Source organism: Cyanistes caeruleus, chromosome 8, assembly GCF_971803275.1.
Source record: "Cyanistes caeruleus chromosome 8, bCyaCae1.hap1.1, whole genome shotgun sequence".
NCBI classification, from domain to species: domain Eukaryota; kingdom Metazoa; phylum Chordata; class Aves; order Passeriformes; family Paridae; genus Cyanistes; species Cyanistes caeruleus.
Window position 1 is genome coordinate 23,515,161 of NC_141708.1, and position 288,358 is coordinate 23,803,518.

At 38.0% G+C, this 288,358-nt stretch overlaps 2 protein-coding genes and 2 long non-coding RNA genes across 10 annotated transcripts; all 4 read left to right on the forward strand.

Annotated features, from left to right (window-relative positions):
* Positions 1–12,651: 12,651 nt before the first annotated feature.
* On the forward strand, positions 12,652–150,156 carry LOC147651925 (uncharacterized). Of its 3 annotated transcripts, none has more exons than XM_086899380.1 (6): positions 95,112–95,246; positions 96,153–96,220; positions 96,427–96,603; positions 134,517–134,581; positions 146,538–146,647; positions 146,876–150,156. In XM_086899380.1, the coding sequence occupies exons 3-6, from the start codon at positions 96,597–96,599 to the stop codon at positions 147,039–147,041; spliced, it is 348 nt and encodes a 115-aa protein (XP_086755506.1). In that variant the 5' UTR covers positions 95,112–95,246; positions 96,153–96,220; positions 96,427–96,596; the 3' UTR covers positions 147,042–150,156. The 3 variants fall into 3 exon arrangements, 2 of the variants coding, with proteins under 2 accessions (XP_086755506.1, XP_086755505.1); XM_086899379.1 differs by lacking the exon at positions 95,112–95,246 and adding an exon at positions 95,815–95,852; XR_015289720.1 differs by lacking the exons at positions 95,112–95,246; positions 96,153–96,220; positions 96,427–96,603 and adding an exon at positions 12,652–13,183.
* Positions 127,656–131,940, forward strand: LOC111930979 (uncharacterized). Its single transcript, XR_002865367.2, has 3 exons — positions 127,656–127,756; positions 128,306–128,392; positions 131,477–131,940. It is a non-coding gene; the product is annotated as an uncharacterized LOC111930979 (long non-coding RNA).
* An 81,430-nt stretch (positions 150,157–231,586) lies between the features above and the next one.
* On the forward strand, positions 231,587–243,430 carry LOC111931038 (uncharacterized). 5 transcript variants are annotated; one of them, XR_015289724.1, is made up of 8 exons: positions 231,587–232,191; positions 232,379–232,612; positions 235,909–236,004; positions 237,346–237,397; positions 239,855–239,910; positions 240,566–240,633; positions 241,239–241,309; positions 241,422–242,669. It is a non-coding gene; the product is annotated as an uncharacterized LOC111931038 (long non-coding RNA). The 5 variants fall into 5 exon arrangements; XR_015289721.1 differs by having other exon boundaries at positions 232,110–232,191; positions 237,346–237,450; positions 241,223–241,309; positions 241,422–243,430; XR_015289722.1 differs by having other exon boundaries at positions 232,110–232,191; positions 237,346–237,450; positions 241,422–243,430.
* A 3,142-nt stretch (positions 243,431–246,572) lies between these two features.
* Positions 246,573–257,526, forward strand: LOC147651926 (uncharacterized). The gene is made up of 2 exons (XM_086899378.1): positions 246,573–246,733; positions 253,898–257,526. Exons 1-2 carry the CDS (start codon positions 246,674–246,676, stop codon positions 254,291–254,293), a joined length of 456 nt encoding a protein of 151 aa, XP_086755504.1. The 5' UTR covers positions 246,573–246,673; the 3' UTR covers positions 254,294–257,526.
* Positions 257,527–288,358: the final 30,832 nt, after the last annotated feature.

A 288,358-nucleotide genomic window follows, 5' to 3' on the forward strand; every position in this document is an offset into this window, starting at 1 on the left:
AAGCCCCTTTTTCTGTTTGTGCAGTTTCCAGCAGATGACAATGTCTTTCAACTTATGTATTATTCAAATTTTCTCAACCATTTTCTTTCCTTTTTTTAGCATGCTGATATAAGGTAAGGAGCTTTCCAGGTACTGAGCAGTAACAGACTCTGGATGCTGCAGCTGGTCCCCAAAACTATGTGGGGAGAGTCTGTAGCTGAGCACAACCTTTATACTGAAGAAAAGTATTCAGAAAAGAGGCAGTGCTCATGCTTTGTTTTCCAAAACAAAGAGACATCAATGTATTTGAAATTCTCTGTAACTGCTTAATCTTTTCCCTTTCTAGATCACAGAGGCATTAAGTGAGGTGTCATTCATTCAGATAAAAGGCTAATGTAAAATATATTGGCTGTAGGTAGAGTTCAGGTTTAAATTTCTCCTGTTACATTCATGCAAAGTAAGAGCTGGGTGTTTACAGATGTAGTAGGGCAGTAGTGTCTGCTGATTTTAATATCTTTAATGTTGGAACCACATTAACAGTGTAGTTCATTTTTATTTCCTTAGAATTTGTTTTGCTTTTGTGTCAAGCATTGTCATGACCTCAAATCATCATCTTTTGTGGTGCAAAGCCTGTATGTGCTTAAGAAATAGTGAGAAAGAGAAAAGTTATTAGGATTTGTAAACCCAAGTTTTTTTTTGCAGGAAGTGTGATGAGCCTGTTCTTAAGTGAATACAGACAATAAGGAGCAGATCTACACTGGCATTGACCTCAATGAAGAAAAACTGGACTTGGAAATGTAGAGTTGATAAAATCAGTTTGTAGATTGAATAAGGGAAGAATATTTGGTAATCTGTAGACCAGGCTCAGATAATACTGCAGAAACAGAGGTTAAGAATCATAGCTTTTATTCACAGTTAATTATGAGGGAGAGACTTTGCAGACATTTGAGACTTAGTATTTGGAGAGGACAAGTAAGAGTCAAGGGGTTATTAGCAAATAACATCCTTAAACATTTAGGAGAGAGATGAATTTGTAGTGGTGACCCTCAGCAATTCATTCTCTATATCTTTGTTTTCTGTTTTCCTGAGTGTTGCAGTTATTGTAGTGACTTGTCTAACTGTATATAATTATTTTTATTTATGTAAGAAAAATAAAGAAATTGCTGTATAACTGACATGATGTTTTAATTTGTCCGTTTTTTTTTCTTTGATTAGAATGGAAGGTGGAAAGTTATGCCTTGATGAGACAGATTCTTGTGTGAACAAGGCATATCTTTTAGCAAAGGTATCCTCAGAGCCCATCTTCAACTGCTTTGCATTTACTGCTGGGGTGAAGAAATTTGTGCTGCATACTCAGGATATATTACTGCAATTAATGTGGGGAAAAATTAGTATTGCTTGTTTCTATGTGAAGCATGTAGCAATAGGAAGAAACTGACAGCAATGGGACTGCAATAAGTTAAGGGTGCAGTTTAACAGGGTGTCCAACCAGTGTCACAAGAAATTATTTGAGATTTTACTTGACTTATACCTTCTGATTTTCCTTAGAAAAGGAGTTGTTTCCATAGTAACAGCCACATTACATGGTTCTATACTTATGATACCTCTGAGATAGACCAGCATCACAAAGAAATATACTTCTCAATATGTCATATAAAAATCCTGTACTTGTTAGTAAGAAAAATCTTATTTTCAGCAAAGTGAGGCACTTGTCTGAGGTTTCTAGGCTATAGTTAATTTATTTATACTATTTTTCTGTCCCTCCCTCATTTATTGTAGGTGGTGCTTATATTGCTGCCTATTAAGAGATTTGACACTTGCCATTGTAGGCTTTTGTCTTCAGCTGCTTACAGCTTTACCAAATATTAACTGTTTAGACTCATATCTTCTGTTCCAAGCCTCTGTCTTTTGCAGAGTCCTTTTGGAATATCTCCTAGCTATTTCTGAGAATTATTGTGTATGTGTGTTTTCCTTTTTTTCCAATTTTAATTGCTCACTGGTCCTTTTTTGAAGGATTCTATATTCCTTCTGGGGGAAAAAGTGTGGCAATGTGCCTTTTCCTGTGTGTCCTTTTCATAGCCCTGACCAACCCCCCCATCCTGAAAATTCACTGGCTTATGAGGGTCTGTAATCTCTCAGTATCTGAGTCAATTCCTGATTTTTGAATGCTTCTGGTAGATCTTGGTTATGTGCTGCTGAAACATACATGTATTTATTAAATGTGTGTGTACATACAGACATAATGCATGTATTTATGCAGTTAAATAGATTCCACTGCTTGTCTGGAGAATGACAGGTATAACAGTGCTAATCCATTTGTGTCAAGGAGTAACAGATCAGAAAGAGATATTAGAATAATTGGAAAATGAAGACAGGATAGATCTCCAGCTCTTAACAATTCAACCAGTCAATGAAGAATTCGAATAGGTAAGGAGCTCAGTTGTCAGAGCGTGTTAATTTGCAGCCTGTTCAGAAGCTGCCATGGAGACTGTTAATACCTCAGATGCCTCTTAATGAATTTTAAAAACAATGTGCACTTGGTTTCTGCAGGCTGAAATGCTGTATTTTGATTCATTCTTGTCATAAAACATACGGAGCCTCTATTTCTGAGTTCAGTGGTGTTCAGTGCATGCAAATTATTTTTCTGGTCCTTGGTATAACACATAAAGGTGTTTTCCTCTATCTTAGTATTTCAGTGTGATAGTTTCTTCCGTGTTTTTGTTTTGTTTGATTGTTTTTGTGTTTTTTTTTATTACAAGCTCTATGGTTATATTGCTAAGCTATGAAATAATGTGGTGTCAATATACATGAATTAGCTCTGGAGTACTAGTATGCCTTTTTTGGTGCAGTACTCCATCACTGTTAAGTGAACTTAATTTGGCTGAGCCACAGCACTGCACAACCCTGACACCTGAATGCTCTCATTTATCGGCACCTTGGAATATTACATCATATCATATAGATTTAAGTTATGCATCATTTACCAAATTCCTTCTGGTTGCACATTTATTCTGGTATCCAAAACTGGCAGAAATCTGCTGCAGAGTCCCTCTGCTGTTTCTCCTTTTTCTGTTTTCTGAAGAGAACACACATGGGGTTGTAAAGGTCGTGTTATTTAGTACAGAAGTGACAAGTGAACTGTTCCCTCCTGCAGCCTCCCCATGCTTCTTTCACAACTGCTACTTTGATTTGTCGCTGGGGTAGTCTCCTCCAGTCACCTCCTTGCATGACTACAGCTAGTGCTTTGTCACTTCACTTCCTCCTGCAGATCTAAAGGGCTTGCTTCATAACAGTGAACTGCCATTCCTAACCTGTCAGGCAGCAAACAAATCAAACTCAGTAATGCAAGCAAGATCTCAGTAATTCATGAACCTCTGAAGCCTCAAAGATAGCAAAAGACATATTTGTAGATGGGCACAGGCTGTGTTACACTATCACTGTAACACTTTATTTTGACAAGCTAGCAAATTTGTGGTTGTTTTCTTCCTCAGAATTTCGATCTCTTGGGCTGTAACTCTGGCATTATTGATTGGGTTGCAAAGGGTTGGGAGCAGCAAGTTGGATGTAGGAGGTTTTCAGAGCACAGCAGTGCAGACACAGCTGGGCCCTTAAGTGTACTCAGTCTGAGCAGGAGACACTGTTTTTCCTCAAGGAAAGGCTACTCTGGGAAATGAGCAAAAGACGGCAGCACCAGGTACAGATCTGTGTTAGGTCATTCTGTTGGCATTATTTAGGTACTTTTTCTTGCAATTCCTCTTCTAAGAGCTGGGAAGAAGTGTACTGAACATCAGCAGAAATAAAGCAGGAAAATAAATGTAGAAGTTTTGTCAGGAGGTTTGGGGACTGTGTGAAGGTAGCTGAGTGTGTAGGGTTTTTTTTAATGATGATAATTTGGAGGAAAGCCTGGAACTATGAGCTGCAAAGTGAAGTAAATAGTGTTCCCAGTTATTTTCTTTTTCCTGTCAGCTATCCTGTGGTCTATCCATGTGTTCTCCTAACTTGTTATTTAATCCAGTACAAAAAGGCTAGAAGCTGAGGCAAGATAAATAAGCTAAAGAATAGATGTGAACTTTTAAAAGCGAGAGCAATTAATCAGTAGAACAGTGTGCCTAATGCTGTAGTGGGTGTCTGCCTCTTGCAATCTTCCAGTCAACAGTGGATGTGTTTCTAGTAAACATGCTTAAGACAGAGCTTGATGCAGAGTTGACTAGAGTAAAAACTGTGGTGTGTGGGTACTGCCATCCCATAAGATGAGCTTTTTGGGAAAAGATTCCCTAACTCCTTTTTCCTGGGCTAATTGTTTCAGCTTCCCTAATTGGCTGTTATTTTAATGTTCCCTAATGTCAATACTATCAAATAAAATTTTCTGGAGGTGTGGATTGATTATTTTATCTGGTTAAAAGTAGGTAAAACTAACAAATTAACAATATCTAATATTAAATAACAGTGTTATTGAAGCAGTAGATATTAATACTAGATCCTGCAGTTAGACCTGCTTAGGCATATCTCTTTGTGCATACAGCATTCACTGCCTTTGATTCTACAGATCTGTTAGCTGGATCATTGTCTTGGTTTTCCTTCATGTTTCTGAGAGAATTATAACCTGTGTTCAAAATTATGGACTTCACCCCTCAAACAATATTTCTTATTAGGGTAAAAATGTGCATGGGGCCAGATCTGAAAGATCTTAATACTGCAACTGATTAAAAAAAATGAATGATGAAGTTAATTTTGTTGAGAGTAAATGAACATACTCAGGTAAAAGTAATGTTCTTTGTGTCTCTGTATACATGTACATAAAGTAATTCATACTGAAGCAAGTGAAGGCAGAGATTTGTTTCCATATTAATTATGGGTTAGCTCCTCATATTGTGCCAAAGGCTGTGATTCTTTAGGAGTAGAAACTGAAGGACTTACTGGAGCACTTTTTGTGCTTTACCTGCTTACATGTCTGTTTTGACAGGCAAAGGTGGGAACCTAGGTTGGTTTTGTGCATAGCTGGTGAGGACTCTAACCAACCCCTTAGAAAAACTTTCTTTTGGTCCCACAGCTCAGACAAGTCTCGTGAACAGTTCTTTGACAACATCAGCTCATTGCTCTGAAGCTATCAAAGGCCCAATAAAATGATTACAAGGTTAATTTTATTGCATTAAATTCTACAGAAAAACCCCACAGCCACATTATGTCATTAAAAGGTGCATATATTTTCTAAATTTTCTTTCAGTTTTAATTTCCCCAAGGAAGAAGGAATAAAGCATCTGAAGGAAGAGTACACTTCACAGAGAAGGGTTAAAAAGGGTGAGGTACAAAAACTGTTTTCCTGCAGGTGAGAGTAAGGCTCTTGGGCTTGAGAAGAAATGGCAGAATGGAGACTAAATGAAAGCTTAGTCCAACCCTGGGGGAGTGATTAGAGAATGATTATATGATTGAAGTGAATTGGGGTTGTTTCCCATACAGTGTGTAGGAGTTATGCTGTGTAACCCAACTTACACCATGCTGTCAATACCTAAAGAATTTTGCAGAAAGGTTCATAGTGAGATGTTAAATACAAAAATTTGGATGGTTTACCCAGACTACAAAATCCTTGAGTTTTGGTGCTTCATGAGCACTCACTGCAAACTCATGGACTTCAGGGATCTTTGGCTCACAATATGATTGGGCTTTTCCTCTTAACCTTTTACCTGCATTGCAATCAAAAAAGTTCCCCTGATTTATACCAAAAGGAGATCTATCTAACACAATATTTGAATCCTTAAGGCAAATTTTATTGTTACTCAGTAATGTAATCTTTTCCCCTTAATTATATAGTGAAGTTTATGCTTAGTATTTGTTTTTAATTACTTAGTTGAGTCTGTCTCCAAAGTAAGGTCTGTCATCTATTTCCATCTTTCAGTTTCCATATGAGCTTTTAAAAGAGTTTCAAGCAAAAGCATAAAATTACCCACACACGGTGTATTTGATTTCTTTAGACTGTTCACACATGATAATAAGGACAGCACTGCAAATGTCAAATTAAAAGATCAGTTTTATGCCTGATATAAACCAGCTATACTATGTTGCCTTCAAGTAGTATGATGCCTTTTATCAGAAAGGGAGTAATAATGAATCCCTGTGCCAATCAACCCTCCAGGCTTGAATGGAGAAAAGGAAAATAGGAGGAACAAATTTCATGGGTAAATACCTCTTTGATATTTTTTTTTTTCTATCTGTATAAGAAAGTTCTTCCATTTATTTTTAGTTTAGTTCCATTCTGGTTTAGTCTCCAATCACCTGCATTATCATGCTTACAGTCCTTTTAATGTTCAGCAGTGTTGTTGCAGTGGTAGCACATAATCATGCTTTGTCTCAAGGAAAGGCAGAAAAGGACAAAAGATAGAATAAGAAGCCAAGACAACTGCTTTGTCTGATACTTACTGTCTTGATATTATCTTGAACCTGGAAAGCTTTGGTGCATTTTGAAATGCTTACAATGATGGCTTCCTTCTTTTGTTTTGGATCCATGTAAATTCCCTACTACACATTTGTTCGTCTGTGGTGAAAAAATAGGTGCCATAATTTGTGTGATTCCAAATGTAAAACATTGAAAACTTTGCAATGCAAATATTTTGAACAAAATATAAGGCAAATACTAATGCTCATTTTCTTTACATGAAAACAATATAGTCATTTTTTTAATGAAATGGAAATAGATTTTAAGTTATATTCCAAGTGGAGAACAGCATTCCTTTAGTGATACTTTATTCTTATTTCACACATTAATTCTAACAGTTTTGTGTTTCTAAAAACTTTTGGCTTATATTTTTAAGTGTTATCGCAGTTGCATGTTAGACTCCAAGATAATTTATCATCCATTTCAAAGACAATTGAAAACATTAGGAAAAAACATTGACTTCTTGGAGTTTTGCATCAGGCCTTTAAAGATTGTTGATTCTGTGTCAGTGACACTGTCCAACCCTTACACATTTAAAATACAAAGAAACAAACTTTCAGTATCTTCCTTTGTAGGTGAGGGATGAAAGCATGGCAAGCTGGAGTAGCACACCAGCAGTCACTAGGCAATCAGTAGAAGGAAAATACCCAGCTCTGAATACTGTAAACACTAGACACTGTGCACCACAGAGATGACTCAAATGATAGAAATGATCAGTGTCTCTGCAATCTGTAGCAGCCTGCATTGTCTGCACCTGTCTTGTCAATTTTATATGTAAAAATGTAGTGCGTTAACAGAAAAACAGGTGTTACAATCCTCCAGTTCTTTTGTACCTTTAGACTTAAAAATAGAGTATGACTGAGATTTTTCTTACTCTTAAAAAACCCACTGAAATAGAAGTAACAAAATCCCCTAACAGATTGCTGTTTTAAAGAAGCCCTTGACACTGGCAGCTGTTTACCTGCTGTGTCTCTTTCACATAGTGATGAACTTTCATGTGGTCTGCAGAGCTGTTGGAATTTCTTAAGCACACAGTATTAAAAAAGAACCTGTGTGGGAAACCAGGGAAAAGCTTCAGAATTAAGAACTTCAGCCTTCCCTTCAGTGATGATTCCTGTGGTTAATTCTTGGATATCTATTTTTCAGGAGTGGAAAGTATCTGTTTCTTCAAAACCTTCATCATCACCGTGTTGGTAGAATCAACTCTAAGGATTTCAATATTGTATTAGAAGCAGAGATGTCTGCCCATTTTATAGTCAGCAGGACTTCTGAGAACTGAAATAAGGCCATCTGTGACCCCTGCTTACCAAGAGGTCTGTGATTTTCTTTACTGACATGTTCAAATCAAAGGGACTGTTGCTGATAATGTCCCAGGTAAAACACTAAACATATTAGACCTACAAAATATAATTATTTATCTCTGTATTGCACAGTCTATGTTGGGCTGATCAGTCATTGCTTGTAGGAGGCAGCTAGTGAAAGCTAATGCACAGCCATGAATGTAAATTCACACTGCTGTCAGAAAAACAAGCTGATGTCAATTGTCTCTGTGTGTTCAGGAATTTGTATACATTAGTTGTTTACTGTGGAGAAGAGTGAGACTTACTCTAAATTAATATTGTGTCCATAAAATTACTTGATCTGTGACAATCAATTTTTATTATTTCTTTTGCAGCACTGATAGCTTTGAAATTCTGTTCTGAGGTGTGTTTTTATTCTTACAAAACTTTAACATTGAAAATCAATGCAGGATTTGACCTTTGATGTGGTTATGAAGAATACAGCTCAGATAACTTAAATGAAATGTCCTCTTAGTTTGTAACTGTAGGTATGCCTAAATTGCTGTTAATGTCTCTTGTCACTTAGGATTTTCCAGCATACAGAAAAATTGAATGGTAAATGATTGAACTCCTTCAAGAGGGGATAATGGTGCAGTGTTTGTCATTTAATGTCATAATTGCTTCGGTTATACCTTAGATAATGTCTTTTAATTTACACTTGGTCACTGTCAATGCTTTTTCTCTATTGAAAGCCACTCTAAAATTAAGCATATCCATTTTTCTTTCCTTTTTAATTCCTGCATTGCAAATATTAAGGAGAATGAAATGACTTTGTTGTGGCAGAGAGAGTATTAGTGGGGAATTTGCCTACCTTCAGTAGCTTTGGTGGAAGCTTAGTGTGACCTGTCCTCACATTCTAGACTGCCACAGTGCAATATGGGATCACAGGGAAGCTGCTAGGGAGACAGCTGGGTGAACAAAAGGTCTGCTAGGAGTAGGCATTGCAGGAGAGCTCAGAAAGTTCAGAATTTATGTAAAAGCTCAAAGCCACCAGAAATGCTTTAAAATATATATATATATATACATATATATATGTGCTCTGAAGAGCACAGGCTCCAAACTGAGCCCAAGAGACAGCAGATGGCCATGAAAAGAAAACAAAGCACAACAGAAAGTATTTTCTACCCTATTTGGTGTTATCTTACCTGGTGGCTTAACTTTTTCCTTTAGGTATTGGTAAATTTTTGAATGAGTGTTTGAATGAAGTGAGTTGAAAGCTCTAAAGTGATGTCCCAGCCTAGAGTGGGAATAAATACAAAGGGGATTCTTATAAAATGTTGTGAGGAGGTACAGACTGCCATTATTTCCAGGACAGAGGTTTTGAAGTGAAATTTCCCTACTGAATGAAAAATTTTAAGTAGGGTAGAGATACATGATGTATGAGTGGTGTATGAGTCTCAAGTGAGACTTGAATTGAATGAAGAAGGAACTGATTCTTACCTCTTTGTTTGAAAACACCTTTCTGAATATAATATATAAAATATACAATATAATGCACATATTTTACTATTAAATAAACTAGATACAGATTTTGCAGTGTATCCTGGGTTTGGAGAACAAGGTATTACTTGGTCAAAAGGCATGTAAGTCTTACAGTGAAAGATGACTGAAGACTGTTGGCTTTTAAGTGTGCACAGCATTGTTCAATAGATCTGTCCTTTGGCTAGGCAGGGCTAATTAATGTTCATCTCTGAGGTTAATATGTTGCAGTTTTATCATAACTTTTATGATTATAAAGACTGAAGGAGGAAAAGGAACCCTCAAACCTTCCTGCAAGGCAGTTCAATTTGTGGTAAGCTTTTCAACCCTGCAGCCTGAAGTGGGAAAAGGTGTTCAGATGAAAGCCTGGAGTACTGATTCACCTCATTTTCCACTCTTTCCAGCACAACAAACTGATAGCCAAAGAGGTTTGTCTTTGCACTTTCTCCTTTCTGTGCAATCAGTCAGACAGGCAAGAAGGAACATATATATTTGATAACTATTACTTTTATCTCTTGTGATAATAATTAAGTTGTACCAGACCTAGGGTGGATGTATGAACAATCCCAAGTAATAAATTTTGTTATAAACTACTCTCAATTGCTGCAGAATCTGGTCAACATTGCACATGACTTTTCATAATTTTGTTTCTAGTCCTTGTTTCTCAAAATAATTTTCAAGAAACAGTATTGAAAGCATTGTAAAGATTGGATGCAGTAATTATCATATTGTTCCTGCATTTTGGGTCTCTTTCCCTATTATAAAAAGAGTTGAGATTTTTTTTCTTTTTTAAACTCTTACTAATCTTTGAGTTTAGTGTTCATATAACAATTTACAAATAATGAAGCACTATTTATTTGCACTGTTCTGAGAACAGAAGGTAAGCTGAGTAGTCTTAGCCTCACACAGCAGCTTATTGGCTCTGGTTGCTTTGGCCCATATCCAAATGCAAATCAAATTTGGACTAGATAGCCCTTTAGCTTTTACTAATATAAATAATATAACATATAACATAACAAACATAACATACATAACATAACATAACATAACATAACATAACATAACATAACATAACATAACTAGCATTCTCAATAAATTAGTATCTCTACTTTTAGCTATCTTTCAGGTTAAACTGCTTACCAAACACATTTAGCACGGTTCACTTACTGGGAGAAAAGGCAAAAACTCTTTTGGTTGTCTGGGCAGTTAGTATATCCATAAATAAGCAGGGTTCACATAATGATTAAGATATGGGATATGATATTTTTAATTAAAGGGTGGCAAATTGTCTAAACTGACAGCACTTTAAAACAGATTTGTGCTTTCCCTAAATTTAAATGATATGTTACATATTTTGAAGATGGTTTATTTTTGTACTTTAGTGAACTTAAAAATACTAGAAACAGCTATTATTTATTTTTACTTCTCATGCAGTGATAATTCTGTAGATCTTCATCTAAATCCAAAGCCATTTATTAAATTATAAAAAAAGATGTCTTTTGATATCACTAAAATCAAACCTTGCAACTTTGATTTCCCCACCTCCAAACTTTAAAGATCAATTGCTTTGTTTTAGATGCTATAATGTAGTAACATCTAATTCTAGTACCCTCTTGTCCAGTAGGCTGTGATTTACCAGTATCAGGACCACTGGTAAAGTTTTACAGTCAGAGAAATTGTGACAAAGGAGGTTACCACAGACAGCAGGGCCCTTGTTTGGGATTAGTTAGAATTTTATTTTCCTATCTCCTTGTCTATCCTTTAGTGTAAATAGCATCTTAATTCTGGCAACTAAATATTGAAAATTATCTCTTATAACTTGTCATTGGTGGCTTAAAAGCAGCCTATAAAATAACAACTGTCCTTCCACCAAACATTCCATGACAGTGAAAATGGCAGCTCTTGCAAATATAACTTCATTTGCCTGAGTATCATCTAAGTCTTCAATTTCTCCTGAGTGCTTTCAGAATACAAATCAAGGAATGCAGCTCTTGTTAATCAGCTCTAAGATTGATGCTCAAAGCAGAGAGAAGGAATCTTGTGTTTTAAATATTTTCACTTGTGTGGCATCTACATACCTGCTGTAATAAAGGGGGCCTTGCAGAGACCTGTCCCAGTTAGGAATGACCCAAAGAAAGCAAGGTGGCACAGTCCTTGACAGAAAGAAATCTCCCAGTCCTGAGAACAGAGATTGTGCTAAAGGGGAGAGACACACAGAGAGACTCTCACTATTCCCTGTTGCACTGCAGGTTGCAAACAATTTATTGGAAAAATGCTTTTTCAAAAAGATTTGTTCTCATCCACTTATACCTTCTATCTGCTCTTTCATTTAGCCTTTCACATGCTATGTTGGCTCCCTAAACACATTGCTGCTTCTTTCTCCTCTGCAGTGCTTTTGTCACTGCTATTTCCTGGTGCTATAGTTGGCAACTGACAGCTCTGCTTCTGTTAGCAGTTCTGAGACTGCTTCTCCTTATCTTCAGCTAACTATAAAATTGCCCTGGCTTTTCAATGAAGAGATTAGTTTGTTGGGATATTTCCAAAGATATCCTAAGATATCTTTTAGGTCCAGCTAAGAACAAGGTGGAATCTTTGCTGTGTGAGATGCAGCCTTTCTGCACTACAACAATTTTCCAGCCACTTGGAAAAACACTGTTTAACAGTGTTTCATATAGTAAGAGACTGAAACTATCCTATTGCTCTTTCAGGAGGTTTTCTTGCATCTCTTGTTGTAAAACTGCTTGAGCTAGAAATGGTCACAGTCTTTAAGTTCATCACACCTCTTGACTTAGTTCAAATTATTGTTAATTGCTGAGGTATTTGTTGGCTGATCTCTGGGCTGTTCACTGCTTTCAGATCTTAAAAAAAGATTAATGATCCCATCTGGAAAAAAAAATACAACCAGTCAAGATGTTTGGCTGATATTTGACAGTATGACTGGAGTCCTAAACTTCTGAAAAAGGAAATTGCTTTCTTGCCCTTGACCTTTCACATTAATGTTTATAGCTCTTGCTGCATTATTTTGACTCTTTGACAGCTTTGAATGTGTTTGCAAGGGATGTAATTCTTCCTGTGTTAATGGCTCTTGTTTGCACCTGAATGATTATGTGTAAACATACAAGGGGCAGATGGCCTGAACTTCTTCCCATAACTCAAGCCTTTTTTCATAACTTAAGTGACTTCACCAAAAAAATCTGAACTCTTACACTGCTGCTAGTGTGATTCTGAAGCATGTATCTGAGCTAGATGGTAGAACTTTCAGAAAACCATTTGTTATTGCCAAGTGTTTTCAGTTCCCTGTTGTACCATCTGCTGGAAAATAGCTTTGGCTTGCTGGCCTGGTCCTGTTCCACCCCTCCCTCCTCCTCCAGCTTTTTATTTTTTTCTTTCCAGGAAATATTTGGATAATCTGCTTAGGGAAGCATATTGAAAAGTGGAAAATATTGGACTTGTGTATAGTCAGTAGACATTATAAGCTGAGATATGGTGAGATAGAAGAAGCTGTCATATTTCCTGTAAAAAGTATGACTATCTTAGTTAAAAAGAATGTACAGTTAAACCAACAAGTGGTTTCTCTTAAACACTGCTTATGTGTATGTATCTAGACTCAAACAAATATGGCTTTGATTACTTGGTTTTATGCTGCCATTTTCTGTGGAAAGGAGGACTGTAATCTTTAAGGAAGAAATCTGGTATAGCTGAGATATATTCCAGCCTACTCTTACAGATATCAGTGAAGAAATATTGGTGGCAGATTCCTCTGCCAAGAAGCTGTTATGTTAGCAGGCTCCAACAAAGATGGAGCAGCAAATACAAGGAGATGAAAGTGATCAGGGGTATTAGTCATGCAGGCTTCTGCTTTGTCTGAGGTTCTGTAGGACTGCTGCTCAACAGAATCAGCAGAAAAAGATGACTGGCGTGGTGACTCTGGACAAGCATGGGGTTTGACTGAAAGGTAAGTGGTGATAATGTACATTTTTTTGTCATGTTCTTCATGCAGAGATTCCTTTTGTGATCTCAGAGACTGGAGAATTCACTACAACTGCAGTTAAGATGGACTACTGAAAAAGAAAATACTTAACAAGAAAAAGCACAGCGAGGAAAAGAAATATTTCTGTTAAATACAGGGGGGGAGAGGGAGTGAATATTTAATCAGAGCAATAGAAAAAGTATTCTTGTAAGTCAACTGTAAGATGACAAGTAAAGGAAGAGGAAAATGTAACAGCAACAGCGGGAAATGAAAAAATAAGACAGCAGAAATTATGATGAGGGAACACAGAATTTTTTTCTTTCCTCTGGGTTTGAGTAATTTTTTGGGGACCAATTAATATTGTACATACTGAACACAAGAAATATTATCAAGTCAGCTTAGAGATTGCATTTCATAACTAGTACTCTCCTGCCTACTTGCCTGTCACCGAGACTCCTGTTTTTTCCATTTGGGAATGAATCCTAGTGATCTTTCAGGCTTTTAGAAGTGTATGTTTTTGACAAGCTATTGACAGTTGTTTTCTATTTCTGCTGTGTTCTCCGTATATAAATGTCAAAATCAACATTGAGAAAATATGATAGCTAAATGATCACAGTTAAAAGGTTCTCACTTATGAAGAGAGCCCTAGAGAAGACAGAGAAATTCTGTTGAGCTGTGCAGGTGTATTCTGCCCTGAACAGATACTGAACTTATGGAAATGTCTTAAATGGCTAACCAGATGCTAAGAGCTCTGAAATGGGAGGAGAATCTCTAAGGTAGAAGTAAGTATTTGTGACCACTCAGAATCTCCTATTTTAATTTGCAAATGGCAGAAGTGCTACCTGCAGACAGTAACACTGAGTCCCTTATCCTTTTGGGGTTTCCCCAGCGCAGACAACACACTGGCCCCCTGAACTGTAAGAACAGGGAACAGTGATGCTGCAGGAGGGTCATGAAATCTTCTTGTATGACATGTCCTCTGTTCAGTGTCTAAAGAACAATAGCCAAATGGGCCAAGACACCATCAGAAAATAAAACTTCCTCTATTAACTCAGAAATGTTAGTAGCATGAATACCAGCATTCCTCAGGAGGCTAAACAACTGTTACAGAATTTTTAAGTCTCAAATCATCCTGTGTATTCAGGGCTCATGGAAGTGATTTCCTTGCTGTTCCCACCTTCTGCCATCCACACCCCTCCTGAGAAAGAGAAATTCTGCACATCAGCTTTAATGTGTTCTGGAGGCTCTTGGTCACTTCTGGCTTTTGTTCTTCTGATGCACTCTGTAAATAGAGGCTGGAGACATGGCTTGGGTTAAGAAGCTAAACAAGCTTGGAGGCAGATATAGCTTCTGACAAAAAACCTGCTTCTTGTCCAGATAGTTTGCATCTTCCTTCTCCATTTAATAAGCAGCAACTTTCTCTTCAATCCCCAATCCTGTTGCATGGGGCTGTCAACTGATTCACTTATTAGCACCAGAAAAAGCCCCTCATTTTCTGTGTTCCTTTCAGAGATGAAGAGAATTTGGCTTGAAGTTGGTATCTGTGCAGAGATGGAAAAATTACACCATGTTTTCTTCACTGTTGCTGTAACACCATTATTTGTGTTACATAATTATTCCTGATGCTTAGGAATTTCTGTCTTATAAATGTACTCGGAAATTTTTCCAGCATCTTTTGATGAACACTTAGCAAGAATTAACAATGTTCTGAAGCGAGGAGGTGCCAGAATTTCCGCAGCCAGCTCCCGGCACCGGGTGAAGAGTGGGATGCTCCCGGAAAGCAGGGCAGCTTAGGGCTGATGCTCTATGGCACTGGCTGTACAGTGTCGAGGGCAGGAGCAAGGACGAGGGAGAGGTCTTCCATGTGGCTTCCAAAAAGGATTCATTCTCTTGATGGTTCCAGGGAGAAAAGACAAAAGATACAGGGGTACAGAAACTCACAAGGAGCACAAGGAGGGGTTACAGAAGACACAAACCAACGGGGAACACAAGGGGAGGAGAGTGGGGCACATGGGCCAATGGAGCTTGGAGGAATAGGGGAATTCTAAATGGGACAGTCCAGGCGGGGAGTTGGCACAAGGGAGGATTGACAACTTAATGGGAGGAGGAACAGGGAACATTCAGGAACAAGGGGCAGGTATCAGGGTGGATTGGCAACCGGGGTAGGAGGGCACAACTGGGACTAAAGTATTAACAAGGGGGGGGTACAACTTAACAGTACAGAAGGTAATTGAATCAAATATAATGAAAAACAATGCACTGCAACACTGAAGTGTTTGGAAAAAGTGACTTCTACAGAGGCTTTTCTCCTTAGAGTAACTGCTTTGCAGAACTGACCCCATCTACTGTTTGTTTTCTTCTCTGGATGCTCTTTTTTATTTATATGAGTACAGATATTTCAAGTTTGAATTCACTATGAAAAAACCTCAACCTGTTCAGTTTTTGAGTTCATTAGTACTAATTAGAACTCATTGTGAATTGGTATTGCACTTTTATGTTGCCATACAAATGATTAAAATGATTAAAGCTCTACAGAATCACTCAGCTGTACCCTAATATAAACTCAGCCAAAGTGCACGTAAAGTTAATATATCATCAATCAACTGGGAATAGAACTGGAAGGTAGGGTTTGATTTTACTTGTGTACCTGTTTTCAGTCTAAAGATACTAAAACAAAACCTATGCAGAAATTAGTCAAGTATGTATAGGCTCACTCCTAAGACCTTATGCAGTTGAGAACTCACTATGTGTACAAAGTAGAGCTGCTTAAGTGCTGCTTTTGTTCGATATATTTTTGTTCTCAAATAGCCCAGCCTTTACTCTTGTGCAGCAGGGTCACATTGCTTCAAACTCTGTCCACGTAACTTGTATATGTACTGTATATTCATGAGTGATCTTGTAAAGTTTATGTCATGGAAGGAGAAACAATGTACTAGGTGTTATTTTTATGGGTGGTTCAGGTCTTGAGTATTTACTGTCCAAAATAGTCAAGTCAGTCTTAAGGTTATTTTAAAGTTAATTGCTAGAGTTAATAATCCCCCATCCATTCAGGTATTTCTACTAAATTTAGGATTGTTCTGCAGATATATATATATATATATAGATAGATAGATAGATAGATATATATATATATATATCTGTATATATCTGTATATATCTGTATATATTATATATATATATATAATATATATATCTGTATATATTTTATATATATATATATATATATATATAATCTGTTTTTTATTGATATCAATATCTATGTCTGTATCTCTATATATATTTTATTTTTTAACAAATCCTTAGTTTCCACTACAGGAAAATGATCTTATAGTTTTTCTTGTGGAGTATTAAGCAGTAATTTTTTAGAGTTACTTTGCCTAGTGATACTGTGAAGGATTTCTTGTTTTGCCTGTGAATTAGGGCAGATGAGAAACCTTGGGCTGGACAATTCACTTCTAGTCAAGAAGCATATAAAACTTGCTGCCTTCCTGCCTCCTTTAGTGGTTTTCTTTATTTTTCACATGCAACTTGGTAAGATCTGCTGTCAGTAACATATCAAGCATAGCAATGCTATGTAAGGTTTTATAAAACAGATCTTATTTTTAATCTGGGGCTTTTGTTTGGAAGGGGGAAAAATATTTATATGTCAAGGATTTCAGGACTGGTTGGCCTAAATCCTGGAAGAAGTCATAGTCTTGCAATGCTGAATTCTCTGCATTGTGCTGAAGGAGTTTGAAGTATCCTGGTTCTGCCCCACTGCTTGTGGGTCCTGCACGTGTAGGAAGTGCCTGTGCATATCTGCTCATGTGTGTGGTGTGTATTTGATGCTTCTAGTAAGGCAGACAGAAAATCTTATAGAGGGTAATTCCTCTGCAGTAAGGGAAAATTAAGATCTCATCTTATATGTGACATGGGACTATTCTGAAATCCTTGTCCAAATAGCTGATACTACTTGTTTGTACTCTGACATAAAACTTGAAGCTGGCTTGTGTTGTTCAAGCTTTTATGATATTTTGGGTACTTTTAATTTTGAAGGTGTTGACACAGGGCAAGTGAATGAGTATTTTTCTAACATTAAGAGGTTTTTTGGACCTCGAGAAATGACAACAATTGCTGGATAATAATAAAATCAACAACAAAACCAACCAATCAAACAAAACACCCAAACCAAACAAACAAAAAAAAAAACTATATAAAGGCTAGACTTGCAAAATATTGAAATGTTAGGAACTGATCCATGTCTCTTCCTGCTGTTTTAGATACTTTCTCCCCTCCTTCTTTTTAAGAAAGAGGAAGGTCTCATTCAAAGGCTGGGAACAGTAGGGTTCTTCTTGTGGGAGGGTGTATGTTTCTTTCTCCAGTTTTTGCTCTTGCTTACTAACTTAGTGAAGCTAATTAAAAGTCTTAACATAGTAGAAGGGGCACAATATGATGACTTTTTTCCACTTTTATCTCCTAACATCTCAACAAATACACTTTTTTAAAAACCTGATGCTAATGTAAATCTGAAAATTATGCTGAAGCCTTCTGAATCTTCTCAGTGTCACCACCAGTAAAGGAGCTGAGAGTATGGAAATAGGTCATTGTGATTCAGTAACATCCATGGGAAGTTCTCCATTCTGGGCTCTTGTCGCTCTATTGGGAACCGTGAGAAGAACGACCCAGACTCTCTTGTGTGTTGAACAGGAGAGCAAAGTTTATTATTCTTGATCTTCTTTTATAGACTTGTTTGAGAAAGTCCGAGAGCTAAAACTCTCATTGGCCATTAAAGCAACACATCACCATCACTGGTTAAGTGGAACATCACCCCTTGACTGTTTTCCTAAACACCACCTGCAAAGATTGTTGTCCTTTACCAAGGACTGTTTGGATTCTTTCTCATGCTTTCTAAGAAGCCTGTGACTTGGTTTCACACAGGCTCTGTTCCCTTCTTTTTGCATTTAGCGTCCACAGGCTGTGCCATTAGCAAATGGCAAACTTAAAGAACAAAGCATTTGATCAGGAAATTCAGCTCATGTTCCTGGGTAAGCTAATTTTGCAGTATGTGAGGTTGGGAAGCATGGTGGAAATCTATTGTTGTCCATTATAAATGGAGCTTTTTTTGCACATGAAGTTACACTTGAAGATGTTTTGAATAGTAAGCTGCTATTATAATATGATTTCTCCATTGAGACTTGTTCTTTAAATGGAAAAGGGAATTTTGTTCCAACATTGCTGAAGATGCAGTAAAATATGTTACAGGATTTTGTTATGCATGTGGGAAGCCAGCATAGTAAATGTAATAAATTTTCCATTTCTTAAGAGAACTTTGGAGATGGAAGTTACAGAATCCATTTTGGTGGTGAGTTGAACCTGGATGGATGTCAGGTGCCCATAAAAGCCACTGTATCACTCCCCTCCTTAGCTGGACAGGGGAGACAAAGCATAATGAAAGACTTATGGGTTGATATAAGGACAGGGAAAGATCACTCACTGATAACTGGGAAAAACAGAATTTATGTGGTGAAATTAGTTTAATTTATTGCAAATCAAATCAGAGTTCGATAATGAGAAATAAAGCCACATCTTAAAACACCTCCCTTCCCACCCTTCCCTTCTTCTCGGGCTCAGTTTTACTCCGTATTTCCTCTATGACCTCCTCTCCAGAAGTGCAGGGGGACAGGGAATGGGGGCTGCATCACAGCTTGTCAATGCTGCTCCTTCCTCCTCAAGGGAGGACTCCTCCCACTCCTCCCTTGCTCCAGCCTGGGCTCTCTCTCCGTGGATCACAGGTCCAGCCACGGTCCTGCTCCAGCCTAGGCTCTCCGTAGGGTCACAGCTTCCTTCAGACATCCAGTTGCTCCAGCAGGAGGCTCCTGTCGTTCCGATTGGGAATGGCTAGGAAGAACGACACGGGACTCTCAAGGGAGTCACAACAGGAGAATTCCCTAGTTTATTGCTTTAGCCCTGTCTTATAGACAGATACGTGGAAAGTACAGAAAGGAAACTCTTATTGGTTAACAAAGTGCTACATCACCATCATTGGTCAGGGGCACTCTGCCCCCCTGACTGTCTCCTGCAAGGAGAAACAAGAGACTGCCAAACAACACCTGCAAGGCTGTTTAGTGTCCCTGAGAATTGTTTTAATTCCTTCTCATATTTTTCCCAGGATACTTTCTCAGGCAGCCTGAGGAGCCATGCGGCCTGCAATTTGTACAGGCACTGTGGTTCAGATTTAGCATCCATAGGCTCCTCCATGACTTCAGGTGGATCTCTGTCCCTGTGGACCTCCATGGGCTGCCTCACCATGGGCTGCAGGGGAACCACCTCCTCCCCTCCTTCTCAACTGACCCCGGCGTCTCACATATTCTCTCTGCTCTCTCTGGCTGTTGTTCCAGTTACACAGTGACTTTCCTGCCTTCTTAAATATGTTGTCCCAGAGGCACTACCACCATCACTTGTGGGCTTGGCCTTGGTCAGCGGCAGCTCCATCTTGGAGCTGGCTGGCATTGGCTCCATAGGACGTGGGGGAAGCTTCTGGCAGCTTTTCACAGCAGCTGCCCCTCTAGCCACCCCAAGACCAAAGTCTTGTCGTGCAACCTTATGAAATGTTGTGACAGTGAGATATGGTGGTTGCTTTTTCTGGGACATTGGAGCTTACAGAATGACATGACTCCTGATCTGCCTTTTTTCATGATGAAAATTATTATTTTTATATCCACTGTATATTGAATGATTCCATTGAGTGATAGAAAGCTAGTAAGATGAGGGAACTAGAATCTCTGTGAGACATGTGTAGCATAGAAATTGATTGTACTGGTCAGTTCTGACCTACAGGTTCAGCTGCAGGTTTCCTGGTTAGTGCAACCTGAAGAAAGGTCATTTTCTTCACATCCAAATATCATAAAAAAAAAAAGAAAAAAGAATCAAACTGTCATTTAAGTCAAATGCTTGGCAGTCAGGAGAATGAACAACAAAATAGTAGACTTGCCAGTCAAAGTGGAATTCCCTTTGTGCCTGTTAGGGTTTTTGGTTAGTACCAAGGTAATGCTGTGTTGTTGGAAAGGGTACCTGGACATGATAGTCAGATGTGTGGCTGCCCACATCCATTTCTGTTCTCTCCCCCTCCTGTGCCTCTGACCTAGTGGAAGAGGTTCCCGTTGCACTCAGCAAGAATGTCCATTAAATGTGAAGTGAATATGTACAGAAATTCTCTCACCAAGCCATTTATTTGATTTCTTATGACACCTAAGGGCAGTTAACATTGTGACTGATTTGGGGGTGATAGGTGTGGGTCTCAAGTAATAGCAGTGAACTTCTTGAGTTATGCTTTAATAAGCATCAAATTTCAATGTATATATAATATAGTGCCTTGGAGGAGGGTTTGTTGAGTCTTCAGATGGAGCTGTAATTCCATCAATGCAGACCCAGGGAGCTGTGCTGCCTGAGTGAAGAGATTTTGTTATGTTGCTTTAGTCTTGTTGTGCCATGGTCTTGTCTCTCAGGAGATTTAGTACTTTTGTACTGCCTGTCTAATATTAATTTAAATTGCCTGTTCATAAATGAAAGGCCAAAGAGTTGATATACTTTGGATTTAGCACCTGTTTTAGTGTTACATAGTAGGCTACTGGCAGTAGCCAGTTATATCAGGGATATATTTCTGTTTGTTGATACTCTGTGGAGCAAAGAAAAGCAAGCAGGCTGCAAATCCTCACCTCTGTGAATACTCTTTTGCCTGATCCTTGTAGTGGACTCACAGTTGCACATCAAAGCCATTCATATTTCAGTGTAAGTCAAAGTGTGGTGGAACAAAGCATTTTACAGGTGATGCAATGGCATATTGTGCTGATGGTAGGCTCTAAGGGATTTCCTTTGGAATGGTTTTACTGAGGTGGGATGAGGGTCAGTGGAGGTTTAAAGCAGATCAGAGAACTCAGCAGTGAAATGGGGTCAGGAGGTACCGACCCAAAGAATTCAAGGTGAGAAGTAGTATGGAAGCCAGGGATATTTGTTTTCCCTGAATGTTGTAGGGCAGGTTCCTCGTTCCCTATTGCTGTCAGTGAAGGGCAGAGTCTGTCAAAAGAATCTGTAAACTATGCTTTGCTGTGAGCTAACACTGCTGTGCACCCTGCTTGGGCAGCAGCTTATACAGGCATTGGATGCTGTATGTGACCCCAACCTCCAGAAACTATTTGAGAGGAAAGCTGCTGCTCTTCCTGCCACTTTGAGACTGTGTGCTCAGTGAGGAGTCCTGGGATGTGAAAATGTTATTCTCTTTTACCAACAGTAAAATCATCAAAAGTCTTGGAAAATAATTTTGAAGCAATAGGTTTTAATTTTTTGAGAATTTAATTTTAAAGGCTTTTAAAAATAATCATATCATTGGCTAACATAGTGGCATTTTCTAGTGAAGTGCATCTTGGCTGTGAGGAGAGAAAAAGATGTTAATGTATTGGTGTGTGTTTGCTTAGCACTCCTCCCTTAGGCAGCATATGGATTTGTTTTTGTTTCTAACCCATGTGTTTTACTTCTGTTATCTGGGGCACACTATATGGTCTTTTGTTCTTTTTTTTTTTTTTTTTTACCCCTGCTGTAAAATAGCAAGTGGAAGTTTTTCTGTCCTCAAGCCCCTGTGCCTAGTCCCTAAGTCTGGCTTGCCAGAATCCCTATGCTTTTGGAGTCACAGCCTAATTTGAGCCAGATCAGTGAAGAGATTATTAAATAACTGAGCTCTTCCATTTGAGGAGCTTCACCTCTGAGGCACTTTTTACTTTCACCTCTGACTTTGGCAACACTAAAACAATCAATATTGAATCAAAAAATATGGGTAGTGAGAAAATATTTCTCTTCTGGGGGAATAACTGCAGAATGATCTCAGTACTGTGATGCCTTTTTAGTGAAGAGATAGAACATTCCCTGTGCAGGTGCTCTTTCAGTGAGTGAGAATGAAATCTTCAGCTCTTACCTGTCATTTCAGGCCATTTAATCTTGTTGCTCCTTTTTCTTACAGCTTTTCTTCTCCCGCTAGTAATAATCTTCCTCCAAGTATCCCACCAGTGCGCACTCCTCTTGCTGGAGGACCCAGAAAGAATTCTCTTCAAAGGATGAGAAGAAATTTCCCTCTCAACACTTTTTGTCCTTAATGTTTCCCTTCACATCATGAAGTCTGTAGCAGATTGTACATACCAGCATCACTGGTAACAATTCCTATGTCTTGCTCTGCTCCATTACACTCTAACTGCTGCTCAAAATCAGAAGTTGTCCTTCCAGCTAGGCCTTATCTCCATTAATAAGACGGAACTTACTAAGTTTAAAAAACTCACCCGGCCTTGATGACTGTAGCTACTTAATTTGCTTTGTTCCTACATTAGTAACATCTGCAAGCCATAATTTTTCTGTGTAGATAAAAAGAGTCCAGCAAAGAAGTTTTAACTGTCATTGTCATTATTTCTTAGCTGTGTTTAGAAAACAAGATGCATACCTCCCTCATGATTCTGGTTCTAGTGCTAAATACATTTTTTAGGAAATGAAGACAGCTTACTGTAGCTTAATAACATGTTTTTGTAAGCTGGGGTTTAATTCTTTGACTGAGCCTTGTTCTTTACTAGAACAACAGTGTTGGGTTGAAGCTGCTGGGAACTGGAGTTTGTCAAATCTGTTACTATTTGCAGTGGCATAAGTTCAGAGGAGCTGTGGTTGCTTGTTTTGTTATAAAACTCTTCATATCTCTTTTTCCAGCAAGGCTACTTAAAAATCTGTAGTGTGACAAAGTCTCCCTTCTCAATAACAATAAATATTCAGTAAGGAGCCACGCTTCATGTGTTCACCTTAACCATAAGTGTTCTTTGCAGCACATAGCAATAAAATGAACAGCCTGGCTTCCCACTTGCTGAGGGGCGCTGAGAGGAAAGGAAGCAAAACCACACTTCTAAATGAAAACCAGTTAGCTGTAGCAATCTTGTTGATGGGTTCACTGTTAGTCCTGATGTCAGCTGCAGAATGTGCTTTCTGCCCTGAGCCTCCTTGCAGGCCTGGGTAACCTCTAGTTGCTGTGCAGCAGACACTTCAGGAAAGTTACTAGAAAAACAGCTTGCAAAATATTTGTGATTTGGAATTTTATAGCCGTGTGTGTACAGAAATTCCATGATTCACACTGCTTGTACTATATGTGAAAATAGTATTTTAACAACAGTATTAGTTTGCAGCAGTTTCAGAATTTGGGGTGTTTTCTGTTTCCTCAGTTGTTAGCTATGAAAGAAACAGGCTGTTTTCTGCCACTCTTCAAATGTCTCTTTTAATGTTTTACATTTTGATTGACAATTTATTTTTCTTGAAGCAGGTATTAGCTCTTCCACTTGCTTGAATGTTTTCTAGGGAGTGAGAAAAGATCTGTGCTTTGATGTGTTGTGAATGGGTTGATGTGAGCTTGGGGGATTAGCGTCTGAGTTGCTGGGCTCACCATCTGGGAGAATAATTTAATTTATTTTCTTTTTTAAGAAAGGCCCACAAAAGACCTTGAGGTCAGCACAGCTTGGGAGAAGTATTCACCAGGAATCCAACTGAAAGAACTGTTGGCATTCTAGTTGTATTTACAGGCTTGTATTTAGAAAAATATGTATTATCGGAGTTCAGATTCAGATAATATATATAATATATATATCTGTTGATCAAGTGTACAGAATTCAAAATTTGTCACAGCAAACTTTGTCCCAGTGAAGTGCAAGTTCTTGCCTCTCAGAGCTCCATGTGCTGACTTGTAGACAGTAGGAGGCTCCAGAGAGAGGCCATGCTGTCTCTCTCCCTTCTTGCTTCTGAATTTGTTTAAAGTAATGAGGCCAGCTGTCCTGTCTAAACGAATCAACACCCAGGTTCAGCTCTTTTCCTTCAATTAGACCCCAGGGAGAGAAAATCTTTGGTAGTCCTCAGGAGTATCTTTCCCTGAAATTTGTGAAAATGGGCTCATATCTGGAGCTTATATCACAATTTAGGATATATTTGTACATTATACTGTGTGTTAGTACAGTTACCTGTGTAACTTGAAATGGTTTTATACAGGTAGATTGAAAGGATCTGGTTCTTGAAGCCCAATAGTGCCTCTATAAAATCTCCAAAGGGATTATATAGCTTCATATTTTATTATAAATATATGTATTGTATGAACTTTGACTCAGTAGATGTTAATACAAATAAAATACTGTTAGTTATTATTTTATAATTCCTAGAAATTATATTTGATTATATTGCTGTAGTAATTAAATTCTAAGGTACCAGACTCCGAATTCTCTACAACAAATATTCTGGTAGTGAACCCTCTATTGTATTCTCTAAAAATCTTGGCTTGAATGTTAAGGGCACTCCCTTCACTCCTAAAATGAGAACGAGAAAAATCAGATATATAAGTGTAGTGAAGCTGGTGAAAGGTTTAGAAAATGTGTTCTGTGAGCAGTAGCTGAGGGAATTGTGGTGATTAGTTTGGAAAGGATGAGGCTTAGGGGGGTAGTCCTCATTTTTCCCTAGAAATATCTGAAAGGAGGTTTCAGTCACTTGGGAGTTCATCTCTTCTACTGTGTCTGAGTTTATCAGGAAAATGCTTTTTGTCCCTTCTGGTAGTGAGCGCTATTTCATTTTTTGGCATCAACCCTCCATACTGAGAATAGATGATACAATACTTCCAGGAAAATACCACGGAACATTCTGCTTGCAGACTACTTGTTTATGTGGTAGCTAGAGAAAAAAGCAGCAAGGGACAGGTTTGTAAAGGAAAGCTGGAGCAGAAGATCAGGGGAATAGGGAGCAACAAACACAACTGCATCTGAGAGTTTAAAGGAGGGTAAAACAAGTACTAGGAGGAACTTACAGAGGTGGTGAAGCTAACTAACAGATACTGGGGAAAGAACAAACAAAAACTGACAAATTTAGCCTTCAGAAAGAGGGAAAAACCAAATTATTAACTGTGTAAGGGAAGCAGAGGGAATGATTGAAAAGGAATAACAAGAATAAAGGAAGGAGACTGGGCAAGTGGGATAAGAGGTTCTCTAGAACTGGGTAAATAAGGAAACAGCTCTGTGGGGGCTATTATTGTGTGATCTTGCTGTGTAACACTCACAACCAGGTCATAAAAAAATCAAGTTATCTCTAGTCATAACTCAACTAGCTCTTAGGTAGCAAGGTCAGATATCTCTCAGGAAATAGCTGCATCTGTACTTAGCTTGGAGATTTTGGATGATGTTGAGGTTTATGCACATCCCACAAAGTTCCAAAAATCTGAGCAAATGTATTTTGAGAGGAAAGCTTCTTAACTCCTGTCATTCCCACCCACCTCTGCGATGTCTAAACAGGCTGAGTGATCAGGCTTTGGGTGTGAGGCCATACAGCAAAGGACAGCAATACAAAAATCATCTCCACTGCTTCCCTTTCCCAAAAGCATGTGCACCTTTAGCTCCAATCCAGTTCACAGGCTGACTGCTCAAAGACCTGCAGCAATGAGTTGGTTGGAATGGATAATGAGGTGAACAGCAGCACTCTTAATAATAATGGGAGCTAGTTTATGCCAGCATAAATGCTGGCATAAAATACATACATAAAATGTACACTGATTGAGAAGGAAGGATTCTCTTGGTGGGATTTTTAGAATATTCTGGTCAGGGTTTAGGGTTGTTCTTTTTTTTTTTTTTTTCCCCTTGAGGAAATTAGGAGCTGAAGCATGGAGAAAGGCTGTGGAAACAGCCAATTTTCATTCCAAATGCCAGCATTATACCATCATAAAACTGAAAACTCTGGAAAACATTAAGAGTAGATCTCTGTCATGATTAGTTTTCTGCTCATTTCCTGATGTTTTTGTAAAAGACACTAGATTTTCCAGAGTAGCCCAGGAAAATCCAAATTTGGCCCAGAACTTTCTCAAGAGATCCATTTTTTTTTTTTTTTTTTCTGTGCTTGCGTAGGTAATGACAAGAAATCAATTTGTCTAGACTACACTTCCAATATGAAATACAGAATAAAGCACAAATCTTTAATGATTAAGAAACACTCCTTTATATGAACTTTCAGTTAGATTGGGAATTTTTCTGGGGAAGCATCCTGTGTGTGTTTTTAAACATGATCCTCACAAATACTATTCTGTAACATGCTTGTGTGGCTACATTCAAATTCTATCTCTCCTTTTCAGCCTTAAAAGTTTTCAGTGGTCATTTTTCATTGCAAATTAATTACATGTTAACTAGATGTAACTCTCAACCTAAACAGAAAGCTGCATAGAAAAAGCTGAAGGCCCTGTGCACAAGGTGTGGGATTGGTCCAGGAAAGCCCTGCATCTCAGGCACAGTCCATGCACATGTCTTGCCTAGTCCTAGGATTCTTTTAAGTTAACTTTATTGCTAAAGTGAAAATTCCAGGTTTTGTGAAACATGCGATTATGACAGCATGGGAAAAAGTCTGTATCAAAAAAAGGACATTTGTCTTGGTTTCAGAGACCCTTTACATTCAATCCCTGCTTTACCTACCATTGTCTTGTTCTGTTGCAATTTTGAAGACTGGCCTCTAAATGGCCTTTTTATGGCCTCCTTCATCACCCACTTGTTATGTTTTCTGGTTTTCTTTCAGTATCTTCTTGTTTTCTTCAAATTTTTCCTTAAGTTACCTTTATTATTTTTTCTTTTTTGTTCTGTGATGATTATGAAAATTTCACTCTGCTATGCTGGCAGTAATAATTTAATTTTTGTTCTCGTGACACAGTATGTAGCACAGTTGGGTAACCAATGTAGGTATTCCAAGAATGCAGAGTAGCAGACTTGAAATATGTAGGGTTTCTAATTTTTATTTTCATTTTGGCTTAAGCAGGATCATTTCCAGCTGTCATTTTCTGGAGAAATGTGCTGGGTCTCACCTCTGGAGTCCCATCTCAAAGGACTGAACCTGGAACTGCAATCAACTCAAGGCTTATTGCACCTAGGGTGAAAATAAATGCACATTTATGGTATGAGTGGAATGGATGGAAAGAGCAAACAATGACTGGAGTCACTGATCAGGAATGAGTCCATAGGGATTTGGGATACAGGTAAATGGTTGGAAGGCAGGGGTCTGTTACTGCAGCAGCTGAGAGAAAGGGCATTTTGGAGGAGTTGAGGTAATTTGCGTGATGCTGGTAAGGAAAGCACTGTCAGGGTTTCTCTCTATAAGACTGTGGGAAAGGTTATGGTATCTCCAACAATTTTATAATGACAAGAATAAAGAGATGATTCTGAACACTGCATATGAGACCAAGGGCTTCCTTCCTCACACCTTTCACCTGGCTGTCTTTCTTCCACTCAGCTCTTAGGGGACAGAGAAACTTTTCCAACAACTAAGAAGCCTCCATTCTTAAGCCTTTCACCCTTTTTGAAAGTGGTACACAGCAATGCTTGTGTACTGCCCTGCCAGTGGGGAAGGACAACTTGAGCTTTTTCCAGGTGGAAAGAGAAAGGATATGGTTGTGACAAGAACAGGTTAAAAACCTTGAACATTGCTGTTCCTGGAGAAGCAATTTCTACCAAATGACATCTTTTACATACCTTGAGGAACTGAAGACCTTTATGATTTTTGTAATTCCAGATCTTATGTTAAAAAGGATTTTTATTTTTCTTTTAGTCCTGTGCTCTAAGTAGAGTTCATTTTTACTTTCCCAACCTGTAATTTTACCTTTCAGACCACTGTCTCTGAAATAGGAGGCTGGTTATGGATTAGGATCACTAATGAGCAAACTTCTTGAATATGAATCTGTGGGCAAAGATCCCTTTTAGTAGTAGCAAATTTTGCTGCTGATATCTGACTTGAACTTCTGAAGCAAACTCACTTGGATGGTGGGCATGGGAAATGCTACTGCTGTGATGTTTCCTATTTACTTGCATTCTAACTAGGAATGCCTGCTGTATGTATTCTTAACATATGTTAACCTCTCTGCTGCAGTTCTTGCCAAGAAACTGTCACAAAGGTTATTTAGCAAAAGAAACTGCATAGGAAACATTCCTGTTGCACTGGCGTGCCTGCTGTAACTAATTGGGCATGTATAACAGGAGGGTGAAGATAAATAAAGCTACATATGTACAATGTTTAGGTAAAGTGTGTGATAGTTTGCATCATAATTCTAATCTTTTTAGATGTTGGTGATCTCCAGAAAGGCAAGGAAATGATGGAAATGAAGTCCAGCGTGAGCCTTCTCCGAGGCTCAGTGTTAACAATGTGGGGCCAAGTCATGTGGGGCTGTTGTTGCAACAAACCAAAGGATAATTTTTTTGTTGTTGTTTCCCAATGTGTGTGCACACACTTGTAATCTACATAGGTTTTATTTCTTTTCACCTTTTCCAGTCAAGCATCCTGATTCCCACCCTCTGACTCTAAACAGGCAGCAAGAGTTGATATATCATTGCAAAATAGGGCTGTGATTGCAGGGTTTGTCTTTTTTATGTCACTTTCTCCAAGTGAAGGAAGGGACTAGTTCCTGCTGAAAGCAGCTTGGTTCTGCCCACCCAGCTCAGTAGTAAGATGAATTTTCTGAGAGATGAATGGGTGCAGAAGGGTGGCTTTGGATGTTTTAAAGCAGAAGCAGCATTTCCAAGCAGGGCCAGGGGAAGAGGAGACCCACAGAGTGCACAACATGGCAGTGGTGGCTTTATGCAGGGAGGAGCAAGGCAGAAGGGGAAAATGGACTCATTACTAGCACATCTGGCCAAGTTTCAAATAGATTTTGGAAATACAAAGTGGATTAGAACTGAAGGTCTCATGTCTTCTACCTATTTCCCCTTCGGTAAATAAATAGGTTCTAAATTGTAAATGGTTTCCCTTTCCCTTCCTTCCCCCTGGACTATGTCTTCTCCCAGGCACGCAAGAGATTTTTGTTTTCTTTAATCTGGAAAGTCTTTCTAAGCTCAGGAATGCTACTTGGCTCAGGAAACACAGTAATAGTCTAGAGAAATTGAACTGTTATCCCTACAAAGACAACTAAAAAAAATAATGTGCACACTATTGTATTTAACATTTTGTGGTGTCTGCTTCTTGTTTAACTGAGATCACAAGTATGAATTAAGTGCCCAGTATGATAACACAAACCAGTGATTTCCCAAAAGGCAGAGGAAAGGAGTGTGTGGTCTTGTAACTTTTATTCTTAAGTTTAAATTACAAAATAGATTTACAGTAATGCCAGTTTTCATTACAGGTACTAAAATCCTTCATCATTGTAGCTTTACTATTGTAAGTGTTGGCCAATATTACACTTCTAACAAGAGAACCATAAACAAGTAGAAACAAAATAGGAATTAAATTATAGATTAAGAAAAATTGCATGCTTGTTGTGTATATGTACATATGCAGAGTCAGTTGTAGCTTGTCTACATCAGCATAGATTAACTTAAATTGGTATAACCACCTGCCTGTACTTACCATTTTAATATGTTTATAACTAACTGAGCTACTCAGAGCTGCTTGAGAGAGTAACCTGATAAAAGTATTTCCATAAGTTCTAGGCCAAAGAGAAAACCAATCTCATAAAATAAGAAAGCAAATCCAAGCCTGCATAGTAATATAGACATGATTTAATTAGTAGTATCAGTAGAATAGATTTATAATTGTCCATATGCCTTTAAAAGAAGGAGTTGGTGAAAACGATAATTTACAGTATTGTGCTTTGACAGTATATTTAGGATCATATGTAAATAAATTAGATATTTCTGAACAGTTGTGTAGTGAAGTTACAGGGAGTTAAAACACAGTTTGTGTCTTAAGCTGGTACCTTAGGCCCATATCTATCCACCCTGCACTCAGATCCACAGCCAAGGCTTGTGACAGCCAGTGCAGATCTGGATAGGTCCTTCTCAATATTGTGAGACATTTAATTTCATTGCTTTACTGGGCTCACACTTTGTACATGGGAAACTGGCTGTGGCCACTGCACAGATTGAATGAATCCCTGAAAAATTAGACCAATTCTCATGAGTTTTTAAAACTCTTAATGTGTGCTAAGACAGTACTAAAAGCAGTGTGTCCCAATGTATAGATCTATGGTTTCTTAGCATAAGTTTCTACATCAGGAATATGACCATTCAGTCAAAAACTAAAATATTTGAGGAAAGCAACTTGGGTGATACAATGTACATTTCATATATATTGCACAGTATAAAAGATTTCAAGGAAGTCTTACTGCGTGTATGTAGCAGATCAAAATAGATTTTATATTTTAACATTTGGATTCTTTTCATATATTCAAAACTGACCTTTTGGTATACAGGATCATATAATTCACCATGTGCTCTGTTTTGCCAGACTTTTGTATAGATATTTAATTTAGAATTTTCTTTGTATGCTTGAAGTTTTGCAGCATACTGGAAATTACATAGATTCTGAGAAAACCCCTCGGAATCTAGTAGGAAGCACCCCTTGACTCTGGTATGATGATCCTTTGAAGTAACAATGGCTTCTTTTCTTGTCATACATGGTTGGTTGTAGGTCCTCAAATCCTGAGTTTCCAGCTGCACGTGTGCTGGAACTCCCTGTGAAGCCAGTGGCACTCAGTGCCACTCTGCTGCAGGATGGTTGTTCAGTTTGTTATGGGAGACAGAAAATGCTGAATGATACTTGCAAAATGAATGTTAGAGGTTTCAAATTGTCTTGGCCTTCCATCTTCTGCCTTCTGGCTGTATCCAACAGTAACTCCCACTAATTCCTATCTGTGAGCTTTGGTTGGCTCTAGCTGTAACCCAAGGAGGTGCAAGACATAAGGCAGTTTGTCCAAGGTAACTTCTTTTGTGCCTTTGAGAAGTTGCTTAGTGGGCTCAGTAACAGTTGGCAATTGATATTGAATTGATTCTTGTAGATAATTGTACCCATGCTTTCTACAAGTGGGTGAAAAAATAAGTGATTGAAACAAATCACTGTTCTCCTGTAGTTCTGTCCTTTAGATTTAGAAGAACTTTTTTCTTCAGAAAAGTGGCAGTAAAGCTTTTGTAGACTGTTCTTAAGTAAGCAGAGGTAGTATCATGAAATGTGATGCTGAAGTTCTTGCTATTGCAGCTCTGCTCTGGGCTTCAGTGTTTTGTGTGAGTGTGCATGCAGTTGTCATTCCAAAGCTGCTTTTAGTTTTACAGGCACTATGAATTCTCACTGATGAGACTGAGGGCTTGGCCTGTTAGCTGACACGCCAACAGGGCTTCCATGTACCTTCTGCCCTGAGCTGTCCCTGAGGAGTGTGGAGACTTGTTCCTTGCTTTTTAGTTACCCAAGCTTCTACTGTGGCTCCTGGTGGAATAAACTAATTGAAGCAGGAGATGTTAAAAACCAGAAAATGCTAGAAATAAAAGAAAGAAGAAAAATTGCAGAAATTCGCCAGATGATTTTGTGGATTGAAACATATTTGTATTAATTTTTGGGGTTTTTCTCAGCACTTGTTCCAGCAATTCTGACTTTACTAGTGCTAATAAAAACACCTCAAGTGGGGATCAAATTTTCCCAATTTTTTTTCCATGTGTTATAAGTGGCAGGTCAAAAGTGTGTACAGTGAGAAGAAGGATGATCAGATCCCATTTGAGTTCAAAAACTACTTTGGATTGTTATAAGCTTGTCTCTACAATGAACAGAATGTTTGAAATTCTTCTTAGTGATTTTAAGATTTCCAGTTGTTGTGACACAAAAAATTCAGAACATGAGCCACGTACAATTAGAAGGGCACAAAACTTGGGATAAGAACAGCAGCAGATTCCTGCTCAGTTTTGCTGGACTTTGAGAATGAGCCAGAGACACAGTAGCATGGGATGACTTTGAAGGCTGTCATATCACACTGTTGGCAACATTTTCATTTTAAGACCTGCAAAACTAAACCTGCTCTTGCATTAACAATCCCTGGCCATGAAGCTGCTCAGAAAGCAAAAGAGACTTTGCATGTTTTTTTACTTATCTGTTGCTTGATGGGTGAATCTAAACAGCTCTGAGTTCAGTCTCTTCTGGTACTCCCACTATGTGATGCTGCATTTTTCTCTGAGTGTTTTTAATCCTGGAGATATGGAAAGATGGGGAAAGTCTTCACCAATCACTTTGAATAAATCTAAATGATGTTAGCAATGTTTTTGCAAACCCTTCTTGGGCACAGACTTCTTTTTAATCTAAGGATTTTTTTATTATTTCAGAATAGTTCTGCTAAGCTCCTCCATAGCTGTGAATTAAGAGAAATAACTCCTAATCCTGTCTTTTAATTGCTGGAATAGATGAGCACCCAGGTTTTTCTCGTTCATTTTCTGCACTTCTGAAAGGAATTGAAATGTCTTTCCTTCAATTCATTTCTGTTTGAACTCTATTCCATAAGGGCAGTGCTTATAAAAGGTGCGTATCTGCCTTTTTCATTATTGGTATAAAATGTTTGAGAAAAAATCCAATGACAACTTCAATTTTGTACATGTTTATTAAGATTAAATTAATTCTCTGCACATAGTAAATATTTTCTTGAAAAAAAAATAAGAGAAAAAAACCCCAAAAATCCAACCCAACCCTCTCTACCTTGTTTTCTTAGCTAAAATAAGATTACTGTCAATGCATTTTAATGTGCCGTTGTCTTTTGGTTACTGCTGGTTTAAAGTATTACTTTTAAGTCAAAGCCATCACAGGCCTGTGGTGTTATTTTCATGATAATCAAAGACTGTGTATTCATTCTTCCTGACTATAATCAAATCTGTCTCTTGGACTTCCTGTTTTCCTTTGGGTTTTAGCAGCAAAGAAGTTTAAAAATATCATGTTTTCATTTTGAAACATAAGTGCTTTTACATTGTTACAAAGCAACTTTCAGATCAGATATTACATTGCAGTAAATTCAGTGCAGCAGTCAGTTAGGGGCTCGGAGTATGACTGAAGTAGAAGTGCAGTGATTTGGGGGGTTTTAACCATTAATAAGCAATCCTCAGCAGCTTTTTTCTTTGCTTGCTCAAATAAACAGATGTATTTTTGTACCATGAAACAACAAAGTAATTATTAGTTAAAAAGATAGTAGGTTAAATAGTGAAGCTATTTATATTTTTCAGAATAATTTTGTCAACAGTTCTCCAATCATTTAGTACTATTAAGTGTGTGCTAAAAAACTGAGCTAAATTTTAGCTTGCTGGTTTTTACTACTGTGCTGCTTTCCATTTAATTGGTTCCACCTCACTCCAAGAAATCTGGGGAAAACTGCAGAGTAAGAGAGGTAGCATCTTTGATACTGCCTGAAGATGCTGAGTAGTGTGTCAGCTGCGCACCTGGCAGTGCATGGTTCCACTGTGGAAATTAGAAACAGCATATCCTGGAAATGCTGTGGAAACCCCAGGACTCTGAGGTAAAAAAGCATCTTGTTTCAAACCTAGGGAAACAAGATGAATTGATTCATTCTGTAACTGTACATGTTATATATATCCATTAACACCTGTCTTCTGTGTGAATCCTCCCTATGTATGAAGGCAAACATTTGCAGACATTAATTTCAAGTGTTGGACTTTATTCCAAGTTATCCATCTCTAATAGTTTTGCATGTGATTTCATATATTTAAATTACAGCCTTGAAATTCAATTACAGGCATCAATGAGTTAATTTTCAATAAAGGTGCATTCAGTGTCTTTGTAGAGCAAATCTACACTGAGTGTAGCAGATCATTTCTGAAGCAGCTACTATGTGAGCATCAGGGAGAGAAATTAGAACAAGGAATTCCAGAAGTAGATTGTTATCACTGCATGGCATTTCAGTGGACATGGTGGTGGCAGGTGGCATTTACTTTTTGGAATCTCCTGTAGCTCAGCAATTAACAATTCCTCCTCTGTGCCTCTGGAGAGGTGCCTGGCTACATCTGTGCTGTAATGGGCAGTTAACAGAATACAGAGGCAGCCTGTAGTGGGTTGTGAAATGTATTCAAGGCACCATAGAAATAATGGCTAATACAGAGAGAGGTCTGTGTTAGAGCTGGCTTGTATACATTGACTATAGAGATCCATGCTTATCTGTCACTCAGATAACGTGATTATCCCTTTGAATAGAATACCATGAGAATTGATGGCTTCTTGTATCAAAATTGGAAGATAAGCTAACAAAGCTTGAGTAGCAGGGGATGACTGGGTGAAATATAATGGCCTTTCATATAGTGGGTCAGTTCAAGACATGATACTTTCTACTGCTCTTGAAAGGCATAAATTTGTAAGGAAATATATCATTCCATTAATCTTCTTTTCTCATATTCCTCCTCCTTTTCCATCTCCTTTGTCTTCAGTGGATCCCTAAAGCCTTAGAAAAATCTGGCAATGGGAGTTCTTATCCTTTGGGAAGTGAGCTGGCTTACTCATACTGCTCCCCACAACAGCAGCTGAGAACAGTGGGAAATCAAGTGTTTGCATTTTTGTTGGCTTTGCATTAAGCAACAGGAGAATAGGTTATTTGTGATGGAATTCACTCCAGGTAGTTGACATCACTCAGCAGCAGAGCACAGCAGCAGAGCTGAAAGAACAGGGAAGCATTAAATAAGAAAGTCGGTGTGCAGTCGTGCACACTGAATGGCATCTTCATGGACCAGCAGCAGCAGTGAGCACTCTGTGTTCTCTGAGCTTTGGTGGGGTTTGTAACCTGGGCACTCCATGTTTAATGGACACAGGGGAGTGAGGACTAGCTGTGAAAAAATAAAATACTTCCTCATACTTTTACAGAGCCCCTTTGGAATAACTGCAGTCCGTTCCTATTTGTCTGTGAACACAAACTGAGATAATCTTCCTCCCTCCTTTCCATTCCCTTGGCATAATCCTTGCACTACTTTGAAGCATCTCATAATATAGAGGAATTTTATTTCTGACCCATGAGAAAGCTGAGGCTTCTGAGCTCTAAATAATCCTGGCCAGATTGAATCTCTTCACTGTCTATCAGATGTTACCACTTGTAAGACCATGAAATGCTTTCAAGTAAAATTTGTTCTCACTGCGTGACTTGATTACTTTTAAGCAATGGTGAGTTGATTCTGTGTATCATGCAAGCCACAAGTGATTTTATCAGGTCCTCTGTTCTCTTTAACTTTATTATGCGTTCCATTCTTCTTGCATAAAGGAATAGAACTGAGAGAAGGACAATTCTCTTCCCCTATCTTTGTGATAATGAGGGACAAAGTTTAAAATATGCCAGTTGGAACTTTACATTTAGTTGTATGTTTCTTGTTTTTTAGTTGACAAGGTGAAGTTTGAAGTGTTGCAAAAAGTAGAAGTGAGATGAGTCAGAATTAAACTGCAAATAGCATGTGCTTTTATTCCTAATGGTTTGGTGTAAGATGGAATACATTCACTGAGTGACCATCCAGGGACACTTAGAATGAACCAGCTAGATGTTTTCTGGAAGAAAATACACAACTTTCTCTCTAACATATCTTTTATGTGCACCCAAGTGGAATAACCCAATTCAGCAAAGTTTTGGTTAATGCCTTTTGAAAGCCAAGTTCAGATGACTTCTTGGGAAAGAGCAGTCCATGAAGGACCTATTTTTCCTATGGGAATGAGAATGTCACTGCAGATACTCTTCCATGAGGTGTATCATACTGCACTCACCCTCAGATATTCTTTGTACTGATTGCACCTGTTGCTGTTTTGTATATATTTATATACAAAATGCACCAACTATAATGCAGAATAGCAACTTCATCATGTTGTACTATGTATGTAATTAAGCAAGGTCTTATACAGGATTCACACCATGAGAAAAAAAGGCAGAAAAATGCTGTAAATTATGCAACGGTGAATGGTTAAATTCTTCCTTCTTTCATGTGTATTTTATACTGCAAGTCACAACTCCCAGGCCTAATGCATGCACTGATCATTTGTTTTGCAACCTGTCAGTCTTATTTCATCTTAGCCATCTCTAAAACAATTTAGAGTGTAATATTTGAAACAATTATAGATGATTATGGATTGTTTCACCGAAAGTTGATTTTATTTAAATCTCAGATTCTTATCCATGTTCTCCTAACATTTGTATAAACGAATGACTGGTGAATTTTAAGCATTATTAGTAAGTTTAATAGTCAAACTCTTGAAGGGATTGTAAACCTGTTACTTTTTTTGTTAATTTGCTGCCTTCCCCTTCTAAACTTGAGTAACAAATGAAGTTTAATTAACTCCTACCTTCTGGAACCTGTCCTTTCTGATTTGGGTGCTGATTCTTTGAGTTGCTAAAATATCTTGTTTATTGAAAGGTGAGAATGGAAAATACTGGAAAGAGACAATAAGTTAGGAGTGGTGGCTTTTTCTGATTTTGTTTGGTGTCATGTCTCCCTGTTTCCCCAGATTGTTTTTCCCCAGCCACCATGCTGGCTAGATTTTGGAGCTGCTTAGGAGAGGTTTTAGAGCAAAGTTTAGGCAGCAAATGATTGGAAACCATAACAGCATTCTTGGCATCTGCTTGATAATTTTATATAATCAGATGCCTCCTTTTAGTTAGTGGTTTGTTAAATCAATGGTTTATAGATTTTTAAGTGCTTCACTCTGTGTGCAGCTCTAAAGCTGTTTTAGGTTCCTGGAATTGAAGCTGCTGATCTGGAAGGCACACTTCCTCTAGCCTCCCTCCCAGTGTGTTTCAGTCTTTTGTCTTTTAACAGTTATGTTGGAAAGGGTAAATTTTAAAATGTTTTAAATGTTAACTGTAAGAATAGTGAAATGTCAAACAGTGAAGTTGTAACTTCTGAATGCAGACATTATGAAAGTGCTCAGTCCCAGCTTCTACACTTATTTTTGACACTGTATGTACCTGAGAAGAATATGTTGTCCTACTACAGAAAGTTCATTGGACAGGATATTGTCTGGGATAAAACTCTGGGATGAAAGGCAAATATCATGTAGCAATGTTCTTCAACCAGGAAAGGTATAGTGAAAAAATAAATAAGCATAATGATCAAGGACTTCATGGCAGTTAATACAGATAGCTAAATTATTTTTTGATTATTTATGTGCATAATTGGACCATTTTTTAATTCATGTTGGGCGAAATCTTATGTCTGTGAATGTGTTCACTACTGGTGTGATATTCTGTAAGTGATGCTATAGACAAATTATATTCAGCATTTTATATATATACACTTTTTTGGGGGGTACTATTTGATAAGTACATAAAAATCTTGAAAGCCATCATCAAGCAAGAGAATTGTGTTTGTGCACATAAAACAAGTAAATTGTTCCAACCTTCCTTTCTTTGTAACCTTTGTTAGAGGTATATCTTTTAGGTCAAAAAGTGATTTAATACCTGACACTAACATCTGAGTTCTCATGTTCCCTTTATGATAGAGTATCTGTTCAATTGCATGTTTTGGAAAATATGAAAATATCATTAATTTCTCTCTGTAGTGTCTCCTTTGCAAACAGTCTTCAAAACAGTCAGCTCTGAAATAGGGAAACTGCAGAATGAACATCAGTGACCACTGTAAAATTTGAGGGCACAGTTAGGCTACAGTTTATGGAGGTGTCTCATCATCTGGAAGTAAACCTTGTTCAGGGTGTGATAATTTTACATCAGCTGCTTGTTGCTAGGAGAAAATAGGTTTACTATATTTCTACAACAAATGCCACAGAAAGATTTCTCCATCTTTTAATGGCACTGATATAATCACATTTGTGGAGAAATATAACAAGTTACTAAAGAGATTGGACTCCAAAGTGTTGTGAAGTCCTTGAATTTCCACCGGTGGTTTTAGAGACTGGCAATAACCCTTGAAGGATTTAGTAGCTCGGTTATTTGTATCTTCTTTCCTGGTATCTTTGTGCTGCTTGTCACTGGGCTCTATAGGATGTTATATCCACATGTGGAGTTATCCTAGGAAAATGAAGAGTTGTGGTTTTGAATTTATTATGATTCTGTAGTGACTCTTTTTGCTGGAGTCCAGAGGAGGCTTGCTTGGTGATGCATTCCTGCTGCAGGAGGAAATGGCACTGGAAGCACCAGCTTCCTCTCAAGGCAGAGTGCAGCCTGTGCCCATGAGTGTGCTGCCTAACCATGGTGCTGTCCAGTAAGTCAGTAGTATTTGCAGCTGAGAATGTGTGTAGATATATGGAGATGTGTGTGTAGATAAATGACAGTTTTGGTCAGACTTCACTGGCACTTTTAAGACAGCAGAGTCTGTATGTGCAGCGGGTGCTCTGTCTCTTTCTTTGTCTACTAATTTACAATGCAGTGTATTCACTGCACGTGTCAAACCCTTTGTCTTCCTATTATCTATCTACACTAAAAGGATATATTCTTTAGCATTCCCTAAACCATAAAAATTATTTATTTTTCCTCTCTCTTTCCTCTTTCAAAATGTTATGCATTTAGAGAAGTGGATGTGCTGAAATCCATTCTATTGAACCATCTGTGAACAAGTACAGTATGACCCACTTCTGCTGAATATCCTCTCAGCTAATTATCTACAAAAATTTGTCTGCATAGCCTGCTGTCCAAATTGCTACCATGCACCAGAAGTAATTCACTGTGGAGAGAAGGAAATAGTTTGGTAAATGTTATTACAGAACCAGATACTTAAAAAGATCTTCAGGTACTTGATTCTTAGATGAAGCAAAGTATAATTTAAAAAAAGGAAGTGGGTGCTCATACAAGCACTGTGTGAAGAACACTAAAAAGGTGGGGAACATATTGGGCTGAAGTATCAGGAAAAACATTGGGGTTTTGTTGTTGGGTTTGTTTTTTTTTTGGTTTGGTTTGGGTTTTTTTTCAGTTAGTAGCCTAGAGGCTGCTAATAGACTGTGTGTGAGAATGGAGTGCCTATTGCTCTCAAATGATGATTAGCATCACGTAAGAGCAGATTTTCATAGGCTTGGTTCTGATACATAACATTTTAGATGCTTGGCTAAGTTTAATACAAACTTAAATGAGTTGCACTGGGCTAAAAATCATTTGGAACCTTGACTGTGATAAATTCATCACTGAATGTGTCCCAGCTCACCTTTGAATATGTTTTTCTGGTGATATTTCAGTAACTTTGCTACCGTTAGGGAGGGCCCAAGAAAAGGTAGTGCATAAATAAGTTTTCTGATTAAAAGATCAGAATTATTATGAGGAACTGTTTTTTTTTTTCCTGGAAATTGTGAATAGTCTTAACATTGGATTCAGTAGGATATATGAATTTTATTGGAATCCATTTTCTAACTTCCAGTCTGGCAGAATTTAGGCAAAAGTAAGATACGAGCAGATGAAGAAATTTCAGTGATATTTTTACATGTTTAAATGCCTGTCAGGTGTTTTCATATATCCTTGATGCTCGAGTTTCCATACCTGTCTCAACAGTCAGAATTTTGCACAGAAGTATATGCAGTGTTGAAATTTCAGTTCGTGGCCTCAAATTTGTATGCACTAGAAATTCAGACTAGAACACTATTATGCTTCTGCAGTGAATGAGCTTGAAGTGTTTTTTAAATTTGTGCAACTTCCTTTTCCACCCATTTCCTCTTGTGTGGGGGAGCACAGAAATGATGCTGTTCTTTTCGCTTTTTCAAATCAATAACATTTTAAGAGGAAACCATTACCCTTTTTTACAGGCTAACATCTTTAAATGTGTGAGGAGCAAAACTGTCCCTAATAAGTGGCCTGGTGTGCATAATTTGCTCTACCAAGGGAGTGACTTATTTTTTTCTTGTTCATCATATCTAGAAACCTATACCAAGAGAGTTCACAGTTTGTTTCCTTGCTGTGCATTTTATTTTGGAAATAATTACATTTTGTATGCAATTTTCCTTATGTAATATGTAATCCTACTTTTGTTCATGAAACCTGAGGAGTCAACCCCCGTAGCAGTAGTTGTGAAAATTCAAGAGGAATTGCTCAGGACCCCACTACAATGGTTTCAGACAGGAATGTACAATGTATTTTTAATATCTGTGTTAATACTTCTCATTTATCGCTGAGTCTAATGTGCATAGTCCAAACCAAGCTTCATACAAAGTTTCCTGGAGTTTTTCCACCGTTCCTGTCAGTAAAATAGTCCCTGTTCCAGATTCTGGGCCACACATTTATTTCTTTCTGTTACTCTTATTTTGACTTTTTGATGTCTCAGAGCATGGAAATACTATTTGATTGCAGGTAGGAGGCAAGTGAGGGGAAACCTGCTGAGGCTGGCTGGGATCTGAAGTGGTATCACCTCAGGTTGGGAGAATGGGTGACTTCCAGGTCTGCTGTGGCAGCACAAAGCTCAGCTTCAGCTGCATTCTCTGGCCTATCTGGGAAGTAGGGTGCCTTCTCAAGAGCTGCAAAATTGTATAAAATGTGATGTGATAGACTCAGCTACAATTTCTTTTAAAGTAATTGTGAGTTTCATCTCAGTCATAAATCTGATCATACTTTTAATACTGCAGTTCTAACTAAATGCAGTAACTTCTAGAGGTGCTTTAGTGGCACTCTAAAGAAACCTCTACAATTTTTGTTAATGCCCTTGCTAGTAAGAGAAGGCAGAGCAGAACAAGGAATCACAGAAATGTTTTGTGCTTTATTCTTAGTGAGATCCAGACATCCTCCAAATCACTGTGCAAACGAGTGGCCAGAACATGCCTTCAAATATTTTCTTTTTGCAGAAGTTTGACTTGATGTGTCCACAATATGTTGGTTTCAGACAGGTCTTTAGCAGAACACATGTGTTTGACTGGGCGTGCTCCATTTTGACTCAAAAGGAACTTTTTCATGTATTCCTATGAGACTCTGCACATACATCCTTTCTGCCTCTGTTTCACTGACTTCCAGGTTTTTTGGGTACTGAAAAATTGTTACATCACCTGCTAAAGAGCTTTTTAATTTGGAAATCAGAGTCTTTCTACATGCTTGGTGAATAGAGGCCAACCCTTTAGTTTCTTGTAGCTTGAGGTTAGAGAGATGTGTTTGTCCACAGTTCAAATCTCTTATGAGCAGATGGTTCTTAAGACCCTCTAATTCCTTAGATGAAAAGGTAGATTATGTCTCTTTTAATTTTACTCTTAAAAAATAATTTCCTCTCCATTGCTAATCAAATGCACACTACAGAACATTAATGAAGAAACAAAGCGTATCACCTACCTTTGTGTCCTTGTCTGTGGATGCACAGACACACACAAATGCTCTACGTTCGTTTTTGCCTAATTTAAAGCCCTAGATCTCACTTTCCTGACTAATTTGTCGTATTCTCATGTAAGGAAGTAATAAGATCAGTAGTTTGAATGAAGCAGTAGTTTAAAACAAAAAATCCAGTTGAGGAAGCATACATTGCATCAGGATGAATGCATATTGACAAAATAGCTCTTTGAGGGCTGTTGCTTAGCCGTGCCTTTGCACCCTAAATTTCGTGCCTTTCTCTTTATGCAGAAGAACAAATCTGCATAAGCTTTGCAGATCTAGGGAGATGATTCACCTACCCGTGAACCCAGGAATGCTGCAGAAAGCTTTTAGGGAAAGGTGCGGCATTATAAATATTTTAAAGCTCTCTGCGAGCAGGGAAAAGTGTGACATATGTTTTACATTTCAGTGCCTGCTACAGTACCATTATTTTAGAACCTGTCGCCTTTTGCAGGCTGTGTGCTCACAGACAAATGCCATTGCTTCAAAACCAATCGCTCTGCTGCCGCTTTTCATTCTGTTTCTTTCAGTTCCAACTGACAGTTAAAAAATGTTTGTTGTTCTCTCCCCTCCATACGCAGCCCCTGCTCGAAGTGACCTGACCTAAAAAGATTGTAGCGTACAGCAGAGCTTAAAATACAAACATTCCCTTCGAAAGTTGTAATGTTCCTGCTTGTCTGGGGCTGCTCTGAAGAAAAAAACACCAAAAAGACGAAGCTCAGTGTTTGAGTGATGCAATTCATAGATAAAACCTTTATCTAGGAAAAGGGGGAGGTGTATTTGGAGTCTGCTTGAGTGGCAGGAAGAAAAATTTCCATATTTAAGGTAAAACAGCTGCTGTTTTTTCTTTTCCTCTCTGCTTGGAAAGCTCTGCTTTATGGAGCATTGCTATTGCCAGTGGGGAAATGAGGTATGGTAATGAGGCATATTTGAGATCCTTCCATGGGCCAACAATGGCATGAGGTCTTCTGAACTCTACCTTGGCTTTCCCTCCACCAAGTGTTGCCTACTGGCTGTGATCAATGTATGTGCGAAATACTATGAAGCATATAAAAACAAATCTGAATAATTCACAATATAAGGTGACAACTTTGGTTTGGAAATAGGTTTTTATGGTAGAGTATGTTTCTAGAATCATAGAATCAGTCCATGAATTCAGTGTGGAATGATAATGTTTCAGATCCTGATGGTTTTGAACTGCCTTATGAGAAATCCAGAACTGTTTCAGACAGATTCTAATTTTTAAATGAGAATTGCTTTTAAGTTGCAACAATAAATAACTTACCAGCTGTGCAAAATGAGGGGAAAAAAATGCACCATTCTGTCCAGTCTACCTTCAGTCTTTCGTAAGAAATGTCATCAATTTAAATATTTTAAGGATGTCTGAATAATTAAAACCAAAAGACTTGGCTCTAAATCCCTTAACATTTTAAGTTGAGGACATGTTCTTTTTATATCCACACCAAAGGAATGTGTTTGATGCCACTGATATAGGTCATGTTCAGCTGTTTGTTTAGAACCCATCTATGTGTCTCCTAAACTAAGGAGTGAAGATTGTGGAACATCCCACAGAGAATTGAAGAACCAACTAGATAAGCATAAGCCCCAAGCTGCTCAGGTAAAAGTAAGTGCTGCCTTGGGGGTACTGGAATGGACTGCATGTTCTGAGGTCTGTAATAGCTCTCCTTGGATTTTGTGCCTCTGGTTGTGGTTTTGGTTTTTTCATTTATCATGTGTTACTGAATTCTTTAAAGCTTGAATGTCTTTTTGAAATAAATGCTGTTCAATTTGAAGTTTCATCTTGATATAAAAACTGCTGGTGGAGACCTGTACCTTGTGTGATGTGAGAGAGCTGAATAGCTAATCAAAACAGCTCTTTCTGGCCTCCAAAAGTAGTTTTCCACTAGCTGAAATTCATAGTGTTCTATGCATGCCTAAGCTGTTTCAAAAAAGTTAAAAAAATCTGTAAAAATAATAATGATAAAAAAATCAGATATTGTTTTCTTCATTATGAAATCATTTTATTTCCTTTAAATTTCTGCTTTTTGTATTAGTTCTCAATGAAATTGGGATGTCAAAAAGTTGTCTGCCTCTGAGTCTGAGAGCTATATCCAGATGAATGTGTACCAAATTGAGGTATACCTCTCACATTTCTATTACCATCTGTATGGCAATAAAATAGGGAAAAACACCTTTTTAAAATATGTTTTTCCAAATTAAATTTTCTGTTAATAACAGGATGCATAAAAATTGATGTAATTGTAATTAGTGGTCTATGAGGGTGTACAGACAGTTTTCCTTCTTATTCCTTGTACTCTTTGTTCTGGCATTTACCCCATGTAGACTGACACAGGTAGGAGCAGGGGCCTGACCCAAAGGCACATTGGCCAAAAGTACAAAAGATATATTTAGTCTTGCTCCAAGTATAGCAAAAGAGTAAAGAGACAGTACAACTGATCCAGTATTCACTGGAATGATGTGAGAGGGTTAATTTCTTCCATATACAATAATTTTCTTGCAATATAGTTAGGCTAATAGCTGACAATTGTGTGTTAACTGTTAATAGTAATTCATAATATAATTATGCACAGTGTGGATGGCACAGTTCCTATTTGACTGTTGCTCTTGACTTCTATAAAGCTCCTTTTTTAGAGCTCAAGTTCTGTGTGTGTTTAACAGGCTAATTTGAATCAGATAATGCAAAAATTGCCAGGAATCCGCAAGGATTTCTTGATAAAATTTTTAAAAATTCCTAAAGGTGCTGTGTTGATATATTATGCTATGCAGGTTTTTCCCTCACTGGAAGCTATAAACTTGCACATTTTAGACACTTATATATTGACAAAACAAATAAAGGTTGAAGAGGAGATGTACTCCTGGGTCTGATATAAATCTTAACAAGGCCCTTGTTCGTCTTTCTCCACCTCTACCAATTAATTAACAATGATATTTGTTGACAATTGCTTCCACTGCCTGGAGGCATTTGGTGAGGTAAAACGCTGTAATTTTAAACAGTTTTATTTTCAGAGACCACCACAGGAAGAGAAGACTATTGAAAAATTGTTGAATCTGAACAAAGAATCAGCCTGAAATCTCCAAGAGAGAGTGCACAAGGAATTGTTTGTGTTCACACTCAGAGTTTGAGGACATCCTCTGGCACCTGACAGGGAAACCAGTCCAGGCTGTTGGCATTCTCCATTCACACGTCCAAATCCAGCTTGAGGGTGCCTAAAAATTTTGCCTGAATAAAAAAATGTAAACCCATGAACTGTCACCTGATGGATTTAACAATGCTAATGCTTTGGTCAAGCAGTTTTTGTAATTTCATTTAAAATGTGATGCATTAACAGAGAGATTAAGTACATGGTTGATTATTTTTTTTGCAGAAGTTAAAGGTTGTCTGTAGTGTACACTTGTATGAGAAGAACAGGTGATATTTTTTAAAATGCCAGTCACTTAGGTGTCTTTCTCCTTTGTACTGAACTTAGAGGATTTGAATGTACTCATTTTGAAGTTCCTGTTTATAACCACTGAGCCTGCAGATGGTAGGAACTGTTTAGTGAAATTCAGCAAAACGCCTGCTCCATCCCTGTTAAAATATTTACTGTTGATTTCAGCGAAACAGACTTGTCTTCTTAAAGCAGTGGGAAACACCTGAAACGTGGACAAGATTTCTGTCTTAGTTACTTAAACACAAGAAGTTCAGAGATCCCTTCTGGAACCATGAGAGATGTTCCTGAGGTCAGAGACTGAGCTGACAATATTCCAGTGTGAAAATTTTTCCCAGAAGAGTAAACATTGAAAACATATGCTGCTATTTAAATCATCACTGAAAATCAACACACTTTTTTCTTATCCTGTTGAATAGCTTTTGCTAAAGGAACAAACCAGTGTTTTGTTTGAACACTGAGCTTGGCACATGAGTGTCATACTCTAAGCAGAGAGCAGAAGCAGGGCTGAAGCTTCCACGTGAATATACAGCTCCCTGCTGGGTGCACTGTGAGGGGAGGAGAAGGAGAGAGCTTCACCACATTCCCTGTCTGTATCTCAAAGCCATGGAAAAGGGGAAAGTTTGTTGTTTTATGATGCAACTTTTTTCCTCCCTGTAGCAGCATCCAGCAAAGTTTTCAATAACATTTTTTTAATTATCTAAAAAAACAACAGCACTTTTTCCTGATAAAAATCCCAATTTATACTGTGAAACCTTTCATTATGCAAACACACCAGTACTTCCTATTGCAACCAAACATATTCCAGAGTTTCTTTTGACTTTGATAGGTGTAAAGTAAAACTAGAGATTTGACACACAGATCAAACCCTTCAGAATCATCACACAGAAGGTGTTAAACTGCAAACTTATAAACCCTCATGAAACAATAATTGACAAAGCTTTATGATTTATATGGGTTGATCATTGTTAGTTATTATTTGTCCAACAGTGCTCATAAAAACCATCAGATTTGCTTAAATTGGAAGGACTTTGGGAATCAGTCTGCAGTTCTTTCCCTTATTACAATTTGAATTGTATTATACAATTATACAATAATATTTTTAATTTGTCTTAAGCATAGCTGTGAAATACATGACTGAGTTGGTGTTTCTTGGTATTAATCTATCAGCTTTGTCCCCTTGGAGGAAACAGTATGTTCCAAATTGTAATTGTATTATTGAGGATACATTTGTCCATAGAAAGTAGCATTGGAGAAAATTGTTGGACAGTGAATAATATAAATTTTTTTTTGTGACTAGAAACTTTGATTTCATGGAGCAAATCTACAAGAAAGGGTGCAGTTGGTGATACGTGGATATAGAATTGTATTTTGTGTTTATAAGGCCTAATTTTGTTGTCTAAGCTGCAGCTCCAGGACTTGCAGAAGTGTTTCCAGAGATGGTACAGAAGATAAAAGCTAATCCTGGTTTTTTTGTTCATATTTAATTGCCACACTTCTGCAAGGGCTGAAACTTCCCAGAAGTGGTAGAATCCCATTGTTACCTGCTGTTCCACATTTCCAGCAGTTGTCTTGGGGTGGGATGTTGGTTTTAACTTCACAGCCAATGACCTACGGGGTGCTTCAGCTGTTACCCCTCTCCTCCCAAAACTGCTCCTCTAGCTTGGCAAACCTTTTCTGGACCTTTGAGGGGAGCATGACACTGTGTTTGTGATCTCTATACCCAGGCAGCATTTTCCTGGGAGATTAGACAGGGTTGTAGAAGAGGGTTTCACAAATTTTATTCCTCCATGGGAGTGAAGGAAATTGCTTATTTTGTTGTCATGTTGAATTTACATTACAAAACTCAAAAATTAGGACCATGAAGGACTCTTAGAAAATAAAGGCAGGAAAGACTAAATAGGTAATTTTACTAATGGCGTGTGACAGTGTTTCCAAATATTAAAATTTCATTACTAATTTTTCACATAGTTAAAGCTTGCAGAATACACCTGGTTTATTTAAGTCCTGAAACTGCTGCTACCACCTTTGTAAGATGGCATTCTATAGTAGTCATTATGTAAAAATATAACACGTAAAATTAGGAATGCCCTGATGTTCAGGGTAGGAAAGATGAGATTTCAGAGATGGTGTCACATCTAGAAGAAGATGAAGTATTAGGATACTTTTATTTGAAGGAAAGACAGTTTGCAGTTCCTGTGTTCAGATTGAATCTTGTAGATCTTTGGTCTTTGGTACATGTTCCTGCAGACCTCTGCTACTCTGCTACTGCCTGTAAGGGAAATGAAGTCACTGTGGCTTAACACACTGGCTGTGATGAAGAGTGTTTAGGTGGAGCTTTGCTCAATCTGCCATAAGATTTAATGTGTTCCCAGGCAATCAAAGTAAGAATCAACTGGATGGACTACAAATAATAAAAGTTAAGTATATCATGATACAGGTCATATAAATCTCATGTGTTTATGAGCTATACTGAAAAAAAAAAAAAATCTTCACACCCTTCAAGTAAAACTCAGCTGGAAACTGTGTCATTTGGGACTTGGGGTTAATATAAACCCCAGGGTCTGGAAACTGGAAAGCAACTACACTAATGATAGAGCATTTGCTGCTTGTTCAAAGAAGAGAAAAATACCTCTTTGAGTCTTTTCTGTAGACAAAGCTTTATATAAGCAACTCCTATATCTCTACACACTAGCCATAATTATTTGCCAGTAGATGGAGTAGTTAAATCAAATGTCTATCATTTACTATTGGATCAGTTTGTGTGACAGGCTCCATAGCTTCTTGACACCATTAAACCCTTATGCTTTCTACTCTGATGATTGGGGAGTCATTTCTGTTCTTGCTGAAGGCTCTCTGCTTTTGCTATAGTGACAAATATGATTAGTTACATATCTTTCAACAAAATCTTTTGCATTTCTTTTTCCATTGGGCATCAGGCTTGCTACCAGAGATTTTAATAATATCTCCTGCATCTCTTTTTAGGACCTTTCCTTTCTGTCATAAGAAAAAGGATACTTGAAAAATGTAGAAATAGACTATTGACAATGCTATATGTAGACTGCTAATCTAGAAATCACATTTATCAAGAGAGGGCAATGTTTTGGTTTTGTGGAGATTTCTATCCTGTCATTAGGAGACATGTGATGACTCTTTGTTCTTTCATGGTATCATGTGAAATAAGGGAGTTATTTTCAAACCAGACCAAACCACAACACTTTGGTGGATATAGGCAGCAAGTTTGCATTTACCGAAGTTGAAATATCAATGTGTTTGAGACTACACAACTGTGAAATCCATTGTATTTCCTTCATCTTAGACTTCCCTGAATGTCAGCTCTGGAGCTGTAACATTTGCAGCATCCAGGTTTTCTCATTCTGCAGGTGATGATCGTGGTGCTACAGCTGTTGGTTACTATGTCCATAGTTCTCACAGGGACAGAATGCCTCGTTTTCCTCCTGGAGAAGAACAATCCGAACATCAAGTCTGTTATAAGATTGCTAAAATTGTCCAGGATTGTCATCTTACAAAGGTGGTAGCAGCAGTTTCAGGACTTAAATAAACCAGGTGTATTCTGCAAGCTTTAACTATGTGAAAAATTAGTAATGAAATTTTAATATTTGGAAACTGTGTATTACTGGTTTATAGTATTATAGCATTGTGGTATTTCTGTTGCTGATTGGGGTGAGAAAATTGCCTTCTAGAAAACAGTTAAAATATGAAACAAAATTTCCTTCTATGTGTAAAAAAACCAAAACTCGACATGATGCAATACTAGAAATATGTTAGATTTCACAACAAAGTACTCCAAATTAAATGTAAACAGGAAAAAAACTCTGCTTGTAAAAATTAACAAAGAAATCAAAATAATTATAAGTTTTCACCCCTAAAATCTGAAGCATTCTCTTGACTAATTTTACTATTGTTCTATTGAAAAAAATATATCTGTTTCATTGGCTGTAATTCAGGAAGGGGAAGAGGTGGAAAGGAAATGCCCTGAAATGAAAACTCATAAGGCAGGATTTAGTTTTGAGGCATCATTTATTGTAAATCATGGAATATCCTATTCTAGATATAACAGGAATGGTGGCAGATTTTTGTGTTTGCCTACATAACTAGCAATTCCCCAACAAGCTATAGGTATAGGGCTAGAGAATCTAATTAGACATCTAGATCATGAAATGAATAAACAATATCCCAGGTATTTAGAAACACTGGGAATTCAGGGCTAGTTACATTCCATTTCACTTATTTGTACATTGGTTTCAGTTATTTACTGGAAGTAATTTGACTTTGTGCTTTTTTTAATTATTCTGAAGCAAATTTGCTGTACCTGTGTTAATTGAACTGTGACACAATCCAAAATGGGGATAAAAGAGCAGGGTGATGGATATATGAGGCTTGGGTAGCCTGCATACCAATGAACATACACAAGAGCCACTGCTTAGTGCTAGAAAAGGACAAACTGCAAACTCTATTCAGCCAACAAGAAGAAATGGTTCAATCCAAGTGCAGGAGTCAGCTACCCAGTGAAAGAAACGAGGCAGAGAATGGTACACTAGAAAAATGAGGGCTCTTATGAACTCAGTGAAGAACAGTTAAAGATAAAAGCGCAGGATCAAAACTTCAGCGCCTTGCTGAAAACTGAAATATAAACATCAGATGTTTTCAAATGCCCTTCGAATGGATTTCAACATTAGAACCTCATGTTTATTGTATATACCCTAATGTTTTGTTTGAAGATAAACCTTTCAAGTTGAAATCTATACCTTATTCACTGCCTCAGGTAGCTTCTAAATAGTTCCTTGTTACCACCTTTATACAGTTTGTATGACCTAGCTTTTATCTCTTTGTGGTTCACCCAGTAATGTATGTTAGCTACATCCTTATTTAATTCTCCTTCCATGGCTCATGCTTCTTGCTTCGTTGCTTTGAAATATTGTAAGTATGACCCATTCTCTCCCCACTGTTCAGATATGTCCTAGGAAAATCTGTATCCACTTTCTTGCTGAGATGTCTCTAACTGAAGTACAGGAAGTGTTTTTGTATTCAAGTGCTCCTCTGCTTGTTTCCCAGAGAGAAGATATTGTGTGCTCTATTTGGATATATGAAGGCATTAAAAAGCATACTGCTTTTATAAAATACTATTGGCTTTGGTAATACCAGCAAAATTCAAGGTTGTTAAAACTCCTGTTGATTTCAGTATAAAACAGAATAAAATCCACCTTCTACTTTAGGTTATGATTTCATGTTTGGAAATGCCATTTTGTTCATAACATCCCATGCTGTTCTGGCATATTCTTTAGCATGCACAATCTGGTTTTTCTGATACATTAATAAGCACTAGCTTAAAAAAATGTAAAGTGAAAGCATTTTGTGTGGTTGAAATGCAATTAGGAGAATACAGATCTGTGAGCTGCTTTTTCCAAGTGCATTGAGCAGGTCATTGCTGAAATATCAGTCTTTCTGATCTTTTACCACAGCATCTTGGTGAAAGCTCTTAAAGAACGCTTAACAGCATTTAGTACACACTCTGTGCTGATTCAGTCCTGCAAAAGTATCAGAGGTAGAGGGAAAATGTTTTTTTGTTTCTTCAGTGTGAAACGCAGGTGATTTTTATTTCATGCCATGAGCTTATTGCTGCTGCTTTCTTTTAGATTTTATATCAAGTTGACTGCTGTCTTTCCTGGAAAAATGATGTCTTGATACAAAAAGTGCAAATCTTCAAGAAGTTTGTCAACACCAGAAGGGTTTTTTTTTTTTTTTTTTTCATTTCAAGTTAATTGTCAAGCAATGTCAGCTATTCAACATGACCATAAAAACTGACATGACTCTCTGAACAGGTTTGACCAGGACTATGCATTTTTAATGATATTATAGCTCTCTATAACAGTAGGATATAATCAGCCTTTGCAGTAGCTATTGGAAGCACTTTGGACAGTTAATGTATGATGTTTTACTATTTATTATGGTCCTCAATTTTACCTTAACACCCCATAACTTGCTTCCCTTTTGCAGTTAACAGTTGGACCTTTGTTGTCTTAAGTCACTGGACCACTTCTGCTCCAAGCCTGAGTTCTGTTGAGTGGCAACAAACTTAGAAGTAGCTTTTCTGCAATAGGCCTGCAAATTAACATCTGATGAATGGTGAAAAAAACCTCAAAACAAACCTATGCTGAACTCCAATGAGTGGTGCTCCTTACAGGAAGGTCCCATGGTAACACCTACAGATGCTGGCAGCTCAGCATGTCCTACAGCACAAACTTCTCTTTGCTGAGTGCAGGGGATTCAACTTGCTTCCACTTCCTGGATATCTGGAATTAAAATGGCCAGTTCCTGGATTTGTCCAGGTAGAGACAGGTTTTACCCCTTCATCTTTCCCAAAAGGTTTTTTTCAGGATTCTTTATTCCTATGTGGGATAGAGAAAAATCACTCACTTTGGACCATGCCCATCATTTGTTTTTGGGTCAAGTAAGAGTAAGAAATGGGCTCCTATTCTGATAACCAGAAGGCTAGAGTAGCATCATCCAGATATTCTTTCTCCAGATTTGCCTTAGGAAATGAGATAAGACAGAATTATGGACAGGTTTTTCTCCCACTTTGGCACCAGTACATTGTTAATGTGGCCCACAAAAACACATGCTTATGGTTCTCAAAAGGAATTGTAAAAACATCCTTCAGAAACAAAAGACAGGGCTGGTCCGTGTACCACATGACACTCCAGTACCCTGTATACTCTGGTTTTTTATTCTTTTGTTTTGCTTGTGCTTTTGTTCTGCTAGAAGCATTTGTTTAAATCTGTGTTAAATATTTCTCAAAAGATTCTGTTGAAGTGGATGCTGTCTTAAACAGTGTGAAATCAGAAACCTAAAGTCTGATAAGCAAGCCTGCAGAAAGATCTGGGACCTGAATTTGGGGAAGGCTTAAGCTTACAAAATGAAAACTTTAGTTTAAGAAACATTAAGGAAGAGAGAAGAATCCACAAATTAAAAAAAAAAAAAAAGAAAAAAAAAAAAAAGAGAACCTCAGCACTACTTCACTACTTTTCTTAATGTTTTTTTCTTAGAATGAAGCCCACTTCCTTCCAAGACACTGTCCATTTTCCAAATGAAATGTTGAAAAGTAAAAAAAAAAAAAAAAGAAAGAAAGAAAGATATTACTTTCATCCTTTTTTCTTCCAGCACACAGAAAATCTAGGAAGCATGTGTTTCTTGGAACTGTTCCTGCATTTTACGTCAGTGGTCAGTTGCCATAGCTCTGCCACCTGAAGGGCTGTTTGCTCAGCCAGTGTGTGGAGCACATTCTGGAGTTCTAATTCACTGGTGAGACAAAGGGTGACTGGCTACAGAATAGCCAAATCCTCCCAAGCTCTCAGGCTCATTACTATGGGAACTCTATCAAGGCTGCAAGCTAGCATGGAATATTGACAGCATGAAACGTTGATGAGCACGCCTGCATTTTGGCAAATTAGATTTACTATCCAATCCTATCTAATAGACCATTTAGAGGTCTGCCCCTGAGACACATCTCTTTAGCTGAGCATCTACCATCTTCTTGTAATGTTTTTATCTTCAGTCTGAATGGCTACAGCTTTATGAATATGCTTCTCTGTACCTTAATTTTCTTGTTGCTGGAAAAAGGCTTCTGGGTGGACATGCAGTTGCTAAGAAAAGGCAAACAAGGAGCTGCATTGAAATGTACTCTTGAACAAATCTACGAATTTATCTTTATATATACACCAACACACTTATTTTATATATGTACACACATTTATACACACACACACACACACATACATAAAAACACATTCTTCCAAATGGGTTGATGTGTACAGCATTGCAAAATAGATCTGCCATCATCCCTGACAGGCTGCTGGAAATGGAGTTGATTGAATATGACTCAGACCCTCAGTCTCATTGTCCAATTCATCAGTGAATGCACTGCAGGCTCATTGATTATATGTAAGACCAGCAGGAATGCTTGGCTTGCTTCATGGGGCTGCCTGTATTGAGCCATTATAAACACTCTCTTCTCTGCTGTGTGCATGTAAATAAGTTCAGGTCACTTAAAATTGACAACTTAGATGCAATTTTTATGAATTAAAAAAACCAAATAAATGTAGGGAGTTATTTTTGTGAAGTAGTTGTTTTTTTGAGAGAACTGAGTCCACAGACTAATCATTTAAATATTATGTTAATATTTTGAAATAAATTTCTGATTGGTAAGTGTTTCAGCAAAAGACTGTACATAGAAATGCTTTTCCATGGGTAGCATAATTGTGTACCACAAGAAAAATATCTGAAAATAATTTCCTTCTAGTAATTATGTACCTGGTTATAAGTAAACCTCAGTTTCCCCATAGTAAACTGAACTATTATGGTTCTATGCCTGTAGATGTGCCTATTCTTGGGAAAAGAAAATCAGTTTTAACTAGAAACAGTAGATGTCATTGCACCTTTCATTTCTGTGTCCTTGTGTCTCTGGAGAAGTGGAGATGATGGGTGGGATGGGCTTAGTCATGTCCCTAACTCAGGGAAGAATGACAGAAGCCCTTTTCTGGCTGCTGTTGGTCCCATGGGCTCTATTTATTACTTCATTGTGTCATATGATCCACTGGCAAAGGATACAGGAAAAAAGATTACAGGTTTACAGTGTGATCTTGCTACTTTCAGACAGGGCCCCTGGGAAGATGGCACAACTGTATAAACAACTACAGCACCCTTTGTTAAGGGTCTGGTGGGTTTTGTGGAGTTTGACTGATTCAGTTTTTTCTTTTTGTCTTTTGTCTTTTTTCTTCTTCAAGACCCTTTCTGCAGTGCTACGCTATTCCTTCTCTAGGCAGGAGTTTTCTTCAGTCCTCTGGTCTTCATAAAGTACTATGTGGAGTCCTAGTCAGTGGAAACAAGAGAGTATGTAATGAAACAGTATTAACAAACCCCCTTGTCATTGGCATCCTAGTTTTGGGAAAAGGAGATGGAATGTCAAGGAACATCTTTTTTTTTTTCACATCCACATATAAAAAATATGTCAAAATTTTTGTTTGCTAAGTACTGAAAACATTATAGGATGTGCTTGCAATTATATAGTGTGAGAGACAACTTTTATTGCTGGCTTGTTTTTAACTAATGAGATTTACTGAAGAGGGGTTTCGTAGCCAAAATATTTCATCTGCTTGTGCTGCTTAGGACCCAGGAGCCCCAGTGAAGAGGAGGAGACCAGGGATGCTATAAGGGCAGCCTGAAATTGCCAAATAGGTTACACACATCTTGAAACACAGTGTGCTATTGCTGTTTACACTAATCTCATTAGTTTGTTTACATATCCTGATTTTGCTCTTCCCCTGAACAACTCCCTGTACCTTGTGTTTCCTGAGTGTTCCTTTCAGTGCTGCTTACACAGGAAGAACAAACAGTCCAGGCAGCAGCAGAGTTTGCAGAACACCCTGTGTACTCCTCAGGCTCACACTGCCTGGAGTCAGGCTCTGAAAAAGCCAACTGCCTCTCCACTTCTGTTTGGATTTCAGTGCCAAGTCATTAGTCCTGGGATACCCAGCTTTCCATCTATCTCTGCTGCTGAAGGAGTGTTTGTTTTTTCATGGCTTTAAAAAGGAATGTTCATGCTGACTGACAGGGCTCTGTATGTTGTCTTGTTAGTTCAGTAGCTCAAATATCATATTTAGGTGCAGAATCTTTGAGTGGGTGACCCCATTAATCTAGATGAAAGTCTTTATTCTGAGTTTAATTGATCTAAACCCATAAAAGTTCTCACAAAAAACCTCTTGTCTACTCTGTGCTTTATTCTGGCAAGTGGGGGGAAAAGGGGAAGTCAAACATCTACTATCCTAAATATTCACTGGGTTAGACAAAGTCTGCTTTTACTAGAAAAAAATTGGATCTCTATTCATGATGATGTGTGTATTTTGCCATATTCTTAATTTTTTTACCCTATGTGTTACTTGGGATTTACATGTACATGATCCTTTCAGAAAGGCCGAGTGCCGTGGTGAAACCACAAGTTGTAAAATTCTGCAGGTTGAATCACATGTATATCCAAGAATTTCCTGTCATCTGTTAATATGCAGTATTCTGGGCTATTGTCATACTGCCACTGAAATTAGAACCTGAGGTGACAGGCTTCTTTGTTATGCTTTTTTCATTTTCCCTTTTTATTTTCATTATTTTTAAGCTGCTGTTTGCCTGTTTTGTTGGACTGCTTTTGTTCTGTTTAAATACTATTAAATTTCTACAATTTGAACCATTTGGAAATTGACAAAACAGAAGAATCTAAATGCTGCAAATAGACAAATCTGCACAATCTCCATTCTCCAGAATTTGCAATGTCAGAAACACCGATTTCTCTTACCTAAATTGGAAAGATGGATGGAACTTTTAGAAGCTTTGGCGAACTCCAAAGAAACTGCTGAACATCCGTGCATTTAACAGAGGTGAACCCAAATTTCAGACACTTTGAGATTCTCTTGTTGAATGAAGGGCATTAAATCCAGTGTCCCATAGAGAGGAGAAGCTGTGTTATTGAGTGCATTGAACTGTTTGGCCTGGGCAGTGGGGACGCCTCCAGAGCCACCCAGAGCAGAGACTTCAGGAAGCAAGCTGTTGTCATGGCTTCAGATTCCTCCCTAATGTTCAGTTCACAATAGCAGGAGGATTAAGCGTTTCAAGGAACGGCTTGAAACTGAGTTTGTGGTGAGACGGAGAAAGGGGGTTCAGAAAAATCTGGCTCCTTTCCAGCAGGGGATATGCATAATGGCAAATGATGTCACGTAGTGGAGAATGCAGAAAAAAATCTTTAAACAACAGAGAAACAGGGCACTTGCTGAAAACCAGGAAGAGATAGTGTGAAAATGTGTGTGTGGGTACGTGCATGCATGTTTGTAATGTGTTTCTGATTTGCCAGTTTCCAGGAAAGTAGCAAGAGACAAAAACACTTTTACGCAGTCAGTGACTGTGGCAGCAGTGTGAAGTGGGCAGAAATGGATTAATTGTGTTTAGCCTCTGCTTCCTTCAAGCTTTTCATTACTGTGTCGTAGCTTACTGCAGCAAAAATGTGGTTCAGTTAAAAAACTGACATTAAACAAAGCCAGATGTACTTAAGTAGCAAAATATCCAGAAGAAATGACTTAACTTACAAACTATGTGTGGATTAATGTAACTCCCTGATCCTCCCCCTACCCAATATCTCCATCCTCAAAGAAAGTCAAAACCAAAACAAAGCAGAGGAGGAAAAGAAAATCTCAAACCCGTAAAACCTAAGACTTGCAGCCAAGCCAATCACCGTAAGGCAATTTGCTAATGGTTTTGGCAGAAATGATCCTGTTCAGCTTGTCTTACTGCCATGCTAGAAAGCTAGCATTTATCCATATGTGAAATGCTTTACTTAATCTAACAATATTTGAATATGTTTTGATCTTTTCTCTGAAATATGGGAGGGTGATCTTAATTTCACTGTTACAGCAGAGAAAAAAAATAGTTACTTGAAAAGCAACATGCTGTTTATAGCTTAGAGAAACCTATTGTTATCTCAAGACTTAAGAGTACTACTTAGAAGCAGCTTGTTTCTAGGCTCTCAAAATACATTTCACATTTAAGATCTTATGTCTTTACTACGAAAAGGTATGAAACATTCTCAGAAAAATTTACTCGAAGCAGTGAATGTGAAAAAGTCACAGATACTAGCAGTGATAAGAGAAACTACATTGCCATTCTGGATATTGTTGCTGCAGAAAAGAAGAGAAATAGCAAAATTTACTGTAATTTTTACTGTCAGAAGTACACAGGTGTGTCACAATTCTTGTTGTTCAAATTACATTTGGGCAGTGGAGAATGTGACCTCTGTTGTAACTCATTAGGCCTGCAGAGAACTACATGTACATTTAATATCCGGAGCTTGACATGATGGCTCCCAGATGCTCAGAGGAGAAAACCCCTCAGATGATGATACAAAGAAAGAATGGAACCCTAAAAAGTGGTTTTAGTTCAGAATTTATTTTATTTTATTAAGAGTTTAAAACTGTAATTTATTTCAGTTAATTTAATTATACATCAGGAAAGTTTGCTCTGTGTACCTATGTGTCTCAAGAGGCTTCAACAAGTATACTGCACTTATTCAAGGGGAAAAGGGCTGGAATTCAAAGCTATTTTTGCAGATCTAATTGGTTGTAGTCTTCTGCTGACAGAAGTAAATGTTTCTTTAGTACATAGGTATTCCAGTAAGTTCAATTATTATTCTCACTTCTGATGCTTAATTGGCTCTCCTTAGGTTAATCAGAAGGAGAAAAAATTGCTAATTGGATTCTTCTGGGAATGTTTTTCTGTAGATTTTTTTTGCACTCCTGTTCTATCAGACTCTACTGCTTGCTTTCATATTTGTGTACTCCTTGGTGGGAATACATGTACCACTGGAAGATGATACCTCTCTAATAGAAATAAAATTGGTACAGTAACTCAGAGATCTTATTTTATAAAACTTGTAACAGGAAGTATCAGCTATGTGCAAAGGAGAAAGTAATATGGGGAAACTGTTTTAATGCTGCATCAGAGGGGAGGAGAGGACTACAATGATGCAGAAAAATCACTGAAATAGGTACAGCTGTACCATTTGATTAGTCTCTAGTCACTTCTTGTATGTCCTCCACTCAGACTGCATTTCTTCCCAGTCTCCTTGTTTTTCATGTACTTGTTCACTTGAGAAAAGGAAAACTTGATTAGAGAGAACTGCTGGTGCTAGACTTCTTTTGGCAAAAATAAATAAATTAGCAAGTCCAAACTGGTCCTTCTAAATGTTTTTGAGGAGTCTGGTGTTAGCAGCTGGGTTGTTGCTGGTATAATGTCCCTCTGTAAATTCATTTAAAGGCGCTAATTAAGATGATGAAATTGTGATTTGTCTGTGTGTGCACCAAGGCAAAGGGAGGGAGATTGCAAATAGCAGAATGTATTATTTAAATGAAAAAAAAAAAGACCAGAAAAGAAGTAGTGACCGATTAAAATATCTTGATCCCTGCTGTGTCTCATTTCCTAAACCCAGGATATTTTGTCTGCTTTAACATCTGTTTTTATTATTTCTTTTTGCTCACTACAGAGATCCTGTAGCTGCTTTTGATTTCTGGCAAGTACTGCCAGGTATTTTTTAAATTTTCACTTTAGTTATTGTTTAGAATCAGCAATGTTGTTTCTTGGTATCCATTTGAATGAGGAAATACAAACCTCTGAGTTTTTTTTTATAATGTCTCCATAGCATTTGACTTTCAAGTTTAATGTGATGAAGGAGGTCAGCTTCAAAGGATTTCATGGATTTTATGACTTTCTAGTTAGCATGAGAAAAGAAAAGGTGGTCAGAACCTGGAGTTTAGGTATTTATTTTTACTCTGTGACAAAGAGGAGACAAAAGCTTCTGTTCATTTTTTAAATTAAGGACTGAAATGTGGTGTACTTTCATTCCTACAACTTCTGGTTTTTATATTATGTTGTTACACAGCTGAAGTGCAAGTAAGAGGTTTGTGTAAATTGTGTAAGTTAGGAGTTTATCTTGTACTGCAAGACCCATAAACATCTCAGTAAGAAAAGGGAATTTTGAAACAACAAATTCTCTGCATCTCTCCTTTTCTTCTGTTTTGCCATCTGCAAATTTCTGTTTACTGGTCTTGTCCCTGTTTTGCAGCAGAATCCCTCCTTCTTCAGGTTATGTCCAGTTTTTGAGGCATAGTTTAAAAGACAAGTGTGAAAAATGGTAGCAGTAGTGGAAAGGGGCAAGGAAGGTGCTATCAGGCCATTATCTTGCATGTCAACCTGCCTCTTGTCTTAGTGTTTTAGTCCCCCACTAATTTCTGAACATGGGTTGTCTAAGCAGTTGTTTGATTGAACAGAAGCACTGAGCTATTGGAGGTGTGAGTCTTATCACTGAAAAGAGTGAACCTGCAATAAATTTTAAGACAGATGGGGAAATGATAGAAATGAACTATAATTTTTGTTTGCTCTTCACAGTGAGGTTTTACCACTTGCTGAAATATTTTCTGTTTCAAGGGTGCAATAACAATGTCACTATGGCTTTTGCAAAAGTAATATTTGATGGATTTGGTGGAACAGAGAAAGTGGTTCTAAATAACAATGAACACAACAAACCATTAATGTTTTCCTACTCACTTTAAGAAAATACTCTGTGTCCTTTTTTTTTTTTTTCTTTTCTTGTGGTCTGTGAAGAACTGTGGTACAAACTCAAGCTTTCCAGATTTCCATTTGTACTCAATGATCCTTGTGTGGGTCCCTTCCAACCTGAAGTATTCTATGATTCTATAATGGCAATGCAAAGCTTAGTTCATGTTGAAGTGTCTGGGAACTCAGCAATGATTTATGATTATGAATTTCTATCCTATTTAATCTAAAATTATATTTGCTAAAGGGACTTGAAAAACTGCCTATCCCAAATGGAACAGAAGAGATGGCTGCCTTTTTTTCTTTTGTTCTATAGCTTTTCTGTGTCTTCTGTATTAGTATTATTAGCAGTTAACTTCTGTTTAGCCAGGGAGCTGTTTAAAAAATCTGCACAAATAAAAGCCCTGGTATTATGGTTTTGGGTAGATGGGATGAGATAAGGAATAGCATAAAAATAAATTAAGCACTGTCAGTGACACTGCTTGCCTCGAGTGCTACAGTATGCAGGACATGTGACAGGATTTGCAAAATAAAAAAAAATCTCCTTAGAGGTGTATAATTTACTTCTCTGTGCATGTGTGTGCTGTGAATGATACAAAAGACTGGCTGAGCAAAAACTATTTCTTTGATGTTACACAAATGTTTCTTATCAGGAGGGGTCTAAAAGACTTAAATTTCCTCGAGCTGTGGTTTATTTGTGCTTCTATTTGTTCTTCAGTATGTGTGAAGAGGTGTTTTTATTGTGACTGTCATCTGTAAGAGGTGGATTTTGCACTGAGTGACATCTGTAACTTGATCTAGCTATCTGGCATTTTAAAGCATGAAAATACAACACAGTTTAAAACAAGCAAAAAATATCCTAATGATCTGGGCCACTAGAAAATTATATGAATGGACAGCATGAACTGACACTAGAAACTTGTTAGAGGTCAGACTTCAAAGACAATATGTTAAAATTCTGAGCATCAAACCAAATTATCTGGTTTGGGTTAGATCAAGTTCATTAGTAGGAAGAAAAGTTAATTGGCTTTTCAAACTGGAATTTCCTTCTTCCATATAAGTTTTGGATGTGTGTGTGCTAAGTAAAACATTTTGTAGAGATGCTCTCTTTACAGACTGAAAGGGCCTCTTTCTTTTCTGCTCTGTTAAGGCAGAATAATGGTCTGTGTTGCTATGCTCTCCTCATTGTATTTTCTAACCTGCATGATTTTAGTGTTTTTAAAGCACTGAAATCCACACCAAAGACCTGTTGCTGTCTTTTCTTTGTGGCAGACATAACAGGTAACATGCCTTTCTTTTCCATCCTCAGTCATTCTGGACTTTGGTGCTTATGTACTCTTGTAAAGGGATCTATATGACTAGTAGATGAGTGGTTTGAGAGGTTTCTTAACAAGTTTTGCAACTTTTGTCTTACCCCCCCTTTTCTCTGGGGCAGAGAAAGGAAGCACTTGGTTCTGGCTTTGAAGCTGTGCTGTCCCAGAGGCTGTACCAGTGCACAGCACTCTCTCACCCCTGCATGGTAATTTAGACCACATTGCAGGTAAGAAAGCCTACTTTAGAAACAATGGCAAGGTCAGCTCGGTGCTCTTCAACAGAAGAATCAAAAATTAATACAGAATATAAGAAGCTTGAACATCAATTAGTAAAAAGATGGAAAAGTTTTCCTGAAATGTAATGGAAAGTGATGCTGCAGTGTTGTAGCAGCATGTGTTCCTTCAGAAAAGTAATTGTGCAGCCTACAAATAATTACCTCAGCATAGAGCAGTGATGTGCAGTACTGGATTCTGGACATGCTGTATGAAAGATCTCCTCCCTTAAGTCGCAGAAGGCTCTGTGAGGAGAGCCTGGCCCTGCTGGCTGTAGCATTACCTGTGGGTGTCATGGCCTGGCCATGGGCTGTGAGGGTGCAGGGGCACCTCCCCAAGATTTTCACAAAATAGCTGTGGTCTAAGCTTGCTCCCAAATCCTGAGCCACACTGACACCTGCCATCATGTTGGCTTTTGCCACATGGCAATAACAAACAAGGTATCCTTCTGAAAGTCACTCTGAGGGGAGGCATGGTAGCAATGCTTGGTGGGAATTGTTCTGGTGTGTGCTGGTGGAATTGCACATCTTACGCCCCTGACACCTTTACAAACTTACATGCAGGCTTACAAGAGGGCTTTCTTTTTTTCCTGCTTTGCAGTAGCTTTACAGGGTGACAGCAAAGCCACTAGTATTTAGATTAGATATGTTGAGAGATGTAGATGGACCTGGGGAGCCCCAAATGAGTGCAATCAAATGTATTTTGTGATAGAAGGAAAAGTGTAATTTTATTTGTGACACAGATTACTCTATTCAGAAGCTCGGTTTAAAAATATCATTTGTGTTATTATGTAGTGGCAGGTTAGGTCAGAGGACCCTGAAGGAACATAAATACAGAGTTTTATGTGAAGCAAAGTTTAGGGATGGAAGAATTGTTTTTTTAAATGGTTCTTTATTTTTGGGTTTTTCATTTGTACAGCAGCAAGCAACACTGTTTGTTTCAGATTACAGATGAAGTAAATAAAGATAAAAGACTTATTTTAAAATGGTTATAGAGGAGTAGTATATTCAGTACTAAAGTACAAACACTGTGCACTTCAGACATTTAGAATTGCTGATATTTTGCAGTTGATAGCAGCAGAACAACCAGGCCCACAGGCTTTCTCTCTGCCTTGTCACTGACAACTGTGATAAGATACCCTCAGGTTTGCTTCCTGAGATTTAATTCAGAGGATGGGAGTCCTGTTTACATCTTTAGATATCACATTTTCTTGCTTTATAACAGCAAAAAGAATTAAATGAATTAGATCTTTCTCCTCTTTCAGGCTGGATTTGAGTTCTCAGAAGGTACTAATATCCCTTCAGTGTAATAGACTTTAGTATCTCTTAACTGTCTACACTATGTGACTGATAAAGAATTCTGGAATTAAATCTTACCTGGTGTGGGAATGCAAACATATTCTTGCAATGACATTCAGATATGTTGAGATATATGTTCAATATTTCTCATTTTTGTGCTCCTTATTGTACTGTTGCCTTATTGCTGTATTGGAAATCAACTAATCCTGGGTCAAAGTATAATAAAAATATTTATCACATGTTGTCTGTTTTAGTGAAAATAATAAACATAAACTATTTTGCATTTGCAAAATCTTTCTTGCAAAAGAGATGCTGAATTTAAGCTTTGAGTGGATTGGCAAGGCCAGCACTCCAAGCTCTGTACAGCTCCCCAAGGCAGGAGCAGAGGATGAGTAGCCAAGTAGGAAGGAATTAGCATGGGAAATACCCACCTCTAACTTCTATTCCTGCTTGCTTCATTAAGATCTGGAAGTCTGAGTATAATTTTGTTTTGTTTTCCACAGATATCAATACTTAGTTCAGTGAAAATAAATGATTACCTTTATGTTTTCTCTATCTGAAATGGAAAAAATGTGTTATGAAAAATAAGGAGGAGCACAAGGATGTAGCACAAGGAAGTCTGAGCATAGCACTGGACAGCTTTCCTTTATCCCAGCAGCTGGACCTGAGTGCACTGACAGATAATGTATTCTTGAGGAATCAGGCTCCCTAAAAGCAGGTTGAGATCTTATACTTTTCTTAAGGAGAAAAAGCCTTCTTGTCTTGAGATGTATCTCAGTAATTTTATGTAGCATCTGCACCATGTTTTGTGTTATAATCCTTTCACCTTAAATGAGACTGTAATTTAGCATGAAAATACTCTCATATGCTTAAAAAGAATTCTGTGAGACTTCCAGTGATGTTAAGTATATGTAATCTAGTAAGAAAATCTGATCATGTTTTGGCAAGGGCTGTGGGGGTACTGTTCACTGAGTTACATGTAACATTTCATACAAAGTTAAATGCATCTCTGTGAAATAATGGAGAGAATATTCATTTACCTGTAGAATTCCTTTTGCAGTTTTGCATCTTGTACACAGGAAGCAGGTAGTTTGCTCGGTTCCAAGTTTGATTTGACTTTTTATTTCCAGTAAATAAGAATTTGTCAAAACTTGGAACGTAGGGGTTTTTGAAGGTTGTGATTGGGGGGAAGGCACAGAATGTTGATTTTATAGGCATATAGCCTGTGAAAATTTCAGCTTTCAAGTAAATATTCCTACCTTTATAAAGCTAACTGCGGGGAGGTAGCTATAAATTCTATAGATTTTTTTTCCCCCTTAACCCTGAATGACCTGGGGCTGTAATGAATCAGTTGGAAGGATCAAAACATGCCAATTTTACAGAAATATCCAGTGTTTACAAGTGAATGAACACTGAGAAACACCTATCTGCGGTGCCCAGCATATAATCTCTTTTGCACTTTGGAACTCAGAAGATGAGCACTGCTGGTGCTGATTATTTCTAAAGCACTAAGCAAGCTTAATTATTTGCATAAATTCAAATCTAATTATTCTTCTAATCTAGGGATTCCAAAGATATTTGTGTTTTTTTGCATTAGTAGCATTTAAACTGAGTGTGGCTATACTCTAAAATCCTTTATATCTCTATGGCAATTCAAAATCTTTATTGTACCAGGATCAAAACTCAAGACCTGTCTGAGTTTCCAGTATATTTGTAAGTTTTTTATGTTTCAGTTGAGTTTGGGATTCACAACCATAACCTTGACTTGCTGACAAATGCAATGAGTAATACCAGGATTTTATAATCTTTATATAATTTAATATGATTAAAATCTTTATATGATTGTCTGTAGTTTTTGCTTTACATTTCTTCCCTCAGCCTCCTGTAACAGAATGATTTCTGTTTAATGTGCGTGTGCAGCACAGTTATTTCTGTCTGGTATGAAAAGTGTGATAAGAAAGATGATATTATTTGCTATTAATTTCATATTAAGTATATGGGTCTTTTAGAACACCAACTTGAACCAAACAGCACAGAAATGAGGTGGATAAAGTCAGCTGGGGTCATGTTTGATCTGCATGTGAACCCCGGCACTGATTTCCTGCACTCTCAGTACAGCTCAGGTACCATGAAGCTTGGTTAAACAAACAAGTGAGGTACCTGACAAGCAAGTTTTGAACAGAACAGGCTAATTCATGTGCATGCTGAGGATTCTGAATCTCTCCTGACCTTATAGTGTCCTAAAATGTCTTTACCCTGATGTTGAAAACTTTGCCATGGTTCTACTTAACATTGTCTAGTATGTGTGTATGTGTATATATGATAGTCTCCTGATTCTTTGGGTTTGTCTGGTTTTCTTAAGCCCTTTTTCCAAAGTTTAAGGAGTGTAAACTCTGACATCCAAGCCTGGAAAACGAAAAACCAAAAATCCCCAAGCGTATGTGCGCAGTTTCTTGAAAGATGTGTGTTTACCCTGCAGTTACCAGGTAACTGTATCAGAGCAGCACTGAGATGGAGCTAACACTCTTTGCCTCCTGACACTTGTGCTGTTTCCAGATCCACGTTGTTTTATGGCCAGTTATCTTATTGTGGAAACTGAAAGTGTGATTATATTTGCTTGACCAGAGTCATCCCTTAGCTTGAGGACTGTGTGACGCTGTCCTGTATATGAAAGTGTGCCATAAAGCACATAAAAAGGTAGTGCTTCAAGCAGTTCCCTTCCTCTCTGCCAAAACAGGTAAATACAGGACATCTGGATTAGTCAGGGGAAAGCAGTAAAGTATTGCAATAAAGTAATAGCAAAGTGGTGTTTAGTTTGTAGTTAGGTCTATGTGCATAAAGCCAGTTAGCAAAATGGCTTCAGTTCAAAAGCCTGGCAGGAATTTAGTCCTGGTTTATGTGATTGGTCCTCTCTAATATCTTTCAGATAAGGTTGCTGATAAGGATGACTCTTTTAATTGCTCATTCTCTGACATCAATATAAAAATCTGCCATTCAGCTAAGCTAAGGACACAAACATTGTATGCTTGTCTACAGAAAGACAAAAGTGTGTGGTAGGTCTGTGTGTATGTATATATATATATATATATATACACACCTTTTTTTCAACCACCTGGAACATATATTAAACATGAATTACCTAGAAAAGAAAAGGTATAAAAAACATAAAAAATTTAAAAGCATAAAATTTTGATCACATCTTTTAGGAACAGAGTATATCTGCAAGGTGTTAGGAAGCTTAAGATGTGAAACTCTAAAACAGTTGGCACATTTTTTTCTGAGGACAATAACAAAAGAAAAGCACACTCCTCCCCCATTCAAACATAGAAAACCCCAAAAATAAGCTAAATTAACGACTGGGAACTTGCCCATGACCTCTTGACTTTCTGAGTAAAATTAATACTTTTAGAAACTAATACCAATGAAGATTACTTCAAGACTTCAAGATTTAAAATGCTAGGGTTTTTTAAAATTTCTATTTATCAATATAGTCATAGAAACCTGATTATATATAAAACTTTATCCTTTTAACTGATTTAAAATAATCGATCTGTTTTTCTTTGAGAGTATTAGTTTACCTTCTAAGATCTATACAATAAATAGTGAAAAAATGCTGTTAATTAGACCTAGGCTGGTATTGTGACTGTGGAAAAGGGTACTTTGGACAAGAAAAATAATTCATTTAAATGTCACAGGAAATGTTTATTTCTAGCCAGGTTTCTGGCAGCACATGTTTTTTGGTATTCTAGTTAAAAGAAGCCCTCTTGAACTGCTCAGTCAGACATCACTTGAGCCTTATGTTTGATGAAAATCCAAGCTTTCTCCAGACATTAAAATTCTGAGTATTTAGAGTGTAATTGATGCTGAAGTTTTTCAAGCTGGGCTTATACTACAGAGCTGAGGTATTTTGATGAAAGTTCCTGCACTTGTCATACTTATGCTGAATTTGTTGAAATGATTTTGTGCAGAAAGTTCATGGAAGAGCTTTGCAGAAATGTAGAGTATGATTTTTGAATGTGACAGTCACAATCATTATAGCTGTTTTTAAATCTACAAGGGTAATAGTAAAGAGGAATGGAGCTATGGAAATGGCACCATGGCATTGAGCTGAGGCCCTCTGAATCCTTTGGTTAACTTGGGTCGCTTTGGTTAGCAAGGCAGAAGTTCTACAGCAACCTTTCTTACAATAAAATGCTCCAGGAGATGGAATGCTGAATTGTGAAAACCAGAAAATATGAAAACCATTTGTGAAAGAACTCTGCAGAAGGTATGATTTTTCTCTTCTATGGTTGGTTTTACTTTCCTGAACACAGTATGATACACTGTTAGTGCTCTTGCTAATTGCCAGTTGAGCAGGAACTTTTGTTAGAAAATGGGAGGAAAGGGAAAAAAGAAAAGACAAAGTATGTTTTCTTTACAAATCATGTAATCTGTTGTGGGACAGGAGCTCATCTGAGTCCCTTAGAAGGCTAACTTAAAGTGGCAGCATTTCTGGAAATGCTAGAGTTCTTTATATATTTATTTTCCTTTTTTTTTTTTTTCTTTTTAACCACAATTCTTTCAAATACATTTTCTGTTATGAGTTGACATTTCTCCTCTGCATGATTTCAGTTCCTGGTAGTTTACCGTGTGATCTCATAGCTGCAGCTGAATAAGCTTTAAAAATGTTACTTTGCCTTTAACTTAGGATTCTATCTTTCAAAAGTTCCATTAAGTTCTAATTTAGAAGAAGAAAAACATATGGGGGAGGAAGACCAAGCAAAAGTCTATATAAAAACACAGTTGGAAGTTCCAGAAGGCAGCTGAGCAAGCTCCTAGTTTTTATTGCTAGTACATAGCACACATTTTTGAAGAAAACAAATAATCAGCTATTGTGCATGTGACTCTGTGAGCTGTACAAATGATGGCTTTCTACCATGCATTGCAGGTTGTGAAACACCCAAGAGCTCTCCAAGGCTGGGTGGGAGATCAGGCAAATGGGGCTTAAATAACTTAAAGGTCAGGAGGCATTTATTATGCCAATAATGCTTCTTTTTCTCCCAAAACCATTGACAAATGTCAATCCTTTGTAACATTGTGATGAAGCATTTTCTTGTCATTGTTTGCATTGCTAGTAGATATTAAGCAGAACATTGATGACTGAATTCAAGCAGACTGAATCAAAACCAACAGTGTTTTGGAGAGTTATTTTTAGTCTGTATAATTGCATTAATTGAATTTGCCACATGGCTCTAGAGCATTTTTACACATAGGAATGGATGTCAGTGGCCAGAGTAACTTGGAAGCAAGAGATCTTAAACTAGATAAATATACTGTGAAACTTCACAGCTTCATTGCTCATAATAGTCCCTGTTCATCTGCTTGGACATACTGATGGTAGTGAAATGTTTCCAGGATTGGACCTTCAGCTGACTAATCTTGTGTTTTCTAATGTCAAGTGTTACTATTTTAATAGACCATCATCAAGAAAAGTTTTGCCAGTCTGTTCTAATATAACATTTTTGGTTTGACTTTATACTTGTGATGCCAGGAAATTTAGGCAAGACATCTCTTCCCAGTGAAGAGAGATTTTCCTGCTTCCCACCAATCCTTCCCTCTGAAGCATTGTGGGAGGCTACCTCTTTTCATTCACATCTCTTGATCCCAGAGGCAAGCACCAGCTGCAGACACAGCTCACAGACTTAGAAAACATGAATGATATCCAGCTAAGACAAGAATTTATAACTTTTTTCTTGCTGTCAATATTATTGTGTGCTTCAAACATAGCAACTTATGGTACTCTTAAAGTTCAGTGCCTCACAGAAGGCTTTGTCTTCCATCTTCACAGGTTTTTACAGTTCAGCAAAGCATACCAAAGGCTTGGTTGCAGTTCTTGTCAAAACAACTCTGTATCTCTGCTTTCAGTATATTTTAAAGTTATGTAACATAAAAAAACAGTAGAGAAGACAAAGGCATGAATCTGCATTGTATTGCATAAGATATGGAAGTGAGAGCTAGAGATGGAAATTTTTCCTGACTGCACCATGGCTCTTGTGTAATCCTGGGCAAATCACCTGGCTTTTAAATAGAATAGAGGCTTAAATTTATAGGTAAATAGTTTTCTAAGCCTCGTAAACAATCCCATTATTCTTCTGTTTGCCTTTATGTGAAATGGAAAGAAGAGTATTCCTTTTGCTCATCAGATGGTTGGAATACTCTTGTGATAGGCTGTATGGAAACGTCTATGTGCAGTCCTTAAAATGAAAAGTACTCCTTTTGGAAATAAAGAATTGCAAAATCAGTGTCTCTATCTACCTTAAGCTTTATGCCCGCTTCTTTATTTTATTTTTCTTTCTTTCTCTTTTTCTTTTTTTTTTTTTTTCCTCCTGACTGGTTTCAGGGGCTCAGTGCTGCAATGAATGGAGCTTTCTAGGGAATGCAGCTGTTCAGTCCTAGAATTAATATGCAAATGCTCTTCTCTTACTGAGGCAGGGGAGGAAGATGGAACATAGCTGTATTTTCTCTAATCAACATACTCCCTTTTTCATTTGGAACTACAACAAAGCTGACTGTCAGCCACACAAATAATGGAATATTTCTTTTTGCAGAAATAAACATTTACATAAGCATACATTTCTTGAAAGCTTTTACTGACCAACCCAAACAATATTTTAGTTCAATGAAAATATATATATTTAGAACTATTCACACACAAATCTCTCATGCTTTTTCAGTAAAATAAATAGAACAAACTAAATGCACTGAGAGAATGCTAATTTCAGCTGCAGAAGTGTAATACAGAACTGAAAAGTAACTACCACTGGATTTTTTTGCAATATGCAAATTCATATATTGGAACCATCCATGTTGTAAAGGTCCCATTCTGCCCTCAGATTCACAGGTAGGGGTCTCAAAGAAACACCTCAAGACAATCAAGTCTGATTTGTATGCCTGATTCCCCACAGAACAAAGTGAGTAGAAGTTCTATCCAAGAGGAATAATGAGATTTTACCATTTTCTCAGCAGAGATGTAATTCAACAAAATGTGAGACGGTAAAATATTGGACTGCTGTGTTTAATTAATCCACATAAATAGAAAACATTTCAAGAATTCAGATATCAAAGGTCACCAAGTGAGCTATGCAAAGGGGATCAGTGATTCCCTAAAGTTTTAGTAGAGCAGAAGAAATGGTACAATGGTTGTTATGAAGATTGCTTTTATTTTGCATAATATGCACTTAGATTGAAAAATATGTATTCTGAAGCTAGTGTGTGACAGGCCCTGTGTGCCACTTTACTGCTGCCTAATTTAGTTTCTTCCCTTTTAGCCCAGCAGACACATCTTTACATTTGACTGCAATTTCTTTGGACAGTTTGAGGAACAGTAAAATAAAACTTGAGCAAAGAACACAGGACTGCGTTAAAGCTAAAAGCAAGATGCTAAAGTCAAAAGCAAGAACATGAAATCAATAAAGCAAGCTATTGGAAAACAAGGCAAGGATTGAGGCTGGAATTGCAGGGTGGCCTGACCTAAGCCAACTTAATCAATAGCTGAGTTTGGAATAAACAGAACTACTTGTAGGTGAAAAGAAAAATGTGACAGTGGAACCTTGACTTCTAGGATATATCTAAGGCAAATAACTTCTGCACTGAGGCAGTGCAATTTGGCAAAGTCCTAAATAGCTGAGTGCCTTAGCAAATGTGATCTATAAGATGTGTCTGGAACTTGTAAAATTGAAGGACAAAAGCAGTCCTATAACAGAAAAGACACCACTCAGCTGAGGGGATGAATCCACCTGATATTTCAATCAAGCATGAATCAAATTGTATTAAATGTAACAGAAAAGTTTTATTAGACTTAAAATTCCTGTCTTCAATCACATCCTTTCAGAAACCTTTTGCAAAAAATACTTCAGATAGTGGTAACACATTAGGTGATTTATTGTTTCTCCTTGTAGAAGTGCTGTATAAAGAAATAGGTGAGATATACCAAAGGAAGATAAACAAAATAAATGAAATTGAAGATGCCTGAAAATAATAGGACAGTAATATAAAATTTGAAGTAATTCTTCAAACTGCCTTCCCAGTGTCATCAAGATCATAATTTTCCCACTTTATTTTCCCCCCCTAATTCTAATAAAGTCAATTTTTTATTCACTTTTGTGATCTGTAAGCCACTCTTACAAATGTGGCACTTGTGACTATTGCTGTCAGGTTTATGGGATATCTGGTTACCTCTAGATCCTTGTTAAGTATGTGCTGGGCAGTTAACTTCAGCTTTGTTGGCAGATTCATTGCACTCATTTGTAAATCCATGGGACTGTGGCCTATTTACCCTCCTTGCAAAGTTCTGTCTGCATTTTGATACTCTGGATCACTGAAATAGAGTAAACACACAAAAAATTGATGGTCTTATTATCTCTCATAGAGTAGAGAGCTCTTAAAAAATAAATAAAAAAAACCCAACACACCAGCTCTTAAATTTGTGATTCACTATGAGTAACATTTTCTTGAGAAGCAGGTCCAACTGTGAGTAGGAAATCTGTCCACACGTGGTAGTTAGAGTTAATTTTCCTTTTTTAGGCACTAAATCAAGCCACTTCACAAAACCTCAGCTATCTGCAAAAACTTTAGCCAATCAAGTCCTTTCCCCAAACAGCTCCCACCAGGTAGTCTCAGATGCAATCTCTAATTTGTCTTCTGAAATTATAAAGCTGCTCCTTTTTAAATTGGATAGCTTTTATATATTTCATCAGACTGGATACCTAATTTAAATGAAAATTTGTGATAGTGAGTGTGATGATAAAGCTTTGCCAGCTAAATCTTTCATGATACAGACATGCCACTTGAAATACCATTTAATGTTTTAGATGAAGGTCAGCAAAGTCCTTCGAAGAAATCTTTCTCAGGGTCTTCTCTCAGTGCCTTACCTGTTCCCAGACAACCAGTTCAGTGCACTCTGAGCAGCAGTTGGCACCCAAATTAGCTGTCACCTCAAGGGGAGTGGGACACCCAGTCCAAAAAAAAGTTATGGGGATAGGGGGCATTTTTGTTGGTTTGTTTTGTTTTGGTTTGGTTTGGTTTGTTTTGGTTTGGTTTGGTTTGGTTTGGTGTGGTTTGGTTTGGTTTGGTTTGGTTTGGTTTGGTGTGGTTTGGTTTGGTTTGGTTTGGTGTGGTTTGGTTTGGTTTGGTTTGGTTTGGTTTGGTTTGGTTTGGTGTGGTTTGGTTTGGTTTGGTTTGGTGTGGTTTGGTTTGGTTTGGTTTGGTTTGGTTTGGTTTGGTTTGGTGTGGTTTGGTTTGGTTTGGTGTGGTTTGGTTTGGTTTGGTTTGGTTTGGTTTGGGTTGGTTTGGTTTGGGTTGGTTTGGTTTGGGTTGGTTTGGTTTGGGTTGGTTTGGTGTGGTTTGGTTTGTTTTGTTTTGTTTTGGTTTGGTTTGGTTTGGTTTGGTTTGGTGTGGTTTGGTTTGGTTTGGTGTGGTTTGGTTTGGTTTGGTTTGGTTTGGTTTGGTTTGGTTTGGTTTGGTTGGGGTTGGTTTGGGTTGGTTTGGTTGGTTTGGGTTGGTTTGGTTTGGTTTGGGTTGGTTTGGTTTGGTTTGGTTTGGTTTGGTTTGGTTTGCTTTGCTTTGCTTTGCTTTGCTTTGCTTTGCTTTGCTTTGCTTTGCTTTGCTTTGCTTTGCTTTGCTTTGCTTTGCTTTGCTTTGCTTTGCTTTGGTGTGGTTTGGTTTTTTTTGAGGGAAGGAAGGGGATGTGTGTGAAGTACTGGGGGAGAAAGAGGAGCACCAGCACTCAGGAGGACAAGAATGTGTCCAGCCCTTTCCCCTTCTTTACCCTTGTGGGAGTGAAGCTCTTGTGCCTGCTATGTAGCACAGGGCTGGGACTGATCATTTGATTCCAATCATTTGATCCAATCATTTGATTCCAAGCCAGACTAGTGTGGAGAATGTTGCACTGCTCTCTAATCTTTTGAAGAAGTTGTCACTGCGATAAATTCTGCATTTTCTCAATTTCTGTGAACCTTAATGAAAAGAACAATTTTGAACATGTTCAGAATGTGAATTTTTTTTCCTATGGCATGCTAAACATGCTTCCTCTGTAGCTGTTTCCCCTTCCTCTGTTTATTTTCAAATATTTACTACTATAATGTCAAATGCAATCAAATAGTATTAGAATTGTAGTTGAACTTTGAAATGATACAGTTTTAGCTGATAGGATTTTTAACCAATTTATCCTAGATTTAATTCATGGTCAAGGCATAGAATGTGATATGTTTGAGAGGGATTGTCTTTCCTGAAGGCAGTACTCATCTTCCATACTGTTTGCTTCTACAGCTTCAAATCTTTCACATGTCAGCGATAGGTTGTTACTTTACACTTGGAATATCTGAAACAGATGGTAGGAAATAAGTGCCAAATTAATTTTTCCACCAAAACCTTGTATTCAATTTAGAATCTTCATCAATCTCAACAGGGAATGCAATTTGCCTTTGTGAAGTTCTGCTTCCTTAACAAGCTGTCAGCCTTTGTTTCCTGGGTTTTCTGTAAATAAATAGCAGCATATCAAAATACCTTCAGAGTCTCATCTTCACCACAGTTCTCTTACCTCCAGCCTTTTGTTATCTTTCATGTGACGATGGAAATCCTGTATTTATTCACAAGTGAGGAGGTCCAGACATGCATCCAAACTTATGGATACCTGAACCTCTAAATAAATCTTCATCAGTGAAAAGAACTGTCAGAATCTTCTCATCAGGAAGCTGCAGTTCCTGCCACTATGGGTTGTTTTTTTTATATCTTTCATTGTAATACCTCGCTGCTTCATACTTTGAAGTGAATTGGTCCTGTCAATGCCGGTGTCTTAAGGTGAGGGTTTCTCATCTGTGCTTGTCAGATATAAACCAGAGGGACAGTTTGTCTTGATGTTTTGCAGTCCAAAGTTTTCAAGAGAGAACCTCATGAACTTCTAACTCCAAGCCAACCTTTCATTGCACAGAACATCATTTCCTAAGACTTGTTTGTAAATTCAGGATGGCTTCTGTTATTTGTCCTGCCTGCTACTTACAGTGGTTTGTATGAGTTTACACCAAAATGTTCTGGGACAGCTTTTCACATGTGAGCATATATGTGTGTGTGTACATAAATATCTATAAAAATACACATGTATGTGTTTGTATACATTTATTGATAGTGGCTGAATTTTATGTTGATTGGGGTTTGTTCCTCTACTCTTTATATTAGTGAAGTGGGATCCTTGTGGAAAGAGTTTGTCCTGAGAAACTCCTCTAAGCAAGAAAGTCAAAGCCATTCTCAGGATATACATCCAGAAATACAAAAGGCAATACCTAATTGCTGGAATATTAATATATCCTGAACACCAAAAAACCATCTTTCAGTTCTGTGTGAAACTTATATCTGAAAGGAAAATATGCAGTCCTTCTGTCTGTGGTACACTGACTTTTTAGACAAAAATATTTAGCCTGCCAGTAAACTATTCTGGCTCACTTACACTTGCTGTGACAGTGAGTTGCACGTTGAGTTGGTGAATTGCAGCACAAACAATTACACCTGTGCAGAAAGAGTTAATGTGGATGATAAACACGGTCCAAATAAAGAATGTGCAAACCTGTCTTCAAGAACCATTTGAGCTCTGATCCTCGGGGAAATGAAATAATCTTTCATGGCAGAAACTGAGGCATAGCAGCCCTGTGATTGTCAGCAGAAAGCAATGGAAATTGTAGTGATGAGGTGCTGGCACTCCCCTGCATTAGACACACAGAGACTCTGTGAAGAAAAGTAAGGATGGAGCTCCTGAGGCAGCCTCACTGCAAGCTCAATCTGCTCTATTCTTACCCTCTCTGGAGTTCCCATCCATGAAAAACTAGGTGGGATGCCTTTCAGCTCTGTAAGCACAGCCAACCAAGTCAGCTTGTGCTTAAATTATTTATGCCAACAGCTGAATGTGGGGTTGCATAAGGAATGTGCTCTCCTTAATAAAACTTGGATTTGGGGTTGGGAAAGAACCCTGGCTAGACAAGTAGGATTTCTTTGGGTGTGGGCTCTTATAAATTGAGTCTGTGGCGGCAAAAGGGCTTGGGAAGTGTAAAATAAAGCAGGTTTAAAAGGACATCAAAAAGCCTGTTTTACATGTTGTTTGACAAGCCCAGGGCTGCTGGGAACTGACTGATATAATTGCATAATCCACATAGGAGAAATTCAAAGGAGTTCTTAGGGATATTTGTATTTATAAATAAAATTATTATTATTATTATTATTATTATTATTATTATTATTATTATTATTATTATTTTCAAGATACTTTTAAAAACCGCAACACATATTGGAGGCTGGTTTTATTTTTTGCTGAATGATATGTGTATTTATTATGTCATCCCCTTCCTTAATGCAATGTTAAGATATTTAGAGAACTGTGTTTGAACAAAATTTAATAAAAGATTGATCTAAGCCCCAAATCAAATGTTTTGTTAATTGAGAGCTAAGGTTGTTTAATGCGTTTCCTGTCAAAGTAGTCAATAATGAGATAAAGTTCATGAGATAGCAACTCCAGTTGGTTTTGTTTGAAATATTTAGCAGTGCTGGGTAAGGCTTGATGCTGCACCTGCACAGAAAAAGATTGCTTTTTATTCTCCATTATGCAGGTGATCAGAGTTTACAAGGAAAAAGAGAGGAAGAGAGCAGCTTTATAAATCATATAGAACCTTCTCTTCAACCCAAATACTTTGGCTGAAGCAAATTAAACTCTTTCAGGGGAAACCTAGAAGATGTAATTTTTCAGACAGCTTTTCTCATCCCTGTCAAAGACATGACTCAATTAAAGATGGAGCTTGATACCCCACTATACAGCTGTGGGCAAATGGAATTAGAGGCTTTTGAGCAGAGTGAAATAAGTTATTTTACTATATATTTGTTTTGGACAACATTGCCTGCCCTTTGCTTCTCTAGCCATGCAAATCACAGCATGAGAAATAGCTTCTAAGCTTTTTTTATAACGTGACTTTGTTGCACCTGAAATTGCATTGCAGAAATTCTATTCTAAGCTCTGCTTTCCCAATGGAAAGCTTAGGTCAGGCTAAGTAGCCTGGAGGGATGCATTTGCCTGATTAATTTTGATGTATTCTATGTATCTTTCCTTGCTTCTTCCCCTCTCCTAGTACATCCATTCTACAAGCTTTAAGTCAGTAATCAGCTTCAGCACCCACACATTAGAGTGATTATTATTTTATGATATATAACGTCTTACATTTGGACCTCACTGTTCCTTTTATGTAAACATAAGGATGGGAAATGATTAAATTTGTACCTTGAGTTAAACTGCACCATATATATTTGTAGAAAGATGGCTTTAGACATGTGTTCCTTTGATAAATTAATGCCTGTTGAAAAAGAAAAAAAATCCTGTCATTGAAGTCACAAAATGTACAATTATGAATCATCAGAGGCAGACAATTCTTTCATTTTCTTTTCTCTAATGAAAAGAACTGTATACTGGAAAAAAATCCTCTTGTAAAAGAGACAAAATAACAATTTGGAAAAAAAAAATCCTAGATATTCTTTAGGGTATTTTATAAAAGCTTGAGGGTTTTTTGATTGAAAATGAAAATTTAAAAAGTCAAAATTGTCACACACTAAAAATGTGCATCTGAAACCGCAAATAGTCTCTCAGGAAAATCAGATGAAAATTTTCATGGCAGTTATAAGAACTTCTCTTCGAGATCTCATCTGCTTTAAATCAGATATTGTAGAAATTTGGTAGTGTATTCAAAAGCTGTTAATCTGGTGTAAAGGACCCATTGTAGTGTGGCATACTCTGATTAATCCCTTTTCCAAAGAACATCATCTTAAAACTAAACAAGACAAAATATTTTCTTATCCTGTAGCGAGGAATGTGAATAATTCAATGGTTAAGTCATATACATCTCAATCTTGCAAAATTTCAGTGGTGAAATATTTCTTAACCTAAAGTTCCTCATTATAATGAAAAACTATAAACCAAAGATATGGAAAGACAAATATTTTTACAATAAAATGAGGTCTTTGTTGTGTACTTTTCAAATGTAACTACAATTTGACTTAAATTTGACTATTTCTCCAGTTAGCTGTGGAGAAATCATTTTGGGGTTGATTTTCTTTTTGTTTTAAGATAAGCAAAATAATCTGATCAAGTTATACACTGAGTGCTTTGTATTTTGCCAGCTTTTAAACTCTATTTTGTGTTAAAATAATAAAATGTTATTAAAAAGCTCATTGAGTCATTGAATAGATTTTAGAATAAAACAGTCCTTTTACATTATCCACTATTTCACAATGTCTCCTTCCTTATTTAAAGAAAAAAAAAAATCAAATTATAGGAAAAAAACTTGTCATCTCTTTCACTTGTTTGTCATCTTAACAGGGTCTGCAAGAAAAACCTGCAACTTGCTTAATGAGGTATGCTCTTTCAGTCAGGTGAGAGAAAGTAATGTACAGGGAACCAGCCTAAATAAATCAAAACTTATCACACAGATGTTCAAAAATGATTAGAAGCCTGAAAATGCAAATTAGCATTGGCTAAATTTTTCTAAGTGCCTAAGTCAGAGTGCCTAACTCTCTCTAATTTCAGAGGGATTTAGCTGTCTAACCTGCCTAAGTGATTTTGAAAAATAACACAAGCTGTCTATTTGCATCACTAGGTACCTAAACACTTTTGGAAAATTTGTCCCTGAATGTTCATAATAAAGAAAAATGACAGATCAAAATGTGGAAGTTTAGTTTCAAAGCAGGATGAGAACAGTGCTTCAGAGAAGTTCAAGACAGTCTTACAAAAGCTTATGGGTGATGACCAGGGACTCCTAAATTTTGTAAGCTACAGTACTCAGAATAACTCTGCTATCTAGATGCTCCAAATGAATTTTGTATTTGTCTGACTATGCTTAACAGGCCAGGCTAGATAAAGATAGCAACCAGCCAGAACAGTCTGAGTGCAATCCCAGGTATTCAACCATTACATGGGATATTTCCTTTGCTATAAATTGCAGCCAGTACTGATGATGAAGCCCTTCACCAGTCCTGGCAATATACTTTAGTGAAGTGCCTTATTTAAGAAAGTGTGTTGCATGTGAACTAGCCATGTATTGCAAAATAGTGCCTATTGAAGTTTAATTAGTGTAAGTGGCATATCCAGTGGTTCATGTAATTAATTGCAGATTACACATTAAAATATCGATGTTTTCGATACTGGTATACACAAACCTGCAGTGAATAGTTAAGCATTCAGTCATCAGCTGGTTAGATACTGGAGAATTACCAAAGCTGAGTGTCAGTCAATATGACAAGCATCCATTCTTTTTCTAAGTTCTGTTCAGGAAACTATATATATATATATCTAAATATGTGCAGGTCGAGTGGGAATATAAGTGAAATAAAATCCAGTTATTGAAGGAAATATATTTTGGGGGAAAATCATATCTATGCCATATTTCTGTCATACCCTGGTCTCCAAAATTCATGTCCATCATAAATAAGAGATAAGATAGATTAGAAAATATAAAAATTGTTTCTTTGGAGATTGTCTTTTCCTTCACTGTAGCCCTCAGATTCCTTTTTATTTTGCATGCTTTTGAATTGCATGCAATTGAATCCACATCAGAAAATGTGGAAAAGAAGGTAGTCTAGAATTTGGTTTGTTAAATTTGTGCTTTGTCTCAGAACTGCTGTTGTACAGGTTTGGGCAAGTCATTCTGTCTTGCACTTCAATTTTCATCTGTGATATGGGGATAAGCCTGCTTTTTCTCACAGGAATATAGTTGTGAATAAACACATTAAGGTTTATGTTGTGGTTAAATTCTTCACTTTGGAGATATTGTTAAGATAAGCTTGTTACACGGATTTAGGTGAAAAACACACTTTGCTTATAATTGCATGTAGGTGTTTTATATATCCATATGTCTAGGGAAACTGGTACCGTGAAAAGTAGGAGAAGCTAAAAAGTAACATGCATTTGGGTGTACAGCAGAGTTTCTGGACATTTCTTGCTATTGAATTGGCATAATGCAATCATGAACTTCAGTGAGACATTTATAATGCAGATGGTGCTGCTGTGTTCTGTGCAGATGGCACTGATTTACTGCTATGTTCAACAAAGTACAGGAAGTCTTTCATTGTTAGTGTGGATGGACAGCTCTGGGCAGGAGCAACAAGATTCCAGACTGTCTTTCCTTCTAGCTGACTGAGGATCTTCACAGGTGGAAGCCAGGGAGAGCCTGAGGTAAATAGTCCAAGACCATGTTTCTGTTGCACAGTTCCTGAGAGGTGGCGATTCTTTGTCAGGTAGTTCTGACTGTCCAGGGTGCAGTATATATAGGTCTGGAAAACTGTGGTTCTTTAATCGTGGTCAGAAGGATATTTTAAATATGATTTTACCCATTCACCTTGTTGTGTGAGTGGGCAGTGAGAAACTGCAGATGTTATGTATGTTCTGGAGCTAACCAAGGCACATAAGAAGGCCCTTCACTGTCAGGAGTCAGAAATGCAGCTCTGCCTCGATGTGCTTGTTTCTCTTTTAACCTTTTATATTGCCAAAACCGGTGAGAACTCTGAGTTCTTCCCTCTTTTTCTCCTCCCCTTTCAGGTTCCCTTTTTTCCTCCATGTTAATACACATTACAGACAGCATCCCTTTCCTCTGTAGCCATGAGCAGCCTGCCTTGGAGCCAGGACTGCCAGTCACACCTGATGGGGCCCGAATGAGTGGCAGTTGTGTCAGGAGCACAAAGGTGAGGAAGGACAAGAGCACCAAACTAATTTTAACTTGTGACCTAAACAAGGGTTTGAACCCAAGTCTCCTGAGATAAAAGGCTGTTGCCCTTATTTTTCATCTGAAAAGCCATTTGGAGTGCATATAGACAGTTCCCCTTGAGAGATGGTGTTAGATTGATGTAGTGCAGCGTGAAATGGGAGTGTAAATGTATGTGATGTTCATGGGCTAGTGAATAGAGCTAGTTTACTATGGAATGAATTGCCAGCAAAATAAACAGGCTACCTCTAACCCCATCTACTCCTTTTCTTAGTGGAGGATGATAGCTCAGCTCCAAATGCACGTGGATTCTGACACATTCTTTGTGACACCGACATATCTGGAAAAGTTTAAATGCAAAAAACTTGTTCTCATTTCTCTTACAGATACATAGGAAGAAAGAAAGTAGCTTTGAGGAATGAAAATAATAGAAAGTATTTATTGCTTCATTGTCATAGTGCTAAGAACTCAGTTAAAATTCAGGAGCCCTTTGTTTAATATGGTTATGTTTGAAATTATCCAGCCTTTGTATTTAATAGCCAGGGAGACTTAATGACCGCTCTAGCCTTGAGTGAGAATGCAGACAAACAGCCTTTTACATTGCACTATATATTTGTAAGGAAAAAAGGCATTTTTTTACTTCCTGTTACTTGAAAAATGTAAGAGACTTTCAAAGGCAGCTGCAATGTTGGGTACCTACTATTTTCCAATATCTAGGCCACTCAGGAGAGCACTTTTCTCTACAAAGACTACATTTGATGCTTTATAGTGAAAGACTTGGCAATGTAGTTAAAAGCGATCTTGTTTTTCACCTGGCTTATGGTCTGAAATGAGTGTACTACAGGCAATTTGGAGGTTAGTGGGGGACTAAAATATTTAATAATTCTTAGAATCTCCCTAGATATAAGAAACAGCAAGAAATAAGAAGATCCTGCAGATTCTTTTAAGTTCTTCTCATTATCTAAGAGCTAATAGTCATTTTACAGGGGGAAAAAAAAGGTGCCTTATCAATTCAGTGTTTCAAAACCTCTTACTGTTATGGAGTTATGGTAGTTCTTACTCTACCCAATTTATAATGATATTGCCTAAGAATGAAGTTGGTTAAGCATGAAAAATTCAAAAGCAATGGCTTTAAAATTAAACTGCTGAGGTCAAGCCTGCAGTATGTCTACAACTACAGCTTTTTCAATACTTTATATGTTCTTCAACTGTTACAAGACACAATGGGAAACATATTCAGAAACTAGGTAGCAGTTAGGTTGTGGTAGTAAATTTGGGATTATTATGGCTCCTTTATTGAAATTTAGATTGGTTTGCCCACTATAAATCTCAAATAAACAGATAATTGTCAGAGGTGAAAGAGAAAGAAAAGAATAGGTTAAGTTGTTCAAACCAAATATTATGCCAATAAAGGTTAGTGGCTTATAAATATATATATTTCACATGGAAAACTAAACAAAATAATGTCCCTTGCCTGAGGTAGTAAGAAAGGGAGAAAAGTCCAGAAAGGATGAGGAATTGGTTTCTTGGCAGGTTGAGTTAATAAATAATATTGAAAAGGTGTGACCGAAGAAGTGGCTTACAATAATTTTCCTGTTCTAAGTAAAAGTAGATTGAGGTATGGAAAGGAGACATTCCTTACTCATAAGTTCTCTACAGAGCTCTTTCAGAGTCAAAAATAGGAATTGGTTTTCATGAAAAATGTCTTGCCTACAGTGATAATATATGATTATATTTTCAAGAGGAAAAATTTTATAGAGATCTCAAAAGAACTTTGATGTGAAAACTTGGCATTCAAATATTCAAATTTTTGTTGATTTCTTAATAGTAAATGTTCATTTTTCTTTTCTTTTTATTTTTTTTTGTCTGTGTGTATGTGTGATTATTTGAAAGAGCTTCTGTATTTCACAGAACACCACGTGAACCAGGAAAGTTCTGTGTTGAACAGTCATCATGTCTGGTAGGATTGGGAAGTGGAAATATCTGGAATTGTCCCATTCTGGCTTTCTAATCAGAAGCTATGCTAGAGCAAGGTATTTGACAGAGATGGAAACAATGAAAATGTCAGTGTTCTGGAAGTCTTATAAATTCTAAAATGCTCCCAGACAATTTTCATTCTTGTTTCACATATTTTTGTTTACTTAAGCTTTCCTTAAAATTACTTCAGTTCTATTTCTTCATCCAGAACTCTGATTTATACCAATAGCTGCTGAATAGTAATGATTATTTTCCATTATATTCATTCCTTTCAATACTTGTAGCAGCATTGCTCAGGTACAACCTATGGAAGAAAAGAGTTTGTGTTGTGACTTGTTTATGTTGCCTTCTGTTGCAGTGAATATAACCCAGCAATGCAACCTAAACCCACGTGTCTTGAAATTAATTTTTAATTCTTATGATGTGGAGGTCAGTTTTCTCCCATATGTTTTTCTTATTTAATGTACTAGGAGAAAAGGCATTTTATTTCAGGAGACATGAGATGGTAGCTTTGGAGGGCTGAGGAGTAGCTGGACCAATACTTTGTGGTCAAAATGATTGATGCTAACTTTGATTTTTTTGATGTGAATGAAGCACATTCTCTTGGCATGTATTCCTTGTTGACCCAATTTGGAGGGGAGGGAAGAGAGGGAGACTGGAAAACCTGATCTATTATTTTTCATCCTATCTATTGATTATTTTTCATCCTATCTATTGATGTTGCTTCTTAATTTGTTTTGTTATTTTGTTGTTTTTAATTTTGATAATTCAGCAATCACTTTTTATGGGCTAAATTCAACTGTGCAGCTGAATATAACATTTAGAGCTGAGTTGAGATTACTGCTTTATTGAGAGAGAATGAGCATGATTTTGGGAACACTACTTAAGTAGTCTTGCTCCTATATTTATTAAGAGCACTTTCAGAAATTAAAACGGAACTAATGGAGATATTTTATCTTTGTCTTGAATATTTTTTCATGCACTTTTTTGTTTGATCAGCATTTAATTTTGTGTGAGATTTGACCTAACAATGATTCTGTGAGAAATGATAGAAAATTCCATATTCAATAGCTGCTTCTTCAAGTCAGAACACCTTGTACAGGTCTGGTTTGGGAGAAGAAGCCAACCAGCAAGGTCAGTGAAAACATAAGTAGTTTCTCTTCTGCCAGATACAGCAGTCAGATCAATTTGAAAAAAAAAAAAAAAAAGACAACTGGGCCAGGTGCAAACTTATTGATGTAATAGATGAGATGAAACCTTTTTCTCATGTGGTGATATGTGCATTCCTGTTTGGCATGATTTCTGATAGAAAGCTGCCCGTGGCTCTGAAGACTGTGACCTAAAGCAACAAGCAGATTTTGCTATCTATCCTACTTTATCTGTCCATCAGCAGGGTTTTGTAGCACAGCTATTGTGTGCCAGACCAAGTGTTGCTTGGGTTCTGCAGTGACTCACAGAGAGGACTAATCTGTGACCACCAACTTCCTTTCAGTTAATAAATTAAAATCAAACGGACTTTTTATTGTTTTAGTGGTCAAAAGAATAAGTGGTTACCACTGTTAGTAACTCAGCTCTGCAATTTTATGAGGTGTGTGAATGAATGTGAATTACAGCCGTGGCCTTTCACAGAACAAGCCCCAGAGCAACCTTGACCAGTGTGGTGCAGACATCACATTACACATGACCAGGGGACTGCTGGGGATTTCTTCTTGCTCTGCTCTGTTATTTTCCACAGTGCAACATGTGTGAGAAGCCTTGACTTAACCTGGAGCTGATTTTCTTTCTGAGGGCTCAGCGATCTAGGAAAATTGTGGCTAGCATTTCTTTAAATCAGAAAAGTTTTTTTTCTGATATACTTAGTTTATTTAATGTTGATGTCACAGTACAGATTTTCTTTTTTTCTTTTTTTTTTAATCAGTCTGTTGATTCAGCAGGAGCCAGGTTAGGGGATACATAGACTAAGCTGTCCTGGAGTGTTGTTTTTTGGGCAGCCCCCTTGCCAGTGAGCTGCCTGCCAGCTGCCAGGTGAGCTGCCAGGCGCCCTGGCTTTCCAGAGACCTGTCCTGCAGACTGCTGGCCAGAGAGGCTCCCCAGCTGCCCACTTGAGTGCTTGCCAGGCTTCCTAAGCCGAGTCTCTGCAGGTGCAAATCCTGCTGTTCCATCGAGAAAATAATTTGTTTCTATAAGCAAAGCACTGTAGCCCCAGGCAATTAGTGAGGCACGAAGTTTGGCAACAGGGAGTGAAAATCTGACAATACTTGGAGATTCCTAGGGGCTTGTGGTCTTAGTTCCTAATAGAAAACCAATTTGGGTGACTTGAAACTTGTGTACTGAAGAAGAAAGGAAAAGTCTTAGAAATAGAAAAGGCTTTCCATTTGATGAAATGGTTATATGGAAAAATTCCACTTCAGCTTTGCTTTGAGGAAGAAAAGTTCAGTTTTCAAGTTTGCTTCAATGATTTTTAAAGATATTTTAAGAAGATTCTGACATTTTTATATTTGTATTTTAGGGAGTTCTCGGCTGTGCAGATGTGAGTTTGCACTGGAGGTTGGTTCCAAGCTCAGTCATATTTCATGGAATTTGCAGGCATTTCTGTACTGGAAAGTAGAAACTACATGGTGCAAAGGAACCATTAGAAACAAATGTTATATGTTTTCATTCTTTCCCACCTGCCAGGATGTTTCCTTGATGGCTGCAGCCAAGAAAACCATTACAGATGAAGATTAGATTAAAATAAATTGATTTAGAGTCTACAGGATGCTGCCTTTGGGGAGATTTTTCTCTATAAAAAAGATTTATGCGTGTTCTTATGTATCAGTGTGTTTTATACATTCACATGACATAGAGTGCAGCAGGATGCAGAAAGAGATAAATCAGATAGGTCTGAAACTGTGGAGGGAGGTCTGGATTTAGAAGAGGGGCTCTAAGAAGGCCTGCAGACCTGTAGTGTATGTAGTTATTTTATTGATAGGTCTATTATTTTTGTATTTAGAATGCTCCAGTCTTATCTTCTTTATGCATTAGTAATTTGGAAAATGCAGGGCCCTGAGCTGTTGTGTTATGGAAGTTAGAATCTGAGCACAAGTGTGCCAGAGTGAAGGACATTCTGCACCTCTGCCAGCCCAGCCTATGAAATGAAATTTCTGCACTGTCAGGATGATCACATCTGTGGATGTACACATGAAAGGCAATTCTGGTAAAGTCTTTTTCATATAATTACTATTTTCAAAACAATATGCAAATTGTCTCATACAAGACCCTGTTTGATAGTGACATGCATTTTACTCAGTGGATTTCCTTGAAATTCTGGCTTTCCTTCATGGATCTCTAATACAGAGAGGCAACCCAGGGTTTTAAGGCTGTCTCCAGCACCTTACCTTTTCATTTGGAACTTGATACTCTAGTTCCATGTTCTTTGATGCTAGACCTACAATCTGTTTAATTTGTCACAGAAACTTGAGTTCAGCTTGGCAAGTCAGAAGGATTGAATTTCTTTTGAATTAGCCAAAATGCTGGCTAGATGCTGTCTAGCTTGAGGGATGAGCTGACAATACAAAGCTTCAAAACCTTGAAAACATGTTAAACCAGCAGAACAAGTTTGTATAAGTGATTAATTCATGTGTTGGATCAACACTTAAGTCTACTTTACAGAATTGGCTTTAATTAGTAATCCTTTATGGAGTTTTCTACTGAAGCTACAATATAGAGCCAATCATACTGATGGGCTGCTGAAGTAAGACCTTTCCATGCAGAAGGGTTATATACTACAGATAATAGATAATTAGCTCTATTCATTTTGTGCCATGAGCCTCTTTGAATTTTGCCAGACCATTAAAACAGACAAAACCACATCCACTGCAATAAAAATATCATCTACAAACACATATTGACAAATGGAGAAATAATATCTGAAAAAAGGAATGGGAAAGAAAGGTGATAAATACAAAGGCAAGTAAATCTCTTGGTACCAATAAAAGGTAAAAATCATTGTGAAGCTATGAACTGTTAAAATCTTTAACAGAGGCTCTTGCCCCTGCTGTCATTTCCAGAATTACAGCTTCTGCTCTAATTTCTTTGGTGTCTGTCTTTTAAAAATGTGGTAGCAGAGGAGGAGAAAAGAGAAATTCCTAATTTTCTCTGCCTCTGATTTTTTTGCCATGTAGTACATGTAGTATCCATCTTTGTATGGCCATCTTGTTGAACTGTTTGCTCCAGTTCAGTCTGTATTTTCATCCAGTAGTTGGATTTTTGACATTGTAGTGACAGGGGCAACAATCTCATGTCTGAGACTATGAACTCCCTTCCTTTGGGCCACCAAAGAGAAAACAGCACCAGTCTTTGCACAGCTCAAAAGAAAGATCTGGTGACTTTAGGATGAAAGGGTTTATGACTTCATATCCATGTCTGGATCATGCATCTCTTTGCTAATGTAATTTTTGATTTATTGATCCAGAAAGAAATGAGCAATGAGAAAATTTGGTTGAGAAAATGCCCTACAGTAGTGGCCTCTTTCTTGACTTCCCAACTTTTTTGCCTAAACAATGTAGTGGTACCACAGCATTCACTCTGCACAGCTGGGTAGGGCTGGGTAAAATATATAAATTGTGTGCATCTTTGTATAGTTTAGACTACTGCTGGTCTAAGAGTTCTTCCTACACAAAGCAGGTTAAATAAAGCAGGGAGACACCAGTAACTAACTGACCTCTAATTATCCTATACATAAAAACACATTTAGAGGCTTGAACTGCTTCTAATAAAAGTTGTTTTCAGCCTTTCACTGTAGGGTTTGTATAGGAAAGCTATTTCCATGATTTCAGTGCCAAGAAACAGCTTGTAGCAGACAGCCAGACATCATTCATATTCTGTGGACCTTTAAATGCTATCATTTAGGAAAAAAATAAAGACTTTTTTGTCTTTTTAGACACAGCTTTGAGCCTTCCTGCTTAAATATTTCCAATACTTCTTTTTTTTTTTTTTTTGCTATTCAGGTACATATTGTTGAAATAGCATGGCATAAACAACCAGATGAAAACAATCTAATGATTCTTATGTAGAATCAGTCAGGTTTAGCATAAAAAACCCCAAGATTTTTCTTTTGCCTCCTTTTAATCTGCATAATGGTGCTGCTTTTCTCTCTGCCTTTTTTATTAATATGAGAATCACAGAATGGGTCAGATTGGAAGGGACCACAGTGGGTCTCATGGTCAACATCCCTGTTTAAGCAGAGTCATCTCAGAGCATCTTCTATAGATTTACATTGTTCCACATATTGAATGTCTTCGATTCTACTGTGCTAAGTAACAAAACTATGGTTTTAAGACACATGTATTTAGACTAGTACAGTCTATGTACTACTGTTATATAAAAAAAAAACTTGATATCTAACTAAATTCCAATGAATAACTTCTAGGTATGATCGATCTTTGAAAAAAAAGGGCATTATACATATGACAGCATTATTTAAAGATGTTGCTCAGGATTGCTTCACTGGCTCTACAATAAGACAAAAATTTCCTGACATTCTCATTAGCCAACAACCAACAGGGTGGTAATAAAGAACAGCTGCTGAAATGACTGTGTTTTGAGGCCCTGATTTGATACTGCAAAACCTTTTATTGCCAGCAGTGATGTGAGCAGCACATATATGAAATTAAGTACCTGCTTAACTTGCAGATTTCTGCTCATGTTGATGGCAGTTACTGGGTGATAGAAGAGGTTGTACACTGGGCATGTTGGGCTAGAGTAGACCAAGTGAGTCTTACAAAGCCATTTTCAAAGAAGCAGAATTGGGCTGTGAAGACAATTAAAATAAGGTGTCACAGAGCAAACCTCATCCTTTATAGATCTGACATTATTTTACCATGAGATGCCAAATACTGATGCCAGTTTTTATGCCAGTACTGCTGGCCATCCTGTAGGTTTGGATTGCTGTAAGTCAAGGTGGCACTTGGCCTGTAGGCTGCCTGGAGAAAGGACACAGTTCTGTGTCCATCCTTAACACAGAAATGAAAATTACTTTGATCTACTTTACAAAAGTACACAGAAGTCAGATATGTTCACTACCAGGAGGATTGTCCTGCAGACTTTGTGTAGTGTTATATGCTCCTGTGCCCATTTATCCATTTTGGAGTCATTTCCACTGTAGTGATATCTTTCCTGGCTTGCTAGACCTGACCATAAGGATTTACTTCAATTTTGGCTGAAGTATGTCAACATCTGTTCCTTTTATTTCAATGTATTAAGAAAAGATAAATAGAAGAAGCATTTGAAAAAGAAAAAACAACCTAACAACTGTTGAGAGATCTGCTTCTGAGAACAATTTCAGTTTGTCCAAAAGTTGTATTTATGAGTTAGGAATACTTTCCTGGTATATTAGTTTTTTGTTGTGTTTCTGTACAAAATAACAAACTAAAAAGGCTTATTCTAGAGGAGGATTCAAGAAGAGAGCAAGTGAATTTCTTGTGATTTTTACTGTGATTCAGTCAAAAAGGTTAAGTTTTACTTGCATAGTTTTGATGAGAATATAGGATCTGCAGCGAGGATATTTCTTCTTTACACGTTTGCTAACACCAATAATGAGCAAATCCCAGGTGAAAATAAAAAAGAAATTGCGTTGGACTCCTTTCTTTTACTATAAAATATTTTTTAAATAATGAGAAAGTATTGTCATGCACTAAAACTTTGAAAGCTTGGAATCAAACACCTGACAAGTTAATTTTTTCTTTTAGACTCTTGAGTTTAAAGAGCTCACTTGAAGAATTTGCTGATGTTACTTTAGAACATAGTTATTCCATCTTCACTGGGCTGCAGACTGCCTCCAGAGCTCAGGAACAAGTCAGAAATACTGCTGTGCAGTTTTAAGGTCTTTAGGAAAAGAGGTATTTCTATTTCTTCCAAGACCACATGGAAGAAATAGGAAGACCACTGCTTTTCACATATCAGATGCCATATGCAAATTTAATACTTCTTTTCTTATTTGCAGCATTAGCAGCAGAAAAGTGAATACTCTTTAATAAACCACGTTGGTCTATAATTCCCAGAATTTCTGTCAGCTGATTCCCTTTAAATCATTCTTCTTTGCAGATAGGTGTGAATGGTTGCTTTTGCTGAGAGGTAGGTAGGCAGTACCACACAGGGAAGAAAATGCTCTGAGAAGCAGCAGAGAAGTGTCAGCCTGCCCATTTCTCTTTCTCCTGAAGAGCTTGGGGCAATAGCTCTGCATTCCAGGCAACATAACTAAACCAAACTTGCAGCTGCATTTTGTTTTCATTGGCTGATAGAGGCCCCCTCTGGGGGTCCTGATCTCAGTTCTAAAGGATTGTTTTGCTTTGGAGGCCAGGTAGGCCTCCAGGAATTGCAGATTACTTCAAAAGGTGGACAAAAATTGACCAGAGAGTATTTGTTACTGCAAAGCCTATTACAGTTTGTGTGTGCCCAAACCTTTGGAGGTCTGGAGACCCTACAGTGTTCCAATACTCCCAAGATACAGTTGGGATGCCCCACATTTGGGTTTTTTCATGCTATTCCTAGGGTTGTCTTGAACTGAACTTCATGTTAGTGGGTCATCTTAGGGCTTTGGGGTAATTTGGAAGTCACGTTTCTGCAATTCAATGTTGTTGTCTTTGAAAGAATAGTGTTGCATCTCTAAAGTGAGTTCTAGAACATATTAAAATGTGCTCTATGAGTATCTCTTCTTGTCTGTCCACAAAAGGAGTATCCTTGATGCTAGTATGGAGTCCTTTAAAAATGCATGCATGTAAATTATACACTCGTGTGTTTATTAATGTGACTGATAATGATGGGCAGTAGCATGTATACACAAATAAAATAACATAAAAGAGCAAACCCAGAATTGGCTTCAGAAGCTTTGACAGACAATTTTTATTACCAGAAAGACAACGGGAATTTTGTCAACTTGCAAAAAAAAAATTAGCTTTATTCCTGCTACATAGAATATGCTTACACCCTGAGAAAGCAAAGTACTTAATGTATTTAAGAAAAAAACCAAACCAACAACTCAATGATTCAATTAAAGCAGTAAGAAGCCTGAGTTTGCAGCAAAGCATAGAGACTGATGATATGTCTGAAATACCTGCTTGCAGAGTCTCCTGCAAGTCATCAGTAAGGTTTATTAAGGACATTAGAGATCTCATTTGACTTATTCTTGAATATATATAAATGTGCTTTCATTATCAAAACTATAGCACCATAGGTTACACATTCCTAGCTGAAAATCAGTGACATTTTTATATCTTGTACTGCTTGTGCTGGATTGCTAAAGCATGAGCTTCCAAAGCAACTTCAATATTTTGGACAAAACCCGTGACATGTCTTTGTTTCCTTTCATTATTCCACTAACTAGAGAAGTGGCCCAGATCAGAATTTAGGCCCTACACACGACTCAGATACAAGGATGGTCCTAGGCAAGTGCTGCCCAAAACCCAAGTACAGCCAAACAAAAGGATAGGGATTTTCCTCCTAGTCAAAAGACACCTGGGGCTCACGCTGAGGCTGCAACACGTTCCATATCCTGCAGGCTCTCCATGTGGCTGTGCATGAAGCAGTTCTGGACTCATTAATGATGGTATTTCCCTTGTGTTGTATCCTTTCATTCTAAAGCCTTCAGTAATTCAAATATTGTAGGTTTAGGGTGGTAGCATTTCCCCTTCTCAGTCTCCAGAAACACTTCACTCCTTGGTGTCCTTGGAGGCTTGGAGAAATAAAAGTATGCTTTTGGCATGAAGGACTTGAAGTATCCCTCAAGCAGCCAGAACAGAAGACTCAGCAAGTTTGGTGTTTTGTTTTGATAGTTATATGCATTTTTTAGGTTATAAGCTTATCTGTGGTGATAGTGCTTTAAAATAGGGTTGCAAAGACACATGTTACTTAATGATATGACCAATTTAACACTACCTAGTGGTACAAAATGTGTTTCCCGAGGTTGTGCAAGGAGAAAAACCACAAACAGTTGTGCATAACTTCATTTTCCAGTGGAAGTTCAGGTTGTGCCTCTTACATAAGGAGCATTGATTTTCAAATGGGATGGCTAAAGATACTAAAAAAGCCTGACTAAATATACTAAATTTATTTAATTACTGATACTAAAAAATACCTGCTCAAGATACTAAAAAAGCCTGACTAGGAATAACTATGGAAACACAATGTCTCCAACCAGATGTTGCTAGTATTCAATTCACATTGCTGTCTGTACTAGATGTTTTAAATGACTGTGGTTTGCTTATGGTAAAGTACTACAGCTGTGATGTTTGCTTAAAAAAATAGTTTGGTTCCAGAATAATCCATCTGCAACTATCTCCAGCAAAATTTTTATTTAACCAAATGTTTCTACTTCCTACTGTAAATATCATTGCAAATATTTTTCTCGGCTTCGGAATTTTTTCAGGTGTCAAGTATGTGTTCTGGTTATTGTGACTTATGCCTTGAATTAAAATTAGTGTCATATTTCATTACCTGGAAGCATTGTCATGGAGAAAGCTTGCACTGGTTTGCTATCTTCCCTACATGTTCCTCACTTCTCTTCAAGAAATACATTTTTATTGGTGATGATGGAGAAAAGAAAGTGAAATAAACAACTATCTTTAGGGGCTAAAAGTGCCTCTACTCTCATCTCTCTTCACCTGTTATACATAATAGTTCTTATTTTCCCCATTTTCCACTCCCTGTGTTCACTTTGTCTACAAATCTGAAGTTAGAGGAATAAACACCATGTAGAGAAATATGTTACACAGAGTGATTTCCCTGCAATAATCAGATGTGCTGGTGGGAACTAGCAGAGAGTTGATCCTGATAGCACTCTGTCATCCATCACATCCTTGATCAGGTTGTTAGGCTTCTCTGAGCACATAAGGCCTGGCTAACAATGCCACAGGACTTGATGCTTTCAGTGTCTAAGTTCAGAATTCATTGCTCCTTGTTGTTCCTAATGAATTGTTGCTGATTTGACAGAACTCAGTGGTATTTATTCAGTTGCATGTACATTGTGCACAGTTGCACAGATGTCATTCACTAGAACAGTGCATTCTTAGGGCACAGTCCAAGGGCTAAATCAATGTGTGAGATTGAAATACACCCTTTCTGCTCATAATTGTTACTCCAAGCCAACATTAGACCTACAGACGAGACACAAAAGACAGATCTCTGATATTAATGCATTGAGAAGATGTCTTATTATAGACCTGTTGATGCAGATCATATTTTCTTTAAAAGAATTCAAATCAACTCTACTTTTTTGAGGCCAATAATTACCTGAAATTTATTCTGCAGTTCATAACTTATTTGGTAAGCCATAGAAAAAAGCTGGCAGGCAAGATTCAGTGGAAATCCTCAGAGTCTGCCAAAATATGGGTTTGGTGATATTAATATGTAGAATTTTCTAGCATGAAAAATGAAGTGAAGAATGATTGTGGTGAGCAGTGATCTCCTCATTACCTCACAAATATCTATTTGTCATCACAGTAGGTTGGGAGTGAATCTTACAAATCTCTGTTCTCTGACCGGAGAACCTGTGAGTGTTGATTGAACCTCAGAAGGTGGATCTGCCAAAACCTCAGCTGGTAAACATTGATCCTGCTCCCTCTGGGCCAATGAAGTTGCATTTATTTACACCAGTCAACCATCTGGGATTGTATTTTAGGAACTGCATTTGATTTTCAAGGATCTGGAATTCACTCAGTCTCTGTATTACTTTTAACTTTGTACTGAAGGAATTGAAGTAATCCTTTGTTCTCCATTCAAGCTCCCCTCTCAGATTTCTCGTTCCTGCCTTTCTTTTTCATTCCCACAGCTATATTTTTTGTATGCAAGTTTGGTTTCTCCTCCCTCTAGTTCTCATAGAACTTTCACTTACTTTTCACAGCCCAGTGATCTCAGATACATTCTGTTGTTATTTGGAGGTGCAAGAGTTAGTCACTTGCTGCCTCTTTCATTTTAAATCCAAATTCTGACTGTTAATGATTTTATTTATAATCAGCAGTGGGGACACCTGCTTCTGACATGTGAGAACATTCTGGTGACATAACCAGCTACCAATAATAGAAACAGCACTTTGGGCCTTCATTATAAGCAGTGTGATGCTTCCACTGCATTGCCAAATCAAACATCACAATTCCACCCACTGAGAAATCATTATTCCCCATAGCAAGCAAATAAGTGAGAGAGGGAGAAAGATTTCTGTTGGTTTTGGGAACTGCATGACTTCTGAATATCCCTAAGTAGTACGCTTGGCTTTGGTGTCAGATGTTTCTTCTGTATTGATGTTCAGATCCAAGACTAATAAGAAGAAATTTTTTTGTGATCTTCCTTGGTTAAAACAGAGTATTTTATATCCTGAAAGTGTTAGAGTTGTAAAAATAATGGGAATGACAACAGAACAGGTTCCAGTCTGTTAGTTATTGGAATACTTTGGGCATTACCTTATTTTTATTCAGTGACAGCAATGAGATTGTTGACTTACATAGAAACCACCACTGCAATTAATATTCCTACAAAGGCCTCTGTGCCAAATTGACCCTTGCAGGCCCCACAGTCATTCAGCAATCTGTGCTGAGAGATATCAGGTGTGCAGGGTATTACATTCCTAACACAAACAGCGCTTTGCTGTCCTGAAATCCCTACCGAGACATCCGAATGTACTGGTTTGTTATCTTGTGCTACCCTGATGCTTCCAGTGTCTGTGTCACCTCTGGACATCTACACCCTGGCTGGAGATAGTTCCTGATAAAGCTCTGTAGCAATCTTTGAATTTTTTCCTCCCTTTTTTTTTGCTCTTCTGCTATTTTTATACCATTAAGACCTGTCTGATTTCAGAAGATCTTCATTAAGATCAAACATCTGGTTTTCTTTCAGTGAATAGCAACAGTGAAAGCAATCTTCCAAGCTGCCATCATGGCTTTTCAGAAATTGGTTGTCTGTGTTACATTTGGGTTATAAAACGGATAAATCTCACTAGAATTTGCCCTGCCCTCTAGCATATCAGCTCTGGGCAGATCTGTTTTCTACATAAAAATATCAGTTACTATGTTGCTTTCTGCAGGCATGATTTTCTCACCTAGATGTTACAGTTTCACAACTAAATGCATTTCCAGTTTTTTGGAAAGTATACAACATCCTGAACACTCTTGATTTACATACCAGGTGGCAGATACAGAAAGTTTCTGCATTCCACAGTAGGGGAGACTGAGAGAAATGGGGTTAGAAGTGCATAAAGATGGAAAGAGTCTGAGAAGAGTGTTCTTTGAAAAGATCCCCGAGTTATTTTTCTCTCTTCTGCTATTTCAAATTTGCTAATTTTAATTTGTTATTCACAACCTCTCTGCAATGTTTCAAGTAAGTAAAAGCCTCTGGACTGTACATAAATGATGTTCTCTCCATGTCTTTGCTATTTGTTGTTGCTATCACTGTGTGTTGCCATGGCAATATTTTTGTGCTATGACTGGTTAAGTGTGGCTAACAAAGAGGGGGGAGAATAAGATTGATTTATTATGCTTTTGACACAGTGTGGTGAACTTATGAATATGTTGGGTGTTTTTTTTCCCCTTTGAAAAGAAGAAATATGACAGGATTACGTAAGTCTTAAGAGTTTCTTGAAGTAGGCAGCTGCTGGCACCAAAACCAAGTTTAGTTCCTTATGGAATGAATACTGGTGTGAGCCTCAAATGCATGTCCTTTTTCATCATTGAAATCAGATATTGTTCATACAGAGATAAATATATGCAGGGCAAGTAAAGAGTGAATAATTTTCTGACCCACATGGTTGTGCTTCTGTGGTCCTGTCACCTTTTGTCTGGCTATAAACACTGTCACTCGCTAAAGCAGGCCCTCATTGAGATGAACCATGTAACTCTGAGAAACATTGGAAACCAATAAAAAAATTTTAGGAGGTTCTCACACTTTTTTTTTTTTTTTTTTTTCCCCAGCAAAAAAACCTGCTGATCAAAAGGTTTAGTCCTTCTATTTTATATCTGTCACTGGATTTCAGCTGGTGCCTATTCTATTTTTCTCTCCCTCATCTGCTGAATGTGGAGGTTTATTTCACAATTCAATCTGGTATCTTTCTAAACCCGGTATCAGTAGGAAATGAAACTAACATTTTCTCAAAAGATACAGTTCAAACTGCACACACCATATCTGAATTTGATCAAAAAACATTAAAGGACGGATGGTAAATTTGCCTTTTTTAATCTTAGAAAAATTTAAAAAAAGGTAGCATGCAATAGTCTGCATTGTAGCCTATTCACACCAGGCTCTTAAGTGTCTTCATAGTAATGGTGTAGCTACAACAGCAAGAAAAATGTTTAGAGAAAATCTTGAACTGTTATAATGAAATTGCCATAGCATATTTCTGTTAGAAACCATTTAACTACTGAAGCACAGAATTCTTTTTGTACCCTAATCCAGAAATCTTTCTCATTCCTTTATGACAGATTATTTTCCCTGGGTATTCCCTATGAATGGGACTAGAATATTTCTGGTTTTCAGGCTGGATCTCAATGTCATTTGCACATAGTTAAATCAGAACTACTAATTACTACTACTAAATCAGTATACTAACTGCAAAGGGGATCTTAAATATCAGAGCTAACACGTGCACTGGTGTTGAGAAAAATGGAATCTGTGTTTTGGTTAGAGATCCTGCCTACCTATCCGTGTTTTTAATTCTGTATCATTTGTGTAAAAAATACCAGGTGTCTTAAAGTTGTATGCATAAAGTTGTCTGTATAAAGTTGTATGAAATTTACTTGGCTGAAATCAGGAGGTCTAAATAGGACCTATATTAAATACAGCCAATACAAATACAGCCTCACATGGAGAACTCTCTGATTTCTCTTAATGGACAGGAAAAATCTTCTCATCCAAAGCCAACTATTGCAGTATTTTCTAGAAAGATCCAACACAAGATATTTTGGGATGTCTTTGTTACATGTGAATGGAATGCTGGGGATGGCAGCACTACTGGGAAAATATTCAAGAATTAGGCAAAAACATGCTGTGGTCAGAACAGAAGTCATTAGAAAGCAGCAGCCTAGCAAGGGGAGAAAGAGACATTGTTGAGAGACAGATCAAACTACTTTGAGGAAAAATAATCTTTGCAAATGAAAAGTTTGGCATGATACAGGAGCCTGCTCTTAAATGGTTGCTTAATACCTCAACATTACATTCCTTCTCCATTGTGTCATTAGTTCATTGTTAGCTTTTTGTAAATAGCTTGGTGTTTATATTAAAATATTCCATGGCACAGAACTGTCATGATTTTGCCAGTAGTTTCATTTGACTGGTAACTACTCTTTTGTTCCATTATTATCATTTGACAAAAAGTTCCTTGGCAGTACAACTTCTACCCTGGTATTAAATAGAATGTCAGCAACTGGGTAGGTCAAGGTGGGAAACAAAGTCTGGAGTTCCTTTGAGAGTCTTTTGGTGATACCAGCTTACCCTGAGAAGTGAATACATAGCACCCTGCAATGATGCCTTTGTATTTGCTAGTTATGCTCAAAAGTGGAATTGTAGTAGTTCTGTGGAGTCATTCAATTTATAATAAATAAGTTCAGCTCCCAATTACCCAGAAAACTGTTTGTTTTTATTTAACTACATCATTTTCATTGTGCTGCAGGGTATATTTTGAAAATTATGTCACTTCCAGTTACTCTCTTGAGTCTGACTGATGTTAGAGCACTGACCTGAGATGGAAAGTCAAATACTAAAAAGCAAGATAACATTTGGTTCATCACTGCAAGACTCAAAAAAGGTATTTGTAACTGTTCCATTAGTCCTGAGCCCACAGGGTTTTGGGGAAATGTGGGATCATGCCAAATGTTAGGCAGAAATACAGAAAGCCTAACGATTGGTGGTTGTGTTTGGTCAGTTTTGTCACAGCTCTGCTAAAATTCCTTCAAAAACTTGAATCTTTACTTTGTAAGGGCCTAATGTTATTAAGTACCTCAGTGGAATTTTAAAAATAAATAAAAGAAATCTTAAGTTATTTTGGTTTTGCTTTTTTTTAATCCCAAAGGCATATTTTTTTGCAGACTGTAGGGAAGAAGAAGTACCTATCTGGAGCAATCACATGCACTAAGTGCACGAGAACTGCAAATGTGCTTGTTGCTTAGCAGGTGATACCAGGAGAGTGTCTTGCTTCTCTTCCCCTTCTTCTTTCTAAAGGAATAGCAAGGCACTGTGGAGCCTTGTGCTGGTTTGGGCTGGGGTAGAGTTAATTTACTTCACAGTGGCTGGTATGGGGCTGTGTTTTGGATTTGTGCTGAACACAGAGCTGATAACAGAGAGATGTTTTTGTTGTTGCTGAGCAGGGCTTGCACAGAGCCAAGGCCTTTCTGCTTTTTGCACTGACACACTGGTGAGGAGTCTGGGGGTGCATGGAAGGGAGGGAGGAGACAGCCAGGACAGGTGATCCAAAGTGACCCAAGGGATATTCCAGACCATGGGACATCATGCTCTGTAGATAAAGTGGATTAAGGAAGGAGGGAACATTTGGAGTTGCAGTGTTTGTGCTACCAAGTCACCATTACATGTGATGGGGCCCTACCCTCCTGGACATGGCTGAACACTTACCTGCAGAATTAATTCGTTGTTGTGCTTTGCTTGTGTGTGCAGCTTTTGCTTTCCCCATTAAGCTGTCTTTATCTCTTTACCACAGGCTTTTACCCTTTGTGTTCTCTCCCCAGTCCTGCTGGAGAGGAGTGAGTGGGTGGTGTGTGGCTGCAGGTGAGTGTGAAGCCATGACCATCCTAAACTTTATATTCAGACAGTAATAAGTTGAAAACCATCCTGACTAAAGTCTACAGTGCCATTAGAATTAGTGAGACAACTGTAAGCAGATTTCAGCTGCTGCAGGGGTCTGAAAGAGAATTTTGTTTACTGTGTAATTATCTGAGGTGTTTGATGTATGATGAGGTGTTTGTCCACTGCAGGAGATGAGCTGCTAGACCTGATGGACAGAGCAAAGGACAGTGACAACTGCTCTGTGTGTACAGCCTAATAGAGTCCTGTGCAAGAACAATATGTATTAGAACCCATCTGTTCACTGATAGATTATAAAATCCATGAATCTCTGACTCACTTTACTTTGTAAAAGAAGCAGATGCAAGGTAAGCAGATGAATGGTAAGGATCCCCACCAATCAGTCAGAACTTTTCAATCTACAGGTTCAGTGGAGTCATCACACACAAATAGAGAAATATCTTTCCACTGAACCTTTTGTTAGTCATTGTGTAATAGGATCAATATAAAGCTGACAATGCCATAAGGCAGAGAATCAATGCATCAGCCACCATTGCAGAGACAGGAGATGGAAAAGCTGTATGTCTATAATTTGAGGACTAAGGGCTACGTGGTTTACAAGGGGAAGGGGAGATCAAAGAAGGGTATGTCAGGTGGCCCCAGAGAGACTTTTAAATTATAGCAGGGACTGGAGTAATTTGTGAGATGCTTTTAATTTCCTGTGCTACTAGTGGAAGAGAGCTTTTGAATTTGCTTTTCAGAATTGTTGAACAAGTAGCTGATCATTTTGTGGTGAAAAAGAGATGCTGGATAAGTGGCTATTTTTTACAGGATTTCTTTAAGCTCTTGCATGAATCTCAAGGTTTGTGAAGATATATTTCAGATTTATCTTCAAAGTGCTTCAGGATTCTTTGATATGAAAGACTACCTATGTAAATACAAGACATTAATTATTGCACTTCATGGATTTAATTTTTGACCAATGGGTTTGTCACAGTTCATAATGTAACTGCTTTTGGATTTCCCTCCAAGATTTAAGGGTACAACAGTCAGATGTTGTACTTCTCATTCGAGGGTAGATAAAAAAAGACATCTGTTTTCATCTTAATTGACTTTCTAAACATGTATTTAGTAGTTAAAAAAAAAAAAGTGTTATATACACATCAAATTGAAAGCAATCTATATAATGACTGTATTTGCTGCAAACAATTAAAACAATTTTACTTTGAAAATAGTAAGAACAGCCTAGATATTCTGCCAAAGTTATTTTCTGGAATTAGTTTGTTGAAATATTAAGCCAGCTGTTGATACAGACACTGCCTTCCCCATGCATGTGAATATTTTAGTGTTCTGGGTTTTTTTCAGGTAGTTTATAATTAATTCATCGCGAAATTAAAATCCAGTTGGGAGAATAGAAAAAAGCAACAACTATTCCCCTGCATCTTCCAATCTGTGTCCTAAAGTCCTGGAAGAATGAAGTAATGTATTTAAATCACTAAATACAGAAAAATACTCATGTTACTTAAATTACATTTGTACTGAAAATTAGTTTATTAATGCTTAAAGTTTCTAAGGAACCAGATATATCTAAAACAAATTTATTTAACAAATAAAACTTCAGATTGCTGATTTTATCTTAAGCAGATTCCATTTTCTATCCAAATATTATTGATACATATAAACTTAAGAAACCCCATCCTTAAATGAATTTGAAGATATTTTCCTATTTATTTTTTAAGATAATATTGTTACACATTAGAAATAAACATTAAGTTATTATACAAAACCACTGAGTTAAATTCATATGTATGCATTCTATGCAGCAGAGGAAAATATCAAATTATACCCAAAAAGAGTCAACTTTTCTTTTGGAAAGGTTATTAAAATGTATAAATCAAAATCAAATTTAAATTATTTATATAGATTGAATGTTTTGGTATTAATATAATTTCAGTTAAAACCAATGATTTTCATTGCTTCAATTTCAGTCATTGCTGTAGATGTTATTCAGGAGCCGGTTTGGTTTCACATAAGAAAATTGTCAGCATTTTGTGTCTGATCTTAGAGGGGAAATGACTTCAACTTGTCATATTTAAATATAAAATATTCTGATAAACAGCTGACATGGAATTATTGGAACCATTGCTACCTGTAAAAGCTGTGTTTTGAAGGTGAGTTCATTAAGAAATCATCAGTGGTCTTGGAAATTTGCAGCTCATTCTGTTTATGTAAACACCGTGTAGGAAAATGTTATCTCTCTAGGCCTACCAAGAATGCACAACCCACTGCTCTGAAGAGAATAGCTGCTAGGAGAATCGATGCAAATGGAGTTTCTTTTCTCAGTAGAAAACTCCTGAACAGAGTTCAGCCTAAGTTCAAAGATTTTTGTTGTGTGGAAATACAATATGGTTACACTGTGCTACACTTCGAGGTTATAGATTCATCACCTGAGGTGGAAAATGCATAAATACTTGGCTGTCAGGCAAAAAAAAATCTTGGCTTGACTCCCTTTATATGGTTTCAGGATTTCTGTATTTCCTCACTCAGGGCTGAGCCCAAGCATTCCTGGTTTTGGCATCCCCACCTTTTTATTTCTCTTTTATGATTTTGCCAGAAATAGATAATGAATGAAATCCGTTTAAAGAGAATTGGTTGTTTAGCTATATATTAAAATAATTAAATATAAAATATAAATTAAAATAATCCTAGGTTAGAATAGAAGACTTTTATTTCTTCTGATCCATACAAATTCTCTTTGATACAGGAAGACCTCCTTTTTTCCTCAGCATAGTCCACAGCTATTTCCAGTGAAGGTAATGGAGCTAGACCAGCATGACAAAGATGCCAAATTTTCATGAGCAATATCAGCTGCTCAGATAGATGTGTAATAAGAGATCCTAACTGAAACTATCAATAAGCCCACATTATATAGATTTTAATTCTGTTTTCTATGGGAATGTTTATGTATGTATGTAGAATGTTTATGTGTGGCTGTTAATGATCCACTGCTAATTTTTAACCCCCTTGCCTGCTTTCATATTTAATCTGAAAGATGAATTAAAATCCCTAAGATAAATAATTTGCTAGAAGGTCTGAAATTTGGGGGCCAGAGAAGGCAGAGACTCTTAAAGTGCTCCAGATAAAGTAAAGGCTTCCAGTGGGCTCAGGAAACCTAGAGAGGCAGGTGATCCCAAAAAATGCCCCAGGAATAGGTGGGACAGCTGAAGTTCATACCCCTGCAAGCGTGCACATCCACCAGCACATGGCTGTCCACACTGCAGCATTTCCTGAGCTTAAATGCTCAGCCAGCCATTCCTCTGGCAATTAAAATAAATTTTCAGAAAAGCTGGACTTGATGATCTTGGAAGTCTTTTATAATAAGTCTATGATTTATGTGGTTCCCTGAGCAGCGTTTGGGAATTCCTGTTCAGAGGGGATCTTTTTATCCACTTTCTAAGAAACCACTTTTCTGTATGCATCTGCCATTGAAGGAATCAAAAAATTGGTTTGAAAATGTGAGCAGGAGAGTTCAATCACTCTGGGGAAATGTTGTAAATTTCTGGAATTTAAACTATAATTTTAATGTTTGATATGATGTTGGATGGAAGGACATATTTCTGGATAATATATAATATATTTGTATAATTACTGATGATCTGATTCCCATTACAACCAAGAAATGTAGAGCAAACATGATGCTGTTGGGTTCCAAGAGAAGAAATTTCCAACCTAGTGTTGGACATGTTACCAGCCAGATAATGAAAAATAAATCATCCCTAGAGGTAAAAATATAATAAATCAGGTCTTTGAAAATAATTAAATTGAAAATAGTTCATTTTATGTGTCAAATCTAAATACTCGGGCACAGAAGCAAGTGGACTGAACTAAAAATGAGATAGATTGTGTGGAAAATGGAAATCAGAGTTAAATGGTGCCCTGTTTATCATTTGTTTCAATTGAGCTGGGTTTCATATGAACTTCAGGAGGAGTTTTTTGACAAAAACAATTGATGTTTAAACATTCCAATAGTTTAGGTATGAGAGGTACAAAAGTATCATTAAAGGAAGTTACAATTATTCTTTTATTTCATAACTTTTCATTAAAGTGTTAATTTTGTTAGAAATTGATAGCAGACACAAGTGCAGGAGAAGCAGGCCTGTTAAAAAACAAAGTCTGTTTTCAATTCTGTGCATCCTGACAGATTCAAGTAAGTGAAATAAGAGAAATAGAAATGGAAGTGGCATGATGCATTGTCATTACACACAAGCCAAATGAAAGGAATTTTTTATACAACAAAAACAACAACAATTATTAATAATTGCCTTGCATTTTAGACCAAGCTTAATGGATTGGAGCACTTTAGCTTCAGTGAGTTGAATGTGTCATCAGATTGAGGCTTCATTCAAATCAAGTGATAACAAGATACCTGTAGATTGTATAGAGAAGACAGGGGAACCCCTGGGTTTATGTATTTTGACAATATTGCACTTTGGGTAGTTGTGTCAACATGTTACATAACCATTAAAGACTCCACTTGTAGCCTTTGTGGTATTTGATGTTTTGTTCCACACAGAATTAGTTAGTGGGAAAATGTAATTTTGTGTATCTTTACAAAACCAAAATTACAAATCATTATTAAGTATTTGATTATCTGATCAAAATGATGGCATTGTTATTCAGATTTTTATGATTTGTGCACTGTTTTGATTAGTTTGAGGAGAAATGCTAAATGCATTTTTGAGCGTTTGTTTGCCTCATTATTGTTTCCAGGTTTTTAAGAAGGGAGAATAAGTTGTAACTTCTCTCAATAAGATTATCCAAACCTGGATACATATCAGGAGGCTATACTGTGTATACTTTTTAATATAAATATAAATATAAATATAAATATAAATATAAATATAAATATAAATATAAATATAAATATAAATATAAATATAAATATAAATATAAATATAAATAATAATATAATTCTTACTGTTCATCTGTGGCTGTATTTTGAATTACGTAGATCATGCATGATAGCTGAAAAAAAATCTCAAAAAAAAATCTCAAAAAAAATTTATTTCAAAACAACTTTTAAACCTATGGTTTTTAGCTGTCAAAATGTTAAAAAATTCAGTCTTAAATATTTTTCTGAAAATTAAAGCTATTATAGCTCGATATTTCTGAAAAATGCTGCAGTTTTCTACATCCCATGAAGAACTGGGATTTGTGGCCTCTGATAAACTTGAGTTATTATTGCTGAGATCCCTGAAGTTTGTTTCAAGTCAAGCTGATGACTGGTAAGAGCAGTGTTTTATGGGAAAAAAAGTTTAACTTTTCTATCTTTTTAAGCCTTCTTTTAATTATTACACACTTCAGTAGACACTTAGCCTGACTAGAAATTACCCTTTTACCCAAAATAAATACGAATATTTACCTAGAGGCTCAGCATTTGCTTCACTGAAAACAACATATTTGTGTCATGTCAGTTCTGGGAAGGAAGCCAGATTAGACATTCCCACCTCTCTCTGCCCCCAGACATTCATTTCAGTGCAGGAGTTCATTGCCTTTTCAATTGCACTGCTACAACAGCTTCTGAGATTAAACTGCAAACCAGTCAACTAAAAGGTTTCTGGTTTTAGAAAAACAACTAAGCAAAAACCTCAACCCTCTATAAAAATATAGTGTCTCTGACCTTAAATAAATAAATCATTTCTACTTTGCAATGTAACTGTACAAACAGCAGTATGTGCAGAACAGAGCAGCAGTGATCAGCAGTGGAGGAAGGCTTCATTAGTTGTAGCTGGTAAGACCACAGGGGGCATTTTTCTGAACTTTGGGGGTTTCTCCTCCAAGTTTATTGCATTATCAAAATCTGAGACCTTCCATGTTGATGAAGAAGAGAATTTAAATTTCATGGCAAAATAATTAGGAATTTTATGTAAACACAAAGAAAAGCTAAATGGACATAAATGTTGCAGTAGGGAGAGTGGAAGCAGCTGAAAGCAGATTCTGGTAGACAAATGAAGGAAATGGGTGGAATTTACTCCCAGATTAGGTGAAACTTTTTGAAAAGGCTACTTATGTAACTCTCAGACATTAAAAGACATTTTCCTAAATTTTATTTCCAAACTTGGATTGACTTATATTCACCTGAAAATTTAAAGCTTCAAAACTGTCATCTTTGTTAGGGAAAATCCAAGAAGTTTAAAATGGCTGAGTTGTTACAACAAAACTAATTTTTTAAATCTGAAAAATGAGTGTTAAGGAAAAATAAAGGCATTCTAAAATAGTTACATCACAAATCTCTTATAATAATTTAGTAGTGTGATTTGTTGTTGCTGACCATACTGTAATTAATTGCTAAAATGCTGTATTTCATTTTCATTTATTTATGGGAGGCCAAGATGTGTGGTAGCAGCTGTTGCTGGGCCTGGCAGCATCCCTGTGCCCTCACTTGTGTCTCCCTTGTCCCTTACACCTTCAGGTTTGTCGTGCCCACTCCTCCATCTCACTTCTCCTCTGCTTGAGAGCAGCTCTGCTCTAGCTGCTCCTCTCCCTGCTCGCCCAGCAGCCCAGAGTACACGGAGAGAAAAGGGTGCTGAGGTGGGGAAGGTAGGGAAGGGAATTCTTGAACAGTAGTAGGAGTCATCATTCAAAGAGGAAGACCTGAGGACTGGCTCCTGGAGGTTGTAGGGACTATTCTGGAAACCCAGGTTTTGTCCAAAATTCACTGTACATTATTTGTAGAACCCAAAGATTCCATTGACTATGAGAAATATTAGATAACCAGAGCTGTTTTTCCTGAACATAGATTACAACCTCATCAGCACAGAGTTTCTCTGTCCAGCTTGTGATTTGATGCTTCCTTTAAAATTCAGTCCAAACTATTTCTTTAGCAGCATCTACATAAAAGAAAAATAGTGTACAATTCGTTCTTTTGAAGAAAAAGTTAATTGTTGTGACTTCTTAAGTTCTGGTCACAGATTTCTACTTAGAATAGAACTCTTTGACGGTGTTTATTGCTGCTGTTTTATTAATCTTTATCTTGTCTAAAAGGGCATTTTAAAAGCATCCTAACTGTTGTAGTTCACATCCAAAGCTGTTATCATTTCACAGCTGCTTTTGTTGTTTTTATAGCCATATGCCACTTGAAGCTTACTTGATCTCCTTAAATGACCTCACTGTAACTCTTATGCAGTCCTGTTTTAAAGAGATTTAGGTGCATACAGTTGGAAACAGGCTTGAACTGGGATTTTCAGAACCATCCAGTAGTCTGACCTGCACCAAAATCACTGATTGTCAGGCTGCTGGTAAATCCCTCTAGATCCCTGACTATCCTTTTAGAAACCCCAGTGACCTTGAGGACAACCCAAGCCCTCATGTTATCCCAGTGAAAGTGAGAACTCCCATGGGGTAAAAGGAGAACTCCCTGCCTGTGGTAGGATACTGGAGAATGGCCTCAAAGCTGGACTTCATAGATGGATTGAAAGATCAGGTGGAATGGAAGTCTTCAAATAGCAAGTGTTTGTACATGCCAACTTGCTTTGACTTGAGTACAGTGGCAATTAAGGAGTTAAACAAGGAGGCAAGGATGAGAGCTGAGACAGTAGCTCATGGCTAAAAGGCTGATCACAAGTTAAACTAGCAAGCTCTGTAAAAGTACTTCTCTGGTAGTTAAAAGTGAGACTCTGTGCAACAGAGTGAAACACCTTGTAACTGAAAAGCAAGCCTGTTATGTAGCTCAAGTTAAAAACGTCTCTGTTTGTGGTGTAAGGACTTGTGCTCCTTTTTGTGACAGCCCTAGAGCTTTAAACTTGATGATCAGAGTTGTAGGGAAATGCTCTCTCACTGACAGACTTTTACTTCTTTAAGGAGGCTTTAAGCTACTTTGGCAAACTGCAATTCACTCATGTTGTTTTGCTTTGCAAAAGCTTCCTTCAGAAAGTTATTCCTTTCCCAGACTTACTCTTCTCACTTGTTTTGGGCTTTTTGGGTTTTTTTTTTAATTCACTTTCAGGCTCACTGCAGTATTTCTCTACTGTAAAATAGTTTTCTCATGCTTTTTATGGCACTAAGTTGTCACTTTGCTGTGCACTGCAGGTAGATTTGGAAAATGTAAGACATGGAGATCTGGATTCAAAAAAGGGATTCACATTCTTCAGTTTCACCTGAGCTGCAGTTTAAGAGTCTCAGATCCACAAAAAATCGCATATAAATTGTTCCTCATTTCTTAAGTGCCTGTTAATCCATAGGTACCTGGTTGTCTTGCCTGTATAATCACTTTAGTGTATGTTCACTGAGCAGTGCAGAGCCCCAGGTCTGTATGGCATCACAGCACAAACCTTGCAGAAACACGGGTATGAACCCAGAAACAATCTGCCTGCATTAGCATTGCCCTGAAACAGAGTGTAAGGTTTCATCAGGGTAAAATATCTGGAATTTTGGGTGCTACTCAGCCTGCAGAGAATTTTGCACATGTATTTTATTATAGCTGATATTAATTTTCAGAATGAAAATTTCCGAATTTTGCATGAGATTCTTGTAAATCTGTAACACATCTGAGGTGTGGCCACTATATCTATTAGCTCAATTCTCTTTTCAAGTTAATCTTGTCTTGCAAGTAATGTGTTTTTTTATACTGTAAGGATTCCCATTTCCTATTTCACAAGCTCTGATTCCTCTGCAAGCAAAATAGATGAACAGCTATAAACATCAGTTCATTGAAAAACTTAAGAATTAATTTTAAACATTTTGAAATAGATTCTTTAAAATATCTGCATTTGTATTCTAGCTGCATCCAATGCCATGAATTATAAATACTCTAAAACTAAGTCATTTACAAACTGTAATTGTTACATCAGAGGCTGAACTAAAATTTTTGTGTTTATATCAAACTCTAAAATACAACAATGTAAGGAAGTTGGCAAAATCAAATGCACACCTGCATTTTTAGATCAGATCTTTATTTGGTAGAAAATTTGCTGTCAGTAGAGCTCCACTGACTTTATTCTGAAGTTCTGTTTCCTTTCTGTTTGTATGTTTAGCTCCTGGTTACTGGCAGTGTCTATTTTTTTGTAGCTCTCAGCTCATAAAAAGAAAATAAAAAGAAAATATTCAGCTTCTAGCAGTCCTACAGAGAACTTTGTTTAATTCCAAAGTAGAAGTTATAAGTATACAGACTTGAAAAGTTCTTGTCCTGTGTTCTTATCTGCCATTTTGAGCAGGGAATTAATACAACACATTTCAAAAATTGTTTCTAGTTCATGTCACAAATGTTTTTTTATCAGATCTGAATACAACCAAGAAATACATTCCACAGAATCCTACATATCTTTGAATATTTATAGACCTTTGAACTTTACACCAAATAGGATATGGTCATAAAAAATTCATAGCATAATTTTCACTCCTACATTTTGCAGCTGAGACTTTCAAAGATGATGGCACTTTGTTCTGGAAGAGGAAAGCTAATACATGTCTAAAAGGCTATGAGATCATGCATGGAGGCAGTAATATATATATGTATTTACATGGGAAAGCTAGTAATATATAAATATTCCTGTTGAGAACTATTCTGAATATGAGAAGTTTTCATGAATTCCTTTAGGGTTGGTCAACATCGTCAGTTTATTTGTAGCCAAACACTGGAATAGATCATGCTACCCGGACATCTGCTGAATAAACTGAGCCATCTGCTTCAAATCTGATGGCACAATGTAGAGCACAATGTTTATAATCTCTACAATTTCAGCACAACTAGTTTCTCATTTCTATAAAAATGGAATTAGAGCAAGTGTGTTTTCATTGCAAGCCTACTTTCCACCCTTCAGCAAGCTTAGCACTCCTGATGGAGAAGAAAACAAAATAGACTTGCCCCTACCAATTGGGCCTGCACGTCCAGGATCTAAGCAGGTTGATGGAGAGGAAACAGGGCTGGGGAGAATGGTCTTTCTCCCTCTCTGGCACAGTTCTCTAACTAGCTCAAGGTGTAATTTTGAAGGGAAAAAATAATTAAAGCGTATATGCAATATTACACTTGACTAGGTATTAGTTTTCCTCCTTCTTCAGCAAATAGTCATGAGGGAGGAATAAATAATCACTCAGCTACTAAGTCCATTATCAGGAAATCAGTCTGCTAAACTGACTTTATTCTGATTAAAGTAATTTCACAGTCAAAGGGAATTTAAATGATATTAGGCAAAAATGCATTTCAAGTTTCTGATAATAACCATTGTGGTCTGGACCAGATCATATTCGTCAGTAAGGTGAAGGATGGCTTGTTAATATATTTCACCTTTTTATTCCTTTTTATTTTCCTCTTTGAACCTGCAATCTACCCATAATGTTAAGGGAAGAATGTGTTTATATCTCAAACTGGTTTAGTAAATTTTAATGTGACGCTGAATCTGTTTCACTTGGAAAGTAAATCCACTTTTATTTTATGCTTACAATAATGGGGTAAGGTTGGGGAGCTCAAGGGATGTTCACTGAGAATGATTTATCCAAATATTGTTGTTATTGAGATAATACATTTTGGGCATTGTGGATAGATTGTTAAGTACACTTGCACTTACTGCCTTAGACAGGCACCATCCTTGCTCACCTCTAGCATAAAAAGCCATTTTCCTCTTCAACCTGTTACCACAGTACCTTTGTGAAAATACCAAGGGGCTTGTATTCTTTTCTGTTTCTCAAGTGTTTTTCCAGGGTGGATTGTGGATCTGCATGGGTGGTGCGCCATAAATTTTGGTCCCTTCTCTGTTTTTCACAGTGTATGATAGATGGATTCCAGGCCTGTTCTGTAGTAAAATATATCAATGGTTCCCTTGAGAATGATATTTAGGATAAGTGTTGCCAAAGTGTAGATTACTGTTCCAGAGCCTTTCCAGCATGGGAAGCCTTTCCTTACCTTCAGGGAGAGCTCTCCTGGAAATGGAATGTCTCTAGGCAGCTGGGGGATGATTCCTCCTGGGTATGGAAGCCCTCTCTGCAACTGTGAGGCAAATGACCCAACAGGTTCTTGATATTTTCACATCTTTGATCATTGGTCTCAATTAATTCAGTGGGCAAAATTACCTAAGCAGAGAGAGACCTGGCTGTCAGCCTTTGTCCATGACTTCCTGTTAGGGCAGTGTGGACCACAGGGAAACTTCAGCCCATCAGTGTGTTAACACTTTTTAAACACATGGAATGTTATTTCAAAACTCTCCTTATTAAAGTTTCACTCCTATCTAGTATATCTAATTAATTTTGATCAGTAAGCTCAATGAGAAGTAATTCCAAATAATCTAGGGTGACTTAGGCCCAAAATTTAGACTGTGTGATAAGATCATGCACTCTTCTGCTATCAGTGTAGCTGTTCCTATGAACAGGGGTTTTTTGTTAATTAAAATTTCTTTCCCTCAAAACAAATTGTGTAATATCCTACCTGATTCCTGGCACAATTATGAAGAATGAAGAATTATGAAGAATTATGAAGAATGAAGCTTTGCATCATCTCTAAGCTATAATCAAGTACCTGAGGACCAAGCTGCTCAGAATTAGGCATCTTTGCTGCAGTACAGTTCTTTGCCTTCTAACCATTGCCTGACTTCAACAGCAGAGACTCTGCATAAGTTTTCTAGGAGAATTATTGGCAGAGAGGGAATAAAACAGTAATGTTGAGTTATAATTAACTGTCATTGAAAACAGCAGATGAAAACCTGGTTTTTGTGATCTTAAATTATTTTTTAACAATAAGCAAGAAACAATGCAGAAAAGCTCTTGAGGAAAGATTCTTGATAGGAAAAAAACTTAAGTTTCACAGTATGAATTTCCCCAAAGTGTATTCTAATAGTCACTGAAACCATTGATGGCTATCAATGATGTATGAGTGTTCTGAAAGACAAAAATTACATCCAACAACAATTAATCCATAGAGTTGTGTGCTGTATTTAGCAATTTATAGGGATTTTTCAGCCTGAAACCTTTTTAAACCTTCTTAAGATATGAGGAATCTGTGATCCATAAAAAGGAAGAACTGAGAAAAACAAGACTGTAGCAATAGGCTTGTATTTTGTATGGAGCATCCAAAATAATCTCAACAGTTCCTGGCATTGATGGCTGAACAAGCAAAAGAGCAATTGGAACGATTTGGTTGATTCATTTTAAATGCTGTCCTAAAGTATGCAACTGTTGTTTCCACAGAAAGAGCAGCGAGTTAGGGAGGAAGATGAAAAAAACTGTAGAAACAGAAAATATTTACAACTTGGATAAAATCAAAATAATGAAGTTGTGTTTAAAAATTACTCTTCCAGAGGGATGCAGAAGAAGATTGGACAGTATCCTTTGAACAGGTGTAGCTTTGCTTATAATCAATTTAGTAAAGAAATTAGCTTGACACATTGAAAGATGTCTGTCAGTCTTCATAGTGAAGCAAGAATAAGCATGAGTGAGAGTGTAAGGTGTTAATGAAGGTGGTTTTATTGTTTGTCAGAGAAATCTCTACATGCCAAATGTGTGCACATTTTTTGTGGCCATTTATAATTCAATAGAAATGATGTTTCAAAATTAGGGTGCAATAGTTTAAAACTGTGGTTGTGAACCTCACATTTTCCTCACTTTAATATACCAGTGTCATCTCAAATTCTTTTGCTGTTTATATTTTTCACATTATTGTTTTGCATTCAGTGATCATTGTCTCTCTTAGATACTGAGTGAACATATCTTTCTGGAGAGTTTTATTTTCTTTCTCTCCACTTGCAAATTATTCTGCATGCCTAGGACAATCTTTTTTAACATTCCACAGTCCAGATGTCACAGATTTCACAATTCCAAAATTCCATGAGGGATCCCTGGTTTTTAAATAAGTGGCAGTGTGGGTGAGGTCAAAGCATGTCAAATGTGGAGCTCAGTCCTCAAGTGCTAGCCAACCAGCTGGCATTTAGGCTGACATTGATCAAAAGACATTACTCCTGATTCTTGAAGTCTGCCAAGATGAAAATATTTCTTTTAATCTGGCTCTGACATGAAGGCGGTTCTCCACATTATTTAGTGCTAGGGTTAAGCCAGATCTCTTTCATGTTACATCCAAGCCAGAGAAAACAGGCTCGCTAAAGCCATCAGAATAATGGGGAGATTTCAAAATTTCCCCTGGGTTTAATAAAATGTGGTAGTTTGGGTGAAATTTTCCTGATAGGCCTTTCTGTTAATGCTTATCTAGATAATGCATCTTCCAAATGTTCTGACCAGAGTGTTTCTGATATTAAGAAGACTTTGTCCTGCAGCTCAACAGATGTTTTTTTTCTGCACCTTTTTTATTATGAGTAGGGTTTAGAATTTCACAGTTACATTGGAGGGTATTTTGTATACTGTATGCACCTAGCTGTGGTTATGTTGAATTCCCCAGGGGAATGGGAGGAGAATAGATTTTTAAAAGACAAGCTTGTTGGAATGAATACAGTTGTTGCTGCTGAATGCCAGCTGAGTTCTAATGGCACAACTGCTTCTTATTCTTCTTATTCTGCCTCATGAACAACATGGGTGTTGAATGCCTGATGGTTGATGCAGCATAGAACAAGTTACTGTCAAAGGAAGGGGTGTATCAAAGTGCTACAGATGTAGATGAAAGGTGTATTTTCAATAGATTCTATGTCTTTAGGAAGCAGAGAGAAAAAGAAAATCTGGAGGATTAGCTAAGCATAATTTCATAGATTTTTAGGTGGCAGTTTAAAGATCACAAACATCTTAGGGCCTGGCCCTCTAGTTAAAGGCTAACTATTAAAGCAGACTTACTTTAGATTCTCTCCAAACTGGAATTTGGCTTGTTTTTTCCAATTTCTACTTCATCTGGGAACAGACAAGAACAACTTTTTTTCAAAACTGTTGCCTATTATTTAAGCTCCAGAACGAAATGTTGCTTGGCAGAATTAAAAGAGAGAAAAAATAAGGTAAATGTTCTGATAATCATCTATGTTGTTCTAGTGAAAGATTTAGGCCAGTACCTCAGTGGAATATTCTACAGGCTCTTTGATATTAATATTAACTTACTTATTTAAACTGCAGTGAAACATATAAATGTGTCCATTCTTTAAGAAAAAGGAAAACAAAAACAAAGTAAAACTACAAATAAAATTGTGGTTTTTCCTTCCAAGACCTTCTGGCAAAAAGTGTATGACCCTTAATGGAGACACCTGACTTAATGATTGCACTTCAGTGAAAAGTATGTCAAACAGACCTACCTTCTCTTTTATTTGCAGGTGCATGAGCTATTACTCTTCCTATTTCCTAGGCATAAAATGAGCTTAACTATTTCAGGAGAATGGGAAGATGTTAGAGGAGCATTGGAATATTAATGTGTATGGATATACATATATGTGTATATACATTTATGTGTATGTACATAAACTCCTTGTCAACAGAACTTAAATTAGAGGTTCCAACAAGTAATAAAAAGTTTCATTCAATATTATTTTTTTTCAAGATACACCCAGGTACAGCTGAATTAAAGTCAAACAAATTGAAAAGCTCTCCAATTTCCATCTATTTTTACTTAGGAGATCCAAAGTTCACTTTCAAGCTTCCTGCTCTCTTGGCATCCATAGAGGACATTGCAGCCATCAGACATCCCTGTAATTCTCTTCAGTATTCCTCTGATTCCTTCCTCACACTGGTTGCTGACATTGATGGAGGGATGTAGTTAGAGGCTGTGGAACAACCACTGTCTTCACTTTAGGCTACCTGTGGATGGAGACTGACAAAGTATATCAGAACTATCCCATCTCAGGGGAGCTTCTGTGACTTTATGGACAAAGTCAGAATTATTTGTGGGTGTACACAGAGAAAATCTTGCATGTCCCCTGTGGTTTATAACTAAGCAAAGGAAATTCTCTAACCATAGGGATATATATATATATATATATATATATATATATATATATATATATATATATATTTTTTTTTTTTTTAAGTGTATAGATAGTGAACAAATTTCCATTTCAAGCTTTGACATCTTACCACAAGTTAAATTCTCTAAAGAAATATGTGACTGTTTAATTTGTGATTTTTCAATTTGTTCTTGCAAACATCCACTGCAATAAAATGTCCTCCATAGTGAATATTTTAATAGTAGTGCATTGCCTCCAGAAAAACAAACAAAAAACCCCAAACAAAAGCAACAAGATATAGGCTCATCCATCTGAAATTGCTTTTTAAGTTTTGCTTTCCCCATAAATAGAGTTTTGAAAAAGGAGATACTAGCACCCATGATAAGTGGCCCATGTATTAAATATGAACTTTGGTTTTACGGTAGAAGTGTTGCCATTTCCCTGTAAGTGGTTCTCCCAAAGAGCTGCCTTACAACTGCGTCTGTTCCCCCATCCCCTGTTGTCAAAATGATAACAAGAAATGCAGCTGAATGACCTGATTTCTTAGGACAAGCTGACCTGTTTCATTGTTCAGTCTTTAGCCATAAGCTTCAAGTGCCAGACCTCTGGGGATCTTTTTGGAAATATGTAGAAACCGCATTCCATAGATGCAGTCAATGTAAGGAGAAGAAATATCACTGAATTGCAGTGTTGTTAATTTAATCCTAAAGAATAAAGGGGTTCTGCTCCCTGCAGTGTTCTGTTTGGCATGGGAGATTTCTGCAGTTATGAAAAAAATTAAACTGGGACAGATCTGCTGATAGATATTGCCTACTTATCTTTTTGGCATTGTCATAACTAAAAAAATAACAGGAAAACCAAAAAAACCACTTTAATATGGAATGATCTGCAACCTCAAAGTAAAGAAAATTCCATTTAAAAAAAGTCAGTAAATTGGGTAAATATCATTGACTTCATGAGAACTCAGCAATGGACTTCCAAAAGATTAATTTTATACTGGGAAATTTTTGATGTCCTTTATTCTAGGAAATTGAAAAGATACCAGAGGAATCAGTGGGAAAATTTGAATGTGTTCCTTTATTAAATATCCTAATTTTTTAATTGCTCTTTCAATCCTTGAATAATCTAGGTTCTGCTGTAAAAGTACTCCTTATCCTGTCATCTTTGGTATGCTAATGTTGTCTGAAGCTGTTAGAGATGAACATGTATGAAAATATTTCCATTATGTCATGAAACATCTTTCTAGTCAGTGTGAACCCTGTTTGCCATAACAGGAAATACTATATTGCTGTTAGCTGCTCAGGAGAATGGCACAGAAATACAACAGCAACAAAATTCCCTTAAAAATATGTAAGAAAATATAAAATTTTTCAAAATCTTGGCCAATATTGAAAAATCATAACACTGCTAATGTGGCTCCTGGTTTTCATGCATATATAGGAAGCATTCAGGAGCTGCTTAAAAAAAAATAAAATTAATGTGAGTAGGTAAAAATACTTTTCTAAAGTTGGCTTTGAACTGAGATGTTACCTTCTACAAACAAATGCCCTTTAAGAGCCAAATATTGCTATAAAATCTTGATCCATGATTATGAATGGTTTTCTAAGATTTTCTACAGAGAATACATTGATTATTATGTTCAGTAAGGACTTTGTGTGGCAGGGCTACAGGAAGGATAATTAACATTTAAACCCAACAAATGATATTTTGGTTTTGTGTGCTTTCTCTTTTCAGATTCTTGTTAGATCTGTTGCCCCACAGAGAATTCTACCCACTCCCTCTAAGAGAGATCTCTGGTTTTACAATTTCAGATTACTGTGGAAATTAATTTAGGTGATCCCGTTAGAGATGAGAACAATGACAATATTGGACTGTATAATCAAATTAAATTATTGCTATTACTAATAAACACACATTCAAGTATTTTGTTTCACAATGGATTCACAATAAGCTACGAAGTTAAACATCAAGCAAATCTCTTTGAGCCAATTTCCTTTATTAATGTTTGCTTCTATGCTGATAGAGGTATTCTGTCTATTTTATGTACTTGGATTCATGGGCTGCAAAACCTCACATGTACAGCCAGGTTAACTCAATTGGCAGACAAAAAGTCCTTTGATTTTTGGTCCTGAAAAATGTTATCAACTCACATTTAAAGTGTTGAAATACAAAATGTCAGAAGCATATTGTTTAAATTTCTTTGATGGCATAATCATACAATTTCTGGAGTCTCTTTGTTTCAGTCTGTATCTTGGATCTGGGTCCAGGTGCTAACTTGTGCCTTTTGGACACTGTTAGCAGACACTACACTGACAGTTAACAATTCCTCCTTATTCAATGATACAACAAAACTGTGTTTGTATGGATCCAAACATAGTTTGTTAAAGTTAAAAAAAAAAAAAGTTAACAAATAGTTAAAAAATATATTTTGTTAAAGTTAAAGCAGAGTGACTGCTTTAACTTGTAGAAGAGCAAAAGCTGAAAACAACATGGGACTGATTTTCAGCATCACCAAAGAGAAATTTTAAAAAATAATGTAATTTTATTCCACAGAAATCAGTGGCAACACTAGCAGGATGGTGTTTGTGGAGATCTCCTGCCAAAAGTTAATGTACTGAGGTGTCCTGCAGTTGCACTGACTACCTGCTGGCAGTGCAAAAATTGTAGTGTAAAATGTCACAAAATCAGAACTCTGCAGGTTGTGTTCTCCCATGTCCAGAGAATGATCAAGTATCACCTGCCATGTAAGAGGGGAATTAATCTTTTAAAGGTGCCAGTGCAGTCATTGCCTCTTTTAAAAGACTAATTCCCCTCTTATGTGCATGTTTTACACATGCAATTGGCTGAACAATGCAAAAGCCTGCACTGGATATAAATTCATAACTTGGAGAGCTGAATTCAGTCAATTAGTATGTGCCTTGCTAACTTTTTTTTATTATTATTTTTTTTATTTTTTTATTTGTGAAAATTTGAGAATGTGTGGGAAATGTGGGGGAACAGACAAGTTATTATCTGGTCAGCAGACCCTAGGTCATTCCTGGCCTGGGTGAAAACAAAAAGTAGCTGATAGCCACCCACTTAGCAGCTTCCAGCATCACACCTACCTGCAAGTAGCACTACTTCCATTGCTCTAAGGCAATTTAAATATTTATATGATAATGATTTCTGTCCTCCATCAAAAGCCAAGAAATGAGCTCAGGGTGAGTTGCCAGTCTGGGAATGGAGAGGAGTGCAGAACATGAGGCAGAAGGAGAGGAAAGGGAGCAGAAGCATGAAAGATTTTGGTGCAGCTCCTGAGCAACCCTCAAACTCAGCCAGAACAAAACCCCACGTTTCTGTCTTGACAGTCTGCCTTGTTAGAAATAGCTGAAAGTGTGTGGTAGATGTGTATGAAAAACACAAATAATTTTTGCAATAGAGCAGATGGCTAATGCCTCAGTCAGTTCTCAATTTGTTGTGCAGCATTTTAGTATTAATAAGTATTTTGGAGAAGAGGTGAAGTACAGATCCTGACACCATAAGTTTCCACAGTGGGTTTTGCAAAATTAAGAGTGTTAGCCCAAGTGGAAAAGCTTTACTAAATATGAATGAAACAAAAATAATGTATTATCAGACAAGCAGCTGTGCTACTTTCAGCATGAGTGTTTCATAGTCTGTGTATAAATATCAAATTTTACTGTCTCTCAGAATTAAAATGATATAATTCACAGCATCTAGAGGCCTTTTTTTCCCAGAGAAGACACTCAAAATCTGAAAGTCTTTAATCTTCTATACAGCTAAATCCCTAGATTTTTATTTTTATATTTGTTTTTTTTCTTGATGTTTCTGTTAATTTTAAGGGAATTCTGGATTCACCTCTACATTCCCAGGGTGTTAACACAGGGTTTTTTTAAATACTATCCTACTACTACATTGAGCAAGTGACCGAGTTTCCTGACTAGGAGTTATGTCAATCAACTTGAAATGTGCATTACAAATTAGTAAATGAATGCAAATTCATTCAGTGTTGGATGATGTTTCTTGTCAGATTAACTTGTGCACCTCCCCAGTTGCAGTGGTTCATGAGAGTTGCACCTCTTATGCTTTATTCCTTGGGTTTGTTATTAGTGCTTCTTATGGCTCTGTAACGTGTAAGATATCAGTCCCTCGATACCCAAGTCCTGTTCCTTGGTAAGTAATGAAAGAAATTTTTAATTCAGTGCATTTTCAAGAAAATAACTGTTTAAGCACTACAGTGACTTCTACCTGTTTAAGTACATTGCTTTGACCACAGAAAGATCATTCCAATCCCACTGGACATGTAAGTCTACACTCAGATTTACACTCCCAGGGTGAGTCCTTCATCCATTTAGGCTCCTGCAGGAAACTATCAGCACACATCGAATTTTGATAAAGTTTTATGAAATTCTTAATGATACCACAATCACAAAAATAATATTGACTGTATAATACTATTTTCCAAATAAATTTGGTATATATTATTTTGTATCTTCCTATATACTTCCTTAATTTGCTTTCGAGCAACATGTTTTATCTTTCCCTTTATCGTTTACCTAGACAAATATTTCACATAAGCAGTAAATTTGTTATCTATTTTATTATGTTTCTAATATATACAGATAATATAATAGATCTTCTCTGAATTACCTTCTATCCAATGAACCAATTAGATATTGCAGCCTTTAGACATATATGAATCCACAGGTCATTCAGTATTAATCATCTGCATGTTTAGAGGCAACTTGTAACATTTTAAAGCAGCCCACTGCTTTAAGGTATAAAATTATTCTTTCCTATATACCTGCCTGACCTCAGTATATCATGTGATTTCATTTTTTTCTTATGTATGTCTTATGACATTTCTCTTATGTCTATGAACTTAGTAATTACTGTGTTGCTGTATAAGACTTTGTAGTGTTTGAATTTTCCAGTCCCTGTCCCTTTTGTATGCTGAGATGGGAGTGACAGCAAAGGTCTGGGGGTGATGATGAAACAGAATTAGCCAGGATGGCATTGGATCTTGTGGGGATCATCACAAATACACCCACTCTGTTTCTACCTGAATTTCAACATTTCTGTTTTACCTGACATTTCTGCCTGGGTTTTACTGAGCCTGGGTTTTTTTGAGAACATTTTTGGAATCCATGACCTCAGATTTTAATTTCATCTTTCCCCAAAATTTAAGCCTGACATCTTGGTTCCAGCCTGTTGCTCTTGGAAAGTTCAATCCTGCTTTGGGCTTAAAGGCTGATTCTTATATTTGGAAATACAGAGTCAGTAATAACTTGATAGAGTAGGAAATAGTCTTATTAGCAGTGTCTTGTTCTAGCAAACCACACTCCAGTGATCTAACGTTAGGCCAGCTGTTAATAATTTTACAAGCAGAGCGTGAAATAGTAGTTTGATACCTGGCTAAGGGGGAGCTACAGCACCACACATGAACATTTAAATGTAGTACCCACAGTGAGCAGATATTAATGCTATTTCAAGGAGTGTCAGTGAAGAGTCTTTGATATTGTGATCGGGATACTTTCTATTACATCCATAGTGACAGCTCCAATTGACAGGATTAAAAAGGCAAAATTAAAAAAGGAATTATTTCATGCCCTCAAGTACAGATAAGAATGGTTACATCTCTGCTACGTGTCTTGGCTTGACAGTGGATTTTTTTCTTCTGGCTTTTCATACCCTGCGCAATTCTTAAATTCTCTGTGTCATTTCACTTAGTCTCCTCTCTTATATTCTCTCCCTTTCTGCCACATCTTTTTATTCTCCTTACCCTACCTCTCAAAACCTCCATTGTTTCTAAATGTCTCCTTTGTAACTTTTATGTATTTTATAGTTCAGAATTATTTTTTGTCCTCATGAATTCTTTTCTAATTCCTGTCCCATACTTCAAGGCATTCATCTATCAGATTACAGTGAGAGATGGCGATAGCTTTTGGCCTTGTCACCACCGTGGTTCCTGCCACTCACCTCCAGATTTTGTGGTGCTTCTTTTGGCCAGAAAGTAGCTCCAGCAAAAGACATTAGATCATGTTGACCTTTCTGATCTTGGATCAGCTTCAGCAGATACTAGTAGGTATCAAGACACCAACAAAGGCAATTTTTAAACTGATGATTGTAGAACATGTGATTGAAGATTTGGTTATGATACTAAGAGCCCTAAGACACTAAAACTCCTGTTACAAAAGGAATTTTTGTCCTTCCAGTGCCTTGAAGTCACAACCTCAGTCCCCACAGATGTTCAGTTTGGATCATCTTTGTCATGAAGAAGTGCTGGAGGGAGTTGTAAGGATTTTTTTTGTGAAGAAATCTGACTCATTGGTACCAAATGGCCTGAATTTTTTCTATCTGGTCATGCATCTGTCTGTAGAAAAAGCTTGCAGGATGCATCTTAAGGGATGGACCTTACAGGTAGCTGGCTGTTTGAGTTATTTTCTGTAAGCTGATTAGTTTTATGATACTGGTATTTGATTTACTTTAATTGCAGTTATTGGGTAAATTAATTTTGCTAGAGGGATTAGTGGATCCCTTCAGAGACATTTATTATTTTATATCACAATAGACTATTTTACATTTATTTTCATTTCTATTTGTAAGGAAATCAGTAAACTGATTTTATTATAAATAGAAGCAAATAACTGATTATTAGATAGTAATCAATTATTAAAAAATAAAGGTAGCTAATAATTTTTACATTCCTGTCAATGTATAGTGTAAATATTAAGAATAACCTTGAAAAATATCTACATGATTTCACACCTTTGTGGCTCAGTTCTTGGCATAATTTTTGTAAAACTTGCAGATTGAAATTGGTGTTGTCAGAGAGCATCAATGATATTTTTCAGATTAGCCAAAACTTTAACAGTGTTTATATCATTAAATAAGAAGTATGGTACACATTTTAAAATAATAATCTGTCCTGTATTTTTGGTATGCAAGCATCAGGTTAAAAATGAGTCACATGACAACAACTATGGGATGTAAATGCACCTAGGAAACATAACATGTTTTTTTGAATATTCATCAAACAGTGAAAATCTAGTGTAGAGAGAATTCCATTTTTTTTCTTTTTTTTTTCTTGATTGAGGTGGGAATTCTTTCAGACTACATTATAAAACAAAGATGGTTTCTGCTCAATCTGTAGTTGGAGTAACAAGGAGGGGGTTCAGTGCACAGTGACATTTCACCTTGCCATAATTGCTTGCAATTGCTATTGGAAGTTTGACCAACAGGTCAGGTCCTATAATATCCTACTTCCTTATTCATGAATAAAGCAAAAGGTAAAATATGTAAAACGAGGACAGCTTTTGCATGTGTGACCTAAAGTGAGATATTAAACTAGTCACAAAATAATTACCCCTTGATGTAATAGAATATATAATGTTCTGCTTAGAGCTTGGCTCAATTTCTGACCAAATATGGTTTCATGTGGAAAAAATGAGAAAATATGGGTCAAGTTCAAATTTTCATTCTGAAAAGTTGGGGAAATTTTGTAAAGTGTTTCAAAAGTCTGGAATACTTGAAACCATGGTTAAATATCTGGAAATTAACAATATACTCATTTCAACAAATCCAAGGTTATTTTTTATCAAACACAATGTATTATGTGGGGAAAAAAAGTCAAAGTATTTGAATGGGATTTTGGGTTTAATGGAAATAAATTTTATGCCCCAACATATTAGCTAGTATTTTAAAAACACTCTTTTATGGTATGTATTATAAATATAAATTTATTTTTAAAGCATATAGTGAGCCAAGAAATTCTATGTAAAAAATTTTAAATATAGCCAACAAGTTCAGCCATTTGCTTATGGAAGATGGTCACAGAATTGTCACCATACAAAGGGTATCAATTTTGTTTCTCATCTTTCTTCCAGTGTTCATATCACTGTAAAAGCTAAGCAATATGAGACAAGAGGAAATTATTTACTGACTCTCCAGAAACTGTGATATAATTCAGTTCCTGTATAGGGTTCTGTAAGCCACAGTTCTCAGCAAGCCTGAGACACCTTGGTGAGTTTAGGAGGGTATCAGCGTGTGAGGAGGTCTCCTCACACTGTGCTGCACCAAGCAGCTCCCAAGGACTGGTGCTGTGTCCTTGCAGCATCTCCGTGCCTGTCCACATGCAATCCACTGGGAATCTCTGTACCCCTCTGTAGCCTTGGGGGAAGCACTGGGGTGGAACTGAGGGAGTTCCAGCTGCCCTTTGCCATCTAATTGCACTCCCCTGCTCAAATACATTTCTCTATTAGTGTGGAGGAATTTACACCATTTCAGCTTTCCTGCAATTGTAGAGGGATTTTTAGTGCTCAGGGCTTTTGTTCCAACATCTTATGGCAATTCAGATTTAGGAGGAAGTGTGGAACAGTAGAGCTGTCCCCAGGAACCCCTGTGAGCTGAACTGACCACCTGCATACCTAGTGACTGAATGAAATTAGCTGGATTACAATAGAGAGAATGGGCTGCAAAGATCTTAAGTTGACAAAGGGGTCTGCGAGGAAACATGATAATTTATTTACAGAAGGTTTATTATGATATATTGGTCTCCACTAGGCTTCAACTTGTTTTCAGTTGAAATTTTTCTAAATGCAATTTAAGTAGATTTTCTTCTTTATATATTTTTATTATTTTTTTTTTTTTTTTAAGTTTATGATTTGGTTTGGGGTGGGTTTTGGAGAGATCTTTTTAGATACTGTATTCTTTGTTAGCCTCGCTTTGGGAAAATGTTTCCGCATGGCAGACCTGCTCATTTGCAAGCATTAGCTCTGCTGCATGTCTGTGTTTTACTTTATGCATTATTAAAGATTTCAGTTCAAGAGCCTATGTAATTGGCTTATTTATGCCAAGTCTTCTCTGATTTCTTTGGTTTTATTTATACTCGTTTCTTGTTCCCAAGCATACCTATTCTCTTCTACATAAATATTCTCTATTTTGGAAGGAAAAAAAAAAAAAATACCACTTCTGGGTACAGCAATGAATTAAGTCAATGGGAATTTAGTTTATATATTAATATGTAAGGAAGATTTTAATCCCCTTTTATTATTTCCCTATGGCATGCAGCTTACTCTGCATGGCTTAAATGCTGGGAATACCTTGGAAATGATGGACCAAATGAGCCTGTTTGTCACCTGCTGGTGTATGCATATCACCAAGAATTCATCTGCAAATAAGTAGGTGCAAGGACAAAAACCATCCTTGGCATGACAAAAGAGCACAGATATTGCTCCAACAGCAACTATCATGGAATGGTTTGGGTCACAAGTGACTTTCACAGTCATCTATTCCCAAATCTCCTGCTATGGGCAGGGTCATCTTCAACCTGCCCTTGAACGCTTCCAAGGGTGGGGCATCTGCAGTATCTCTGGACAATCTGTTCCAATGCCTCACCACCCTCATGATGAAGGTTTTCTTCCCAGTATCCAAACTAAACTTGTCCTCTGCCAGTTTAAAGGCATTTCCCCTTGTCCTGTCACTCCATGGCCTTGTCAAAAGTTCCTTTTCAGCCTTCCTGTAGGCAGCCTTTAGTACCTTAGAAAGCTGCCATAAGATCTTCCTGGACCCTTCTCTTTCCAGATCTCAGTAGCCTAAACTCTCAGTCTGTTCTCATAGGAGAGATGCTGCAACCCTGTGATCACCTTTGTGACCTCCTCTGGACTCATTCCAACAGCTCCGTGTGCTTCGTGTGTTGGGAGCCCCAGAGCTGGTGCTGTGCTCCAGGCAGGATCTCATGAGGGTGGAGTAGAGGAGGGGAATCCCCTCCCTCGCCCTGCTGGCCACATGGCTTTTGATGCAGCCCAGGTTGTCTCCAGCCTCTCTCATCCACCAGGACTCCAAGTCCTCCTCCACAGGGCTTCTCCCCCTGCCCAGCCTGGATTGCTCCAACCTGGATACAGGACCTTGCACTTGGGCTCATTGAACTTCATGAGGTTTCCATGAGTCCATTTCTTCAGCCAGGTCCCTCTGGAAGGTGTTGCATGTGTTGCATCCCTCAGGTGTGCCAGCTGAACCACTCAGCTTGATGTACTCAAGCTTCCTTGCTCTGGGTGTAACCATCTAGCCAATTCCTTATCTCTTGAGTAGTCCAGCCAAAAAATCCATGTCTCTCCAATGTGGAGACAAGGATGTCATGTAGTGTGCTGTCAAATACCTTGCACAAGTCTAGGTACATATCAGTCTATCTCTTCTTTCATCCTCCACAATTGTAACCCATAAAAGGCCAAAAAATTTGTCAGGCACTGTTTGCTTGTAGTGAAGCCATGCTGACTTTCATCAATGACCTCCTCCTTAGAACATCTTTCCAGGTGGAAAGTACAGCATGCACCATGGTTTTTCCAGGCACTGAGGTGAGACTGATTAGCCTGTAGTTCCCTGGGTCTTGCTTATTTGGCTTTTTACATATGGGGAGTTATATTTCTCCGTTTGCAGTCAATAGGAAATATTAACATTATTGTTACAAATGTTTGTGTGGGACATTATTTCCAGTCACAATTGCTTTCCAAATTGCAAGTGCATTCAAAGAATGACATTCAGAGGACCAAAGGGTGGTCAAGTAAGCCCTAAAATCTGCCTATACGTTTTTTGTTTTGTCAGAACACGAAATAGATCAAAAGGCTTGTAAATACAAAAAGCCCAGATTATCCTATGCTTTAAGAGGGGATACTTAGCACCAAGAAAATCTTGAAATGGGTATGTGAGGCAGAATGCAGGGTTTATAAACTAATCTCATCAAGACTGTGTATATGTGTCTTTACTTCCTGGCTTGGTTTCCATCACCTCAAGCTACACCCATGTTACCAGGTACTGTAATAGGAGTGGTTTTGTAGAGTGAAATACTTGATGGTGAAACAGTGACATCCACCCACAATATCATTCAAGAGCGAATGCCCATTAGATTAAATGTGTCCAGAGCACACAAGGTTTGCTCCGGTAAAACTGTTTTCAGTTTTATTTCACCTAAAAGGAGTCAAAATTTCTTGTTTCAGAAGAGTTTCTTGATGTGAAGCGAGGCATATTATAGAATAGTGAAAAATTTGCTAATTTGCTTTTAAAAAGTGCACTTTTGAGCTATTAAAATGCTTCTGTAGATACACCATGATGACTTTCTGAAAGGCAACACACATTCGAATTTCCCCTGGAGTCTGTTGCCCTCTGATGCATCACTATCTGCTCCTTGGGACTTCCAGCAAACTCTGCTTCTGCATGTGAGCATCAGGATCCTGTGCTTTGCAATGATCCTGTTCTTTTTTCTGTGCCACCTCTCATAGGCTGTTTTGGCTTTCCAAGTTTGAGCACACTGTTCTTTCCCAGGAAAAGAGCAGTCTTCCTCTCCATTGTTTCACCTGACCCAAATATTCTTTTTAAAGTACATACACAGATTGAGAATAAGCAAATAAAGCAAGTGTTGTCTGTGATAATCTACAGTACAAAGTCTTATCTGAAGACTCAGGTGATTTACCTGTATTGGAACTATGTTATAAATAGCATTAGAAGTAGCATTATCACAGCAGAGGCAGGAGGGCCAGTGGTAATTTTCTGAATTCCAACTCTGTGATGTTGGACCACAAATCCGAATGAAAGAACTACAAAGATTTTCCACATGTTTATCTTTTCCTTTTGAAAAATTGTCAGTTAACTGGATGTGTTTCAACAAATTTGTTGATTGCAATTACTCAGCAAATGTTTGTTGTTAAGATATTTCAGGCAGTGAACTGCTGACAACGTGTTTTCTGTCAGTGGTCCTTTGAGTGCTTGCTATTCATTGTTTATATTTGCAATTTGAATTGTATTGACTGCACACACAATCCCCTGATTGAATATAGTTGTTCATAAGAGCAGGTTTCCACGTCGGCTCTTTCAAATTCCATCTTTTGTGAAAATATTGTTAACTTCATTCACAGCCTTCATTCTCTTTAAACTGAAGCAACTTGGCTGAAGTTCGCACAGAAGTGAATTCTAAACCAAACATATTTAACTACAGCTTAGTCCCTACAGGCAAAGGTTTTGTTTGCTCAGCTCTTCTTTTCAGTGATGTGAACAAGCAGCTCCTATGAAATCTGTGTTGTGTCTTTCTTTGAAGAGGTTAATATGTCATATCACATTTTTCTTAACCAAAGGGTGTTTATATTAATTTTGAAGAAATGTAGAGTTTGATAACAGCCTGTTCTGATTTGGAGGTTCTATTTTTGTTCAGATTAAGACTTTCTACTTGTCTAAAGTGGAAATATGGAAATCATGCACTAAGCACTACAGTCAGAATGGGCAGAATGCACATGCTAAATGACTATTTAAATACTGTATGAATGTGCATATTTTCTACCAAATGTATAGGGGCTTTTTTTTACCAGTCGAGTTCTCAATGACTTGTGGGTAATGAGTTCACAAACAGTTTAAATTCATTGAACTAAGCTACTTTTTGGAAAATAATAATTTTATTTTAAAGCAAGAAGCACTGATTACTCTTACAGTATAAGGAAGAATTATTCTTCTAGAATTTACTTAAGACAGTCCAATTTTGAGAAAACCAGGCATTCCCATATGAAGAATTTTGTGTACCAAAATTTGTGCAAATTTTTTGGAATATCTTTATCAGATTGTTACCATTAAGTGTGGTTTTCTTTAAAATTTGATTTTGCTATTTGAGCTCTCAAGTTTGAAGTTGAGCCACATTCTTGATGTCCCTCCTTGAAAAGAGAGATAGAAATGTGCTCAGATTTCAGAGTAAAAAGAAGTTCCCATGTTACTGCTTAATATCAGATGTTGGGAATTGATGGAGCCTTAAAACCACTTGTGAGGTCCACTTCAAACATACCTTGGGAAGGTAGACTCAGAACTTTCTATAGAAAATGTTTCACAGCAACCTCTTTTCATTCTTTTATCAGGGTTTCAACTGATAAATATCTAAAAGCATTCTGTGTTCTTTCCGGTTTCTTCTTTCCTCACTGGAGAAATCCATAATTCTTTCTGTCCCATAACTGATAATTAAGTGGAAATATAATATTTCCCACTTCCTCCATTTACGAGATGTATCTTCCTTTATTTTGTTCTCAAGTCATCAAGAATTAACATTTTTTGCACAAAACAATGAGCCCTAAAAAGCATCTGATCCAAATAGAAATAGGAGGAATTGCAACACAGAGTCAGGGTCTGCCTTAAAGAAAAAGATGGTAGTTGGTTTTGGCTTTTTCTTTTTTTAAACCAAAGTTAATTTTTCTAGTACCTCGTGTTAATTTTTATTTCAGATACTTTTAGAAAAATATTGCATATATAATTCTGCATATTTTCAGTAAATAGCCTTATCAACTAATTTATAAGGGAGCTGTAATCTTAAATTTACAAACATATTTGCTAAATTTCTCAGCTTTTTAGCTGTATTAGCTAAAGAAAATGCTGTATTGAGCGATGTCCTATAACTGTAGAGAGGACATTAGAAATCAATAGCAAAACAGACTACAAATTAAGTAATGTGGTTAAGCACAGCTGAATGATGCCATTTTAGAAGCTGATTAGAAACAAATATTCCAATTGCTCTGGATCCTGTGTCTGTTATAAAGGATGCTCAGTTTGTTTGTGAGGCAGGCCTGGCTCCTGGGCTGCAGAGTGTGCTGTGTCCCAAGAGGGACAAAAGAGAGGACCACTGGTGACACACAAGCTGGAGTAAGGAGCTGCAATAAGATACTGCATGCAAACAACATTAAAAGTGGTTAAGAGAATCAAGTTCCCCGCTATTCAGATCAACTGGGCTAAAGATGCATAAGGAAACACTACTAAGATGTAAAGGGGATGATCAAATAGGATTACTCGATTCTGCTGTGAGTAAATTACTTAAACTACTAACCCTAGATGATCAGGCAACAAAGAAATGAGGTGACCATTGTAGACTATCCAAAACAGTTTTGTTTGAAGTACATAATTATCATAAACTCTCAGCAATATTTGCAATATAGGAGCAACCTCTATTTGACACAGAAAACACTTTCTAATTAGCAAGAATTTGGCATGCAAGTAACAGGTCATGATGAAGGTTGGGTTGGGTTGGGTTGTGGGGTGTTTGACTTGTTTGCTTAGGTTATTTTTTTTAAAGGCTCTATTGTCTAAAATTTATAACCACAACAATCTTGCTGATGCTAGGAATCCTTCTGCAGTCAGTAGAATTACTTAGGATTAAATATATATATATATATATTCTAAGTAGGAGGAAGGATTAATCAGATCCACCAGGTACACATAATAGTTAAAATAAACACTTCCTCTGACAGTGGTTTCAGATAACCAGATGTTTATTTTTATTAGGATCACCATCTTCTTTAAAGAATTGAATGCTTCTTTTTCTTTGGCCTCACTGCCAGGAGTTAACTTTCAGGGAGTGCATACCCTCCCTCATTCTTTCCTGCTGGAAGAACAGGAGTATCAGATTAAACCCTACTTTGATTTACAAACGTGAAATAGGCAAGAGAAGAGATTCTCACTCTTTTGCAGCTCCTGTTTACATCTGTGTCAATGAACAAGAGAGATAAAATGTCAATATGCCCTTAAGGATTTTTTTCCTGATTTCCATTGCATAATGATTAATTTAGCTCTCTGCATGAGTCTAAATACACTGGAGTTAAATTAAAAGACCAATCCTGGAAATGTGGTGAGGCACCAATATTATCATGGTAATACTAATTTTGCCCTCCTCTTTTTCTAGTTTGTGTAGAAGTTTTCCAGGACTTTGAAACACAGAAGGACCTTGACTCTGCCTTTTAAGAAAAGTGTCCTAACTACATTGAACTTCATTATTTTTTTAAGGTTCTGAAGTGAGCAATCCTTTACCTGTACCTTGCTTACCCAGATTAAGGTCTTGATGAGAATCAGTATCGTAGACATAGAGGGTTTATCTCACAGTCTTACATTTCAGACATAATCCAGTATTAATATGAATATCTCTATCTCTGAATTTCCACTGAGTCATGCATTAATTTTTCTAGCTGTTTTCTGTCCATGTCATACCACTGGGATAATAAAATACCTATTTTGAGTCAGTCCCTTAAACTGAAATAAACTGGTGTACTCTGCTGCAATAGGACAGTTTCCCACTTGCGTTTTGACTACATATTTCTCATGAGTAACAGCAAAAAAGCAAAAGGAAAGAATGCTATTTTTGCTTTATAAAGCATCTCGAATTTTTAAATTTTTATTTAGTTCTTCTACTTCACTATATTTCCTATACTTAAAAAACCTGAACCTTTACAATCTATGAGTAGCAATAAAACCTTTGAGAAATGTTTCTAATAAAAGAACAGTAGCCTGTGAAATGTGCTGCTGTGGTGTGCAGTAAGTATAGTGGTTCACCTTGAACACTTCTTTTATTGAATACTTTGGGGCAAGGATGTCTGATTGTGTGTAAAAGCTTCTCATGTGTGGTATGGAGACCTTGTGTGCTCTTTCCTTCCTGCCCTTTTCCTCCTCCTCTTTTTATTCAAGGATGCAGCTGCCAGACACAGAGCCGTGCTCCGGTACAGCCTTCCCAGGAGGCCTTGTGAAATCAACTTGCTCACTGAGTGCCAGCATGCCTTTTGTTCCTTCGAAGGCAGAGCTAGGAGCCTGCTTCCTCTGCCAAGAATGCAGGCAGGCTACATTGAAAAAAAAAAAATAAAAAAATCCCTCAATTTTATTCACTGCACTGTTTCATCTTTTTAAGTAGCTGGCATCTGCAGCTGGTTGTGGCAGGGAAAACCTACAAACATCGCACTTGATGTTAATAAATGTGTTTGCCATTAAGTGGCTGTTGTAATGCTTTGCTTGTTTGCCTTTCTGTGTGCACTTTCATCCTTCACTGTAACACTGCTGCTGCCTTGTAATTTGTCTCAGACATTTACATTGCTGGTTGCAGGTATACAAACCTCTTAGATCAAGTAACTGCTCAGACACTTGATAAAAGGATCCGTTTAGCGTCTTTCCTATTCTGTCTGCCAAATCCAAGCATAGCCTTGATGCATGGAATACAAACTGCCTCATAGTCACAGACCACATTTCACTTCTCCTTGACTCCTGACTGAATGGTACAAACCCTTAAGGAGTTTATGTGAGATCTTTAGTGCAGCCGCTGATTTTAGCAGAGTCTAACAAAGTCTCCTGTGACAGCTTTCTATCTCTCCAGAACAGCTGGAGCAGCTATTCCTAGAATCCTCTGAGTGAAGTCCATATTTCAAATAACTGAAAGAGGATCATATAACAGCACTCTCGGTGGGATGGCAGCCATTATCTCCTCTGGAGCATGCCTGCTGTAGAGAGAGCAGGCATCTCAAAACAACACATCTGCAGCTCTGTCAGCTGTTGGGGAGATGTTTGCATGCACAGGGAAGGAACAGCTCTCCTTCCCTCTCAAAACTTTCTCCTCTCTTTTTTCTCCTCTGTGCAAAAGTCTGACAGCTTGATAAAAGCAGGCTTGTCTCAGAGACCGACTAATGAAAGTGCTTGCAACAATTTGGAGCCAATCTGTCGATGAAGAGCACACAGGTGGGTCTCTGACAGTCTGCTTTGCAGCAAAGTATATAAACCTATGCTTAACTCTCAGGGCCTTTAGTGGGACTTAAGGATATATTTGATAATATTAAGTGCTGCACTGATCTGGGATGACTTGAATACAATGATAGGAACAAGACAAGGGGAGAGGAAATGAGGGGTGAGTCTTGCTGTCCTCCCATTACATCTGGGCACAGGTTGTTTGCTATGAACTGATAAAAGGAGAGGTGGGAAGCTGTGGGTTCTGTAAAGCAAATCTTTCACCCTGCATGTAGATAGAAGGTACCATAGCAAGCAGGCAAAATTGGAAGCTAATGTTTTTTCTCTTAAAAATGTCCTGCTTTTAGTTAACAAAACAAAAGACAGCAAGTTACAGCAGTTCCTTTGGCTGCAATCAGTAATGGTAAGCTCAGTGTTTTTGAACTGTCCTACAGTACTACACAGCAGCAAAGTTATAAGAAAAAAAGAGCAGCTTGATGACTGCAAAGCAACACAACCAGGGTAACTGAAATTAAATTCCCTGCACTGAACAGTTTCTTTCATTCCAGCCTGTGAACTGTCTTAACTTCCAGTGTTATGATAACCTCACTAACACGTGCAACTTTGGGCTGAAAGATGTGCTGCTTGCAAAAGAATAAGCAGATTTGCATTGCCCCCGTGTGCATTCTACTATGGCAGTCTTTTTTCAGCTGAAGTCTTTTTTTGTCAGGCTGGCCTCTAAGACAGGGAACAGAGAGAGACTTTCTGTGCCCTTCAATTCTGCAATGGCAAAGAAGATTTTCATAGTGGAGCACATGTAAGTTATATGCTAAAGAATGAATGAGTAGCTAAAATATTTTGTCAAGAATTCATAAAATTAACATAATGGCTTATGGATTTAAAATTTAGCATTGTAGACATATAACAGTCAGGTAATTAAATTTCTCAGATCCATTTAAAACAGAAGTTTAAAAGGAAAAAAAATAAAGCAGAGGTCACATTGTATTGTTAAAGTCTGGGGACAGATCTACAGCCCAAGGGGAAATCAGGAGGCAAGGTAAGAAAATCCACAGCAAAACTTTGTGGCTCCAGGCTTGCCTTATATCTAGTTTCTAAGAAAGCATCTGAAGACTGATTCCTCAAAACTGCTTTTCTCCCAGGCACCAGAGAACAAACCAACAGTGAGGACCCTCTCTAACACCTGCAGGAATGGCTCAGAGAGACCTGTTTGCCTCTCCCCACCTTTAGGACTCCTTATCAAGAGATCCCATGCTGTCTGAGACAGCACAGAGGGCAGAGCTATCTCTAAGCTGTGACAGTGTGGAAGGGTCAAGTGGAGCTGACATTTTGCAAAATGTCTGCAAAAGACCAGCATCCCTAGGAGAAAGGGATTTTTACTTTCTCTAGCTCTGACTTCTCATCCAGGCAAGCTGAAGCTGAGCTCTGGTTTGCTTTTCTTTTCATTTGCCCTGATGTGTTCTTCCAGATGTTACAGGCAGTTCAGCTTTACTGTCTGTCACCTCTTGTGTCTTGATGGCACGGCAAGAAGATTTGCTCTTCTTTGGGCTTATCTGAAGATCTGTAGATTGCAGCTAAGCAACTACAACTGTTCTTGCATATTCTGAGAGAAGGAAAAGAAGAATTTTGGGCAGTGTTCTCAGGTCTTCTCTGAACTTTGCCATTGGAGATTTCCTGACTGAGAATTTCGCTGTTCTAATTCAGCATTTCAAGATGTGAGTGGTAGGAAGGATATGTTTTGTAAGGTGTAATTATCTCTTTTTAGCAGCGAGCTCCTCAATGCTGCTTTGATTGTGATACCTTCACATCGCCTGATTAAATCAAAGCCAGGTTAGAGCATTAGAATTAAGGACGTAAATTAATTGTAATTACATCAGAGCCAGCCAAATTAGCGAGTCATCAGTAATATAAGCAATGCTAAATGGCATCTAATTCTGTATAATAATTAATTGGGTTCTTCCACTAAATAAGGCCCGACACATTGGTCCTTTATCAATCCACTAAAGGCTGGTTAGCCTTGGGCACTTTTGACATGAAACAATTACAAAGGTTCTAAGAAACCAACATGTTTGTCCCCATTTTCATTTTAAGCTCTGACACTCTGCATTTACATGCTTCTATTAGTTTATTAATTAGGTCCTTATACTCTTGGATTGCTCTTATTTGTTGTGCCTGTCATCCTGGACAGCTCATTGCTAAAATTATGCTGCCCACAGAGCTTGGAAAGAAAGAATTTAATAAGCTGCAAAGGGCAACCAGAAAATGTCCAGTGGTGGTCATTTGACCAGAATGAACATTCAGAGGACTGCTGGTTTCTGATGTAATATCAAAGCTGGGTAAGGCAAGATGAAAAGGAAACTTTTTCTATGTAGGTAAGCCACAAAAAAATAATTTAGAGGGACATTCAGATACAATCTAAGGAATTAAAAACTAGTCTGGAAAACAAACAATCTCACCCTCTTCTTCTCCTCTTGACAGGGAATTATGTGAAAATTGGAATAAAACCTAACAGGAAAGTGGTGGGATCACCAATATGTAGTCTTCTGAAACCAGTCTAGAAAATAAATAGCAGACATCCTGTAGAGTACAGTCTTAAATTTGCAGGTAGCTGGACTAGCAGATCAATAGGTCTTTTTCATTTCTAACAGCAGCAGCTCTGTTCCACATGTATTCTAGAGATGCTGCTGTTGGCTTCTTACTACTGAAAGTGATTTGTTTCTTGTTTGTGACAGAGGAAATGCACTACTTTTCTCTCAGAACTGCATGGTTGCCCTCCTGCTGCTCAAAATGCTTTCCAATTACAGACCCTGCTCAAAGAAAAACATATTAGCTGTTCTGAGACCGTCAGTGTAGTCTGACTAACCTTTGTGCAGGGCAGGACTTCAAAGGAAGCAAAGCAAACTCCAGACCACCTTTGTATTCTTTGGGTCTGTTGGCTTGCCAGGATGCAGCTTGGCATTGCTCCCAAAAGTCACAGAGTACCTGAGCAGGGTTTAATTCTGGGTGCTATTCTAATGTAGCTATAGCATACCACATGTATTTCTAATTATTTTCTAATTATATCACAGAGAAGTTCAATTCATGTGTTGCATTTTGAATTGCAACTTTTGCTATCAGTAGCACATTTAGTATCGGTGTTTCAGAAAACAGTTTTGAATCTTAGAGACAGAACTTTATCCTTCTTGGGTGGTTTTGCTCAGGAGTTTAAAGGAACAATCAAAACTGAGTCACAGAATTGTTACCTGTTCAGTTTTTCACTCTCTCCATTTACAAACCATTTACAAATACAGAAAGAACTGTACAAGTCCAGGTTTGCATACTGTTTACTTACTCTGAACAATGCAGCATGTTTTATTATGACTGTATCTGGGTTTGGAGCCAGCCAGTGCCACGGTGTCCCACGGTGAGCTCAGAACTCTGGAATGAGCTGCCTGTCCCACTGCTGTCATGTGCATGTGGTGATGTTCACAGCTCCCTACACTTGCTCACAGAATTGTTTATCTCTGCCAGAGGTGATGCTTGAAAGGAAACTACGCCAATAATGCAGAGATTTGAGTAAATTAGAAGGAGGAGGACCTATAACCACCTAGCATGTGGGAAAAAGTGTCTGTAAACCACATTTAGAGTGCATGTGTTGGTACTTCTGAGAGCAACACACTGAGCAGATTTGTGACAAATGCTGTGGATCAGCACATTCCTCATCAGCTCTGCAAAGGCATAGCTTTTAGACAGATAGTCATTTTACAAAAAGGGGAATGGTTAAAATCATTGTCTCTAACCTACGGCTTGCTTTTGTCTATCAGCCACTTGAGGAGACTTTATCCTTTGTGTCTAATGCAGTGAATCAGATTAGGGTGCACTCATACGTTTTTTTTTCTTCCAGTTAAGCAGCAAAAGAAAGAGAAAAAAATATTGAAGCTGAGAAGAAACCAGGACAGCAAATTCAGCTCCAGAGAAGCACACTTGAATATGCCCTTATGTGCATTTTTGAACGAGATGCTCTGTAAAGAGGCTTAACACAGTGTGCAAAGTTAACTGTCCATATCATTTTATGGGTCGGAGACTTTGTGTTTTGCAGATGTTAAAACTAAAGGCCAATATGCTTCTGCATGGTTCCTTATTATCATATGTGTGTCTAAGAGTGCCACCTCTAAAGATAAAAATGATGCTCTGACTTCTGATTTTGTACAGCTGACTATCACTATATCTCCTTCTGACTTTCCACAGAATTTTTCCTTACCTTTCAAATTAATTAATTAAGATTTTATGGGAAAAACAATTAAAATGGAAAAAATATTTCCTGTAATAACTTGTCTCTATGACAAATAAAAAAATTGAAATTTTCTATTTAATGTCTGTATTAAAGCTAAAATTCAACCAATTTTATTTTAAAATATTTCTGATTCTGATTTTATTATTTTGTCTTTTGGGTTGGTTGTTGTTTTTTTTAACATAGGTCAGTGTTCTTGTTTTTATATAGTGTTCCCTATAGGAAAGACTGCCTCATGTTCACTTATGTTATGGCAAAGCAGGGAACCTTCATAATGCATTTGCCTAATTGTCAGATATTCTGAATTCCGAAGAAATGGTAGCCAGGGTGAGACCTGCTCCTGTTTGCTCTCCACGATTTTCTGCAAGGACTGCTTGCTTCTGAATTCACCTGAAAGTATCCTACATTTAAAAACTGCCAGTACTAGTTCTGCACAAATTCATGCCATGGGATTTTCATAAATAAAATCCAGTGACATTCATAGCCCTGTAATCAATTACTTGGCCACTTGGCCAAAGATCTGTTGTAGTGTAAATGTTTATACACCCAGAGTGCCTCAAGGCCTGCATAATCATTTGGCATACACCATTTGGTCCACAAGTGTAGCGTGGCCTCGCTTACAAAACACGCTCAGGATGGCAATTGGTAGCAGGACACTGCAGTGGTCATGGGCTAATGGAAACAGTGAATTTAGTCCTGCTATGGCAGAATAGGTGACTAATCTGAGACTCTTTTAACCAAAATGTTTTTACTGAAATTAATGTTCCTGTGGGAGCATATGGATGAATGGATACAGAAATAAATACAGGCACAAACTCTTCTGCACTAGAAGGTATGTTTTTATGCATTTTATTAAAAAATCTAAAAAGTTTGATCATATTAGCTGAAATCCTGAATGCCCTGTTTTAAAAGATGAGACATTTTAGCATACTTGTTTAGGAAACACAATAAGAGACAAAAAGGTTCAGCTGTGCTGTAGAGCATCAGAGTGAGAAGAAAGTAAAAAAACCAAAAAATCAATAGAGAAGACTCTGCATCTAAGTCAGATTTGTTAGTGCTCCTCCAGCTTGCTATCTGCCTCTTAATTTCCAGTGTTATGCTGCCATGGGTGCTGTCTTACAACTACTTGCATGAAGAAAAATGAAGAAAAGGTTTACCGTATTCAAACTAATTTTGTGTGGCAAGTTCTCAAAATTTTCATAAAGCTCAAAAATTGAAAGCCATACTTTTTAAAACTCTTGCTTTTTAGAACTCTTGGCATTTTGTTACTTAACTAATATTTATTGACATGTATGGCTAGCATTTTTGCTCTCAAAAGAAGCAGCCCAAACAAGGTATCAGCTAGAAAATGGAAAGAAAATAAATGCATAAAATATACAGTTTTCCTTGCCTAATATAGATGTGGAAAGATGAAAATCTAAATGGCATTTCTGGGAATGAATCAGTAAGGTAGCCACAGATATCTTGATCAGAAAAGCTTACAAATGTTCACATAGTGAGAAACTTGCTGAAACCAATTTTAAAATCCTTATCAGTGTTTCTGGCTCTGGTTTGACAAAGCAAAAGCAGAGCTGGGTCCCAGTGTTCTGGTTAGTCAGTGGGTGTCAGTGCAGCTGTGTCTGTAACTTGGTATTCCTTGTGGCTGGTGCAGTGCACACTCAAGCCTGGTGATGCTTAGGAAGGGTTGTTTAGGGTGAGATGTCTGCACCAAGCATGATCCCTTACATCTGAGAAACTTCCATGCTTTTTATGTAATGCTTTCCATAAATTGGTTGGAGAGAGCAGGTCAACGTCTCATTGTGTCAGACTCAGAAGAAAGTAAAGGTCTCAAAACAATTTGTTTTATACAGATTAAAATTGGAAATTCTAATACATTATTGACTTGTCTGTGTCACCTTGGGAATCCTTTGCCTTCAGCTGGGGTTTTTATGCAATTCAGCCATTGATCTTTGTAGAAAGCAGGTATGAATATGCTTACATCTTTTGAAAGCAGCACCTAGAACCTCTATAAACCTGTCCTCCAGAATGCCAAGCTGTCATTGGTAAAGCAGATTCCTGGAATTTGCAGCACATAACACCTTCTGCTTTACCTTTACTGAACACATTATTCCTCCATTGGTACTTCCTTTTTGTTCTGTGCACAAGCACTAGGATTTGATCGTGAGTAATTTTATTTATGGGGAAAAGAACACTTGCTTGTCATCAGTTGCAGACCCTGAAGAAATCATCTATAACTTAACAGTGATTCTACAAATAATGTAAAGCAACTTTATCTGGTAAAAAAAGTATGATATATGTTCAAGTTTCATGATAATTCCAATATAAGGAAGTAGAGCATCAAGGCTTGAGGTTACTGTGGTTCAGTGTATTTTATTCCAGCATTAAATACCTGTCCTCTTGGCAGTAGAAATCTGTTTTTTGACATCAAACTGTGCCCAGACTAGCACAAACAAGAAGTACTGGGAGGAATAACAGTAGTATCTTCTGATTCAGCCTTAGGAGGCCTGGGCAAATTGCCACAGATTACATTTTAGCAATGCAGGTGATAAAAATAATGTTTTTTCAGGTCTGCTGTTTCTGAACTTTAGCAGTTATTGTCCTGCTCCTAGCAGTGAAATGGAAAAAGCTTGTTATTCTAACACTTTCGTTTCAGATGCCTTTCTTTTCATTGCCATGGAAATTATAACTATGAGCAGTACCATTGGCGGAAAAAAAAAGGTAATGCATATTTCTGAGTTTCAAATGGCTCTTAAATTATACTAATTCAAGAAATTTCTCTTTCTTGTTCAATACATTTATTTTATATATGCAAAGAGAGATACTACATTAAAGTAAATAATTACCTATGCTTAGTTAACACTCCCTTACACTTATCCTTATGTTGAGTCATTGTCCATATAGCTGCCTTAAAATGTTTTGTAATCCTAAATACATTTCATATCACCTCAGACATTTAGGACACACTTTATAAAAGCTCACTTGAAGCAACTTGTTCTAGTCATTAAAATCTTTACTTCATTGCAATTTTTTTTCACAAGTCAATATATATGCGAAAACTTGAAATTCTAAATTTTCCAAGTAAATTAACAAAATTGTATTTAACAGCTGTGGTGTTGGAAAGGATGAATCATGGTGTGCAGACACTGAATTGCTGAAGTTTTCCCCCTCATTACTAATGTTCTCATGGGAAAGGCTCGCCTCATGAATATTCAGATGTGCCTCAGAGAATCATAGAATCATTAGACCTGACCCTTCTAAGTCCACCACTAAACCATGTCTCTAAGTGCTACATCCACACATCTTTTAAATACCTCTGGTACCTCTGGGGAGGGTGACTCCACCATTTCCTTGGGCAGCCTGTTCCAATTCTTGACAACCCTTTCAGAATATCCAGTCTAGCCCTCCCCTGCACAGTGTGAGGCTGGTTTCTCTTTTTCTATCACTGTTACATGGAAGAAGAGACCAACACCCACCTCGGTACAACCTCCTTTCAGATAATTGTGGAGACAACTCACTGTTGTCGGCAAACTCAGTTCCCTCATCCAGAACATAGGTGTAAACAGGCCTGGCACTGAGCCCTGGGGAGCAGGAGCAGTGATCAGCCATGAGCTGGGTGTGACTCCATCCCCCCCAGTGTCTGGGTGCAGCCACACAGGCATTGTTTTATCCAGAGAATGGAGCATGTGTCCAAGCCATGAGTAAACAGCCAGTTTCTCTAGGAGAAAGCTGTGGGGGAAGATATCAAAAGCCTTATGTTCTGGTAGACAACATCCACAGCTTTTCCCTCTTCCAGAAAGTGAGTTATTTTGTCACAAAAGTTTGCTCAAGAGGGACCTGTCTTTCATGAACTCATGCTGATCCCCTGGTTGCTGTGGTCGTGCCATGTGATGGGAATCAGGATGATCAGCTCCCAGATCCCGTGTGTTCCCTCAATTTAAACTACTTTTTCTTCTCTTCTTTCTGCACCATGCTAGTTTTGTACATAACTGTGTAAAATATCTACCCTTAAAATTTTCCCTGGCAGATTGGGGTTATATACAGAAGTAAATCTGGGGGGACATCCTATGTATTGGGTCAATCTTTCACTTTCTAGGTGGAGCATCTCTCCTAAAGGTAGTAGAACCTGGTCCCATGAGAGTCTTTTGTTCCCTGCTGGAAAAGGAATTTGAAGTGCTGTTTTTTGCTATGTGCTACATGCCTTTAACAGGATGAAATGTAAGAAAGAGGGAATCCCACAAAAAATCCTGTTGGATGCATTTTGTTTCATGAACTGTTGAAGTGAATGAGATGGGAGATGAAGCTTTCAGATTTGGATAAAGACGTTGATGAAAGAGTAAAAGAGTTGGGATGGATTTAAGGAAATTTGCTATCGGTTTCTGCTTTCTGTTGCTGTAAACTTGGGAAAGTAACTTCATCTTTATGCCTCTTCTGCTAGTGTGTGAAATGGAGATAACCACTTCTTTGTCTGTCTTGCCTGTTTCATGTCTAAACTTGCTAGGGAAGAGACACGTATTACACATTTTCTGATGAGAGACTTCAGTAGGCTCCTAATCCCATTCAGGCTCTCTGAGTGTCTCTGGTTGTGGCAAAGATAATAAAAGGTCTCGAAATTTCGACAGGACTACACACTGTGTTTCATAGCTGACTGTGCTATACTGTTGGCAGGGCATAAACAGAGTGTGGCTACTTTTGGAGGCTGTGTAAGAATCCTGACACATTAGGTGCTTAATTTCTTTGCCTTGTGGGACTGGAGACTTTCCACTCCTTCTGAAAACTAGATTGAAATGGAGAAATACATCCTATGTGCATGCACATAAGATCATTTTGCTTCCCAGCCAGATTTTCCCCAGGTTAGGTACTTTTACAGATCTCTCTGCTTCTCCTTTGTGATAAGGTGCATAGCCAACATTAACATTAATGAGAGCTGTATGTGCACTCGAAGAGAGAATCCAGGCCTCTGGGCATATTTAATTGCTATCAGACCAAGACTACCTCTGCATAACATGGGGTATGCATAGAACATGGTAATGAAACTGAGAGCGAAAGGCTTGCTTAGGAAGGCGTGTGTAGTGCTCTGTGGGGAAGCTCTGCAGAACTTGGGAAATTCTGCCAATGTGGAGAGAGACATGGATGGCATACAGGAGGAAATGTCATGTTTGGGGAGCACATAGGCTGTAGTGTGGCTGTAACTGATAGTTTGGATTACCTTTGTAGTGTACAATCAAGACATGCTGCTGGTAATGATTAACTGTAGAAGCAAGATGCTAAATTTTTTCTTTAAATCTCTCTTCTTTCCTGCATGAGACTGTGTTGTCTCTGACTTTCCAGTGACCTTGCTTTAGGTTGCAGTGAAGAGGAATAAACCGAGTGTAGGCAAGATTAAAAGGCGTATCATTATATTTGAGGGAGTGGAAATTGAGTGCTAGGAAAGAGCAGAAGGGTCTAGCGCCTGTGCTCCGGTCCTATCTCTGACTTCCTCTGTAAGTAGCTTGATTCATATTAGATTCTACTATTCAGAATAAAGAAAAAAATTATATTTTATTATACCAGAAAATACTGAGTAACTTTCCCCAAATAATGACTGAAGATAACACACAAATACACAAATAGCAGCAAAAATTCAAGCCGCTCATTGAGTTCAAATACTGAGGGAGATGGTTTCTCTATATTTGTCTAAATTTTTTTTTTTTGGGTAAATGCCAGGATGTTGAGCCAAAGAGTTAGGGACAGTTCTTCTGGATGGCTGCATGATGGGGCCTGTGTTCTAAGGATGTGTGTGCCCTGAGGGGATTGTGCCATAGCACGTTCTCCTAAAGCCATCTGAAGTTAAGCACTTCTCTAGATCAAAGGACTGAATGCTATGCAGTGAAGTTGAATACAGCAAATTGTTATAATTTGATCTAAGCACATTAAAGAATTCTCACTCCCTTGAAAAGGCTGGGCCACCTCTTATGTTACAGGTACAAAGCCACCCTAACAGTAGCATATCTACCTGTAAATTCAGGGACCTTTCAGCTGTACTGAGTGTTTTAGCCCTAGGATACTGCCTCAAAGTCTCTCCATAAGTAGGAAGAGGAAGACACAACTGTGGTCTCCCCACACAGTCACGACTTGCATCGACTCTGAAAGCTGTAAGGCCAATGGCCATTGATACTACTTAAAGAAGCCTTTTGGAAGCCGTAATTTATACCATTTATGTTCAATGCACAGTTAATCTATGAAGTGAAGGAAAACGAAGGCAATTTAGATTCATCCATCCATAAAATAGGTCACCAAAGAGCTGGTTTAATATGGCACTAGTAAGACCATAGTCATGACGAGGTAATGCTGGACTGGGATCAAATGAATGGATATAGTTTCGTGTAAACAATGGAAGCGGCTTTTAGTGGAATTTCATAAAGAAAGACATTGGATCAACGAGCCAGTTTCTATAGCATTTAATGAAGACTCTATTTAATATTGGGAATGGAAGTCTGCATAAGGCTGTAGCTGATTTCTAATTAAAGAATAGAAGTTTCAGCTGAAGAGCAGTACTAAGAAACGTACATTTAAAGAATTAGGAGTAGCCTAGCCATTTAGTGATGCATTATTACACTTCTTTCTCTTGGATATCTCTTTAGTTCTCTGAAGTTAAATATGATACATATGGGAAATAGATTGAAGTACATTAATTGCCTTATTCATCATGTCATTAAAATTATAGGTCTTGCTGCAGAGTAGCTGCAACGTCTTATTGTGTTTCTGGTACACATCATTAATAGAAGCACTCCTGCTAGTGGTATGCAAAATGTACTTTCTAAATAACTGTACAGTGATTTGGGGCTCACTTATGCAACATATTGCTACAAACTATTGTAATACCCCTGGCACTTGCTTAAACTCATTGGGCTAGTGATGGAATTAATGAGGCTGCTGCTGCTGCAGTATGCTGAGCACGCTCAGCTCCTTCGATGCTCTTTGTCTGCAGCGAGGCTCTTGTCTTTCAGAGCTGGCTGCCGCTCTGTCTCCAGGGCTGAGCCTGGGATCAGATAATGAACAGCATATCAGTGCAGTGGAGGGGGTAGGGGGTGATGGGAGAAGACTTATTATTCCTTCACTCTCAAACAAAACAAAATCATTGAACTGTCAGGGTCATTAAGGACCCTGGGGTTGTCATGGAAACGACCTTTGGGGGTTTATGGCTGTTAATGCATGAGTGACTGTCTGTATTATATGTGTGTGGAAGGGGTCACCATTTTCTTGGTGGCTTCTAAAAAAAGCTGGATTGGATGGCTAATGTTCAGAAAGGAATCTCTGTGCTCTGTGGTGTGACTAACTATTTTGAATGTAGCAGACTTTGAAGGGGAGGCGGAATAAAAAGCTTTACTGACAAATATTTAGACAGAAACATAATTACTCTTGAATTTTGTTTCAGAAGCAATGCAACTTTATTTCCAAATGTCAGAAAATAAAGTCAGACTCCCTAATCTTTTTAGGATACTTAAAAAACTCTGAAAGCAAATAATTTTGCTTGAGATGATTTCAGGCTAGCAATACAGGGCACTACCTAGGAAAATGACAATAAATTTTAGAGCTGTCATAGCCAGAGAGAAAAAATGTTAATGTACGCAGCTAATAAAATTTTCCTCATTCTCATACAGACTTTCTATATGACCTTGGGTATATCATTTAACTGTTGTCCTGCTCAAGTCAATGCAAACCATTAATTGACTTCAAATTTGTAATAATGCTTGTTGAAAAGGAAAGACATTTGATTTTAAGAATGTGGGTTTAGGACCCAGTATCCAGAAAGAAAAGTTATGGTAAGAGTACACCAAAGATCAATTTCACCTAATTTTTTACACTCTCAAGCGGAAGTCATCATGGCATTTTGCTTTATCAGCCACTCTCTCCTGGCTGATTAACAATTAGATGGTTATACTTCAGTTTTCAGTAGAGACTACGGTGCTTGTCTCCATATAAAGAGAGAAAAGGAGGGGGAGGGGGAGACAAAGAGGCAGCAAAGCAGGGATAATATTAATGATTCCCTTTATAGACAGTCAGGAAATACCACCAGAAGCCAGCAATACTAAATCTGAGGAACAGTGGTAGCAATTATTTTAATATTGTATGGAACTTAGTATCTATTCAGTTTGATTCTTCAGCTCTTCATTTCGGCAAAAAGTTCTGTGTTTATATTATACTGAGAAAGGAGCTGGATTCTTCCCCCCTACACACACTAAGATAAATGAATGTGATTTCCAGGTTAAAACTGGAGGCAGAATTTTAGTTATCTCCTGTTGTAGAAGAGGAAGCCTAAGTTTGGCCATGCTGAATTTAGTATTCATTCAAACATACTTCTTTTTTTTTTTTCTTTTCTTTTTTTTTTCTTTTTTTTTTTTTTAAGTCTTTTAAGGAAAATCACATAATATTTCTTGACTCTCACCTTCCTTCTGCAAAGGAGGAATAGTCACACTTTTGTATTTCATACATTCCTTGTAGTAAAGATCATAATATACTCAGGTAATCCATCAGAAGGGCTGCATAAACATCCCTGACAGCAGGGTCAATAGCAGGATGTTAAACACAGGCACTTCATGGCTTACAGCCCATCTTCACTCCTACTTGTGCAGCTTCAGAAGTTTCTTAGAGTGATCGGGGGCAGCAAACACAATAGCAAAATTACTGAGAATCACAGTCGTAGCAGCTGTATTGATGTGATGATGTATTTCAAGACTTCTTTCTTGTAATTGTACTGGTTACAGCACATCTTTGTTAAATAGATTAAGAAGATAAAAATGTCATTGTATTACTGGATCTGAGCTATGATCAGGTTGGAGTAATTAAAAAAAAGGGATTGTATTTACATACATTGATGGTAGTGTTATTTAATTACTCTAAGAGAAAAACATGTTTGGTGAGATTTTTAATAGACTTTCATTCACCTGTCTCTTTAGGCATCTCTGTGTTTGAGGCTTTCTAGCCAAAACTCTTTTCAGTGTTGTCTTTCAATTTTATGTCTTCTGGTATTGAAGAAAAATAAATCATGAAAGCTCCAGGTTGAGCATGAGCATGATTTACCAGGTTAATACAAGGTTTAGTCAACCTTGTATTAGATCAACTCAGCATCAGATTTGTTTTAATGCAGAGCTTTGCATTAGCACAAATTCCCTTGAACCAGAGAAAATTCACACTGGAAATCTGTAGGCTTTAAGAACTGTTGATTTGGAGTGCAATCCTCCTGTGCTACTGGTCATAGTATCTTCTTGATATCTTGTCTCCAGTCCTTGCTTTCTTGTTTTCACTCTATATTCCTACTTTTTCAGCTCCTCCAAGCATTTCTTGTCGCTGCTTCACCAGGATCTCCTCAACCCTTCCAACACACCCTACCCCTCTCTGCAGATAGAGATAGAGAGGCACATTTGCATCTCTCTAAATTGAAAATAGCACATTAGCTAAGAAATGTATATGGAAGTCAACCTTGAGCACCTTATCTTAGTTTGCTTTGCATTTAGTGAAAATTCTCACCAATCGCCTTAATATTGAGGTGTAGCAGTTCAGATTTGCCAATTTGTGTTCCCAGTCAATGCACCAAGTGCACTATCAACATGCTGAGTTTTTCTATGTCCTGCCAATATAGTAAACATCTGGATTTTTTGCTGATCAGATATATTCCCAGCCTAAGAACAGTTTCAGAAATATTTTTTTCTGTGGCAGGTACACTGAAAAATTTTGATGCACATAAATCTTAGTGTATCTTTTATATTTGTTGAGTCTGTTAGTTTCGAAGATTGTTAGAAATCACTTAGAATCTAGACTCCCTCCTAGCATATTTTATAATCTCTTATAAACCTGGTTCCAGAGACAAATATAATAAGTTATAGAGAAATATTCATAGAATTACAGAGATTGAAGGAGAATGTCAGGAGTACCATTTGGCCCAACCTCCAGCAGGGTCTTCCTAGAACACACAGCACAGGATTTCATCCAGACAGTTTGACTTCACACCCTCTCTAAACAATCAGTTCCAGTGCACACTCACACAGTGAAGTTCCTTCTCATACTCTGGTGGAACTTCCTATGCATCAGTTTCTCCCATTGCCTCTTGTCTTACTCCTTTGTCCACAAGCTGCCATATATTTAAACACACCAATTTACTGCTCTCATTCCTCTTATTTTGGATAAATGTTGAATTTTTCAACAGTTAAATAATTCAGAGCATAGTACATTGCAAGACTTGTTTTGCTTTATTTTTGTTTTGTTTTCCAGTGATATTTTCCACTCAGACTGTAGTTCAGTTAGTTACAGTGAAGAACTCACCAAGGATGAAATTTGAGGAGAAAATGGAGTCACAGGTATCACTGGTGTAAACTGGGCTTGATCCTTCAGTTTCTCCTCAACTGTGCTTATTTACCTTAGTTTAGGGTCTTCCTTGCTATTGCACTGTGGTGGGCTGACCTTGGCTGGATGCCAGGCGTACACCAAGCCTCTCTATCACTCCCCTCCTCAGCAGAAGCAAGGAAAAACAAAAGATTTATTCCCTACTTCCCATCAGCAGACAATGTACAACCCCTTTCCAGGAAGCAGAGTTTTAGTGTGCATCGTGGTTGTTCTGCAAGACAAATGTTGTAAAAACAAACGCCCCTCACCTCCCTCTTTCTCTTAGCTTTTATTGCATTTTGTCATTGTGGGTCAGCTCTCCTGGCTTTGTCTCCTCCCCAGATCCTGCCCACCCCCAGCCTGTTGGTAAGGGGTAACTCCTGGAGAAACAGCCCTGCTCAGCAGGGCCCAAAACACTGGGAGCTAGAAACACCTTGCTAGGCAGCAGTGGAGCACAGCTCTGCGAGGGCTGTAGCAGGGAAAATGAATTCCATCTCAGCCAGACCCAAACCACACATTTTCATGGCAGCCCAAGGGGAACTGAGCACAGGAGTACCATACAAACCAACCAGGATGAAAAAAGATGATATTCATTTTCTTTCTCGGTCTAAAGGGATTACTTTTGTAATTACACCAAGTTCTGAAATGCCCTTAGATTTGTTCAGTGCCAGGGAATCTGAATTTACATCAAATGCTGCATAATTCATACGGCACGGACAGCAATTATGAGTTAATTGAGGGGGAAATGTTTAAAAAAAGGCACATTATGAAGAACATCAGGAATGTCGGAATGAAAAAAGGCTCTTTGGCCCATTGAGGCTCATTTTTTTTTAATGTTATTTTATTTTAAATGACAGTGGTTGTCTTTTGAAGGATGCACGAGAACCTCATGTTCACTGTCTTCGCACCATTTTTTGTTTAGGCAGCATCTGATACATTTTTTTTTCTGGAATAAGTAATTCCAACATCAGGTATGAAATTATTCCTTTCCATTTTACACACCATTCTAAAATGTGTGCATGATTATCTCTCAGTAGCAACCATAACCTTAAAATCAGATATACTTCAGTTAATACAGTCCTCTTGATCCTTTCTCACCTTTCAGATTATAGGGATTAAGTACTATAAACTATCTATACTGTTGCTGCTTTTGTTCCTACAGTCAACAGAGTCATCACTTTTCTCTGTACCTTCTCACATGTTATAATACCTACTTTTGTACAGCTAGTTTGAATGGTTCACTGGTAATCTGAACAGTTTCTGGCCTGTTTCCATGCCTTTGAATAATGAGGACATTTAACACTGTTAAGAAAATGTTTGTGTTTTGCATTTCAAGTGCTACTGTGCCAACACGAACTATAGAGGAAATTCACCTCACCTACACAAAGCCAATGTCACCAGGCTTTCAAAGAAACTCTTAGTGGAGGCAGGGAAATGAAATTCAAATATCCCAATCTATAGGCAGGCCACAACAGGACTACAACAAAGGATCTTGACATCTGTTATTTCATTCTTGAGGCCAGAAAAAAAGGTTGGGGCCACTCTGTGTTACTGGGCTGGTCCTTAGGATTCCTTGCTAGAGTTGCCTTCCTGCTGCCCCTGCCATGCCAATTTACTCAGGTCTTAAATGAAGTTCCCACTTGTAACATGCAGGATACATGAATTCACATCATTTGCAGATCATAATATCCTGTGCTGCTCTATTGTCTGCAAAAGCCTTTTTCATAAGCAAAGGCTTTATTTTCATATTAATCCTCTGAACCTGCTATTTGAAAAGAAAAAAACACTCTTACCAGCTGAAAACAAGCACACATTACTTTTTAAACGAGAGTATGTGGCCGACTCAGCTTTTGTGTGGATTTGAAGTGGACCGAGTCCAATTTAAAAATTACCTGCTACTTTTCAAAGATAATTTAGATTTTAAATTTAAATTTTATTTTGCATTTAAAATGTTGAGTGAAATATACAGCAATAAAAGTGTCAATTCAAATATTTTTTGGTTGGTTTTGGTTTTTGTCTCTATTTCAAATGTCCATTGTAAAGCCTGCAATGTACTAATTGATGTCGAAGAGCTTGTCCATTCAGCAATGTCATATGCAAGTGTAAGAATTTTCTTTGATCATTTAAATTTTAATCTAAAACATATGAGATCAAGAAGTTCACACTGAAAACCAAGGGTAATTTCTCCAATACTTGTGTGAATAAACCAGTGGCAGGGAAAAGAATGTGGCTGAGTTTCATGCATGAGTTATCTGGGATGCAAACCCTGCCTGCCCTCCACTGTAGCTGACACTCCATGTGTGTGTGTCACAGTCTGTGAGTCTGTGCTTCTATCAGATTTGTTGGATACACTTGGAAGACTCAGGAGCTGAGGAGCAAAGGAGAAAAGAGGCACCTCAATTAGCTTAATTTTGTAGTATAACCATGTCACACACATGGATAATTACTTCATCACTATTAGTGATCCATACATCAAAAAAGGCCAGTGCTGCTGCCTGAAACACAAATGACTCAACTCTCACTTGTCATCAGACTCTGCAGCACAATTACTCAGCACTGTTCATGGGCAGTTTCTCTCTCAGTTTATTTCTCTACACCTCAAAATCCTCTTCACTTATCCTGAAAAAAAAAAAATGTTTAGAAGCCAACATTCTTACTGTACTCCTTCTTTTCAAAGTCATTCCAAGAAATTCTAAATGACACCTATTTTGTTCAAAGGCCAAAGGCATCCTGATGTCTACATTTTTTCTCCCTGACATTAATGTTTCCCTTCCTGATATTCCCTTTGGTGCAGGGCCTATTTCTTACTGGGATTTTGATCTAAATTCAACCCTTGTTTCCCAGATTTGTCTAATAGGTTATTTGAAGACAAGGGAAACGTGGTAGTTCTAATCCTTCTGGCCTTCAGTACAATGTTTAGTGCCACCTGGGAAATTATTGGTGCAGGCGGGTGAGATGAGGATTAGAGCAAGGACTGTGAAGTGGATAAGGCACTGCCTGGAAAGAAGAGACAGTGTTATGCTGAAAGGGGAAGGAGGGCTACAGTGAGTTGAGTCCTCAAGGATCACTCTTAGGACTACTGTTAATATTTTTTTTAACGACCCAGACACAGAAAATAGACACAAGTTAACGACACTTGATGAGAAGTGGATAATAAATTCCTAGAAGCAGGAGGTTAAGAATGTCACAAGAGAACTGGATTATGGTCTGCAGAGGTGGGCTTAATTTTTCAAATTTTGAAGCAGCGGTTCATATTATAATCTAGAAGCAATACAAATGGAAACAATAGGGGAGGAAAAATTCTGGGCCTTTTAGTTGATCACAGTAGAGTTACAAATCACCAGTGAACAAAGCTGTGGAGAAGGTTTGGTCTGAGGATGTGTCCAGAAAAATAATTCATATAGGCAACACTGATAGTGTGGAAGATTTCTTTTGGAATGATGAGCACATTGGTCTCTTAGGAAAGTAAGACGATCCCAAGATGTAACAGAAATAGTTTACTGGAATGAACAGGGACATTTATATACTGTTCCACAAGAGAAGGAAAAAACACCTTAATTTATTCAGCCTAGTATAATGTTCTTTCTGCTAGAAGGACAGACTGGAAAAGAAAAAGGACTATTTGCTTTAGAGAGAATACTGATACAAATAGAACTGAACATCATATATTTTAGAAATTAAAAGGACTCTTCTGAAGCAGTTGTCCCAGCATTGTAAAGGAGCTGGGAATCTTTGGTGGCTTTTAATTGAGACTGGATGCCTTGATTGCTTTATGGTGGGTTACCTCTGAAAAAAGTTCCTTCCTGCTTAAGATTAGTAACATAAGATCATGCTACTAGCATGGGGACTAACTGATGAAGTTATCAGGGGCATTAGCAAACTAAAACTTTGAGTTTCTGTGTATCCTTTACTAGATAAGATATGAGTTCGAAAGGAGTAAGAAACATAATTTACCTCTATAGTAAAGGCATGGCTCACATTGATATTCTGACCTAACTACTGTGTTGTCCTGATTAAAAAGCAAAGGGGAATGAGAGAAAGAAGGAAGATTAGACTTTGAAATAATAATTTAGAACAAATATTTTAATTAGGGTGATGAATATTTGTTGTTTATTGGCACATTTTTTTTATTGTTGTTCTTATTGTGTGACACAACATCAGTCATGCATCATGCATGTGTATGGGACAAAAAAATAAAAACTTGGGAAAATATTCAGTAAATATGAGAATGTGTAAATTGTTTTCTTGTAATAAATATAATAAGAGAAGAAGTAATAAAGATTTTAAAATTATATCTATTTTTTTTCCTAAACAGGGGTTTATTTCTCAAACTTCAGCTTCCAGCCCTTGTCAGATCCTCTCTGGGCCCGTGTTCCCTGGAGCTGACATGTTGATGCTTTCAGTTGTATCTGGTACTGGAGGCTGGTAAGCCTGAATGGCCTGACTTCTTTCATAACCAAATTTATACAGCACCAGTTCATAGCTCTTGCATTGAAGATATTTTCATTTTTCAGTTAATTGCAGTGAGGCTACTTCAACATTTCTCAATAATTTTCCATTTATAGACTGTAATAAAGACTAGAAATGGCGTTGAGTTGTTAAGGCAAACATAGGTCAGTGACAATAAGTTGCTAATCATCTCTCCTTATTTAGGTACTACAACAATGATTTGGGAGATCTTGAGGAGTGGCAAGAATGGGCAAGTGCCTTGAAAGTCTTCAGCAAGGAAGGACTGATGCAGGAAGCAATAATTTCAATGGACACTGATTTGGAGCAGCAGTTTTTAAGGAGTTGTGTATGTTGTTTCCACTTATGCTAAGCCAGTTTATATTTTGTCCTGACTCTTTTGCTTTCCTTCTAAAATTGTACCATCTTTCAACTTTGGCCTCACAAAGCTGTCGACTAAACATGTGGGGGAATTCTAATAAAATATATTTGGATTAGTATCATTATCTAGAAATCTGCTTGCACTGAGTACCTCTCTGTATTCTGCTGTGAAGGACACAAAAGGGATTGTCCATGAGAATAGGGAGTAAAGGCTGATTTCCTAACCCTAACCCGAACCCCTCCATAAATGTGGAATCTCATCAGCATTCCTGAGCTTGTTGCTCTCCCTCAGGCCTATGAGAGGCTGCTCATGAGAGGAAGCAGATCAACTAACCTATTTAATCCCTTCTGGGTAGTTCAGAGAAAGCTGCCTAGCTTGGGTGAGAAATAACAGAATTTTAGAAGGTTGTCTCTAGTCTTGGTGCATGATCAGACCAATCACTGAATGCTAAGTGCAACTGAGCAAATAAAAACGGTAGTAATTTGATTAGAGAAAGTTTCCATTAAAATATTTTTAGCTGGTATATTAGCTTAGAGAAAGGTAGATCAGGGTATTATATATTACTGGGCCAGTATGCTAATATGGTCATATTCTTTCTGGTACCCAGGCTAATTCACAGCCAGCTCAGTTTATTTGGCAGAACACTGCAACACAATATACTGTAGTGTCTTAAGGATCAGACCAGCCTTGGACTATATAAACGGTGACTTTATTGTTCATAAAATTCAGTAATAAATTCCTATTCATATAACTTTATTAGTTGAATCATGTGAAAGACATGCCTTTGAGCCAGGGCAGGTGTCTGTTTTAGTTCTGCAGCGCCATGCCATCGATATAAAACACAGCATAGTAAATTCAAAACTTCCCTGAGGATCATATCCAGCACCAGTGATTCATTAACTCAGGCCTCATACTGGATGGGAACAGATTAATACAGTAAGAACAAAGGTACCAGATGTGTAGTTTCTTGGCTATGTTTTAAAGTCTATGTGTGAAAGACCAGAATTAAAGGAAATGTTTGACCTTTATTCCTTAAGTTCCAGAAAAAAAGACTTCTGGCTAGTTTCCTTTATGTATGGTAATGTCAAAAAAAAAGGCTTATGCCATTAAAAGCATTTTACATTAAAAAAATACAATTATTTTATAAGGACTTAATGTTGCTCTCTTGTGGCAGATAAAATAGATTTCAGGGCTTCCAGAGACTATAGGCACATGCTTACCTTTACATATGTGAGCTGGTACCCAGAACAAACAGAAACAGCAAATTTCTCTGGTGAATTACACGTCTTCAGGACAGAAGCCAAGACCTGGCCATCCTCAATGAAAGAATAAAGTTTCTCTACTGGGATCAAAGGCCAAACTTTCAATTAGGTGTTGAGCTATGGCTTGTGGCCTTGCCTTATTAATGGAGCTTCTGAAGATTACTGGGAGTCAGTGGCAAGTTTGTATGCAGAGCAGGTTATCATGCTCTCTCTGCCTAGCTACAGAGTTCAACTCTTATTGAGACTCTTCATTAAGACCAGTATTTCCTATTTTCAGTATAGTTCAAAATAATGAGAGATTCAAATAACTAGGAAATATAGATTATAAGTAGGAATGAAGCAAATGGCTTGATACAAGTTGATACATTCCTTTAATTCAAAATACAGTAAATAAGTAACAAAACTACGGTGTTGATTTTTTTCTGTTTAGAGATGTATTTTAAAAGATACTGGCTTCTCTGTGCCTGCACAGGCTGGTTGTGTAAAATCTGGTGCTTTCCTATATGGTCACTGTTAGTAGAGCTATAACAAATGTGCAGTTCTGTTTATGCAAGACAACTACAGGCTGGAAAGTTTGTGGTACATGGATGCTCAAAGGTACATTCCTTCATGCTTCTGCAGTGTTCCTGAGCTCAGGTGTGGTTTGAAATGGAGCAACACTGCAGTGACATGATGGGGTCACAAGACTCACAAGAATGTTAAAATAATCCAGTAGCAGACAGACTGCTAAAGACCACAGTGCCAGCAAACAGGCGACAGGTTCATCTGTGATTTACATAAAGTATAAATTGATTAACCCTGAGAGCCCTGTGGGGGATTACTCTGCAGATGAATAATTTCTCATGCTGAAAAGTACGCTCTTCCTTTCCTCTGGGTCACTCCCAAGTGCCTTGAGCATTATTCCTTTGATATTCTTCCTACAGCCTAAGACATCTCAGTCCACTCTTGATGTTGCACTGCTGGTGACCACCACAGCCTAGGCTGAGTGTGGGCTTGCTCCTTGAGAGGGCAGCTGGGGATGGAAGCTGGTGCTGCTGTGCCAAGGGCCAAAGCAGTCCCCTGGCCACAGATCCTCTCACCAGGGGCTCTCCTGCCTCTGTGAGCAAGGATTTGAGGGAGAGATGGGAAGTATGGTTTGGTTCTCACAACAAGTAGTAGACAGCTCTGAAGATAGCATGAAAACACAGCAGCCTGTTCACATGAGCAGTCTGAAGACTTCTATGAATTGATGCTATTTCATTGCACCAATTGCTTTCAGGCTTGTTCTGATATCTCTTTTTTCTCTTTCAAAACACAAGTTGAAATTTAGGTCTTGCCCACAAAATTAAAACAGAGAAACATGCTAAGTGGATTGTTTTTTGAGTTCCTCAGAATAAAGTTTATTGAAAGGTTTGCTACTTAGTATTTCTCATTTCACAGCTTGATTTAAAATGTCTTATATAACAAAATGAGAAAACATTTGAAAAAATGAAGGTATTATATTAGAAATAAAGAGTGATTATTTTTCTTTGGCTAATATTTCCTTTAATTTCCTAGGGTATGCTGGATTGTGTGTTTATGTAACCAGACATTCAATATATTCCAGACCTCGTTATTATAACTCTAATGACTTGTCCTGACAATTTGCTGCCAGTTTGTAATGGTGCTTATATATAGGGGTGGGTTAGAGCTAATTGCCACACAGTTCTTTTTATTAGAGCTACACAGATTAGTAGCCCACCCAAGTTTATGAAAAATATACACATTTACAAGCATGTTGATCTGATTAAGGCTGAGAACAAGTCCTTCTGAACATAAATACATGTAAATCTGCAAATAAATAAATGTTTTTTAAAAAGTGACTTTTTAAGGAATGTCTTTCTTTGGTTTTTTGTGTGAAAAGGCAGATGTTTTTCAGCTGATGGTTTTACAGAGTTGTTTGCATTTTAATTTTCTTATTTAGATTTTAAGTTCCTGAGGAAAAAGCTTTACTGCCCTTATAACATTGCACAGCCTATCTTCGGTTTTGGTTCTTAAAGTATTATAATTTTCTGAACCTCAATTTACTTTTTGAAACATGGTTTGGGTACTTGGATACAGAGTAAAAACTACTCCTTGGCCAAAAAATTGTATATCAGTGGCCAAATACATATATTTGTTAATTTTCAACCATTTGGAGCCTTCATTGATTGCTGTGGGTGCTGATCTGGGTTAAGTATATCTTCCAGAGAGGCTGCAAGCTACTGACAAGATACTAAAGTCTGTTTTGTCAAAAAGCTTTACCTGCCACAACACGTGCAAAGTTTGGCTGGACATTAAGCGGTAGTAACTTCCAGAAGGTCTCCTGTGTCACCTGTGGGAAGGAGTGTCTCCTAAATCTGCCTCAGGAGTGCTCAGTGCAATTTCTTCTTAAGGATTTCGTCAGGCTTGGAGCCTGAAATTTTCTTTTCTAGCTTCAGAAGCTACAGTGATTGCCTCTCCTGAGACTGTCTGAAAATTCAAATACTGCCCCATGATGATCTCACATTGTCAGGCTGTTTTTCTCACCAAGCCCCAGAGTGACAGGAGCCTGAGAAAGTAGCTGAGATTCCCATATCCTCAAGTGGACCAGAGAACTGACTGTCCAGCACTTAGTTGTTGATTTATACAAGATTATGACTGTGAGAATATATCTAAGGCAAGAAGAGGCCAAAAGATCTTGCTGAGACTCAGTGCAGCAGGAGGTGTAATAAGCCAGGAGAGAAAAGATGGCTTTAGCAAAAGGGCCAATTGTGTTTCTTGCATTGCAGCACATAACTGTCCCTGCAGGCAGGAGAAACTCAGTGTATGTACCTGAAGCACTGCATTCATACGACTAGTTTCAGGTATTTAAAATATCTAGATTCTGTTGTATAATTATTTCATTTATCTGCACATGTTCTCACCAGAGAAAGTGCCTAGAAAATTGTTTTTATTAGTAATATTAATCTTACTTGGATAAATCCTCAGGAAACCTGAACAACTGCATCTTTCTTGTGGAAACACCTGAGTCTGCAGGTGTTCAGCATAAAAGGCTTCTGGATAACTTAGATTACGTCCTAGACTTCATGCTTTTGTATTGTCAGGATTTGAAGACACAGTTCTCCCCCACAGCCCATCTTGCATTTGGAGAGAAAATGGCACACACTGGCACTTCAGTTCTCAGGAAAACCTGCTGCATACAGTAAAACCACTTGCTGGTTACAGAATCACCAGGTATCTTTCATCTCTCTCATCTCTCTATGTCACCAGGTAAGGACTGGATCCCGACACTTCACATCCAGGAGTGGATTATTTTTTTCCTCAGGAGGACATTTAAGGTGGTCAGGAGAGCTTTATCTGAGGAGGAAGCAAAATGGCATAGAACAGAATTTCTTGATTACTCATATTAGGCATTTAAATAGTGGCAGCCTGTGTTTTTCATTACTGTTTTGAAAAACTGTCCTGTGAGGTAGAAGCCAGTAATTGGGCATATGTGCAAACAAAACATATATACAACCTGACTTGTTTGTATGGCAGCAGTAGAAAGATTATTATCATAACATCCTTCACAGAATATTTCCTATCGGGCAGCCTTCCACAGCTGTAGTTCTCAATCTTTATTAGATCTATTATGCAAACACAGAAGGCTTCTCGAGTCAGCAAAACCTCAGCAAGCTGATATGTGTTGTTCATGCTGCCTTGCAAATCACTTGCCCTAATCACCTAAGAGTTGATTAAAGTGGAGGTTGATTGGTTAATTTGCTCTCAACCTTGGAGAACCCATGAAATTGATTATTACGGTAGTTATTTAAAATATGTGGTGTGTCATTCTTTCTTGGGGTTTAGCTGCATTCTAAAGGCAAACATGAATTTATGTATCATTATTAAAAAAATAAAATAAATAAATAAAAAGAGAACAAGAACTTCCCTGCTAGGCATTTGTCTATGTTTCTTTAAAGTCAAATACATTTTCATTAATATCCTTGCTTGTACACACCATGACAGGTTCCTTTGACTGATACATGTACATCATGGAAAATGTGAGCATGAGGAGACTAAAGAACAAAATAAACTATTCTCTCTCTCTCATGTACCTCAGTTTACCTTTCTAACATTTTCCCCCTGTAAAGGGTTAAAAACAACAGACTATTGGGAAAATCTCCCTCACGGTAATAGCAAGAATAATTTAGAAAATACCTGATGTTTCAAGGGAAATTATGGGAAAGCTATTATTTGGGTGGAGTACTGCTAGCCTGGTTCCAGCGTTCTAGAAAAATTTTACAGTTCCCAGCCCTGCCCTGGAGATGAAAAGGGAGAAAGGGGGCTGAATATTTTCCCAGCACTGCACTGGAAATATCTGTGAATGCTAACAGGGCTTTGTGGTCTCTCACAATATCCAGATGTTTCTCCTAGCCAAAGGTGGGAGTAGATGTAATGAAAAGAGGTTAATAATGCTTGAAAGATCAAGCATTTGGTAAAGGAAAAATATTTATAATCCTGCATGTTGTTTCATTATTTTGCTGTACATACTTTGAATATATCAATAAATAATGCTTTAGAAGGCAGCTTAAAAAAAAATACTGATGTATTGAAAGTTTCCCAAGGAAAAAATCTTTACAGTTAGGAACACAGATGAGCTTATGAGCCAGAGATGTAGCACAAAGATCTGTTCTGAGAGATTCTGGAGCACCATTCAGGAAATGGGTCTAGGTAGAGCTGACATGGATAAGAAAGGTGGTGAAAGCACAGATTGCCCTGTCACATCTCTTTCTTTTTCTTCTTCTTTTTTGCAGTAAAGGAAACATTTTGTATAGATACTCGCTCGCCACATGGAAAATTACTCTGGTTTATTCTTGGCCAAGATGTTTTAGTAGAACTTAGCAGAATTTGCACTCTTTTTTCACAGGCAGATTTCAGTATTTATATGGAGTAGGGCTAGAACTGGTATGGATGGCTGATCCTTTGTGTTCCATCTCTTCCTCACCAGCCTCTACACGACCAGGGCCAGAAGGTTGTGGCTGCCCCTGGTTCCCCACAGCACTACCTCAAGTCTGAGTGAAAGTTATCTACTGGATCTTTGCTCTTCCTTCCTTGCTTCTTCACCTGCATGGTTGTGGTCTAATCACAGCTGGTGGGTTTGGGACTGTTCTATATTTTAGTCTTTTTTTCACTTTATCAGCTATATAATCACAAATCCTCCTTTCTGACCACTGTTCTCTGCTGGCTGCTGCAGCGTCCCCTGCACAGCTTCTCTTACCTTCTCTGGTTTCCTGGGTGTTTTTATTGAGGAAACTTTTGTTATCTGGCTGCATTCATCGGAGTTGCTAAAAGCCACAAAATGTAAGAATTGCATGTGTGTGCCTTCTTATTAGAGTTGCTGTCTGTATCTTTCTTTCTGCATACAGTTGATTAATTCTTCTGTACAATGCCTTGAGGAATTACTGTGTCAAGTATCACATCTGATAGATCTACTAAATGCATTTATGAAGACATCTTCAGGCAACAGCATTGTCATACACTACATTTATATAGGGTATGTCTTGGGTCCTGTCCTTACTGGTGAGCAATCATGTCTGTATTTCCTGGTGACTAATTTCTGCCTGGGAAGAAGGGTTTGTGGGAGACTGCCAACAACTGTTGTGCTAAAATTATACACAAAAAAATATCTGCATGCTTTACATCTTCTGCTCTTTTCTTTGTCAAACAAACAGGGTGTTATACAGAGGTGGTTATTTTTTATTTTCATGAATTATTCAAAAGAATAATATGGGGGTGGGGAGACAGGATGGTTGCATGCAAATCTTCGGTCATTTTAATCATCTTCTTGTAAACACTGCCACCTTCCAAGAGCTGCAGGTTCTCAGAACCCTGGTTTTCCAAAGATCAAATCCAAACTGACTAACACACGAGGAGTGGTGCTTTGCTGCCTATAGCTTTAAGCAAATAGAGCAGTACATTTTCATTCTGAACAGGTACCATGTTCACCACTGTATACAGCATTCTCCAGCTGGGGTCCACACTACCAGCTGATTAGAGGCTTTTCATGCTGCTGAAGGACAGTGAATTGCTGTAGATCAAATGCTACCAATAAAGGTGGACGACCTCCTCTACTTAGTGGGAGGAATCTGGAAGAGGAAAATCATATATATTCCATAAACTGCCACATTCAACTGTCAGTGAAAACATACAAATGTGTAATCACGTTTCAAACTGATATTTCTAAGCAGATATTTTTAATCACTTGTTTTTGCAGATGGCTTTTTTTTATTCACTAGAACATGCTAGCACAATCCAGATTTTTTATTTATTCCCTGTTACCTGAATCTCAATTAATACAGCTAAGAGAGTGGGGGGAGAATAGACAGGATTTTAAAACACCTGTATCTTGGCATAGATGGGGTCTTGTGATTTCTGTATGTGAATTTATTTTCTGTTATCCCTTACCATACATGGAAACAAGCACCAATATTTCAAAGTTCTCTGCTAACTTCCAATTTGTAGGAATTTCCCAATGGAGGGATGACCTTTGTGCTGGTGATTGAAGCTTGATGAAATGCATATATATTCTTTGCAATCTTCATCAGATTCTCTGAAATAATGTAGAGTCCACAGGTTGAAACTGCTTGAGCCCCCAGTTCTGCCCATACCTGGGCTCTGAAAGCAGGGCTTCTGTAAAACCCCTCAGCCTTTTTGATGCTATACAGAGGCTGCAGGGGAAGGACTCCCTGTAAAAGGTGGATTTTGAGAGAATTTTCTACATCTACTTTTAGATCCTTCATTCTGTCAAAGCAATATGATCATAACTGAGAAGCAGACCCAGAGAGCCTGCAAAGTAAGGTCACTAAAGAGCAGAAAAAAGCTAATACCAAAGGGGTAGCACTGTGCTGTGTTTCATCACTTAACACACAGCAGTAGCTTTGCCTACCAAATTTTACTGGAGCTACAGCTTGATTAGAAGGTTTTCACAATTGCTGAGAGAGAGTGGGACCTGGTGGTGCTAGACACTGCATTGAGAGAAGCAGAGAGACACAGCTCTCACTTGTGAAATAAGTTGATAACAATATACAGAAGATACATAGCCACCAAGCAGTGCACAGGTTAGAGCAGGGAAATCTCAGGTGAAATCGTGATCTAGGACTCAATTTGGTGTTTGAGAAAGAGTAAGACAAGTGGAAAGGAGAGTGGATAGAGAGTTTAAAAGGAGAGAAGGTGATTCCAGGTTTTCAGTCACTGAGAGTGGAAAGAGAATTACATGGGAAGTAATTTAGCTATGTTTCATTCTATGCTGTGTTCTGGGTTACTGCTTCAGCTACAGAGCATGTGCACAATTACCATCTGCTCAAGTGCAGTGCCCAGCAACTATGGATGATGCTAACAAAATCTCTGCCAATTGTATATACACATTAATTAACACATACCATTCTAATCATTATTTTCAAAAGGAGTAGGTTAAATTATCAGAGTAGTTGTCAAAAAAAAAAAAAAATCATCCTGTTTTATTTTAATTCATGTATGAAACAGAAGGTTGCTTATGTAGTTGTTGAAAGTTTTTAAACCAGTGCTGTTTGTGTCATGGTTTGAGGACAAGATGAATGAATTCTGCTTTTTTTTTTATTCTCTATTGCCACACAGAACCCTAAAGAGTTATTGGCAGAGATTCAGCTTAAAACACCAAATCAGATTTACCTGAACACAAAGACAGAAATTCTTACCTTGGAACTCACTGCTGCTGGAGTGGAATATCATCCAGAGATCAATTAGTTACTAAAGGCTTTCTGCTTCATATGGAGAGCACTTGCAGGTCTTGGAGTAACATCCAGGCCCTGTTACAGCATTTCTTGAGATTTTTAAACTATAAGTAATCAGAATGAAATTATCTATCTTCAACATGTTTTAAGAAAATTAAATGCAGAGCAAGGGCTTTAGAGGAAAAAAAGGAGTTCAATTATTCATCAATCCCATGCATTTTTATTATCATTTTACTCACATTATTTAATAACACATTGAGATATTTGTGTGTTCTGAGATTTTTAACTTTGTCCAAAATAAAGTTTATTCAACACAATCTGCAGTGAAGAACTGTTTCAGTGACCTTTTTCCATTTTTCAAACACTGATAATTTGTAGCCTATTATCACATTATTTAACTGGACAGATTGTACTGTCTCTAAACTCTGTAATCTGTTTATGTGAAATGCAGACTTGTATCAGCTGGAAATACTGTTCTCCACATTCTACAGAGCCTGCCCCTCTTGGTTACCGACCTTTGAGGTTTTTCTTAATGCATAATATTTTCTCAAATCAATATCCAAAACGAAATTATCCATGATATCACACAGAGATGGTCAAAAATTTTCTGATATACTACATTTTTCGAAATGAAAATGTCAACTCATTTAAACATTTTGCTGAAGCACATCAATTTTGATACTATTTTTTTAAAAGCTGGTGAACATACTACTAAGAGTATTTGATTAAGGCTCTTTAAAAAGCAAATTTCATTTCAAAATGAGTGTTTCAATCATTTATGTTTAGACTAAGACATAATTTTATCAAGTAAAAACAAGAATGAAATGTATTGAGTTTTTCAACACAAGTACTTGTCTGCTATTTCTAAAGTCTATATATGACATTTCCTGTGAAGTGAAGTACTAATAAATGATTGTAGGAACTCTAAGCAAAATTTCTTATGAAATAGAAAATGCAGATTTCACAGAGTTCTGCTGGCAAATTATGTTGGCCATGCTGTGTGAGGCTGTGTGCTTAGACAGCAATAATCTCTTCACAGACATGCACCAGAGAACAGCTTCTTGTGGGGCAATTTTGTACAAAAGGATGCCTTCTAACAGAGCTTAAGTGAGTAAGAATCAGCATTGTCCATTTCCTTCACTGCAAAAATGCAGATCTTCTATTGGAAAATATAAAAGAAGCATCTTCAGTAAAACACATGAAATGAGCCTTGCCTTTCACACTGTGCCAATAAAGGCTGGCACCAGACCTCTGGGAATGGGTGGAGTACCTAGAGCAGCTCCAGAAAAAAAAACAGGAGAAAAGTCTTGAAAGAGTGAAGGATTAGGCTGTGGTGTCTGTAGAAGGCAGAAGAGTGAGTGAAGACAGTGTTCTGGTATGTAAATGTTATTTTAAAAGAGAAAGGGAATTTGTTACTCAGAGAGTAATTTGTTTTACTATCTAGAATGAGAAGTAATAGCCCTAAATTAAAGCAACAGAGTTTTAGGCTGTAACTATGTTAGCAGGTAATTAGGCACAATAGGAGTTTGGCAGTAGATCTAAACAGTTGGTACTAAAGCCTTTATGTCTGCCCTAACTCTCTGTGGTGTTTTCCTCTAGACTAAACCCAGCCTGGTCCCCTGGAGTGAACACCCCAGCTATCCATGAAGTCTAAAACTGTAGAAAGCATGAAATGGTTCAAACCCATATATTCCTAAAGGTGTTGGTGCACATTTGATGTGCACTGGTGACAGATCTTTCAGAATAGCTTTCTCTAACTGGATTCTAATTTATGAACACCAAAATACTCTGCAAACAGGAATAACACAATATTAACTTGAAAACTGTACTGCTGCTCTGGACCAAACCACTGATGTAAGCAGCTCACACTGTGCTGCACACACAACACAAACTTCCTGCTCATGCTAAAGGCTTTGAATCAGTGAAGGACAGTGATGCCTTTTAATTTATATATAATTCTCAGGTATTGAATAAGTATAGCTCTTTATCCACTCCTGTTTTCTGTAAACAGGATTTCTACCCAAAAGGGGGAAACTGGGGTAGATAAATACTATAATTGAAACATGGAAAAGGGTCATTGGACTAGTGAATAATGAGATATATCTCTTGGAGATATGAATAAATTAAACCTTCTGTGGATTTTACAGAACTGGTGTGCTGTTAATATTTCTAAGTCAGTTTCCTGACTTTCTCTTTTCAGAAGCTGTCATTTTAAGTCTGGGATTTCTTTTACTTTTTAATTCATAACACCAAAATGAATTTCTTAAATAAATAAATAAAAAACCACAAAAAAACAACAACAAAAAATAAACTAACCCAAAAAATTGCAACATTTCAGCCTACAGCAGAATTTCTGATAGCTTTGTAAAACTATAAAAATGGTCTGCTGGTTTCTAAACCCATAGTTTAATTGAGTGACATGAACTTTAATTAATTAAATGGTTGCTTCTATTTTCGGCTGCATTAGGTTACTAAATCTGTGTTTCCTTTTTCAAGAAAATGAAACCAATTGGGGCACTATAAAATGCTAAAATCAATATATTATTATACTCACATTGCTTTTGAATTTTGGAAAGTTTCCAGTCATTAATTGTCAAGAAGTAGCTACATTCAGCCTGATAGCAGGTGCACTGCAGTATGTGAGACATAGCTTGAGGAATATCCTGTGTTTACACTTGCTTGTCCCAAAATTATATCATTCTCACCTTTAGGCTGGGAACATCCTCTTGGATGATCCACATGGTACTTTGTTTTTGAAACATTAAATCCCACATATTTTAGTAGCATTTACTTTTCAGGGTTTACCATCTTCCTCCAATACATTTCTCTATTCTAATTTCCCCACTCCTAAATACCTAGGACAAGTTGCTTTTCAAATGAAGGTGCCATGCTGCAAAAAATTGTGCACATACTATAATCAATTAACTATGATTAGCTTAACTCTATTTACCATTACTTAATCTCTTTTAATGATATTATGACTATATAATCATTTTGTATGAAAATTTTCTCAGCTGAGTATATTTGCACTCAAATTAGTTGAAGCCTTCCCAGTGGTGGCTGGACACATTCTGAAAGTGGGGAAATTACTGAGAAAGACTGTGAGATGTGCAATCATAGAAGGAAAATGTCATTAAGTTTAGTGGGTTGTTTTACTTGTCTTCCCAATACCTTTCCAGAAGCAGGATGGTAGAATTTTTGTGTCTCCAGGTTGGTGTTGCTTTTATTATTTTTTTTTTGTTTCCTGACTTCTGCTATCAGTACTTGTTGGATGGGAGCTGCAGCTCTGTGTACCAGTTCCCTGCATTCTCCTTTCCAGCTGTACAAAGCACAGACTCATTTTTAATCTCCACTGGGTTATAGCCACCTGATTTCAAGTTAATGTCTACTTACAATACAAATGTCAGTAATATATGCATCTATGCTGACCTAACATGACCTCACTGCAGTCAGAACAGTTTTTAATAGCCAATGGGACCTTCCAGGTTATGTTTCTGGCTGCACTGGTATGTAAAAGAAAGTCCTATCATGATTTTTCATTGCTATGCAGCTGGTTACATTTTTCTGCAGTAAGTGCCATTTGGGGTAAGTATTATCAATTATATGCCCTAAGGCATATGAAAAAGACTTATTTCTCAGTTAGCTGTGGATATTTTATTTTTTTTAAAATTGATTCTTGTAGAGGTCTCTGGAAGTATGAAAGAAGTATTACTGACCACATTTCTAGACACTGGAATAATGATCAAATGTGCTCTAGTTAGCGTTACAAGACATCAGCAGTGGAAATGTCAGTTTGTGTTAAATACTGGGTTCTCATTTTCCTACTGTGGCAATGAAACTGAACCAAGGTAGCTTTGTTTCTCAACACAACTCTCAGTTGGGAGAACTATGTGTCAAATATAGTACAAATTAGTACAAAGCTGTATCCCCTCTTACACACTCATTTTCCATAATTTCCCCCAAAATCCTCAAAAATCGCCATAAACCTGATGTCACCACAGCTTTTGAGTAATGTCTGGATTTATTGATGCAGCTTTTAAAATTTATTTATTACTTAGAGTTTATTCCTAAGGTAAAGAAAAACAAACTTTGTTTATTACAAGGTGTTAAAACTTTTTCTCTGAATAAAGTAGTTATATGCAAGCTTGGATATGAAGAGAAAATTTCACTTTTTAAATTATCTAAGTATGACTCTAAAGTTGAGCTAATTCTATAAATACCGATGCAGAATTGGAAAAGCTGCATAAGACTCAAGTAACAAAGACCACAGGAAAAACAATACATATGAAAAGACCTTTATAAAAAATTTCTCATAAATTTGTAGGTGGCTTATTTCAACCAGAGCATGATTTCCTCTGGTTACTTTCAACCTGTATCCCAAATGACTGACAAGCAGCTGCTACAGAACGAGCATAAAGAACAGCTAAGTTAGATATTTTTATAGTACTACCATCGAACTACACTGTCAATACAACTGATGATCTGGAGCCAGAGAAAAAAATAAGTTTGGATTTAATTTTGTCACAGTGGAAAAGCTGTATGGCCTCTATTCAAAAAAATTTGGAAAAAAATTTAGCTATTCCTTTGATCCACCACTTAAGGTTTACAGTGTTTTTAATCATCTATTTCCAGCCTATGTACACCTGGTTAGCAACCAGCTCCCCATCATGTTCTGTCATATCCAATAACACTCATCTCTTTTCAGCTGCCACAGGCAACTTTTGAGGCTCTTTTTGTTGCTGCTTCTTGTCAGAAGTGTAATGGTTTATGCCCAGAGACTGCTTTTCTCCCAGGACATAATGCCTGAAAGTATTAGCACCCAAAATAGTCCTTGAAGGTTCTGAGGAGACATATTTGTGTTCCTGGGAGTCCTGAGATTATTTTTGGATTGCTGGTTCAGGTGAAGAGTTGCTTGCATATACTGCTCAGTAGAGATTCACCACTTTCAGGGAAACAGCAATAACTCAAAGGTATTTGCTCCATGCATCCACACTTTTCATAACTGATAAACTTAAAGAGGAAAAAAATATTCTGGCAAGGTATTATTTTGTCTATTATATTAGAAAAAAAATCTACAGGAAAAAAAAAAAAAAGGCAAAATCAGTTTAGGTGCAGATCTGACCCTGAATTCCAGCTGTCAGTAAAGATCTCTGACACATATCACAACAATCCAGGCTGACAGAAGGACTGAGGTGCTCTTCATTTCCAGGATGTTGCCTTTCACAGTACACCTTGGTCTTGCCTCTCCATTTACATGCAGAGAGCTTTTACCAGCAGATAGTGATGTGATTTTAAAAGCATATCATGAAAACCCTCCACCCTCCATTTCCTTCCTAATTTGTAGGGTCCTATCATACAGTAAATTTAATTACCTCTTTGAGACCATGCAAAATAAATGGAATTACTGTTAAGCTTGTATAAGAAGAAAATATTACTTTTGAAATATATAACTCAATTTTTTTTGTTACTCCTGTTTACTTTTTGATGGGGAAATCAGAGCAGAGTATCTGTACTCTTCCATTAAAACACTCCTGGGACTCAGGTTTTGCAAATGACATAACAAAATTGTTTTTGTAAAGAGCCCATATTCCCCATTAATAAAGCAGATGTTGGGACTGAGGCACAGGTGCAGCTCTCCTCCTACACATGAACACACAGACACACACCCTTAGTGCATGCTGTCAGTGCTACCATGTCACTGCACATCACCCCTGACTTTGGTTATCCAGTCTGTTGCATTCATTTGTGCTTCAGCTGCTTCACGGGAATGCACCAGTGTCATTTATTCTCCCATCAAAACTGCATGGAATCCCTTTCAATGTTCCCCAAATATTGGATTAATGGTGAGGATCAGCAGCAGTAAGAAGACTCAGCAAGAGACTCTTCCACCTTGGGTCAGAAATGTATGTATTGATACCTCTTTGGGACTTACACCTGTACCTTTGCTTTCCACTGAGTGGATTGAAGTCCTTTAGAGACATCAGGAAGATTCTCAGCACTTGTCTGGGGGTATAACTCATAACATCTTTACCATTCTCTCAGTTTGGAAAGGGATTCAGCTGCCACCCATGAAAGCTTTGGATTTGGAAGGATTTGGCATTGGGCAAAGGCCAATGCATAAAACAGTGTTTCATGTCACATCTTCCACATCCTGAGCTGCAAACTGCCCCTTTCAGCAATGCAGTTAAACACGTGCTTATATCCTATCGACTTTCTAGCACTTAAACTTAACAGCTTGGCTGAATCGGGGTAGACTTAAGCAAATGATTAAGTGCTTTTCTGTATCAGGTGTCAATGGAAGGGGAAATATTTATCCTCTGTGCTTTTAATCTTCAGTCTTACTGTTGAGGAGTTCACATAGCCAGTTCTGGGCTGGGCAACGCCTCTGTGAAATACTGGATCCTCTTACAGGCGTGTGCATGTTTTTGTCTGGTTAACCAGCGTGGGGTATAGTGTGCAAGGTGGACTGCTTCTTGTTTTCTTCCTTCTAGCACATTTCTCAGGTCACTTCCATTGAGTTACTTTTTTATGTATTGATTCTGGGGAAAAAAGTATTGACTGCTTGTTTCAATACTGCCCAGCATAGCTAGATGTAGCAATTTAGCTCTCTTAAGGCAGAAATGAGCAAACTCCCACTGAGACAGCCATCCATTGATTAACATCAAATACTCACAGCCTTTAATGTCATTCTGTACCTCGACTCCTATATTATTAGGCAGTGTCTGGTTCAGAAAACACAGGGATATAAATCCAATTCCATTTTTACCCCCTCCCAAGAGAAGGAGATTCAGAGGTAAAACACAATCCACCTGAAGAATAAACCTGCAACTTAAGGTTAGATGTACAACATCAGGCAACAATTTCCCAGTGTAAGCTGTTGGATTGCTTTCCACAGATCTCTCATTTCTCCATCATCATGCAAATGGATGACTATTGGGTAACATACATCTGAATAAAAGCTTCACACTCTCTGCTTTGTCCCATGGTGAGTACTGCAATCACATGAGCATCACTTTTCATGAGCCTACCCCCAGCCTAACTGGAGGGCCTTTAGGAATGGGCCTTAAAAACATAGGGAAAAAGACCTTGATTACAATACACCATGACACAGAGACCATAAGGAGAGTCTTTAGAAAGATGAAGGAGGACACATCTCACCACTGGTGGGATGTACTTTTTGCATGGTCTCCTACTGCAACCTGGTTTTCAAACCAATAATGAAATCCCATAGTAGTTTGTTAATCTTAGTTAGCTTAAGCTTGCTTTGTCCCTGGTTGTGATTTTTTTGAATTTAAAACTATCAAGAAGAATTGCCACAATGTCTGCTGTATTATCTAATCAACTAGTTAAAGATAGTCATAAAGAATATAAGTATCTATCCTATAGGATAGGTACCTTAGAAAGCAAAAGAATTTGCATTACTTAGAAGAAAAGGGGGGAATTGATGTGGGAAACATGTATACTTATGAAAATTCAGAATTTTAGAAGAATATAATATGCTTAAACAGGTAAAAGGGAAACATATATATATATATATATATATATATATATATATATATATATATAACACATAAGAATGTAACTTGTTAGAGAGAAACAACTTGTAACACATAGCAGTTTGGTTGCTAGGTAAAGGCCATAAAGATAAGGTGTATACTGTGGAAAGTCAGTAAAGGAGGACTGAGGTGCTGTGAAAACCTGACAAAGCAGAACCTGTGGCTTGAGAAGCCAGCAGGAGCCATGTTCCAGGTTTTGGCCAGGACAAACTGACCTGGGAGCTAGCCAAACCTCCACTGCACCTGCCCAAAGATAGGAGTCAAACAGCAAACACCTGAGGAAGACTCTCACTTCATCAAGAAGACCCCTGCCCGTGACCACCAGGAGGTGTGGCACCACAGAAAACTCATTATAATATGAAGCATAAGAAGTCAGAGAATGGGCAGGGAAGTGTGGGCTTGTGGGATCAATGTGTATTTAAACCTGAAACCTGCCTCAAGCAGGTCCTCATGTAGGGTGGAGAATCCCCCATGTGTCCCTGCTGCTGTCAGCTGCTGGCACTAAAGCATATATTTGCCATTTTAATTTTAATAATCCTTATTTCAAAACACAGTCTTGGTATTTTATAGTTGATTTTATATTTTTTAGAACAGTAAAAGATAGTTTGGCTATTCTGATTTTCTCTGAACTAATTTACCAGCATTAATCAACAGAAAAAGCCACTAATGAGCTAGTGGCAGATTGCCTAACTCTAAAGCAGGTATTGCACAGCAGGGTTTCTGCTGTCTGTTAGTGAAATACTCCTGCATGTTTCTAAATAATACAGATTTTCATAGTGGCTGAGAGTTGATCTACTTTTTTTCTTTCTCTAATATTTGATTAATTGGCCATTTCCTGAACAGTGTCTCACTGTTGCCTTTACTGGTGAAAGATGAGGTTTTCCAGAAAAGGTGGATACACGTGTGATTATTTTTTGCAATAATGCCTTGGTAACTTCAAATTTCACATGGCTTTGACACAGACAAGTAGCTACAGTTGGCAGCCCACAAGACTGGGGTGTGTTAACCTTAAAAACTGTGGGAACTCTTCTCATGTGTGTATTTTATTCAAAACCAAGGGTCAACACAATGAAAAAAATACAGATTTGAATGCTTTTTTAGAAAGGCTTTGGTTTAGTCCGTTCTTTCCCATTGGGGGGTAATACAAGATTGTAATATATAATTACTCCATAGGAATACACTTCATGGAGAAAAAGGAGCTAAGTTAAGCTTGCTGTGAATTAAAATAAGTTGGAAAATTCCTGAGCCTTTTGCTACCTAAGGGAGAGATCTTGGAATAGCCTTGTAGATAGAACAAGACAGATTAGATGTCTAATAAACCTTGTCAGAAGTTGATACCTTTATGAAAAGGGCCATATAAATGGGTGTTAGTATTCCAAAGAAACAAGATTTGATGGCCTGTTAAGCCTTTTCCATGAACATCATGCAAGCACACATGGTACTGAAGTGACACTCAAGCAGAGCAGCTTGCAGTCCTTGTTGGCTATAGAGACAGTTAAAATAGCAATAATTTGATTAATAGGTGCAGAGTTGACATACACTGTATTTTAATTGTATATGAAATAAGTATATCTACAAAATACCCATTGCACACCTATGCATTCATCTACCAGTCTCATACATCACTGCATACAGGCACAGGAGGATGCAGTAAGTGGCAATATCTCGATCTACAGCTTCTTGCTGATAACTGAGAGCAGGTTCTGTAAGGGTGCCAGTGGGAGGAGTGGGCCCAATGGCCTGGTATGATTCCTGCAGCATGGCTAATGAACATAGTGGGTTGTGGCCACCATATCTGTGTGCCCTGGCTTGTTTTCCAGCCTCCTCATGGCCTGGAGAGCCAAGGGAATGAACACAGATTCCCCATGACCAGCACTGTGGGAAGCATACACAGCATGCCGTGCATGGGGACAAAAATGCTCTTGGGGTGTTTGCAGCCAGCCTAGGCACACAGGAAGATATGAGGAGGGAGAGGAATTCCTCCTGCTGCCCTTGTGCCATGACCAAGTGAGTAAATGAGACAACTCTCCTTCAAACACCTCAGCTCAGCTGCCGGCTTCGCAATCTGATTTTGTTTTTCATAACATTAAATAGGCTAGACTGCTTAATTGACATGTAACCCCACACAGTTAGAAAGTTTAATGGAGCAATGGATCTAGGCAAATTTAGCCCCTAGGTTGCTAATTTGATTCAATATCACTTTTTCATTAACTCCTCTGAGTTTTATGGATTTAAATATTTTCTTCTCTAAATGGGAGTAGTACAGAGAGTTTAGTATTACATATTGGACTAATTTATTAATCAGAATGGCTGGATTTCAGCTAAATATCATCTAAGTGCAAAATAGTATAAATCAATCAGAAAATGTTAATTTTGGAGGACAAAAAATGGGAGACACTTTCTTTGAGGAAGATTTCCAGACACAGATTAAAGAAATACTTCCCTAACAGGGTATTTACAGCAAACTCCAGCATTTCATCACATGCACAGCTTGTGATGTTGCTTTACAAGCAGATACTGTACATGGATTTAGCTGGAGCAGGTCCTGGAAAGAGTTAACACTCCCCCTGACTGGGGAGAAGTCCACAGCTGTATTCCCTAAGCACAGGGATTTCCAGTCTCTGGGCTGAGCCAGCTGTCAAAAATGAAGTAGTTCCTCAGCACTCTGTAAAAAGGAGGTGTTCAGAGGACTCAATTTGGCTCCTATTAGGGGTTAGATGTTTTGTGAGGGACAGCAGGGGAAAACAAGAGTTAAAAAGAAAAATACATTCCTTTTCTTGCTTTTTCTTCCCTTTATTAACTTCAAACTTTGCAGGAAGTGCTTTCATATTTTGTTTTTGAGCTGCTATACATGGGCAGATAGGATGCATGTTTGAGTTAGCCTGTTAACGCTCTATTGAGCAAAGAACCTCCTTCTCAAGTGTTGCTTCTATTAGGGAGTAAAGGCTTCCCAGGCAATTGTCCTCTCAAAAGCTGGGGAAGCTAGTCAGAAGGTTCCTTTTGGTGACCATGATTTGTCATGAATCATTGAGCTAGGTTGTTATAAAATTGAGTGCTCCTTCCATCAATTAAGGTTGTTGTTGTTCTTCTTTAGGTCTAAAAGGTGTCTGGTGTAATTTTCAAAAACCTGATTAGGGAGAAACTGCTCTGTATGCAATGCTCCATTAGAGACTGTAAGTTATCTAAGAAAGTACAAGAAAGGCTGAGGAGGGGGAAAACTTGGTATTCATTTGAAAGATTAAATCTGATGAATTAGAAGCAGCTCTCAGACTACAAAGAGAGGTTGTATAGTCTGTAATGAACTGTAGTAGCAAAGAAGCTTTATCATGATTTGATGAAGGGTATTTTGAAGAACAGAATTAGAAAGTAGTCCTGTTAGCTCCTGTTGTGCTCTGGCATTGTTTGACTGTGATGTTTGTACATGTCACCTGAAAAAATAGCTTCAGCTAACTGAGTCTGTATCTTCCCAAATGGCCAACAACTCAGTCTTACAAAAGTAAGAATTTATTGAAGGCAGCAGATTTGTATCAACTCTGTGAGCTTAATTATTTTATATGAAATAGGGGCCCACCATATGCTGGCAATAGTAAGGACACCCTCAAGCAACTTTTTTTACACAACTCTTGTTATGTCAGGTCCTTTTTCAGCACAGTAAGAATTCCATCTCAAATGCTTATTTTGAGACAAGGCTTCTACTTTGTGGCAAAAAAGAACATCTCTCCTGCTCCCCTTCTCACTGCTTGATGTATATATTCACATTGCTATTATGTGTTTCTAGATGATTATGGAAAGTTGTTCTTGGATTCAGTCTGTTTTCTGCTTTATCCTGTGAAGCACAGACACTGTAATTCCAGAGTTATAACTTCACTTCCTTTTACTGAGTAAATGCTTGACACCAGAAGCCCACTTTGACAGGCTCAGGAAGAAAACAGCATCTAACAGAATACTTTTTACAAACAAATTGAATAAGCAGACAAAAGGGTCAAGGGGAGCCATGCAAACAGCTGATGTACAGGAAGTGGCTCCTCCCTGCACAGCCCAGGTGCAAGCTATTGATTAGCTAAGAAAGCTTTCAGTACCCTTCCACTTGCTAGCTGGTCCTTGCTCATATCACCAGCACCTTACTGAACTTTGTAAAACAGTAAGGGAATGATAATGTTTCCAGAGGACAGAATCTACTTCTGGAAGCCAGGAAGCACTTGAGAGCGTTTTGTCTCTCTTGCTTATGATGATTTTATTTTTTATTCTTGCACTATAGAGATTTATCCTTCCATGCTTTAAGGATATGATAAAACAAGTCTTTGATTTTTCTTTTAAATTTCTTTCTGAGATGTGAAGGGACCTTTTATTGAAAAGAGCCATAGAGCACCCTAGTAAGCCACAGGGCCTAGCTTTAGAAGGCCAGACTAAGATTAATATCACGTGTTACTAGGACAGAACAGACACTGATGTCTCAGAAACATGAGGTAGAAGGACCAGTAGACTTTACTGGACTAGTCTTTTTAAATTTTAGGTTTACTAGAGCTGTTGATTACCAGCTTAACTGTCACCTTTTGTGTTTTTAATTAGTAAAGAATGACAATTTCTTTCTTTACCACAGGACAATGAAATACATTTCATAAGGCAAACAGCAGCTGCAGGGTGTGGGCATGGCTATTACACAATAATTGTGCCCACAGGGGTCAGGGAGGCATTTGGTTCTGCCTCGTGCCTCTTAAGAACCCTAGGGTACAATTGCTGTGTGATGGTAGCCTCCCTGTCATTTTATATTATTTTACAAATTCCACTACATTGTCTTCAAGCTCTGCCTTGAGGTTATTGTGAAGAAACTAAAATATCTGCCATGCTGACTGCATCAGCAGTTCACCTCCTATTTGAGTTTACTGCAGCTGTCAAACAGGCAAGGGTCTGCTTGTGATGTGGGGTGGGGGAGAAAAATTACAGTTATGCAACTTAATGGCCAGATCCTGTTAGAAGGGCAGTCCTACATTTCAAGAGGCACACAAATTGGGCAGGTCACAGACTAATTTATTAGCACCTTAATCTGCCAGTTATATGATTGCCACAGTACCACCTGATTGCAGTGCTCCCTTCTTGTATCACTTCAGAATCTCACCTTTGTATTTCACAGACCATTGTGCTTTACATGTTTCAGTGTAGTCAGTTAAGTAATTTGTTTATTTTGACTTGTGCTTGTTCAAGAAAGACTTCCTGTCTTCATTTAAACCTATCAGGTTGGCTATAATTGCTTGTTCCAGAGGTAAATCTTCCCCTGTGGTCAGGTTTTCTGACATTTAGCCGAGTAAATATTTGAACCTCCATGTTCCACCTCACTCTGTAATGCCTCTGCTTTGCTTTTAGAAAACCTTTGCAATGAGTCCACTCTTCAGTCATCTTTTGAAAACCCTAATTAGATGGAGCCCAGTGCTTTCCCTGCACCCCCCCACCTTGAATCACTTTGTTGTTCTTTTCATGTCTTTGTCCATAGACCTATTATTCTCATTACAAGTTAATTATTTCATTTTGATTTTATAGCATCTATCCAACACTCTAGGCATTTTCCATAAATTAAATCTGCAAGCTTCAACTGAAAGCTTAACATAAACAATGTTGAACAATTGCATCAAATAATGATCACTCTCAAAACTGCCTATCACTGTTTGTTGCCTTAGTATATCAGCTAGTGTAATGGAACTTTCATTAACAGCTCTCTACTTGTGGTAAAAAAAAAGCAAAAAATGGAAAATTGTATTATTCTGAATATTATGGAGTTTTGGAGTCTTCCTATTGGCTTCAACCATTTTTATATTAGACAAAATCCTTACAAATCAATTTGAGAGTAAAATTTCAACTATTAGTAGTGACTTTGAGGGTTTTGTGGAATAATGAGTATTCTAGATGTTCTATCTCATGCTTATTTGCCCAAGGTGATGAAGTACTGACAAAGCAAACTCCATATTACATTACAAATTTTCCTTAACCCTATTAAAAAGTGATTTAAGAAAATACTTTTAATGCCATAATGAGTTTAGTGAATATCTGTGTATTGGTAGATCACTGAGAATTAGAAAATCTCTCTGAATTAAATAAAGTGCCTAATAAATAGTGTAACCAGCTTTCTGTGTTGCTGAGTTATTGCAAACATGTTTTTTATTTCATGAGGTAGGATATGATTATAGTAGTCAGCACTGAAGGATCTGAACACTTCTCAAATGCTGGTGACTGTTTTACTCAGAGAAAACAGCAGAACATTAGCCTGATTTCAGGACTTGAGGTGATTTTACAGAGAAATCAGAGCATTGGCAGGAAAAGAACTTCTGGATCATCAAACCCACTCTGTCACTAAAACAGCAGCAGCAGCAGTAGCATAAACCCCCATCAAACTCCATCTTTAAACCAGATTTTTTGTTGCATTAGAAACCTTCATTTCTCAATGTCTGAAACATCTTTCTGTCCAAATTTTTCTGTCTAGTTTGCAGCTGTTTGTTCTCATACCAGCTGTGAAGCAGAGCATTGAAATCTCAGCTCTTGATCAAGTTCATGTCTTTGATGGATGGTAATCATAAGGGTGTTAATTTTCAAATAAATAAACCATTTATTTATATTTTTATTGTTTATTATTAAACAATCTCTTCAACTTCCTGGGAAGACTATTTTCCTGTCACTTCCTAGTCATGCTAAAGCCTTTCTGCATACTTTTTGCATGTGGATTAATCTTTCTTGAACATGGATGATGCAGCAAAGCAGAGAAATTTCTGCCTATGCTTCATACTTTGTACAATGCAATTTATACTTTCCCAGTTCTTTTGGAAAGACTAAAAGGAACATATCCCAAACATAATCACCTTTTTTCATAAAAATGTAGCACCAAGTAATCCCCAGGTACTGTGGGACCTATTGAAAATATGCAATATTTACTTTTCATGTTCTGGTCCAGAAAATTCCAGCTTATAACGGTAATTAACACTAATCCTTAAATATGTGACCTTGTGACTTGTTTATTTTCACCTGTGAATGTTATGACACAGGTTGGAATATGACCTTGAACTCTATAACTTTCATCATGTCCTATGACCACAGGACTCATCCTGTGCTTACTGCAATCTATAAATGAGATATTTTGCCTGTGGTCAAGAAAATATTACATCTGAAATGATAGCCAGCTAGAAGTACTCCATTTCTTAAATCATAAAAGTCATTCTGTATTATCATTTTCTGATTGCAAGTATACATTATGTAAACTTATTAGGAAACAGATTTTGCCCCAAAATAAATGTTCACTGCACAGAAATTACAATGAGCTATAATAAACCCGAAAGCTAAGTAAGAAAGTCAGTTTTGATTTTCAAAGGATTTATTTTTATGCCATTTACACTAACATTTAGTCCAGTTTGACTTGATTTGTTACTATGTAGTTGCTTTCTGTCACATTTTAATCCATGTTTTACACATTAAAGTAATGAAGTTTCAGTGGAACAGAATAATAGATCATAGCTATGATCAGAGACTCATTTGTGGTACAGAGACTGCCATTAAAATGCAGGTTTAAGGGTAGAGCTTTTATTTACTTCCTCCAAGCTAAAGTAGTCCTCTAAGAAAGAAAAAAAATTACAATGAAGTAGATATTCTTTAGAAAAAGTGCATTGCTATTATGCGTCCTCTTTCAAAAAAAGATTTAAAAAGACAGAAAAAAAGAGAATATGAGGAGAAGACTGCATTCCAGACTTGATCTCAGGTCTACAATGCAGATCTACTGACTACCTGCTTCTAACATCTGTATTTGTAACTCCTTGTTGAATGGAGATATTTCAAGCTCTGCCTCTTTCACTGCTGATTTCCACTGGTTGTTTGCCTTGAACAGTCTTTAACTCTCAAGATCTGTTTGATTGTCTTTATAGGAGAGTCTGTGCAGAGATCATCGTAAGAGCGAGTTGATCTGTCCTGATAGTCCAGCATCCAACAACAAAAAATGTTGTAAGAAAGGAAAGGAAACTTTGCCTTCTGAAGAAAAGTAAAACTAAAGAAATATTAGGTGAGAAGAGACTTGAGAATAAAACTGATGCAAAAGGGCCTACAGAAAGCATGCACTGGTTTTCTTTTAAAGACAACAAGAGATTTAAATAATTGTTTCCATCTCCAAGGATTGTGTGTTACTGCTGACCTTTCCAGGGAAGTCACCTGTCTCTGAAGTGCTGCCATCTGTTTAAGATTGTGATGTAGCATTAAATGATCAAGTAGGAAAGGAAACCAAGTAAAACAACAACTGCATCTGGAACAGGGAGAAAAATATGAATTTGCAGAATTAACTAAGGATTGAGAATTCATGTCTGTTTACCATGGTATAAAGTTTAACTTTTTAAAAATAGAGATGTTAATCTGAAGAAAGATCTCAGCTCTCATGCTACTTCAGAGTCATATGGTCCAACTACTGCCCTGTTGTGAATATTCTCTAGAGATTCCCATAGTTCTACTTAATTTTACTTCCTTAAGTACCTTAGTAATTCTTCTTAGCACAGCACCCTGAGTCATGAAGGAGCTGAGTACAAACCCCCTTCTCCTCTCCTTTCTCCCTGCCACATTTTCAGCCTACATTGTAAGAAACCCTGTGGGGCTTCTTACCTCAAGCACAACAGCACACCAGGTAAATCTATTTCATTACAAAGGGAAACAGAGATCTTGTAATTAGGGCATTGAATGAGACTTGGGAGACTGGGCTCAATTGGTGCATGGCCTTGGCAAGTCCTTTAGTCTCTCTGTGCCTTGGTTTCTAAACTGTAGGATCTAGTATTACTGATCCACTCACTGAGGAACTTGGAGCACAGTGGCACGACATGGCTATCACTGAAGAGTAAAATACCATGGTCCAAAGCATTTGACTGATAGTTTAACATGTAGCACTGCACCCTGAGCACTGAAGATGATAAAAATGAAAACTTTAACTCTGAAAATTTTGCTCTCATGTTAGGAAAGTAATTTTTTTTGCTTGTGGTAAGGCAAATCTTTCTCCCCTCAGTATTTTCCAAGGCAGAACTTCTGTTTCCTTGGGCTGGTCTGTAGTAAAGAGAATTACTATTAGTCTGACAGCTTGTTTCCAACTGCTGCAAGCATGTCATTAAAAGCATCTTTGTAAACCACACATCAGGTTTCTTGACATCTGTCATACAGCTTAGATCATCATTCTTCTGCCTTATAGATTCATACCATAAACATTCTTACATTACATTCAGTTTCATGTCAAAATGAATCATACAGTTATTTTCAGCATGTCCAGGTTTTCCTACTACTGGTAACCACAGATCTACACACACCCTGATAATCCTTGCTTTGCATCCCTTTTCTGGTTACTGACAAGCTTCAGAAAGGCAGATGTAGGCTTTGCATGAAATCAGTTGTACATATTGCTAACAGATTGCTGGACAATCCAATAATGAAGCCAGTTAGGTCTTACCACTCTATTTCTGTTCTTTGTTCCCACTGATAGATGGGACTGTCTTAAAATGCTCGTAGCTAGGCTTTTCAAACTGCTATTTATTTATTTAGCTGTTTATTTATTTAAAACTATTTATTCTTTATCCTTTTTCTCTTCTGGTCTTTTTCTTGCAAACTCTCCAGTTAAGTAATTAATTGCACTATTCTCTTTTGGTTGTCCTCACCTCTGAGGCTGTTTCTATATTGTAAATAGCTGTCTTCCATTTTTACATGTGCACTTCCATGTTATCAAGTAAAATCTGGCATCACGCTTGACTGTAATTCAGATGTCAGTTTGGATTGAAGCCATACCTGGGAGGATGTGCATTTGAAGTGGCAGGGAGTAAGTGACTGATAATGAAAATAAGCATTTATTTTGTCAGAACCTCACCAGATCATTTATTGGAGAGCATATTCTAATGAGTGCCACCCACACCAGATGTGTCATTGGGGATTAGATCAGATCCCTAATAAGTGTGTTGGTTGATATCCAAAGAAACTTGAGGGGAGGAAAGGAGATTGAGCAATTTTCATCTAGAAGATAGTGGGTCAGGGATTGATAGTATCCATATTAAAACTTTCTGACTGTGTGTTTATATACAGAATGTAATTGTTAGAATGTCATGATCTGATTAAGAGATATGGGTTATATCTTTTAAAAACCTTGGCTCCAGGATTCCCCCTGACCTTTCATTTCCATATTCCTCAGTAGTATAAACATGTATTTTCCTACAGCTCCAAATGCAGAGCCAAGCCTTGTCTTCAGTCTGCAGCTGTGTCTGGGATTTTCACAGGTTTTCAGTCAAAATTTTGTTAATACACATAGGCTGACACTATAAACTAAAGTGGTGTTATAATTTTTCTTGCATCAATTTACTCATTGGCTGTTATTATTATTACTACTACTACTGCTGCTACTAGAAATGTTAGATAATTTGGGGGAATTCAAGACTTCCTCCTCTCTTCTTTCTCACTTCCAGAACACAGAATTTCTTCCTGCTGCCATTTTTCGTGTTCTCCTTACTGTAAAATGACAACATCTTTCATAAGTGTGAATATTCCCTATCCAAAGACCAGCTGAACACCATTTTCTTCCTAGTGCTTTACAGCTGTGGAAAGGACTTGATCTTAGATGAATGGGATTTTTTCTGTCATATATAGTATTATTATAAATATCTACTCTTAGCCTTCTCTTTCTAACTTTCAGAAACAAAGCCTGACTTGGAAGTAAAATACCAAGAAAAATATATTCTGAATGAATTCAGGATTCAAAAATAAACAGTGTGAATGCATTATTGCCAAGTGGAATCCAGAATCATTGCATAAAATATTTCTTGTTAAACATGAATCAGAAATAGCAAGAGAGCTTCTCTTAGACTATAATAAAAATGTAGAAATGACAGTTCTTTATGGCTTAATAAAAGTTTATTTGTTTTAATATTCTGTCTTTTATTGTGAATTGTGAATTTCAGGAAACTAATGATAAGAAGCTCAGAATTTTCATTATGAATAATACAAAAACTTGACTCTACATGATTTTGAATCAATAGGCAGTCTTGCAGCTGGTTGTCCAAAAGCTCAGTTGGGCTTTTAAACTTCCATGTATTTCACAAAATGCAGTAAATTTCCCAGTGAAATCAGAGAGAAATTCAAGCCAGGACTGGAACTTTGGACGTCTGTTGCAGTTTTTCGTATTTTGTACGTCCATAAGAGAAAGGCATAAGATGCAAATTAGATTAGATGTTCACATGGTTCTGTGTGGGGCACTGGGACAGTCAGACATCCTCTGGAATCTGGGCAGAATTCCTAGCTGTGGGATTCTTCAGTTTGCCGTCATTGCATCAGAAAATCCCATTCCCTGGTTTTACTCAAGTGTGCAGCAAGCAGGTGTGTGATGACTCTTCCAGTAATGAGAAAACAAGAGCTAAAACTGAGCAAAACGGTTTTGTAATCAAATTGAACCTTGATTGTGAGGGGTTAAGGTCTTTAGGAACCAAACATGTGGGAATGTCTAGAGGAACTGAATTTTAGAAATCACAGTATTGACAAATATCCCCTACCGAAAAATGTCAGCCACACCAGACTGATCATCTTGTTTTTACATTGGGTCCACCCTCCAAACTCTTAATCAAATTTGTGTGTTTAGGTTGGAAACATTTTGAGACTGACTCTAGTCTCTTTCCTAGCCTGTGAGGCACCTAATGCACTGCAGTCTCCCAGAAAAAACAATAAAAATGAGATTCAATAATATTTTCTTTATATTTCCAGAAACAGTTGAGCCAGAATTAGAAATCTGAGCCTATCAAAATTTATAGGCCAGCTTTTGGATAAGGATTTTTGAACACTTTACAAATAATTCCATTAAAAAACACATTATTCTGATGAAATTTCATTCAGTTAATATTGTCATTATTAACACCTGGTAAAAAAATAGTAAGATCTGTCCCTTAGTTGTGTCTGGGTTTGCATATTTTCATGAAGAGTATTCAGAAGTTTTAATTTATGCATTTATTTTAATTATTTCCAGGTATTAGAGCTACTGACACTTTTGCCTCTATCCTTTGCAAAATGCTGTGCATCCATAATATGTTCCACGTTTTACTTAAAAAAGAGAAACAGAGGAAGAAAACCAGAAATATTCTTTTGCTGAGGGTAAAAATGTGTGAACAGAATACTGTCTTCATTTACAGTTTCTCTGTTTTTGAAAAGGTTTTAGGAGATTTAGAGAGGTGGAGGTGTGTGAAAGGACACATCAAAGGTTTGGAAGAACCTTTGAAAAAAAAGGATTAAATAGACTAGGGTTCTTCAGTTTGGAAAATAAACCAGCGAGGGGGAATATGACAGAGGTCTATTAAATCCCAACCAGCAAGCAGAAGTGATTGGAAAATTATCCTTTATTGTACCTTCTAAGAGAAGAGCTAATTGGCCTCGAGAAAAGGCAGGGTCAAAACAGCAGAAGGCGGTGCATGGCAGAGAGGCCTCACCATAGGATACTTTGGACATGAAAAGTTTACACCATTTAAAAAAGTCCTGTGTGGATACTACTGGAAGGAAACTCTCTTTTGTGTTATTCAAGCACAGAAATATTTCCTCTAGCTGGGAAAATCTCTAAACTGCAAAAATTGCTGAGTGCCAGAAGATTGTATCGCGGAGAGATAGGCCGCGTGTTTACCCCGCAAAGGCACCTTTGGCATTTGGGTGTTGTGGCAAGCAGGACAGTGGGCTCACAGCACGGCAGGGCACATCTCAGACTTGATGGAGTGACAGACAGGGCTGGAATCCTTCCCCTCTCACTTGAACTGCTGCAATGGAACAGGGTCAGTGAAGCCATGAAGAGGCAAAGTCTGTGTGAGAGGAAGCACGAGGCCCACAACAGACTGACTCTGAAAACCAGCACTGAAGTCAATGATCATCGATACAGGCAGCACAAAAAGGATAGTAGGGAAGGGCTCTGTTTATGGCTGGTATTGGGTTTTTTATATAAGACAAATGTATATGTCAGTTTATTCTGTCTAAATATCTTTTTTCTGTCTAAATCTAAGTGAAAGTCCTCATTGACCAATAGTTTTATTTTCTGCAGTGATCCTCTTCAGCGGTGCCTCCTTAAAACCATTGGATTAGATGATCCTTGCTTCACATTTATCTTTCTGTGCATTTTATGGTTGTAACAGTCAAGGGGAACAGCACCAGGGACTGTGTAGTATTTTGAAGAAGTGGAGAGAAAAGAAGAAAATATATTAGGGTTTGTACTGGAGCTCCTGCAGAGAGCAATGACTAAGATCCCATAAATATTTCCTGTTGGTCCAGCAGCTGCAGAAATTAGTAAGGTTTTCCCCACCCATTTATTTTAAGCCTTCACAGTGCCATCCCTTCTCCATGAACTGTATTTAAAATGTAAATAAAAAGAAGGCTTTTAGGAGATTTAACTATTTCCCTTGGTATTTAAATTATTCAATTATAACTAAAGCTATTAAAATACAGTTAATTAAAATGGTTAGATTGTTTTTCTTTGCACTGATCACAGCATTGCCCTACTTCTCCCTCTAGCTGTTTAATTCCTATTAAAAATGATAATGCTTTGCTTTATTCATTAATGCAGTAACCTTACGTACATTCTTCAAGTGATCTCTTTGGTACAAACTGTGCTGGATTTCTGCTTTCCTAGCAGTGAAGCAGAAATTTTCCTGTAGTCTTTGGAGGTTTAATCAGCGTAAGAGGACTTAGAATTTAAACATTAGCACTACCGAGTCATGAGAAATAGCACAGCTCCCAGTAAAAAGCTTTGGCTTAATTTTGATGCAGTATAATGTCATTAGGGACAATAGGAGAACCCTGGAGGTTAATAAAAGGTAGAACCTAAATAAAGGTTTCATAACCGACAATGTAAAATTGCCAATTCTACACTTTTAAGTATTTTATCTGAATAGTTTCACAACACTCTGTTGGGAATAGTAATCCAGATGAAGGCTGAGGGGTAAGTGCCTTTAAAATATATAAGAGATTCAAAGGCAAGTTCATCTCATCTAATCTTTATCTTCACAGACAAGAAAGAAAACATACCCCTCTGGTTTTGGCATTCAGATTAGTACATTAAAATCTTCCTTTCTCCTTCGAGATCACAGACACATTCCTTATGAGGCCCTTGTCTCTTTAGGGAGGCAATAGTTATGGTGAAATGAGAAGATCTTGGTAGCCTCACATTCTCGCTGAGTAATGGGGTTTTCTAAGGGAAAGCCCAAAAGAAGCTTCTTTCAACTGTTTGTGTGGCCTTGTGTGGTTCTGTGCAGTACAGGACAGATGTTTGTGAGGGCACAAAGGATGTCATGCAGCTCCTGTAACAGTAATGACATCAAGTCATTAAGGGGACTGCGACAGTCCGGGAGGATCAGAGCTTGATGTATCTTTGATGACCAAAACATTGAGGAATTATGTGTAAAGCCACATCCACAACAGCGATTTCCTCCCTCCCTTGTTGGGGAAGGCTCACAGAGAGGGATGTGAATATGTTTAGTAAAGAGGGAAGAGCCCTGAGTGATTCAGTGTTGTTTTGCCTCCACCATGAGTGTCTGCACAGAGGGAGACCATACAGCCTGGGAATATTAGTTTATGAGATTTACATTCATAGGCTCTTGTTGAAATCCAGCTCCACTGAAGCAGATAGCAGAACTCCTTTGGATTTTAAATCACCCACTCATGCTTATTTCCATGTAATATCAGTTTCACAAGAAGACAGTCTCTCTTCCATGTTTCTCAAGGGCATTTAAGGCTTTAGATAGTGTTACAGCCCACAAGCCTAAAAAACATCATTTGCCAAGCACAGGACTGCCCAAAATAAGGCTGCTGTTGGAGACCTATGCAACAACTCAGTCTGCCTCCTGCTGTGTGCCAGAGAACATGTAAGCATGGGCTTGTGGTAATGAGAGAGCTACAGGCTGCTCAGCATCTGTAGGAATGGGGTGGGAGGGCAAAAAGTCTCGTTTGAAGATTCCTGATGTAGCACATGGGGATGGAAAAGGTGCAAGTAAGTTTAGTTTCAGCTCTGAACAAACTTAGGACCAGCTCTGTTTATAGTTATAGTTGTTAGAAGAGTGATGACAATTTAGGTGTTCTTGCTGAGTATTTTAGACCTGCTATCTGCAGTAGGTATTGCTGGTTATGATCCACTTGTGTATATGATTATATAACCACTGACTTTTACAGGAGTGTAAGTGGAGAAACACATTCTGCCTGCTGTAACCCAGAGAACTGCAAGCACAAGGCCTGGCCTTGTGAGAAACCTCTGGTATTTCAGTCCGTGTCAAACATGCAAACTATAGCCTAAGAAAGACATGTTTGTTTCCTATAGTCCTACCTGTCTGTGTGTTGTATGGCTTTCATTGTAACCACTGAGATCTCAGTGCAATATAGCATTAATGGGAGCATTTACTTAGCCTAACTCTGTATCTCTTTTTCCATAAACTTCAGATTTTCACACAGTGAAATTCATATGCCCCCTGCATGAAGGTTTCAGAAATTTTACTTACTGTTTTCTAAGTGTTTGCATGAGTCTGAATCTTTGGGAGTCTTAAAAACCAACTATCAGTGGAACAACTTCCAGGATTTACTCCAAGTTTCTAAGACTTGGAAATTGGGGGTTTCTATGATCTCAAATAAAAGACATAATTGACAGCTTTGAAGTAATTTCTTTTCTTAGTTGAAAATTGATTTGTCAGTGCAAGATAGTTGATGCTTCTATGCTCTGTAATGTGACATTATACTTAAATAGTTTAATAGGTATCTAATGTTCTGCTTTGTTCTCCTTTGTAATTAAAGTTCTCATCCAAGGGCTTTAAATTAGTCTAGGGGATCAGTCAGTAGTATCAAACAAACCAGTGATTTAGAAATATAAAACAGACTATGGATGTTTGCTTTTTCATTCAGTAGAGACCCCTGCAGAGATATCTGCTTCCTAGCTTGTGATGAGGTGGTGTGGATGGAAAGGTAGATGCTGCTTCTAAAGTGCTTTCTTTTCATTCACACAAACCTTTCCTGAGAGACTTCATAAGGGGTTCCCTCTCCTTCTTTCCTAGGCCATCAAAGCTGCAGTTGTTATCAGCACTCCAAATTTTCTGTTCCCTGATTCGGTCAGCAGGGCTGATTCAGCTGGGACTGGGCTGGTGGAAGCTTAGCTCTTTCTTGTATTACATATTACATGCCACATCTCCTTTACCAAAAGGAATAGCAGAAGCAATTTAAAGATTTTGTTTCCAGGGAAGAAATTATAATTGTTATACTGAGGCTGTATCACAAAACTTTGTTTTTGGTCTTAGTATATAATTACAATTTCATTTGCCAAGTACGTGGTTGAGTTGATGCAGTCGTTGAGAAATCAGTTTTGCACTGGCATAAATCCATGTATTTAAAATAGCAAATTCCTGTTTTGTACAAGGATTGGGCTCCTTACAGTTTTCTATTTGTTCTTACTATTATGTATCTATTACTGGATGTGGGAAAGAGTCTACATGGAATAAAAATATGGAAATTTTAGTTAACGCTTTATGCTGTGAGCTGTTAGAATGACATAAGTAAATCAAGTCTCACTTTTCTTGCAAAGTTAAAAAGTCCACAATTCACTTCTGAAGCACAACATTAAATTTAAAAACTCTGACTGATACGACATGAAATAGTAGAAGTACTAGACTAAGACAAGCCTTGAATTTCATATGCACATCTTCTGTGTGTTTTTAAGCACTGCTTCTACAAGCTGCCAGTTCTCTGCTGCCATATTTTCGCTGTCTGTTCTTATTTGTTCCTGCTGTGAATGACAAAAATTTTCTCCAAAAGAAATCTGAGTGGTAATGTATCTTAAATCACTGGCCAATCAAAAGACAGGCCATTTAATTTTGAAGTTCTTTATCAGTTTGATATTTACAGGAGGTAGAAACAAGAGAGAGCTTCACATTCTACCTTGAAATTGAGTCTACGTTAATCCTAATCTAATCCACAGATTTTGTATTTGGAGTGCATTTAGAAAATACTGTAATTTTGCATAAATTTTGAAACAATCCTAATTTTTAGAAGATTTTCAAGCATTTCTCATTATATAGTACATAATTCTGGGATCTTATCTACATAATTACGTTTTTATGGTGCCAAATTTATCAGGGTTTTTTTGGGTGTTTTTTAGAATGCAAGGTGGGAAGCCTTGCAGGTGCAGAATAACTCCTTCCTGGAGATGGCAATATTTTATAGCAGGTGACTGATTCCCTGATACATTAGTGTTCTGTGGCAAAAAATATCAAAGTAAGTCAGTTTTAAAAAAAAATTTCTTAAAATCTGGAAAACCTTTCAGCTGGTTTTCCCCCAGTTGAAAGTACATAAAGTAAGAGCACGGGTGCTAAATTGCTTGAAAGGAGAAGATCAGAGGATCTGTTCAAATGTGTGCTGCAATGGCTGAGCACACCCTGCAACTCATCTCATTTAATCCCAGGAAGCATAAGGACTGCACATCAGTTTTAAGTGCAGCTTATCCTGACTCTGAGGATGCATTCATCCCGTGTATGCTCTGTGACATCTGTCATATGGTTATGTAAAAGTTTCCAGTGACACGCCTGACTGCTAATCTTGGATCAGGGTCAATTCCAGTCAGCGTTCCATGCAGCGAGGGCAGGGTTGCTGTTACCTTTGTGCCTCACAAGCCCAGAACCACTCATGTACCCAGCACCATCGTTCTCTTCTTGAGTACTGCTCTGTAATAGCGCTCTTTTTTTGTCTTGTGTGACATACGTATTCATTCTTTTAGCATGGAGCTCTTTGACCTTATTATTTGTAGTAAAAATCAAATAAAGGCTGTGATAAGATATCCAAAGGGAGTGAGCCATTAGAAACTCTTTACAAGTTAAAAAAAAAAAACAAAAAAAAAGCCAGCTTACAGTAATTATCTCAAATTTTTTGAAATTCAGTATGTCATATAGAAAATTTGTGACACACTATATGGTGTTTTCCATATGTCAGATATTTTCATTAGTCCAACATTTTGTTTCTAAATCTTGTTTTGTATAGGAAAACCCACTAAGAATATGACATTATTTGTATGCAACAAAAGTTAGAATTCTGAATTCTAGACAAATGCTTATAAGCACAGAAGTGGTATGAATACAGTGTGGTAGGAATATTTCATTGTTTTTCTTGGCTGATTGTTTGTTTCACTATTACAAACCTCAACTTTCAAAGATTTCCCAGTATTCACTTTCTGATACAAATGCCTTTATGGCTCCTACAGTTTTGGAAGGAGTATCACAGAAGATGGAGAGTGAATTCCTAATTCAGAATCATATTTATTCTGAGTAACTGATTCTTACTGACATGGTCACTTAGTCAAGGAAGCTTGTGACCCATATGTCAAGTCAAAATGAACAGTGACTGAGCTACCAGGAATTGTTCACAGAAACTATGTAATGCATAGTTAACACAGTCTAGCATAGGGAAATCTGTACAAAAGCAATTTAGTGATAGAAACAGAGAAGCAAAAAGCCTGACCCACACATCATACCACATTTTTAGAAAGCCTTGATGGTGCCATATTAAGAAAAGCCAGTAGGTTTACCAGCTGTTCACTCTCATTCCAAAATCCAAGCTGAAGGCATGAACCAGGTCCCACTTTCCTCCTTCCTTGCTAGAAGTGCAGATCTAACCCCTGGCATTTGACATGAATTTAAACCAGGGACCTGCAAAGTTAAAATTATGGGCATGTGCATGAGCTGAGCTGGAACAGCCAACACACTTTGCAGGGAGTGGCACCAAACTCACATTTGTGTGGATGTTGCTCCTCTATGTCAGTGTCTACCATTCAGTGACATTCTTCAATGCATGGAAGTTTAAAGACAACCAAAATATCAGCATTTAATTCTACAAGAAATAGCACCATTTTAAAGTGTCAATTTGGATAAAGAAACACAAATTTCCAGGAAAATATAGATTTTCTGAAAAGTACAACTTGACATTAAATATTTAAATGTTAATTTTTACTTTATAATACAAGTTAAACTGATTATTAAGGAAATGCTGAAATAATTAGAGAAAACAGACCAACAAACCCCTTGAGTCTGGAAGAAGTATTACTGTTTCAGTATGAAATACCAGCTTTCCAAATCTTCCTTCATTATAGCAGCAGTAATAAAGCATTTTGTGACATTACATTGTGGAATGGCATTAAAAGAGTTACAAAATATACAGAAATAAAAAATGTGTGACCCATTTGCTTTGTAAAAAGGAACATCAACTCATATTTTTATAAAAGTAGGGTTAAAAAAATTCTTAGTGTTGAAGTACAGAGCAGATGAAATGGTTAATGGCAGGTATTTGGCTACAGTGCCCATGCCACTGAATACTTTGGTGTCTTCCCAGTGTCTCTTTGGTGTTGGTGCATCTTGTGATAGGGCAGGCGGCATTTCAATGCAAAATGAAACAAATGTGTGAGAAAGTATTTATTTCATCCACTTGAGCCTGACATCTGCACAGCTGTAGCTCTTCTACACAGGTATGTCCAAAGAGCCCAGTGAGGCACAGGGCTGAGCCCCCTTGTCATGTCAGAGTTAATATCCCAATGAGCTGATCCAGGCTGGAGAGAACAGCCATGTTAGAGTCCCAGAAAAGCCTGGAGAGAGAGGGAGGCACACATGTCCTTGTGTCTGACAGGCTGCAGTGTCAGGCAGTGACACATTACAAGCCTATCCCCCAGGGCTGCAGCAAGCTGCTGCTAAACAGCCTGTTCCAGCAGTCCAGAAGTGTTTTCCTGGAGTGCCCCACTGCACTGTCACCCCCTCCTTTTCCCCTTCAGTGTTATTAAATCTCCATGAAGTTGTTGTCCCCATGCAAAATTGAGATTTTGCATTATCTTTCCACTCCAACACTGTGCAGTAAAAGCTTTCTTTTAGCTCCTGGCTACACTGAGTTTCCTTCTGTGTGGGAGCTATTTTCCAGTCTCTCAATTCCTTTGGGGCCAGGTTGTGTAACTTCTCCCTCGCTCATTCTTCCACTTGTAAAATCTCCCTTTGTGTGGTCTCTGCTGGCTCTCAGTTTTCTGTCTCTGCTGCTCTGCCACCTTCCTATGGCTCTCTCTGGGCAGCCCTTGTGTTGGCAGGCACGATTTTCCTCAGTGAACAGTGACACATTTAATCAGAACAGCCATTGCCATTCCCAAGGACTGGAGGGCAGACATGCAAGGTAGTGTCTGTGATTGCATCCTGGTTTAGTCAATCTTACTTTCCAGCCTCGATAGCTAAACCAGACCTCTTAATATTTACATTTCTTTCCTTAAACAATGTGTACTTGTCACAACTATAAAATGACAGACACAAAGGAAAAAAAGACTTGTTGATTTCACTGTGGAATGCATCGGTCAAGTGTGAGGCTGAGAGAATATGCTCTCTTTATACCAGCATTTTTTTTTCTGTTTATTGAAATATTTTTTTATTTCAGTAGAGTAAATCTGAAATCTGTTTATTCGAAACTTTTTCTAACATAATATCTATAATCTAATATAATGTGTTTATTATATACAAACACAGTAATCATATCAATTGATAGGTTAGTGCTTGCCCTTTGCCTCTTGATTATCATTACAAATGAAATGAAAACACAAGAAGCCTTGTTTATTTGCCATGCAGGCAGTGAGTCCTTGAGGCAAGCTGTAGAAATCTAGTGGACATTACAGCCACGGTGTGTTTGAGTGCTGCTGCCTGCAACTGCTTTGGGTATGCAGCAACTACTCATTTGGGAAAATACTTCTTGTCACAGATTTTCTTCTAAACAAAAGTGTTGAAAAAGAAACCCTAGGATAGCAGGCATTAGTGTGAGGTAGTTAGAGGGAAAAAGGTGTTATTTATTAACTTCTCCTTGTGATTATTCAGGAAGAGGGCTTATTAGCAAGTCATAGAGAAACAGAAAAGGAAAAGATTTGTATACTCGCCTTCATGAATTCAGCTCTGGAATCCTTTGAGGGCTGTGTTCTCCATGGACATTCTGGAAGATAGGTTTCATAAAGAGCTATATCAGGCCAGCATCCAAAATCACCTTTAATAAAACAATACATTTTATTTGTGACAAATTAGAACAAGTTCTGAGAGAAAGCAGACTGGGGGGGCCTTTCAATTAAGAAACAGAGAGTATGTCCCAGTTGTGAATCTCATACAGAATCTGTGAAGATTTTGAAAACAATATTTAAATTAAATATTCACTGAATGATCTTAAATAATAATACCTGAAAATTATGCTTCACCCAGAGACAATAGATAGAAACAGAGACATCATCTTCAATTTAGAGAAATCTGTTCTTCACATTCCTTGGAAAAGAGCATCAGCTGCACTTGGCACAGCTGGGGGGAATGGTGGAAAATGTACCTGTCAATCATTCATGTAATTTCTGATATCCAAGCTGTTCCAGGGCCACTTGGCACCCCAAAGTACTTTAAATGAGCATCAGAACTGCTCTGGCTCATGTCTTGCATTAGACTTCATTCCATCCCCCAGGGGTCTTTCTAACTTTTCTGACACACTACTTTTTCCAAGCCATCCACGCAAACCACAGGCTTCCCACAGCCTGGAAGACTGTCCCAGAGACCAAATCCACCCATCAACAAAACGCTGAGCAACTCGAAAATGATCAAGGAATTTGCATTCCAAAGGAAAAAAAAAAATTAAAAAAAATAGCTAAAGCTTTTTGGAATAACAAGGCCATCAGTTCCAGGAAAGACCTTTTGTAAAACACTCAAATCCTTGAACCAAGGCAGAAAACCAGTGAAGAACAGAGGTTTGAGATCAATATATAGAAGGTAGCTTTCATGATAAGACATGAAAATCAATTATAAACAATTAAAATATGCTAAAAGCTATGAATCAAGTGAATCAGGGCTAAGCAATGTGGTTACTGGGGACAAATGATGGAAAATGAGACAGTACAAATTGACTGAAAAAAACATTAGTCTTCAAAAATTAATTTGTAAAAAAAAAAAATATAAGAACAATAATGTTATTTCAAAAAAATATGAGCATTCATTATTTATTATGTTATTTGAAGTAATTCAGGAAGTAATAAAATATATTCTTGACAGCTGACAAAGGAAACAAAGTTTTTAGAGTAGGAGAGATTTTGGGCATGATGGATTTTTCAGCAATGAGAGGGAGAGGTTTGGTCTGAGGAAGTAAAATTAAGATAAAGAACTAAGAAGATGAGTATTTTAAAGGTGTATGAGAACTTTAATCAAATAATTTAGTCTGTGGGAAATATTAGAGAATATGCAATATGGGACTTCAGCAATAATGAGGGCAAATAATGTTTTAGCAGACCTATTTAATCTATTTTCCAGGCACCTGTGTCTAGGCAAAGAGAATTAATAGTGAAGTGTTCCTCCTGCATTGGGCTGAACTCAGCTGACTGTGATTAAAGTTTCACTCTTTCTGTTAGGCTGAAAACTGTCTCTGGAACCTAATGATGTAGAGTAATATGTTCATACTAGTTACTAATGATGCTTTTATGTTAATTGAATATGTAAATAAGTATTACTGTTAGCAAAAGGTCAGTTTAAATCATTAATATGTGTTTTTTCTGCTACAACAGTACACTATTTTAAATTCTTTGCCTCTCAATGAATTCTGACTTTACTAGGGGATTACATTGAAGAAGTTTCAGTTTCTTTATTCTTCTGAGTTTAATGAAAACCCAAAGCACTAATGCCACTGCGCTTCCCTCTGATGTTATTCTGGCACGTTGCATTTTATTCATATTTTTTCTTCAGAATTAATGAAAACATTTGATTTGGTCAGTGAAAGTTATAACAGATAGGTTGGTTCTTATCCCTGTTTGCTTTTAACCTTTCAGATCCTAAAGATTAGCTGTAGGAATATACATTGTTAGCGCTTACATGGTGAGAAGTACTGACTTTTAAAAGTAATAGCCATTAATGCCATGTGAAGATCTTCTCTAAAGTTGGATTTTGCCATTGTTTTCACTACCAATTTAGCAGCAAGGTAAAAATCACTGACAGCAGTGAGACCCAAATTAACAGCAGGGAAGCCTGAAAAACATTTGCAAGAGGGTAGAGGGGAATAACATTGAAAAACCAAAGTGAATTGGCAACCACCATCTCAGCAGGATTGTTTCTCCCATGTCTTTAGAATGTGGAAGAATATTACAAATTCTTTGTTTTCCTTTCTTTGTATTATGTAGTTAAAAGCTTTACTTGCTCCTCGGAGGGATTAAAGAGTCATCAAAGAGTGTGGTGGGTTTTGTAAATGATGGATAAGATTTCTAGAAATAGCTACTTAAATTTATACACATATGGGTGAAAATGAAATAATTTCAAAATGTAAATACCTAGCTCTTATCACCCACTAAAAATCAGTTCACATATCTTTTATGATAATCTTGTGTTCATAGATATAACATGAATTTTAACTATATTAATACGACTGACTATAAATGGGTTATAATTATCCATCTACATTCAAAAAACTTATTAGTGGTTTTGAGAAACATCCTTTTTGTGAATACTGAGGCACTCAATCCCATTTGACACCTCTTAAAATACAAGCTGCTCCTAATGGCTGACTATGCAGTTGTAGTAATTAATATGTCCATGGCTTGCACAGTTACAGCCACTGTAGCAGGAACCTCTCCAGATGAGCAGACTGTTCACACAACACCAAAAGAAATGGATATAAGGTTTTGAATCTGTTTCAAATTTGTCATTTGAATAACTTATGATTAAGGTGTTTTACTTCCATTTTTTTTTCCTCCCTACTGAGACCCTAGAATGAATAATTATAAGAGTCTATGAGATTTTGGTTATTAAGATGCTTGAAATCAGAATTATTACTACCATCCTTTATGTGATCAGATGGAGTTATGAAAACTCCAGCACCAGCACTGATAATTTTCTTACCACAGGCATATGTTCTAACAAGAACTAGGGTATCATATCATATTCTGAGACTGAAGTTCAGCAAGAAATAGAAATTAATTTCATCAGCAATTCTCTGGTTTTGCCTGTTATAATTGCCTTATTTTGACACAACGCCCCAAAGGCTAAACTGTCGCTGAACTTTTGAGTTAGATCTGTTGTCTATTTATAATATGAATGTTCTCTCTCAAATTTACTACAAATTAGCCTTCAGGGAGCTCTAGCAGTTTACATTTGAGTCTATCAAAACTTGAATAATTGTCTAGGCTTGTGCTGAAGTTTGTCCATCTTTGTCAAAGTGCTTCAGCACATGCTTTGGGCTCACTGCTGACAGTGAGATGTTTGCTGTGGGCTATCAACTCCATTGGAAAGTGATGTTTCTGCTGGAGTACCTTGCCAGAAGAGATATGAAGTGAATGAGTAGAATGAAATGCTTCTGTCACTCTCTTGGGTTGAAAATTCCCTAAGTTTTGCATAAAGGAAAAGGGAGCCACAGAAGAGAAATCTTTTCTCTGTAAGCCATTTCATGCTGGACTACACTACAATGTTAAATTGCATTTCTCTTCAGCTCAATTTTCTTGCTAATTTCTAGGAACAGTTTATGTTCAGTAAGTGAAAGCACAAGACCCACTTTATATTTAATACTCTTTGAAACAATAGCAACAAGAATACTTGGGACAACATAATCTGGTTTTAAATTTAAGAAAATAACTTCCAGAAGGACAAATTTTTACTTGAGTGGGGAGTTTTTCTGAATGGTTTAATCTTTCCAGATACTTTGTTTATTTTTATTGTTTAAGACAATGTCCTTTTCTTTTCCCCTACTGGGTAAGCTCCTCTTGTGGAGGAATGTTTTATCTCTATTACAATAGATTAGCACAAGAATAAGTTTGCATTAAAAATACAACTTTTGCTGACAAGTTTTTTTATCTGAAAAGAAGAAAGCACAAATTATTGTATATGCCCTTTTAAATAGGTTAATTGTAATGAGTGACCTGCTGAAATCTTCACAGAGCAGAATATAATTTTGTTAAACTGGGAATGAAAAAAAAATGCAAACCTCAAACTTGGTCACAGATGGAGACAGAAAAATTCTCTCTTCTCTAGTCTGTGACTGAGTGTTACCACATAACAATAGCTTTCATGGATATTTTTACTAATTCGGGACAAGGAAAATGGATTTTTCAAAATGCTTCTTCCATCAACATGCTTTATTTTGGGCAGAGGAAAACATTTCAGTAGTTCAAGTTCTGTCCCTGACTCTTCTTAAGGACCTGGTACCCATGTTATTCTGTCTCATTGTGTTGGTGTACTTCTTTTTCATTAACTTGGTTTAAAAGAAATCTGCCTATTCCAGAAAGACACTTCAAGAAGTGTAATATAATGACAGTCTATCTTAGTAATACAATTCTAAAAGTGTATTACACAGTGTAAAATTACTGCACTGGCAGTAAATTATCTGCCCAGCCCAGCCCAGTATAGCTCACCAAAAACTTCAGGAGTGGGAGCCCAAAAGAACTGCAAACTACCATTATTATACTCTGAGAATGAGATATATTAATGTTATGTTCATTTCTTTGCTCTGAGGTAGGGTCAAGGCTTAAAGCCCTTATGAAACTAATGTCAGTAATTTATGTTAATGATGTTTTAAAGCCAAACTTATTACTAGTAAAATGTTATGCAGCTCCTTTTCCTTTGGTGTTTTTTTATACATAGGAACAGATATTATGGCCCATGATGTTCTTGAAGCATCCTATATTGACTGTTCATGAATAACTCAAAACCAGTTATGGATCAAAAAGTCTAGGGTTACTTTTCTTGCCCTGGAGACTGACAACTCATTATTGTCCTAATCAGAGCATGTGTAACTCCAAAGTTGACTTAGATTCAGAGATAGCCTTTGTACAGAACCTCCCACACCTCTGACATCTGTTCTGATTTTCCATTTGGATTCTGAGCAGCTCAGCCATCCGCTGTCTCTGGAGCTTCTCCAGAGGAAAGCTGCCAGCAGCAGTGCCCACCTCTCTGCACCTGTCCCCTGCTGCAGCCCACAGTGGGCAGAGGCCAAGGTGGTGCCTGCTGCAGCAGAGCAGGGCATGGGCCCCAGCCCAGGCTGAGGTTTGCAGCACCCTGCACTGGCAGGAATTTGCCGGGAGGGAAATGGATCCCTGAAGGCATCATTGCTAACAGACCCAGCTGGTGATAAATCCCTGCACAAGCTGTGGTCCAGCTTCTCTTTTGATCCATATTATGATGTTGATAACCCCTACACGTTAAAGTACGCTATCATGATTATTTTGGCAGTGCTATCTACACAGCCTATTTGGAAAGCAGGGGTTAAAACAAGATAAGATAAAACCATCTTGGAGGGAAAATACACTTGCTTCAGAGAGTGTAATCAGAAACCTCTGAAACAGCAGCTAACTTAGAGCAGTTTTTAAAAATGCTGAAAATAAAATCTGGGTACTGCTGTCAGTTGGACCAGTGACCTAAGAGTTTGCAAAATATTTTCAGTTTTCCCTGTACTATGTACAATTTTCCTTTCACTATGATCTTTCCTGAAATGTTCACTTGCATGATGCTAGTGTTCAATAGCCCAGCCCATGAGCATATCTCTGTACTGCTGGCTACTGTACAAACACAATGTAGGGAGAAAACAGGGGCTTGGAGAGACCACTAACATCAGCATTTAAAATATATAGAATATGGTTAATGTTCTAGAACTGTTTCAGTAAGGGAATCTGTGCAAATTCTTTAAGAACTGAGTAATAGGTAAATTTGCAACAACAATTTGATGTTAATTCTTTAGCTTTAGAGCTCCTAATCCCTTTTTTTGCCTTGTGCCCTTTAAATTCCCTTTGCAGCAGCTCATCTCTCATTTTAAAATTCTCCCTTAGGAGCTAATGTTAAATATGTTCATAAAAGGTTCTACATAATGCCGTTAATGATTACTTTTATATCATGCTTTTTATTCACTTGTCAAATGCCTGAAATCTTAGCCTGGATAAGAATGTAAACCATGCAAAGTGTTGGATGTGTTTTCTCACTTCTTTTTTGCTATAAAAAACTGTTGAGCTCTCAGAAATGAGTGCTGGTGCCATTGTGTATTCAAAATGCACATAACTTCTCTAGGTCCTAAGTTTTCTTCATGTAGATGTACTTTTTCTTTGTAACTAGAAAGGTTTGCTATTGCAGCTGAAGGAAAACAGAGCAAAAAAATATGAAGCAACTAGAGGACATATAGGCCTGAGTCTCTATGATCTTTATGAAAATGAGAGAGAATATAAAGTAGATATGAGGGGCTCTAATCCGAATCTAATATCATTTACCTTGCTTTAAAGAATTCATCAAAGCCTACAGCAACAGTGGGCTGTTTCCACTGTGTTTGTTTAGAAACTTGTTAGAGAGCAAAACAGGAAGATTTGTGAGGTTTTGAGGGTTAGGAAAGAGAAATTCTAAATTTTGCTCTAAGACCTTGAGTGTAAGGTAATTCAAATTAATTTATGTAGTAAAAAACAATTTCTGGTTTTAATTAATGCCACTGTTCAGACTCTTGTCAGAAATCTTTTGGAGCTGGCAAAAGCATTCTTTATAGATGTACTCAATATTCTTTTTTTTCAAGTTACTTCCTTATATCAAGTGTGTTAATCTCTTTTTCCATATCTTCTCTTTTTGAACAATATATGGCAGAATAGTCTAGAAAATGAGTATTACTACTAGCCTACAGTAGCCTCTAGTGGCCTGAGGCAACTGGTTATATGCAAAATACAAATGCTGCTGGCACCCATGGCTTTCCTTTTTTATCTGCACATGGGTTAAATGTATATCTCAGGTTTTTGTGATAGTGCTTGGTGTGGAGCCAGAGTAATGCAAGAGAAAAGAAAGCTTCAGTGCATCTTCTGCAGAGCAGAAAAACAGGTTTGAATTTGAGTTCCTGTTGATCATGCTGTATCAGCTACAAGGCCAGCTGTGAAGATGCAGACAGCACATGGGAATGGATGTGAATTCTGTGTGAGTCCTTGCTTGCTCAGGGCTTTCAGGTCAACCTGCTTAAGAGGAGATGGAGGCTGAAAGAGCCCTGAAACATGTTGCTGATGGAAAGAAACACAGACTCCCTTTTATTCCTTATCCTAAAAGTATTTTTAAAATGAACACTTAAAAAGTGCTGTCACATGTGCTAGACGACTGTTCATAACAGCAAAATTAACATTTTCTAAAATAATGAAAATCAGACTGTGAAGAAATCAATGAGCTGGTCTTAGTACCAGTTTAGAACTCAGTATTGGAGTATATTTATGAGATTATTTCAAGAATACTTAAACCATTGTCTGACATCTTTCTTGTGTAAATGTTACAGGATCATAGAGATTCATGTATATACAATACACTGTCACTCCATAATCAAAGGATAAAAGCCTTTTTCCCTCTCTCAGCTAATAAAAGACACAAGACAAAAAAAAAAAAAGAGAAAGTAAAAGGAACTTTCATGATTGTAACCTCAAGATTCCTGATGATCTAGAACAATTCCAAGAAGTCAGAAAATGCTGGTACAGTGTTCTTGGTGACCTTCTTTTGATAGAGAGACATGGATTGAAGACCAGGGAAGAATCCTCCTTGATAAAATGATTACTTTGTTCAAAGGTGATTTGGTCTTGGATTTCTGGAAATTCCATTTTCCTTTATAGAGCTTGTGGAATTGAAAAGAAAAGCTTCTCCTCCTTATCCTTAATTCCTATGATTTACGAGTTTCACTCTCTCTGTCTTATTGCATTTCCACCTAGTCTCTTCAAACAAATCAAGTGTGAAACCTGGGACTACATAACTCACTCCAATAAGGTCTAAGATACATCATTTATTCTTTTTATTAACATGATAAAGTCAAACTTTATTTTTTTTTTCTTTTAAGTCAAGTCTTCCTCTGTAGTCACAAGTAAAAAAGAAAATTTCTCTAGTCCTTTGCAGTACCCTCTGAACTCCAGAGAAGCTACTCTCCCTCTAGTGTGTGTGCAGGATACAGAGAGTAATTTCTTACTTCCTCACCTGAGTCAAGTGCTGTGAATGTTCTCTGTATGACACAATTTTACAGGCACAGCACCTCAAGTTCCTGTATTTAGCTGACAGACTCTGAAGCCCTGACAGCAGCCAGTCACTCAGTAAGTGTCCCCAGCTAAATGAAACTATTGGCATTATTTAACCCAGCTGTCATCATTCATCTTGCCAACAACATTAAATGACCTATATTTTGGACCTAATGTATAAATCAAACTTTGCATTTTATAAAAATTCATCTTCATAGCAAAAAGTTGTTACCCATGGGGGAAAGAAAAAAGAGTCACCTGAATACTATGTCCCTACATAAATTTCATAATTTCTATGTTTCATAATTTTTATAATGTTTTATGTTAAAATTTTAAAAGAAAGACATATCTTAAGGAAAGGAGAAAAGAGAAATTATGCAAGGGTACACTTTCATTATTGTTTTCAACTGATACAAATTCACAGAGATACCAAGTGGGATATCCCCACTTTCATTGCACTTGCAATATCTTTTATTCTGCCAGCATGCATCTTAGAGAGCTTTGTGCACAGGAAGATCAGGTATTGATCCTGGTGGAAATTATCCCTTTTCAATCTTGGATTAACTTTCTTCTTTCCTTTGGATCCCTGGGCAATCATAAAAACACAAATGTTTGCAAGAGAAAAATAGGAGGTATATGCAACTGAAGGCGAGAAAGAACCATCGTCCCTTTTGACAGGAGCACGGACTCAGCTCAGTTTTAGCTGAGAATGAAACTGTTCCCTTGGATAAAAGAAGCATAAATAGGATTAATCATCTGAAGAGAATCCATTAGTGTCCATGTTTACACGAGGAAACACACCAGTTTAGCTACTAGATAATAACTGTTCTGGAAGAGTTAACTGTGCAGCCTTCCTATTCCAAAGTTAAAATCACTGTCATCTTTGAAGAGTTATTCCAGAATATTATAAATTTTTAATATAGGATCTCCATGGAAAATTATTCCAAACAATTTTGTTTACTACTTTCCTCCAAAGACAAGAAATAAAAATATTGTTTGGCTAAAAGGGTATCAAAAGCGTACTCAGCACTGATTTCCTTCTTGGATGGCTTGCAAAAATCAGGCTTTACATGGTGTAGGCAGAGTATACAGGCATTTTCTTGCTTAACACCTGATGACTCTCCTTTGCTCTTTTCTGTTCTGCTGCACTGTAGATGCTTGGTTTAATTGTTTGAGAAGGGAATCAAGTGCAGTCTGATACTCAAGAATGGCAGGAACGGGTTTAGTGATTTAGTATTACATATAAAACCATTAATGCAGCTCCACACCTCAGCAGAGCTGCAGTTCCCAATCTGTAATCCTTCTTAAAACTGGAATAGACTAACCCAAACAATAGCACACCTCACTGCTCAGATTTTCAAGTTACTCTGTTACTCGTTAGCATTGTGTGAAGGAAAGGGCAGAGCAATCTGGATTGTATAAAACACACACTTCACCACTGGAGCTTTGCCCAGTCTTTCAATCAAAATCAGTTAATTTGAGTTAAAAATGGTTCAGCTTATTTTCCATTTTTGTATTCTTCTTGGACCTTCTTAGAACCAAAAATAAAACTGATGAAAATGCTAGGATGGATCTTGATGGCATACAGAAATCTGTAGAAACTACATTAACTTTCTTTGACTTGAGAAAATCTTGAATGTGTGGTCCCTGGATTTCCTTGGAATTGGGAATAATTCAAATTTACCTGCTAGACAGAATATCTGGTTTAATTGGGAGGGAAATTGTACGTTCAGAAATGTTAGACAAATACCATTTTAATACATAATAAATAATAATAATAATAAATAAATAAAATAAATAATAAATAATAAAATAGCATTTCCATGTCCTTTGGCTTTCTAGTTGTTTTGTTGTTGCTGTTGTTTTTCTTTTCAGGCTGCTGTTTTTAAAGAAGTAATTTAGCTTTCATTTAAAAACTTGCAAAACAAGATTCTAACTCCTATACTTGGAAGGCATGATTGGAAAGCTTGGAAAATTAGATTATTCACTGATAAAAACTAATAGGTTTTTAAGGTAGTTCAAAAAGAAAAACTGAAGTAAAAAATAATAATTTTGAGGACTGGCTCACATTTTTATTATTTTGAGTCGGGATTGGCAGACCTACAAAGATCCCACACAAAGAGGATGGGATTATATATATCCCAGGTGTCCTCAGCCCTGAATGTTTGATGACTTTATCTACATATATGTCTGATATTCACAAGTAGTGACAGGATGATCCTGTTGTAAAAGCACAACTATATCCCACAGCGCTGGGAAACTGGAGCACTGGATTTTACTCTGCATTCCTTTAGTTAAAAACGAACCCAGGCATTTCCTCAGTGTATAGAAAATATGGTCTGCAGGTGAAGGCAAATATCCCCCAGGAAAATGTGGTCCTTTATCTTTGCACATCTCAGTTCCATGTATATAAAAGAGATACAATTTTTCTTAGTTCTGGATTGGTACTGACTGCTGTGTGGATATTTTATACCAAATATGACAGTGAGCCTTTAACCAGGACTGTGAATTTATCTCACAAAAACTAAGTATCATGGAAATCTTCTGTGACTAATTAATGTGTAGAATTGTTGTAAGAAGGGGTCATGATAGTGACCAAATTGTGTAGCTCAAGTTGACTTGTGTAACTCATGCCACAGAACCTTAACTTTAGTTACTGTTTTTATAAGGCACATAACTTCAGATTTTGTCATCTTTGTTTTGTAATTGCGGAAGTTGAGTGTTCTGAGAGATGACAGCTAGTCAGCACTGGAACCAAGAAATCCATGTATAGTGTGTGAAAAGTTCATAAAAGATTAGTAGGTGTTTTAATAAATAATTATTTGTTGTTTATAGGAGGGTCAAATGTGACTCATAACCATCTTCATCACTTTCTAGTGATGTACATGCAACATCTGCAACCATGTATAACCACCACAAAAGCTACAAGAGCTTACAATATGTGTTAAAGGATCTGTTAACCACATATTAACCCTCTATAAATGATTTCAAATGGATTTTTAACATGAAGTTAAAAATTGAAATGAAATGAAATTGTCCTTCAAGTTCTGATTTTAAGCTCTGGCCTGTGGCCTGTCTTCTGTTGATGGTGCATATTTAAGACCAATGTCACCCTAGATACTGAGCTGTGACTCCTTGTGATGTTGTGTCTTAATGTCATTATTTATGTACTTTCTGTCTTCCCCACTTCCAGCTGTATGGGGAATAATGCTTCAACAAATAATGGACAACATTCACAGGAGTAGATTTTGTGGTTTTGTTACAGGCCCTTGGTTATATCTGTAAAATATCAAAACAGTAGTTTACTGGCAGTTCCTTCTAAACAACAGAAACACACTAAAATGAACAGTTCAACATCATATTGCCACTTTTACTTTTGCTGCTGACAACTCAGTGTATATAAATACATGCTGGTCAGATACTTTGTGCTAAATGCCTGCTAGCTCTTCATTTCTGCATTTAGGATTTCTGCCTCCCTCATTGGCATGTTTGCTGCCAGTAAGTGCATGGCACTCGTGGCAGTCCAGAGCTCAACACCAGCCAAGTGCTTCAGTGTGAAAAGTCTGTATATGAACAGTGGGAGCAGAGAGAAACCCCTGGACCAGCACATTTTGTGCCAAATTCACCCTGGGAGGAGAAGCTTGTGAATGAATGATGAGCTCAAATACAGGGTTAAGCAACTGTGCTGCAACTCCTTAAAAGACTTTTGAATCTCAAGAAGTTTGTCTCAGATTGAAATGAAGACGCAGGAATATTCCAGCTCTAAGGAATGCAGAGTTGGCTCAGGACTCTGCACTGGTGCTGTTGGTGTTTGACTGGTGGTCAGCTGTAATTCAGGATAAGTTATGGGTTGTTGGACCACTCAGTGATTAATCTCAGGCAGAGCAGTTTCAAACCAACTGATCCTGCAAGCAGGGCTTTGTGGGACCAGTGCTGTAATTAACAAAAACCTCTGTTATCATAGGGAGGGCTGTGTGTTAGGAGTACAACTTCAGGGTTATCTGAGGGAGGCATTCTTTGAGGGACCTGCATTTCCTCAGGGCTCTTGGTCTGCACTGACTTTGCTGAGCTGCAATGGTTTAGGTGTCAGCCCTGGACTCTCTGGTCTCCTTTGTCCCTGGGACCAGCACTGAAAATCAGATATTAGTGGTTTTCTCAGTGTGACACTTCTTTTATCCCACTGCTTGTGCTTTTCCTGCACTATCTGAGGATAGACTGAGGATGCTATTTCAATTATTTTTAATTCTCTCAATCATAATATATTTCAGTGGAAGCTGGAGCACTAAAAATTCAGTTATTTGAAAATCTCTAGTTTAGTAAGGCTTATCATGACTGAATCAACTTCTGTATGTTTACATATGTGAAATGAGTTGATATGTTGATAAAATGATTGCTATACAGATATCAACATCATAAAATTGTGATGATGACTGACAGCAGGTAATGTGTTTTTGATTGTCAGCTGTTAAAATAAAGTGGTTGAGTGGAAAAATTTTTATACCTTGTATTTTCTTTTTAGTTCAGATTTGCAGTATGCAAGAGTAGAGAAGATTACAAGAGTATTTGTTCTATACACAGGAGTTTTTCACCAAAACATTCAGGTGTAGATAGATAGGTGATGTTAGACAGACTGTTTGACCCTAAATTTCTTTTACCAGCAGGAAAAGGAGGTCAATGTATTAAGGTCTGTTTTTCCCCCTGTTGCCTTTAGTAACACTGTGATGAAACCTACCAGATGTGTTATCATTGATATTTTTATTATACTACTGTCATGAGTTATTTCTATATTCTGCTTCTACTATACAAATGTCAAAGTCAGTTTTGACTGACTTGTGCATCAATACTGTTACAGCTTACAGTTTCACTCTTGTTGTTATATTACTAATATACCCTCATGCCACTTAAGCTTAAAATTATTAATGGTACTGGTACAGTTTATTTCCCCTGATTCTTACATCTGGTGCAAATTTGAAAAGATCATGTGAATTTTAGAACATTATGTCAATTTAGAGCTAAAATTGTTTCCATGTAGGATTATGACTAACTAGACGTGGTTGTAAACCAGAGAATTATTTCATTTCTGTGCACAACAGCTAACTCAGCCACTTGAAAAGAGTGAATGCCCACTATTACAAAAAATGTGCCTGCTTTTCTGACATGCTGAGCACCTTCCCCTTCCATCATCTTTTAGAAAATGAGCAGAGGCAAGATTCACTGAACACAAGTGGGACTTGAATGACAAGATGGTCTGTGCAGTCTCTCTGCACAGGTGTGAGTTTTGACCAAAGTGCTGAGAATTTCCTCAAATTGCTTTGCAGTTAGGACAGACGGCTGTTTGGAATCTGCTCAAGGAGAATGAAAATTGTATGCACAGGTATCAAAGTGAGATAATTTTACTTCTAAAATGATAGTCACAGCTTACATATTTGAGGTAACAGATGTAGTTCTGCCCTGCAGCAAAGCCTTATTCTGTGTATCACATGATTTTTATATTAAGAATATGTCCTGTTTAAAATTAGAAATGCTTTCTGCAAGAATTTTAGTGGTGAAGAATAAATGTCATTATTAATAGGAATGTTTATCATACAATTTTAGGTCGATTAAGTTTCACTAATCAAATCCACATGACTTGAACCTGCATACCACACCCCTATAAGCAGAGAGTATTAGCATATTTGAAGAACCAAAAATCATGCTGTGTGTTTGCATTGTGTTTGCTCAGGAATGTAATGGAAACTAGGTGAAAGAGCAAAGAAAGAGACTGTTTCAAAGGATGCTGGCTTTAAAATTCAAATGGAACCGCTGAGAAAGGAAAGGTGCTGTTCTGAATATCATGGCAAAACCACATTTGGATGAATTGTGTTCTACTTGTTTAAATTTCTTTTGAAATGGATCTCAGGAGGGAATGTATGCTTGGTGATACCACTTTCATAAAAACACAACAAATGCTAGGAAATGTCCAAAATTTTCTGAAAATAAGTAACTTTCAGTCTGAATAATCTTTGCTGAGATATGAGTGGTGTCTCTCAGGGTTCTATATTAGGTCCAGTGTTATTTAATACCTTCATTAATGGCACAGAGGCATCAAGTGCACCCTCAGCAAATTTTCAGATGACACCAAGCTGAGTGGTGCTTTGGCCACACCTGAAAGACAGAATATCATCCACAGGGACCTGGACAGGCTCAAGAATTGGGCCTTGGGAAACACATGTGGTTTAACAAGACCAAGTGCAGGGTCAGGGCAACTCCCAGTATCAATCCAGGGGATGAACAGATCCAGAGCAGCCCTGCTGAGGAGGATTTGGGGGTGCTGGTGGAAGAGAGGCTGGACACGAGCCAGCAATGTGCACTCACAGCCCAGAGAGCCAAATGTGTCCTGGGCTGCATCCAAAGCCCCGTGGGCAGCAGGACAAGGGAGGGAACTCTGCCCCTCTGCTCCACTCTGGTGGGACACACCTGGAGCACTGCATCCAGCTCTGGGGTCCCAGCACAGGAAGGACATGGACCTGGTGCAGTGAGTCCAGAGGAGGCCCCCAAGATGATTTGAAGGATGGAGCATCTCTACTATAATAAAAAAGTGAGAGAATTTGGATTGTTCAGTCTGGAGAAGAGAAGGCTTCAGGATGACCTAACTGTGGCCTTCCAGTACCCAAAGGGAGCCTACAAGAAACATTGAGAGAGACTATTTACCACAGCATGTAGTGACAAGACAAGGGGGCATGGTTTTAAACTGACAGTAGTTCTAGATTAGATTAGATTAGATTAGATTAGATTAGATTAGATTAGATAAAATAAAATAATAAGAAGAAACTCTTCCTTGTGAGGGTGGTGAGGCACTGGAATAGATTGTCCAGAGAAAGCTGTAGCTGCCTTATTACTGGGAATGTCCAAGGCCAGGTTGGATGGGGCTCTGAGCAACCTCATCTAATAGAAAGTTCTGTGCTCAGGGCAGGGACATTGGAACTGCATGATCTTTAAGGTCCCTTCAATCCAAGCCATTTTATGACTTCATGACTGATTCTGTGACATCTGTTCATTTCAAAGGCAAACCCAGCACAGGATGAATTGGCATTGAAACAAAAATTATTGTGATCTGAGACACACAAGGCAGTGTGCTGTTTTCATAAAGCCAGTGGTTGCACTACTGATTTCACTACCAGTTGTAGGATTTCAGCACAGTGCCTGCCCTGGTAGTATGGACATGATTTTACATCTCTGAAGCAACATGAACAGGTGCTATTTTCCTTCACTACTCCTTCTTGACTCAAAATCAAATGAAATCTCCTGTCTCACCCAGAGAATTTCATTCTCTCACCCCATTTTATTTCATGACTAGAGCTTGAAAGTCAGTAGAAAGACCTTAAGCAGACTACAGACAGATCCAAGTTTTCTGAATACAGAATTATTTCCAAACTGAAAAGAAAACCCAAACAACAAAATATGCTTCTTAAAGGGAGGAAACAAAATAGGAAAATGTATTAATTTCCATTAAGTTTTAGACCACTAACTCTTCTATAAAACACTTTGTGACTTTATGACAGATGTTTTTTGGACTCAGATAGACATATTGGTTGCTGCTGCTACTGCTAGAGAAAATTTTAAATACTGGGAATTGATTTTAAATCTAAGAACAGAAAAAAGTCCACATATCACCTCTATTGCATTTTTTTTAAAACTTAGCTTGTTGTTCTGCAAATATTTTAGTGCTATAATTGAGTAGACCACAAAAGATTTTGGATGAGGCAAACTAAAGCTAAGCAGCAGGCCACAGAAAGCATTTGTAGCAGATGGGATTGCAGTCCATGTGCAATCTGAACAGCTTTGGTTCTCTGATAGCAACGCAGGGTGACAGAAGCCAACAGGGAACATGTCCTTTCTAACATTTCCACCTGCTAAACAGGTCACTACAGACTAATCAAAACCAGGGTAATTAGACAATACTACTGGACAATACTTGCTCTCCTTTCTATGTCCTTTGTTAACATAAATTCAGTTTATTTTGTCAACTGATACCGTAACATGCTATCAAAATCTACGCTTATCTGCAATTTTCCAATAAAATTATTTAAAAACCTAGGGATTGCTATCACCAGGAGAGCCTTGCTTCCTTGCTTTTGCATTCCTCCTTTTTACCCTGTTACATCCCACCTCATAGCAAAGGTCTGACTGAACACAGTAACTGAAAAGATGAATGCTGTGGGATTTATTCTCCAGCTTGTGGCCCTTCATTCTGCCTGAAAGAGGCAGGTTTTGGCCAGGAGCATTGCTGATTGCCAGGCCATTGCAGGTGGACAGCAGGCAGTGAAAATGACCAGCATTAGGATGTAGGAGCAGGAGAAAGACCGAACCAATCTAAGCTTGTTAACCTGAAGGCCTATTCAGTTTAGCATCTGATCCAAAACCTGCCTGCATCACAGAACTCTCACTGTGGGATTTGAGACAGGTTCAGGACAATAAGTACAACTGAGGCCCAGCAGTTATTGGAAGAGGATTATTTCAGGATCTAATTTAATTTCTCAGCTCTTTTCTGTTAAGTAGCTAAAAATGGAAGTTGCTCAACTGAACTGAATTTGCCCATTGAAAATTCCCTGCTTGGCTTTTCAATGGCAAGCAGAAATTTTCTGTAGGTGGCAGGAAAGCAAATAGATTTATTTGTTTACGATCTTCACTTCTCTTGCAAACAGTAGCTACAACAAATTTGTCAATCCAGGATATAATAAAACCTGGTAATTTTTTAAGCAAAAGCCTGTTCTTTTTTTTTCCCTGCAGTTAAAGTCTGGCATGCAGTGCTCATTGCTTAACAAAGGAAAATATCCAGCTCCTCTTTTTGCTTTTGTGTGGTCTGTCACATCCTTATACGAAGAAAAGTGAATTGCAACTTGCTGCTCAGCCACAACATGGCCATAATGCACCCCTTGGGAGGAATTATATATATTCAAACCAGAGAGAGTCTCCTGCATTGCTTTCTCCCCTCCCATGTGACAACTCTACTTTCTAAATACGAGACACTGTTCGAAGCAGGCTGGCTGTGGAGGCTGCTTTGATGTCCTGCCATCACACTGAGCTGTGGAAAGCCTTCTTGTTGTCTTATGTAGGGAGCAGTTGAGGATATCAAAGGGAAGATGGGATGTTAAATTTTTATTGATGAATGTTTAATAGTCTGGGTTGTAAGCTGTCATGAGTAATGCAGTAAAAGGATTCATTCTGAATCTTGCTGTTTGCCATACAGTGCCTGAAAGTGATTAGTCTTTAAAGAGTACAAATCTTTATTTTTTTTTTCTCCAGCAATTTATTTTCTGCAGCAGATTAAAAGAAATCTATCATGATACTTAGGAGAGAGTCAAGTGGGCACATTAGGTTAATTCACCAGCCTCTCAGCTTGAGACCTGAGTTTGAATCAGGTTTACAGGAAAAAAAAGCAATGAATTTAGCACTGTTTTCTGAAAGCCCACTAATGTGACAAGTCTGGCCACATCTCACTGGGCTTATTAGGGCCATGCATCTCATGAGGTGCAACTTTATGCCTCCTAAAACATGAAATATGTTAATTGAGCATTGTGCAGATATATTAGGCACAGGCTCCAAGGATACAGCAGAAGAAAACTGAGTGATCTGTTCCCTTTAACATTCCTCCCACAAAAAAACCCAAACCAACAAATGATGCTGTTTTCCTACCTCCTGGAACACCACAGTTTTAAGATAAATATAAAGGAAAATATTTTAAGACCTGTCTTGTTCTGCACTTCCCATTGAAAAAAAAATGTGCAAAATATAACAATTTAAACATGTGGTTTAAAAATAAATTAATTTTGCAGAATTCTGTGGGACAGGGTGAGATTCATATTGTTAAAGGTTAGTACAGTAACTCAATGATTCTGGAGACACAGAGCAAGCCAGGCATGTTCCTGAAGGAGCAGGGAGGTCTGAGGGAAAGGGGGAAGGAGAGGGGAGATGACTGCAGGAGGTTTCATGGCTGAAATGGGCGTCATTACCCCACCAGGCAATGGTGAACACAGAGCGTGGGCCTGGCGACTCTGAGTATGACACAACTTCAGGAAACAAAAGGTTTCCTTCTCTTACACTAAATCTGTTGCAGGAACAAGGTTTGGTTAAACATGAGCTCCAACCTGATGCGGTTTAAGACACAATAATTTACAAAGTTTTACTGAAGTACAAAAGCAGCTGGGAGAAAGATGCCAGATACAACTGCCTTAGGTGCAAGCCCAGGTTTTGTTGAACTCTATGAACATATGGAAAAGCCAACATCATCCCTTAAGTCCTGCCTTATTCTTTAGAGAGTGGTATTTTAGATGAGCAAAAAAGATGAATATCCTTTATTATTCCTAATCAGCTCTTGATCACAGCTAATTTAGTGACTTTTGACAGCATGAGAAGCATTTGCATACTATGAATCCATACTTATCCACTAAGAAATGGATCAAGGTACTCCATTCATGTCCTCTTAGATTTCTGAGCAACTACCTGATATATAATGATTTTTGTTTTCTACTATCTAAGCTGGTGATGAAAAGGTTCTTCAGATTGAGGTCATATTAATAGAGGTTAACCTCATAACTATTGTCACTGTCAATGGCTTTTTAAAAGATCCTTTTTTTCCCTCAGTCATCCTAAAAAAGAACATGAAAAAAATTTCTAAAATATTTTTGTTTTAAGAGATGCCCCTGAATAGCTCTGACTTAAACAAAAAAATTCTAATGGCTATGCAAACCTGTGGACAGGAGCTGGTGAGGAAGGACAATTCTGTCATTTATGAGGGGTATGGGGGTAAACTTAGCACAGGGTTATGTGTTTGCCTGTGTCTTACACACCCACAATCTCTGGCTCACACATCTGTGCAAAAGCATATGTCTGAAAATCTGCACTGTCTATTTGCTGTCCATGTACTGATTAAAGGCAGATGGAGTTTCCCTCGCTTGGAATAAATAGTTCTGGTTTCTGCTTTTTTTTTTTTCAATTTTTAAGACAGATTTTGTTTGCATAAAGAAATCTTCAGCACAGCATGATTTAGCAGTCTACTTTTCAAAAAAACAGTGAGCTTTACATAGGCACCTTGAAAGGCAGACTTGAAGGGTGATAAATACTTAGGTGGACCCAAAGATTAACTGAATCCTGTTCTCAGACTCAATTACAGAAGGCTGTAGTGGGAAGAGATGACAGGATTTTCCAAAAATATTGTTTGGGATTAGAAGACCCTTGGGGATTTTCCCTTGGATGACAGGCTGTTAAAGACTACTTAGAAAGTGTAAAATTTTCATTACTTTCTGAAATACATGCTTCACTACATTTCTGAATTTTTTTCATTCTCTGCAGATTCGTGACAGTGTCTCACAGTTCAGTGGTGAATCAAGGGGAAACAAAGAGCTAATTAAATTATCATGAATAATTGTCTGTAAATTATATATGTTGTTTCAGTTCTTTGGTGTAGGCATACAGTCTTATCTCAATATGTTTATCTAAAGTCAATCAACTTGAACAATGGGAATATTTATTCCTAATTTTTAAAAATAATGTTTTCATGACAATGCTTTTCAACTCCCTTTCTCAATAATGAGGGCAAGCACTGCCAAGTGGCTCTCTGATTTTTGGGAAGACAACTGGAAATTGGAAAAAGGCCTGCAGAACATTATCTCATTGGGATCTTTCTCAGGCAGTGCAAGCTTCAAACAGAATACTTCTTGATGGAATAATCAAGATTTTTCCAATGCATATCAGATAAAAATGCTAAAAATTTTTGTTTCAAAAAATATTTCAATAAATGCTCCAGAAAAAAAAAAAAAAAAAAAAAAAAGTCTTATTTCACACAAAAATGTATCAATTCTTCCAAAAAGAATTGATTTTTTTCTAGCTTGGTTACCTTATTTTGCTATTCTCATCTCTGGGTTGGATTCTCTGGCTGAAATGTATCAGCTGTGAATGCTCAAGTCTGCCTGAGACTGACAATGGTGCTGCAGGCCAGGGGCTGAGCCAGAGTGGAACCTGTCAGTGTTGTGACTGCTGCTGGCACAGAGGCAAGACTTTTCTTCCACAATGCCTCCTTTCTGTGATTCTTGTATTTGCTTTGATTTAGTGCTTGTCTTTTAATTTTCTGGTGTACAGGACTTTAAAAAATGCTCAAAACTTTTTGCTGCATTCCACATTATTGGGAAATAATATTTTATTTATGCATTTTCTGAAAAAGAACTAGGCTGCTGGGTTATCATTGCCATGCAGGCTTTGTCTAAAACAATGCTGATGTGATATGTTAATCAGTGTATTCCAGTATATTCACACCACCTAATGTGGAGCAGTCAGTGAATATTTTCTTATATATTCAGTTGCCTTAGGCCTTTCAAACATTTTTAGAACATATTTGCTAATTCATGTCAATCCCGTTCCTTTTCTTAGTCTTTAAGTAATGCTATTCATGGTCATGAAATGAAAGTGAGTAGGTACTGAAGTCATCTCAGAGTCTGGTCCCAGATGTTTTTATATGCTGCAGATTGGCTACAACTGTCTTCACAGTTTATATTGAATTTATTACACTTCACAAAATCCATTTTAAAAATACAAACATACCTTATTTCTCAAGAACTTTTCAGCAACACATTAGAAAGTAAATGGTTGCATCTAGGTCTCTTAGCTACTATTTGCTGCTTAGTCTTTTTCTTTGTGATAACTATATATTAAACATTATTCAAGATCATACAAAGTGAGCCTTAGTTAATCCTGATAGACAAAAAGGGTGCCCTTGCAAGCACATCACAGAATGATCAGTTGCCTCTGTCACTCCTCTTGTTTTAATGATGGTGTTTTTCTCACTCGTGAGAACTCTGTGTGTTGATGGTGTCAACAATAAAGTGTTCATAAAAGAATTGCTGAGGCTTCAAAGTGCAACTCCTTGGCCCCTGTCTTGCAGGAAAATTGTTCTCTTCCTTTCTTCATTTTAACTCTGACCTTGAGTTTAAATTTTGGTTACAAGAGTCCACAGAAAAGCATTGCCCCTTAATGCCTGATTGGCAGTGCCTTATTAGTGAGAGAGTGTTCTCGATGCCTGCAGCTCTCCATGGGAGTTACTGAAAATACTCAGCCACTTAGGAACTAAACAGGCAGAAGTCAGGCCCCAGATCTCCTTCCAGCTCTGTCATGAGATAACATTTCTCTCATTCCAGAGAGATCCCTTCCCATTTCACAGAGCTAGAGTTATGGCACAACAGCAGAGAAGTGTTTTTCTGGGCACGAGTGGAAGAGAGTGTAATTTTGCTGTTCCCTGATTTTTGTATATTCATTTGCAGACACCAAGGCTCCTCTTCAGGGTGGTCATTTAAATCTCTGCTCATCCTTAAGGAGATATGTAAACTTAGTGAGCAAAACTCAAAGATTTCTGCTGAACTGGACTGAGTGGTTTATATCACAGCCCTTGTTGTCCAAACTAACTCTCACACCTAGGGGCACAATTCCTGTACAGAAATTAGTCACAAAAGTAAATATTTTTTAGGATTAGCAGCTACATAAATAGTCCTCTCAATGGGGTGGTTCACCCACTGGAAAAAAACAAAAAGTAGAAAAAACATGTCCCAGAAGATAATAATTAGAGGGAAAAGAGTATTTTTCTATTCATTTTCTGGCTTGCTAATGAAAGGCTAAAGACACCAGTAAGCCATGAGCATCACTGAGAACTTTTTTTTCCTATGTGTGTTGCACACATCAACAGGACAGCTTAGATATAATAGACATAATAGGTGACAGTGTGATCTGGACCTCCTATCTACCCACAATCATTTAATGCATATATAAAAGTAAAAGTTAAGGAAGAGAAATGCCTGTGTTTTGAAGTTAAGGAATTCTGCTGACACTACAGATTTTGAAAGCACAATGTGCTCAATGAAAGTACTTGAACCTTGAAATAGAAATACAGACCTCTTAATTAATCTCTCTGTTATTCTATAAAGTGCAAAGAAAACTAATACAGAGAATTTTCCTGTTAATTACAAATGGAATTTGTGTGTGAGTGTGTGACGGGGAGGAGACTGTTGGACCAGGGCAACACAGTATTACACTTCCTACATAATTATGTAGGAGGGGTAGGTTTATTAGGCTGCAGTAAGCCATTATTTATGCAGATGGAATCTTTATTAGCAAACTACCTTTTAACATTGCTCTTGTTCAAGTTGCAGCTCAATATTTCATCTAAATCTGCTCTTTCATGAATGTATACACAGGCTTGAGTTATCTTCCTTAAGGAGAAATTGACCATACAAAAAAGTGGTGTGCACTTTCTTTAATCTTTGCTGTTATGGATTTAGTTGTTCTGGGTCATTTTTCTTCTCCAAACATTAAAATTGCTTCCTTTTAAGGTGCTACTGTTAAGGCTGGGAAACACATTTAAGAGCATCTCCTTTGTTTTGTTGGTCAACCTATGAAGGCGTTGTGCGCTTTCTCTATTTTCATGTTGCCTACTCAACCTTGAAGCATAAAATAGGATTTTCTTACTGGCCTCAAACAACCTCTCATCTGCAAGGTAAAAATGAAGGTCAGTGAAAGAGGTCTGCTGGCTATCTCGAGTTTCTGGCTCATCATTTAATGCTAGTGGTCGGGGTTCTCCACCTGTGGTATGAACCACTGAGAGGCACATTGCAAATTCACACTTCAAACTATTAGGACAACTACTGACTATTAGGGTGACTAAAATGAATCACATGGTTGGACAACCTTTAAACTGTTCAGAGGCTCTTCTTTAAGCTCCCTGAGCAAGGCCCTTCTGGTATTTGCCTTACCTCACTGATCTGCCCAATACATGCTCTGTGCCATCTAAAAGACCCTGCCCACTTCTAGCCTTCACTTTCTGCACTGTTTTAGCCTCCTGAAAAGGGCACTCAAGCAGATGTTTTTCAGGAACATATGGGTGCCCTGTGCTACTGTCACAATCTATTCTCTCCCTGAATGATAACTTCCATGACCCTGCTGCAGTCAACCCAGACCTTGGCAGTGTCTGAAAAGATGTGATTAACTGAAAGGATGTGACAATATAGTAATCAATTACCATGACAAAGGCTTCATCAAGTGAAAATATTTTGCCCTGTGCCAAGAGTCTGGATAATGGATGATCCTGCAGTTTGGACCCAAATACAGAGGTCTCTTACCCTACCCACATTCCTGTAACAAAGATTTGGTTCAATGCATAATCCCACTTTTAAGCTTTCTCTTTTTGTGAAAAGAATAACACAGAAAATTCGCTGACATCCTGCATTACTCCTTATTTGTCACTAAGGTTTATCCAAGAAGATGGAGGGAACTTTCCACTAGGGAAATATCACTCAGAGAAGGTACACCGAAAGAGTATCAAGACTTCCAGCTTAGAGCAGCCAGCTGTCACTCAGGCTCAAGAAAGGCTGGCATTTTCTGAGATGACCTATTTCCACCACTGGAGTCATGGTCATTAAGTGGAGCAGAGAGTCACTGAAGAAGGGGCCCATTGGCCAAGGACATAGCACTAAACAGCAACTCTTACTGGAGTGAGCTTTGTGATCAGCCTCAGCATGACAGATGTACAACAGAGACTGCCAAAAACCATGCATGGGCCAGGCCATCAAAAACTTGCTTTGGGCTGGTGGCCATTCTTTGGCTGGAGCAGGCCCACAGCCACAACTGTAAGCCAGATTTTTCTTCCCTGCAAGTATTAGGAGGAAAATACAGGATCCCTTCCTTCTTGTTTTGGGATCATGTATAAACTCCATAGCAACTTCCCTGACAAGTATCTGCAGGGGTTGCACATTCCTGAGGCAGGAATGTGTCCAAATCTAAGTAGGAGTGACTGGTCACAGCCTTATTTTCAATTTTACTCTGTTTATAACACTGATACAAAGCTTCTTTTCATCTAAGACTCTAAACCAAGTTAACCTGTGAATGAAAGTGCTGCTTGAGAAAAGCCTTTCAAAATATCTTAGGAGTAATGCACAATTACTGTGTTTACATGATGTTGAAGAGAAGTACCTGCACCACCTCCCACCTCCAAACTATCTCCTATCCCTTGGACAAGGAGTTGACAGAGAATCTAGGTGCTGCTGTGAGGATCAGGTGTGTGGAAAGGATACATGCTCTGCCTGTGCCATAGAGCCATTGAGAAGACACAATGTGCTTTGGAGAGCCAGGACTTGTTGTGAGGCCAGCTGTGAGGGTTATGCACAATGCCCTGTGGGACACAAACTGGTAGATTCAGGCAGCCTTCAGCAGGGACACCTTGGGATAATGGTTCATCCAAGCCCTGGAGTATTGTTCAAAAGCCCTGGGTTACACTTCCTGAATTTCCATTCAGGAGACACACAGGAACCCTGAAGAGCAGTGCACAGACCAGGTGTGGTTAGGGCATTTGTCTTTGAGGATACCCTCACGAGCACTCTAAGGGGGTGGCAGGGGCACAGCCAGAGCCTGGGCTCCCAGCTCACTGAAAGGGCAGTGTCAGAACTCCCAAGTGACCAGCTAAAGGTCACAGAGCTGTAAGGGCTGTGTAATTGTTCCAAGAGTACACATCCTGGGCAAGCCAGACCCTTTTTACCATCCAGAAATTTGTGCCTGTCCCTCTTCCCCATCCTCACAGCAGTGCTTCATTCCAAATGACATTGCACAGTTTTGCATTGCATCAGATTTCTTGTCTTATCAGAATGTCTCGCAGTCACAAATTCTATGATCTGTGTCTGTTCCTCAGGATAACAATATAAAACAATCAAGGAGGGAAAAGATGGGTAAATGTAATGTGCCTTGTGAATGAAGTATAGGCAGAATGGGATGTGTGAATATTGCTTTTCTTCTGCCCCACAGGGGAGAAACTGGATTAATTCATCATTTTGGTTAAGCAGAGGAAGAGGGCACCATTAAATAAAGCTTAGAGGAAAGAGAATTAAAATGATAGGACACAATCATTTTAATCACTTGGTCTCAGCTTCATAAAAAGAGGTGAAATTTCTTTTCATTGGTCTTCAGAGTGCCTGGATTTCATGCATGATTCTTCAACTTGTCTGTTGTACATAATTAAAAAATGTGATTTTTTTAATATGCCCTATATAACCCAGTGAATGCTGTATTAAGAAAGATTTGCAGCGTTTGAGTATTTTTCTTCTATGCTTTTTTTCACTGTTATCCTTGAAGAAAGTAACAATTATTGAAATAAGCCAGAGTAAGACAACCTCCTGTGCAAAAATACTGGTGGTTCCTGACCTGACAAACAGATCTGCTAGAATCAAGAAACACATTATTAAATAGAAGGGAAAACAAAAAAAAGGTGGGTTGTCTGTAACAAATGAACAGTAATGGAAGGAGCAGAGGCAGATTTCTTTAAGCAGGCAGTCCCTGTGCCCTGTCAGAAGAGGTGCAGTAGAACTCAGCCATTTCTAGTCCTCTGCCCTTCTCTTGAAACAAAGTGACAGCTATTGCTTTGTGACATTGCTTTACCAGGCACTAAAGTGGGACATGGAAATAAAAGGATTAGTTATGCAGATGACATAGTTCCACAGAAGCTGGCACAGCGGATGCTCCTTATGTGGGATATAATGTCAGAATGAATATGTGAGCATCAGACTCTGAGTCTGGGTTTCTGCTGGCCTTTGTCTTTTGTTATTTGCCATCGTGAATCTTCCTTTGGCTCTGCACTGTCCTAAGGAAGTGTCTGAAAAGGAATTCTCAGTAAGAGGGCTGGACTGTACACAGAAATCACAAGTGAAAAGAGACAGACTGTCTTGGTGTCCCTCCAGAAGAGGGGTGGGGAGCAGCAGGCTCTCCAAATCCTTATCAGCCTCGCTTGCCTTCGTACTGAAAGTGAAAAATGAGCCACTAGCTGGTGGTATGTACATAAAGCATACCTGTATGAAGGCATTAAGTGTTACTAGCAAGTAGATAAGTTTATGTGAAATCTAGGCATTATTATGTTGTAAACAAAACAAATGAGCAAACAAACAAAAAACCAAAAAAAACCAAAAAGCCCCTCTGGGACTTGAAAGCACACTGAGAAGAGGGCCTGGTTAATCATGAGAGACCAAAAAATCTGTTTAGGGCTTAGTGAAGTACCCAGCAATCATTAGGTGACTCCTTTTGCTACCTTGGCAAGAGTTAACATCTAAGTGCATAGCCAGAGACAAACTAAGCAGGGACAACCGCTAGCAGGAGGGTTGAGATTCCTTCCCTCTGAGTTAAGGTGGGTCAGTGAGGTAAAGGAAGCCTCAGGTCTGGGTGAGCCCCCAACTTTGATCAAGCCCTGCAAAGTTACTCAAGGTCTTTCTCATCCTTTCACCTCAAAGTACAGAGAGCCAATATTGAAAATTTGGGTGAGAAGGTCAGTCAAGGTCGCCAGGATTTCATCTCAAGGTAGGGGGATTCACTGTGGGTTTTTCTCTTTCCTGTAATATGTGTCAAATAAGTAAATGTTTCAATTATTTTAAGGTAAATAAAGACTTACCTTTCCTTTAACCTTAATCTGATTCATATCACTGCAAACTCAGAGAAACCAAAGCACTGAGGTCTTGATCCCAAAATCCGTCATTGTCAATAGGAGTCTTCTCATTCATGTAGAATGATTTGTAATCAGGCCCTAAGCTGTTGTGTCTCTGTATATAAACACATTTCTGTATCTGTGTGAGTATGTGCTAATGTGTGGATGTGTATAATGCTTTGTGTATGTGTGCATATATGTGTGTATTTACATACACATTCTCACTAACACAAATATATATTTAAGATTTACAGTTCTGGAAAACCTAGTGAATAATGTAAATGATTAAAGCAGATGCCTCGCAGAAAATATTGTTCAGACCCCCTCATTTAAATTCAGCCTCTTATTCACACTTGGTAATACATTCTGCCATATGAATTATGGATTCCTGTTTTTATCTCTCACACTACACATGAATGTTTGATAAAGATTGTTTCCAATATTATATTTTATCAAAATGCTCATCTAAAATTCAGTCAGAAATTCTTTCCAGTAATTATGCATTGACTTAGCACTATGAAAATAAAAAGAAGCTGGGGGGGGGTTGAAAAAAAAGGCAAGCCAAATTATATTATCATTGTTTTTCCTGAATATTTGTCCTAAATAAGACTAAGAGACTGACAGGATTTGCAGCCAAAATTCCTTGTTTATACTCCATCCAAATGGAGCCAAGGCAGCTACAGTATGTTTTTCACACTGCTCTACAAATGCTTCAGTCTTCCTGCTTTGTCTTGTGAGGAAAAAGGCTGCTTTTATGCTAAATTATTCGTAATGACTTTGTGAAGTGGATTAATATCCAGAAGGGGTCTGGATTCTCACTGGAGAAATATCAAATTTACCTCCTTGGGGAATCAGGATAGTCTTATTATAAGGTTCCTAGGAAAGCACAAAAAAAAAGTGTTACTGTCCACAGTAATTCCGTAATTTTTGCATTTATTTTCTTTAGTGTGTGTAAAATTTCAGCTCCTGAAGAAAGTCCAAATTACATAAAAGCAAAACATACTTTTCCATTTTGTCTGGTAATCTGTTTCATGACTTAAAGTGCTGCCCAATCTTCCCCTTTGGTTGTGCAGGGTTCTTTTCAGTTTTATTGGGCTATGTGTGGGTCAGTTGTCCAGAAGGACAACTAACTAATTTCTTTAGCTATATCTTTATTCCAAGGAGGGCAGCACAACAGAGATGTGTCTGAAGCTTGAAAGAGCGGCTGCCAAGGACCTGGCACCTACAGGGTGTGTGTTTGGGAATGGAAGGTTACTTGAGTTCCAGTCTAGTTTCATGCACTGACCTCCTACCATGAGCTGGAATGCACAGGGATGCTCCTGGAGTGCATATCCTATTTAATTTCATTTAAATGGAATCCAGTGCTCTCCAAGAGCAAACAAAAGCCCAGTAAATGGGAAAAAGCGTGGAGGATTTTTTCTAGAAGGATAAGTCTTGTCTCATCCAAAATACTAACAGGAATACAGACATTGAATTCAGTGGGTTTTGGATCAGTTCTCAGATAAGGCTATCAGGTTTCCTTTTCTTTTTGAGAGAATTGAGTTAGGAGAGACTGAGGTACTCATCGGGTAGAGTTACTAGTGTAATAACAGTATATAATAATCAAGTATACAGTGACTGGTGTTGATTGGGAGAAAAGTTCTGGAAAATTGTCTATACTGGCAGCACAGTCATTTTGATTCTCTCTCTCTGTGTGCACTGCAACAAGCCAAAAAACACTCTGTATTTTCTGAAGACCTAGAGGAACCTGTTGGGTTAAGGTAGGCTGTCTTTCCTCTCTAACAAATTACCAGTAATAATGGATTCATTTTTGCCCTTCTATCTGCTTTTCCTTCCTGCACATTTATCTGGGGAATAGCTTGCCCTCCTCAGCATATGGCCTTTATGAGGAGATAAAAGACAGTCTTCTTTACAGAAAGACCCACTTCCTTTTCCAAGTGCAATTCCCATTCCTTCATATCTGTTGGCATGTGTATTCTCTAAGTGTTACTTCTTTCATGATTGTGCTGAAAGCCCAAAATGCAATGATAAGGAAAAGATTGATCCTTAATGGACCAGTGCAATGTTGATAAATTTCAAACACATTTTATATATCACATAAAGCATGCTAATATTAATCTGTCTTGGATACATATGTTCTCCATATTACCAAAGACTTTGCCATCTCACAATCTCTCCTCACAATCAGTTCTCACATCATGCTACTGCTGTAAGTGCTTTTGCCCTACACAGTTGGTGGGAAAAAGCCACACAAGGACTAGCTTGCCCAAAATCCCATATGTAGACCACCCTCAAAACCATGCTTTATATGGTGGAATGAAGAAATTAGAAGAAGAAACTGAAAATGTTTACAGCCTAACATTACACATGACATTTTCTGAAGACAAAGTAAGAGAAGTGCACAAGTGTTCTATCTCTTGACCAGTACTTTGCAGCACGGTATATGTGTACCTGTCAAAAAAACCAGATAAATATTTGTATCAAGTCAATGGGGATTTTTGCTTCTGTTTCTTGTTTTTCTTTTGAATTACTCTGCAGAGTCAGTAAAGCCATACACATTTGCTACAGTTTTACACTGTGATGAAGTATGAATCATTCTAAATGAAACAGGAATATGTTTTGTGCCTGATAAGGACTGCTTCCTTAAGAAGAGGGACAATTTCTAGCTGTATATTTCTCAACTTGGGTATCTCTATCCTATTCACCAATACTTCCACCACTTCTTCCCAAGGCACAAATCTCAGTGGAATCCAGCTGCTTAGTCAGACTTTCCTCTTGTTTCCCTTGACTTTACACCTGAGAAACTCCCTGCTGCAAGGCTCCTTTGGGATAATCAAGGTTGCAAAGATAGTCCAATCGCTCTTCCATCAGCAGCTGCTGCTTTGGGAAGTTTCTGAATGTTTAAGGCAGAAACACGTGGCTAAGTGGTGCAAGAGCCCTCCTGGCTCTCTGGATGCCACTGCTCTGTGCTGAGCTCTTTTCCTGTATCATTTCATTCAAAGCCCTGTTATGGAAGCCATTAGCACCTTTCTGTGTAACAATATGATGACAGGATTTCTGCCTGTGGTTTCCAGAGGCACGTCCTTCAGGGAGTGCCACAACTGTCATAATGTTAGCAGATCTGTGTGAGAGTGTACACGTGTCTATCTGTCTATTTAATAAATGCTACATATCAGTTACTCCAGCTAGGGGAATTATTCTGCCCCACGTGGACGTCACTAGGACATATTTCAAGGCAAAATACTGCATTTTTGAGGTGTCTAGTCCTTTGAAATAGACACTCTTTGTACTAGTTTTGTATATCCATAGGTGCAAGCCCAGATGCCCTCAGCATCTCTTAGGAAATAATTGAAGTATGAAAATACTTACAGAAGCTGGTATTTTCACCTTGCAACCAGGAGAAATCATCACCTCTGCTTCTTCTAGGGCCAGACCTGCCCTAGAGTTTTTATGGAAAAGCTTCACATTAAATAACTCTTACATTTGCTGAAGGCATTTTTGGCATTAATCACATACATGCCAACAAATGCACATCATTCCTGGGATGACAACATCTTAAGGCTGATAAATACTTCAGTGACAACATCCTGTATGTGGGTTTATGTATGAGTGGGTGATTTTAATGTACTAGGAAGCAGAGTTCACCAACAGGATAAAAAGGCCAGAACATTCTGTCTCTTGCACCTACTCTTTGTTGCATCACTGTGTGTTTTCCTCTTTTATTTTGGAAATGAGTAAAATGAGTTTGGTTTCAGGCCAGATCCACAGTGGAACTCTTCCACACCATTCCAAATAGCAGTAAAATAGAATTATGGAATATTACACCGAAAAGAATCTTGCCATACCCATCAGTAATTTATCTGCTATATTTTTTGCATCAGTAACCATAAGAAATCGTTACTGGTTCCTCCTCTACTGCATATTTGTTCTGTGGTTAAAGATGAGTTACTGCACAGTTTGGGTTAATGGAGGCATTCTCCCCTGAGACAGAAGTACACACTGGCTTTAAGATGAGGATGGGTACTTTATTATGGTCTATGACTGATTTCAATGCTGCTTTATCATCTGCCAGCATGCACACACAAACTAATAAGCTATTCACTGCTTTTTGCCCCTGAGGGCACCTTTCAATAAGGCAAGTCATTGATTTTTACCATCAGACACACAGGCCATAAGCCATTCCCTGTATCATTCTCTCCCCAGTGGTGCATTCTGCAGGGGAAACTGGTCGTTTTAGTCACACACATTCACACATGCACAGACAGTAGCCAGCCATAATCTAGCTCAGATGCCCAGATACTCACCTTGCCTCCATTAGAAGAGCTATTTATATTAACCTCTTGTGCAATTCTGTCAGCATAATTTGTTTTAAAAATACTTCTATGTAATGCTGAGGCCTCATACAATAGGCAGAATATACCTTTTTTTAATCCTTGGCAGCATGTTTCTGGTATATAAATCAGTAACTGATCATCATTGCCACTCTTTTAAGCCCAAAGATTCAATTGCAGTAATAGATATAATCATGACCAGTGCTTTTTGGGCTACTTATGGCCATTTCTCTCAAGTCTGAGAGGGTCTCTCCTGTAGAGCTGCCTTAAAACTTTTCTGTTTTATAGACTGAAGGTTCTTAAACTTTATGATTTTGCTCACCCTGTCTAAAATATGAGGTACAGTGTGGATCATTTTGGTTTTAATCACTGCCACTGTCTTCCACTCTTGCTCTGATCATGCCTTTTACATCCATCAATTGAGCTTCCTACAGCTGCCCAGACCAAAGGAACATGGGTGCTCAGCTGGTCTCCTCAGAGAAATTTAGATTTCAGTAGGAGCATTCTGATGTCCTGAAGCTGTCTGGCCATCTCATAGGTATGGAAATACCTATTCATTTACCCCTGCTCTTTAGCAAGCTGTCCTTAGGGAAATACCTGACCCTCCAGCCAGTGTCTCCTCCCCAGATGGAAAGATGTGAGGAAAGGCCAGTGCAGCACCTTGTTTCCATATCTCACAGCAAGAAATAAGTAATTTTTTTTAGTTACTGGTTTAAAACCATTACACCCTCTCATCCCTACTCCAGCCAGAGCAGCCAAGGCAAGGAAGAGCTGGTTCAGTTCCTGGTACCACATGGATGCTCTGAAAGCATCCTGGCCTAGCGAGGAATGTGACCTGTAATGGCCTTAAGCTATCTTAACTCCATCTGAAATCCTAGTGACCATTCCCTCTTAGGCACAGAACACTGAGCTATCCCAGAGGCTCCACTCCCAGTGAAGTAAAGCAGTTTTTAACAGCTTTAGTAGTACATGGAAAAAAGGCCTTAAAGCTATGTCATTTGGATTATACATTTTTATCTTCTCTATATATTATATTTTACAGAATCTGTAGCACATGAAAACTTTAAATAATCAGAAATATCACAGTTTAAAATATTTTAAGCAGTTTTCACAGCAACAAATAAGAAAAGAAAAAAAAAATTCTATGAGAAAAGTTCTGTTATATTTCTGATGAAAACATAGAAACTAAATGTTGCAATGAGGTAATTTGAAACATCTCATTAAGATCTTTCTGGAATTGTCTTAAAATATTTCTTAACACCATTTCATATTATACCTTTGTGCTGAAAAGCCCACTACAGAAAATAATTCTGAATGTCAAAATTACTGTAGGAAATAAGCTAGCACTTATTTTTCAGCTATCTCTAAGCATTAATTAAGTAGCTTGATGAGTTACAATTTCATAGTATGCACAGTCTTGTTTAAAATTCAAAATGTAACCTGTATTAAAATCTACAGTATTCAACTGAGATCTATACTGCCAGCTCTCCCTCGATAACACCAAATGCATTAAAACAAAGCAACTACATCCAGTCTTTGGATATACTGTGAACTCTCATGCCTATTCTTCCACAGGGGGAGGGATTTATGTGTTAAAATAAAGGATTCAAAATGGAAAGATCATTACATAATGAAAATTGTTTTTTTTTTTCCCAACCAAGGGAAAGGGACTTTAAAATGTATCAGGCTCATAATCTATTTGGAAATCTAGGCAGAAAATGCCTGTGCAGTTAATTGGCACATGTAGTTGACCTCAAGCATCTAAGCTGCGTGTCCTGATGCAGTGAGGCTATAAAAAGTACCTCTGCTCACTCTGCCCAAGTAAGTTTGCAACATATTTTTCATACAGACCTGGCTGTGAATGCCTCTTATAGCATTGTATTATCAGACCAAATGGTCATCCTTGGCCTCAAGAATTTAATAAGTTTACTGTTTAAGTAATGAAAAATTCAAGTTCTGCTTATCCAAGGTTAGAGAAGGAATACCTGTCTGGATGACAACTAGAAAATGGACATATTTATGATAGTGGTGTTGAGACTAGAGAAAGGAAAAATAAGCAGAAATATCCCAGTTCATCAAACATCAGCAGAAATCTGCTTCTCCAAATTTAATATCAAAGGATCACTATTTCTTCTGACAGTGTCTCTGAGCAAAGCAGATAAGCCTCTGATTGCTAATTAAACCATTGCAAAAAGCCCTTAAATGAAGCACCCCCATGCCTGACTAACAACTCAAATCTCAAAGGCTTTCATAATTGAAAGTGGAAGAGATTAAATTAAGAAAATATTAGAGAGTTAATGAATGACAAAAAATGTTATTTGTTCTGTTTACAACGAAACAAAAATGAAGGGGTTGTCTCCCCTAGCTGTGGGAGGGCATACATTTAAATACCTGTCAGAATATACATTGGAAAGGAACAACTGCACAACACCCATTGTCCAGCCAAACAAGTGTCCTGGATCCTGAGAGGACCAACCTTGCCTTATTTTCTTCTTATTTTGTCTGAATTTAGAGATGTTTAAATCTCTACCAAGCTGTCCTTGAAGATCTGCCTGCAGGGATCTAGGAAAGGAAGAATTTGAAATTCACACATTTGGTCCTTCAGTTAGGACATGTGCTCCAGCTCTCCATCCTGCCTCTCCCATGTGTGAAAATTCCTCCTGTGGCTCTGACTGAGGTGTTCCATCCTTCCATGCAGGTGTGCCACTTGCAGCTCCTGACTGAGAGCTGCTCCAGAGAGCTCAGTGATGGAAAGAAGTCCAGATTCACATACCTCTTCTGAGAAAAATCTTTATTTAATATGCTGCTGCAATATGAGTGCTGCTCATTTGTAATATTTCTAGCTGAGGTGATAAATGAATGGCCAATAAAACAGATTTTATTCCACAAGTCCTGCTGCTAGAAAAGTACAGTGCAAAGACTGGCAGATGTCAGTCTCCTTTCTTCAACAGTCAAGAGGAAACATAGTGATGCAAATACAATTCACCCAAATACATAACAGTCTAACCATGATCTAATTTTTATCTTTGTCTTTCTTAAGTGGCAATTTTGCCTCCTATAAGTAAGCATCATCAGTTGAATCTTGCTAATGGAAACCATTTGTGTGGATTTAGGAAGGCCTTTGCTGCTATGACAGCACGCTTCACAATGAACATTTGTCAGCACACTGCTGTTATTTCCTAAATATTTCCATCCCTCTGGGTGGATGTGTGTGTTTTTGGAGTTTTGGGGAATGTGGGAGCTTTGATGAGATGCCATGGGTGAAAGATTTGACTGAGCTGTCAAGTATGTGTCTAAGCAGAGAATTGGTGAGTGTTCCAGTATTGTTTCTCACTTCTCATAGTCCAGATGAAGAAAAAGTTTAAGATCAGGGATCCCGCCCCTGCTGATAACATACTACTCCCTCCCATGCTGGAGCAAACCAAGTAACAGAGAGAAATGAGCCTCCCACTCAGATCTAATCCTCTTGGGGTGCATTTTGCATACAATTCCTTGCCCAGGGTGCTTTTTGAGAAAATGGTAGCCCCCACTAGATAAGCTTCTTTGACTGCAATTGCAATCAGTTTCCAAGATCTACAGAAAATGCATTTAGATTGAGCTGGAGAAAGATTGGGTTTTATTCCTTTTCTTTCTTCCTTTCCCCATCAAACAGCAACTGAGTACTCAGTGCAGTGGGTTTAACTTCAGTGAGGATAAAACTGCTGGAGAAAATGGTCTCACCTGAACCGTTTACCATCAGTGAGCTTTCGGATCTCAGAGAAAACCTTTCCCTGCAGGTTGCAAAAGATGAAGGCAAACTCTTTAAGGATTGCTCGCTTATGAGGCTTCTGATGTCTGAGCCTGGAAAATGTGATCTATGACCAGTAGAAAAGGGGCAGAAGATTTTTATGGAAGTTCCAGAACTGCCTTTGCCATAGACTATAATTGCCCTGTAATGAGTATCCTAATAACAACTCCTTTTGCCAAGCTGTCTATTCTCTTAAAGGGAAAAAAAATGCAGCTCACAGATAAAATACTTTGAAATGGGAAGCAGTACTTTTTTTTCCTGAAACCTGCTTTGCATTTGAAACAAGGGATGTTTCAACATTTTTTTAAACGTGCCTCCTCGTCCATAAAATAACAGATAGTGTTCTGCCTTCCACTACTGACATGGAATTGTCATAGGCATCAGGTCTCTTGCACTGTCATAGAGATATTTTAGCTAGAAATAATCACTTATTCCTATGATGTATTTGAGTTTTCTATTACCAGTTTGGAAATTTTCATGTCACATTATTGCAGAGTCAAAATCCCTATGAGACTTCAGTGGAAGTGTTTTGTAGGTAGACATTAAGCCTCACAGAAATTCAATGTCAAGTTGTCAGATGTAAGGTAGGATTGCTCTCCTAATTTCAGAGCAGAGATGCTGATAAGAAGTTGGCCCCAGACCTAGTAAAGAGCTGGTTTGTCCTATCTACCTGCTGGTACAAAACTCTTTCAGAAAGTATACATCTGAATGATATGTCAAATTATTCTTCCATTTTTCTTGTGACAAAACTTCATCTATTTTCCTGGATGATTATTACACAGTTGAACAAGTCTCACTAGTCCTGGTGACACTGATGAGAGCGTCAAAATATTACACTGAAATTTCCCCTTTATCAATTCCATCAAATTATTTCTAGTGATATCTCTCTCAGCTGCTTGAAGAATTCTGCACGTTTTGCTGAAGCTCACCCTCCAAACCCCACAGCCTTTCCCTGGCAGTTTGTCTCAGTTTTCAGGCTTGGCTGGTTCAGAGGAGCCCCGGCCTTGGCCTGTGTGCGGGAGGAGCCAGGACAGGCCTTGTCCCTGTGCCCTGCCATGGCACAGTTATGCTGCTGCGTTGGGCTGGGAAATTCTCCTCCTAGGAACTGGAATGGGCTTTTGGGTGTGTGCTTGAAGCAGTGTTGATCACTCAGGGGTTTTCCTCACTGCTGAGGAGCATTAAACAGAGCCAAGGCCTTTTCTGCTCCTCACCCGCCGGGGAAGAGGCTGGGAGTGCAGGAGGAGTTGGGAGGGGACAAGGTCAGGACAGCTGACCACAGCTGACCCAAGGGACAGTCCAGACCTTATGACTGACATTGGGCTCAACATCCAGAGCTGTGGGAATGAGGAGGAAGGGGGAAGGCTCAGAGTGCTTGGGTTTGTCTTGCCAAGTCACAGTTATGGGTGATGGAGCCCTGCTCTCCTGGGCATGGCTGAACACCTGCCTGCCCATGGGAAATGGAGAATAAACTCCTTGCTCTGCTTTCCCTATTAAATTGTCTTTATTTCAACACACAAATTTTCTCACTTTTGCCCTTCTGATTCCCTCCCTCTCAGCAGCAGGGAGTGAGTGAACAGCTGCCTGGAGCTGACTTGCTGGCTGGGGTTAAACCACATTGTGTTTGTTGCATTTTCTCTCTATATAATAATGTTTGCTGTGTGGAAAATGTACCTGCAGGTAATCTCTGGAAGTAGCCCCATGTAATTAAACAATAGAAAATTATAAAGAGAAATCAATTTCAAGGCACTTCTAGCCTTTGCTTAAAACATATGACTTCACCTAAATACTCTGAGATTTCTGCTTAGAGAAATGGAGTTAAAAGAGATCAAAAATGCTTGAAAATTAAATTAATCCAGGCTTTTCTGGGCAGGTGATAGAAGTGTGTGTTCCTGGCTGAAAACTGAAACATCTGCTTTGAGCAAACCAACTTTTGTGTTTCAGATTGAACAATAACGTAAAAAACATTTCAGCCTGTGAAATGGTGTATTTGGAGAAGGCTGCATGTCACATCCAAGCTGTGTTTTTTAAAACAGTGGTATACATTTTTGCTAGAAATTTCATGTCAGTGCAGTAGTATAGCTCAGAAGAGTTTGGGTACCTGTGGCACAGAGTGCAGGACTACTCTTACTAATGGATCCCAAATCCAATATATAAGACAGAGATCCATGCATCAGCAGCAGGACTTGGTGATGTATGCATGCTGAGGTAGGCACTATGCTCAATTTATATATAGTTTTGTATAATTGTACTACCCCTCCCCTATAGTCCATGAGGAAAAGCTTTTTATCTCTGGACAATAATTTCCTGCTAGTTTTCGAGTGTAACATCAAGCAGACACCTAGGGGCAAGAGCAGATCCCAAATCCTTCCCTTAACTGGAGCACTGGAAAGGAACTTGAAGCATTTTCAAGAAAAGGAAAAAGTGCATTTCCTAACATTGCATTTCCTAACATTTAATTGTTCTGATTTTTATTTTTTTTCTTGGCTTTTAATGTCTCCAGTGACTTTGATTTTTTGACTTGGTCCATTCACTGGACTCTACTTTTCTTTTTAAAAATGGGACTGTTCACGAGACAGATTTTCCCAAAAACTTGCATCTCTGCTTAGTAATCAGTCACCCTCAAATTAAAAATATTTGAGCATCTGGCTAAATCACAGGCCTATGTAAAAGGCATATTAGGTCATCTTAGGATTCAATGGTAAATGCTATATTGTTCACTATAGGATATCTTCTAGAATTTTGTCCTATCCTTGCTAAATTAGGAAATCATAGTGGATTCCTTTACTTCTCTTAAGGAATTGTCTTATAGGCTAGGAAATCTTGCTGTTAGGATTTTTTTCCCCTAATATTCATGAGCCCAAACAATACCTTAAGTAATTTGAAAACACTGAAAATTGTTTTCCTATTACAATTCTGTGATGCTGTAAAGATGAAGTGCTTCTTTTTAGGATCTTTATTGCAATATCACAATATTAAGGTACTACTTCTAACTCACCTTTACAAACTTTTGCCACTTTTCATATTGTTTGATCAAATTAATGGAGATTTTGAAATTTAATTAATTAATTCTAGAGCCCTCTATACTGTGATTGTCCAAAAGCCCTCCCTAAAGTATTGATTTTTTTTTTTTTTCCTCCCACAGATTTCATGAAATATTCTAAGTATTACATTTTCCATTTTAGAAGGCTCAAAAACTTCATCCTGCTGAAAGTCTTGATTGATATGAGTGAGAAAGGACTTAATGCACATAGTGGGGACCTTTGGAAATAGTCCCTGTCCCTTTCCTGATTGTGGAAGAGGAGTGCTTTTTTCCCCTGATGCGTGGCACCACTGTTCTCAGCAGAATAATCCCTCTGGGCAGGGAACTCCTTGTCATTTAGTTCAAGAGATTCTCTGACTGGTAACAAGAGCACTGTACTGGACTACTTTTTATCTTTGCCTCTGAGTGATTTAATTTTTTTTTTAACTCTCACAAAGGAAAAGCCTTTTGCTTTTTCCTCATTTGCTTGTGATTTCATATTTCTTTTGTTTGTCAACAGAAAGAAGGAGAGTTCAAAATACTTTACTGGCTTGATAGAAATGCTGATAGTTTTGATCAAAACCAAAAGATCAAGCTTTTTGTGAAAGATGCATTTCAGAGCAGCTTTTTAAGTTAGTGACTCTGGCTGCCATTAATTCCATCTGTTTATGTCATGGACATTATATTTTCAGTGTAACTGTACCAAAGAAAGAAAAGAAAAAAGGAAGTATGCACTTACAAGGGACTCTGGCTCCTGAGAAGGTGGTGAAGCCTGGCCCAAAAGGAAGGTATGCTCCCTCTCCTATCCTAATGCCTCAGCTGATTTTTTACATAATTACTGGGTTGGTTTTACTTTCCCTGATGCTTTCTCTCTGTTTTTAGAGTACTACTTTTTTTATTTTTTTCATCTTTGCGTAAAAATCAGTGCACACATTTTAGCTGATCTCCTGAACTGCAAAACCCAAATGAGTTTGGAATGACAAAAAAAAAAAAGATAGTTTCTAATCAAGAGAAGGGAATAAATGATAGGTGTATGTAAGTCTGTATAGCTTCATGAAAGGAAATGAGGCTGTTGTGCATTTTTAAAAATCTTTATTTTAATTTGAGGCTAGGAGCAATGTTCACCCTGAATTCATCCTTGAATTAAATCCTCTGGATTTAAACAGAGAGCAGATTTTAGTCTTTCTGATTTTAGAGTGTATTGGTTTATCACTTCAGTCATGAGGAATGTTACTTCCTTTTCCCCTTTACTTTCCCTGCTCTAAATTCTAGGGGAATTCACTTGCCATCACAAGGAGTGGTTGACAGAACAAGATATGGCTGTGCCAAATTGTTGATGGATATAGCACAGATCATCCAATGTTTCTACCTGTGGCCACATCTGGTACTTTCTCATCCTGGTTCTGTCTGGAGACTTGTCAGCTCTGGCTCATCTCCTGTGACTGTCTTTAGGGCAGGATACAACCTTTCCTTCTCCCTCTTGAAAGCTTCATGCCCAGAATAGTTGCAAAAGTTTTAAATTAGAGGTTGCTAAAAAGGAGTTAATTTTCTAAAAGTTTGAGATATGATGGATTCTAGTTTTGAGCTTATCAGAAAACCAGATCAACATTTTTTCAGTCCTCATGTTTTAATTAATAGCTATACCACAGTTTGAATCAGATCTAGCTGGAAAAAATCTGACTTACACCACTGAGCAATGTACCGAAGCCTGCTGGTTTCCCACACTAAACCTATGTGTATAAATTTCAGCCTTTCAAACAAGTGCTCATGCTCCTTCTTCTGAAACACAGTAACTTCTGCAGATCTCACTGGTGAGAGCACAGAAAAGATATTGAATGCATTCATGAACTATAGGCCTTTTTTGGTTTTGTTTTTTTAAATTTATTTTAATTGGAGGAATTGAACTTTTAAAATGTAGTAAGAACTGGTAGGCTGACAAGCATTTGATTTTATCTTCAAATTTATTCTCTTTTTTTTTGTTTCTTTCTTTCTTTTTGGAGCTGAATTATTGCTTCTGCATTTTGGCTTACAGAACATCTATGGCTTGTTAACCTGCCTCTTTCCTGAAAAGATTTATGCATTTGTTTCATACTGAATTCAGCCCTGAAATTAAAGAGTCAATGAATCTCCACAAAATTAAGAAAGTCATTGCACAGAAAGACCAAATAGAATTTTTTAAACTCAAAAATTTTTTTCTGTATTAATGTGGGTAAGAGGCACCATTATTAAAAAGGAGTAGCTTTCACATAATTTAAAAGAATATGAATATTGTGTAGATCAAAACCATAAATTAGTCTTTCATAGATGAATAACAGGGTATAAATTGCAGTCCATTTCTTTGTGCAGTATCTGTAAAAATGGGGTCTGGTATCTTAGGTTTCCTGGGAATATAATCATGTATGTGTGTGCATTTACAGCTGTTGGTATAAATGTATTGATATAAATGACTATAAAAGGTGCAAGACAATGGGGAATGACATGTTACATGTCACAATCTTCTTGTGCTATTTAAGTAATTTTAGTCTGGTTGTGTCCCTTGTGACATGGGGCCACTTCTTCCTCGTGGATTAACTCTGCAGGGACAGAAACTGAATGCAGAATTTGATGTGTGGTGTTTGAAGTGCTTCAATAAAATTTAAAATATTAATAGGTTAATATTTTGCATTGATTTATAGTCTGATTACATGGAAGGATTTCCGAATTATGTCAGTCCTGGAATAATTAAAATAGTACACATAGGGTGAATACAGTAAGTGCCAATAAAATTAAGTAACCACCTTGCTGCTCCTCTCAAAAGGAAGAAATATGAAAACAATCTTAATTGGATAACTGCTTGATAAATTTCTTACAGTATTTGGACCATTCAAGACTAACCCTGAATACTGAAAAAGCTCCTTTACAGTCTGTGACAGCACTGGACAGTCTCATTCTAGAAATCATGAGAAAGTGTTAATTTAACATAAATCTAAGCTTTCAAAATAATTTAAGTGTAATCAGGAGTCCATAATGTAGAAATCATTGAGGATCATTTGTCATTATGTTAAAAGGAGACTAGGCAGAGATCAGAAGCACTGGTTGTCCCAGTGCCCTCCCTTTCACCCCAGCATCAAGCTCTTTTGCACATTAAGCTTCTTACAAGTCTTCTGATTTTTCAGCTGTTGGCCCTGTTATAAATATATCTCTCCTTTGTAATGTCACAGTGTTTGCTCTGAGCCTACAGACTCGGGAAAGAGCAAGGAAAAGCTCCAGATAGTGGCTGTGGGTGAAATATTGACTGAAAGTACATTAGCTGTAATTATTAGTCCTCTCATTATTTTTATATATAGATATTGTTTATATGTTTTTATATAGATTTAGGTAATCTCCTCTAAATTGAGTATCTCAGACACTTTCCTTACCAGCTAAAATATATATATATTCTGTATTGTTACTGTATGAAATAGGTAATAGAATTAAAATTTTGAAAATAGTTAGAGATGAAATAGGCCCTTTAAATAGCTCAATCATTCCTGCCACTCTAAAAATCCATGACATATCCTTATAGATTATGAGGTAACAGGGAGAAGTGGAGCAATAGTCAGGAGCAGTACGGATTCATGTTTTTCTTTAGCCAGGCATTGAAATATAAACAATATGAAACTTCAGACTCCTGTTTTTATAAGCATGCTAAATGTAGATATTTTTGAAAATATCACTATTAAATATAGTGCCAGCAGATGGCATTGAAGAATATATGTCATCATTCCAGTTTCTTGTAGAAGTAATAAGGCTTCCTGTACCACAGATTTCTTCCTCCATGTGTCTCCTAAACACAGTATGGAATTCACTAAAGCACCCGTTTTACAGGAGCTGGAGACCTGGTCTCAGGTGTATGAAAACTTAAAAGGCTCTAAGCTCTCAGCTCTTTGTATGCTAAAGCCTTCATTTATCCTCTCCCATGGAGACAGGAGAGAGAGCTGGGGATGTTCAAGCTGGAGGACAGAAGGCTCCAGCAGACCTTCTAACATTTTCCAGTACCTAAAGGGATCCTGCAGGGAACATGGCAGGTACTTTTGGCAGTGTGACAGGACAAAGGGTTATGGCTCCAAACTGAAAGAGTGTAGATTTAGACTATGTATTAGGAAGAAAATCTTTCCTGTGAGGGTGTTGGGGCACTGGAACAGGTTGCCCAGAGAAGTTTTGGTTGCCTTATGCCTGTCAGTGTTCGTGACAAAGCTGGGTGTGGCCCTGAGTTGCCTGGTCTAGTGGAAGGTGTCCCTGCCCACGGTGGGGGTTTTCAGTTAGATGATCTCTAAAGCCATCTAACCATCCTCTGATTCCAACTCAAACCATTTTGCTGATTCTATGATCCTCTGGACTCAGCCATCAGATGGAAAAATCCTGGCTGGATTGCCATCAGCAATTGAGAACCACCACAGTGGCACAGGTCTTGTGTAGTTTGTGTCTGCCATGGTTGTGTGCTGTAGGTGCCAATCCCAGTGAATTCATTAATAGCTTTAATGTCCCTTTAATGGTGACTGCCCCAGATTATCCTTTGGCCATTTCTACTTTACGTTTTCAGGGTGAAGAAAGAAAAGGAAGAGAAAATAAGAATGTATAAGAAAAATAGAAGTTAGTGAGAAAAAAGAAATGCGGAAATAAGAGATTAAAAGATAAATGATACTGAGATCAAGAGGATTTAGTCAGAGATCTCACTTTGGTAATAAAAAGTGGCTGAGTTTTCCCTTGGATCGGTCTTGGTAAGACTTAACAAAACCAGACCTTTTTTGCTTGCCTTTTGCAGTCACTTGTGATCCAGAGATGATGGGTAGAAGAGACACAAGAAAACAGAAAATACAAAAAATAATTATATGCTTCAAGAAAATAACATTGAAGGTATTTCCTTTTCATTTGCTTTTTCAGATTTTTGTCTTTCCCATCCCCTAAATATGCATTTTTCTGTCTTGATTCTCTGTTTCCATTTTCTACCTTTTCTGTTTTTCATGTTTTTCATATCTCTCCATTTCATTTTGAATGTAAATAGGTAGGATCAATATTTACACTTAGGTGTGTTTCTCCAGGTGAAAAGGTTTGTACATCTAGACTTTGAAAACAACAGTAAGAACTTCAAATATTCATCTCTCAGTAGGTGGTGAAGGTCTTAACAAACACTGCAGATGAATCAAAGGCTATTTGGTTATGTTTATTTCTGTAATAAAATGAAAATACCTGCTGGATATTCATATGGTTTAATACTGTTGGGTGATTTCTTCCTCCTTGTCTGGAATCTGGCTGGTTTTGAAATGCCAAATCAAACGCCCGTCCAGCGAATACACAAAGATGTGTCTGTCGCAGAAGCAGCTGCTTGCAGATTGCTTTACTTCAAATGCTTTGAGAGGCGTGGTTGCCCAATGGGGAAAAAGGCTACAGACTAATTAAGAAATGTCATGTTTCTTCTTCCTTGCCTTAAAATTCTCCATAGAATTTATTCATTATTAAGCACTTCATAAGATCCCAAGCCTGCTGAACTTTGAAAACGTGCAAAAAGCTTTCTAGTGCAAGTATTAATTAGAATATTTCCCATTCCAGCTCATGACAAAACAAATATGTGACCCCTGATTGGTCTTCATAATCATCTATCTATTTCAAATTAAAATTGTGGGGTTTATTTTAAATTGGTACAAAGAAGCTCAGATCTCCATTTTTATTTTTTTTCTAGTTTCCTTATGGTATTTTGTATTAAAGTGATGGAAATCCATGTAGTTATACAGAATTCATCAAGCAAAGGTGCAAAGTGTTGGATTTATTGTGGCTTTTCATATTCACGGAAAACCGAGCTGGCACCTTGAATGCATTCACAGATGTCAGACATCTTGTGAAGGGAACCAACATACTGTAGTAGGATTTAGTTGGCAACAGAGCACAGCAAAAAAGGGAAAATTGTTTGGCTGTAGGATAGACAGTGGCTGTGGATGTACCTCCTAGCCAAACACTCACACTGAGCTGATTGTGTTTTCACAAATTCATCCTTCTCCCATTTGTCCCCCATTCCATCTCACACTGACTCCTCGTTTTCAGCATGCTCACCCAGTGACATTTCTGTCCAATCTTGTACTGCTAGTAGGGGTGAAATATTATGTTTTCACTGATTAAGGCAAAGGTTAATTAGAACACCCTTTTTTTTTTTTTTTTTTTTTTTTTTTTACCTCATGTTGGGGGGGGGTGGGAAGAATTAAAGAAAAAACCCATGAAAGGTTGAATAATATTAGCTACATTTCTACCTATGGAAATATTAAGAAATAGTAGAGTTTGCTCACTTTGAAGTCCCTCAGCAAGAAGAGGAACAGAGCATAATCATCATTACATTCACCTTCTTTTATTCATATTAAAAATTGTTTTCTATACAGGGAGTTGATTCTGCAGCTAAATTGCTCATGCTTCTAGCTCAAAGCACACTTCTGCACATGGACAGCATTTCTGTCAAACCTCAGAGGCTCTGTTTGTGTTTCATGTGTGACTGGAGCAGCTCAGCAGCCTGGCTGCAGAGCAGTGGGACCGAGAGCATGGGAAGGACAGGCTGTGCTGAGAACCAATATCAGCCAGGAATAAATGGGGTTTACAGGTGTCTCCCATGACACCATTAGCACCCACAAAAGTTCATAAGGATAGAACAGGCAAATATTGTCCACACACTCTCATGGCCTTCAGCAATTTGCACTTCAGTCTTTCTGTATTACTTTCCCATTCAACAGCCCTTTGTGTATTTTTCTTCTGAGTTTATCAGCTGTTGAACAAATGTAAATTTTCGCTCCTCTCATGCCCTGTTATGACTTCCACAACTATGCTGCACAGCACAGTAGTATCTTTTCTTCTAAAATTTCTACCTGCTAGTTTCATTTGATGCACTGTAGCCCTTGTTTTGGAAAAAACAATGAATACTGATTCTGTATTTACTGTCTTCATTCCACTCATGCTCTAAACATCTCTATCATACACCCACTCAGCTGTCTTTCTTCCAGGTTGAGGAGCTGTAGTCATTACATATAGGAAAACCATTCCACCCCTTAAATGATATTTCTCTCTTCTTCATTTCTACTCTGTGTCTGGTTTTGAGATGAGGAACTGAGAATTTGAAAGGTTAGAAGGAGTGACTTGGTGACTTATTTTACATGCATGGTCATACATTACATACAAACCATATCAATTATAATAAAAAATCAGGCATGAAGGTTGCAATAGGCATGAGTAAACTGGTGTTATGACTTGTGGAATAAACCCACAGAGTGTTACACCTTGGACTTGTTAATTTGTTTTTTCATGCTGTGCTATTTATGTAATTTTATGCTGTTTAAACTAAGCCTTTTCTACCCTCTAATATCTCATATCTTATTTTAATTACTTTAGTGCTTTTTTTTTATTATTTCCGTGTATATTTTCCACTCATTTTGCCCTACAGGCAGAGCTTCAGAGTGCCTCTAGCACTGAGAGCTTTGTCTCTTTTTTTTTTCCTCTCAAAAGTAGTAAATATCTCATCAGTCCAAAAAGGCTCCCCCCACCCCAGAGCATCTCTCTGTTCCCCCCTATTCTTGCCACCTTCTCTATAAAGAAACCTGTACCATTCAATTGGCTGGAATAAGGCAGCTACCACTGACAGAATTTCCTTTAGGAAATCCTGTGAGATGATTCTGATCTCACAAAAATGTACTAGAAGCAACCTTTCTTCCACATATTCTAAAAGGAATCAAAAATATAAAGCAAAGGGGTTTTTCACAGTGTCTAGGGAATTTAGGAGCAGAAATCCCACTAAGACATCAAAGAGGTTTGTCCTTAACTCCCTTGGATGCTTCTGAAACTCCCATCCTCAAAGCTTGTCCTAGAAGGATTATAAGCACACCCCAGCAGTAGGAATGTGTTGTTCTGCTTAGCAATTGTGCAGGAGAGGGCTGCATTTGAACTGCTTGTGAACAATCTCCCTTAAATCACTGCCTGCATCAAACAACTGGCTCAAGACTCTTCTTCCTCCTCCCTGCTCCTTCCCAAACTGGTGACATCACAAGGGAGTATTTCTGAATACTTTGAAGAAGGACAGACCTAAAGAAGGCTTTCACCAGCTGCTTTACATGCATAAATTCAAATGGAATTACTTTACATTAGGTAACTAAGTGTTGTGGCTGTACCTTCTCCACAAAAGGAGCAAACCTAGCAACACATAGTCTACAGTCTAAGAGGGCTTTTTGGAGATGGGAAATTCAGACACAGTGTGATTTAAGTGGTTCTCCTAAGGACAGACAGAAAGAACAATGGCTAGGGCATTAGCCTGAGCCATTCCAATTTAGTTCCAAGCCTTGTCAGATGTTTCTGAAAGCCCCCATGTGCCTTAAATAGATAATTATATTTTTTCACAGTAGTCTGAGGTAACTGCATAGAAAAGTTTAGGAGCACTCTAAACTGTTGTTTTGGCACACAGCTAAGAGGAGAACAAGAGAAGTCAGAAGTTCCTGACTTGTGGTTGATTACCATAACAACTTAGTTAGCCCTCTTCCCTTCTCTCGCTGTAAATACTGGTTGTGACCTATCACATATGATGTAATTACTGTGTTACTGACATAGACCTTAAGCTCAGGCACTTTCTTGGGGTGAACTTGATGTTTGAAAAGGTTTTCCTCCATCTCCCCCTTCTTGATAAGAAAATGAGGGTGTAGGGAATGGAAATGCTGAGCTCTCATGCAGTGGGACTTATGTTGTCTCAAAAATGCTGTCTTTTATGAGCTGATAAAAAGACTTCAATAAAGAACACCTTACAAAGAATCTAATAGTTCTTGGCTATTTGGAGGAAAGGCAAGCAGGGGAATGTGAAGGAAAAATGATAATAATGCAATCTTCCATTTTCTAACATGGACAGTTGGCAATACTGTGCTTTTCCAATTAAGATGATAGCATCTGGACTACTGTAATCCTTAAGGTTGTAAACTGTGTCATGTTGCCCAGAGTGGATTCATCAGTCAGCTGGCAATAATTTATATGATTAAAAAGAAAGGCATAATTTCACTCTATGGCTGCTATGCTGTCTTTTGGGTTTTTTGCTTTTTTTCTTTGTGGAAAATAATTTGTCTACCACATTGCACTGGAAGGAAAAAACCTGCAACAAAATTAACAAAGCATCTTCCTTTGTCTTCTCTTCCCTGTTCAAAAATACCTACTGTAAATAACTAAACTGAGGGTCTGATGATTATGGGATTAATTTTTTTACCCAGTAGGTTAGATTATTTATTATGTGCTGCAGAGTGGGGAGAGCAGCATGCAGCTTTAGAAGGGAAGGGCAGTGTGGCAGGTGGGGCTGTGTGACAGCTGCCACCAGGACAGGTAGGGCAGGCCATAGCAAAGGGTAAAAACAATCAGCAGACCAAGGGGCTGGGAAATCCTCAGCAGTGAGAAGGAGTTAGGAAGATGCAGCCTAACAAAGAAAAACTGAGATTTTCACTGAATCATTTTCCTTAGCCCTTTCTCTGGCGTCCAGCTCAATGTTCGGATTAGTAATGCTGTTATCCTGCAAATGCATAATAGTGGCTGCAAAGAAATAACTTTTAGGAGGAAATAGTTTGGTGTTTCTTGTTTGAAAAATTAGAACAAATCTGCCAGTAATTTCAGCACTTCTGTGAGATCATGAAGTTTCTTTTCATTTCCTCCACGTTGTTTGTATCACGAGCTCAGAACTAGGATTCTAGCCTGAACAACTTGCCTGCTGAGTCAGGTTTTCTGGGGTGTATTGGGACTGCTTAAATGCAAAGAAAGACTAGAAAATGCAAAGAAATGCTAGAAAGAAATTGAGGGCTCTCCTGGAGCTAACAAAGCTTCCCTCACACAAGTTCCTTGTTTAAGCCTTGTGTCAGGATTCACACCTGTGCTGAAATGGGAATACTGAACACCTGTGCTGAACGGGTAGAAGATGTTACAAATGCAGGGAAAAGGGTAAAAAAAAACCCAAAAACAACTACCTGTTCATAATTTCAGAATTTAGGTAAGCAGAGGCCTCCAAAAAGTTCTTTCTAAAGCTTTAGTTATTTTCTTTTTGTTCTGGGGTTTTTTGATGGTTTATTTGTAACATGTAAATTCTAGACATTTTTCATTATTTTCCCAAGCTGTTGGATTGTGCTGATTCCAGATTGATCCTTGCTTTCCCTAGTAAGCCTTGGTACTTTTTCTAGGTTTGTGTAGCTCCCCCACTTCATGACTGGATACAGGAATAATCCCAAAAGAGGAAAAATGGTGATGTTCACGATATGCTGTGTCAGCTGGTGTATTGGCTAGAGCTGCTCTGACAATTTCTGTCTGACCCATTCCTACATGTCCAAGAGAGGCCAGCTTGCACCCAGCATTTTTTCTTTAATACATTCAGTACCGATGGCAAGCTGATTGCATGTTGTCCTTAACAGATTTCTGTAAGTATGGCTTTATATATTTCTAAAGAAAAAGTGATTTGAGTGCACAAGATAAGTTACCATCACAACCACTGTTCAAATGCCCTTTTAAGTGAGTAGCTTCTCTATAATAGTAGCAAAAAAGGGAGATGGAATTTGCCAGGAAGGTGGTTAAGGGTGTGGGAAGTGAGGGTTTTTTCTTTAATTGTGAAAAACACAGTTGCATCTGAACTTTGGCTTAGTTTGCAGAGGTGTATTGAGATCCTGTGACCTTATATGAACCCAAAACAACAAATAAAACGTCTTCCTATCAAGACAATTTCCTTGAAGCTACTCATGCTTGCAATATTCACTTGAACAAATGATTTTGAAAAATGAAGTAAACTCTTAGCTTCATCCTCTGAAGCAGTCTAAAAAAGTTAGATAAAATCATGATTTAATATCCTTTGATGTAACAGACATATTTAATGGGAGTGCATAGCTGTCCTTCTCTCCAGAAAGGCAATACCAGATTCCATGAATCAACCCCAGCCTTCAGGAGAGGTTTTTCTGATGGAAGAGGTTGATAATCTCTTGACTGTGTCACAGAGGAACAGTAAACTTGCCATGAACTTTGTAGATGTGGGTGATGCTTCACTAGAACAGAGGTGAAGCTTCTCTTTCAGTTTGACTCCCACCTCTGGGAGCCACCACGAGGGGACCTGTGCAGCATCCACAAGGCTTTGTGTTGGTTTTGGATGAGTGAACTGAAAGTGGCTCTATGCCCGTGGTTTAATCTCAGTTCTTTTTTAAAGATGTGAATTGACAGCATCAAAGTGACTTGCATTGATCTTTGTTGTTCACTGGCTACTCCAGCTTCATTACTAATCTCAGTATATTCACTATTTGAATTAGTTTTTTATCAGAATATGAACCAAGACCATTACCAAATCCCTACTAATCTCTCCCCTCCATCTCCCTGCCATTGAAAGCAATCCATTTACCTTTTTTACGTGACTTTTAGCTAACAACCTGCAAAGTTTCCTTTCAGTGTAGCTGGGAACATATAAATAGATAGGGATTACCAGAAAATGCTGCTAATGAATTAGTATATGTAGTGCTTAAAGAAGTTTGGGCACACAATGAAACAGGTCTGTAAAGAAAATAAAAAAATGCCTAGGTTGTTTAAGAGCAAGGAACAATCTGTGCTTGCAAAGCCGTGCCATGCAGACTTACTGACAGGATACATGCCAGTGGTAAGTGCAAATTCCCAGTTGAGCTTCTCTGGCAGGGCAGGTGTGGGGCACAGCCTGTGCTGGGAAGCATCTCCTGGGCACCAACAGCATTGGGTCAGTTTGCTGAGGGGCTGCATTGCTCTGGAGAGACAAGCCAGTCTCACACAGGTGCACAGCCTTGAGAGTGCCCCTTTGACCTAGGAGAAGAGGAACTGGTACTCAAGTAGAGAAAAATCACAGAATCACAGCAAGTATTCTGGATTGGAAGGGACCCACGAGGATCAGTGACTCCAACTCTTAAGAGAATGGGCTGCACATGGGTCAGTCTCTCAACCCTGGTGCTGTTAGCACCAGGCTCTGACCACTGGGGTAGTGCAGAGCTTAGCTGTCCCTCTGCTGTGGGATGGGGAAAAGGAGGAAAGGAGCTCCTTGTAATATTTCATTGGTGGGTTTAAGAACCTTTTCTTTCCAGTGAAATAAATGGCTCCAGCTACAATACGTTGTGTTGGGTGGAGAATCTGCTGCTTCTGAGCATGGAAGAGAGGTGGAAGCTCTAGGAAATGGCTGGGTAACCTCTGATTCTGAAGGCAGAGCTAAAACCTGCAGGGGCATATTAGACAGGAGTATAAAGTCTTACACTGAGACATTATTCTGGTTATTAATCAGTGATTAAATAACAGTTTATCCATATAAATTCCTCCCACTTTCAAAGCACAAAAGAGCTGTGCTCATTTACTTCAGCCAAGAATTTGATATAATAATTTTGGGAAGCTTTCTGTTTCTTTCATGTTCACAAGAGTTCTGTGTTATGTAAAGAGACTGTGGCACAAATGTTACCTGGCCCAGTTTCTGTGTGTAATTAATTGACTTAGCTTTTTTCTCTGCATGCAATTCCACACACAAAAGGATGTTTTAAATCACAGTCAATTTCTGAGAACACTTTAAAGGACTCTTTTTATTAAAAAAACCAAAAAGGTCCTAAATACTCTGTTTACTTTTATTCCAACATTATACAATTGTGAAGATTTTAAGCAAGCAATATGGCATTTTTCTACTAAGCCTTCTAGTCCTAAGCTTTCTGTTTATTTCAGAAATATCAGAAATTCTACACCATTTGTTCTACAAGACTTTAACCCTGTAACTTTACTAAACCCCTGACTTGACTAAAACTTCTTGGGATACTTTTGTCCAACAAATGCAGCCCAAAGGCTGCACAAAAAAAAAAGAAATAAAGAACACTTAGGAATGAAAGAGTGCATAAATATTGTGTGTAGGTCTCTGAATGGTGCTTGGCTTGGCCTTTGATAGAATACCTAGGATACTTCTCCTGGAATGACAGTGTCATGAAGTCATTTGAGTAGTAATTTGTTTGGAGCAATACCTGTGACTTCTGACATGTGCTGGAAATTTTAATTCAGGCTCACATATGTTGAGAATAAACACTTGAAATCACTAGGCTGGTAAAATACATAAGCTACATTTTATGACCTTGAGTTAAGTTAAAGTATCAGCAGAAGAATATCCTGAGGTATGATAAAAATGGTCTCTTTAGAGAAAGTCTCAGTTTGTACAGAGGAAAATTTTCTGGGGTTTCTTTTCAAAATACTGACTGGAAGACAAGAGGGGTCTTCATCAATGGGGAAAACTTGAAGAAAAAAGAGAAATAAAAAGGGCAGTGGTTTGAGTTTTGGAGGCTAGATACTGGATTGAAGAAAGAGAAGTATAGAGGAAGAATATAGAAAAGAAAAGTAAGTTGGGAAAAGGAAAATGATACAGAAAACAGCATACCAAAAAATGGAGAGTAAGATTAAGAAAAAGAGCAGAGTTAGCAGGAGAACAAGCATTAAAGCAGTGCTGGAATTAGGCCAGTGCTGGACTGTGGCAGTTCACAAAAGAATGCTGACAGCTCTTAAAATGAGGGTCGGCTAATTGAAATTTGTCTCTCTCCAATTCTGATGGTTAAATTCCAGTACTGATGAGGGAAACACACAGTAAAATGCAGAATGAGGAAAGCTCTCCATCATGACTAGAAACTCACTTGTAATACCAAATATAAAAGGAAAATAATATCATTTTTCTAAACTATTGTGTCTTTCTTTGCAGTTCATAGTGAGTTATCACTGACATGGAATGAATTCCATAAATGGAATTCAGTCAAGTTCCATCTCTAAACTCCAGGTCTGAGGAGACTTCTTAAATGTAAGTCATTTGGGTATTATTAATATATGCATTAGTAAAGATTTTTCTGCATTCAAACAATAAGTGTTATGATTTGGGGGCCAATAAACTGAATTCTTTGTGTGTTACTAAACAGCTGAATGTACATTTTGAATAGGAAGCTTGGTCCAGGCTGTACCACAGGATCATGGCTGTTTCTTCTTTGCAGGGTCTCCTGTAATTAAGATTGTCAATAATATAAAGGAGGAAGGTATTTATTATGCAAGGTCTTCAGCTAACTATCTATACTAGGAGATCTGATTCTTCTGTTCTATTTAGCCCATCATTAAATCACAGAAGGAAATATGTGAGGCAAAGGATTCTTGACTTTTTCCAAAGCAGTCTTCTTTTATGTAAATTAGCTTAATACTTTAAGAGTAAAGTAGAGTTTTAAATATAAGGCTAGGAAAAAATTGTTTAAATAACCATTTTTTACATAAACATTGGGGAAGTGATCATATAATCAGAATAATTTTACAGAGTAAAATATATGCTGAATGTTTTTCATATAAGGTGGGAAACACCTTTCAACACACAAATTTGTGACATACTTCCTGTGTTTTACTTGTACCAATTTAAGGGAGAGGCAGCTCTGCTGAGGCAATGCTGATGCAAAATCCACTGAAGATCTGCCCCAGTGCTGAGGGGTGTGAATCAGCCAAGTGTGCAAACACATGCTGAAATTCATTCCCACTCACAGCATCTGCTTACATGTGCTATTGCTTCACTCTCACACACAGTTTATGTCAGCTACAGCATAGTCCAAAAACTGTAATATCCGTCATTTGAGAAGGAATCCAGAGCTGTAGCTGTGGGAGTAAATGTGTTCTCATCATTTCCTGGGCCCTGCACATGGGGTGAAGAGCTGCTTGTGTCCACACTCAGCCAAAGGCACATCTTCAGAGCTGTTGTCAGAAGATTTTCCCAGCACCAAGAAGGGCTTTCTGTAGCTGGATAAGGTGTTTTCATCTTGAATTCTTTTGGAATCTTTTTGCATTTAGTAAAATCCAGCTATTCTGCTAATGTGTTTAGATAATATAGTGATTGGCACCTTAGAAATACTTTAGACAGACAGATAAAAGGATTCCAAATGCATCCTTTGTGAATTTTTAATAAAAGATTTTGCACTGTCCAGTGATGAAAACAAATCATCTGTGGAAAGACAAAACTGTTTTTCATTAGTATCATTCACTGAGGGTGTTTGTATATGTTTGGTGTCTGATAGCATCTTAAGCTTAATAATTTTACCATTTCTAGCGACAAGATATGTCACTTGACAAGCACTTGTGCTTTGTATCTGCCTCTTCTTTCTTTTTCTTGCAGAGCTTCAAGGTCTGTGCTGTATTTTTCACACAATGGTGCAATTGATGAGAAGGTGAAGTTTTCTGACAGTAAATTGCTTCTTTACAAACAATACACAAGTTCCAGGTTTGTTTCAAATTCAAGAGAAACCAAAAATACTGGTAAAAATTTATTTCCTTCTGGTTTTGTCAGCAAGGGTTAAACCAAAGGAACCTCTGTGTCGCAGACCTTTTGGGGATCCAATACCAACTGGACTTGACCTTGCTTTGATTTTCTTTTTGCTGCACTGACATGCCTCCTCTTCCCAAAATTACAAATTACTGAAGTATTCACAGAATCATATCACAGAATAGTTTAGGTTGGATGGGACTTTCAATATCATCTTGTTATCCTAATACTATGGTGAGGAGGAACTTTATAAGTGTTCAGTGTATGGTGACAAATGGTATATTTTAAAAATTAATTTCACGTTAATGCTAAATTATGGAATTATGTACTACATACACTTTATTACTAAAAGAGTTCCTCATGTTTAATGTTATTACAGTGAACACCAAAGGAATTAATAATGATTTGCACTTCTTATAGAGTGGTACCAATGTAGTGAAAAAAAGGTTAGCCTAATTAAATTCCACAAACCACTTTAGGGCTCTGCTGTATTGTGGAAGCTGTTTTTTATGTAATTAATTCTGAATGAAAGGTTTTTGAAGTGTTTTAATATTGTTCAAAGAGGCACCTGGAAGTATTTCAGTTTTTTTTTCTCCAGGATACTTTGACCAAGCAAACATCATCCTTTCCATGATGAGCTCCTTCCTGCATGCTGTACAAATTATAGTAAATAATAATCAGCTGACTACTCCAGTATTTTATTGAGAGATAGAGCTGAGGTTGGGTGAGGATATTGCTGTGCTCTGACAAGAGACAACTTGGGGAGCAAACCTCAGACCTAGAAATCCAGTTCACTTCCTTGCAGTGCACAGAGCTGCTGGACAATGCATTATGGACTTAACTCCCCTTTGGAATTGCTTACAGTCCTTACCCCTTGTATTCCACAGAAGCAAATGCTACACCACATTTGGCTTAGATTCTAGTTTCCACACATCTGACTCTGTGATGATCCAGTGCTGTAGTTCAAGGGGTGAAAGGGTATTTTTGCATTTTATTTGTTTTCTGGCTAATTTTAATTGTCATGAGGAGAGGTAGAAGGCACCTATTGGTAGCATTTTGGTGACCTCCCTGGCTCCTTCTCAGCTACCCTTAACTGTTGTTGAGTAATACGAATATTTCAGACTGGGATTTCCACCAAAAAAAATAGCCATGAAAAAACAAATGTGAACATTTTCTCTGCCTCTCCTTCTACTGAAATTCTTGGAAATGTTTTTACTTTTCGCCTTTTAATAGACCTGTTTGGAAATCCTATTCAAGCTGGATTTTTTAAACCCCAATTCCCTTAAGCACATGCTTCATGTGTTAGGCATGTGTTTAAATTCTCTTGATTTAGTGTCATATACTTAAGGGCATTGCTGAATAAAGAAGGGCATGAGCATGTACTTAAATGCTTTGCTGATCAAAGGAACAAACCTTTTGATTTGATCTACATTTAATGCAAGTTACATCACCTATCCAGTAGTAAAGAATTTACTAAACGTCTCTACTAAAGACAGTTCTTGATTAAGCTGTGTTCTTCTGGCTATGGAAATAGGAAGGGCTGCATAATAAAGCACATTTCTTAATGTTTTTTTATTGCATTGGTTGTAAATTACATTTTCAAGTGCTATATTCTCACTGAGAATAAAAGAATGGATCAAGGCAGTAAAAATGAAAAGAGAAAAGAGGGGTTTGGTAGTTCAAGACATATATTCAGCCAAAAAAAAAGAATTATTCAATATGTTTTATGTTCTTAATATTATTTCTTTCTATATACAGTACAGTATGTAACACATCTCTTCCTCCTTACACTAAAAATTTATATTCAGGATACTCTAATGAAGTACATCTTGAGTCTCCTTTTCATGGCTAATGAGGAGACAACAAGAATTTGACTAATACTAGTACAATTACTGGAGCAGTGAAGCGTGCATCTCTGATTAGATGTGATAATTTGCAAGGCTGGGCTCTTCACATTAAGTTTGCAAACAGTTTAAAAATCACTTCCTCTATTTATCCAGCTAATCTCTGTTTAATGACTCCAGACCTGACAAAAGAAAGAGAAAATGTCTCTTAAAACCCTATACTTCATTTCTGAAGCTTGTATGTAGAAGAGAGGTGTAATTGATAGCAAATTTTTTTCCAGAACACTTTCAGATGAAGCCATGCAGCTGACTTTTTACTATGCAGTGTTTCTTTTTATTATTTCTGTAATACTCAGTCTCCTTTACATAGAGCTTAGTTGTTTTTGTCCAGGTTTAGACATATATTTATACTGATTTTTTTTACTCTTGGTTTTTCTAATTTTCCATTTGAATTAAATACTTGATGATCCTAAAAGTATGAATATTTCTATTGGATTTTTTTTTTTTTTTTCATAAAGGGTAGAGTGGCTGGTGAAGGTTGTGTTAGAAAATTCTTCATCAGCATCTTGGGCAGGTGGGTTTTAAAAGAAATCAGGTATGTACCATTACAGATTTTTTAAATATTCCTTCATCTTTGAGGCCTTTCTTCACCACTTGGTCTTGAAGCAAATCTGGCTGAAACAACAGGAACTATGGTTAGAATTCTTGATGAATTTAGTTAGCAAGCAGAAGCAGCTCTTGCTGTCAGTAGGTGGCACTTGTCCTGAGGCAGGAATGAGATATTTTAAAAGGACAGCCAGCAGTTTCAGTCAGGCCTAAAAATGGATGCCTTCATGCAAAACTCTGTCCCAGAACACATCACTTATAGAAATAACATATTCTGGTGTGACTGCTGAGAAAGAACTGCCATTAGAGGATTTAAATGAGTTTGCCAAGTCACTTGATACACTCATACCTGGACCAAATGCCACTGTATTGTTTCCACCTTGCACAGTGGCATCATACAATTGCGATTTCTTTTAAGATCCTCTAAAACTGAGTAAAAATCTAATTTCAAACCAGATGCAAAACCAATATACTGTCATAGGAAGGTAGAAAGGATTCAAGACTGTGACTCCCAGGGATATTTTCTGGAGTTTTGTCTAACTTGTGTAAAAGAAGTACGGAAAAAGGATCAAATGCTCAGCCTGTTATTTCTGTACATATTTATTTGCTTATATATCTTCCAGAGGGCATGATCATCTTCGTGTAAAGTATCTTGTTGAAGATGGGCTCTGGGATTTCCCTGTCTTTTTTAGTAAGTGATACCACTACCCTTTTGTTTCCACTGAAAAGCAGCAGTTGTTGCAAGGATTGTGTAGAACAGACAGAAAATGTGCATCAACTTCCTTCTGGACCTATGGAAGTTATTTGTGTCAGAGAGGAGGGAATCCATAGAGAAGTTTTGACAGACTGCATGGAAAGGTGTCTTTAAATACAGAAGGCATCTGAATCTTTCTCTGCTTCCAGACACAAAAGAGATATTAAAACCAGAAAGTTGTGGGGTTCAGTTCTTGGGGATGGCGGTTTCTAAAACTGATCTGAATACCCAGAGGCAGAGCATCCTCCCTGAAGACTAGGATAGAAGGGTGGAGGCAGTGCAAAATGACATCAGCTCTTGCTGTTACTAATGTGATGGAAAATGGCCAGTGTAGCTTCAGAAATGGGAAAAGCAGATAAAGGATTTCATCGTTTTTGCTCTGCAGTCTCCACTGGTGGTCTTTACAGGGCCAACTCTCCGATTTCACTCTTCCCCATTAAAAAATAATGCATTTAAGGACCAGGTGGTAGTATTTGAATGTGCTATCTCTTCATAAAAATCAATTTTTTTTTTTTTTAAAAAAAAGTATTAATTCTGCCTAGAACTGGAACTAAGGAAGCAGTTTTTTAGTGAGGAAAAATTGAACAGAAATTACACTACGATCAGAGCTGCAGTAAGTGTTCCTTGTTCCCTACGCTATTCAGAGCTGCTGCTCTTGAATCTGTGCAAGTGATCCATATAATTGATATTTGTAATAATAAATTCCTTGCTTTTAATCACAACAGCAGCACTGGGAAACAAAGGACTGCTTTTGCTCAGTGCCCTGGAAAACAGCTTACCTCCCATGAGTGAAGGTGAGGGACTGCAGTGTTCCTGTGCAGCTGGATTGTACTTGTGATACGCGAAAAGTTTCCTCACCATCAGCCAGTGAGTGGCCCCAAGCAGACAACCAGTACTGTCTCCAATCTCCAGAGCTGCCTATTAAGCATTGAGGAGAAAAGTCACTTTTACTTCCTCCCTGTGCCTTCAGGCAGGATGCACTGCACTGGAAGGGTGAAGCTACTCAATCTCCAGCTCCCTGGTGTTCTGTGCTGGGATAGAGAATTTAGGAGCCTTTGAGGCCACAACAGATTTTTAGGACATGTTTGCTTACAGACAGATAAATGTTAATGCAATTAAGTGATACCAAGAGAGAAGCAACAAAATCATTCATTAACTTTAAATTTAGGAGTTGTTGGTTCCAGCTTATTGTTGATTCCAGCTTTTGGGACTGGCTAATGATCTACTGCTTTTTCTAGAGCTCATACCTTGGAAAGTTCCTAGGGCTACATAATTCCCACTCCTTTTGAAGCAGATAATTAGTGGAGACACCCTGAGTTAATTCTGCCTTTTTTCCATTCTGAATGAGGTAACACCTTCCTTTTTCTTTTCTATTTACACATTCTCTGACTGTATTAAAGGCAGGACAGGAAATTTTCTTTTTTTTTCTAGGGGTTAGATCTTTTTAATTGTTTCTCTAGTGTAAATAGTAAAGTGCATTTTGCCTCGTAGCCAAGTAGGGTCTAATTTTTTTCCGTGTTAAATAAACGCAGGCCTTTCAGTAGGCTTTGTAGCTTCATAGTAGATTCATCACTTGTACTCATTTTAAAAGAAACAAAATCACTTTTAAGGTGGACAAAAACACAAAGTCAAGTATAATGGAAATGCTATGTGTCCAGGAATCAGTGCTAAGAAGGGTTTTTACTTGAAGAGAGTGGCAGCAGTTACAAGTATGCTCTCAGTTTATCTCAAAGCCAAGTCATTCTCTGAGATAGATCCCAGGAGTTGCCACATATTTAAAAAAAAACCCAACACATTACTACTCTTCTGAATATCCCCATAGTAAATTTGTTCTGTAAATTAAATTGTGAATATAGCAAATTTTTTTTTTCCAATAATTTTTAATTGTCATTTTCAGTGTATTGGAGCATTGTTTCAAGCATGCAACGAGTTTCTGTGCCTTTATCTGTCACCCAATATTCAATTTCTCTGTAGCAATGTCTGTGCTTAGTCTCTCGATCTTGTTGCGCTCCACAATGAGAAAAATCTGGAACCTAATGAGACAGCCTAAATTCCCTTTTATAAATTACATCCAGAATCACCAGTGCTGGGTTTGCTGGCAGCCTGCCAGATACCACGTTCCACTGCATAGACCTCTCTCCTTTCCCTCTGAGATTCCTCTGGTGGAATAGTTCATGCAGCCCTGAGCACGTCCTTGCTGCTCAAGGCCTTAGCAAGGCAGTGGTGGAATCCAGACTCTGAGATTCAGCCGTGTGTCCCTGAACATGCAGAGAAATCAATATCAGAAATTGCAACAGCATAAGTTTGCCTGTTTGCAAAATAGCAATAATATTCCCTCCATTATTTGCATGGATCACAGGCTCCTGCAGGAGTAGTTGGAGTCTGGTAATCACAGAAGTACTTGGGGTTTACCCAGAATATGTGTTCTTCCACCGTGAGGAATGTTGAAGATTCACCAATCCATAGGGAAACCACTATGAATTCCAAGTTTACCCAGTCCCCCAGGTTGTTTCCACCTCTCAGCAGGAAATAAGATTTATGAAAATGTCTTTACCTATCTTCTATTTTGAATCAGACATATTCGTGAATGAAGTTCTTGATCACATTAAATTCCTAAAAAGTAATAAAATACTTCTCCTGGAAAGAAAATATCTTTTTAATATGTACACTGGAGAGGGTGAAAAATAAGAATCACTGAAATTCTTAATTAAGCAAATAAAAGACACATGATAGTACATCATGGATGTTTAGCTGCTTGGGAAAAAAAAGCAGCTTTTGGAGTGTTTTTTGCTGTTTCAGACATTAGAGAATCCCCTCCCCAACTAAAGCTTCTTTCCTGTGTGAATTATCATTTTTCAAACATGGAGCAAGAGAAAAAAGGATTTATTTTTTCCATCTGATACCTACTGGATATTTAGTTAGGGTGACCTCACACATTCAGCTAAAAGTTACTCAGCTAGAAGACACTAGTGCAGTGGAAACCAGCTGTAGTCAGCTCCACTGCTCATGGAACAATTTCTCTGCAGATCCTTCTAATTTCTTCTCCAGATGTGATCTGTCCCCTCTAATCATTGTGCTATTTCAAACAACTTATTCACACACTTCTCAGACTTCAAACCTTGCTCTTGTGCAAGGCAAATCATCCTCAAGTTTGGAATAAATAGGGATTGAGCTATTTCTTAAATTACTACTTGGAAAAGGATTTTAAATTGTAGCATCCCTTTCCATTTAGTTGTTGCTAGTCTGAGGCTGGTGAGGTGCTGTTTGTCAGAGGATTCTCGTGTCACAGACAGAAACTGATGCACAGGAAGTTCCCTCTAAAGGTGAGGAAGAAATTATTTACTGTGTGGGTGACCAAGCACTGGAATAGATTGCCCAGAGGGATTGTGGAGTCTCCCTCACTGGAGATATAGCAGAATTGTCTGGACACAATCCTGTGCCATGACTGAGGATGGGCCTGCTTGAGGAGGGAGGTTGGTCTCACACAACCTTATCCATTCTGGGGCCTTTCAGCACCCTTTGGTTTTGGTACCTGTATGGGAAACGTGTGCTACTTCACCACAAATGGGACTCTGCCTCCAGGATGTTTTGCAGTGGATTTTATTGTGCTTTTGTTTGTTGCCACAGAGACTTTTATCTGTGTAGGTACTTATCTCAATATTAGTCATCTTTTCAAGTCTTTTAAGTCTGGAATTCCAAGAGCTGTGGAAATTCCATTCCACCTTGAAATTCCTTGCGAGCTGAAACTTCAGTTCATTTTCAGAGTTTTCTGGTACAGTCTGTAAAATGGACAATACAATTGCAAGACCATAATGCTTCTACTAATTAATTAATTATCAGGCTTTTTCCTCTTCACAAGCTCTTTACACGTGGAGGTATCCTAGGCAAACAGAATGTGAATTCCACTGCACTATCAGCAAGCTTTTAGCCAAGTTGGTCCACTATCCCAAATTTTTTGTGCTTAAGGGTTGCTTTGGAGCTGCAAAGTTCCAGGACACAGCTGTTAGCATTTGGATGTGCATCTCTGTTGAAAATGTGCAAAATGTTTGACATTGTCAGAACAGGAAGGCCAGCTACAACATAAGCACTGGTTTTATGTGGGAGCACCTATGTGCAACAGCACACCAAGGATTCCTGGAAGGAATCTGCTGCCCTCCTGATGTGTGAGGGTACTTATTTTTTTGTGTATTTTCCATTAACCCTGAAATAAGAGTTCCTTGCCTTAGAAACCTTAAGGTAGAGGTTTGGGGTTTTCTGGTCATGAAAGTTAAAACAATTAACTCATTCATAAGGCAGGAATTTTAATTGAGATCACCAAGGTTGAAAAACAAGTGACTTATTCACAAGTAGAATTATATGTTTTTCCCAGCCTTTTCCTCTAAATATTGATCATAGAAGGCCTTGTTTTAGACCAACTGCAGCAGAAGAAAACATTACTCTCAGATTTTATATTCTGTGAGTCACTGGAAGTTGGTAACACACAGCTATATTTATCTTGTCCTGTCATTTTAGATGTACCTTACTGCGCTCCGTAGAATCATTTCTTATAGAAGCTGGCAGCAGTCCTTGCCATCTCATACCTGATTTTTTTTTTTTAAGCTAGACTTGTTTATTTTAGACAGGTTGCTTCATACCCTGTTCAGAAATGAAATGTTTTCTCTGTGTATGGAATTTGACAGAAATGAAGAAAAATCTCATCCATTTTCCTCAGTTGTCCTTACCTCATATGAAGGAAAACATTCACAGCTGTCTCTAGTGTCCTGCAATGCAATAATTTTTCTCAGAGGTAGACTAATACCTGAAAACCTGCTGACAAGGCCACTTGCCTCCTGCACTTGGTACTGTAATGTCTGGACACTGGGAGTACAAGTATGATCTCTTTACGTTTCTATTAAGCCCATTACCCCTTTAAACAAAGTTTGCTATTTAGTCTAACAGAAAAGGTACAAGGGTGTTTACTGACACTGAAATGAATAATGTCCAAAATGCCCTAGGGAGCCCTGCCCAAAGATCTTACTGAAAACCAACAACATTTGTACTCAGTAGAAAATTTTATCCTTGGAAAATTACTGCAGACACATATTAGGAATTACACTCAAAGATATAAATCCTCAACATCAGATGAGTTGATTTCTTTCTTCTTTGTTACTGGGCTCATCTTTCTTTCATATGAGTGCAGTGGACAGTGCTGTGCTCTTGAGGCATGTGTCCAATGTAAAGTTGCCTTGAGCTGCTTTGAATGCCAATTGCTGCTCTAATAACCATTTTTAAGAAGGCAGCATGAAATTAATATGCTACAGTCTGCACAAAAGGAAGATAAAGCAAATGTAAACTTAGATCAGATAATTAACACGCCTTTGTGCATAGTGCTTGTAACAAATCCCAAGAAACTATAACATAACATGGGTTATTTTAAAGCAAGGAGGTTTAACTTTGTAAATGTGATGAGGTTCCTCTTTCACTCTTTGAAGTGACCTAGATGAAAAGGGGATTTTTTCGGTTAAGGTCAAGAAATTTTAAGTGATAGAGGATATAAAACATTTCAACTTGAAACCAATCATTTTAACTTTACAAAGCAAAAAAAAAAAAGAAATAAAAATTGATCTTTCCTGTGATTATCTAAACAGAAAGGTTTAGACACCTGTTTTGGAGATGGTAAACAGTACAATGAATTGTAATAGTACTGGAGCAGAGTAAGACCTTCATAAACAGAAAAGAGCATAATGTATTTTCTGGAGGATATCCAGGGATGTGGGGTTTTGTTTTGTTTTCCTGTTTTGTTTTGTGTTTTTTGATTCTTTCTTGTTTTTTATTTTGGAAAACAACTAACTACAGTTTACAACTGAGTCAGGTAATTGAACTGAATATCAACCACTGCATGAATAGCAGCAAATACCTGGCAGATGTATGAGAAAAAGTTATTTCCTGAGCAACCTGCAACAGAGAAAACAGTGATCCCAGGACAGTTCCACAATCCATGGCTAATGCTGTAGTAGCATCTGCAGTATGTCACTGCAATCACACACAGCAAAGCCAGGTGTGTATTAAGGAAGAAAGCCTTTACAAGCCAAATTGTGTGGGATGGAATCAGTAGTGCCTACACCTTAAGAAGGCTGGAATTAGACTTTAAGTGTTCATTCAGTTTTGCTAAATTGTAGTACGTAATTGTTACCCTGATGGTAAAAAATTATTCTTTCCTGTCTATCTAGGGTTTTATCCCATTACATGCTGACCTTGCTTATATAATTGAAAAAAGGGTATTCCATTAAAAGTAAAAGCTTTTTTATTTCATTTTGTCCATACGGTTCAGTTTTTAATGTCCTTCCTCTCAGTGACCAAATATTTTCCAGGTTCACTAACTTTCTGTAGATGACTGTATATTACAGCTCAGTTGCTCTGAGGTCAAGCCATTTTTTTACTATTTATTTACTGAAAGAAATGAAAACAGACTTTCTTGTCCAGACTGACCATTTTCTAAGATAGTACACAGAATAAACCACAACTTTCAGGCACCAGGACTAATGGTGCATATTGGATATAGGTGTGCATTTTGGATATAGGCATACATTCTCAAACCAAACCACATCAGGCTTTTCTCTAACCTTTTTTTTCTTACTTAGATCAAAATCAATGAGCACATGATAGCCTGTATTACAAAGCTGATTTTGAATCTACTTTTGTGTGTAACTACTCTGTAGCTGGAAATCTGTCAAACTACTAAGTTGCTCCACTAGCTGGTGTTTAGGAAGTTTGATAGTTAAAGAAAGGCTGGAACTACTGTATCTGTCCTAGAGGTTTCAAGCCAGTTATAACAAGGGAAAACTAAAATATCTAGCCAAAATTATAAGTTAAAGTATAAAACTGTGAGGGTTTGTGTATGGCAGAAGAGCAACCAATTAAGTTTATTTTTGCAGTGGAAAGTTAATGAACCAATTGACTTTGAGAACCTAGAGAACCTAGATTCTCTAGGTGCTTTACACACACAAAAAGAAGGATAGGTTGAATCTTTTGACATATTCAATGCTGTAAATTACTTCTCAGCTGTATGCTGTTAGGAGGCAGGCAAATCCTTCCATCAGTGCTGTTAAAGCAGTTTTTAAACTACTTGTAGGTGGGGTGTGCTGTCAGTCTCAGCACTGGGGTGTTTCATGTTTCCACTCTGTGCTCTGCACCCTGTTGCAGAGATTGAAAAGTAGCTGTGGCTGTATTATGGGTTCTGGCTTATGCTGTTCTGAAAAAAGAACATTAATGAACAAAAATTAATTTAAAATAAATTGAGAAGAAATTTTTATTTTTTTTTTTTTTACTTTTACTATTTTCATGTGTTTTACTTTTGTGGTATTTTAACTTTTAAAAGAGCTAAACCAATTTCTCTTAAAAATAAACTAAGAATCTTGAGACAAACACGGGCTTTTTTTGTGACAAGGGGGATTTTCTAGCCATACAGTATCTATCAGGATCATTGCAAGTTGTTTGCAGTATTCTATGGAAAATAGTTGTGGAATGGTTGGGTGTCCTTGTCACTTCAGTTAAACCAGTGATGTTTTGAAGGCTTCAAGCATTTTTCATCCATGTTTTCATCTTTGTTTAGTTAGAGAATATCTCTGTGTTGCCTGTGAAAAAAGCATGATGATGCTATAAAAGGCTATAGGAGTTTTGGGCTTGGATTTATTTGAGGAACGGAATAGCACAGTGAGACAGAAATTAAGGTTTCAGCCTTTGGAAAATTCATGTTTTTTGGTGTCAACTGAAAATAAGGAAAAAACATCACAGATGAAACTTTGAGAAACAACAGATTTCTGCACATTGAAATTATTAGTTACAATATGTACCACATTTTGCACAGAACCAAATATTTTTTTGGAAAAAAAAATTAAACATTTCACATGAATTTTTTTCCTTTAGGTATTTTCTTATTACTGAAAATTTTCCTTCTGACTCCATTTTCCTGTCTGTTCCTGGCAAAGCATTTCATATATGTATAAACTTTCCGATGCTTTGCTTTTATGGCTTTGCTACTAACACACAAGAGTACTGTCACAAACTTGTATGGTAAAGTGGAGATAGGATCTATTGGCATATTTATTAACTGGCTTTCAGAGACCTGTTAGATAGGACATATTTTGGTAGAAAGAGGCATTTATATTCATAAATTAGGTTGCTGGTCTGTAGTTAAATTTGTGTGGAAGGTACGACCTGCTTATCTGATCAGGTCTTAATTAAATCTTGGGAGCACTAGATGTCTCATGAATTCATTTCATGAAATGAAAGAAATTTAATATAAATGCAGTACAATACGTAAGTAAAAGACTAAACAATTGTACTAAAACTGATGGAATAGATCTTAAATTAGTTGCATGTCATTTTTGTTTGTGATCCATCAGCTGACAAGGACTATAGGTAAAGCTTTAGCTTGTTACTACCTGACCTATGAGGGAAGGCAAGACAAAACATAAAGCTAAAGGTCTGTCAGGCAAAGGAATTTTCTTATATGTAAAAATGTCAAAAGACAGTTCATAAGGTACATAAGGACAGTACTCCTCATGTTCATAAAGGCTGCCCAGTTGTTTCTGTGTCTAACAAAACCTTTCCAAAGTGAGGACCACAAAAGCTGAGGCATCCTATCTGGATTATCCAGGACCAGCAACCTCGAAAGGACTTGATACTTGGGAAAACTGACTGTCCTGAGATTTGCCCCAAAAGTGGAGTCTGTGGAGCCTAAGCAAGTCACCCCAAAGCTGGGCATTTGTCTCTGAGGTCGGGGCAGAAGCTGCAAGCTGTGTCCTGAGGAGGAGGCACCCAGAGCAGCCCCAGCAGGGTGGCCCTGCAGCAGCATCTGGGGGCACACCCAGCTGGAGCCCTGGCTCTGCCCCTCTGCCGCTTCCTGCTGTAAAGCATGCCTGAAGAATTGGCTGAAAACATGGGAAGAGCTGTCCTGTGCCTGTGACTTAAGGGCTGGGCTCCCAGCAGGTCTGTCCAGAATCCATCAGTTTTGAGAATGGTAAGGCTTACACAAAATGAGTCAGTGCAGATGCAGGGTCCTGAGAACTCATTTTCTATGGAAAAAAATGTGGGTTTGACAATGTCTTGCTGTCAACTCAAATTTGTCCAAATCTGAACTCTGGAGCAGACATAATTCCCGGGAATTATAAAGTACTTTTTGAATAGTTTTCCTTATACATATAACCATGATTTTTTTTTTTAATATATATATATATTTCTTTTCTGCATAGTTTTTGCTGTCCTCCTTCACTTTTCCAGCTCAGTATGCTATTTTTATTTCCCCAGAACTGAAGTCTTTTTAGAACAGAGTCCCTTTTAACCAAGTATAGAGAGGAATATTTACAGGAGACAAAAAAAACAGTACAAGAGGAAAATACACTTAAGAGCTTCTTAACACACAGAGAATAAAACCCACATTTCTTTATGAGGACTTTTTTTTTTTTTTCCTGAAGTAGAGGGTGAAAAGATGGGGAAAGCCATTCATCTACGCTGTTATAGACTTGCATTCCACATGGGACCTCTCTGTTTTAGCCAGCTGAAGGTTTTGCACACATTCCTCTAACATACACAGCTGGGGTGTATCTAAATCCTGGGCTGCACAGAAATCACCTCTTGAGCAGGAGGGGTTTAGTCCATGTCAGTTGATGGAATCCTTGACACTGATGTCCAAAATAATTTAGATCAGTCCTTAGGTAAGCACAAATACCAGCTTTAATATTTTGAAGAGTGCCTCAGGTTGATTACAGAGAAAAAGAGTAGGAACCAAGACTTGATGCTTAGAATGCTTTCCAATTTGCTGAGTTACTGGCCAGCTTCTGAAATTTCTCACGCTTAATCTAACAGGGAGTGTGCCTGAGCAAAGGAGGCTGTAAGCACCAAGAAAGGAGTGAAGGCATGGTTTAAACACAGACATACTACTTTTCAGTTACTAATGTGTTTTCCCTATGAGAATGATGTAGCAGCATTTCATATTTTTCTCACACAAGCACTACCCAGATGGGGAAATGCAGAGATACCCCATGTCCCTTCAGATAAACCATGCACATTTGGTAGCAATTGAACTGGAGCGAAGGAGGGGTTTCTATTGGCTTTTGCTGATATTGTCTGGTTTATATTAGGTTGGAATTTCTGAGACTGGGAATGTATTACTGTAGCAAACAGTGGTTGCTATAGAAAATGTAGGATCATCTGAGTTATCCTACATATACAAAATAGGCCTGAACACTGACAGCTTCCTGGGATTGGAGTGTTGGGGGAAGAGTGTTGGGACGCTCATATTGTTATACTTGTGAGTTCATGTCTTGCATTTGTCGCTTTTACTCTTGCCGTTGTAATAATTATGTGTAGTCTTCAGGAATCTGTGTGGGCTGTCACCAGTATTCCATCCTGTATTTTCCATCTTCAGTTCCATCTAGGACAAGATGATGCTTAGGAGCAGCCAGAATAGATTGACAAGAGCAAGCTGCCTAAACAATCTTCAGGCTTGCTTAGGATGAAATAAGTGGTTCTGTGGACTAGTAGAGAAGTGGATATCTCTTGACTTTAATAAGGATAGAAGGGGGAAAAAATCTGAAAAGATGTTAAATTAACATTACTGGATATTTTAAATCTATTTTTTTTCAGAAAATAATACAGAGAATTTCTGTAGTGTTAATCTGTGGTCTCTGTTATTGTCTGCAGTATCAATAGCCCAGTTTTTCCAACCTTTACTTGGATGTCAGGTGACAGAAGAGGCTTGCTGGGGGAAGGCAATGCCACACTGCTTCCAGTTCTTCCTGTCCCATGGAAATCACCCATAACTGTGTGGTAGTTGCAGCTTCCCAATATATCAGGCAACAATTTCCATCCTGTTCCCCAAAGACCAGCTGATTTGAGGGGTTTGGCTTCAGCATCTTTCAAGTTCCATATCTCAACAGCTTGTGCTGCTTGCCAAGTGCATTCACAAAGTGCTGTAATAAATTTGATAGTATTGTCTTTTGAAGGAATCTGTGTCACTGAGCCAGCACATACTGACTGCACACACAGCAATGCTCTGTATTTTCCTAGCTCTGTGATATAATGACAGAAGGGGGGGGAAAAAAAAAGCCAGACATAGAAGTCTAAAGAAACGAGACTAGACTCAGGGGCACTTGCTAATGATACTGTACAAAAAACCTGAAAATATGTTAGTACAGATAGAGCCTGGGAGTATACAGCATTTGAATTTTGATCAGCTTTTCATACATGCAGCTCTCAAAGTGGCAAGCATATTTATGAGGTTCAGACTAGATTTACTGTCACGGACATTGTTTCATGGTGGTGTGCTTTAACCCCAGCTGGCAACAAAGGACCATGCAGCCACTTGCTCATGTGCCAGGGGGATGGGGAAGACAATAAGAAAAAAAGGTGAAACCTGTGGGTTGAGATAGAAACTATTTAATAATTGAAATAAAATAATCATAGTGGAAATGGAGGGAACAAAAAGAGAAATAAATAAAACCCAAGAAAGACAGGCAATGCACAATCAAATGGCTCTTGACCCACCGAGCAGTGCTCAGCCCATCCCTGAGCAAGGACTGGCATCTCTCAAACAACTGCCCCAGTTTATATACTGGCCACGATGCTCTGGAATACAGAATATCCCTTTGCCCAGTTCAGCTCAGCTGTCCTGGATCTGCTCCCTCCCAGTTTCTTGAGTACCTCTTCATTGGCAAAGCTGTGGGAAAGTCTTTGACTGGGGCTCAGCACCAAGTAGTGCCAACTAAAAAAAAAAAAGGTATATTATCAACATTCTCCTGCTGAATCCAAAACACAGCACTACCAGCCACTAGGAAGAAATTTAACTCTATCACTGCCAAGGAAAGCCATTGGGACACTCCAAACCTTCCCTACTACCATGCAAAATCAGCTTACTCTAAGCCTCCGAGCAGGGCTCAGAGAATCTAAGGCCAGTTTTTCCATGCTCTGCACCCAAAGGCAACTGAAACTGGGATTGAAAGGAGGAGGATGTTTGAAGTGGAGGTGCTGATGCTGAGCTTCCGCTAACATCTGGTCATTAATTTCAGCTTTGGGGACTTCCAAAATGTTGGCAAACACAGCTCCAGCTGGCCTGGGGCCTGTGGCTTCTCCATCAGCAGGTAAATAGGCCAGATGGTCTCTAATTTTACTACTGTTTCTGGTATGGATGATGAGCCTTGGTCCCTACAGAGCAATGCGCCATCTAAGCGCTGAATGTTTTTATCCACCTTTTGACCACATAGAAACAATGTAATTATTAGAAGAGTAGTGAAATTATTAGAGCAGTGGCTACAAAGAATGTGAGAGGCTAAGAAAAAGCAGAAATGATCACCTAGTTTTCCTCTTTCCATTTCAGAACGGCGAAGTCTAGAAATCCTTTTTGAACAGCTGCGCTTCCATTTGTGTTTGCTATAAAACAAAACTGTTTCACTTGTAGGAAGAAACTGGGGAAAACTGTTTTGTCTTTGCCATTTCTGTTCCTTTCAGCAAACAACAACAATGGACAAAAAAAAATCAGACACAGAATCAAATTAAAAACTCCTACAAATCTAATCAGGCCTTCTCTAGAGCTGTAGAGCTAACTTGTGCATTAGAAAGCTGAAAGAATCTCAATTTAAGTGCTTTATCTTCAGTACTTCTTGGAGGGAGTTTTTTTTCATAGCTGTATGCAGTATAAAAACTTGTAAAAGGGTGGGAGGATGAGATTTTGGAGAATCTGGAGCTGGAACCTAAGGCAATATTCAGGCAGTGATTATGCAATTGTTGCGTAATACGGAGAGTTCTTGCATGAATAATCCTGTTGACATCAGAGTTTCACAATCAAGTAATTGAACACTGCACTGTTTAAAATCATCTGCATTTATGATGGAAAAGTTAGCAAAATCGCCATTATAAGAATAGTGGTCTCATAAATACAGACTTTCTCAGTTGGGGTGAAGAGTGTAACAATGTCAGATGAAAGAATAGAAGAAAATATTTTCTCAGCTTACATATAGCAGGAAGGATTGGGTTCAATGGTTCCCCTTGAGAAACGGAAAAGGCATAGACAATTATTATGGGTTGTCATTAATTCGTTATGCCTGAGAAGCACTTTGAACAGTAGTATCGACAAAATTGAAAGGAAAGGGGGAAAATGCACTAGTCACCTGAACAATGAGCAATCTTTTATTTTATATTTATTTTTTTTTTCATTTGTATCTAGCAAGTGCCAGAGCCAGCAGCGGCAGAAGGCTCCATTCCCGAGCACCGGCGGCTTCTCGGCGCTAATGAGGCGGCGGCTGCTGCAGCAGGTGCCGCTCCTCTCCTCACGGCCACGGCTCCCGCTGAGGGGCTCGGGGGGCTCGGGGGACGCGGGGCTGCTGCAGGAGCAGCGAGCGTACCGCCAGCTGCACGGCTGGAAAAGCCGCAGCACCCCTGCGAGCTGCTCCTGCTCTCCCGGGGGGGAACACACACGCTGAGGGGCTCAGGCCGAGGGCGGGCCCGGCTGGGCCCCGAGCGCCGCCTCCTGCGGCCCTGCCAGCCAGCGAGCGGCCTGCGCAAACACCGGCGGCGGCGCAGCTGCTGCCGCCAGCGCCGGGGAAAACAAGCCATTAAATAGCTGATCTATCAAGTTTAAGCTAGATGCCAAAGCAGAAATAAACGTCTGTTAGACTGCCTATTTTGTTTGGTTGTTTTGGGGGTTGTTGTTTGGGGTTTTTTTCCCCAGAAGGTTTAAGGCTGTGGAAAATGGGTGGGCCTATCAAGATGTATCTCTAGGTATAGGGGACGAGGCGGGATGACAACTGAAATTTAACCGGAGTTCATGTTGCCAGGAAGAATTTGAATGTTTAGGTGCTGATGGCTGAAGAATGTGTACAGTCATCTGTGCAAAAAGGCTGAGAAAATCTGTAGCTGATGGAGGAAAGTCATCTGCTTTTATCTCATGCCACACCATTTGAAAAAGCAAATCCAGTGCCCTAAATGCCAATAGCTGCAGAACACTGGAGCCTTTCAAAGCTAGTGTGCTTCTAGGTGGATTTATTCATTAGCTTTGTAAAGCTTTTGACATGCCAGAAAGTGCAACCATTTTCAGACCAAATAGAACTGGTGTAAGATAAATAATATTTTTTATGGTTGTTCCTATCTGCCAATCCATGTCAGGAGGAAAACTGTGAGGCAATCTTCCCTATTCTGGTTTCTCCTATACTCTGTTTAAAAATAGTCATCTAGTAGACTTACATACTTGTTGATTTCTTGGATAGATGTAATACATTTGGACGTTGTAATAATCTTAAAGTTTTATTTCTATGGGAAATTACATCTGGAGAATGTACCGAAGACATATTAATTTCTCTTTGTTAGCCAGCATGCTATTTTGGTGCTTTCTAGAGTGCAAATAAAGTTCCCAAAGTGTTCTAGGAAATAAATTGGAAAGAGCTACTAAAGGTATATCCCTTTTCTTTAAAAACTGTATTTTAGAGTATGGCAGTTTACATTTTCAGGGAGATAATGAATAATTGGTATGAACAGGAAAATCTCCACTAACATCAGTGCAGCTGCATTCATTTAGATCAGTTGAGGATCTGAGGATCTGATTCACTGTATGACAAAATGTCTCAACTAACATAATTAGCTAAAGCTGCAATCAAAGCCCAGCAGGGATGTGGGTTGTTGCAGCAATGTGAAATGGAAAAAAAGAAGCAAAGCTGAAAGTTTCCACTATACCAATATATATGAATATGTTCAGCTACAACTACTGTTCCATTTTTTTGTATTTATGGGCGTGATAAGTTGGGGTACCACGCCAGGATGAGAGGAGGCAGCTAGCTGAGTTGGGAGAGCTTGCCTCATGATTATGAAAACTACCTTTTTGCTTGCCTTCATTCAAGTATTGAACATGTCAATGGAGGTCTATGGCTGAGCAGCAGAGAGAGCTGCTACCAGGGCTTACATTGTCCATTTTCTTATTTACTCTTTGCATGGCTCTGTGTTTGTCTCACTGTAGGCACATAGCTGTCTTCCTCTGGGCTTCAGTGTTCTCATTCCCACCCTGCCTGCCCAGATCTCTGAGGCAGAGCTTACCCTGCGCCTCCTGCAAGGAATTCGTGCTCAAGTAGCTGATGGTTTCTGTCCCTCTCCTGCAGTACCAAGTAGAGTCACTGCAGTAATCACCAGAAATAAACACTGGACTAACACAAGTGTACAAACTATTAAGAAGTGCAAGCTTGACATGTACTAAAGTGTCCAGCATAGCCTTTGACTCAATAAAGTGGACCTGTGCCTCCCATGGTCATTTTTTTCCAGACTACTGGAATATCCAGGAGCCTCAGCCTTTTTTTGGCTTCTGGTCTAAGCAGGAAGACAGGAGAGAAGCATGAAATGCTTTATCACTGCCATTGTAAACAGTTTGTGTACTTGCTGTGGAAATGTGTTTCTATGAGGGGTCACACTGTAATACCTTGTACCTTGTCAACAGAAACACTTCAGTGCAACCTGCTCCCACTAACAGGTTCTTTTTATACACCCAGTCCTTAAGAGAGAGTACAGTCCCTTTTGTTTTCAGTGGTGTGGTGGGCACAAAGAGGAAGCTGCTTTTGGTAATAAGTGTACATAAATTACAAACCACCTTTTGGAACAATGTGTTTTTGCACAACCTTTGTGTCAGTGGGCCCTCACCAGAACCTCATCATATCATATCAATGACAAAAGGTGAAGCATATCAATGACGGGTGAAGAGATAAATAATGAATGACTGTTTCTCTTTGGTGTTGTTCATTCCTGCTCTAGCAGGAGCTGTGCAGTAAGAGACACTTCAGAACAGAGGAATGAAAAAACAGATCCCATGGTGCCATGAGGCAGGAGGCAAATTCTACTGCCAGAGTGCAGGTCCTCCTCCTGTCTTCCAGGGTTCAGATTTCCTGGTAATGGATAGAAATCCCCACAGCTAATGGCAATAATGGTGTATAGGAAAAACTGTAAGTTGAACTTTAGTTTCTAGGAGACTGAAAATAAAAATATCAGACCTAGGAATTTCAAGAAAGATTATGCTGTGAAATACTGTCATAAAAATTCCTGCTTGCAGTAAATTTCTCTCCAAAGAATTCTGGTTGTGAGAAGTGTCTTAATTTCTCTGTAAATCTGTAAGACCACTACAATATTAGTGTCAAATTTTCTATTTCTAACATTTTTTCTTTTCTTACTCTCATGTTCTCTTTGTTCAAAATGCCTTAATTTTTTAATTCCAAGGTTTCATATGAAGTAATGAAAACCTTCTCGGTTTTGCATTTATAATTATTTTTGAGGATGGTTATTGATTTTTCAGATATCACAGAATTAAGGTAAGAAAATATTAATGGCTAATAGATCTACATAGAGAAAAAGGCAGTACAAAGGTAGCAAATGGTGCTGTGCATTGCTCAGAACTAGCTCTAATATGTTCACTGGGCTGTTAAGGAAGAGAATCTGACACATGGTCTGGGAGTTACAGGGTTACTGTAAGTACTGTTTCACACTGCAGTGCTTTAGAACCGTTTGGCTGTTTTCTATTCATCACTTACTTGCAGCCTGGGTGGAACTGGAGCTTCCGCTACTTACTTGCTCAAAAGAATGTGAATTTGGTCAGGTTTTTGTAAAATTAAGCAGTAGCTGTTGCAATTAGTGCTGGCTGCTAACATCAGTTGACAGGAAGCTTTTCACATTAGGTTTTTAGGTTCATAATTTTAGTAGCAACTTAATGACAGTAAAATCATCATAATAAATTGCACTGAATTGCAGTTTAGAATTTAATAAAAATTAATTCCTTATGGCTAAGTTTTGTAAAATATAGATTGTTTATAATAGAAAAAAAATAAATCCTTTTAGTTCTTTAGTGTCCCACTCCATAAAAGACATTTTTCTTTTCTTCAAACTGCAGATAGTGACACTTAAAGACCTTTGTAACAATAGTTTTATTTTTTAGGAGCCTGAACAATATGTTTGGAGAGCAAACTTCTGCACATGTGTGTCAGATTTTCTGGTTTGTTTTAAAGCATTTTGGTAAGCAAATATCTCACTTCCTGTCTGCAAGCTTGTCAGAGCACACTCTTATGCATGTACAGTCCAGAATCCAGAAAAACAGGACTGCTTGTATTAGAGACAAATCAAACATACACATTTTTCCACCAAATATCTGGAGACATTAGCTAGGCCACTTAAAATATTTATTTTTAATTTCCAAATTAAAGGGGAAAAATGATTGCAAATTATTAAAATACCTTGTATGGATTGTTCATCCTTTCTGTTGGTCTGCCTAGGATTTTATCTTTGCACCTATTAACTTGGATTTGAGAAAAGGCTAAATTTTATGATTGGATGTTGAAACTTTCTTGAGGTGTTAGCTGACAAAGAGCAGCAAAGATAAATGGTAATAAAAACAAAAGCTGGCAAACTAAGGGAAAGTTTCCCAGTCTAAGATGTATTGTTGAACCGAGCTTCCTGCTTCAAAGAAAAGCAAATAGAGTCTCCAGTTGTATCCCTCTGAGATGCAATCCACTATTGAGAAATCTTTGCATTCCAGACATACTTCTGTGTCTAAGTCTAAAAACATCTGCAAAGAACAGATGTCTTTAGGTGACTATACCTGTATCATAGGTATGGGAATTTAGGAACTTTTTGAAAGAAAATAGTTGTCTTGAATCACTAATATGTTCTTTGGTGCAAGCATTTGTCTTGGAAGTCCCAGTGGATTTTGAGTTCTCTCTCTATCTATTTTGAGTATCTCTATCTATTAAGAATAGGATTGAGAAGTGCCATAGTGTGATTCATATCACTTTTGACTATGGAAAAAAGCCTCACTGAGGTTTGATGACACCTTTCCTGGCTTAGATTTGCACAGTATTTGGCCCAAAAACCAAGATCACAGAATGTTTGAGGTTGGTAGGGACCTTCTGAGACCCTGTTTTTGATCTAGCCCCTCACTTCAAGCAGGGTCACCTAATTACAGCAGGTTGCCACAGAAGGGACTGTAACCAGTCAGGTTTTGAGCATCTGCAGGGATGAAACTGCACCCTCCCTAGACAACCTTTTCTATACACAAGTTGTGATTTGGGTTTTTTTATTGATATGGAAATCCATGTTTCAAGTTTTGCCCATTGCTTCTTTTTGTGTCTGTGAGCACCACTGACAATTGACTATCAGTCACTGACTATCAGCTCACATTATGCAAAAATAACAGTTTGCCTCACTGGAACTATATTTTCCATTGCAACTCCAATAGCTATGAACTGGCTCAAGAAAGACAGGCAACAAGATCAGTTTTCCTGGTGATCAGTTTTCCCTGCTGACATTTGGTGAACCAGACGTTGCAGAAAAATATATAAATCTAAAGCAGGAAATCTGTCATTTTAAGACTAACAGTATTTGTGTAGAACTCAAAGTGTTTTCCAGATAAAATGAGGTAATGCAAAACTGTGGTCATGCCCAAAGCCAAGGAGCAGCTGACTAGAGCTGAGAACAGATTTTGCATTAGACCTCCAACCCAAACAAGCCCAGGATCAAGGGCTGGTGTGTTTTGCGTAGTTTCAGCAACCCTAGTGGAAACATTGCAGATGTGAGCCTGTACTTAGGTACTTGAGTTAGTGTTTTCTGTCCTTTCCCTTTGGCCACGTTAGGAACTATTTACTTCAAGCAACATGAATCTGTCTGAGCCTATAAGGTATCTGAATGTTTTAAATAAATTCCACACTCCACTATGAATATTGAGCTCCTCATACTCTGGTTGGAATTCTGTGATGGAATATTGAAAACTCATAGTGTTGAATTGATGACTACCACTGAAATCAAATCAAGTACAAGCTCCAGCCTTGAAAATAAATTTTTTAGGAAGATGTTGCTTCTCAACAAGTTTGAGCATTAAGGTCTTGTGGTGCTGAGCAGGTCCATGTGATGGCAGACTGGAATATGACAAAAGGGCAAGAACCTCCCAGCTCTGGAAACCACTTTTGCTATTGCATGATGGAGATATTCCCCCATAAAAGAGGGTGGATCTGTGTCTTCTTGAGCACAGTCAAACTTTCTGGATCTCTGAGGGAAAGATAAGTGAGAGAGCTATTGCATTTCAACTGCTTTTCTAGTGAGCCACTATTTTGGGCTGTCTTCCTCTCTTCTTAAATCCCAAGCTGCCAGATCAGAATCCTGTGCAAAACTGGCGTGTCAGATGAGCTGTGTGTGGTGTGCTGCCAGCTGTGTGAAGTCGGCTGTGCTGAGCCAGGGCTGTGGAGAGGGGCAGTGCAGCACAGCCAGGTGAGGCACTGCCTGGAGCCAGCTCACCTGCAAGGAGCAGCCCGGGGCTGGGTCACAGCAGGGTGGGCAGAACTCGGCTGCTCCCTCCAGGGCACAGGCAGGGCTTCCACAGGCAGCTGCTTGCAAAGTCTCCAGGATGTGGATACTGGAAAGCTCCCTCGGCAGAGAGCAGCAGGGTATATTTGTATTAGAAAGATTAGATTTGATGTGATCAAGCTAGCAAACAAAAATTGAATTGTGGGTAAATAGGAATGTATATACCATTGAGAAACACATCAAGAAGAAAAGAGCCAAGTGCCTACATGAACTCCAAGATGAATTTCCACAAACATAATAATTTTTAAAGGCATCTATTCTCCTTAAAATCATAAGTTAATTGCATAATATATTTATGACAGGTATTACAAAGATGGAAAATAGCTTTAGTTTTCCAGACTGTCATACTGATAAGCCATACCAATAGGTTCATGAAGCCTGTCATACTTAAAATGCTGTTTCATTGACATATGGCTACTTACTGTTACCTGCACCTATATTGCTAAATAAAACAGTTCTGGATGTATAATCACCTATTATTTATTAAGCACTGCAACTGCTTGCAGATTCTGGTAGGCACAGTGAGAGTCTATTTACTGTAGTATGTCTTTGGGAACAATAGTTGAGGAACTGCCAGTGCAGCTATTTATCAAACAGCATTCAATGTAAAAATTTTGAGACCAGAGGAAAGATAATATTTATGTTTCTTTAAGTTTGTTACCATAGTACTTAGATTAGTTACCATGGGAATGGAAACAGATTGGTAAATTATCATTACCCACTAGTATCAGTACTATAGGGGTTTTGTTTTTAAAAGCCACTAGCCTCAGCTTCATTGATTTGCTCAGAACCTTTTTTCCTTGTTTAACTTCTTTCTCGATGTTGAAAAGGAGAAAGGAAAAAAATCCCTGGTGGAATCCATTATTTGAAGTTATATCTGGATGAAAAGACAGAAGGTGACTATAAGATAAAAAGGAAAAGGGCTCACAGTGATTGATCCAGGCAAAAGAAAATAGAAATTTAGAGCAAATAACATTCAGCATGTGGGTTGTTCAGGGTGAGGGGTGTGACTGACATATTCCTTAAGGACAAGGCCTTCCTGCTCTTTTGTTGTCTCCCACATGCCCACAGACATGTTCAATAGGGTAGGTTCCGTTCTAAACCAGTGTTCCATGTGAAGACTGCCTATCTTAGTGCAGAATTGCAGTGGGATTATGACAATTCAAGTTTCAGAGAGGGATGACTAGAAATGCTGCAGATGCACTATAACATGTAAGCATGTCAAGCACGATGAAACATTATGATGTACGTTACCAAAATTAAAAATATAAGGCCGGATAAATGTGCATTATACTGTCTTGGTGTTTCTTCACTGTTAGAAGGTATGAAAGAAAATATTATTTACCTTTATTTTGCTTTCCAGTGGTTCCCAATAAACCTGTTACTTAATTATTTTCAGACCTACTTAGTGGTGACTAGGGTGAGGAATGTTCTTCTAAACTTGTAGCTTTTGAAAACCTGTGGCTATCTGAAAATCTCAACAGTTTTTCTTCAACAGCACACACCCAACCCACCCAAGTAATTCTGGGGGGGAATGTCTTCTAACAGGCTCAAAGGAGGGAAAAAAGAGAGGATTTCATATTTACATTATTTGTATTTATGTTATTACTCATGAAGGTATAGGATATTTCTGTTACGAGTTTTACTGCAGTCCTGAGCGATGAATGTCCAGCTGGGAACAGTCACAACCAGATTAAATTGTTTTTCAACAAGTTTGGTAATTGGTTGTGAGATTTTTGGTTTGTTTTTTTTTTCTGGATGTTTTGTAGCTCTTTGGTATAAACTTCAAACCTTTTTGTTAGTGCTCCACATAGGTTTGCAGTACTGCCAGCTTTGGAGATATCTATCAACAGCCAGCGGTACTTAGATTAAAACAGTGCCCTCCAGAAAGGCTCCAGCAGCACTGCCAGCACCCCCAGGCCTTGCTTTACAGTGGGACCTCACTTCTCATGCAGGGCTGGCTGCTAATTACACACAATCTGTGCCTGGTCCTGGGGACAGGAGACAAATTTAGTGCTGAGAATCAGGCCCATGTTCTTTACTGCCTCAACCAGAGAGACAAAAACTCAAAAACATGTTGTAATTTAAGCCTAAATTCTCTAATATCACATAAAAGTAAAGTTTTAAATTCATTATTTGAGAATGAATGTAATTATTTTAATTTTTCTTTTTTAAGCATCTTGGTCTAATTTGGGATTTTTGACTGCGTCGGTTTAACCATGTATTGAAATTTTATTAATAAACCATCATGGTTTTCCCCAGTCACACTCAGCAATAAAACTGTTAATTTTCTTCTGCTTAAAATGTGCTTATTGAAGAAAGTTAATTGCTGCTTCACAGTCTTTATCTTTTCAAAGTAGAATTATGGGTCTGCATGATATCAAACAAAACTGAGCAAACATCAGAGCTTGTGCTGCAATGAAAACAGTCCTGGGGAGAGCACCATTCCAGTCCTTGTGCTTGATTCCAGTGGTCTCCAGCAGTGTTTGGGAGGGTTACCTGGTGACCAGCTGCACAAACACTGTACCTGGCCCTTCCCAGCAAAACTCGGCCTTTGCAAAGCCTTCTGTGTAAATAAACATCACAAATAAATACCAGAGCAGGGACTATCCCAATTAAACAGCTGTAAAAATAAAAAATAAAAATTAAAATGGTTTGCCTTATGACCAAGCTGTGAAACCACAAAGAAAGCATCTGCAAGCAGCAGTTAGAACAAATAATACTTTCCATTTAGCTGTACAGGCAAAGTCACCTGCAGGCCAGTCTCTAGGATGCTGGTTTATACATTTAATAGCTACTGGCTATTAAAAAAAGTAAAGTCAAGCTGTCTTTTGGGATCACTTATAAACAGACCATCTAAAACATCACTGAAAATATTTATCTTTGCGGTAAGAAACCTAATTAATTAGTTTAGAACCATAACAGATTGCAAGGTGAAACACCATGATATATATTCCTGTTTAAATTTCAAGCATTACATCCTGCTAGAGGCAGGGTTGTCTTTTTAATTAATGCAGTGAGTGTACAAATAACATGCTAGAGGTGAGTTTTATGTAGCTCCATGACTTTTGTTGTCTGACTAGCCTTAGCTCTGGCAGTACACTTTCACAGATCTCACCAATGAACTTTAAGGTCTATTGACCTCAGTTTTATAGTCTGCCTCTCTACCCAGTGCTTCCCTTTCCTTTCAGCTGAAGGAATTTAGTGTTTGTACTTTAACTCTTTAATAGGAAGTCCAGGGCCTTAGCTGAAAATGCTGGCTTGAGGCAGGCTAGCGCTGAGGAGCTGCTGAGCTTTGTGGTGGCACGTGTGCAGGCACATGTTCTGCTTCCTTCCCCCCTGCTGCAGCCCTGCCTGGGAAACATCATGAAAATGCACCGAGCATTTTCAACAATTCCAAACAACTGGAGCCAGGGGCAAAGTTCCTCTGCCCATCTCTCTGCCAGCACCCAGAGCCAGCCCAGCTGATCGGAATTTCTGAAGAAACTCCTGTGCAGCGTGAAGAATTAATTAAAATGTCGTCCACTCAACTCTTGTTCTTCAGTTTTTTTCAACAGTGTAAAGCGGCAAAAAGCATCCCTCCTTCAGTTAGCCACTCTGCTGGAAGTGGGTGTAGACAGTGGGAGGCAGAACCCAAAGGCCAGCACCAAAACTGCCCCATGTGAGGCCATTCACTGGGGTTATGTTCCTCTCTGACCTGTCAGCCCTTGACTTTTCCTTTCTGTCACAGCAGAGCACTTGGTGGTGTAAAAGCAAAAGCAAGCTGTTGCCTGCAGTTTTAAGTGATCTTACCCCAGTGGTTCCTTGTCAAGCACATGGCATAGTTCACAGTCATATTATTATTATTCATATTATTTCTCATTAGTTTTATATGCTACTGCCTTTTTTCCAGTGAATGACACATTTCTTAATTCTTCAGGCTGGACAGTGTCATCCACCTAAAACAGAGTGGATGATTTCTTGAAATCTAAACTTGAAAATCATTCTCCCTGGCACCTAGTGCCCCGAGGCCTTTCCTTGCTGCTTCCATGCAATTGCAGCATTTGTCTGCCCCAGGCTTTGCATGAGCTCTGTTGCCCATGTAGGTGGTGATCTGAGGATGGCTTTTTTCCACTTGCACTGCAGAAGTACAAATTGATTTCAGCCCGGTGAATGTTTTGGCATACCATGTATTTTCTCATTTAGAAACCAATAAGTGACTGTAAGTTTCCTTTGCTAACTGCTGATGCATACTTTAGAAGAGGCTGTGAGCTAATTTTTAATTGCCATCATGTTCAATGTTATTTGGGCTTTCTTGCAGTAAAATGACTGTGAGTTGTAGGATTTTGGAGGGGTCAGCCACAGACTCTGCAGAGCTCTCTCCGAGGGCAGTGTCCCTCCCAGAGCAGAGTGGGGTCAGTGCATGGAAGGAGATGCACCTCTCCCTCCATGTACTGCATCTGGGAGGGATTTGGCTGCCCAGGCCAACCTTCCACTCAGAGATGCATCTGAGGAACAGCCCAGGTCTCCAGAGCAACAGCAAATGGAACACCAGCTTCTGGGCTGCTGCTGTCTTGTTGTCTCTAGTGTGTCCCACGTGTGTATTACACACACACACATATGTATCTCTGGCATCTAAAATATTTGAAAAAATGTGCCACACCTACCACTGAACTTTGGTGGTCCTTTTCATCACTTTTGGCCAGCTGGCCCACTCACTGCCTGAGCCAGCTCCCACCGTCCAGAGCAATGACAGGGCTCTGTGGTTCAGATCCCCCCTTGCTTGTTTGCTTATAGACTAGAAGACTGTGAGAGATAAACACAGAGGTGTGTCCTGTGCAGGAACAATAACAAATAAAGGTCACACAAAGCTATCTCAACCTCACAACTGTTGCACTGTATTAGGAGTGACAAGGTGACAACACAGACTCTCTTAGCTTTAGTTGCAGAAGTTTTTTTTCTTATTCTATTTATTCTTCCAGATCTTCTATAGACAGTTCCAAGAAGGTCTGAAAAGGTAAAATTTTCATTGGTCATCAAACCAACACATCACCATCATTGCACAGTTAGGAACTACATCCCTCGACCCAAGTAAACAACAAGGTGCAAACTACACCTGCAAAGGTTATTTTCCTTCTCTAAGGACTGTTTTGACTCCTCCTTATGATTTCCCAGGCCAGACTTTCTCGGGCCAGTGTGAGAAAGTTATGTGACTTAGTTTCACACAGACGCTGTGCTACCTGCCTGATTTCTCACATTCAGCATCCATATATAACAACTTTTTTTTAAGAGGTCAGAATACAAATACAAGTATCTTAAAAAAAAATAAAAGCTTTGCTGTAACTGAATTGCAAAAATACTAGAAGAAGGAAACTTGAAAATGCATTCTTTTTGAACCTTCATTTTAAATTCTCTATAGTTTGAGCTGTTATTTTCTCTGATCCTTTTGACACATTATTGCATCATTTTTATGCTTTTAAAGTCTTGTAGAAATATGAGGACAGGCTACAAGGTTATCCCATGAAAACTGGGGATTTACTTATTCCAGCCTTGCTCGCTTACAGGAACAGGTCTCAAAGTCTTGGAATATATTTGATAAATCTTTCTGAAGAAATTCCTCTAGGAGACACCTGGAAATCATGTTGGTGAACAATTCAATAGCAGCTGGTTCTATCTGGTAACAACACCCTAAAAATATGGAGATCTTCCTATTATTGGCATAAGCATCCTAAAAATGCAGAGGTCATCCAGTTAATTCCATAAATGACAACTATTCAGAAGTTTGGAAAAATTTTTCCTTAAGAAAAAAGTTTCTTAAAAAGTATTTCAACAAACCATTACAAAAGTTTTTTTCTTTTGAGACTATCAAATGAATGATTATGATTTGTCCAGAAAAAGGCAAATCTGCATGTTTCTGAAGGTTCACTTTTCTGAAGAACACTGGGTATTTTCCCTGGCCAGATCTGGAGCTAATGTAGAGGATAAGGCATTAAGAAAGGGCTCGATACTCTTTTTAATGCAGGAAAGAAAAATCAGATTAAGAACTATAACACATATTTGTGCAACCACTTATTTGGGGCAGCATCACGATCACATCAGCCAAGTGCTATTAGGAATTTTGCATAACAATATAGACTGAGGCTGACATGGCCACATACTTGAATGGAGTAGCTTAAAAAGTGCTTTTCTAAAGGCTGGCAACAGAAAATTGAAGATCACAGTGCTTGATTTAGCTTTTCTTTGTGACAGTTAGTAGCTTTTTAACAGATTTTAAAATAAACTACATTCCATCATTTTGCTATATACATTTTATAACTATTCTAGCTCCTGAAGATAACATAAAACGTCTTCTTTAAAGAGCAACTGGGTCTATGAAAAGTCCTGTGAAAAGATAGCATTTTTCACAGAAATTGCCTCATGCTATTCACAATGTCTTAAACATGTAAAGTATAAAGAACCATAAAAACAGACTGAAGAGGAAAGCCACATTGCTCCTGATTTAGGCTAGGATTATATATGAAATTCTTGGACTTCTTAGGAATATTCTGAGACAAAGCTTGGTTAATCTGGTGTGAAAGTCAGAGAAGTGTAAGACTATCTTAATGCAGGTAATAGTATTCCAAGATAGATGGCACTTTATATGTGAGAATGTGCTACACAGGCTTTTGGATTCCCTCAAGATCTCTTTATTAGCAGGTATGGTAAAATTGCATATGTAGTGGTGTCATAAATATTGTGTACAGCCTTGCTTAACAAAAATAAATTGTCTTATTTGCTAGTGAAATTTGATGTGCTATCTAATAAATAAACTGTTGGGAATAACTTGCTGGGGTTTTTTTTCCCTCATATAATTATATCTAATTCCTGGTAGTGCAGTGACACATCTCAAGAAAATCAGGTTACGTTGATAGAGTAATAAAATAATAACACTAAAAAATTATGGTTACACTTGAAGTTTTACTTGTGATAATAGGCAATTGTACAAGAATAAACATTCCAGGTTCTGTTTAATAATTAACTTTGAAAAGCAACAAATGTATTTTTCCCTACTACTAAACCTGGATTGCTTAAGAATTTACATTAACAACTAATTGCACGGACCAGGCTCTGTAGCTTAAACATATAAATCGGTCATGAAAACTTGTTAGTACTTGGAAACTTTTGTTTCAATCTATTACAAAACCGTATCTGCTACTAATCAGAAGCAGGAAGGTTTTTCTGTGTGTCCTGAGTGTTGGCTGGGAGAGTACATAATTGGCTTTTGCACTCTGAGCTGAAAGATAATGTGTTAGAATTTCAGCCTTCAGGAAAAAGTTATTAGATATTGGTCTGACATTAGCACCATGGGAATGTCTGGAAAACAATTTTAAGGAATCTGGGAAGTCAGTATAAACCAAGACTAACTCTAATCCAAGAAAAAAAAGTAATGGAAATCTGTCCCTTTTTTTCTTGAGGATTCCAGTCAGTCAGCTATTTCCTAAAGAAATATTTCTTTACACAGAACTTGCTCTTAGACACCATTAGAAGAGCAGGGGGAAATCTCTCATTTCCTGTGCTCAGGCCTATTAATACACATGGTCCTCATTAAGCACTATCAGTTGTTGCTGAGCACGTGTGCCTCTGTCCCACCAGCTATTGTACGTGGGAATCCTGCATGGGTCTGACACTGCTGTGGCTGCCTCACTCCTCTGAGCAGGTCCATTGCATTCACTGGGATTGCCCTCATGAGGAAACTTCCCAATGAGTTCATCCTGACACGACTGAGTGCTTTATTCACACTAGCTAGTAGACCTTAAATCTCTATGTCTCTGTTTCACAGCATCAGGAAATGCCCAGACAACAGACCAGTGTCAAGCTCTCTTAATACCTCTATGTGGAGTGGGGGTTTTCCCTCTTCCCTCCTGCTCAAACTGAGCACAATGTCCCTGCTCACTCCCCAAAAGTCCATAAATATAGTATGAAATAAAGATCTTTTCAGAGTTGGAAGTAATTTTAATCTACAAATCAATCCAAAACCTATGTTTTTGTTACATTCTTCATATGCTCATTAAGAGACTCTGATTTGGAGGAGATGCAGAGTGAAATAAAGAACAATTTTGGCTCAAGCTTCAGGCAGGGAAACTATTACTGATCCCTATGGATATGGACTACTTGCAACTATGAACGATTTCCCAACTCTTTCTCTTGCTACTGTTCTATGAAAAATACACATAAGCAAATGTTCCACCACAGACTGTTTCAGGATATGTGAGGATTTTTTAAGTGAAAATTGATCAAGTTTTAAGGGATGGTCACAATGTTTATGCACGGAACATCTTGATAAGAACATGGTGAAAAGTTGCTTTCTTCCCGCTGTCTCCTTTTTTCAGCTTGCTTAATTTATCCATAACCTTGGCTATCATTTATATTTTAAGTGTTGTATAGCCAGGGAAGAAATTAAACTGGAAGGATTTTCCTTCCCAGCTATTTTTATTATGGAAACTCCTTGATGGAAATGAAAAGATTACTTTTTTTCTCCATTCTAACCATGACCTGAGAAGAGTAGTCTTTGTTTTGCACCAAAGCTAATAAAAACGATAGTGCAGACAAATCATCATTGGAAAGGTAGTGAGTGGTGTAATAAAGAGTAAAAGGAGGGCAACCTTTCATCACCACTGCAGCTCTGCTGCCAGAGTTTGATAGTGTTTTTCATTCCATTCTACTGACAAATCAATGGCTGCAGAGACTAGATGATATAAAATTAAAATATTTGTTGTTTTCCAGAGAAATTAAATACAGCTGCTGAAAAAATGAGATTCACACAACCTCTGATTGATTTCAGTCGACTGTATGGATAGCAACAGCCTCAGGCCATACTCAGAAGGAAGCCTTTTAGGCTAGTACATATAAATAAATAAATAAATAAATACATATATATATATATATATATATATGTGTGTGTGTGTGTGTGTGTGTATACAATGTGGGACAGAACAATTTGAACCCCTTGTGGGGTGAAAATGTTGGGGGTTATACATATGAAATTTTAATAAGTGTAACAAAACTATAATTTATTTCAAAATATTGGACATTTTTTAAGTTAAGAAAAGACTGCTCTTTTTTTAAAGGGCAGTCCTTGTTCATATTGTAAAGAAGACTGGTTAGCTGGGGACAAGTTTTGTAGGCTAGACACACTCTCCACTGAACTCAGTAGGAACTTCATCTGTTTTGCGCTGAAAGCTACAGAGCACACCTCATTGATTTCCTCAAAATTTATCTGCTTTTAGCATTAACCAGTTTAAGTACCAAAATAGGGGTTTTTTTTCCCAAAAGAATGCAATATAAAAATACAAAGTTTTTAATTGGAAGAATAAAAGCCAGTGTCTTGAAACCTATTTGAAAATTACTCTGAGTACAGATCTCGCTGGTTTTACAGTGGCCATGTCAGGAGAAAAAGGGAACCAGAGACCCCTCTGTGCCCAGCCACAGTGTGCAGGGAATGTGTGAGCTGCTGCATTGGGGTGTCCCAAGCCCATCAAAGGCATCCCAAAATATATGGCAAGGCTCTGCAGGCCTGGCCATCCTCTGGGGTGCAGCGTGAAAGATCGTGTTGGGTCAGTCTTGACGAAGGAGATTATTTTAACATGTGCTCTAATGGAACTTCAGGTTTTAAAAGAATAATTTGGGCAGCATAATAATATGGGAACAGCATAATATTCTTTATTTGAATTAAAGAATAAAGGTATTGATCTGAGGTAACAGAACATGTGGGCTGGAAATAGTAAAGTGGAAATATTTGAAATAACATTTTTTTATTTTCTTTAACTTCCATAATTTTAGATACTTAATCAATTTTGTTGGTCTGGCAATGAGGAGGCTATAGTGACTACTCATATGAAATCTATTTGCTTTTTACTTGCATATTTAAAGAGTGGTTAGTAGCTCTCAAATTATCTAATGGATTATCTGTTCAGATTTTTTGACTGGCTCCATTCAACACATAAAATGGGAAACAGTTCCTATAAAAGAGGACACTCCATACCCAAAAAAGGAGCTAGATTACTTTGTTTAAGGTTTTTTGGCTCTGCTGTGATAAGAAAGCAGCATTTCTCAGATGTTTCTCATTAGTCTCTACATTCCAGATAAATGTGAACTCTCCAGAAAATGAGAAAAGCAATATCATGAATCTAAGGCTGCAGAAATAGATCTCCTATTGGGAATTTAAAAAAAAAAACAAAAAAAACCAAAAAAAAACCCAACAAAATCTAAAAAGTAGGGCTTGCATTTGCCAAAAAAGGCAAGTACTCAGAAAATTATTTCAGTATCTATTAAACTTCTAGTATTCTTTGTGATGAAACATTGTCCTTACCCAAAGAATGGCAAAACTGACACTGGCTTCAAGACATTTCACCTTAATTTCACCTTCACCTTTCTCCTGTGCTTAACTGCTGTGATGAGCATAGGGCTGAAGTACCCGAGGCAAGGACTAATACTCTATCTCAGGTCTCACTTGGATGCTCTTCAATACTGGATTCCCATTCTCTGGCCAGTTTTCCTCAGCCAGAAGAGCGCTTTGTGCAGCACATGGAGCATCCTGTGGCACAGACCTGGCTTCTGGCACATTTCATTGGAGAGGTGACACTGCTTTCTCAATGGTCACTTGCTTGTCCAGGCAGAATCAAAAAGAGGGGACTATATTCAAAGAAAGAGCCTTATTTCTGAATTATGTTGACTGACTAATAACATGCTGGTGTAAGAATGCCAACTACTCACAGTGCCTTGGACACATGCCCTGGTTCAAAGTAACCAATGTATAGACAAAATAATGCAAGTCTAAAATGTACCAAGAAGCATCACTCCATTGAATTCTCCTTTCGATTCTCTGGAAAAATATGTTTAGTAACTTACTGGAGGTTAGATTGCACTATCTTTTCTCCTCAAAACTCTCCTCAAAACTGACACAGGCTACACACAACCATCTGATATAAAATTTGCTATTCACAAGGGATGCAATAAAAACAATGAGTAGAACTGAGTAAAAAAAATCTTTACCAAATAGGCTCCATTTTCTATTTTCTTTAGGAGGAGGGGATAACTTTTTAATTTTATTTCTTTTCAGGTATTTTTGGAGGACATCAACTTTTTCCATAAGACAGCTGGGATTTTTATAGTATTAGACTGCATGTGCAGAAAGGGAGTCAGCAGTGAAATAAATCTACCTAAATGAGGCCACAAAGTGGTTTCACATCTAAACTCCAAAAGCATTATGTGTTCTTTTTGCTCAAGTTATGATATCTTCACTGCACATAAAACATTTTCCTGTTCATATCAAAGCACATCCAGAAGCACCTGGATTTCAGTGCCACTCAGCTGGAGAATGCCCTGCACAGTTTTGGTCCAGATCCTGATGTGGAGTAAATTAGCCTGGCTTCATCAGCTTCAGTAAAGCTTCAGTAAATCAATAGCTATTTGCACCAGCTCAAGATCTTATGTGTATTCCTTTCTCTTCCCTTTTTTCCAATAGTCTCTTACTTGAAATCAGTAGGAATTACAACATGGATAAACAATACAGACACACTTTTAATAAAAAACAATTGTATGTTTAGGATTGTGGATATTGGGAGCAAAGTTGAGTGAAACAATGCATACAAATCAATGAAGGGTTTCTGGCATCTTCCGAGTCTCAGTCTCAAAGTATTTCAGTATTAGCCCTTGCACTTACCACAAGGAATAAATACTTGTCACAAGCTAGGCTACAGCTAAACTTTGAAGTCATCATGTCTGACCTCCAAGAGCCTGTGAAAAGGGACAGATAATCAGATGAGGGCAGTAGAAAAAGTATGCATACGTTTATTTTATTTGGAGTTTAGCTTTGAGTCAAAAACACATGAAATTAGAGGTTGGATATGCTGGAAAATGCAGGGATAGGGAGTTTGTGTGGTATGCTGAGAATTTTGAAAGTTGTTAAGTACATACCTTGCCACATTTTTTTCTAATTTTCCCCTCCTAGGAAATAGAATGAGAAGAGCCCATGTTTGTAAAACTAAGGTGTTCTTTACTGAAGAAACCAATTGCATCCATCTTTCTGGGGCTTTCCACATATCCTGACTTCTTGGCAGAGACACTCCAGACTTCTTTTCCTTGTAAGATAATTTCCTCCTTCATATTCCATATGAGGTGTTTCTCCATGTCCCTTGCTTTTACCTTTTATCCCACCAACTTTGTAAGGGACAGAGATCTCATTCCTTCACAAAATGAGTGAGTGAACAAAACTGCTTCTGCAGACCTGGTCCCATCACAGCTCAACTTTGCAGAAGTAGAGAAACATCTCAAGAGAAAACTTGAGTCAAGGACGAGGAAAGAAAAATAAGTTTTCAAAGAGCAAAAAAAGCAAGCAAGCAGGATTTTTGCAAGCTACAGGAAAGAGAAAGGAAAGATGAATAGGCTCAGCCAGTCCTTGGCTCAAGCAGAGAGGAAAGTTTTACATGAGAACTAGCTCAGTGGTCTGGAATAAGAAAGTGAGAGAAGGTGTTTTGCAGATAAGTGGGAAAAAGAGGATGAGATCAATAACCATTATTCATGGGAGTCCTATAAAGGCAAATAAATTATAGGTCAATAATTAAAATGTTGGGTTTAAGTAATACAAAACTGGGAAGAATACTTAGAGATAGTTCAATATGAGTTTTGAAATACAGAGACAATAAGTAACCTGTGGATAAACTGGCAATACCTTGAAGTACATTTGCTTTGTTCAAGAGTAAAACTCTGAAATTTCTCATGTCTCCCATGCCCTTAAGAGAGAGAGCTGGGAAGCTCAGGCCAGCGCAATGAGCCTTTGGGTTAGAAGAGAGCAGGAGCAGTGCAGGTTCCCTGCAGGCCTCTGTGTGTGTAGTTTGCACATTCCTTGTCTGCTCTGTGCCTTGCCCAACTCATTATTATTATTAGTTTATCTCTTTCAGGAGCGATGACTTCGTACAGAGCTCACAGCATGTAAGAAAAAAGTCAAGGCTTATCTGTGATCGAAAGCACACACGTTTTTCTCAGGCCCCTCTCTCCAGGCCCCTCAGATGCTGTAATTCTGTCAGCAACCTAAGTCCCTGCCTATTGCAGATTGCACTTTAAGTGAGTTTCAACAGTACCTGATGTTCCTTTCATTTAGACTTTTTTTTGCCTCCCCCATCTGAGGGGACACATTCAAACAAAGAAGGCAAAAGTGCAAAGATTAAACTGAACTTAAACCAGGCACCTTCTGCACTCAGATAGCTGCGTCCTTTGTTCAGAAGTCACTTACAGCCCTCCCCCTACACTAAGCTGTATTTTTCATTCTCAGCAAATCACAGGACCAGATGCTCCTTTTGACATGTGGAGACAAGTCACAGATTTGGAGGCTTTCTCAATTTGTGTTAGCTAATGTAACAGTTATTATAGCTACATTCTCAATATTGGAGAAACATGCTTCCCTGACTTGATTTGATTTCTTGTCAAAGTAGCTTGCAGAAAACACAAGTAGCTATTACCTGGCTTACTCTCTGTTCTGTTAAGTTTATTTTAAAAGTGGCATGAAATTAATTTTTCCACTTTGGGTTATTTCTTTTTTATTAGTTTTCAGTGTGAAATGGTTGAATCTGACTTCTTTCTCTAAAAGTGAGAACCTGACAATAGTGAATGCATGGCTGGGATGGAAAGTTGATGCACTGACAGTTTCAGAGGCCGGTGGTTATTATCAGTACTGCAGTGCAGGGACAGTTTCCACAGCACACTGCAGTCTCATCCATGGAGCAGGACCCCACTGTTCCCTGTGTCCTGTACAAGCAAGAAGCAAGAGCACAGTGGCACAGAGGTAACCTTCAGCAGCAAGAGATTTGTTTCACCTCCTTGTTTGGCCAGTGTGCAGCTCTGCTGTCACAGAGTCAGCACAGAGCTGATGAAGGGGTGCTGTTTGGGTGGTTTCTGTCAAGATATTCTCCTGAACATGACAGTTCATGAACACCCAAATATGTAGATCTGGGTGAAATTCAAATAAAACACCCTGAAAACTGAGAAATAAAGCTGAGCATGTTCACTTCTGCTGAATCTCTGTGATTGTCATTGCAGCACAGAGCTTGTCATAAATAAATGTATTTTGATATTTGACTTGAGCATTATACTGTTACCCTGAGTAAAATAGGAAAAGAGGAGAATTTCAGGTGTGTACCATAGCAGGGGTGAATTGTCAGTCATCTAAAAATCTGTTCACACAATGAACTAAGAATGATGCTTAGCGCTGGTATTAATAATGTTCTCTCATTTTTCAGGGCAAAATGTATGCTCATTCATATTGTAATCTGTGTTACAGATATTTTCATAATATATATATATGTATCTATTTTATCCATCTATAATATACTTTATCGGCTGGATGTAGGTAAACACACAAATCTGTGTTGTGCAGGTTGCTACACAGCACTAGGGGGTGTGAAAATGTGAGCAGGTTCCTCAGATTCTTTCAAATCTGTGTAGAACAAATAGGCTTTCATTTTTAAAGGCCATGACCAGATGTGGTAACTGCGTGGCACTTAATTTTTCTTCCTTGGAACGATGAAGGGCTGAGATGACCTTGTAACTTCAAGGAGTCTACGGCAGTGATTTCCAACCTGACACTTAGATCAATCACTAAATCATTCCCCTTAGCTGAATTGACTCATTGCCTATTTGCCCACCATGAAAAAAGCAAAAAGCACAGTCTTTTTAATGCCCCTCTTGTATTTGAAAGCCAGTCCCGTGTAAGGCCTGTCCTAAACAATATGCTACCCAGGCACATAGCAGCCAACCTTTCTAGTGCAGAAGCTGCAGGTAATTTAATAAATGATTCCAGAAGCAGCAGGCTTAATTAACCTACATCTCCTGCACTCAGTAAGCCAGCCCATGGCAGCCCTGCCTGCAATATCTGCAGTCTCCCCCATAAACCCAGTGCCCCATTTCCTCCCCCCATCCCAAAGATGCTGACAATCTGCCCCCCTCTCCCCCAATTCCTTTACCCCAGTCCGTACCCCTCCTCCATCCCTTGTTCCTAAAATCACCCCCTAGTGCACTGTCACACGTTTTTTGCTTTGCTCCCCGCTGTTCTGTGCCACTCCCGCCCTCTCCCTGCCCTCCCTCTATTCGCAGTCTGGCTTTCTGCTCTGCAAACCTGAGCAGGGATATTTGTGCTGACTGGGGAGCTGTGCTGATCAGGCAGTCCACACAACATGCGACTGCCCAGCTCGCTGCTGCCAACTGACTGAAGAAAGCCTCCTTTCTCCCTCTCTTTTCCTCAGAGAAAGGAATAATACAGCCATTTTCTCTCCTCTACCAACGCCCGATTTTCATTAAGCTCCTAGGAGAGGAAGATTTTTGAGACCTGTGTCCTGAAGGCATTGTCAGATGTGGCTGAAATTGGCTGGCATGTTCAAGATCATTAGGGTCAGGGCTGACAGACAGGCTGGTAGAATGATTTCATTATTCTTCTCCTTAGAAACCAGGCTTTTAAAAAATGGGTTTGACAGTATAGTTGATACAGGGTGCTGTGAGCAAATAAGATATACCAACAAAAGTCCCTTTAATTTGATATTTGTTTGTCTGCAGTAAGACTTTTGCCAGTACTTCTTACATCTCTTATAGGATCATGTTCTCTCTACCAGCAAAAATGTACTCCTGGCCTAATATTAATTATCAGATAAAATGCCTCCCCAGCTGTAACCCAGACCATGCTGTAAGGAGCAAATCAGAGCAATGACTTCATTAGAAATTCTCTGACAGTAAACACAGTTGTGTTAGTTGCTTCCAGTCCAGTCCAGCACACAAAGCACCCAGTGTTCCTTGAAATTTCCTGTTTCCATAACACTCGTCAGGAAATGCTGAATATGTCATATATAGACTTCTGTACCAAGCATACTTGGTGGCACTCCTCTGCTCATCAGGGCAGTGTGCCCACCCTCAGCTGGCCCTGGGTGACAAAGGGGCACAGGAAAGGCAGTGAAGAACTGGGATTCATTGCAGAGGGGAAGAAAGAGAACTGTGTGTGGTTAGAACTTCTACCTGCAGAAATGCATGAGAAATGCATAGACAGATTGAGTGACTTCCTGAGCAACTTTAATCCCTGCTCCAGCAACAATTTGCAGTTTTCCCTGGGAATTACTTTTCAACTCATTATACCTTGGTTATCCTTTCACGAAGTCTTTACCTGCTTCACATGGGTGTTGTGAAGTTTCGCTAATTGATATGTGAAGATTCTTAAGTCAGAAAGTGCCACGTCACTGCAATGTGTTCCTTTTATTGCTTCCACATAAGCTATTTTGATCAGACTCTTCATCTGCAGAGCCATCAGGAGATCTCATAGCAGACAACTGCGGAGGCAATTTTTTCTTTACTGAATTGAGCCCCTAGGAATTAATGATTGACTGCTAATAGGTTTATTCCATTAAACATGGGGAGAAGGAAGGTTTTGCCTGAAGTGCAACAGACAAAGAAGGAAAATATCCAAAGAAAAGTGAGCTCTGTGGAATATAAGTGACCATCTTATGGTATGTGTTGGAACTAGATCTCAGGAATGGGAGAAGGTTTATAATATTTTATATGGTCTGAAGGTTTGCAGTGCTGCACATTGCCTACTTTCAGTTCATGATTTAAGAAAGGAACCTCTGTAAGAACAAGCAATGAAATCTATCCTTTTGCTAGTGGAGAAGTTTTGCAAAGTAAATGTTTATAAACCTTTCATATGAAGTTAATGATGCTTATTAAAACATAAAAAGCAGTCATTCACAACGACTCCCATTTTTTAAGAGCAGTTTTATTATCATACTCTGCTCTCTGAATTAATGGGCAGCTTAGTTACTTATTTGGTTTACAGTAAATATTGGCCAGATTATACAATTTAGTTCATGAAATATTTAGAGGTTTTTGAAATTATAATAATTTATAAAGTCTGTAGTGTCTACAATATCTGTGATACTGTGACTAGTTCTTGAAATAATTCCTAATGCTGATATCCCTTTCTGAACTCCTATGATTCCAACTTTCCTCGGAGAATTATATTTGTAGAACGTTTTTTTCCCCTCTGAAATATATCTGCTTCTAGGTTTATCAAACTTGCTATTTTATGGCAAATCACCAAGGAGTAAAAAGGGAAATTCCCTGGAATCAGGGACATGCCATTCATAACTTCATGGAATATGTGACCAGACACACTTTGTGCTTACAGTTTCTAGTTACTTTGAAAAAGCATCCCTAATTTTATTGTCTGTGTAGTATGACTGTAATTCCACAGGAAGCACAGCTTTATTGCTATCACTAAGCCCTACATAGGGACCTACATTTCAGCATGTATTCTTTACAGTATAAGAAGAGACTTTTGAATCAGATATGTAAAAAGTGAACAGATAATTTTGGGGGGAAAAGTACTAAAAAAATGCTAGCAAACACTTCTGGCAGTGTTTGTCTCAAATTTTGCTTTTACTTTGGGTTGGTTTTGAAAGGAAGAAGGGGGTAGTTTTCTTTTCAGTTTGCACAATGCAGTGTCAGTCCATCTTATCATCCCTGCCTTTCCTCCCCCTTCCTCTCTATTATCTAGAAATCTTTTTGTACAAAACTGTCCACTTCTTACCTGTGCACACTTGTACTCTACTCCTTGGGCAAAGAAATTCTGGCACTTTGACTGTCTTTTAATAAAGGGACATTGTAACACTTAGAAACATTTTAACATTCAGAACAAACTTTCAGTTATCAAGGGTATATTTCCAGGAGAAAAAGCATAAGGAGTTAAAATAATTTTTCTTTAACTAGAAGTCCAGAAATTTCCATGGGGATTTTTTGCAAGTGGGAATGGAAATAGAAACTCTGTTCTTCGGTCTCTAATGAAGTTTCTATCTTGCTGTTAAAAAAGAGATTCCTTACAATTGCTGCATGGCAATTTTTCTACCTTTTCTACCTTCCGTGTTCAGTCAGTGAGAATGCTCCCTGTGGTTCAAGGTGGGCACAGGAGGACCACAGAGGACAAAATTGGTTTCAAAGTGAGAAAAAAGATGGTTTCAGGACAAAAACATTCTAGGGTAGATGCATCTGCTGAAACTATTTTATTAGTAGTAGGTAATTAACTGGACTTGAAACTAGTAATGTTTTAAATTTTCTATTGTGCTCTTACTGCAGTGCAAAAGCAACAACAGTCTACAGTTTTCCATTCTACACCATCTACACCTGACTTGTAGTTTATCTATCTTTTAGCCTTCTCTCAACCATAGACAAGTGGTGCTGTATCACTAAAATAGGAATTGAAGAGTAATTTGCTTCATGAGTCGCTACATCACGTCACACAAGTCATTAGTGTAAATATATATCATTCTATAGGTATTGAACAATTTGCCATTTCGTATTTATTTACACTGTGAATTTATCCAGGACCATAGAGAACCAGACAAGAAATATGAAAGGCGCTCTTGTAATCACTGGGATGGGATATGGGATATGGCTTCAAGACCAGAGGATGTTCATTTTAGAGTACTTAAGGAAACTAACCAAAACAACCTCAGAGTAATCTGGTGAGCTTCTGGGAGACTGGTAAAGAATAGACATGGAATCTTCCATTTAAAAATAAAAAAAAATGTAAAAATGAAGATATGAGTGATATATATGACTGATCAGTCTCCAAATATTCTAGAATTACCTATTTAGAAGGAATTATTTTCTTCATGGAAGACAGTAGTTCTATTAAAATATGGTGGTTGTATCCATGGGAAATAGGTCACATCAAAGCAATATCATTCCCTTCTTTATCAGATTGTGGTAAGTGATTCGGAGGAAAATGGTAGATGGGATATATCTTTCATAAAGGATCTGGTATTTTCTAGCACTGCTTTCTCAAGGGGTATTGGAAAAGGGCAGTCCTGATGTGATGACTGTAATGGGAATGCAGAGCTTGTTAAAAGATTCTCTCAAATACTAGGAAATTTCAAGTGGGTATCTACAGGGACCAGTTCTACACTCAGCTCTTATATTATTTTCACTGGTATCTTGTACAGTGAAATATAGAATACAGTTACATTACTTGGGGGTGACACCAAAACACAAGGGTTTGGCTGCAAGCACCTTGAGAGATAAAACTGTAATTCAAAGACATCTTTATAAATGGAGGAAATGGCTTGGTGTCAACAAGAGTAAAATCAATAGGTGCAGTCAGAAACAGAGCAGTTACAAAGTTCAGAATATATTCTAGGAGTAACAGTCGAGTTATAAGCAGGGAATGGGATTGTGTTGCAGAAAAAAAAGAACTTGTTTTGGGTGTGCTAACAGAAATGTCACATTAGAAATAAGAGTTTTCTGTATCGCTGCGATAAGCTGGCTGAGGCTTTAGCTGGCAAATAATTTTGGACACCACACTCTACAGAAGATGTCTAAGATATAGAAAGATATAGAAGATATAGAAAAATGATAAGATATCTATAAGACTTAACATATGAGCAAATTTGAATAAACACTGCTTAATTATTCCAGAAGGTAAAAGAAAATATGGAACTTTCAAGTACAACCCATATATTTTTAATTTGTGTATATTTACACTCTAGTGGCCTACAATGAAGTCAAAAATAGATGTGCTTAGCTTCTGAATTGTGTGTGTCAAGAAATTGCAGTGGTTTACACAGAAACATTCTGGTAAACTCCTTAACCAGCAATTTTAAGAGCAGTTTAAATACAGTAAGGATGATTTAAGTGTTCTTGATTCTTCCTTCATGCAGGGAGTTTGACTAAGTGCTCTCTTGAGATCCCTTCTGTCCTGTGTGTTTCTATGTTTTTAATTTACATGGAGCTCTAAAAAAACTGGGTCATTCTATTAATTTTTTATACATCAAACAAAAGTGTAAGAGAGGTGAATAACTCTGTGAGCTAGGATACAAATATTTTTAAAAGTTCTCTTGCCGTAATCACGTGGTCTAAGAAGTACAATCTCAAGATACATTTTATATATGTATATATACATGATATAATAGTTCAACTAAAATTAAAAAAGAATCAAGGAAAGTATTGAAATACCTACTGTTATTTCTTAAAGTCCAGGTTCTAAGAATTGTGTTTCAATTGGGAAATTATTTCTTTCTCTTAATCAAAATCCCTGGCAGTTGTCAGTTCTCTCTTTTTGCAAGTATTTTTTTTCTAGTTATGTTTTTTGAGTCTGAGTTGTGTGCTGTAAGTTCACTAGATAATATCTGCCCTAAATAAGAAGGTAGGACAATGGTGAATCCAACTTCACATTTCTCAAGAGAAGAAAATTCTACTTTCTTTTTATACTTCTTACACTTCAGTGTGAAAGTCTCTTGAGTTCTTACAGGAGACTGACTTGACCTGGTTTTTGAGGGTTTCCTTTAGTCAGAAACACTTTTCTTGTTTCCTCTTGTCATCCACATGAGTAAGACTCGGGCCTACTGCCTTCTAGATAAGTACTGACACTGGAGCTGTTCCTGTTTGTACAAAACAATGGTGGTGTTGAATTTATTCTTCAGACTGTGAACTCAGATGGGAAACCACATGCATAGGCTACATCCATCGAGTTTGGGAGAGCTCTTGGAAACTGCACACAAGAATGAACCTGCCCATTGGCCCACCCATCTTTTCAAAGTTACAGACAATTACTTGAGCGTTTGGTACTTGCACCCAAACTTTCTGCTGGTAGAAGTCAGCATGAATTTCACATGGGAGAAGGTAATTTATGCTTAATTAGGTCCAGGATCATTAGGAAATGTTATTTGCCCTTACAGATGTATAAATCACAGGAACAAAAACTGAATTTGAAACTTTAAAACCAGTCAGTGAAACATTTAAATCTCTATGTAGTCCTAGACTTCAGTTTAGGAATAACTACTTGGGATGGTTAAAACATGCTAAAAAAGCAACTGCTATTGGGCTTTTTCAAGTCTGTATGCTTATTAAAACCAGAAAGCATGTGAAACAATGATATAGTCCCTTAACTAACAGTTTATCTAGCATGAAGGAAAATACCATTATATCAGTCTTGATGAAACCTAATTGCAATTTGACTGTGATCACATTAACTGCTTTGTGCTCCTAGAGTTCCATATTAAAGGTGAATTCCTGAGTGCATTAATAAGCTTAATATCAGTCTTGTTGAGAAGAAATATTTTGTGAGCTGTGTTGATCAAACATAATTTTGATCACTTATACTTGGTATTAGACCTGATTAAATTCTACAGAAGTCATCCTCCTGACAACAACCTTTTTTTATGTTCGCACTCACAAAAAAAGAAATCCCTGGATCCCAACTGTGCCTGTAATGAAGGTGAATTGTGTTTAATGACTTAAAGAGTGCCATTTTGAGCTTAACAGTTTACATATTGCAAATTACTCTGTAAATACTCTGTTCCTAGATCAAATTAATTGTATAACAAGTTGTACTCAGAGGCAGAGAATTTTCTTTGCTGCTTTAGCTCCCACAGTCTGGAAGCTTAAGATGGTTTTCTTTAAATCCTGTGCAAAAGCTTTATTTTACCCCCATATGAGTACTTGAACACAGATGTGTAATTCATGATGGATGCAAATGTTGTAACTTGATATTTAAAACAATAAGTTGTTATGACCTTTATTGGACTTTGACTTGCTTGTCTCTGTTAATAAACCAGCATACCCAAAATTGTTCAACTTCCACAGCTCATTAAATTTCAGGTGCACAGATTAAGATCAACTGTAATTACTGTGGGCTTACATGGAGGTGGAGGACCTTATAGCTCTCTACAACTACCTGAAAGAAGGTTGTAGCCAGATGGGGGTCAGCCTCTTTCCCCAGGTAAAAAGTGGCAAGACAAGAGGAAATGGCCTTGAGGGGAGGTTTAGATTGAATATTAAGAAAAATTTCTACATGGAAATCTTCATCAAGCTTTGGAACAGGCTGCTGGGGAAGTCACTGAGGCACTGTCCCTGGAAGTATTTTTAAATACTTAAAAATGTAGATGTGGCACTTAGAGACATGGCTTAGTGGTGGACTTGGCAATGTTGGATTAATGGTTAGACTTGGTCATCTTAAAGGTCTTTTTCAATCTAAAAGCTTCTGTGATTTGATGATTTTATCCTTGATAGCAGAGGTCATTTCCTCTTTCCCTGTTACCCAAAAGACATTTTCCTGAAAGCTGTTACTGTCTGTCTGAGATGAACCAAGACTAAAGGCAGAGAGGAAAACATAGTTGTGGTACTCTAAATGATCTTTCAGGAAAAGCTCCAGGCCACTGATTTTGGATCAATATAAAACCGCATAAGTCACTGATGACTAAAGCCAGTCTTCATGTTCAGTGATAAGGAGGTGAGCCAGGTTCATAGAGGACATGAAAATATTTCATTTGGAAAATATCCCCAGAAACCTCTGCAATCTCCTACCTTACCAGCAATTTTTGTGTTCAGCTGGTGCTCTGATTTTCACTGTGCTGCTTCTGGAAGAGACCCATTTATTGAGGGCTCTGCCAAACACAAGTCTTAAATATTTTGGCTGAACTGAAATGTCCCAGTCTGCAGTGTATAATGCAGTGCTGACCTGAGCTGCTGATCACACGGGGTTGGAGCTTCCAGTGACACTTATTCCAAAGGAAGCTGGAACAGGGGACTTGTGATTGATGTATTGGCTACAGTCTCATACCAAAAACTGGCTTTAAGAAAAGAATAAGAAACTACAAGCTGAGGTAGAATTGAGTAAGGCAGTAATGATAAAAACAAAAGTGGAACTGCTTGCTTTGAGTAGTTTGTGGGAATCTAGTAACCAATCTAAGAAGAGACTTCTGAAAGTAAACAGTCTTGCAGGATTCATACAGAGTCACATCAATCTAGCTCAATTATGCATATATATATTACTGAAAATGTATTTCATTTGTGGAAAACCTTACAGCAGTTTGAACTTTCCTTACAGTGGTCTGAAATAAAAGATAAATAAAAGATGGTTAAATGGGCTTCTGTCTAAGTACACCTTCCTTCTGTTTTAACCCATGTAAACAGTCATTGAGAGAAGAGAATGGAAAAAAAAAATTGGTATAGACACATCTTGAGCCAAACACAAAACGTATAGGGTATTTTTTTACTTTACCACTTTTTGACCCACTTTTGAATTTGCAGTCTGGCTCACTCCATTCTCATACCAGGGATGTGTTAAAATCATCTTTGCCAGTGAGACAGCTGGATGCCAGTGTAATACACAGGATAAAATAGACCATGAAAAAATTAATACTCTGCTGTCCTTACAGTAAAAGTATACCATTATACTGGGTGTAAGGCATGGGCCAGATATTGAGTAAAATAATAAAAAATAAAAAACAAGCAAACAAAACAGCAAAAGATTGACTAGCTTAAATGAACATTGTCTATTACATGAAAGGGAGAGACTGTCCAGAAGAGTTGATTGCATGTGATCACTTTTTAAGGATTTTATAATACAATATATCCACAAGAGGATATATTGTATTCCCCCAAAAAAGCTGACTAAACAAATTTTAATTTTAGCATTTTGTAGCTTTTAAAGTACTTAGCTTTACAATCTTGAGAATGTTCTTCTAGGGTATGGTTTGATATGTAATTTCAATTTTTCAGCCTCTGTGCTTGTTTTACATTTCTCTTGCTCTCCAAAACTGATCCAATCCCTTCTCAAAAATAGCTGTATTTATTGACTATAAAATGCATATTTACATTGTACAAAAAGAGCCAATTCAAGAAAGAATACAAACAAGAAAGGGTTGTAACAGTGGGGCTGAGCTACAGCACTAGTGAGGTAAAAGAGATTGGCTTAATTGCAGGAGCTTTGCTTTGCATGACGAGGTTTTAGTGGGGGAATATCTTTTTTGCTTAGCCAGATGTTGTGAATTTTCCCTGCATGTGAGGAAGATGACACAGCTCATTTGCTCTCCAGGGCACAGTAGTGTGAGGCAGGGAGCTGGAAGATTTGCAACTGCAACCTCAAAGGTAGGGTTTAATCCTAAACAGATTTCTGTGACCCCTCCCTTTTTTTTATTGTGCTCATTTTTAACACAAACAACAAAGTTTACTAAAATATATAGCTATAATTGGCAACCACTCTCTGCAGAAGATGATGGAAGGCTGCTAGAGCAGTAAGTAATCCAATTTCTATCTATCTTACCAAACTGTTAGTATTGGTTGTTGTTTTATTTGGTGCCCAGTGATATATTTTGCTGTGAAACTTATTGTGGAATACTTTATGTTTTCATATGTCTTTTTTTTATTTGAGAGAAATCAAGCTGAGTAAACTGGAAGGTGGCAGAGAGTCAAAGTTTCTACAAATCTCATCTTGAACTGTTTCTTAGCTGTGAGCAGTTGAGCTGTTGCTGTTTGCCCTCTGTGAGGTGGATGCACTTCAGTGGGAGAAGATGTAAGCTTTTTCTGCTGGAGGCAAAGGTTGGATGTGTAGATTTTTGTTGTTTACATTTTTTTTTATTGTTACAGACACCAGTAGAAGCACAATGTGCTGTAGCAGTGTAGAACATGTGAAGTGAGTGATACTGCAACTGAGCAAAAAAGCATGTTGACCATAGATTTAGATAACACTGGCTGAAGTCTTAGTGAAAAAATAAATTAAATCTCTCTCTTATTTTGTTGGTGTTCTCATACTTTTAATAATAATGTTATGAGTTAAAATATCTATATAAATAAAAGTGCTTGTCTATTACTGAGTCATGTAATGACTCAATAACAGACAGCTAACCCTGATGGGGAGCTAATCTTGGGTCACCTCTTTGGGATGTGTCTGCAGGAGTGGGCACCAGGATGGTACAGCTGTCCAGACCTTGAGCCATAAGGTCTGCTGGTGCAAAAAAAATGTCCAGAACACACAGAACAAGGGTTCATCACTGCTACTGCATCTTCTGCTGATCTTAAGCCTTGCAAGTGCTAGCATGCAGACAAAAAGCTCTTTCCTGTTGCTGGTGATCTTGCCATTAGCCTCATTGTTTGCAGATATTGCCTGCAGTGTTCATGGCACAGTTCTGCTGCAACTGTGCACATTGGTGCTTGTGTTAACTTGGCATCTGTGCCCACCAGCTCAAACAGCTCTGCTGTGATGCAAGATGGATTTCACTTGTGCAAACTGTAATGTAAGAGACTTTAGTGTTGCATACAAGAGTAACACCAATGTTAGTCCAATGTTCCTTTGGATTTCAATTCTATTAGTGTCCATTTCCTTCCTTCCTAAATTCTCCTTTCTAGACTGATGGAGGTAGAGTGTTTAGCAACAGATGTTTTTACAGGTTAGAGACTGTGAAACATGAGACTTGTTACTTAGATCTGTCTATGTAGGGAGCAGAGCTCTCTGTGCTGCCTGGACACTTGTCAGCAGCCTCAGTGCCTACTGCTGTGTTTACAGGCTCTGTCATATGGCTTAAGGCCCCTGTGCTTTTCTCCAAATGTGTTCTGCTTTCCTCAGAGGATCTGGAGTGTGACCCATTATTCAAGGGGGTAAGGACAGTGTAAGCCATGCATCAAGGCCTGGTTTATTGATGCTGGCTGATGCAAATGTTCGTGAAAGAATTTATGAAAGAATTTAGCACCTTCTTAAAAGGAAAGTAGTCATTCATGCATCCTGTGTGGCTTCGCAGTTTCATAAAATGTGTCTCCCTTCCTGCTCTGTAGCTGAGCCTCAGCCTCTGCTCCTCACCCTAGGTGATAATGAGTTGTTTCATTATTGCCCTTGCCACACAAGCAGGGAAGTGGAGATGCAGGGCTAGGGGAGGCCACAAGGCTATTGATTTACTTCAAAACTTGAAATTCCACATGCTCAGGTTGGTGTTAACTCACCTCAGATTTGGCAGACCAGAAAGCTTTTATTTGCTCGTGACCCTTCCACATCCCAGTAATACCAGGTAATGGAAAATCAGCTGCATCCTCACTGCTGGTAATAAATTTCTGCTCCTAAACAATCCAGACTATCTCCAGGAGCAAATAAAACATTCACCTCTAAACTCTTCTGTGTCTGAACTGCAAGATATTTTGACTACATCCAGAGCTCTCTGGATCACCAATAGTTGATTTGTTCTTTTTCTCTCTTTCCCAAGGCTTTAGGTGTCTTCTGTGCACTTTATGAAAGAGAAAAAATCATAATCATAAGTAAGGGGTGTATTTCAAACTAGAAAACTTGACTATTTGATGAGATCATGCTAAAACAGGTTTTTTGTGGGAGGTTGGGTGGCCTTCGGGGTTTTTTTTCTTTTGGTTGTTGAAATTTGCTTGTTTGGGTTTTTGGTTTATTTTTGTCTTTTGGGGGAGAGGGGAGAGTTGGTTGTTTGTTTTTTTTAAAGCAGCAATGGCTACTGCTAATCAACACACAAAACCAGAATGACAATAGTAGAAATTCAGCTTTCATTTTAACTGAAATGAAAAATTAGCTTTACTGCACATTAGTGATTCAGTAATCCATGTTCTTTCACTCTTTGTCCCATTTTCTATCTTCACTTATTCCATAGGAATTTATATTATACTTATGTTTTCCTTGTTTTGTGTTATCATGTCCTGCAACTATGGACTGCTGCCTCATTGCACCTTATAGTTATGATTTTTAAAATGTATCCATCTCCACCACTATCTTCTATGATTATCCCTGAGAAAGCAAATGGAAGTAATCAGGGAGTTTCCCATTCCTCCATCTTCTCCTCTTCCTTCAGTGTAACCGTGGTCTTAGCAAGGCAACCGTGCCATCTTCCCTGTCGTGCTGTGCCCTGTAAATTTAACTTTTGGATGAGCTGTGCCTCAAAAGGAAATAGTAGTTTCCCTACATGGAACCTGCTTTAACAAATTACAACAACAGCAAAACCAAAACCAACATTTATCATAATAAAAAGCGCCTGCTCTTGGAGATGCTGGTTTTAAATTCTGTACAGTTTCTTCCAGTTATTACAACTTTGTTCAGAGGAGACACATTGTGCTTCTGCCTCTGAAGTGATTCAGTAGCTTATAAAAACCTGCAATTTCTCAGGTTTCATATTCCAGTGTTGCGAGGAGGAGGGAACATTACTAAGTTTGCAAGGCAAAAGACCTTGTGAACCTACTATTTAATAGCTAGTGGAGTTTTCTCAGAGGATTAGAAATTAATACTTTTTGTTTTAAGAAAACATGAAACAAATGCTGAATAGAGAAATTGGTCATATTCTGTGCTGATAGTCTTAACTATTCACTCTGTTGGCCTTTTCCTTGCTCCCTCCCCAAATGCACATGTTGGTTCCTTCAGTCTTGCTCTGTTACAGCTTTTCTGTACAGATAGTGACTCTTTGTACAGACACAGTACTGAACCCTGTCTCAGAAGGCACAAATGAAGATTTTCTTGCACTGATTATTTGTTTGGTGAGGCCAGAGTGAAGTGATATAACTTGCTGTGAAAACCAAAAAAAACATGGAATTTTCAGGTTGTGTGTTGGCACAAGACCATAGAAGAAAGAGGCTTCTGAAAATGTTCCTGATTTACAAGGAGGGGGTAGGAGTTAAGTGAAATAGTATGTAGGTTGGAAGCTTCTGAGGGGACAGAACAAATTGTAAAGAGCAGTTACAAGAACAGAAACTAGGGATGTTTCCAGTTTAAAAATAAAGAAATGTAATTGATGCCTAGGTCTTGAGAAAAGTAAGTCTAGTAGTAGTGGACAACAGTGTCAGGGTCTATATTTATATAAAGAAAAGACTGTTGATCTTCATAATTACAGCCACAAAACATTATTAAATTATAGCACAAAACTGGTGTAGGATGCTTGAACTGCCTTCAAGTGTAAGAATTTCTAAGAGCCTGTGGTTGTGATAGCACTGGGGCTGTGGTAGAGTTTCTGGCACGCACCTATTTGTGATGGCTGTGATTTACTCTGAAACATCTTTGCTGGCCACTGCCACGCTGCAATTCCACTGAATCCAGGATGGAGAAAACCTCATTATTCCCAGTCACAAATTACTTCTCAGTCACTGGCAGGTACTGACTGACCAGTGAAGCAAGGTTCCTGACCACACCAGCTTTCAGCTAAAACTAATGAATGAAAATATCATTCTAGAAAGAGATGCAGAGGATGGTGTGTCACATTCACGTTTTTGTTGGAGTGGTACTATCAGTAGACAAAGGTCTAGGTTACCATTTAAAAATCTGGTGGCAACAAGACATATTTAAATGAAGAAAGGCTTGTAAGTCTCCTTTGAGGAGAAGCTTGAAGGCTTGTATATCTCCTACATGAGAAGAGAATTTTAAAAAGCAACAGCCCTGCATATATAATATATCTGTGGGAACAGACTTTTGTCTGTACTGCAGCCATTCATCCCTAGCTGTGTTTCTTGAAGCCTTTCTCATTTATGCAAAAGCACAGCATGTGGGGGAAATCTT

Bases quoted from the DNA above. Each gene is read 5' to 3' on its own strand.
- LOC147651925 (XM_086899380.1), top strand. The intron at 134,582-146,537 runs GTAATGCATATT...TTTCCTAAACAG, and splicing joins CCATTGGCGGAAAAAAAAAG to GGGTTTATTTCTCAAACTTC. The intron at 146,648-146,875 runs GTAAGCCTGAAT...CTCCTTATTTAG, and splicing joins GTATCTGGTACTGGAGGCTG to GTACTACAACAATGATTTGG.
- LOC147651926 (XM_086899378.1), top strand. From the start codon at position 246,674: ATGGCTAATGCTGTAGTAGCATCTGCAGTATGTCACTGCAATCACACA. The intron at 246,734-253,897 runs GTGTGTATTAAG...ATTTGTATCTAG, and splicing joins ATCACACACAGCAAAGCCAG to CAAGTGCCAGAGCCAGCAGC.